At 52.4% G+C, this 275,838-nt stretch overlaps 11 protein-coding genes and 1 long non-coding RNA gene across 32 annotated transcripts; 8 read left to right on the forward strand and 4 right to left on the reverse strand.

Moving 5' to 3' along the window:
* Window positions 1–926: 926 nt before the first annotated feature.
* ARHGEF18 (Rho/Rac guanine nucleotide exchange factor 18) lies at window positions 927–102,772 on the forward strand. Of its 4 annotated transcripts, none has more exons than XM_070416731.1 (29): window positions 927–996; window positions 19,901–20,022; window positions 27,073–27,332; window positions 28,478–28,628; window positions 29,212–29,326; window positions 29,986–30,043; window positions 30,377–30,421; window positions 30,982–31,059; window positions 32,074–32,179; window positions 32,300–32,429; window positions 80,653–80,791; window positions 81,562–81,674; window positions 81,815–81,955; window positions 83,891–84,141; window positions 85,618–85,743; window positions 87,099–87,216; window positions 87,993–88,241; window positions 89,885–89,961; window positions 91,546–91,724; window positions 92,754–92,845; window positions 95,893–96,075; window positions 97,259–97,393; window positions 97,779–97,903; window positions 98,478–98,534; window positions 98,622–98,669; window positions 98,775–99,245; window positions 99,583–99,847; window positions 100,596–100,727; window positions 100,803–102,772. In XM_070416731.1, the coding sequence occupies exons 2-29, from the start codon at window positions 20,008–20,010 to the stop codon at window positions 100,934–100,936; spliced, it is 3,993 nt and encodes a 1,330-aa protein (XP_070272832.1). In that variant the 5' UTR covers window positions 927–996; window positions 19,901–20,007; the 3' UTR covers window positions 100,937–102,772. The 4 variants fall into 4 exon arrangements, with proteins under 4 accessions (XP_070272832.1, XP_070272833.1, XP_070272834.1 ...); XM_070416732.1 differs by lacking the exon at window positions 927–996 and adding an exon at window positions 1,020–1,244; XM_070416733.1 differs by lacking the exon at window positions 927–996 and adding an exon at window positions 5,994–6,010.
* Window positions 102,599–111,215, reverse strand: PEX11G (peroxisomal biogenesis factor 11 gamma). Of its 3 annotated transcripts, none has more exons than XM_070416736.1 (6): window positions 111,125–111,215; window positions 109,722–109,910; window positions 108,218–108,396; window positions 105,622–105,684; window positions 103,355–105,058; window positions 102,599–102,866 (listed from the first exon to the last, which is right to left on the reverse strand). In XM_070416736.1, the coding sequence occupies exons 1-5, from the start codon at window positions 111,182–111,184 to the stop codon at window positions 104,824–104,826; spliced, it is 726 nt and encodes a 241-aa protein (XP_070272837.1). In that variant the 5' UTR covers window positions 111,185–111,215; the 3' UTR covers window positions 102,599–102,866; window positions 103,355–104,823. The 3 variants fall into 3 exon arrangements, with proteins under 3 accessions (XP_070272837.1, XP_070272836.1, XP_070272838.1); XM_070416735.1 differs by having other exon boundaries at window positions 102,599–103,112; XM_070416737.1 differs by lacking the exon at window positions 111,125–111,215 and adding an exon at window positions 110,772–110,821 and having other exon boundaries at window positions 102,599–103,112.
* A 6,441-nt stretch (window positions 111,216–117,656) lies between these two features.
* On the forward strand, window positions 117,657–123,222 carry SAXO5 (stabilizer of axonemal microtubules 5). The gene is made up of 9 exons (XM_070416742.1): window positions 117,657–117,671; window positions 118,965–119,538; window positions 120,706–120,812; window positions 120,894–120,994; window positions 121,242–121,354; window positions 121,432–121,541; window positions 121,870–122,071; window positions 122,449–122,534; window positions 122,998–123,222. The coding sequence occupies exons 1-9, from the start codon at window positions 117,657–117,659 to the stop codon at window positions 123,220–123,222; spliced, it is 1,533 nt and encodes a 510-aa protein (XP_070272843.1).
* LOC139011281 (uncharacterized) lies at window positions 120,079–125,972 on the reverse strand. The gene is made up of 3 exons (XR_011471592.1): window positions 125,837–125,972; window positions 125,612–125,716; window positions 120,079–120,236 (listed from the first exon to the last, which is right to left on the reverse strand). It is a non-coding gene; the product is annotated as an uncharacterized lncRNA (long non-coding RNA).
* ZNF358 (zinc finger protein 358) lies at window positions 121,465–132,706 on the forward strand. 4 transcript variants are annotated; one of them, XM_070416740.1, is made up of 3 exons: window positions 121,465–121,541; window positions 130,611–130,715; window positions 130,949–132,706. In XM_070416740.1, exons 2-3 carry the CDS (start codon window positions 130,643–130,645, stop codon window positions 132,628–132,630), a joined length of 1,755 nt encoding a protein of 584 aa, XP_070272841.1. In that variant the 5' UTR covers window positions 121,465–121,541; window positions 130,611–130,642; the 3' UTR covers window positions 132,631–132,706. The 4 variants fall into 4 exon arrangements, with proteins under 4 accessions (XP_070272841.1, XP_070272840.1, XP_070272839.1 ...); XM_070416739.1 differs by lacking the exon at window positions 121,465–121,541 and adding an exon at window positions 128,502–128,594; XM_070416738.1 differs by lacking the exon at window positions 121,465–121,541 and adding an exon at window positions 129,127–129,231.
* Window positions 132,707–134,303: 1,597 nt separating this feature from the next.
* On the forward strand, window positions 134,304–142,849 carry MCOLN1 (mucolipin TRP cation channel 1). Its single transcript, XM_070416751.1, has 14 exons — window positions 134,304–134,468; window positions 136,804–137,009; window positions 137,699–137,866; window positions 137,958–138,123; window positions 138,509–138,617; window positions 138,864–138,960; window positions 139,186–139,285; window positions 139,547–139,653; window positions 139,778–139,927; window positions 140,061–140,162; window positions 140,481–140,603; window positions 141,007–141,222; window positions 142,443–142,582; window positions 142,663–142,849. The coding sequence occupies exons 1-14, from the start codon at window positions 134,438–134,440 to the stop codon at window positions 142,697–142,699; spliced, it is 1,752 nt and encodes a 583-aa protein (XP_070272852.1). The 5' UTR covers window positions 134,304–134,437; the 3' UTR covers window positions 142,700–142,849.
* A 163-nt stretch (window positions 142,850–143,012) lies between these two features.
* Window positions 143,013–163,584, forward strand: PNPLA6 (patatin like phospholipase domain containing 6). Of its 7 annotated transcripts, XM_070416748.1 has the most exons (34): window positions 143,013–143,058; window positions 144,539–144,607; window positions 144,950–145,037; window positions 145,199–145,281; window positions 145,450–145,547; window positions 147,173–147,313; window positions 147,396–147,555; window positions 147,879–147,959; window positions 148,148–148,276; window positions 148,618–148,698; window positions 148,794–148,956; window positions 149,266–149,349; window positions 149,610–149,719; window positions 149,815–149,982; window positions 150,071–150,148; window positions 153,755–153,960; window positions 154,150–154,281; window positions 154,369–154,492; window positions 154,868–154,981; window positions 155,202–155,277; window positions 156,999–157,142; window positions 157,331–157,394; window positions 157,639–157,807; window positions 157,975–158,157; window positions 158,314–158,432; window positions 158,570–158,726; window positions 158,982–159,098; window positions 159,185–159,254; window positions 159,685–159,801; window positions 161,527–161,828; window positions 162,648–162,764; window positions 162,935–163,031; window positions 163,113–163,222; window positions 163,314–163,584. In XM_070416748.1, exons 2-34 carry the CDS (start codon window positions 144,605–144,607, stop codon window positions 163,386–163,388), a joined length of 3,960 nt encoding a protein of 1,319 aa, XP_070272849.1. In that variant the 5' UTR covers window positions 143,013–143,058; window positions 144,539–144,604; the 3' UTR covers window positions 163,389–163,584. The 7 variants fall into 7 exon arrangements, with proteins under 7 accessions (XP_070272849.1, XP_070272851.1, XP_070272850.1 ...); XM_070416745.1 differs by lacking the exons at window positions 143,013–143,058; window positions 144,539–144,607; window positions 159,685–159,801 and adding an exon at window positions 159,482–159,598 and having other exon boundaries at window positions 144,661–145,037; XM_070416747.1 differs by lacking the exons at window positions 143,013–143,058; window positions 144,539–144,607 and having other exon boundaries at window positions 144,663–145,037; window positions 149,610–149,704.
* Window positions 163,585–195,681: 32,097 nt separating this feature from the next.
* On the forward strand, window positions 195,682–210,212 carry CAMSAP3 (calmodulin regulated spectrin associated protein family member 3). Of its 5 annotated transcripts, none has more exons than XM_070416753.1 (19): window positions 195,682–195,859; window positions 201,021–201,274; window positions 201,559–201,681; window positions 201,759–201,854; window positions 202,023–202,055; window positions 202,882–202,929; window positions 203,167–203,305; window positions 204,016–204,155; window positions 204,236–204,329; window positions 204,402–204,456; window positions 204,600–204,673; window positions 205,006–205,075; window positions 205,183–206,623; window positions 208,052–208,191; window positions 208,271–208,536; window positions 208,870–208,969; window positions 209,302–209,408; window positions 209,485–209,603; window positions 209,683–210,212. In XM_070416753.1, exons 1-19 carry the CDS (start codon window positions 195,712–195,714, stop codon window positions 209,986–209,988), a joined length of 3,753 nt encoding a protein of 1,250 aa, XP_070272854.1. In that variant the 5' UTR covers window positions 195,682–195,711; the 3' UTR covers window positions 209,989–210,212. The 5 variants fall into 5 exon arrangements, with proteins under 5 accessions (XP_070272854.1, XP_070272857.1, XP_070272856.1 ...); XM_070416756.1 differs by having other exon boundaries at window positions 205,234–206,623; XM_070416755.1 differs by lacking the exon at window positions 202,882–202,929 and having other exon boundaries at window positions 195,683–195,859.
* A 1,235-nt stretch (window positions 210,213–211,447) lies between these two features.
* On the reverse strand, window positions 211,448–238,970 carry XAB2 (XPA binding protein 2). Its single transcript, XM_070416758.1, has 19 exons — window positions 238,893–238,970; window positions 236,408–236,556; window positions 236,000–236,123; window positions 235,579–235,776; window positions 234,946–235,080; window positions 234,697–234,861; window positions 215,389–215,533; window positions 214,769–214,920; window positions 214,559–214,678; window positions 214,326–214,457; window positions 214,101–214,232; window positions 213,890–214,003; window positions 213,219–213,381; window positions 212,943–213,133; window positions 212,563–212,685; window positions 212,302–212,473; window positions 211,901–212,030; window positions 211,674–211,783; window positions 211,448–211,575 (listed from the first exon to the last, which is right to left on the reverse strand). The coding sequence occupies exons 1-19, from the start codon at window positions 238,941–238,943 to the stop codon at window positions 211,514–211,516; spliced, it is 2,568 nt and encodes an 855-aa protein (XP_070272859.1). The 5' UTR covers window positions 238,944–238,970; the 3' UTR covers window positions 211,448–211,513.
* Window positions 238,971–239,171: 201 nt separating this feature from the next.
* PET100 (PET100 cytochrome c oxidase chaperone) lies at window positions 239,172–240,570 on the forward strand. Its single transcript, XM_070414142.1, has 4 exons — window positions 239,172–239,277; window positions 239,880–239,966; window positions 240,099–240,131; window positions 240,426–240,570. Exons 1-4 carry the CDS (start codon window positions 239,251–239,253, stop codon window positions 240,507–240,509), a joined length of 231 nt encoding a protein of 76 aa, XP_070270243.1. The 5' UTR covers window positions 239,172–239,250; the 3' UTR covers window positions 240,510–240,570.
* On the reverse strand, window positions 240,556–242,452 carry PCP2 (Purkinje cell protein 2). Of its 2 annotated transcripts, none has more exons than XM_070414140.1 (4): window positions 242,378–242,452; window positions 241,747–241,861; window positions 241,344–241,468; window positions 240,556–240,746 (listed from the first exon to the last, which is right to left on the reverse strand). In XM_070414140.1, the coding sequence occupies exons 1-4, from the start codon at window positions 242,450–242,452 to the stop codon at window positions 240,627–240,629; spliced, it is 435 nt and encodes a 144-aa protein (XP_070270241.1). In that variant the 3' UTR covers window positions 240,556–240,626. The 2 variants fall into 2 exon arrangements, with proteins under 2 accessions (XP_070270241.1, XP_070270240.1); XM_070414139.1 differs by lacking the exon at window positions 242,378–242,452 and adding an exon at window positions 241,965–242,138.
* A 3,161-nt stretch (window positions 242,453–245,613) lies between these two features.
* On the forward strand, window positions 245,614–253,537 carry STXBP2 (syntaxin binding protein 2). 2 transcript variants are annotated; one of them, XM_070416759.1, is made up of 19 exons: window positions 245,614–245,675; window positions 246,892–246,941; window positions 247,177–247,258; window positions 247,501–247,577; window positions 247,732–247,810; window positions 247,903–248,006; window positions 248,289–248,437; window positions 248,637–248,721; window positions 248,800–248,930; window positions 249,035–249,142; window positions 249,468–249,525; window positions 249,623–249,688; window positions 250,333–250,413; window positions 250,591–250,729; window positions 251,096–251,205; window positions 251,915–252,010; window positions 252,700–252,785; window positions 252,895–253,052; window positions 253,384–253,537. In XM_070416759.1, exons 1-19 carry the CDS (start codon window positions 245,639–245,641, stop codon window positions 253,467–253,469), a joined length of 1,782 nt encoding a protein of 593 aa, XP_070272860.1. In that variant the 5' UTR covers window positions 245,614–245,638; the 3' UTR covers window positions 253,470–253,537. The 2 variants fall into 2 exon arrangements, with proteins under 2 accessions (XP_070272860.1, XP_070272861.1); XM_070416760.1 differs by lacking the exon at window positions 245,614–245,675 and having other exon boundaries at window positions 246,897–246,941; window positions 247,103–247,258.
* Window positions 253,538–275,838: the final 22,301 nt, after the last annotated feature.

Genomic DNA, 275,838 nt, shown 5'->3' on the forward strand with positions numbered 1-275,838 from the left:
CTCCCATGTGCAGGTATGTGCTCCCGTGTGCAGATGTGTGCTCCCATGTGCCGGTGTGTGCTCCCGTGTGCCGGTGTGTGCTCCCGTGTGCTGGTGTGTGGCTCCCACGTGCCGGTGTGTGCTCCCGTGTGCCGGTGTGTGCTCCCATGTGCCGGTGTGTGCTCCCGTGTCCCAGTATGTGCTCCCACGTGCCGGTGTGTGCTCCCGTGTGCCAGTGTGTGCTCCCACGTGCGGGTGTGTGCTCCCGTGTGCCAGTGTGTGCTCCCACATGCCAGTGTGTGCTCCTGTGTGCAGGTGTGTGGCTCCACATGTCACCATGCATAAGCTGTGTGTGCCTGTGCACCCTGCTGTCTTTGAGTGTGAAGGAGCCTAGGTGTGCCTTGCATGCGCCAAGCTGTCTCTATGGGTAGACTGCTCTGTCTGCACACCACCGTGTGGCCCTGGACCCATAGGTGTCCACACACCTGAGTGCCAGGATCCCGTGTGCATGAGCCCACGTGCCTGAGTCCCCACTCAGTGATGTGCTGGAGCCACGCTGAGCATGTCCTCCTAACTCCACACTCAGTGACATCCGGTTGGCAGATGAAACCAGCTATGATGGGAGTATTTGTACCATGGGGAGCAGCAGATGCTAAACACCAGGGTTTCATTTTATTCTTTATTTCTTTTATTTTCTTTTTTTGGTCAGAGAGGTGGGTATTAACAATTTGTCAGCAGACAATGGGACCCAGGTGCCTCCATGCCCGATGTGACCAAGTGTGTACCCACATAGCAGTGCATGGTCACAGTGTGTCTGAGCAACTCTGTCTCTGGATACACGTGACTTTGTGTTCCCATGAGTCTCTGCCTGTGTACCCATGCGAGGCCCAGAGCCCTGTTCCTCTTTGGCAGTTGGTTCCACAGGAAGCTGTTGGGGTGGGGGTGAGGGTGCTGAGGCTTCCCCATCCCCCACTCATCTCTTCAGGACACCTGCACCCACAGGGCTGAGTGGTAGAGGTGAGTACCCTGCTTCTAGAACCCCAAGCCTATGCTGTACTCAGACCCCCACCTCAGCCCACAGCTGGGGACAGAGGGACCAAGCAGTCGGGCAATTAAGGAGAAGGAAGTTGAGGTCACCCTGCAGTTACTCTGGTCTCTGACCCACTGATGTTCGCCCTGGACAGGCTGGAGGCCTTGGCCATGGGTAGTGGGGGCTGCAGGAGCCGGGCTGTGTGCCTGCAGCAGTGAGGACAAGTCTCCACATGGTGAGTGACCATCTGGGGGGCTTGGGAGTGGAGGGACAGATGGACCAACAGGGACAGATTGGCAGCGAGGTCTGGGGCAGCCTGAGGGCCAGTGGACAGAAGCCCATCCTGTTTCTCTTGACCCTCTGGTCAGCCTGTTTTCAAGTGAGCGGGTGAGGTGGTTTCACCTGCTTATTTGTCCTGCGAAAGTCTGTGGTCCTAAGAGGTCTCTGCAGGGGCTGGGGTCCATGACAGACCACAAGGTACAACAGGAGGATGGAGCCCCTTGTGGCCAAAGTCTGGGGAAGAGAGAGAGTGGATCTAGGGGGAGGGTCTTGGGCCTCCTGCAGCAGAGTCGCCAGGCGTGCTTCGCTTTTCAAACTGGAGAATTTGGAGCACACACACCCACACCCCATGGACCTCCCTGAAACAGAATCTGAAAGTTGGGGCTGGGGTGTCTGACTTTCAAAACAAACACTTCTGCTTCAGGCTGATGTGTGAGAGCCAGGCCTGAGAACGGTTGCTCCCCAAGCTGGCTAGCTCACCCAAGGAGGAGAACCCTCCACCGGGCAGCCCTCCAGCTCCCCTTCCCCCAAGGAGGTGCTCCTGGCTCCCACCATGGCCCACCTCGGGGAGCTTCCCACCCCAGGCTGCCTGGGGTGGGGTGCAGTAGGGAGGAAGGCTGTGGTTTTGTTCAGGGCACACCCAAGCCTCTGCTTCCTCCCAGCCCCCAAGGCCACACGGCCACCAGGCGGGTTCGGGCACTCTGGGGTCCGGGAAGGTGACCCGGAAGCAGCCAGGAAGGGGTGCATTTGGAGTGGATGGCTGAGGCCGTGGAGCTGGTCAGTGAAGCTGGGGCACATCAGAGAAGGTCTCCAGGGCCACTCAGGTGGCTGATCCCACTGGCCCAGGCTCCTACAGTTCTAAGAAGGTTTGACAACCAAGCAAGATCAAGGGAGGACTGCCCGCCTTTGAGCCCCCTTGCCATGGTCCCGGGCCTCTCTGGGAGGGCTTCTAGACCTGGAAGCACCATGGAATGTCAATGGCAAACCCATCAGTATGTCTTCGCACACCCTGACTCCCAGCCCTGACACAGTGCTGGCCACCTGCTGCACTCAGTATCGTACAGATGACAGGATGGTCGTGTCAGCCTGCTGTGGGTTCAAATCCCGCTCCCCTGCCTCTGGGCAGCCATGGGCAAGTGACTTCACCACGCTGGCCCTCCCTTGGTTCCTCCATTAAAGAGCTGTCCTAGCCCTTACAAGTAAGATCACAGCACAGGCCCGCACGCAGTAGGAGCTCAGAGAACATGGTCAGACGTTCCTGTTCCCTCACCCTGTCCCTGTCCCTGCCCCCCAGCCTTGCTTCCCTGAGCAGTCCCTGCCAGGCAACCTGCGTGCATCCTTAGCAGCCTTCTGGGCCACACCTGGAAAGAGAACCTGATGGTGGGTCCAGTCGTTACTGAGTTTGCTGGGTGGGCTCCTGAGAAAAGACTAGGCAGAGCGGACAGCCATGTCCTTGGGCCTCTTTCTGGTCTGCTTCCCCGTCACTTACGAACCGCATTCATATCCACAAACTCCCCGTGAGAAAAAACACTGCATCGTGCTGCCTCACGTCACTAGTTTCCTGCCTTCCGGGGCCCTGACCCCGCAAGCCCCAGTGCCAGTGCCTCCCAGTTGCGGGCGGGGTTTCCCTCTGGTTTTGTCCAGCTTGGGGGGCTGTCCTTTTTAAGCTGCCCACGGTGCTGGGTGTTGGCGTACAGCGTGTGTTTTGTGTCTTTTACAATAAGCGAGCTTGCACTGTTAGAAAGGGTATCCTTGTCGGATTTGTAAAGTAAGATTTTTCTAAAGCCTCCACTGCCTGCTGTGTTCTAACCTCAAGTTCTCCTGGTTCTGGCCTCCTGGGCTCCTGCCTTTGGTGCCAGGGGCTTGATGGGGGCTCTTCCTGGCTTCTCACGGCCCTAGGTGTTCCCGAAGTTCTCACATCTGCCCTCCACCCAGGGACCAAGGGTCCCCGAGGCGTTGGTAGCCTGTTGGGAAACATGTGTGGTGGGAGATAAAGAAGTCAGACCTGGAGCACAGCAGATGAGGTGCTTTTTAAATGTCCACAAGCTGTTCTCTGGATTTCTATGTATGTGTCTGACTGTGTAATTGTATGTGTCTGTCCATGTGTATGTGTATGTGTCTGCCATTGTCCACAGGTGTTAATATAGAGAGTGTGTGTGTGTGTATGTGTGTGTGTGTGTGTGTATGTGTTTTAATTAATTAATTAATTATTTTTTATTGCTTAAAGTATTACAAAGGGTATTACATATGTGTCCTTTTTTTCCCCCCGCCCTTGACAATCCCCTGGCCTCCTCTACCCCCCAGTGTCTTATATCCATTGGTTATGCTTATATGCATGCATACAAGTCCTTCAGTTGATCTCTTACCCCCCTCCCTCCTGCCCCCCAACCTGCCCCGGCCTTCCAGCTGCAGTTTGACAATCTGTTTGAGGCAGCTCTGCCTCTGTATCTATTATTGTTCAAAAGTTTATAATGGTCTCTATTATCCATGAATGAGTGAGATCATGTGGTATTTTTCCTTCATTGACTGGCTTATTTTGCTTAGCATAATGCTCTCCAGTTCCATCCTGCCGTTGCAAATGGTAAGAGTTCCCTCTTTTTTACAGCAGCATAGTATTCCATTGTGTAGATGTACCACAGTTTTCTAATCCATTCATCTACTGATGGGCACTTAGGCTGTTTCCAGATCTTAGCTATGGTGAATTGTGCTGCCATGAACATATGGGTGCATATATCCTTTCTGATTGGTGTTTCTGGTTTGTGTCTTTGTGTGACTGAAAGATTTTGGGGCCACCTACTTATGATAGCAATGAGGGAGGGGCAGGGGGGATCACCAGGGCTGGTGGGAGAGCAGGAAGTGACCAGGACAGAGCCCTGGGAACACAAAGTTTAAAGGTCAGGCAAAAAAGGGAAGATTAGGCCAGCTGGCGTGGTTCAGTGGTTGAGCATCAACCCATGAACAGGAAGTCATGGTTCAATTCCCCGTCAGGGTGCATGCCCAGGTTGCAGGCTTGATCCCTGGAGGGGGGCGTGCAGGAGGCAGCCAATCTGTGATTCTCTCTCATCATTCATCAATTCAACCTGTTGCATCACAGGAGGAATGAATTTCTAGAGGGATGTGGTCGGAGGCAGCCAGTAGAGGTGAGGCGGGGAAGTGTCCTTTGGATGTAGCCTCAGAGAGAGCTAGAAGACTGGAGGGGGTGGAAACGGGACTGCAGTGGGCTGTGCAGCTGAGCGGTGTGCAGGGGCAAAGACGGGAGTGTGGAGAACTCTCTGAGAAGGGAGGGAAGAGCCTAAGAAGTCGCCAGACAGCCAGGGATTTTTCAGAGAAGAATGAAAACACCAGTTAGGAGGCAGCACTTGGCCGCTGGCGGGTGTGCGCACAGCCATGGCACTGGGTACACCCAGATCCCGCACAGACACGCAGACACAGCCCAGGCAAGCAGCAGAGCCCTCACAGATGCCAGAGCAGTTCTCCCTCAGGCCTGGAGGACACAGGCAGGTCCCATACTAATGGCCTTCACACACATGCGCACACACACACACTCACACTCACACACATACTCACACACACACTCACACACACTCACACACACACTCACACACATTCACTACACACAAACACACTCACAAACACAGACACTCAAATACACACACACTCACATACACACACACTCACACACACTCACTACACACACACTCATACACATACACACACTCACTACACACTCACACATACACTCATACACACACATACACACACTCACATACTCACGCACACACACACACTCATACACACACACACATACACACACTCACATACACACTCACACATACACTCGTACACACACACACACATACTCACGCACACTCACACACACACTCATACACACACACACACTCACATACACACTCACACATACACTCGTACACACACACTCACATACTCACGCACACTCACACACACACTCATACACACACACACATACACACACTCACATACACACACTCACATACTAATGCACACTCACACACACACTCATACACACTCACACACACATACACACATTCACATACACACACTCACACACACTCACATACACACACACATACACACACACACTCACACATACACACAATCCCAGACATTTGAAAAAACACAGATAATATCCTCAAAAAGAAAGAAATCTTGTCATTTACAACAACGTGGATGACCTTCGAGGACATTATGCTAAATAAAGTAAACCAGACAAATACTATAAATAAAGAGAAACAAATATTACATGAGCCCACTTATAGGTGGAATCTAAATTTTTAAAAAACTCATAGTAAAAAACATCAGATTTGTGATTGCTGCGGGGGGCGGGGGTAAAGGTGGTCAGAACACAGAAGCTCCCAGTTACAGATGACCACGCCCTGAGGCTGTAACTGCCGCACACCTTAAACGGGCACAGCGCTGACGCCAATTACATCACCAACACCTCGGGGAGCCCACTAGATGCTGAGTGAACACACACACGTGGACACTCAAGGCTTGCACTCAAACACTCACCTGAAAGCACACGCACTATACACCAACACAAACAGGGACAGTGGCACACAAACAGACAGGCACACACACGGGGCTCACGTCAGGACTCAGTCTAGCCTGTTGCCCGAGGACCACAGTCACCACTCCTCCCGCCGCTCTTCAGCTCCTCTTGGAATGTCTTGTCCAGCCCAGGTAAGAGGCCGATAGGGCTGGGGGCGGGGATGCTGCTAGAGCTGGGCCTCCCCCCAGACTGGAGTCCAGGGGCCCCCATAGCCGGAACGCCAGCCCCACGATCCCACCAGCTGCTGCATCTGGCAGCCCTTTGCAGCAGTCCCCGCCCCTCTTGCTGGCAGCCCCATCCTGGCAAGGATTCCGGGCTGAGCTCTGCTCCATCCCAGCTGCACTCACTCACGCAAGCCTGGCCCATGGCTGACCCAGGGCTCAACCACTCCTGGCCAGCCTTCTCTAAGCTGTGGCTGAAGCGGTGGGCCTTCAAGAGAGGTAAGAGGGCAGGCCGCGAGCAGCGGGCACAGGCCAGCACACAGGGTTCCCTGGACAACTTGCCCACCGTCCCACCTCTGAGCTCTCCTTGGCCGGGGGCACAGAGTGCCTGAGCCAACCCCCAATTCCACATCCCCGGGAGCCCATGGCACATCCCAGACTCCGGGTCCCTCTTGTCCAGGAGGAGACATCTTCCCGGACTCCGCAGTAACTTGTCTCAGGAGGTAAATTTGCAGAAGGAGAGGATTCATCTTGTAGCTCCCTCGGGCCCCTGACACTGTGAGCTCTGGCTGGCTGTAGGACAGAGGCTCAGCAAGAAAGAGCAGGGCTGAGAACCCAGGGGTTCTGATAGGTACCTTCCTTGAATACACACACACACACACACACATTGGACAGTGACACCCACCCCGTCCTGGGCCTCAGTTTACCTCTGTGGTGGCTAGAGAGGCCCTTGTATTATATCCCCCCGCCTGGGTGAATTGCTTTTGCAAAAAGATACTTCCTAAATCTCAGGAGGAATTTAGCCCTTGAAGATAAGCAGATGGTGTCAGGGCCATGGTATGTGGTACACAGTGTGACAGCAGCCCCCACACCGTTCCCACCACCTTTCCACAAGCATCTCCGAGGCAGGCCAGCCCCTCTGCTCAGCCCATCCGATTCCGGCGCCCATTACTTGTGAGAGCCGCGTACTTGTTCAAGGTGGCAATGAGTGTCCATTTGAGGGGCAATGAGAAGATTCATTAGTTCTTTTATCTACAGACTCTCTCTGAGGGCCCATTGTGTGCTGGGCACCCTGCTGGAGGAGACAGCAATATCAAGGGACAGGAGGGTGGGGCTGGTGTGAGAGGGTGGCAATCATGATGATGGGAATTGCTGCCAGTTGTTAAGTCTCATGCAATTAGACTCAGAGAGGTTGAGTGATTTGCACAAGGTCACACAGCAAGGACAAGCTAGAGGAACCAGCATTTTAAACCGGTTCTGTTCCAAGGCCACCTTTGAGGTATGTTCTACCCAATGAACAAAGCTGCCAGTGTGGGCAGCTGGAGGGCCTGGGAGGGTTTTTAAATCCACCAGTGGGTGGCAATGCTGGAGAATTTAATGCATCAGCTGCAGATCAGCAAGGCAACAGTCTGTGACCCAGGTCCTTGCAAAGGCCTACCAGCTCCTGGTCACCCAGCCCAGCCAGTCTCCCTGCCTGGGTAGGTTGAGGCTGTGATTTAGAGGCAGCAAATGAGAGAGTGAGCTGTGGGAACCTGTGGTGACTCTTAACCCGTTTTGTGGCTGGTGCTGCAGATACTGCTGGTGGAAGAGGCTGCCTGGGACCTGAATCCAGGCTGATAGTTTCGTCAAGAGGATCTTGTGGGGGGATAAGGGGAGCAGAGTGACTCCCCACCAGCGTCCTTCCGTCTTTAGCCCTGGAGGGCATAGGGAGAATGTCCTGTTTGTGTCCCTCTTAAGCTCTGGAACCAGCTGCCTGGAACTTCCTGGGGAAATGGTAGAGTTGGGTTTAAGGAGGCAGACAAGCCAGGGGGATGGGGTGGGGACCTCCAGGGAGGTTCCTGTGGCAGGGCTGCGCTACCCCTTCTTCTCCGTTGTTCCACTTACCCCTTCTGGCCATCCTTTTTCATTCATTCCCCAAAATACAGTAAGTACATACATAATTAGTGCAACCTGTGCCTCAACTTGGTTTCTGGCTTCTCTGTCATGACTCTGACCCCATTCCATCTATACCTCTCACCGGCTAATCCCCTAAGAATGCCATCTTCTGGTGTAATTCATCACTGCCTCTGGGCCCTGCCATATCACCTAACCCCCCAACTATCCATCTACCCATCATCCATCTATTCACCCATCTCACCATCCATCCATCCATCTAACCAACTATCTTCCATTCAACCAGCCAACTGTTCTTTATCCATCCACCTAACTATCCATTCATTCATCTGTTCATCTGTCTACCCATCTAAACATCATCTACCTAACCATCCATTCATCTAACATACATACATACATACATACATACACCTGAGCATCCATCCATCTAACCATCCGTCCACTCATTCACCCATCATCTGTCCAACCAACCAGCCAGCCAACTATCTATTCATCTAACCATCCAACCAGCTAGCCAACTATCCAACCATCCATCCATCTAACCATCTCATTTATCTAACCATTCACCCATTTAACAATCTATTTACCCATCCAACCACCCACCCATTCATCCATCTAACATTTATTCACCCATCTATCCACTCATCAGCTCACCACAGAATGGCCTGTTGCTTATAAGTCCTTTGCTTTGAGTTGGAAATGCCTAGGTTTACATCCAGCTCTTCCTCTTACCAGCCTGGTGTGACCTTGAGAAAACCAGTACATCTCTCTGAGCCTCGTCGGGGTCCCCTTCTGTATAGTGGGGACTCAGAGGGTTGCTGTGAGGATAGAAAAATGCAGTTATGTGATGGCCTCAGCACTAGCCCGGGCACATAGGAGTTGACTACTACACATGAAGTTTTACACCCAAGCTGGTTTGGCTCAGTGGATAGAGTGTTGGTCTGCAGACTGAAGGGTCCCGGGTTCAATTCTGGTCAAGGGGTGCATGCGGGAGGAAACCAATAGATGTGTCTCTCTCACATCAATGTTTGTTTCTCTCCCTCCCTCCCACTCTCTCTAAAAATCAATGGAAAAATATCGTCAGGTGAGGATTAAAAAAACAACTTAAGATTCTACTTGGGGCTTAGAGATATGAAAGGGAATCAAATACAGAACCTGTCCTTATGGACCACATGGTCTGGAGCAGGGGTCAGCAAACTTTCTGTAAAGGGTCAGAGACTACATATATTCGGCTTTGAAGGTCATATGAACTCTGATACAACTATTGAATTTTGCTGTTGCAGCATGAAAGCTGTCATAAAATGGGCATGGCTGTAGGCTTGGAGCCGTATTTGGATCTTGGAACCCCTGGTACAGAAGGGCACAAACAAACCAACTACACCACGGCAGGATGTCGGGAAACGGTGCAGAGCAATTCAAAGTTCTCTGGCAAAGACTAACAGCAGAGGATCAGAGTCCTCGATTGTCAGGCAGGAACGGGGGAAGAGTGGTGAGGACAGCACAGAGGCAGCGGGAGAACTGAGTGTGTGTTGGGGACAGTGGAGAGGGCTATGACATCCATCCCGGTGTCACAGACTGAAGCTCAAGGTTCAGTCTATGACTGAATGACAGTCTATGACTCGGTGACACAAAGATTCGTGCTCAACATGCAACACCAGGATCAGAGTTGAGTCTGTCGTCAGAATCCAGCTCAGCCTGTTCCGGGGTCAGAAATTTCTATCAAAAGCCTAAATTCATCCCTGACCTTTCACCTTTAGCCTTTGGATGGCAGACCTGCAGGGGGGCAAATGCTGTCTTTGGCGTCTACAGGCTGTGAAAAGCTTCGGCCTCCATGAACCCCTGCCGAGTGCAGCAGGCAGGCCCTGCAGCCTCTCGGGAGGCCCCTGGAGGACTTGGCCCAGAGATGGGTCCGCCTCTCCCTCCCAAGCTCCCATCAGCCTCCAGGACCCACCTCCACATCTGCTTTTTCTCATCCTTCAGCCTGCTTGTTTTATTCCAATCTTCCCCTGAGTCACAGATGTTGCCCTGGCTTCAGGTTGGGGGAGGGGCTCGATGCAGGCTTCATGAGGGCAGCAGAACAGCGTCCCTCAATCAGCCTGAGGGGTAGCTGGGGAAGCCGTGATGATGGGAACTGTGACATGGTCACACCTGTGGCAGGCCAAGGGCATCACGGCTCACCTACCTTGAAGCAAATGGAGCTGAAGCCCTGTGGGCCTGCCCCATCGTAACTCCGAAAGGGGCCCCAACACATTTTTTCTCTCACAACTTCATAGAGATATAATTTATACACCATGTAAGTCACCCACTTTATGTGTACAATTCAATGGCTTTTAGTATATTCACAGCGTTGTGTAGCTGTCACAATTTTAGAACATTTCCATCACCACCCCCCGCCCAAAAGAAAACTGTATCCTTTACCTATCAGCCCATAATCCCCCCTACCCCCACCCCAGCCTGGGGCAACCACTAATCTACGTTCTTAGACCCTATAGATTCACCTATTGTGGGCATTTCACACAAGTGCAATCACATAGCATGTGGTCTTCTGTGACTGGCTTTTTTGATTTAATGTTTTCAAGGTCCGTCCATGTTGTAGTGTGTATCAGTGCGTCACTCATTTTTATGGCTGAGTAATATTCCATTGTATGGATGGAGCACACTCTGTGTATTCATTTATCCATTGGTGGGTATTTGGGGCTATTTCCACCTTTTGGCTATTAAAAATAATGCTGATATAAACAGTTGAGTACAAGTGTTGTGGTAGAAATACATATGAGTTTATTTCTCTTAGGTAGATAGCTAGGGGTGGAATATCTGGGTCATATGCTTCACCTTTAGAGGAACTGCCGAGATGTTTTCCAATCTTCTTAGTTTTCTGTATAGTTTTGTGGGGAATAAGGGTTGCACACATGTATGTGTATATGTAAACCCTTTTCATTTATTCATCAAATGTGTTTAATTCTGCCTTGACTATTTTTTGCCATTGTTGCTACCTCCCAAAGGCCCCAGCAATGTTGTATTCATAATTTTGTATTCTTTTTCTTAAAGGAGGCCTCCCCAAATTGTATAAACTTCAGCCCCTCCCCCCCAAACTTGGGGCATTATGCAACTGGGAGGAGAGGGAATTACTGGTTATTGACAGCCCTGTGCTGTCCCCCTCTCTGCTCACCGCACATTGGAATAGAGAGGCATAGCCTCACCCCACTCATCTGCTGATGGGCACTTAGGCTGTTTCCAAATCTTAGCTATGGTAAATGGTGCTGCTATGAACATAGGGGTGCATATGTCCTTTCTGATTGGTGTTTCTGATTTCTTGGGATATATTCCTAGAAGTGGGATCACTGGGTCGAATGGGAGTTCCATTTTTAATTTTTTGAGGAACTTCCATACTCTTTTCCACGGTGGCTGCACCAGTCTGCATTCCCACCAGCAGTGCACGAGGGTTCCTTTTCCTCCACATGCTCACCAGCATTTGTCACTTGTGGATTTGTTGATGGTAGCCATTCTGACAGGTGTGAGATGGTACCTCATTGTCATTTTGATTTGCATCTCTCCAATGATTAGTGACTTTGAGCATTTTTTCATATTCCTCTTGGCCTTCTGTATGTCCACTTTAAAAAAGTGTCTATTTAGGTCCTTTGCCTATTTTTTAATTGGACTGTTTATCTTCCTTTTGTTAAGTTGTATGAGTTCCCTGTAAATTTTGGAGATAAACCCGTTAGTACATGTATCATATGCAAATATGTTCTCCCATAAAGTGGGCTCTCTTATTGCTTTGTTGATGGTTTCTTTTGCTGTGCAGAAGCTTTTTATTTTTATGTAGTCCCATTTGTTTATTTTTTCCTTAGTTTCCATGTATCAGTAAACGTATTGCTACGACATATGTCTGATATTTTGCTGCCTATGAATTCTTCTAGGATTTTTATGGTTTCCCGTCTTACAGTTAAGTCTTTTATCCATTTTGAGTTTATTCTTCTGTATGGTGTAAGTTGGTGTCTAGTTTCATTTTTTTTTTTTTTTGCATGTACCTGTCCAATTTTCCCAACACCATTTATTGAAGAGACTGTCTTGACTCCATTGTATGTTCCTGCCTCCTTTGTCAAATATTAATTGAGTATAATGGCTTGGGTTGATTTCTGAGGTCTCTGTTCTGTTCCATCGGTCTATGTCTGTTCTTGTGCCAGTACCAGGCAGTTTTGAGAACAGTGGCTTTGGAGTATAATAATAACTTGATGCCAGGGCTGACCAGCAGACCCTGAGCTACCAATGAACAAATTACTTTGACACACGTTTCTGTGAAAGAGAGGCTAAGGGGCTAGTCTACTTTAGGAGTAAGTAGCCCTGATTGCCTGCCTCGTTGGCTTTTTATTGTCACAACAGCTTGAACTAAAATTAACCTCTAGATACAATCTGCAGGGTAAGTATCCTTGAGAAAGCACATGCTTCTACAAGGTCGGGTCTTAAAGACTAAACATAGAGATTCTAGCAACACACCCGGGGGCTCGGACTCGTTTGGAAAAGTCAAGGCAGGGGCTGCTGCCTTGGGAAGGTCCCCTCAGAGGCCCCCGGCCTTTCGGAGAATCCTCCCTACAGACCTTCCAAGCACACTCTGTGCTTCCCCACATCTCCCCCCTTTTCGTTTTCTGGCTGCAGAAGACAGAGGGAGGCGGCGAACTTTCTGCTTTGGAAGGTCAGGGCCCGTGAAGCGCATTCGCTGCTCAAGTTCCAATTGTGTGGGGAATTCACTATACAACAGCACATAGATAAAAAATAAATGAGCTAGACTGCAGCAATAGAGGCGGCCATTGAATATCTGGGGGAAAGACAGGACGCCATAGCAAGCAGGCCAGTGCTTAATTGCGATTGGGAGCATAAGCACATATGTGTCACCCCTTTGAAATGGATCAGTAGTCACCATCAGTGGATTGATGCTAAAAAGCATCATAGGGAGTCTTTCATGATAACCTCACTGGAGAAGTAAACATGTGGCAAAGGCAAATCAGAGTCCTTACTTGCTATCAATGAACGTGAAAACCAGACCACGGCTTGGAACGCGGTAAAGGAGCATTTGGAATGGATAGACCCCACCACATGGTGTCCTAGAATCAGTTGGTACCTGATCAGACTAACCATTGCTGTCGTTGTCATTCTCTTTGTTTTTCTTACAGTCCACACAATTGTCAAATTGCTTTAAAAATGCTTCCTTATATCTGAAAAACAGAAAGTTTAAGAATTAGTAATACTTTCAATAAAAGTTACAAAAACTATATAATCATTTTCTTTTTATTTAGTTTTATAATAAAATTGTTGTTTCTTCTGAATTTTTCTGTTAATATTTCTATAAGTTTAGATACTTTATAGAGTAATGTAAATGACATGGAATCTTGTCCTTTCTACAAAATATAATATTCTACAATATTATAACATATAAGAATTAGTTATAAATGAAAATATATTAGAATTTATTTAATATGCATAAATAAATAGAATATAATTATTATTTTCTTATTTGACAGAGTTTCCCATATACCTTAAGTATAAAATTTTCTTTATGAGGAGAGAAAGTAAATTTTAACATTTAAATCCTCAGAAGGTAGTCAAATATATTATATATTAGTAGAGGCCTGGTGCATGAATTCATACATGAGTGGGGTCCCTCGACCTGGCCAGCAATTGAGGCCTGGGGGGCAGGGGAGGCAGCACCCAGGGGGAGGGACCATGGGAGATTGACTGGTGGGGGGGAGGGGCCAAGGGAGGTTGGTGGTGGGAGTGCATTGACCACCAGGGGGCAGCTTCTGCGTTAAGCATCTGGTGCTCAGTGCATGTCATAGCAACTGGTCAACTGGTTGTTCGGTCATAACGGTCGCTTAGGCTTTTATATATAGATTATTATTATTATTAAACAGTATTAAGTGATTTATTTAAAATAATTAAGTTTTGATTAACATAACAATTATTTTAATAATCTACTAGAGGCCCGGTGCACAAAAATTTGTGCACTGGCGGGGGGGGGGGGGTCCTTCAGCCGAGCCTGTGCCCTCTCGCAGTCTAGGACCCCTCGGGGGATGACCACCTGCTGGCTTAGGCCCACTCCCCAGGGGATTAGGCCTAAGCTGGCAGTCAGACATCCCTCTGGCAGCCCTCGGGGGATGTCCACTTGCCAGCGGGGAGCAGGCCTAAGCTGCAGTTGGACATCCTTAGCACTGCTGAGGAGGCAGGAGAGGCTCCCACCACCACCGCTGTACTGGCAGCTGTCAGCCTGGCTTGTGGCTGAGCAAAGCGGCCCCTGTGGGAGCACACTGACCACCAGGGGGCAGCTCCTGCATTGAGCGTCTGCCCCCTGGTGGTCAGTGTGTGTCATAGTGACCAGTCATTCCCAGTTGTTCTGCTGTTAGGGATAGTTTGCATATTACCCTTTTATTATATAGGATAGAGGCCTGGTGCATGGGTGGGGGCCAGCTGGTTTGCCCTGAAGGGTGTCCCAGATCAGGGTGGGGGTCCCGCTTGGGTGCCTAGCCAGCCTGGATGAGTGGCTGATGGCTGTTTGCAGCTGGTCACACCCCCTTTAGGGTGGGGGGCCCCCACTGGGGTGCCTGGCCAGTCTGGGTGAGGGGCTGAAGGCTGTTTTCAGGCTGGCCAAGCCCCCTGAGTGACGGAAGTTCCTAGCCTCTCCTTTTTTTCTTTTTTCTTTTTTATTCTGGGATTTATTTACCTTCTATAATTGAAATTTTATAGCCTTGAGAGGAGCTCAGAGCTGGCCAGGGCGGGTGGGAGGGAAGCTTGGCTTCCTCCATCACCAGGGGCAACCCAAGCCTCCTGCTTGCTCCAGCTCTGTGGCCACGGCTGACTGAAAGCAAGTATCTGGGGTTTATTTACCTTCTATAATTGAAACTTCGTTGCTTTGAGTGGAACTCAGAGCAGGCCACAGCAGGCGGGAAGCTTGGCTTCCTCCATCATTGGAGCAACCAAGCCTCCTGCTTGCTCCAGCTCCGTGGCTGCCAGCCGCCATCTTGGTTGGGTTAATTTGCATATAGTCACTCTGATTGACTGGTGGGCGTGGCTTAAGGCATAGCAAAGGTATGATCAATTTGCATGTTTGTCTTCTATTAGTGTAGATATTAAAAAAGACCAGTGGCCATAACGCCGTAACGCCATAATGACCAAATGACTGGTCACCAGCAGGTGCATGGAGCACCTCTCGGTCCCTCCCTCCAGCCCAAAAGCAGTGACTCTTGCAGCACCGCGGGGCGAGGTGCCTCTCATGGTGTGGCAGAACGCGGAGCACCTCTCACGGCACAGCGGGGGCAGGGCGCCGGCAGGAAGCAGGGCGCCTTGCATGATTTTGCACGCTGGGCCTCTAGTATATATATAAAATATTTGTTTCTTAGGCAAATACAGGAAAAAACTTTTTCCCCCTTACTTTTAGAAATAAGCTTATTTTTCCAATGGAAAATACACTTATATTTTTAAGAACTGTAACAGAGATAATATGACCTTGACAACTCTTAGGAGGCTGGAGAACGGGTGGGTGTGTAAGTGGGGAGATAGCAGGCCCTGGGGTTTGTTCCCAGAACTGCAGTAACTCCTGGGCCTCTAACAGCTTTAGTGTAAAAGTATTTTTTTTGCAAGAAGAGTGCCCTCCCACACACACCCCACTGCTGCCATTTCTGCAGCCTATTCAAGGGCACTTTTGTAGCTTCAGTCCTTTATGATGAATACTTGGGGGATTTAAATAATTATTTCCCGTATTTTTCTCTTTTTGAGTAGATTAACAATATGAAATCTTGTATATACAAAGAGATCTTAAAAACAGAAATAAAAAGCCCCTACGATAAATGAATGAGTACTCACAAAAAAAGATAGACTGGGACATTAGCCTTAGAATCTTATTTTATACTAGAGGCCCAGTGCACGACATTCGTGAATGAGGGTGGGGGTCCCTCAGCCCGGCCTGCACCCTCTCACGGTCCAGGACCCCTCCGGGGATGTCTGCCTGCTAGCTTAGGTCCACTCCCCTCGGGGTCCTCTCTCTTTGTTTTCTGGCGAACCTGGCTAAAGGTTCATCAATCTTATTTATCCTTTCAAAGAACCAGCTCTTGGTTCTATTGACCTTTTGTAATTTTTTTTTGGTCTCTATGTCATTTATTTCCTATCTGATCTTTATTATTTCCTTCCTTGTACTTTTCTTGTTGCTCTCTTTCTAGTTCTTTAAGTTGTAGGGTTAGATAACTTATTACCAGTTTTTCTTGTCTTTTTGAGGTATGCCTGTAATGCTATGCAGTTCCTTCTCAGTACTGTTTTCACTGTGTCCCATAGATTTTGAATTGTTGTGTTTTCATTTTCATTTGTTTCAAGAGTGTTTTTTTTATTTCTGCTTTGATCTCTTTGGTAACCCATTCATTGTTTAATACAGGGGTCCTCAAACTACGGCCCGCGGGCCACATGCAAATACAAATATTCTATTTGTTCCCATTTTGTTTTTTTACTTCAAAATAAGATATGTGCAGTGTGCATAGGAATTTGTTCATAGTTTTTTTTAAACTATAATCCGGCCCTCCAACGGTCTGAGGGACAGTGAACTGGCCTTTAAAAAGTTTGAGGACCCCTGGTTTAATAGCATGCTATTTAGCCTCCATGTGTTTGTTTTTTGTTGTTTTTTATTGGAGTTTATTTCTAATTGTATGCCATTGTGATCTGAGAAGATGATTGATATTATTTCAATCTTCTTGAATTTGTACAGACTTAGCCTGGGTCCTAATATGTGGTCTATCTTTGAAAATGTCCCATGTGCAGTTGAGAAGAATGTATATTCCATAGCTTTGGGGTGAAAAGTTTTGAAGATGTCAATTAGTTCCATCTGATCTAGTGAGTCATTTAGGATTGCTGTTTCTTTGCAGATTTTTTTGACTAGAAGATTTATCCAGTGATGTCAATGGGGTTTTAAAGTCCCCTACTATGAGGATTGTATTGCTATTAATCTCTCCCTTGATAGCGTCCAGATTTTTTTTTTAACGTATTTGGGTGCTCCTGTATTGGGTGCATATATGTTTACCAGAGTTATATTCTCTTGTTGAATCTATCCCTGTAGTATTATGAAGTGCCGCTCCTTATCTCTTGTTATGGCCTTCACTTTGAGGTCAATTTTGTCAGATATAAGTATTGCTTCCCCAGCTTTTTTTTTTTCTGGAAAATTTTTTTTCCATCTCTTTACTTTCAGTCTGCGTGAATCCTTTGTTCTGAAGTGGGTCTCTTGTAGACAGCATATATATGAGTCATGTTTTTTTTATCCATTCAGCAACTCTATGTTTTTTTGTTGGAGAATTTAACCCATTTACATTTAAGGTTATTATTGATAGGTACCTATTTGTCACCATTTTAATTCTTTATGCCTCTGTTCCTTCTTCCTTTTCTATTTCTCCTTTTTATAGCAGATCCTTTAGCATTTCTTGCATTGATGGTTTGGTGATAATAAACTCCCATAGCCTTTTTTTTTTTTTTTTTTTTTTTTTTTTTTGTCTGTGAAGCTCCTGATTTCACCTTCAATTTTGAATGATATCCGGGCCATGAGTTTGACGTGCTTGTAGCAGATGTTTCGTGTGACCCAGTGGTGCAGTCTCTCAGGTCTCCTGGGCTGGGAGTCCTAGGGCAGCCTCCTACTTGAGATATTTAGGTTCTCCCATTGTAGTTGGGTCTGGAATGTTCTTTTCCTGTTCATGGATGCAGTCTCCTCTCAGGGTATCTGCTTATGTGGCTCCCTCCCTACCACATCATGCCAACCGTTGTGGAGGCGCTGACTGAACAACACAAAATACGACACGACAAGACACGACACAGAAGGAACAGGACACAAACGTAGACATGACACGTCTAACCCCAATAAAGGGACCACCACAGAAAAGAGAGCTTGGAAATAGAACAGAGAGAAAGAATGATAGCAAGAAAAAAAAAGACGATGGGTTGAGAATACAACAAAACAAACAAATAAACCAAAAAACACTCAGTAAAAAAGGGGGTCAGAATCCATAGATGCGGAGCCTCAATGGAGAAAATAAGGTTGAGGAATTGGATGAACAGGGCAAGGACCTATTTAGAATAGAGAAGGGAGAAAAGAAATGAGAAGACAAGAAGAAAAAATTTTAAAATTTTTCTTTTTTCTCTCTTTTTGAAAAGGGGAATAGAGGAGAGAGTAGACAAGCCTATATTTAGGAAGTGGAACAAATTAAAAAATTAGAGAAGAAAAGAGCAAGAGAAGAGAAAATAAAGGGAAAAAATTGATTAGTGAAAAGAAAGGAAAGAGAAGGGGAAATGGAGTAGGAGCAGGGAAGAGGAAATTAGATTATGAATAAACCAACAGACACTAGAATACTAAGACATCAATAAAGTAGATAAAGACTTCCCATTTTTAAAAGGGGTGGAAAAGAAAGGAAAGAGAAAAACTAAAACGGGAATAGAAGAAACACAGGAGGAAAGAAAGAGAAATGAGGAAGAAAAAGGTGCAAAAAAGTAAAATATAAAATAAGATAAAATGAAAAATAAAAAAAATTAATAATAAAAATTTAAAAATAAGAAAGTGAGTGTCATTCGCTTTGCCGAGTTGTAATGCCCCTCGGGAGCTGGCTTAGGACCCCACTCTTCTGTTCTGTCTGCTAATTCTGGGCTCCGTGTTGGGTCCTCAGGTGCTGGCCCCTGTCAGGCACTGCCTTTTGGCGGTTAGCGCCCTGTTGAAGCTCCAGGCGATCCAGGGGTTCTCTGCTTATGCCTGTCCCCCAGGCCCTGCTGCAAGCAGGTGGGCCAGTCCGCCCGCCCTCTGTGCCTGTCTGCCAGCTGTCAGTCTTAGCCACTCAGGTGTCTGTTTCTTACAGGGCTTCAGGTGGGGGTGGTGCTGCTTCGCTTTCAGGGAGTGAGATGGGTGTTCTTTCCGGATCCACAGCTACTCCTCCATGAATGGCCCAACATATTACTCTGGCCTTGGTTGGTCAGAGATCCTTGTATGGAGACTAACGGGGTTGGCTGGCAACCTGGAGTTTTTATCAGTCTGGTTCCTGGAATAGCAGGGCATTCAGACCTCTTCCACCCAGTCACGGAGGGCTCTTTGGGGCTGTTCAGAGCCTTTGTTTCCTTTGCAAAGCTCAAAATGCAGGCAGGGTGTGGCAGGCTGGTCACCTGCCTTGAGGCTACTGGGAGGGGCTAGCTCTTCTGGGGAGAAATGGCCACTTAGGTTTGGAAGCTTGAGAATGTCCCAATGCAGGATTCTTGGCCACGTCCCCTGCCCTGCTTCCCTCCCCGGCCTCTCCTCAGGCATCTCGAGTCTGTGCCTTTTGCCTCTCCCTGTGCTGAAGCCTCGGGGGAGTGTTTGCAATCGAAAAGTCCTGTGTTCTGGGTTTAGCGAATTAAAGCAAGGGCAAAACAACCATGACACTGGATTTCTCTCTCCCCAGCATCTCACTGCTCGGGCTGCCTTTCGGACCACCATTCCAGGGGCAGCCTTTCGCAACTGAGGTCTTAGGTACAGATTCCCCAGCCACCAGCAACCCCGTGGCTTTTCCTTTCCACAGTTGAATGTTATGCCTGTCGCCAAGGGATGTGGCTTTGGTGCAATGCAGCTAGCTTCCCCTCACCCCCTCGGCCTGCTGGCCGGCTGTCCCTCTCTAGCCCAGATCCCCGTTCCTACCATTCTCCGGGTGCCCTCTGACCTTCCTTGTAAGTTGTCTTCTCCGTTGTGTCTAATTTGTTAATTCCAGGTGGAGGTTCTCCGATTTAGTTGTTTCACTAGTCTGGCCCCAGGACGAGGTAGCCGACACAACTGCCTATTTGGGCCGCCATTTTCTCTCCTCCTCTCAAAAAACCACCATCCCATTTCAGAGATAAGGAAACTGAGGCCTGTGGAGAGCCATGGCAGATGCAGAATTCAGGGCTCCTCAGACCTCCCAGCTCAGCCCTGACACCTTGTCCTGCCTTTCTCCACAGGCTCTGAGTCCAAGCCATGTGTCCAGCCTTTTGACCCTGGGGCTGCAGCCTTGACCACCAACAGCAGCAGTGGATCCTGGAGACCTGAGCACCTGGAATTCTCCACCATGGGGGATGAGCAGGCAGGTGTCTGACCACTGAGACAGGCGGAAACAAAGGCACCAGGACCAGCAAGTACACTTCATTTAGCACCTGCGTGTCACCAGGCACTTTGTTTGCATTATCTCAGGGGGCCTCATTATAACTTGGCAAATTAGTTATTATCCCATGTTACAGATGGGAAAACTGGAATCATTTCTGGAACAAGACGGAAAGGGAAGGATGGGAGGGAGGAAAGGTGGACAGAGAGATGAATGGGTGGATAGACAGATGGACAATGTATGGAAGGAAGAAAGGAAGGAAGGAAGGAAGGAAGGAAGGAAGGAAGGAAGGAAGGACAGAGGGATGGATGGATGGATGGATGGATGGACAGATGGACAATGTAGGAATGGATGAAAGGAAGGGAGGAAGGAAGGAAGGAAGGAAGGAAGGAAGGAAGGAAGGAAGGACAGAGGGATGGATGGATGGATGGACAGATGGACAATGTAGGGATGGATGAAAGGAAGGAAGAAAGGAAGGAAGGAAGGAAGGAAGGAAGGAAGGAAGGAAGGAAGGGCTGGAGGGGGAGGGAAGGGGAAGAAGTGGGGGAAGGAAGGAAGGACAGATAGACATGTATGGACGGATGGATGGATGGAAGGGTGATTAGATGGGTGAGTGGGTATGCAGAAGGATGGATGTAAAGAGAAGAAAAAGCTCACATGGGAGGTCTGAGCTAGAGCAGCCCTGCAGAGTGGTCTCAAGCCAGGCTGAGATGGCCAAGTTATTACAATCACACATCAATCAGTTGGAGCCTGTAGGCTTCTCAGGAAAGGGTGTGATTTCCCAAAGGCTGACAGCTGGCAGCCATCTGCTGACAGTCTCCGCAACATCTGGGGCAGCATGTCCTCACTGAAGGGGGATCTGGGTGGCATTTTACACTGCCCACTACTCCAAGAAAGGGCATTCTATGTATCCACCTCCCTCATCTTATCTAATAAAAGAGAAACATGCAAATTGACCATGCCTCTGCTACACCCACAAGCCACGCCCACCAGCCAATCAGGAGAAAATATGAAAATTAACCCAACTAAGATGGCTACGGAGCTGGAGCGACAGGAGGTTTGGGTTGCCCCCGGCAATGGAGGAAGCCAAGCTTCCTGCCTGCCCTGCCAGCCCTGAGCTCCACTCAATGCTACAAAGTTTCAATTATAGAAGATAAATAAATCCCAGATACCTGCTTCCAGCCCGCGGCCGTGGTCAGCCTGAAAACGGCCCTCAGCCCCTCACCCAGGCTGGCCAGGCACCCCAGCAGGACCCCCACCCTGATCCGGGACACCCTTCAAGGCAAACCAGCCAGCCCCCACACATGCACCAGGCCTCTATCCTATATAATAAAAGGGTAATATGCATATTGACCCTAACAGCAGAACCACTGGGAATGACTGGTCACTATGACACACACTGACCACCAGGGGGCAGACGCTCAATGCAGGAGCTGCCCCCTGGTGGTCAGTGTGCTCCCACAGGGGGCACTCTGCTCAGCCACAAGCCAGGCTGATGGCTGCCAGTACAGCGGCAGTGGTGGGAGCCTCTCCCGCCTCCTCAGCAGCACTAAGGATGTCCAACTGCAGCTTAGGCCTGCTCCCTGCTGGCAAGTGGACATCCCCCGAGGGCTCCCGTGCTGCCAGAGGGCTGTCTGACTGACAGCTTAGGCCAGCAGGTGAAAATCCCCTGAGGGGTCCCAGACTGCGAGAGAGCATAGGCTGGGCCGAGGGACCCCCCCAAGTGCACAAATTTTTGTGCACCGGGCCTCTAGTCCTATATAATAAAAATCTAATATGCAAATTGATCCCTAGACCAGGAGTTCGGCCGGGCGTTCCACCAGGGGGTGGGGCCGGCCAGCCAACCTCCTGCATCCCCTCCCCCCCCCCACCAGCCCCACCCCGATCAGCCCCCATCCAGGTGGGCTGGCTGGACCCCACCCATGCACGAATTCACGCACTGGGCCTCTAGTTTTATGTAAAAGAACACTAGAGCCAAGCAGGGAACGAATTGGCCCAAGAGTCAGAAATGATCCAGGATAAACAAAAGTAGGACAGAGATGCAAATTGAGTTATGGCTCCTTCCAGGATTCCGGACCTCTTCAGTAGGAGCCATGGGCTGCAGACAGTCAGGCCAACAAGATGGTGAGGGAGAAACTGTGTGCCTGGGGGAGCAGTGAGCACTCAGCATTGCAGGGAGGCTCTGCACCCAACACCTCCAAATAAACCCCTCCCCCTGTGCCTCAGCCATTGGCACTCAGTCACCATAGCTGGAGGCAAGGGAAGCTATTGTCCTTGCCCCTCCTTCCCATACCCCCCCCCTCCCCCCAGCCCTGTGAGTGCTGCACTGCACAGCCCTCAGTTCTGTCCACATCTCTCCCTCCTTCTCCAGGCCCTGGCAGAGGCCACCATAACCACTCTCCCAGGTGATCTGTACAGGAGTCCTCACTGCTCCACCAGCTTCTGTCTTTCACCCTTACACCTCCCGCCAAGCCCATCTTGGCTCTGCATCTTGCATAATCTTTCCAAAGGCAATCACAACCCCTAACCTCCCTATCACCACTGGTTGGAGCTTAAAGATTAAATCCTTAGTTGGCCTACCAGGCCTCCCGGTGCAGCCCCATCCCCCTCCCTCCACACCTCCAGCCATCAGGAACGCTTCTCTGGCCAGTAGTTGGGAGGTACTGTGAACTCTCAGGGTGTGGGCTTCTGAACGTCCTGGTTTTGTTGCCTGAAATGCCCTCACCCACAGCCTCTGCCTACCCAACTCCTGTTCGTTCCTCAGGGCTTCACTGGCTGTCACTTCCTCTAGAAAGCTGGCCTTGATTGATTGAATTTTTACATTTTGTAGGACTTTTTATTGACACTCTATGAACTGATAAGATGTAGATCATTTTAAGATATATGAAACTTGGTCCTGGCCGGGGTGGCTCAGTTGGTTGGCGATATCCCCTGTAACAAAGGGTTGCCTGTTCGATTCCTGGTCAGAGGTTATGCCCAGGTTGCAGGTTCACAGGAGGCAACCAATCGATGTTTCTCTCTCACACATTGATGTTTCCCTCTCGCTCTCTCTCTCTCTCTAAACGTCAATTTAAAAAAATTAGGTAAGTAAATAAAATGTATGAAACTTGACTAATATGGTCAGTTAAAGAAATAATTTATATGTCATGTGGACTGTTTCATGTGGTTGGAACCAGGGTTTTTGGTTTAGTTTTGGCTATAGAAGCTGTCTAAAGGTTACCTAACTTCTTTAAACTAAGTTGCAGTTAGTAGGTCTTCACGCCAATGATTGCCCTGGGTTTTGTACTTTTTAAAAAGAGATTTTTCTAAGTAAAATTCCAATCTAGAATTCCTGCTCCTCCAGACTGGGTCAGGGGGCTCCCTTCAGTCCTTCCCCCGCCCACTTCCTGGAACATCACAGGTTATAATTGCTGGATTTGATCCCCAGTGTTCCCCAGTTCGCTCCAGGCAGCCAGGGACTGTGTGACTTGCCCAGAGAAAGGGCCCTGACTCCTGAAATATGAAACTTGGAATATAAAAGCAGTAACCAACCTAGTACCTGCTTCCATACATCGAGCACTTGCAATGTGTAAACCTCATCTCATGTCACCTCAGAGCCATCCGACTAGAAGGCAACATTCCATCCATTTTAGAGATGAGAAAACTGAGGCCCATAGGAACTTGGCCGTGGGGACACTGAGCCGGCTAAGAAAGCCATGCCAGGACTGCGGACCTGGAGTAAGGCCTTTCTACCAGGCTGCCGTGCAAGAGCCGTCTGTCCTGGTATTTATTTGCTATTTTATTTAAAACCGTTTCCCTTTGCCACGGTGAGATGGTACGAGGGACAAAAAATGCATGAAGTCGCTTTGGTGCGCTGCTTTCCCTAATAGAAAAGCAGATAAGCAACTCTTTACATTGTTAAAGACATGTTCACCGGTGTACTATTTAATCCGCACGCAGTAAGCCTGTCTGCAGGGGGGATCCCGGGGATATCTCGCCTCCAGGTCTGAATGGGGAGCCCATTCCCCAAGGTTTTCCATGGTCCAGAGAGCAGAAGCCTGAGCCAGTTGCAATGATTAGTCAGAGGCCTGGAAAGGCCCCCTGGGGCCAGCTCACACTTTTTCTCACCCAGGAAATGTTGGAGGAAAGGTGTGAAGCCCCTGCCTGTTCCTCTAGCAGTGTACCTGCTGCAGGGAGCGGGCACCCTGTGCCCCCAGCCTGCTGCCCCCAGCTCTGGCCGGCTGCCCGCTGCTGCCTCCTGTGAGGGACACCAGATGCGAGAGAGGGAGAGTCCCGGCCAGGCCAAGAGGCTGTCCTGACGTGTTTACATTTATAGGAGGATGAAAACCAGAGCCACAGGGAAACGTTTGGGGCAGTGGCCGAGGAGGAAGGAGATCATAGAGGCTGTGCAGGCACCAGGGATGGGACTGGAGGTCTGGAAGGAGGCCGCTGTCCAGGTCCCAGGAGGGCCAGGCATTTGGACAGAAACTAAAGAAGGGACCCTGGTGCGCACGGACAGAGGGCAGAACTGGAGGCAGAGAAGGAGCAGCTGGAGAGGTGGGAGGGGAGCAGACATGGGCACAAAGGAGAGATGCCGGAAGAAAGGAGGCCTGGGAAACAGTGCGGCAGGTCCTTGAAAAACCAAAAATGCAATGACCATGTGCCCCAGCAAGTCCACTTCTGAATATCTACCCCAAATACTGAAAGCAGGGACTCAAGCATATTGGCACACCCGTGTGCAAAGCAGCATTATCCTCAACGGCCCAAACGCGGAGACAACCCAAGTCCCCACCGGCGGGTGATGGATGTGCACCATGCGCTGTGTTTACACCCACACCGTGTGGTCCATCCATACAACACACTGTTACTCAGCCTTAAAAAGGAGTGGAATTCTGGCACATGCTAGAACACAGAGACACCTGGAAAGCATTAGGTTAGATGAAATAAATCAGACACAAAAGGATAAGTATCATGTGGCTTCACTTATAGGAGGTCCCTAGGGGAGTCCGAGCCACAGAGACGGGGGAGTAAAGGTCCCCAGGGGTCGGGAGGGGCGAGCGGGGAAGGGGAGTTAGTGTGGGATGGAGACAGGGTTTCTATCGGGAGGATGAAAGCTCTGGAGAAGGATGGTGGTGACGTGATGTGAACGCACTTAATCCCACTGAACTGTAAACTTACAAATGGTAAAACTGGTAAATTTTCTTGTGTATATTTTGCCATAATACAAAGAACGACAAGGGAGAGGTCAGACTGTAGAGAGCTCCAAGTGGGTGAGGGCAGGAGACAAGGCCAGGCCTGCATGACGCTTCCTTATTTCAAGGCCAGTGTGGCCACCGCCGCTGCCTCCCGCCAGCCAAGATCCTCAGCTGACCAAGAGCCTGGCTTTCGGTTAGCGGGTATTTTTCCACTTCAAATTGGAAACGTCCCCACACCAAGACTCAGCAGCAATTCCTCTGTTCTGCCTTACCTGGGACAAAGACAGGCCGTGCCAAATGCTCCAGGGGTAGGGTTGCAAGGTTGCACAAATAAAATTATAGGACACCCAGTTGGATTTAAATGTCAACCATTGCAACATCTGGGGTCTACCTATACTAAAAACGTATTTGTTGTTCGCCTACAATTCAAATTTAACCAGGTGTCCTGTGTTTTATCTAGTAATCCTACCCTAGGGCCCTCTTGCAGAATTCATGCAGGGGGACACCTTCAGGCCACCCATTGGGGCAGTCCATCAAGGGCTTCCTGAGATCACATAGTGCCTGAGGCAGGAGAGGCCCACCCACCCCTTACCTACCAAGCACTTACCTGGAGACAGTCCTAACAAAGGCCTGGAAAGGGACAGAGGGACACCTTACCTCAAGGGGTCGGGGTAATAGCCTGGAGGGCATGCCAAAATTGGGTTTTGAAGGATGAATAGGAGTTCACCAGGCTGACTCTAAGTGGGCTGGGAGAAAAGGGTCTCCAAGAAGAAGAAAAGGCAGGTGTCCTGGCTGGGAAAATTGACAAACAGAATGACTGGGAGGAAGGGAGAGCAGGGCAAAGGAAGTGGGGGGAAAGGAGTAGAGAGCAGCGAGTAAAGAAAGAACATAGAGCCTGGGTCCAGACGGACCTGAGTCTGAGCCTAGCAGCTCGACTATTTATGGACTGCGCGGCTCTGGGTTAGTCCTTTCTCCTCCCTGCCGCTTTGTCCCCTGACCCGGAAAATACTGCCCCCTGGCGGAGCTGCTGTGGGATACACATCTGCGTGTCTGGTGTCTAACCCTGCCTGGCATGTTGCTGCCTCCTGGAGGGGGAAGGGAACCTGAGGCCGCCCGGGGGCCAGAAGCAGGTGGCGCTGACCTTGGAGCCTTTCACTGCGCTGAGGCGCTGTCGGGGAGGAAACGGCAGTGGAGGACTGAGCGCTCAGATGTCCTCTCTGGTAGGAGGGGACAGAAAGGGGAGCTGAGCGAGGAGGGTGCAGGGTCTAGTACTGTGATTCCTTAAATGTTGAGAATTTGTTCACCACGAATCTCCTTGCATTACTTTTGAGTTGCTTTAACAATTACATTAAAATATTATCTTGATTCCTGAGTTTTGCCCCCCACCCCTGCCTTCAGTTCTGTGCCTGAGGCAGATGCCTCGCTTGCCTCACCCCAGTCCCAGCTTGGCAGGGAGATTTAGGGTCCAGGAGAAGTGTGAGCCCCAACAGCCCTGCGACGAGGAGCCTGCACGCGCAGCAAGGGCAGCACTCCTCTGTGTGGCGCTCGCCCGGTGGCGTTGGCAGCCTTGGTCTTCCCTGAGCCTTACAGTGAGCGGGGTGAGCAGGCAGGGCAGGGCTACTGAAGACAATGGGTCCAACGGAAACTCAGAGGGAGGTGGAAGACCAGGCTTCCAGCCCCTTTGGGGGAAATAAAGCTTGCAGGCCCAGGTGAGACAGAGGCCTGAGGGACCGCCTCCATCCCAGCCCACCGCCCTGAGAAGGCGCTGAGCTCCAGTGGGACAGGAGGGGTGTGGGCAGGTCTGGGTCTTGGGCCTCTGCTGCCTTCAGCCAATGTGCTCTTCTCCCACCACCTGCAGGAGGAAGCTGGTCCTGGGCAGCTCGGGGAAAGCACAGAGGACCTCAGCCTGGACTGGGGGGCCCTTCAGGGCAGCGAGTACCTCCAGGACCTGGGCCTTGAGGCCCCTGCCCACCGCCAGCCTGGAGCGGCCAAGGACAATGACCCCCCAAGCGAAGCAGCAGGAAGCGGTTCATCCTGCTCCAGTTCAGCAGGACCCCAGGGCCTGCTTCGGAGATGCAGCTGGGCGAGGTCCCGCAGCTGCTCAGACAGCTGGCAGAGGTTGGTGCCCGCCACTGAGCCTTCCATGACACCTCCCAGGATCAGCGGTGTCCGCACAGCAGAGGCAGCCCCCTCCCAAGACACACATGCCCACACACAGATCCATGTGCACGGAAACACGTGCTGAGTGTGTACAAGCCCCAAACGACACTGTACATACACACTGCAGGCAGGTGTGATCCCAGATGTGCACACGTGCCCACGCACACTAGGTGTACCGCTGCCCACGTTCACCCCAGGCTTGCACATTCACTCGCTCTGACCCACACCTATAGGCCTACACGTACGACTTGCAGGGCAGTGGCACATGCACGCACAAAGCCACAGATGCGCTTGGAATCAAGACACATATCGCCCTAGCCCAGGGGTGGGCAAACTTTTTGACTCGAGGGCCACAATGGGTTCTTAAACTGGACCGGAGGGCCGGAACAAAAGCATGGATGGAGTGTTTGTGTGAACTAATATAAATTCAAAGTAAACATCATTACATAAAAGGGTACGGTCTTTTTTTTTTTTTAGTTTTATTCATTTCAAACGGGCCGGATCCGGCCCGCGGGCTGTAGTTTGCCCACGGCTGCCCTAGCCGGTTTGGCTCAGTGGGTAGAGTCTGCAGACTGAAGAGTCCCAGGTTCGATTCCAGTCAGGGACACATGCCCGGGTTGTGGGCTCCATCCCCAGTGTGGGGTGTGCAGGAGGCAGCCAATCAATGATTCCCTCTCATCATTGATTCTCTCTCTCCCTCTCCCTTTCTCTCTGAAATCAATAATATATATATATATATATATATATATTTTTTTTTTTTAAAGACACATAGGAGTGCTCGACTCCACACACACCACAGTGGCAGCCCTAAAGAGAGTGGAGGCGGGTGCTTTAGCCACCCCCACCCAACCCCTCCAGCCCTCTCACCCCAAATAGAAAGCCAGTCCATGTAAAAATGGGGGGTCTGTGATGCACAGGCAGCTTCAGCGAATCCACCAACCTGGCTCCCCCCCCGCCCCTCCGATACGGGGAGATGTGGACCCTCTCTATGGCCCAGAGGGGTCAGCTGCGGGTCCTCCCAAACCCCCAGATTCTGGAGCTGGTGGAGCGGCAGCAGGTGGAGGGACCCGCTGAAGCCCTGAATCCCGCCCTTCTCCCCCCAGGTTCAGCCCCGACCCCTCGGCTGTGAGTGAGGGGCCGTGTCTCCCTCGGGCGCTGGCGAACCTTGCCCTGAACCTTCCTGGGGAGAGTCTGCAGGCCTGGACTAAAGAGTGTCTCTCCGGGGGCAGGACCCCAGCGAAGCACCCAGGCAAGGTGGGTGCAGCCTGCGGCCACCCGGACAGTACCACTCCGGGCCCAGGAGCCGAGCTGCGGCGGGAAGGGGCCCTCACCCATGGGACTGACATGCCATGGCTGGGCGGTCGCTGCTGGAGCCCACGACGGCGGGGGGGGGGGGGGGGGGAGTCTCAGCCCTGAGATCGCAGCCCAGGCCTGAGTTCTTCCCTGAGGAGGGTCCACAGCAGTGGATCCTTGGCCAGAAGCGCAGCCAATTGGCAGGGGCGGGGGGACTCCTCGGCGCCCTTGCAGCGGAAGGGAGGCCTGTCTGATTGGAGTCTGGGACTCCACCTGGCCCCTTTGCTCTGACTCTGACCTGCAGACCTACTGGGACTGGAACCTGCACTCACAGTTTCAGGGCCCGGCCCACAGCCCGGGCAGGGGAACTGCCGAGCATCTCTGGGAGGGTAAGGCTCCAGCGCCTGGCTGCGGGGAGACCCCTGCCCTGCGCCTGGGGCGCCTGCGTGTGCTAGAGGCTGGGGCCAAGCCCTTGATCCGGAGCCTTCCTGCAGCCTCTGGGCCCCAGGCTTAGCGAGCTGCTTGTTCCGCCCCTTCCCCGCAGGAAGGTGACGGCCTGGAGGAGAGAGTGAGGTCCCAGTCGGTTCCCGTGACCTTGGATGAGGTCAGCGCCCTGGAAAGCTCTCGGGCTTTGGAGGTGCCCACTCACGCTGCCCAAGGTAGCCCGGCCTGGGTGTCTCCCTCTCGGGCCAAGCAGGGCCGCAGGGCTGGGCTAGAAGGTGCCCCATGGGTCCCGGCTGGGCCCCAGAGGATGGGGGGTCCTGGGGGAGGGGTTCCCTAGAGTGGGAGAGCCTCCAGCATCTGCCCCTCCTCCACCCCTCCCCCAGGGGTCTGGAGCCCCCACCACTGCCATGGCCTCGCCTCCCTTCTCTTCTGACTCTGTCTCTTTTGTTGCCTCCCTGCCAGCCTCAGACAAACTCTGGGTCCTGAGAGTGTGTCTCTCTGGTGTCAGGCAGACCTGCAGGCTACACCCAGACCCACCACTTTCTGACCAGCCTCAGCCCCTGCAGCCTTCTGCATAGACTGAGACAATGTCCCTCCTTAGGGCCACTGGGGGTACACACACACACACACACACACACGCACGCGCAAAGCACTCAGCACATGCTAAGCTCTTGTGAAAAGCTGGGGATACCTCCCTCCCTACTCTCTTCCTTCTCCCCGCCTCTCCTCCTGAGAGTGGCGAGGCCCCTCCACCGACCTCCAGTTCTGCAGGGGTGGGTCCCAGGGAGCCACTGCAGGGCGGGCTCCTCAGTCTCTGCAGGGAGCGGGCGGGAGCTCCTCACGCCTGTGCGTCCTGATGTCGGGCTACTTCCAGGCCTGGAGCCACCTGTGCTGGAGTGTCTGGAAAAGGACCACGTGGAACCAGATCATGTGTGAGTGTCTGCCCCCTGCGGGGAGGAGCCCAGTGGCCAGCCAAGGGGCCCAGGCTGTGGGAGGAGGTGTGCAGGCTGCAGCATTGCTGGCAGTAAGTGACCCGGCAGCCACGGTGCCTCTCAGTCCCCCATGACTTCACCTTCTCTCCCACCCCTCCTTCTCCCAGGGGAGGGACCCAGGCCCCTCAGAGAGGTTCCCGCAGGCCTCAGGAGGGGCCCGGGCTCCTGGCTAGGGTCTGCTTCAGGACCCCAGGCAGGTACGGCCATCCCCGCTCCTCTCGGGGATAGGTCTGTAATCTGGGACGACTATGGGCTATTTTATTCCCGCCCCAGGCTGATGGTCCAGCAGGTACTGCAGGAACTTCGACAGTACCATGGGTAAGTGGAAGGGAGACAGGCAGGGAACAGGGGTGGGAGGACAGGTGTGAGCAGACAGGGACTAGGTGGGTATGGGGGACCAGTGTGGGAAAGGACAGATGTAGTGGATGGTTGTGGAGAAGTGTGGGGAACACAGGTTTGGAGGAAGAGGTTGGAGGACAGATGTGAAGGGACAGGTATAAGAGGCCAGATGTGAGAGTAAACAGGTGTGGGAAACAGGCTGGAGAGAAGACAGGGAGAAATGGGGACAGGACAGGGGAGGGAGGCGGTAGGAGGGGAGGCCGGTGGGAGGGGAAGAGAGCAGGGCCATCGTGGGGAGGAGGGAGCCGCGCTGGCCCATGAAGCCTCTGTGCAGAGGGGAACAGATGCATCTCCCGCAAACACTGCCTCCCCGGGCGTGACCTGCCTTCTGCCGGAACACATGCCCCAATGACCATACATGCCAGCCCACATGTGGAGGAAGGGTGGCTCTCAGGCCATGGCGGCGGGCGCACACCCAACCACAGAAGCCTGAGGGAGAGGGGCTGCTGACCAGGTGTCTGTCCCCTCTGGTCCTGCAGGGCTCAGCAGAGGGCTCACTTGTCGGTCAGCCCCAGAGAAGCCCCCTCAAACCTCACCTGGTTTGAGTTCCTGTCTGAGTAAGTAGGCAGAGCTGCTGCAGGCGGGGGGCTGTGGGCGGGGAAGGGGGGAGCCCAGCTCTGGGTTTGCACAAGCGTGTCCTGCGGCCCTCAGTGCCTGGCCTGGGCTGGGGGCAGGAGCTGGGTCCCCATCCTCTCCCTGGAACCACCGAGGACAACAGCAGGGGTGAGGGTGGGGCTCCTCATACACCTGTGGTGTGTGGGGGGGGGGGACTTCCTGGAGGAGGTGACAGCTTGGACTGGGTTCTGGGGGAAGGGCAGAGTTCGCCAGTCCTCGGATCTGAGGATGGGAAGGGAAAACAGTGCCTTCTGGACTGGGGACCGGTTTCAGGTGGGGCTGGGAGGAGGGACAGTGGAGGAAGTCAGCAGGGCCAGGTCACCTCTGCTAAGCTAAGGCCATAGCTGCCTAGGGACTGAGGACGGTGCACACAGATGACTGGGGCAGGCAGGGTGCAGACTGGGGGTGCAGAATCCCCTCCAGGGAATAGATTCTGCCCAGCTGGGCTTGTTTGTCGTTGACCTAACAAGTATTTATTAAATAAAGATGTGCCTGTAATCAGGGGGGCCATGGCAGTGATGCGGGGAGGGAAGGAGAGCTGGGTTTGAAGAAATCCCGCAGGAAGAATGGGCAGGATTTATAGGCTCATTCGATTGGAGGTGGGGAGGGGTGGATCAGAGGGAGGAGGCAGAGATGGCAGAGCCAAGATTTCCCGCCCAGGCCCATCAAGGGACCTCAAGCTTGAGACCATGTCGCTTGACCCCCTGCAAACCCAATCCCTATGGTTCCTGAAACATTGCAAACAGCAAAACACTCAAATGTTTGATGAGTGAGAGAAGGAGGGAGAGAAGGAGGCAGAGAAGGAGGGGGAGAGTTGGGGACCATAGAAGAGGTGAAACAGGAGGAGGAGGCCACAGGGAGATGGATGCAGGTAGATTCCAGGAGCGGCGTGCAGGCCTGGCTCGGAACGGCCTCTGACCCTGCCGCGCACCCTCATCCATCTTCCCTCCCCTCAGGAGCGAGGATGGAGCCAGCAAGATGGAGAGGAGTGACAGGGGCATCACCAGGGCGAAGTGCAGACTCAGCTCCCTGCGCAGTCGAGTCACCAGGCACAAGGACAAGGTGAGGGGGTAGGACACGGGCCCCCTCTCCTTCCTCGGCATGTCAGCGTGCCCCTGGCCCTGTGGTTCCAGGTAGGCCTGGGTACACAGGCCTTCTAAGTCTCACCTCTGTCCCTCACAGGGGAAAAGCCCCGTCCAGCTAAAGGACAAGGATCAGGATGCTCGGGAGAGAAAGGAATGTGTCAATGGCCACCAGCTGTCACGAGGAGGAGCCGTCTCCGGCCACGCCCCCTGCCCCCTGTGCAGCTCTGGTAAATGAGGTGGCCCAGCCTGTCCCCTTGGATGGTGGCCACTTTCTCTACTTTTCTAATCGCGCTTGTGGCCGCCTTCGGTCTTTGCACTCTTGTCCGATTTCTCCCTAGCCCAGGGCGGGCTGGCCTTGGCTCCCTGGAGAGCACCAGGACCGGTCCCCAAGGCCAGGGACCATTTGGTTAGCGAGGGGCCCAAAAAATTCCCTTTTAAGTTTCACTTTTGTCGTTGCGAAATCCTCTTGCAAAATGTGGACTTGGGCAGGGTATTAGTTAGCGAGGGCTGTGCCACCAAGTCCCACACTCCGTGCGGCATGTCTCTCATGGCTCCTCCTGAGGTCACTGGGCACGGGCCAGTCCAGGCCTCTCTCCTCGCGTCTGGCGGATACTTGGCCTGTGGCTGCAGAACTGCAGGCCTCACGTGGCGTCTTCCCTGCGTGCGTGTCTGTTTCCCAATGCGCCCTTTCTGGTAAGGACACTCATCAGCCGTATTGCATCAGTGTGACCTCATCTAACTAACTACGTCAGCAATGACCCCATTTCCAAATAAGGCCACCTTCTAAGACACTGGGGGGATCGGGACTGCAGCCTGTGAATGGCGGGGTGTTACCAGAAAGGGGACGGGCTCTGAGTGGGTCTGCCTGGGGCCAGGTGGGACTGTGCGGGTTCTTGACTTCGTGCAGGAAAAATTTCACAACAGGAGTCCAGGTGACGATGAGGGAGCGTTTATTAACGCTGGGGGCAGTGAGACAAAGGGCTTAGCGTAGAAGGAGCAACAGAGAGCCCAGGCTGGGCGGCCCTGGCTCTCTGGGAAATCAGAGAAAAGGGGGACTTGGGGACAGGTTCGGGGATTAGCCCGGGATGAGCTGCTGCTGCCCATTGCTCCCCAGGTTGCAAGTCTTGTGGGGCCTCTTAGAGTTTAGGACATCCGTGGGCAAACTACGGCCCGAGGGCCGATCCGGCCCGTTTGAAATGAATAAAACTAAAAAAAAAAAAAGACCGTACCCTTTTACGTAATGATGTTTACTTTGAATTTATATTAGTTCACACAAACACTCCATCCATGCTTTTGTTCCGGCCCTCGGGTCCAGTTTAAGAACCCACTGTGGCCCTCGAGTCAAAAAGTTTGCCCACCCCTGGTTTAGGAGATGCACGCCTGTGGGGGAAGAAGTGGGGAAGGAGGGGAAAGGGGGTGGTGGGGGCTGCTCCCCGAGGAAGAGCACGTGTTGGGTCATTTGCCTTGAGGCTTCGAGATAGAGACTCTTCCCAAAATGGAAATACAGCTGTCCCGGTGCGGGCCTGGGACCCGGGCAGATTCTGAGGCTCTGACCTCCTGGGAGGCTTTCGGCCCGTGTCTGTCGTGGGTAGACAGTGTGGCCTTTTAACGGCTTCTATCAGTTGGGCCAGTAACCCGTCCCTGCCAGATTTTACTAACAGCCTCAGTCTCTTAAGAGGCTTGGTAGCGTGAGACCGCGTCCCTTAAGAAAGAAATGAGCCCAGCCCGCGTTTCTGGGTTCAAATTCTATTTCCGGCAAGTTTCCAAGATCAGGTTACAAACCCTTTTCTTTCTCTGAGCACCTGTACCTTTGAGGCTGTTCTCTATCGGCTATACCTGTGGGAGAAGCATTAATGACAGACAGTAACGTTTGTGTGAATTACCCCCAAGCTAGCTGCGGGCTAGGGCTTCCCACCCAGCAAGGCTGCCCGAGCAGAACTGCAGCTCGCGGCTCCGCCCCGCAGCAACAGAGCAGAGGGCGGGCTACACCCCGGGGGCAGCTTTTCTGGGTGACTTTTCTCTGTCCAGGAATTCTCTGTTGCCCCTCCCCCGACCCATGGTGTCCAGCCAGGAGGTCCGAGGGGTGCCTTGGCTGGGGAACTCACAGGGGGCTGTGGGCCACTCTAAGTCCCAGGCTAGGGGCACGGGGTCTGACTGCCCCTCCTGGGCCTAAGCAGGCCAGGGTGGGGGTGGGGGGGGCGCTTGGGGTTTCACACCCCAGGGGTAAATTTCAAAGACCAGTGAGTGTGCGCCCAGGGGTCTTCACATTTGGGCTGTGAGCCTTTTCCTAAGTCCCCTCCCAGCGCTTAAAGAAGCTGGGGAGCCATTGTTCGGTTCCCCTCCCCCGGGGCCCCGGGGATCAGGAGCCAGCGATCACTGGGAGCCCACTGTTGGATTCTGTGCACTTGGCCGCCAGCAGTGCAAGGCTGACAGGAAATGGACCAGGACAGGAGAGAGAGGGGCAAGAGTGACAACCCTCTCCCTGCCCACCTGCCCCCTCCGCCCCGCCCCCTCCGCCCCCCCCCCCCCCCCCCCCCAGAGCAGGCAAGATGCAGGCCAGAACTGCTGCAGGAACACAGGGTCCCATCAGCTTCTATTTCTTCTGCTATTTTATCTCCCAAGGGCTGGTTTGGAGGCTGCAAATGGGCTTCTTGAGTACCAGGGAGATGACAATGGCAGGGAGGGGTGTTTTCCACGTGTTCCACACGTCCATTCTCCCAGTCACACCCTATTGTGGGGGGCGCTCTGATGCACGGCAGGATGTTGAACCCCATACCTGGCCCCCACCCACTAGATGCCTCCCATGAGTCAGGACAACCAAAAATGGCCCCAGACATGGCCACATGTTCCCCGGAGGACAGGATTGCCCTGGGTGAAAATCAGGGCGCTAGAGAGATGGAGAGCAGGTCCTAGAAATTACACCTCCATCCTCGGAGCAGGTTAGGGTGGATTTTTAACTTCTTGCCTTTCCTGGCTCCACATGGGTGGGGTGTTAGTTCCTTCTTCTTCATTCCTGCCTTGTGTAGAGCCCTGGGCGTCTGCTGCGGGTGCGGCGGTCAAGAGAGTGCGGTTTTGAACTGTTTGTCCATCAAAGGCGCTCCAGCCGGCTTTCTGACACACAACCTGTCTTTGGCTGAGGCTGGCATGGGCTTTGCAAGTGCAAAATGCACTGACAACTTCTGGTCTTGAAGTGCTTCTAAGCAGCAGGTGATTTCCTGGTCGGCTGACTTCCCCTGCTCTTCTGGGGGTTGAGTTCGGTTGTCTGCAGGGGGCCTTCCTGGAGGGCCTGGATCAAACGAGCCCTATCTCAGGCATCTGATTCAAGGAGTTGGTGAGTCAGCAGAAAGAAGGGTGAGCTCTAGAACCACCCGTAGATGGACATAAGGGAGTGGCTGCTTTCGCACTGCAGGGGCGAGCTAGAGTATTCTGCAGCAGGATCGATCCCAAAGGTGAAAATATTTGCCGTGGGGCTCTTGACAGAAACGGTTGCTGGCCCGTGAACTAACTTACTCTGCAGCAAGGAAGACCCAAGAAGACTTACCCCGGCCAGCAGATCAATAAGCCCCTTACCAGGATGATCTTGAAAGAGGAGGGTTCCGACAGGGACTGATCTCCTGAAGGCCACTTGACAATCACAGAGGATTTTGCACAAATAATAAGAATAACGGGTAGCATTACATCACTGGGCACTTACACTGCCCCGAACACCCTGTGTGTTCAGCGGATTCCTCATAGCCCTCACCACTGTGCTTCCCCTTCGACAGGTGAGGGAATAGAGGCCCAAAGCAGTTGAGCTTTCGCCCACGGTCACACAGGCCGCATTCCAGGTCAGAGCCCAGCCCTGGTCACCAATCCACTGTCACATCATGCCATTCAATTTTTAATAATAATAAAATAATCTTTTAATTTTTCAGTTCTACCAAACCCGAAATTTTATATTTTAAAAGCAAATAAATACCTCAATTTAAAAAAAAAAAAAAAAGACATGGAGAAAAAAATTTAATTACAGCTGCATGAAGAGCAGAAGTTTAATATGTCAAAACATTTTGTTCTTTGATGTGCTTTATCGTCAATATTTGGGGGCAATTTTTAAGGTTTTTCCCACCAAAATGGTATTAATAATAACTAGGTATAATAACATTTAAAATAACAGGAAATTGAAAACACCTTTATACCATATTTTCTCAAACTGTTCTGAAGACAGTGAACTCATAATTGTTTTTCCTTTGCTTTAAAATAAGCTACCAGTGCCCTAGCCAGTTTGGCACAGTAGTTAGAGCATGGCCCCTGGGACTGAAAGGTCCCCGGTTCGATTCCGGTCAAAGGGGTCAAGGACAAGTACCTTGGTTGCAGGCCTCAGCCCCAGTTGGAGCTGGAGGCAACCAATCAATGTGTCTCTCACATTGATGTTTCTCTCTCTGTCTCTCACCCTCCCTTCCATTCTCTTTAAAATAAATAAGTAAGTAAATAAAATAAGCTACCAGTAATTCTAAACCAGGCAAAAATGTTTTGCCTGGATCAAATATAAGCATTCAAACTTGTAAAAATGTTTTGCAATGAGTTCTTGCTTTCTATAAAAGCCTAAAATAGCTAAGGAGAGACTAGAGTTTATTTTGAAATTTTATGACTGGCTTCCTATAATCTCTTACCAGTAGACTTACTGGTGAAATACTAGATATTAAGGATCAGATTTAATTCTTTGGTACAAGCATGACACTGTCATTGATTGCTTTGTGTGGCTAACAGAAACCATTGAGCAACCAAGTCTAGAATACAATGCAAGGCAGGGCAGGAGCCATAACTTAATGTTTTATTTTGTTACAGAAAAAATCAACACTAATTATATACTCCAGAGGAACTAACTCCTATGTAGAGATTTCAACATTATAACAAACCAACAGGTCACGCTTCAAAATGACCCAACTTATAACTTGTAGCTGGAATATTATGCTGCATTTTGGCAATATACCCCAACTTAAGAGTATACAACTATCTTAGGATGCTTAATGAAACTAACTCCTCCTATCCCTCTATGGGGGGAACCCCCTTCTTTCCCCTAAACTTTTAATTTTAGATTTAAAGAAAGGTGCAAAAAGAATAAAGAGGGTTCCCTTATACCTTTCACTCAGCTTCCCCTCATGTTAGCCTCTTATACTAGTACTAGAGGCCCGATGCACAAAAATTTGTGCAAGAGTAGGCTTTCCTTCCCCCCTCCCATCCCCCCCTCCGCTGGCCTGGGCTGGCTTTCCTCTGGCCCTGGCTTCATGAGGAAGGACATCTGGAATGACATCTGGAAGACGTCCAGTCTAATTAGCATATTACCCTTTTGTTATTATAGCTGACCACAGTACATTGGTCACAATTTAGCAACCAACGTTGAAACAATACTACTTACCAAACTCCAACTTCAGATTTCACCAGGTTGTTGTTGGTGTTGTTCTGTTGTTTCCGTTAGGGTGCTTTTCCTATTTTCGGATCCAACTCAGGACACATTATCTTTAATCATCCTGCCTCCCATCTCTCTGGTCTGTGACGGTTTCTCAGTCTCTTCTTATTGTTCATGACTGTGACAGTCTTGAGAAGTGTTAGCCATGTGTCTTGTACAGTGTCCTCTGGTCTAGGTTTGTCTGATGTGTCCTCATAATTAGACACAAGGGTTATGGTTTGAGGAACCTCTTGCCTCATCATATCAGAGGGCAAGTGCTATGATCATGACATCCCTGGGGATGTTAACCTTCATGCCCTAGTTTAAGTAACGTCTGCCAGGTTGCTATTTTTCTGTCTTCCCACTCTATTGGTTAGAAGCCAGTCACTCAGTTGGGTCTACGCTCAGGTTGGAAGAAATCAAGCTCCAGCTCTTGGAGATATTTGATTTTCAAAATAACCCTTTGAGCTCAGGGAAGATTTGAGTTTGTGTGAAAGAAATTATGTAGGTAGCACTTAGCATGGTGCCTGGTATGGAAGGGCAATAGTAGCGTCTATCATCATCATCGTCATCATCATCATCATCATCACCATCACTATTTGTTGTTGTTAGGACAAAGCTAGCATCTAAAGCATAGACCCTAAGCCTAGGCTTTTACCACAGCCCCACACACCTGTCTAAAGAGGCTCAGGAAGCCAGACCAGCCGTGTCTCACTTCCTATAGGCTGAGAGCAGGCACCTCCAGGTATAACTCACCACAAGCTTATCTACCATGGGAGACATTCAAAGCCACACATCCCTCTCTGTCCCCTAGAGGAAACGGCCCCACAGAATAGGGAATGACTCACTCTCCAGGTAATTACAGAAGGTGGGTCTCCACGGTAAAGCTGACATGCTTTCCCAGAGACCAGCCCTCTAAAGGAATACCATTCCAGACAGTCCTGTTCCTGGCCTTGGCCTTTGAGGCTCTTCATGGTCTGACCCCGCCTACCCCTCCACCCTTCTCTCCCACTATTCAGCCACTTTGGCTCCAAAGCCCAGCCACCCTGGAGTCTTGTGGCTGCCCAGGCAGAGTGCTTGCTCATTCAGTGCTGTTCCTGGAACTCCCTGGGCCACCTAACTCTTACTCACCTTTTAAAACATAGTGCAGATCCACTTCCACTGTGAAGCCTGCATCAGGTGACTGTATGTGTCTGAGTGTCTCTTAGGGCAGTTACTGTCAGCTGAGGGTCATTCTGTCCCCCAGGGGACATTTGACAATGCCTGCAGGCATTTTTGATGGTCAGGCCTGGGAGTGCTACTTATATCTAACTAGGGTCCCTCAGCCCGGCCTGTGCCCTCTCGCAGTCTGGGACCCCTCGGGGGATGTCCACCTGCTGGCTTAGGCCTGCTCCCCAGGGGATTGGGCCTAATCTGGCAATCAGACATCCCTCTGGCAGCCCGGGAGCCCTCGGGGGATGTTCACTTGCCAGCGGGGAGCAGGCCTAAGCTGCAGTCGGACATCCTTAGTGCTGCTGAGGAGGCGGGAGAGGCTCCCACCACCACCGCTGTGCTGGCAGCCATCAGCCTGGCTTGTGGCTGAGCAGAGCTCCCCCATGTGGGAGCACACTGACCACCAGGGCGCAGCTCCTGCATTGAGTGTCTGCCCCTGGTTGTCAGTGTGTGTCATAGTGACCAGTCATTCCCAGTCTTTCTGCTGTTAGGGTCAGTTTGCATATTACCCTTTTACTATATAGGATAGAGGCCTGGTGCATGGGTGGGGGCCGGCTGGTTTTCCCTGAAGGGTGTCCCGGATCAGGGTGGGGGCTCCCGCTGGGATGCCTGGCCAGCCTGGGTGAGTGGCTGATGGCTGTTCGCAGCTGGTCACACCCCCTTCAGGGTGGGGGTCCCCACTGGGGTGCCTGGCCAGTCTGGGTGAGGGGCTGAGGGCCATTTTCAGGCTGGCCGGCAACTGAAGCTCCCAGCCTCTCCTTTTTTTCTTTTTTTTTTATTCTGGGATTTATTTACCTTCTATAATTGAAACTTTGTTGCCATCACTGGAGCTGAGAGCCAGCTCCTACTTGCTCCAGCTCTGAGGCCATGGCCTGCTGAAAGCAGGTATCTGGGGTTTGTTTAGCTTCTATAATTGAAACTTTGTTGCTTTCGGAGCTGAGAGCCGGGCTGTGGCAGGTGGGGAACCTTGGCTTCCTCCATCACTGGAGCAAGCAAGCTTCCTGCTCGCTTCAGCTGCGTGGCTGCCGGCCGCCATCTTGGTTGGGTTAATTTGCATATCCCACTGATTAGCCAATGGGAGGCGTAGCGAAGGTACAGTCCAATTACCATGTTTGTCTATTATTAGATAGAATGGGTAGAGGCCAAGAATGCTGTTTAACATCCTCCAATGCACAGGCAACCCCCACAACAGAGACTTAGCCAGCCCAATTGTCGATAATGCTAAGACTAAGAAATGCTGCTGTAGACTTACGCTCTCTGTGTCTCCTTAGCTCTTAGTAAAGCCCATGGCCCATGATAAAGACTCCGTAGGTACAGAATGGTTGGATGGGTAAAGGACAAGAGATATCTCTCCTTGCCAGGCTCTTTGAAAAGTCAGCTTCTACCTTTAGGGGAGAGCTATGTCACCTGAAGGTTTCTATAACCAAGATGGCTACAGAAATAAGGGTTAAACCACTCTTCCTGCTTAAAATCTCCAATGGCTCCCCAGTGCCTTCGGGTAAAGGCCAAAAGTCATAGCAATTTAGAGAGTGAACATTTACCAACCCATAAGGACCTCAAAAGACCCACATTGGGGCTTCTGGCCTACATCAGAGTTGGGTGTCTGATGAAGCATGTCCTTGAACTTCTGGCGTCTCCAGTTCCCTCAGCATGCTTCTTCTCTCGACCACAAAGACCAGACTTAAACTGAAGGCAGGTCATTTGAGGATCCCCCACCCTCACCCCCAGTTTCTGAAGTGAGGGCTCTTGACCACAGAATATGTGTGTATGTGTTGAATTGAATTTGATTTGGGGAGAGCTTGGCCTGGCGGAGCAGCTTGAACCTTGGGTGAGAGGTACTTGGTTCCTCTCCTGGTTACTGCCCAAAGGCCCCAGCTGTGAGGGACCTGGATGGGACCAGCAGCCTCAGGGCGAGGATGTCTGATGGTACCTGAGCAGGTGTTGGCACTGGGGAAGGCATACCTAAGAACACCTGTGTGAGGGTCTCTGGCCTGTGTTTCAGACTCCGGACACCTGTTTCAGAATATGTGCTCGCATCTGTATTGAGGGTATCTGGTTTGTGTTTCGGGAGAGGATCTAAAAGTTGCTATGTGGGGTCTCAGAGGTTTCTGGGTGCCCGAAAACCTGTTTGGGGGTACCTGATGGCTCCTGGATGAAGGCGTGTGGTACTTTGGGGATATTTGGCATGTTTTTCAGATTCTGAATGCTAGAATTGGGGATCTAACAGACCTAGGTGGGGTGTCTGAGCAGTTGTCTGGCCTGAAAGTATCTGATGGCCCCTGCCTGGGTGTCTGTCTGGCATGTTTGGGATCGCTGGGCGACCTATGGTAAGGTGTCTGAGACTACCTGACTTTCAGGCACTTCTGTCTGTAGTCTACACTGACCCTTCTTCATAGGTGACAAATCTGTTCGCTCCGTTTCTTGTACCCTCCCTTCTTCTTGCCCTCAGACTCGCCCTCAACCCGACAACGTCCCCAGGCGCCCGCTGACCTCCCAGCACCCGATTGCCCCCCAAAACCCCCCAGCCCTACTGTCCTCGCACCCAGAACCCGCCCCGCTAATTGCCGGGCCGCTGTGGACCCCGCCCCGCTGACCCGCCCCCGAGGACCGCCCTCCGCAGCAGACCCCGCCCCTAGAACAGGCGGCTGGCCAATCCCTGCGTCCCAGGCTCAGCCGCGAGCCCCGCCCCCTCAGGCCACACCCTCTGCCTGCCCCGGGGCGGGGCTGCGCCTGCGCGACTCCTCCGCGGGGCTTTCCGCTTCCGGCTCCGCGCAGCCAGCGGCTGTGGCGGCACCGCGGGTGGGCGGCGGCGGCGCCGGGAGGCTGGCTGTGCAGCGGCCCGCGAGCGGCCTGCGAGGGGCCGCGCCGAGGTGAGGGCGGCTGGACGGGCGCTCCGGGGGGAGGCCTCGGCCCCGCGGGCGCCGTCGGGCACCGGGGCGGCAGCCTCCGAGCTGGCGGCGGGTCTCTGGCGAATGCAGAGGTGCCGGCGATGCCCGCCGGTGCCCTCCGAGCCCCGGCCCTTGGACGGTGCCCCGTCCTCTCGATCGGGAGGGGAAGGTCATCGCTCCAGGGCCAGGGGCACCTGGGGCAGGACCAGGGAAGCGATACGAACCGTCACCGTAGCCAGCACCGGGGCTGGAGTCCTCCGCGGAGAGCTCACCTCCCGGAGCAGAGGTCATCTGCCGCGCGCGTGGGGGCAGCCAGCCCCGAGAGGGCATGGGCTGTGGGCGCACGCACCCCTCGCTCCTCCCTCGGTGTCTGGCGGGGGCATGGAGACGGTGGTGCCGTTCTCGTTGCGGGCAGGAGAGGCCCTTGGCGTGGGCGCGGTCTGTGGTCGCCGACCTGCTCTTCCCACTTGTCGCTCCGCTGAGACCGAAACGCTCAGATGCCTGGCCCCGAGGGTCGACGTTCTCCTGGAGCGTTACCCACGGAAGGAAGAAAACGGCTCCCCCCGGGCCTCGGGGGGCGGAACCCCAGCCGGCAGGTTAAGGGACCCTCTCTTTTGGTTGCTTAGGGAGCGTTCAGGACAGGGCGAGAGCCCCGTGGCCCAGGGCGATTTTATGGGGGTGATTTTGCACGTATCCGGGTGAGTGATTAATCCTGGAGCTATACGGGAAGTGTCAAGAGCACAACCTGGTTCTGGTCCCAGTTTCTGCCGCAAATTAGCCATGTAACCTCGCCGAACCCCGGTCGCCCCATCTTTAAGTCGGGAATTAGGACTGGTTGAGGGTTTGATGTGATAATATGTGCAAGGCGCATAGCAGAGTGCCTGGCAAATGGCGAATGCTCAATAAATGTTGTCTATTTTGTGCACATGCTCATGCTGTATCTTTAGGTTGTATTTTTAGGTTCCCCTTCCAGGTAACTCACGGTCTGGAAAATGTGAGCATTTCGGTGGTTGTTGGGACTGGGTCAGAGTTTACACTTCATCAAGAGTTTACAATTTCTATCGGTCAGGTCCTCTTGAGAGAGAGAGAGAGAAAAAGTTGTTTTAAAGCAAATAAGAGCAAGCAGCCAGAAGGCATAATAACTTAGTTCTTATAAAGCAGCGGTTCTCAACCTGTGGGTCGCAACCCCTTTGGGGGTCGAACGACCCTTTCACAGGGATCGCCTAAGACCATTGGAAAACACATATATAATTACATATTGTTTTTGTGATTAATCACTGTGCTTTAATTATGTTCAATTTGTAACAATGAAAATACATCCTGCATATCAGATATTTACATGACGATTCATAACAGTAGCAAAATTATAGTTATGAAGTAGCAACGAAAATAATTTTATGGTTGGGGGTCACCACAACATGAGGAACTGTATTAAAGGGTCGCAGCATTAGGAAGGTTGAGAACCGCTGTTGTAAAGGTACTTTGTTTTACTTTCCATTAGCTTTTCACTTATAAATGCCATATGTTAAAGGAAGAGCGTTCTGTGATTCCTTTCTCTTAAACTGATTTGAGAATGCCCCACTTTGAAAGCTGCCTGTGCCTACATTGCTTCTGGCAGAGCCCGGATGTAATTTTTATTCTCGTCACACAGTAGCAATTACCATTTTCCTTGTCCCCGGCTGCTGGGACCAGGGCTGTGGTCAGCAGCCGTGCCTCCCTGGGTGTTTACCTTGCACATGTTCAGCATATTTCTGATCCTTAAGTCAGAGTCTCCTTCATTCTTCCTCACTCCTCCCCGGGCCTATTTCCATTTCTTCAAGTTCCAGCTGACTTCAAACATTTTCATCACAGCTTTTCAAAAATAACTTAAAGCCCGGAGAGCTTAGTAAGTTCAAGCAATTGTGGTTTCTTTGTTGTTTGTTAGTTACACTTTACTTTCCCCCTGAAAGTCGGGAAGAGCTGCTGTTTTCAAAACCTTCTCCAGGTGCAAAATAATTGCAGTCACTGCTCCAGTGCTGCCTGTGGGACCTTTTCGGAGGAGGAAAGTGGGTGATGGGGGAGGTTCCAACTGATGAAAACAGGGTCCTCCCAGAGAGCCCAGTGAAAGGACCCCTGCGGCTCTGCTCATTCTTGTTAAAATTGCTTTGGGTGTAAACTAAACGCAACTTGCTTGCTTCTCTGCTTTTGTTCTTAGATAGGTTCATAGTTTCGACTGAGAATAAAGTTGCAGTTGGTTATGGTCAAAGTAGCAAATACCTTCACTGATTTACATCATCTTTTGAAAAAAATATTCTAAAAGTTTAAGTATATACATTTAACACATTGTGGGGAGGTTATGTTTTAAAATCATGTCACTCTTTTTCAGCATAACAGTTTTACTGAGATAGAATTCACACACCATATAATTCATCCTTTTAAAATGTGCCATTCAGTGGTTTTTAGTACAGTAACAGTTATACAACTGTCAACACTAATTCCAGAACATTTTACCAGCTGGTCATTCTTAGGGGTGGGTATCAGGAGGAGAGAAAGGTAAAACAGATGTGGTGGTCAGCTGCCTCTCCATTGCAGCGTGCGAGGGAGAGCTGGAATCAGGCAGGACCCTGCACCCAAGGACAGTTATGTGCTGTGTATGGATAACTCTGATTTGCTGAGATTATTTTGCAAAGTGAAAATGAATTTAGAAGAATAAATCCACGGTACAGGTCAGTGTGCTCTCTACTAAGTGAAGTGGATAGTGACTGACCAGACACATGTAGAGCAAAATACTCAGCATTGTTGGGCGTCCCAAGCAGTAAGGAGTCAGCTCTGTGGCTTTCAGAATTCCAGGATGTGGTGATCAATGGCAGGTTCTTGTGACCCTTTGCAGTGTCCGTTTGGGGGATCCTAATCCAAGCCTATAAGGAGAGACGGGAAGATGGAAGCATTGAGGCCCTCAACACGATTGGTGGGACTGTAGAGTGGTGCGGCCGCTTTGGAAAGCAATCTGACTGCTCCTCAAAAAGTTCAACACAGAATTACCATAAGATCCATCCATTCCACTCCTAGGTACGTGCCTAAGAGAAATGGAAACCTAAGTCCTCCACACAAAAACTGGCACACAAATGTCCAGAGGAGCATTGTTCACAATAGACAAAAGGTGGAAACAGCCCAGATGTCCATCAGCTAATGAGTGGGAAATGAGATGGGGTCTGTCCATGCAATGGAATATTGTTCACCCACACAGAGGAATGAAGTTCCGATATACGCTGTAACGTGGATGAGCCTTGAAAACATTATGCTAAGTGAAAGAAGCCAGACACAAAAGGGCACATATTGTCTGATTCCAATTATGAGAAATATATAGAACGGGCAAATCCATAGAGACAAAAAGTAGATTAGTGGTTGCATGGGACTGGAGGGAGAGGTAGGTAGCGAGCGACAACTAAGAGGTACAGGGTGTCTTTTGGGGATGTTAAAAAAATATTCTAAAATTGTATGGATGTACAATTCTGCATGTGCTAAAAGCCATCGACTGCACTTTAAAAATGTGGATTACGTGGAATGTGGGTTCATCTCACTGTCATATAAGGGGGCAGGAGAGCTAGAGCTCAGTGGAAGTGGCTATGGGCGTGGGCAGAGTTGTAAGAAATGGTTTGAGACGGGGAAACTAGAGGCCGAGAGGCAAAGATCAGACAGCTCTGAAGAAAAGGGGACAGCTTGCCAACATCATGATTTGCAGCTGGATTATTGATATGAATAGATTCTCATTTTCCTAAAGTCAAGTATAGGCTCCCTGCCATGTAGCAGATGGTTACAAAGTCCTCTGTGCCGTCCATTGTAACAGGGCTTGAGATGTGGGGTCAGAATTTCATCCTGGACGTAGCCCCGGCGTGGGCAGGAAAGCCCTCTCTGTCCTGTGGAGTGATGGTTCGGCCTTGCTCAGCAGCTATGGGCACCGTGCGCACAGCATGTGTGAAGGCTGAGTCGGACAGCATGCTGTTGGTTGGGTAGAGCTGACACGAGCATCTTATAGACTGGTGTGTTACTGTGGGTGACTTCCTGGCTGTTTCCATCAGTGGGCTTGGAAAGGGGGAGGCTGGAGACAGGGAGCAGTATTGGGAGATGACTTGGATCTGAGCAGCGTGGAAAGAGGTCAGTCTGTTCGGAGGTAGATGTGTTGGGGCTTAGTTGACAATGTGAGAAAGAGTTTGACAGACGTGACCGGGTAGGTGATGGGCCCTGAGTCATCAGCTAGTTGAACTCTTTCTTGTACTGCATGGGCCCCCATTAGTAGATGACCAGTTCACACTTCTCACATTTATCTTGCAGTTGAGAAGGGGAAATTGTTCCCTGCCCTCAGATCTGGGGTCTCTTTTCCACTACCCCCACCTCTTCCCAAGGTCTTTCTGGGTTCAAGCACAGGGAAGAGTAGCCCTTCATAGGCCTTCAGGGGCTCTAGGGGGGTAGCGCTTTGGGGTGCAGTAGGGGCAGGGCAGAAAGCTATGTACAAGGTTTAGAAAGCAGCCACTACCTTTTGCAGCCGTGGGCAAACTACGGCCCGCGGGCCGGATCCGGCCCGTTTGAAATGAATAAAACTAAAAAAAAAAAAGACTGTACCCTTTTATGTAATGATGTTTACTTTGAATTTATATTAGTTCACACAAACACTCCATCCATGCTTTTGTTCCGGCCCTCCGGTCCAGTTTAAGAACCCATTGTGGCCCTCGAGTCAAAAAGTTTGCCCACCCCTGTTTTAGAGCAAGCCTGTCAAACGCAAAGGCTCACACGGGCCAAATAAACAGGGTGTAAGTGTATGTGGGCCACAAAAAAAGAAAAGCTTAAATTTTCATAAAAGCGTAGGTTTATTTCGATAGAGACATGCTGAATACAAAGGACTGAAATAAATGAGTCGTTAACATAAAATAATAGAACATTTTAATAAAAATTCATATTTTTTTCTTGAACATTAACTTACCAGACACTGAATAACTGCACAAATTAATAAGCGTAACACAAATAAACTTATTTTTCTTGTTCTCTGAAAGTGAAATATTTCCTGTTGCGCACACCAAACAAGTCAGTTCAAGATTAATGACGTGGCAATCAGCTGCTAAAATATTCGCTGCTGGTATTAGTGGAGAGAAATGGCGCATAAGGGAAATGAATGCAACACGATTATAGTAGTCAGTCATTAGCGAACGTTGTAGTTTGTTATTAATAATTATGTACAACAGGATATTGTAAAAATGAAGTTACAAAATTTTTATTAAAATGTTTCTTACATACTGTTATATTGGCTGGGCCACAAAAATATTCGTTGTGGGCCGTATGTTTGACACGTTTGTTCTAGAGGTTGGTGGTCGAGGGAGGAAGGAGAGTGGCAGAGAACCTGCCAGCTAAGTATTGCAGAATCCACCAGAAATGAAAATGAAGTCAGTGTGACAGTGGAGCAGTGATCTGGTTAATGCGTTTTTTTAACTGAGGCCACAGTTTCAGAAGCCTGCCTCCTGGGAGCCGGCGCTGTCCGTGCCCTTGCAGTTGTGGGGCTTTTTGTCCATTCCCAGCAGTTACCAGCCACCCAGTCCCCGCACAGCGCACTAAGCATGGGGAGTCGTGGTTTTGTAGACGCGAGGGACATCTGCCTCTGTCCTCTGTCCCGTAATTTATGGTTGGCCTCTCCCACCACATTGATCTGGTGAAACATCATAACCAGTGGGTTGGCAGAATAACAGCTCCCCAGAGACCTACCTCCTGACCACTGAGAACTTGGAATGTGTGACCTTACAGGTTAGAAGGGACTTTTTGTTTCTGATTAAGTTAAGCATCTGGCGATGGGAGATTCTCCTGGATTATCCAGGTGGACCCAGTGTCATCACAAGGGATCCTATGAGAGGGAGAGGAGGGTCCAGGTCTGAGGAGGAGATGTGAGGATGGAAGCAGAGTCAGAGAGAGAAGATGCTCCACTGCTGGCTTTGAAGGTGGAGGAAGGGTTCATGGCTGCTTCTACACACACACCACACACACACGCGCGCACACGCACACATACACACACAACACACATACCACACACACACACACACACACACACACAAACCCATGTGCCTGTGAACAGAGAGCTCAGGTCATTGGAGATGCTACTTACACTCTCTAATCTCAGCTTCCTGTCTGTAACATTAGAAGCATGACAGCGGATTGTTATTGCTTGTGGAGTACTCAGTAATGTTTGGTGTGTTCGTTTGTTCATTCAACAGATTATTACCAGGCTTATACTGTGTGTCAGGTACAAGGGTTGCAACAGTAAACAAACGCAGCTCTTTCTTCCTATTTGAAAAATATAACTTTATTCATGAAGTACAAGCTAAATGAATAAGTACAAGCTAAATAAATGAAACCAGCCCTGGCCGGTCTGGCTCAGTGGATAGAGCGTCGGCCTGCCGACTGGAGAGTCCCGTTTTTGATTCCAGCCAAGGGCACAGGCCCGGGTTGTGGGCTCGATCCCCAGTGGTGGGTGTGCAGGAGGCAGCCGATCAATGATTCTCTCTCATCATTGATGTTTCTATCTCTCGCTTCCTCTCCCTTCCTCTCTGAAATCAATAAAAATATATATTTTTTTTAAAATGAAGTGCAACCTGAAATTTGAGGAACAATCATATGTTACATCTTGTAAATTACTGCTTTTAAGTTGTCATTAGCCCCACCTGACCTGTTATCAGGAAGCTAAAACTTTTCTTTTAGTGTGTCTCCCTCTTCTAGAATGTTCCAAAAGCTCCTCAGGGGAAAGCCCTCCAGCTTCCCCTCTGGCTGAGAAGAGCCCTGCTGTCCATAGGGTCAGCCATTCTGCTTTTTAAAATTGGGATATTGTAATTCACATACCGCAGTATTCACCCTTTTAAAGTGTATAATTCAGTGTGTGTGTTTTTTCATTCTTGTCACCCCAAAAGGAAGTCCTGTACACATTAGTAGTCACTTCCCTGTCCCCAAGCCTCTGTCAACCATGAATCTACTTCCTATCTCTATAGATTTGCCTAATCTCAACAAATTCCTATAAATGGAATTCTACGGTGTGTGGCTTTTTGCATGTGGCTTCTTTTACTGTTTTCAAGGTTCATCCACATGGTAGCCTGAATCTAGCTATTTTTTAAAAAATATATTTTTATTGATTTCAGAGAGGAAGGGAGAGGAAGCGAGAGATAGAAACACCAATGATGAGAGAGAATTATTGATCGGCTGCCTCCTGTACACCACCTACTGGGGATCGAGCCTGCATCCCGGGCATGTGCCCTGCCTTGGAATTAAATCATGACCTCATGGTACATGGGTTGATGCTCAGCCGTTGAACCACACCAGTGGAGCAATCTAACAATTTTTTAAATCCATAACAACATGACCATTAAAGGAACAATGACATGGGACTTGTCAGAGGTGGGCCCAGTCGGCCCCAAGGGCAGTGTCGTTCCATCAGTTGACCTGACTCGGTGTCCTCTAATGGGTGTTGATTAGTTTCCTATCCTGACTCCTTGGTTGAGGGGCATCATGGCCACTGCCTCTGCCTCTGGGTCCTACCTATGCTGTCCCATAAACACTTAGTGAATTGGACAACTGATCAACAATCAAGGGAAGCAGAAACACAGTTAAGATGAAATGTAAAGGCCTTCTAAATGGGAAAACTAACCAATCACCGAGGAGCTTGGTCCCCGGAGATTTTAAAAACTAGGATTGTTTTCCAATAGTCAGAATGTTCACCTTATAGATGGGTCCAAAGATGGGGGCTTCTGGGACTCTATATAGCACAGTCCCTTAGATGGGTGTATTTTGTTACGACTGTGATCATAATGAAAACTAATTTGCCGACCACGGGCCTACAGTATTTAGTATAGTAACATACAGTATAGGCTGTAGCCGAGGAGCAGTCGGCTGTACCAGTCTAGGCCTGTGGTGGGTTGCACCACCTAGGTTTGTGTAAGTGCCCTCTGTGATGTTCGCACGACGGCATCGCCTAGCGACACATCAGATTTAGAAGCTTTTCAAACAAGAAGCTAGTTCTTCTTAAGATCTTCTCCCCTTTCCTCTCTTGACTTACTGGGTTCCCAAGAGTAAGTCCAACTTGAACACTTATTTTAACTTTAAAATATGTGAAAAGAACTACATGTTGAAAAGAACCTAAGAGCCCTAGCCGGTTTGGCTCAGTGGATAGAGCATCGGCCTGTGGACTGAAAGGTCCCACGTTCAATTCCGATCAAGGGCACATGCTTGGGTTGTGGGCTCGATCCCCAGTGGGGGGCTTGCAGGAGGCAGCCGTTCAATGATTCTCTCTCATCACTGATGTTTCTATCTCTCTCTCTCTGAAATCAATAAAAATATATTTTAAAAAAAGATTGCGTTAAAAAAAAAAATAACCTAAGAAATGAGTACCAGTTACTTGTAAACTTGTTCTATTTATGAGTAACAAGATGCAGAAGATTCCTGAAGATATAGAAGATTCCTGGTGGGTTGAATAGGGTTCCCCCCAAATTTCAGAACCTCAGATTGTGGTCTTATTTGGAATTAGGGTCTTTGCAGAAGTATGAGGATTTCGAGATGAAATCATCCTGGATTTAGGGCGGGCCCTAGATCCAATGACTGGTGTGTCTGTAAGAGAAAAGAGAGTTTTGGACACAGATAGACACAAACACACAGAAGAGAAAGCCAAATGAATACAGAGGCAGAGACTGGAGATGAAGCCACAAGCCAAAGGAACAACGCCTAGGGCCACCTTCTAGAAGCCGGAAGAGGTAAGGGAGGATCTTCCCCAGAGCCTCCTGAGGGAATGTGGCCCTGCAGACACCTTGATGCCAGACTCCCAGGGAGAATACGTTTCTCTGATTGAAAGCTACCCAGGGGGTAGCAATTTATTACAGCAGCCCTAGGAAACACAGGCAAAGCTATTAATGGTAGTGCCAGCACTTACTTTTTTCTAAACATTTCCTACTGTATAGTGTGCTGGGATTCCGAGGCTGCATTTTGACATTGTAAACTGTGATCCATTAGTGAGTTGGAAAAACAGTTTCTCACAAAATAAAATATAACAGAAAATACCAGTGTCTATCATGAGTAATGAAAATGAGTATTCTTTGGTAAAACTTTGGATGCCCTCATGTGTGCAGGGTCACTGGGCTTGATCCCCAGTGTGAGGCGATTAGGAGGCAGCTGATCAATATTTCTCTCGTCATTGATGTTTCTATCTCTCTCACTCCCTTCTTCTCTGAAATCAATAAAAATAAATTAAATAAATAAATAAATAAATAATGATAAAAAATGGTGCACCTGTGAAGGGCACTTCCACAAATGGAGCTTGCAGGCCTGGAAGTGATTCTGAGTGAATCGGTGAGTGAGGGCGAGTGAGTGTGAAGGCCTAGGACACTACTGCACACTACTGTGGTCTGTAAAAACTACGCTTAGGCTACACTACATTTGTATTTATCTTTTGTTAATCCTCACCCGAGGATATTTTTCCATTGATTTTTAGAGAGAGGGAAAGACAGAGAAATATCGATGTGAGAGAAACACGTCAACTGGTTGCCTCCTGCATGCACCCCAATCAGGGCTTGGGCCAGGGAGGAGCCTGCAGCCAGGGCACGTGCCCTTAACCGGAATTGAACACCAGACCCTTCGGTCTGCAGGCCGATGCTTTATCCACTGAGCCAAACCGGCTAGGGCTCTTAGGTTCTTTTCATTTACATTTATAAAACAACCTGAGATTAAATCAAGCACAAAAGAAAATGATACCATCAAGAGACAAGTATTATGTCCTGTACATAATTGCATGTGCTATACTTTATACAACAAGCAGCTCAGTAGGTTTGTTTACACCAGCATCACCACAAACTTGTGAGTAATGCATTGCACTATGACGTTATGATGGCTACAGTGTCACTAGGTGATAGGAATTTTGCAACTCCATTATATACGAGCCCATGGTCATGTATTTGGTCTGTCATTAACCATTATATGGCACGTGACTGTATAAAAAGATGCCTATCAAATGTTTGCCTATGCTCTACATTTTAGAATATATTCCTTCTCCGTGCATTAAAATACCACTTTCACCAAATATAAAAGTTTTGTCGACTTTAAGGGGGGGGGGGGGGTGTTCCGTCTGTCTAGCCCTGCACATGACATTGTTTTCTTCCTGACCTTGAGATGTGAGTTGTAAAATAAATTCAAGTTCACACCTTTGCAGTTCTAAAAAGAATACTAATGAAGGTCTTTGCAAGGTTCTGGAATTTTCCTAATGTAGGAGCTGGTTGCTGGTCTCCTTTAATAGTTAGTTATATAGCCAGCATCCTTAGGATTGTCAGGATTTAGAGACACTCAGAAACCACCTCGTACCTGTTTGCTACCAGCGTGCGGTATTTGGGCCTCTGGAATCCAGTAATGACTTCACAGGGTCAGTCACCACTTTACTCCATTCTCTTCTGCATGCCAGGGATTAAACGGGGGAGCTTCCCATGAGCCCAGCAGGCTGCATTTTGATCGTTGGGAATGTTCCTCCTTCCAGAACAAACCAATTACAGTTATGAGGGATCCGCAGACTTTTTCTGTAAAAAGCCAGTAGTAAATATGTTAGACTTTGCAGACCACAGTCCTTGTTGCAGCTACTCCACTGGGAAAAGCAGCCCCAGACCACACAAAAACAAGTGGGTGTGGCTATGTTCCCATAAAACTTTATTTGCAAAACAGGTGGCTTGCCGAGAGCCCAGTTGCCAGCCCCTATAACAGTGGTTCTCGACCTTGGCTGCACATTAGAATCACCTGGGAATCTTTAAAATCCTGATTTCTGGACCTCATCCTCTGGAAATTCTGTTTCTTTGTTATGGGGTGGGGCCACAGCATTAATAACAAAGAAACAATTTCTGGAAGATGAGGCCCAGAAATCAGGATTTTAAAAAGATTCCCAGGTGATTCTAATGTGCAGCCAAGGTTGAGAACCACTGCCCTATAACAACCCATGGTTGTTACCATTCTGTTTCTAGGGCCATGACTCTGACCTTGTAAAGCTGGTGAGAAACAGATGAAGGGGACAGGTGTGAGTTAGCACTTAGAGCTCCCTGTGGAGGATCTTTTCTAAGCCCCAAGGACACTGATACAATTTCAGTTGTCTTTTTACAGAAATGCATTGCCCTTGAATAATTTCCCAGGCCATTGAAAGCAAACAGGTTTTTTCTGGCATTGTTGTGCATGTTTGTCTTTCCTGCCTTCCGCCTTTAACTGAGTGCTTTTTATCTGCTGAAAGACAAACCCACGGGCCTCTGTCCAGTGTTTGATTTCCTCTGCCCTTCTTACAGCCACCTCTGCTAACATTTGCTCTTTATTTCTCCCATCAGAGGTTTTTAAAAAAGGTAATAAGGCCAGTTGGGGAAGATTTCAGATGTATAGTAGCTGAGTTAGTCTGTTCAAAATCGTTTCTTTTCATTAAAATGTTTTTCAGCCACTATTTTGATTTCTGTATAGTCAGTTGAATTAACATAATTATGTTTTAAATGCCTGAGAGGAAAGTCAGCTGCCCTTCCTAGCAAGGCTGCAGGGGGGCAGCGAGGAATGCCTTGCTGGGTCCCAGCAGTTCGGCATCTGGCCTTGGACCCAGAGTCACGAGAAACACTCACAAGGCAAGTGCTTTCTCTGGGTCTGAACTGCCCATGTATGATGTTGAAGGTGCCTCCTTTCTGACACCAGAAAATAGTGTGAAATCGAGCAAGGGGCCCGCAGGTGAGCTCAGGGACAAGCCTGAACAGTGCAGGGCGTCTGTTCTGCACGTTCCTTTTCGGGTATGTTAATAAGGAAACGGAACCCTGAGCTCCTCTTTTTATCACTCACCTTCTGGTCTTGAGGTCACACCTCTGTCCTCCTGTCCGGATTTGTCCCATTTCAACTTCTCATCAAAATGCTGTTTCTACTGGTGGTTGTTGTCATCCTGTAGGAGTGGTTCTTACCGGGTCGGCCTTGGGAAAAAGCTCCAGGGACACCTCCGCCAGCCCCTTGTTCCTCAGAGTGACTTGAAACATCAAGTGGAGCCGATTCCATCCCCATATTTTCCATTCACCACCCTCTGGATTGCGAAGGCAGTTTTGGGGAGTGGGTGCTCAGAGGCGTAGACAGGGACCTTCCAGCCCTGTGTGTTAGAATCCGTCTCTCGATGAACCTCCTCAGTCCTGTCACTCAGGACAGTTGTCATTAGAGAAAGGGGAAAGAAGTTCTTAAGGCCGTTTTGCCCCGTCTGTCATGGGGAATGTCCTGTTTGCGGGAAAAGTCTCAATCCACCACGGTTGAGGAGTAGACATTCTGAAGTTCAAGTCTCCTGCAGCATTGCTTGTACCTCTTTTTTTTTTTTTTTTTACCATTTTTAAGTGTAGTTCAGTGGCATTAAGTACATTCACATTGCTGTACATCCATCCCCACCATCCATCTCTGGAACTTTCCCATCTTCCCCACCTGAAACTCTGTCCCCTGTAAATACTGACTCCCCCAATCCCCAGCCCCTGGCACCCATCCACTTTTTGTCTCTATGAATTTGACTCCGTTAGGGACCTCCTATGAGTGGAATCGCACAACATCTGTTCCTCTGTGACTGGCTTATTTCACTGAGCACAATATTTTCAAGGTTCATCCATGTTGTAGCAGGTGTCAGAATGTCCTTTTTAAGGCTGAATCCTATACACCACATTGTTTATCCATTCATTCGTCAATAGACACTTGGATTGTTTCCACTTTGGGCTATTGTGAATAATGCTCTGTGAACATGGATGTACCAGTATCTTTGAATCCCTGCTTTCAGTTCTTTTGGGTCCACGCTCAAAAGTGGAATTCGTGGGTCCTACGGCAATTCCATGTTTGACATGTATTTATTTAAATCCTCACCCGAGGATATTTTTTCCATTGATTTTCAGACAGAGTGGAAGCGGGGAAGACAGGGAGAAAGAGAGAGAGACATCGATTGGTTGCCTCCTGCATGCACCCTGACCAGGACCGGGGATCAAACCCACAACTGAGGTACATGCCCTTGACTGGGAATTGAACCCGTGACCCTTTGGTCCGCAGGCTGATGCTCTAACCACTGAGAAACCCAGCCAGGGCCCATGTCTGACTTTTTGCAGAATCACCAAACTTTTTCACAACAGCTGCACCATTTTACATGCCTACCAGCAATATATGAGGATTCCAGTTTCTCTACATCCTCATCAACACTTTTCATTTTTTAAAATTGTATCATCTGGATATACCAAAGTAGTGGATTTGATCCCTGGTCAGGGCACATATAAAAATCAAACCGTGAATGCATAAATAAGTGGAACAACAAATCGATCTTTCTCTCTCTCTCCTACCCTCCCTCCCTCCCTCATTCCCTTCTTCTCCCTCTCTAAAAATCAATACATAAAAATTAAAAGGAAAAAATTGTGTCATGCTAGTGGGTGTAAAGTGGCATCTCATTGTGGTTTTGATTGCTTTTCCCTAATGATTTGTAATGTTAAGTACCTTTTTACATGCTTTTGGCCATTTGTATGTCTTTGGAGAAATGTCTGTTCAAGCCCTTTACTCATTTTTGAATTTGGGTTGTTTTTATCACTGAATTCAAATTGTAAGAGTACTCAGCCCAGCTGTGTGGCTCAGTGCTTGAGTGTTGACCTATGAGCCAGGAGGTCACGGTTTGATTCCCGATCAGGACACATGCCCAGGTTTTGGGCTCAGTAGGAGGCAGCTGATCAGTGATTCCCTTTCATCATTGATGTTTCTCTCTCCCTCTCCCTTCATCTCTGAAATCAATTATATATGTGTGTATGTATATATATATATATATATATATATATATATTCACACACACGTGTGTGTGTGTGTGTGTGTGTGTGTATATATGTATATATTTTAATTCTCTATACAGTTGCATCTGACATGATAGGGTCTTGAAAGAACTTAAAAACAATTCTCAGATACCACAACCTTTGACATCTCGAGGCATACCACCAGAAAGCTGGCATCTGGTGAGTGTGGTCCCAGGTCTAGGAAGGAAGCAGAATTGGATGCAGTCTCCCAACTAGAGACCGCCCACTTGTTGTCATCCTCCTGTCACCCTGAAGAATGGAGTTATTAAAGAGGCAACTGCGTTCATGAGCTTTAAAACCAGCATGAATCACTAGGAAGAAATCCTGTCACATCACCCTCATTTCCTCTTCTGGCAGGAGGTAAACATCTAGTCCAGTAGATCAGGGAAACAGGTGGAACATGTGGAATGGGAAGCACCTAACAATGGGAACATTGTCCCCCACAATGTTCTCGGGGCAGGAAGAGAAGCCCACAGAAATATTAAGGTAATTCTGAGCTAATCATTCTTCAGCCAGGCTCACAACTTAGTGGATGAAAGTTCCCAAAGGGCGTTAATTAGGGTACTAGCGTCAGGTTAGAGGTAGACCACTCAGGGTTCCATCCTCTGCTCATCCTCACTGGCTGTTGACAGTGTAACTTTGAAAGACAGATGCAGGAAGTGTCTCAAAGCTGCTGGCAACTGGAGTGGTGGCCTTCTTCTCAGTGTCACAGAATGAGGACCCAGAAACCTCAGGAACTGAGCGTATTGGCTGCAGCCAGCAAGGTGGACTTGAGTGCGGTGGGTGTTTCCATTCCCTGCCTGGGTCTGGTCAGCGTTTCTCAGCCTTGGCCTGTGGACGTTTGGGGCCAGGCAGTTCTCTGGTGGGGCCATCCTGTGGCCGAGTAGCCTGCTCCGTGGTGACCGATTCGATACCAGCAGCATTCCCCCAATAGCAACGATCAAAAATGTTTCCAAGCTTTGCCACATGTCCCTTGGGGAACTGAATCACTCCCAGTTGAGAATCACAGGTCCAAAAAAGCAGCTGTGTAAGTGTGAGATGATGAAATAGGACCAAGTGACAGCCTATGAGAAAGCAACTTAGAGATTTCAGTTGATAATAACAACAACAACAATAATAATAGTTTGAGCCAGTGGTTGTGACACAGCAGTCCCCCCAACTCCTCCCCTCGCCCCCGCAAAACATAAAAGTTAAAAAGGATGCGGTTAGGCTGTTCTGGTACCAAGACCACTTGCAACAAGCAGGGGCCCTGAGAACACTTCATGCCATGCCTTACCCCATCCAGTCAGTCCCCAGGCAGCTCTGCACCAGTCTCTCTACCCCTGGAATCTCATCTCCTTGGCTCAGGAACCTCCTATGCCCAAATGTCATCCCTCGTCTCAACCTCTCCTGCACGCCGCACTCCCATGTCAGCTGCCACCTGCCGTCGCCTGGAGTCCTCATGGGCCGCTTAGGTGACAGATCTGAAATGGGACTCGCCACCTCTCCATCTCCCAGTCTGAGTCTGCCCTTCCCAGGTCACCCGTGTCGGTCATCTGTCTCCCTACATCCACCTGCAGCCCCTTCCAGTCTACTCCCCACGCAGCAGCCACTGTTTCCAGAGGCAAATGTGATCTAATACCTGCTCATAAACCTTTCTGTAGCTTCATTTCATTGGTAAACTATAAACTCCAAGTTTGAGTCACTCGACAAGCCCATGCCCAGCGGAGCTGGAGGGGAGCGGGGGCGCCGGCGCTGCGACGTCTGCCTCCTTGCTTCAGATCCAACTGTAAACAAGGGCCCTTCCTGTGGTGTCCTTGGGGCCGCACTTTTCAGTGTTGTGCTTTTCGTTGATGATTTCATTGTAAATGGCCCAAGCACAGTGCCGAAGCTCTGTCTAGATTCTGGAGCACGGGAAGGCTGAGGGGCGCCTTGCAGAGAAAACTTGTGTTAGACCAACTTCAGTCATGTCTGTTATCCTGCTGTTGGCCATCAGTTCAGTGTTAATGAATCTACAGTATATATTAAATGAGGCATCTTTTAACCAAAACACGCGCAACACAGGGTTGTGTTGATGGGTTGACCAAAACATGACCTTGCATTCCCTCGAGGAGCAGTGGCTCGGTATTCGCCAGTTCAGTGTTCACAGCAACTTTATAGACATAACCACTGAAATAATGAGCATTAACTATTCATAGCATACACGATGGGGATGGGTGCTGGAGGAAAATAAAACCAGAGGGGGTGTATGTGTTGGGCTCGTGCTCCTGGGGCCTCTGAGGAAGTGGGGGACAGGCTGAAGGAACAGTGACTGCAGGAGCCCCAGAGCGGGGTGTATGTGTTTGAGGGACATGGATGAGGCCGAGGTGGCTGGAGCCAGGAGTGGTGAGATGAGGGCAGGGAGAGGACAGGACCGTGGGGGCCAGAGGCCAGCTGACTGTAAGGCCTCGTAGCAAATAAGTTAGGCTTTGTGGGCCCCTTCATCTCTGTCACATACTCCTTTTCTTCTTTTCTTTACAGCCTTTTAAACATGTAAAACCTACTCTTGCCTCACAGAGATGCCGGATTTGGCCCTGGGGCCACATTTTGCCGTTCCCTCCTGGAGGCCGTAGTAAAACAGGGCTCCTGAGGGAGATGGGAGCCCTGGCGGACCCTTGATCAGGGGAGGAGTCTACTGGCTTGGTGTCACCGGCATCATTCTGGCAGCTGCTTGGGAGTGAGCAGTAGTGCAAATAGGCAACACTAATGCTTACATCATGACAGACCTATTCCAGAATGTTCTCCATCCATTACAGCCACCTTCTGAAGAGGGAGCTTCCGTTATACCCATTCTATAGATGGGAAAATGGAGGCAGGGAGCAATTAGGTCATTGGTTCAGGATCTCATAGGATGGAATCTGAGTGGATCTAGCTCCAGCTCCTGTATTCCTAATGCTGCCCTGAACTGCCTGGAACTGTTTGCCAGTGAAGTAAGGACTGAGATGGATTCAGAAATGTGGAGGAGAGGGAGGGGCCATCTGATCCTTGTGGATTCAAGGGAGAAAAAGGGAAAAGAGGAAGTAGAGACAGTGTGGAGAGGGGTAGTTCTTTTGAGTTTCCACAAATACAGATGGTCCCTGACTTACCATGATTTCATTTATGATTTTTTAACTTTACAGTGGTGCACAAGCAATATGCATACTTCAAGTTTTGAATTTGGATCTGGTGATACATGCATGGTCCAATACACTTCTGTGGTGCTGGACAGCAGCAATGAGAGGATTTGCCCAGAGGACTGGGTTAAGTTGTGATGTAACTTACAATGGATTTATCAGGCATAACCCCATTGTAAGTCGAGGGGCAACTGTACTTGTTTGGGGGGATCTTCGCTGCAGTAGTGAAACATCTCCATTCACTACTGTGCACCTTCTGGCACACCTTCCCCTTCACTTCTGCATTGGAGGATGTCTTCTGTTCAACCCACATTTGTCCCCTGCACCCCAGGCACACCTGCAATCCCTTCACCCCAGCTGGGGAGCCCTGTCTGCTTGAAGAGGACTCCTTGTCCCCAGCCTGTCTCAGGAGCATGCCCTTTGGAGGCTGCCTTTAACTGCCTTTGGCATCTCCCTAGTCTTCCTCTTCCATCCACCCCCTCCAGACCCCTTTCCCTTGAGATTCATCATTCCGCCCCATGGAGCCACTTCAGCTTGCAACCCATCACCTGCACAGCGCCTGCCCGAGGCCGGTGCTTCCACACGCCCTGGACCGGCCAGCGCCAGGACACACATGTAGGGCGTAGTGAGCCACACAGGAGGTCTGGGGCAGGGCCCTTTCCCCTAGTCTCCCTAGTCACAGGCTTTTCATCCCTGAGCCTGCTCCAGTGGCTCTCACCATTCCATTGCTGGTTTTTTGGTATGTTTTATTTTAATTTTATAAGTTTCTGTTTGCAGCATTATAATTCAACATCTGCATGCACAACAAAGCAATCACCCAAAAAAGTCTCGTTACGAAAGCCCCTTCACCCCTTTCATCTACCCCCTTCCCACACGCCCCCCACCACCAATCTGTTCTCTTTATCTATACGTTTGTTTTTTTCATTTTGTTTGGCTGTTCCTTTGTTTGTTTTGTAGATTCCACATGTAAGTGAAATCACATGGGGTTTGTCTCTGTCTGTCTGACTTCTTTCACTCAGCACACCCTCAAGGTCCATCCATGTTGTAAATGGCAGGGTTTCCTTCTCCTGATGGCTGCATAGTGTTCCATCGTATACGTACCACCTCTTCTTTATCCATTCATTCATCGACGGACACTCAGAGTGCTTTATTTTGGCTGCAGTGAACATGGGGTGCATATATCTTTTCTTTTTTAAAAAATATATTTTATTAATTTTTTACTGAGAGGAAGGGAGAGGGATAGAGAGTTAGAAACATCGATGAGAGAGAAACATCGATCAGCTGCCTCCTGCACACTCCTACTGGGGATGTGCCCGCAACCCAGGTACATGCCCTTGACCGGAATCGAACCTGGGACCCTTCAGTCTGCAGGCCGACGCTCTAACCACTGAGCCAAACTGGTCAGGGCAGTCTTTTCAAATTACTGTTTTCATAGTTTTTGGATAAATGCCCAGAAAAGGAATTCCTGGATCATATGGCAATTCTATAAATTTTTTGAGGCACCTCCGTAGGGACCTGTAGTTGAAGATGGAGAGTCTGAAGCATGGTACTTAGTAAAAGCAGGGTTGGATATGAGCTGGGCGGCTGCACTCTTTGAACTACATAGGCCCTGTGGTAGGTGGCCGCCCAGCCCAGGACAGCTGCAGCCTGTGAGCACTCAGAGATCACCAACTAATTGGAAAAGGCCAGCAATTTATTTTATTTTTAAAAGTTACATGCTTTAAATACATGATTTCACTTAGAAGTAGATAAATGTATTTTTATTTTCCAATCTTTTGGTGTGACAGCCTTTCCTTTGGAAATGGAAGTCCCTGTCATTTTTCTTGCTTTAACCCAGACTTATAAAACAGATGGTGCTGTCGGATACGCATCTAACGAGAATTTAAAGGCACTAGAAGCCATCCGAGTGCTGAATCCTTCTAGCTTTCTATTCCTTTGTAGTTCACCTTCTGATCAGATGGAACTTTGTTTTGGTTTTTTGTTTTTAATTTTTTTGTTGTTGATTTCAGAGAGAGGAAGGGAGAGGAAGAGATAGAAACATCAATGATGAGAGAGAATTACCAATCGGCCACCCCCACTCCCCCCGCATGCCCTCCACCAGGGATCAAGCCTATAACCCAAGCATGTGCCCTGACTGACCTGGAATTAAATCGTGACCTCCTGGTTCATGGGTCGATATTCAACCACTGAGCAACACCAGCCGGACTATTGTATTTGTTTTTAAGCGACTTTCTTATACACTTTTCCAGAACATATGACTTCATTTTATAAAAACACTAACTCTTTTGCACTGGTGGGTCATGAGTTTAGGTCACATTGTATCATTAGAGAACATAACTGTTATAGCAGGTTGCGCTGGCATACACAGAAGTTGACGGCAGACAGCAAGAGTATCCATCCTGTCGGCCTTCGTTTGCCTCCGTCCTGAGTTGTACGCACTTGGATGGAGAGGCTTCAGTTGTCAGGTGGGCCTGTTTAATGGAAGTCGCTTTAGAATTGTGTTGCTTACAAATGTGCCCGTTCACCCAGGGTAAACAGTAGAGAGCTCATATCCAAAGCCTGCTTTTACTAAGTGCCATGCTTCAGACTCTGTCTTCAACTACAGGCGACCCTTGGAGATATGGCGGGCTCAGTTCCAGACCACCGCAGTAAAGTGAACATCACAGTAAAGCAAGTCACACATGTTTGTGGTTTCCCAGCACATGTACTGGAGTTTGTTAAGTGTGCAGTAACATTATATCTAAAAATAATGTAAATATCTTTTTTTTAATGTTTAATATGTTTTTTAACATCAATGAGAGGCAAACACCAATCAGCGTCCTCCTGCACCCGCCTCCCCACTGAGATTGAGCCCACAACCCAGGCATGTGCCCTGACCGGGAATCGAACCGGCTGGGCAGCAATATAGATATCTTAATTTAAAAATACTTTATTGCTGCCCTAACCAGTTTGGCTCAATGGACAGAGCATCGGCCTGCAGACTCAAGGGTCCCAGGTTCGATTCTGGTCAAGGGCATGTACCTTGGTTGCAGGCACATACCCAGTAGGGAGTGTGCAGGAGGCAGCTGATTGATGTTTCTCTCTCATTGATGTTTCTAACTCTCTATTCCTCTCCCTTCCTCTCTGTAAGAAATCAATACAATATATTTTTAAAAAATACTTTATTGCTAAAAAATGCTTATCATCTTCTGAGCCTTCAGTGAGTTGCCACTTTTGCTGGTGGAGGTCTTGCCCTGATGCTGATAGACACCGGACATGCAGTGAAGTACAATAGAGTGAGGTGCACCCATCTTTCCGTCTTATTCTCTCCTAGAATTCTTGCACGGGTGGGGTCCCTCAGCCTGGCTGGCGATTGGGGCCAATGGGGGCCGGCTCTCCGGGGAGAGATTGCGGGAGGGTTCCAGGGTGTGCCCAGCCCTCTCGCCCAGTCCCAATCTGCTGGACCCCAGCAGCAAGCTAACCTCCCGGTCGGAGCGTCTGCCCCCCTGTGGTCAGTGCACGTCATAGCGACTGGTTGAGCAGTTGACCAACCGGTCGACCAGTCAGTCGGACACTTAACATATTACAACATATTACACTTTTATTATATAGGATGTTTGTTCCCGCTATTTCTACACACAGATTGCCCCCAGGTGCCCCCAGGTTGACAATTACCCTCATTCCAGAGGTATTTTCAGCTGCCTTCAGGACTTCTGTGACCAGAGTGTCCTGGGGACAATTCAGAGTGACCATGTTGGAAGTGAGAATTCTGGGGTTCTTCCTCTGCCCCCATCTCCCGTGCTTCATCTAGTCTCACCTCATTGAAAGCAGAGCCCAGAGGCCCAAACCACATGTCCCCGTCATCCTGGTCCGTCCACCCAGCCCATCTTAACAGAGCGCCATGCCCTGCCGGTCCTGCCTCTCGACTCCGTTCTGTCTTCCCACCCTCTGCCTGCATTAAGCACGTGGTCACCTGGCACTCAGACTGCTGACCTGGTTTCCTGCTTGTGGTCTCTCTCTGTCCCTGTCTAATTGCTCGCCGGTACCACCATCAGTACCTTCATAAAACACAGGTCTGATTGTGTGTCTGCTTGAGCTAAAACCTGCCCCATGGCCCCATGGCCCCATGGCCCATGGTCAGGAAGTAAAAGTGCCTTAGGGAGGCATACTCTTAGCCCAGCCTGCTCTTATCTTCTCTCTGCCGGCCCATTCCCCTGTGCCTTAACCATCGTCCTATGGCCCTCTTCCCTCGGTGTCGCCTCTGCTTCTACGCATTGCGCTACCGTGGAATGGCCTTCCCCTTTTCTTTCTCCTCAGGACTCCTACTCATCCTTCAAGATCCAGTACAAGTGATGCCCTGCCATGACACCTCCCTCACCCCCAGACAGAATTACTTGCCTTCTTCCTTGGGACACTCTCAGCTCCCAGTGCTGGAAATCCCATCATTATTTGTTACCACGACACCGCCTTGATCACCTGGGCTCCTCTGGGCTGGGAATCCATCTCACTCAGATACCATTACTCCCACAAAGAGATGTGTTTTAAGTTTTTTAAAATAGATTTGTAAACATTATTATTATTACTTGGGGGGAAACCTAGTTCTTTCATAAGCTGTGACAGCCTGGACAGTGCAGGCAGGGGTCAGCTGGAAGGAGCCAGCCCCATTCCCCCATTCCCCAGTGCTTTAGGTGTATTCTGGTATTAAACCTAGGTCCACGGTCGTGTCTGCAGGAAAACATCTGTGTTCTCATGAGCTTGGGTAAGAGGGAGCTAACAGTTTACTACTTGCTCTGTTCCTAGACTCTTTAGATTTATTTCTTCATGTAATCCTCCAAGAGCCCTAGGAGGTAGATTCCATTTATTGTTCTGCACAGAGGACTGAACAGTCTCCGGGGGGGATAAGTCATTGGCCCAGACCAAAGAGATAGTCATAGCAGGTGACAGAGTCAAGATTCAAACTCCTGGTCCACCTGACTCTGTGTTGGAGGAACAATTTTTAAGAAAATGTGCCTAATTCTGCAGCCCACACTTGGGGAAAACTGAAGTAGCGGATCTTATACAACTGAAGCAATGCTGACTTTAGGTGGCACCAAAAATTGCTGCCATCTGCTTCAAGCTTTTTCTCATACTTTTATTTTGAAATAATTTTAGGTTTACAGAACAGGTTTTTTGTGTGTTTTTTTTCAAGTGTGCATACATAAACACATAGCTTTTTTTAAAAAACACACACATTTTATTGATTTCAGAGATGAAAGGAGAGGGAGAGAGATAGAAACATCAATGATGAGACTGAATCATTGGTCAGCTGTCTCCTGCATGCCCTGCACTGGGGATTGAGCCCACGACCAGGGCATATGCCCTGACCATGAATTGACCTGTGACCTCTTGTTTCATAGGTCCACATTCAAACACTGAACCATGCTAGCTGGGAAATACATGAGCTCTTTTTTTTTTTAAATTAAATCTTTATTGTTCAAATTATTACATTGGTTCCTATTTTTTCCCACCATAACTCCCCTCCCCCCAGTTCCCACCCCACGCTCCGCCCTCACTCCCCACCCACTGTCCTCATCCATAGGTACACGATTTTTGTCCAGTCCCTTCCCACACCCCCCACACCCCTTTCCCCCCCCCAAGAGTATCAGTCCCTTCCCTTTCTATGTCCCTGATTCTATTACAATCACCACTTCATACTGTTCATCAGATTATTTATTCACTTGATTTTTAGATTCACTTGTTGATAGATGCGTATTTGTTGTTCATAATTTGTATCTTTACCTTTTTCTTCTTCCTCTTCTTAAAGGATACCTTTCAGCATTTCATATAATACTGGTTTGGTGGTGATGAACTCCTTTAGCTTTTCCTTATCTGTGAAGCTCTTTATCTGGCCTTCACTTCTGAATGATAGCTTTGCTGGATAAAGTAGTCTTGGTTGTAGGTTCTTGGTATTCATCACTTTGAATATTTCTTGCCACTCCCTTCTGGCCTGCAAACTTTCTGTTGAGAAATCAGCTGACATTCGTATGGGTACTCCCTGGTAGGTAACTGATTTTCTTTCTCTTGCTGCTTTTAGGATTCTCTCTTTGTCTTTTGCTCTTGGCATTTTAATTATGATGTGTCTTGGTGTGGTCCTCTTTGGATTCCTTTTCTTTGGGGTTCTCTGCGCTTCCTGGACTTGGAAGTCTATTTCTTTCACCAGGTAGGGCAAGTTTTCTGTCATTATTTCTTCAAATAGGTTTTCAATATCTTGCTCTCTCTCTTCTTCTGGCACCCCTATAATTCGGATGTTGGTACGCTTGAAGCTGTCCCAGAGGCTCCTTACACTATCTTCGTATTTTTGGATTCTTTTTTCATTTTGCTTTTCCGGTTGGGTGTTTTTTGCTTCTTCGTATTTCAGATCTTTGACTTAATTCTTGCGATCCTCTGGTCTGCTGTTGGGAGTCTGTATAATATTCTTTATTTCAGTCAGTGTATGCTTAATTTCTAGTTGGTTCTTTATCACAACATCGAGGGTTTCACTAGATTTCTTGAAGATCTCACTACATTTATCGGCGGTCTCACCAGTCTTCTTGAAGATCTCACTACATTTATCGGCAGTCTCACCAGTCTTTTCGAGGGCCTTATTAAATTTATCAGCGGCTTCTAGACAGTTTTTTAAAGACCTTAAAAGTGTGGTTTTGAACTCTATATCCAGAAGTTTGCTTTCCTCCATTTCTGTCGTTTGTGTACTGTTTCTTTGTCTCAGCATTTTTTATGCTTCGCTGTGTCGATAGAGTGCCTTTCTGTGGCTAAGTGTCCCAATTACCTGAGGTAGACACTCTTGGTGCACCCCCTTGTGGGCTTTGTGCACAGTCTTGTTGTAATTAAGCCTTGATTGTTGTAGTTATCACTGTGAGGAATTGACCTCCAGGCCAATTGGCTGTGAGAATCAGCTGTGTCTGCAGTGGGAGAACTTCTGTGCTGGAGACACCCCTCTGGGGCTAGACTTGCTTCGATGGGGCTTTGGTGCCCACTGAGTCTGCCCCTGAGTGTGTCCTTTATGGTTCCACGGAGCTGCAAACTGGACGGTCCCACTCTGACCTCTGGGCTTCCTGTCTCCTGGGTCTCTAGGGAGGTGCTAATCTAGCCTTTGCCTGCGCTATCCAGCAAAAGTCTCCCTGCAGGGCTTGGGCGGGGCGGGTCCCACAGGATCAACAGGGCGGGGCTAGCAATTATGGCTGATCTCAGTCTTGCCCTCAGAGGCTCTGCTTCTCAGTGTCCCGGTAATCGCTGCAAGCCCCTCGGAGAGAAAGCTGCTCTAGGGTTCTGACCGATGCCAGACAGTCCTGCTTCTCCCGTATGAGTCTGGGTCCCTAGAGACTCGCCCGGAACTGGAGCTCAGAGTCTGAAACTCCCTCCCAATTGAAAACGACAACCACGCCCTCAGCCGCCAGCCCGCTTCGCATGCACTCCGCACCTTAGTATTTCACTTCCGCACTGCGCCTCCTCTGAGTCTGGGTATGCTTTTCTCTTTCCTTCTAGTTGTAGAATTTCCACTCAGCCAGCCTTCCTGTGGTTCTGGATGAAGTCCATTGTGTCTTTTAGTTGTATTTTTGAAGTGGTTGTGCGAGGCAGCAATCTCCGGTGTTTACCTATGCCGCCATCTTGGTTCTTACATGAGCTCTTTAACTACAGAACAGTTTTAAAAAAAGATTGTGCAGAGAGTTTCCATAAACCCAGCACCTAGCTTCCTCCTACTGTTAACTTTTTTAAATTATGAAAGTCATACAGCCATTGCAGGAAAATAGAAAAATAAGGGAAAACACCCATAATCCTGTGCAACTACAATTAGCTGTCTTTTTATTGTGTCACCTTCTGGGATTTTCCTTCTTTGTGCATGTTTTCCTGCAAGATGCTGTACTAGTTTGTGCAGTACTTTGGAAAAGCAGCCTGGTGATGCTTACCTAACCTTTGCCTCCATAGTTCTGTCTCTCTGAGACTCGTGTATGTAATTGGAAAGCAAATGATTAAACAGTACTTACAAAGACCATGGCACCATGAAACATGGGACGCGTTTGTGTAGTCACTGTGATCATAAACACACACACCCATGCAAATAAAAGTGGGGCATAGTAAGTGGTGGTAAGAATACTGTTAATTTTCATTTTATTTTCATGTTTCCCTTTTTTACATTTGAGGTTCACTCTTGTACTATTATTAACCAAGAGGCATCAAATTCAGGTAATGGTGACATAGGCGACATGTTTTCATGTGCCCTTATCATTGTTTCATGAGGACCGTTTCTCATCAGCCAGGAATCTCTGCAGGTGAGCGGTTGGGCCTGCAGTTGACTTCAGTGCCACAACACGCAGCTGGCTGGACTTGTGCCCAAGAATGTTCCTTCCACCTTGTTCTGTTTTTCCCTCTAAGATGACTCACCTATAGCAGTTTGCCTTAGTTTTTAAAGATTTTTTATTGATTTTTAGAGAGAGGAGAGGAGAAAGAGAGAATCATTTATGTGAGAGAGAACATTCATCAGTTGTCTCTTGCATACCCCTTACCAGGGATCAAGCCCACAACCCGGGTATGTGCCCTGACCAGGAATCGGACCACCAACCCTTTGAGGCGCAGGACAACGCCCAGCCAACTGAGCCCCACTGGCCAGGGCACCTTAGTTCTTATCTTTATTAAACAAGAATAACTTAGAGAAATGCCATCTTAGTATTAGACATTAATTTAGAGACATACCTTATTTTCCAATAAAATAATTAAGTGGGCAGTCTCCCCCATCCCCCCCAAAAAATCTTTGAAGTTAAGGTTTATTAAAAATGAGAATCCAGCCCTAGCCAGTTTGGCTCAGTGGATAAAGCGTCAGCCTACAGACTGAAGGGTCCCGGGTTGGATTCTGGTCAAGGGCACATGCCTGAGTTGCCGGCTCGATCCCCAGTAGGGGGCATGCAGGAGGCAGCCAATCAATTTTTCTCTCTTCCTCTCCTTTCCTCTATGAAATCAGTAAAAATTTTTTTTTTTAAATGAGAATCCACTCCTAGGCATTTTACCAGATACTTAACCAACATCTACAGGGTTGGGCACTAAAATCTAGCTCTCTGCCTGACTCTCCCATTTCCACCTCAGTTTCCCTCTTACACAGAATCAGAGTAATATTTTTCTGCACATCATGTCACCGAAATGATGGTAGACTGCTTGAGGGAACATTGATACAGAATGGATGGTTTCTGCCAGGATAGAAGTCTTACATTAATATTCTAGTTGGCAATACATATGTTTTGTACCAGAAATTGTCTCTGACTTCTAGATGTTCCAGAAGGAAAAGCAACTTCAGGTGGTTTTCATGGAGAGTGCGGTTTCTCACCATGGAGCTCGAATTTTTTCTTAGTGTGCTGGCAAAACATTTTTTAAATCCTCACCCGAGGGTATGCATATTGACTTTAGAGAGAGGGGAAGTGGGGGAGAGAGAGAAACCTTGATGTGAGAAACATTGCTTGGTTACCTTCCCGTATGTGTCCCAACCAGAGACCAAACCTGCAACCCAGGTTATGCCCCGACTGGGAATTGAACCACAACCTTTCAATGCATGGGACGACACTCCAGCTAACTGAACCACATCAGCCAGGGTGAAACTTTTGTGTGTGTGTTTTGTTGTTGTTAATCTTCACCCAAGGATATTTTTCCATTGATTTTTAGAGAGAGTAGAAGGGAGGGTGAGACACACATTGATTGGTTGCCTCCTGCATGTGCCCCGACCAGGGTGAGGACTGAGCCTGCAACCGAGGTACGTATGCCCTTGATCGTAATCGAACCCAGGACCCTTCAGTCCAGCGGCCGACACTCTAACCATTGAGCCAAGCCAGCTAGGGCAAAACTTTTTTTAAAGAAATCATAAGCCACCTAGAAATATTGAAAAGTTCTGAAGAGCCTTCTGAGTCTCAAAGAAAGATAACGCAAGAGAATTCTGGGGCTGGAGAGCCTGAGGGAGATCTTGGGGACTACAGATGACACCACCAGTGTCCCCGAGGGTGGGAATGTCTGTGGGCACATACGGAGGAGGAGGGTTATCCTTGTGAGATCAGCCAGGGCAGCAGGCATCCCCCCGAGACCCAAGAGGAAGAGGGGCTGTGAGGTCAGCCGGCAGGGTGCTCAGGACAGGGGCGGAGCTGGGTCAGCACACAGGGTAAAGTTCATTAAGACGTGAGCCGTGAAGGTTAGCAGCCACTTCCTGGCCATCTCCTACCCCCACCTTCCATCAGAGTCCAGCAACCACACCATCTGTTACGTAGAGATTTTTTTTTTCTTTAACCAATGAGAATAGTCCTTAAATAGCAGATTGTCTTTAAAGTGAAATAGCCAAGACTGGGCGTACACCCTCACCTTTGGACACCCTCTCTGTGTGCCCCCTGCCCTCCCTGGCAGGGACCAGATCTGTGTACCCAGGAGCGGGCTGACAGAGCACATAGATCAAAGACAATGCTAACACCCACAGATGAGTGGCACCAGACCCTTGCCCTCGAGAAGGTCAAGGTTCAGTGAGGCAGTGCAATTAAAGTCAGCAGGTGACAGGGTAAAGGAAGCACGCAGGCCGGCCTAGGCTGTGGGGGTGGGGAGTAGGGGAGAGTGGCCCCGAGGGATTCTGGCCTCATCCCAAAGCCAACCAGGCCAAGGGGCAACTGGGCCACAGCACCCAGGGACTCTGAGGTCCGTGCTGACAGGCAGCTTGGTGAAAATAACTGTTCACAGATCTTTGAGAACTCAAGAAAACAATACCAGACACAAAAACCATGTCTCTGGCTAGAACCTAGGTATTCTTCCTTATGACTCCAAATAGCAAAGGAAATACACTGCTGCAAAAGCAGTTCTACTTTTTAGAAACTCCCTGGCAGGTCTGACCACGTGCAGCGTGGCTGCCCTGCGGCTTGTAATTGCCCTGTATTGATGACCTAAGGTGACCCAGTCCTGTGTGCACCATACTGTTGATTGATTGAGTCTGCTGGCAGGTGCCCAATAACCCCCCTGTTTTCTTCACCTGTGCTGCTGCTGCAGGTGGGGGCCCCCTACCCCACCCATCTTTGCTGCCTCTTGAGACTTTCTTCATTGTAACCTGTCAGGATCGTCTTGTGTTAACTCGTCTCCCTGTCTTCATTTCCAAACATCATTTAAGGCAGCTTCTCTGCTTCGTGTCATCTGTGAATCTAATAAGAGCCTTTTGTGTTCTCGTCTCAGGCGCACTGAGGACAGAGCCCTTTGGCATTCCATCCGAGAGCCTTCTCCTGAGCTCGGTTAATGTGTGTGATTCCACTTAGAGGAGGGGCGCAAAAGAGGCAAATTCATAAAGACAGAGCGTAGATGGAGGTGCAGAGAGAATGGAGAGTTAGTGTTTAATGGAGACAGGTTTTGTTGGGGATGATGCAGAAGTCTTGGTTAGAGGAAGATAGTGGTGATGGTTTCACAATATAGTGAATGTATTTAATGCAAGCGATTGTACACTTATGAATAGTCAAGATGATAAATATGGTGCATATTTACCACAATGAAAAAAAGAAAAGAAAAAGCAGTCACACATCCTACTGGATTGCTCAATTTATCTTACCATGCTTTCTCATGGCTTTTTTAATTTTTTTTTTTAAATATATTTTATTGATTTTTTACAGAGAGGAAGGAAGAGGGATAGAGAGTTAGAAACATCGATGAGAGAGAAACGTCGATCAGCTGCCTCCTGCACACTCCCTACTGGGTATATGCCTGCAGCCAAGGTACATGCCCTTGACCAGAATCAAACCTGGGACCCTTGAGTCCGCAGGCCGACGCTCTATCCATTGAGCCAAACTGGTTAGGACTCATGGCTTTTTTTATTATTATTGATTTTAGAGACAGAGAGGAGGGGGGGTGGGGGGGGGGGAGAAACATCAGTTTGTTGTTCCACTTATTTATGCATTCATTGGTGCTTCTTGGATGTGCCCTGACCGGAAATTGAACCCGAAACCTTGGTGTATTGGGTCAATGTTTTAACCAACTGAGCTACCCGCCAGGGCTTCTCATGGCTTTTTACACTCATCACAGTCTTAGCTGTCTCCCCGTATTAAAGTACTTTGCTGTGAGGTCCCCAGGCATCTCATTTGCTCGGTAATCCTCTCTGAATGTTCTTACAAAGAATCATTCTCAGACCCCCCTCCTTAGCCATGAGAACATCGGCCCCAAGTCTGAGTTATGTGTCCATCATTTCTCCAGTAATCGTTCCTAAGAGGCCGTGCCCTTTGGTCTTCCCACTGAGAGGTGAAGGGAAGGCAGGAAGTAGAAAGCTGCTTGCTCTTTCTGCTGAGCCATCTAGTGAGCAATAAGAGAAGTTCTGGGTTTAAATGAGTTCTCAGGATACATGGTTTTATTCATTGTTGGGTGGTGTAGGCTGAATTGTGCCCCCCCCCCCCATTTCCCCATACTGAAGCCCTAACCCCCAATGTGATGTATTTGGAGCTGTGGCCTTTGGGAGGTGATTAGGGTACGTGAGGTCATGAGGGTGGGGCCCCATGATTGGACTAGTTCCATTAGAAAAAGGCAGCAGAGAGCTTGTTCTTCTCCATGTGAGGACACAACCAGAAGGCTGCCATCTGCAAGCCAGGAAGAGAGTCCTCACCAAGGACCAAATCAGTTTTGATCTGGGACTTCTCAGCCTCCAGGACTGTAGGAAATAAATTTCTGTTGCTTCAGCCACCCATTGTATGGCAGCGAGAGCTAACTAAGACAGTGGACATGAGTGTTCTATTTTTTGGTAGTACTTTTATTTCAAACTTTTCCTTTCAAAATCACTATAAATTCAGTTTATTGCAAAGGTGGGTCCAGAGGGGTTACATGTCCCCTTCACCCAGTTCTCTCCAATGCTTACTTTTTAGGTAACTATATAGGATATCAAAACCAGCAAATTGTCATGGGGACAGTGTGTGAATCTAGTTCTGTGTGCAAAATGCAATAGCATGTCCAGGTTCCCATCACCACCACCGTCAAGATCAGGACAAAGATCACCCTTGAACTTACGCTCTATGGTCCAGGTTTTTGTCTAGACCAGTGATGGCAAACCTTTTGAGCTCAGCATGTCAGCATTTTGAAAAACCCTAACTTAACTCTGGTGCCGTGTCACATATAGAATTTTTTTTTATATTTGCAACCATAGTAAAACAAAGACATATTTTTGATATTTATTTTATATATTTAAATGCCATTTAACAAAGAAAAATCAACCAAAAAAATGAGTTCGCATGTCACCTCTGACGCACGTGTCATAGGTTCGCCATCACTGGTCTAGAACCAAGTTTTGCATTTCTGAGATTAATACTGAGGGGTGCAATTATTTCGTTTTCTATACAAACTGCCCAAATGTTTTCCAAGCGGCTGCACCATTTTATATTCCCACGTGCGAATATTCCAGTTTCTCCACATCCTCGCCAGCATTTAGAGTCGTCACTATTTTTTATTTTCATCGTTCTGTTAGTGATAACTCAGGGTGGTTTTAATTTGCATTTCTCTAATGGCCAATGATGTGGAACACCTCTTATACTTTTTGATCATCTATGTACATCAGGGAAATGTATCTTCATCTCTTTTGCTCATTTTCTAAGTGGGTTGTTTGTATTTTTACTCTTGAGTTTTGAGAGTTCTTTGTCAGATGGGTGGTTTGCAAATATTTCCTCCCTCCCCCTAGCTTGTCATTTTATCCTCTTCACAGGGTTTTCCATAGCAAAAGATTTTAGTTATGATGAAGTCAATTTATAGATTTTTTAAAATGTGGACTGGGCTCTTGGCATCGCATCAAAAACTCTTCAGTATCCAAGCCGTAGTTCCTGAGGATCTTCCCCTGCTACCTATGGAGAGGTTTATAGTGTTACATTTTCCCTATAAATCTGTGGTCCATTCTGAGGTCATTTTTGTGAAAAGCAAGAAGTTTAGGTTGAGGTTTATTTTTATGCCTCAGACATGGCGTCGTCGTTCTTTCTATTTTAACTTCCAGAATTACCCATAGAGTAATACAGAATATGGTTTTGTGGTATTGTACAGTTGACCCTTGAACAATATGCGTTTGGACTGCATGGGTACACTTCAATATATTGGAAAATATTTTTGAGATTTTCTTACTACCGTGAAGCAATTGTGTCAATTACACTAGACCAGCGGTCGCCAATTGGTGGTCTGCGCACCACTAGTGGTCCGTGAGGTCCGTAAGGTTGGCGAACGCTGCATTAGGCCACACAAAGCAATCATATTGCTGCTGCTGCTTCATCATCAATGCCTGAATCGTTACATATGTAAATAAATATGAATGCCTTTTTCACAATATCTTTTCATGTTCCAGGTCTAGTCTTAATAATACATAGAATATCTACAGTGTTTCTGTATCACATAGGACAATATTGATGTAGGTGCTGACAGATCATTCATCTTATAAGCAGACAACATAAACTTATAGTATCGATAAATACAGTACAATACTGTAAATATATTTTATGATTTTCTTAATGACATCTATTCTCTAGCTTGCTTTATTGTGATAATACAGTATATAGTACATAGAACACACAAAATATGTGTTACACACCTGCTCATGTTATTAGTGAAGCTACTATCAACAGTAGGCTATTAGTGGTTAGGTTTTGGAGGAGTCGAAAGTTCTATGCAGATTTTTGACTGCTGGGATCCGTGCCCCTAACCCCCACATCGCTCAGTAAATGGCATACCCACATGTCCTGTATGATGATTATGCAAAAAATATGTGTTTACTATTAATATTATCCTTTTGTTATTTGTGAGAGATTTTTCAACACAAATTCCCAATCATCATTACTAAACATTGTTTCTCAACTTATAAAAGTATTTATACTAGCAACAATGAACTGTGGATGGTGGCATTATGGATTATTTCTACTTGTATACCTTTCTGTGGTCTTTAAGTTCACATAGTCCAGCAGATACCACAGGTTTTAAACGTTATCCTGGATCAGTGGGGAGCAGGGGCTCGTGTACTTTTTATGGGTAAGATCAGGTTCAGAAAGAGTGTTCTTTCTGGCTCACGTATCTTCTAAGCCACAAGATACCTTTTTTCCTTTGTGCCCTAAAATATGGGGTTATGGTGTTTTTCTCCTCCTGTAGTTTTACTCTTTGTTATACCATCTTGCTTGTGTGACATCTAAATGAAGCAGGGCAGAGAAATCAATGCGTCATCTTGGCATCGATTTAGTCTATTCTCAGGCGTCAGAAAAGACGGGAACTGTGAACTGAAAACTTCATCTTGTGTCAGAGTTTTTTAATTGTCTCTCTAACACTTGCCCATAGCTCGAGCTTGCTAGAACTTTCCAGAGCGGGCGACACTGTCAGCCTGAAAGGAAAGTTTGCTGAGATAAAGAGTGGGGGCAGGGAGGGTACGCAGGACCTCACTGAGTGTGAGGAAAGGAGCCGTTATTTCGCAGCCAGGCCTTGGGAACTGCTGTGGGGCTGGGCATGGCTGTTCCTGCCTGAACATGCTGCTGGGCTGGCCCGTTCGTGTGGCTTTTTGCAGAAAACTGCAGGAACCTCTGTGCCAGGGTCCAGCTGCTTCCCCACCAAACAGCAGGAGGAATCTGCCATTTAGAATATAAAATTCTTGCTTGAAAGTCAATTTTTCTAGAAGCCAGTGTGTTTTGAGATGATAAAGGACCATTTAAAACCAATTAAGATGATCACTTGATATGCCATATTAAGCTTTCTCAAAAAATGACTTCCAGAGGATTCGTAGCTATTAAATCTCATTCACAGAATTTTCTTGTGGGTCCTTACAATTCCTACAAAGGCTGATGTGGTCGTGTTTGGGTGTTAGAGAGGAAGGCGTATGACTGAAAGGACCTGGGTGGACGGAAGGTCACAGGTGGAGCATAACTGCCTAGAAAGTAGCCCCTGAACCTGGACGTGTGGAGTCTGGTCAGGCAGGACCCTGGTATCTGTCACACAGCTTGGTCAGATTTGCCCAGAGACTCCTCTTTGGTTCAAGAAAAGGCTAAAGATCATGGGAACAGGCCGCCATCTGTGTTTGTTGCTGAGAGGGAGCGGAGGGCGGGAGGGGGCTGTTTTCCTCCAGGCAAAGAACTTTCTCCATTTTCACTGTTCACTGCTTTTTCCCTGCTGCTCCTCGGTCCCGTTAGAAACAGCCCTGTGTGCCAGTCGATGGCCTCTCAGCGGTGGGCAGACAGTGCTAATTAGGCCCTGGAGGGCGTTTGTGGCCGTGCAGACGGTGGGGGCAGCGCTCTGCCCCAGTCCGCGCGGGGCTGGACCCAGCGCCACACGCTGCCCATCTGTCCCAGGGTGGCTGTCTGGGTAGGAAAGCACGATAGCAGGACACCTGCGTGTTTCTGTCTCACAGCCACGAGCTCGATGCCTGACTCGTACTGTGTGTTGAACTACAAATCAGACGCCTTGTTCTCCTGCAGAAGGCGGCTGGTCCTGCAGAGTTTATCTGTTTAATTCTCATTCCGTCCAATTCACCCATTTAAGTGTACAATTCAGGGCCTTTTAATATATATTCAGAGTCAGTGCAATTAACTTCAGGACCCAAAAAAGAAACCCCACACCCACCCTCCAGTCTCCCCCAGACCTGGGCACCTCTTATTCTACCTTCTGCCTCCATGGATTCGCCTGTCCTGCCCATTTCCTATAGAGGGAACCCTGGAAACGTGGTTTCCGTGGTTGACCTTTCCCTCCGTGTATCTTCAAGGTTCACCCTCACTGTAGCAAGTATCCGGCCGCACAGCGAAGAGCCAGGGTCTGTGAGGAAGAAAGGGAGAGGGGAAACCTGAGCCAGGGCCTTGACTGTGGTTTCCCTGGGGAGGAAAGGGCGAGGCCAGGCTGACGGCATTAGGATGGGCTCCTGCAAACAGTCCCAGCAGGATCTGGGGCACAGGCCCGGGTGATGCGCTTAAGGCAGGTGGGTGGTGACCCTGAGTGTGAGGCTCCATCAAGGAGGTGGTTGGGAGGTGGGCTCCGGGTGGTTGCTTTGCTTATTCATGAATTTAACTCCTGTAGGTGAGTCCTTACCATCTCCTGGAACTGGCTGCCCCTGGAGTGGGGGCAGTCCTTCCAGGTGAGCTGGGCCCCAGATGTCAGACCATCAAAAATACAGAACAAAAAGACGATTCATACAGCTGATCTTTGGCATAGGTGCTGATTCATGTCTTGATCAAGTCGTTATTTCCAAGGCTGCATATGTTACAGAAAGACTCGATTGGTGGCTGTGTATCTTATTTTAAAAGTTTTGTGTAGCTTGAGTGGTGTGATGGTTAGACTGATGCAGAGGAAGAAGAAGAATTTATTTCGGTAAAGTCACATTGCCACCAAATGGGCATCGTTAAAGTTTTCTGTAAGAAGTTCCCCAAAATAAAAGGCCATCTCATATACTTTTGGAAGAAACCAGTGCTCTGTGTGTGTGTGTTTGAGCAAATACAGGTGTTCTAAAATATAATAACTTCTCATTTAACACTTAATATACTCAATCCTTATTATTAGCAGATTCTGTATTTATGAATTCACTTATTTGCTAAAATGTATTTGTAACCCCCAAATTGATACCTAGTAGTTATAAACTAATTACTGTAATCCTATGGCACACCAAAAAAAAACATACATTTTGCCAGTCTGACCAAAAAATAGATCTAGTTTTGATTCATTCACACCAGATAGGAACTGTTGTATTGGCTATTGTCACTTTTTTATTTAGTCAGTGCTCCTGAGTAAATAGTCAAGTATTGCATGTTTTAAAAACTCTTGGGTCACACCGGTGGAAAATTGTTACTCTAGGAACCTCGGATGAGTAGAATCCTGCAATACTGTCCTTTTGTGGCTGGCTCATTTCACTGAGCGTAAAGGCCTCAAGGCTCGTCGATGGAGGGTGTGTTAGAATATCCTTCCTTTTAATTTTTTTATTTTTATTTTTTTTTTCTGTTCATCAGATTATTTATTCACTTGATTTTTAGATTCACTTGTTGATAGATGGGTATTTGTTGTTCATAATTTGTATCTTTACCTTTTTCTTCTTCTTCCTCTTCTTAAAGGATACCTTTCAGCATTTCATATAATACTGGTTTGGTGGTGATGAACTCCTTTAGCTTTTCCTTATCTGTGAAGCTCTTTATCTGACCTTCAATTCTGAATGTTAGCTTTGCTGGATAAAGTAATCTTGGTTGTAGGTTCTTGCTATTCATCATTTTGAATATTTCTTGCCACTCCCTTCTGGCCTGCAAAGTTTCTGTTGAGAAATTAGCTGACAGTCGTATGGGTACTCCCTTGTAGGTAATTAACTGTCTTTCTCTTGCTGCTTTTAAGATTCTCTTTTTGTCTTTTGCTCTTGGCATTTTAATTATGATGTGTCTTGGTGTAGTCCTCTTTGGATTCCTTTTGTTTGGGGTTCTCTGCGCTTCCTGGACTTGGAAGTCTATTTCTTTCACCAGGTAGGGGAAGTTTTCTGTCACTATTTCTTCAAATAGGTTTTCAATATCTTGCTCTCTCTCTCTTCTTCTGGCACCCGTATAATTCGGATGTTGGTACGCTTGAAGCTGTCCCAGAGGCTCCTTACACTATTTTCGTATTTTTGGATTCTTTTTTCATTTTGCTTTTCCGGTTGGGTGTTTTTTGCTTCTTCGTATTTCAGATCTTTGACTTGATTCTTGCAATCCTCTAGTCTGCTGTTGGATCTCTGTATAATATTCTTTATTTCAGTCAGTGTATGCTTAATTTCTAGTTGGTCCTTTTTCATATCCTCGAGAGTCTCACTAGATTTCTTGAGGGTCTCGTTAAGTTTATCGGCAGTTTCTAGAAAATTCTTGAAAAACCTTAAAAGTGTGGTTTTGAACTCTATATCCAGTAGTTTGCTTTCCTCCATTTCTGTCATTTGTGTCCTGTTTCTTTGTCTTGGCATTTTTTATGCTTCACCGTGTCGATAGAGTGGCTTTCTGTGCTAGGTGTCCTATAGGGCCCAGTGGCTCAGCCTCCCCATTTACCTGAGGTAGACACTCTTGGTGCACCCCCTTGTGGGCTTTGTGCACAGTCTTGTTGTAGTTAAGCCTTGATTGTTGTAGGTAACACTGGGAGGGATTGACCTCCAGGCCAATTGGCTGTGAGAATCAGCTGTGTCTGCAGTGGGAGAATTTTTGTGCTGGAGACACCCCTCCGGGGCAAGACTTGCTTCAGGGGGGCTTTGGTGCTCACTGAGTCTGCCCCCTGAGTGTGTCCTTTATGGATCCGAGGAGCTGCAATCTGGATGGTCCCACTCTGACCACCAGGCACATTGGCTCCTGGATCTCTAAGGAGGTGCTAATCTAGCCTCTGCCTGAGGCTACGCAGCAGGAGCCAGCTGTGAAGCAATGCAAGTTGCCATGGGGCCTTGGGCCAGCTACAGTTTGTTAGGTAATTTTCAGATTGCAAAGGGCCAGGCCTTTCATATGCAAAAGCCTCCGTGCATGGCTTGGGTGGGGTGGGGTCCCAGGGGATCAACAGGGCGGAGCGAGCAGTTATGGCTGCCCTCAGAGGCCCTGCTTTTCAGTGTCCCGGCAATCGCTGCAAGTACCTCTGAGAGAAATCCGCCTTCGAGTTCTGACTGATGCCAGACAGTCCACTTTCTCCCGTATGAGTCTGGGTCCCCAGAGACTCGCCCGGAACTGGAGTTCAGAGCAGTCGGGAGCCTGAGATTCCCTCCCAATTGAGAAAGACAACCGTGTCCTCAGCCGCCAGCCCTTTCCGTATCTGCCTCCGTATCTCTGTACTTTCCTTCCTCACTGCACCTCCTCTGAGTCTCAGTATGCTTTTCTCTTTCCTTCTAGTTGTGGAATTTCCACTCAGCCAGCCTTCCTGTGGTTCTGGATGATGTCCGATCCGTGTTTTAGTCGTATTTTTGACGTGGTTGTGCGAGGCAGCAATCTCCGGTGTTTACCTATGCCGCCATCTTGGTTTTCCTGTCCTTCCTTTTTATGACTGAATAACATTTCATGAAAAAGTGATTCCTTGCCCTAGCTGGTTTGGCTGGGTGGATAGAGCGTCAGCCTGCGGACTGAAGGGTCCCAGGTTCGATTCCGGTCAAGGGCATGTACCTGGGTTGCAGGCACATCCCCAGTAGGGGGTGTGCAGGAGGCAGCTGGTCGATGTTTCTCTCTCATCGATGTTTCTAACTCTCTATCTCTCTCCCTCTCTGTAAAAAATCAATAAAATATATATTTTTTTAAAAAGTGATTCCTTGACCTGTTTCATAGGAGGCACTGTCCTCCATTCAGTTGGGGAAGCAGACTCTGATCAGAATAAATAAGTACAGTTGACCCTTGAACAACCTCTGGAGCCAGTGCTTCTTAGAGAGTGTTTTTCTTCTGTGGACTATTTGATTAAGGTAGAATCCATCCCACTTCAGGCAACACTGGGGGTCACAGGAGCAATGTGTCAGTCCTCCCAAGATGCAAGGCAAAGGATGCATTTCGGAACCTGTCTCATATTTGTACGAGAAGGTCCTGATCGCCGGGGTGTAGTTTAATGTGGTGCAGAAATGGCGGGCAATGCCTGCCCTGGACCCCGAAGGCCTCGATTTCATGGCGATTGCTAGCCGCTGATGATGGTGATGTCACTGTGTTTGGGGTCACTGCCCAGGTGGCATCCTCTCCATGCTGCGCTCATTAAAGAATGAGTAGTGGGACAGTACGCTTTCTGTGCATGTGAACTTTCAGTTTGCGAGCTTTTCCATTACTCCTCTACCAGAAATATCCCCTGGACACATGCCCACCTGCACACTTGCAAGCTCCCTAAATTTCCACCAAAATTAAAACTCACCCAGCATGCCGAGCCCCCCCCCCCCGCACCGCCCCCCCCAAGCTCCTGAAAGAAGTAGATTCCTCTAGGGCCAGCCTTGTGCCCACCCCCAGGTGACAGTCTCCCTGCTTCTGAGACCAGAGCTCCAGCCACTTTCTTCCAGAAATCTTGATGGGTGGGAGTGTGGGGGACCCAGAGCCAGGTCGGGAGGGCTACCAGGAAGATTTCTTCTTATGCTGCTGTTGGTCTTGGAGCAAAGCTTTCAAATGTGGCTTTCACCTGAGAATAAATGAACCAGGCAGCCTACTTGGGTTAAATGGTTCACCTGTTAAATAGGAAGGGAAACCAGCCTAGTTAATGATAGTTTGGTTCTCAAAGAGTTGCTTCCATCAGTGGGAAGGTAATCACCAGGGTAGGTGCTTCCTAATAGCTCAGCTCTTACTTAATGAGCAGATGAGAGTGGACAGCCCTCTGGTCCCCTGTTGCATGTTAGGTTGGTTTACAGTCACCCTATGAATAGGATCAGAGCCTGCTGTCTACTTTGGTGGTTAGATTCTGCTGGAATTCTTACGAACTGCGGTGCATGCCACTAATCGTGGAGGTCTCTGAGCCTCAGTGTGTGTGTGTGTGTGTGTGTGTGTGTGTGTGTGTGATGTCAGCACAGCCACACGAGCACGGAGCTCCCTTTTCATGATCTGAGCTTCTCTACAGTGAACAGACCTGCTCTCTGCTCTTGACTCCCCGCTGAGACGGAGGATGCTTTGTTGCTGTTATTCTGCCAAAGAAAAAATGCGGCGCGATTTGCACCCTAAACGGTCACAGTAGGGACCAATTTCCTGCTTCCAGAGCTGCTGCTGCGGCCAATACAGTAAGAGCAGGCGCCACTTCACATTTCTAGAAGGATCTCGAGGAGGCATAAAACTGCTAGAGTCTGGGAGCCCCAACCGCGAGCATGGGGAACACGCATTCCAAAGGCAGCGGCAGGGACGGTGCGCCGCACCGCCCCGAGCTGTCCTTCTGTGGCTCCTTTCCTAGGAGATGGGGCGAGAATGTCTTTCTAAATAACGAGCTGCTAACCTCCAAGATCCTGTCCATGCTGCGGCCACAGTCAGAGCAGGGCTTCCAGGCGGGCCGCCTCCACTACCCTGCCCACTTCCTCAGCACCAACTCTGTCTTTGCCTCCGTCACAGCGTCCGTGAAGGAGCCCCCGAGGCCCACCCTCTTGTCTGACGGCAGCCTGGCCCTCTCCAGGAATGCCGGCATGACCGTCTCGCAGAAGGGGAGTCCACAGCCAGCACCCAGCCAAGCGGGAACAGGGGCCAGACTTGGGTAAGCGGTCCTCTCTGCTGTGGGTGCGGAGGGGGGAGGGAGCTCGGGGGTGGCAGTCCCAGGGGACCCTCCAGCGGCCTCTCTGAAGGGAGACCCGGCCGGGAGGTGAGGTTCCCTGAATGCTGGCTTCAGAGCCACTGCTTTCCCTTTTTAAAAACTGGTTTTGCTTCGTGCTCGCGAAGTCCCTCGTCCGGGTCCCTTTCTTTACTCAGGACGAGGCTAGAGTCCCACTGAGGTCGCCGTGGAGGCTGCGTCCTGTTATTGATGCCCCACCGCAGTGTTTGCAGGACTCCACGGTGGCTCATTTGGTGCTGCTTTCAGCAGTGTTGGGGGGAAGGCCTCCTGCTAAAAGGCGTCTTCGTGTGATCCCTGTTGGCTGGTGGGGAAAGGAGCCGGTGGTCTTTCTCTGAAGGGGTCCCCCTCCACGCCCCGTGGAGTGAGGCTTTGTCCACGAACTCTGAGCTCTCCCTTGAAGGAATTTGGGGGCGGGGGCGAGGGCGCCACTGGCCAGTAAAGGAAGCTTACACTCACCCGCACGCTAACTGTGTCTGAACAGTAAAGGTCGTTATGCTGCAAGAAGTCCTGATGTGTTGACAGTCTTCTAATTTTCAAAAGTAACTTGTGACAAAGTTAAGGCTCATATTAAAATCCACAAAGTTCTCCACTCGTATTTAAGCAGATTGATTAACAGTCTAATTTGCCTTCATAGGACGGGGTGTGCATATTTAATTCAATATTTTGAAATAATTGTTTTTATGATTTTTTTTTAGACCAGTCATAGGAGAGATGGATGAAGCCGACTCTGTATTTTTGAAATTTAAGCAGGCAGCTGACGACTCCCTTTCACTTACATCCTCGAATGCCGAGTCCATTTTTGTAGAAGGTACAGTCTTCCCAATTCCTTCACTGGTGACATGTGGTCCCCACTCACCCTGGGGATGCTGGGACCCATGTCAGTTTGTTCATGGGATGAAGGCCAGTCAGGCTGAGGCGCTGAGCAGTGGCCTCCCGCCCTTCCCCCAGACCCCTACACTGCCTCACTGAGGAGTGAGATCGAATCGGACGCCCACGAGTTTGAGGCCGAGTCCTGGAGCCTGTCTGTGGAAACGGCGTACGCAAAGGAACAGAAGAAGGAGGTGGCGAAGAGACAGGATGTGATTTATGGTAAGAAATCCTACGCCCCCACACTGGCGTTTCCTTCTTTTCTTTCCTTTTTTCTTTTTTTCAAATTTTTCCACCTGGAATCTGGGCTCCACTGCTGACACCCCCTGAGACTCTCACCCGCTCACTGCTCTCCCCAGGACAGGGAAGAGGTGCCCAGGAACATCCCCAAGAGTCAGGATGGCCGAATGCCCTGGCCTGACTCATCTTACCTTGTTGGTGACCCTGAGAGAAGAAAGGCCTGAGCTTGGCTGTGATTGGGGTGTTTGGGAAGCATGTCCCTTTCTCCCCATGTGACTGTAGCACCAGCTTCCTGGTAGGCGCTCCTTCCCACTGGCTGTCAGAGAACCGGGCCGTGGGCAGCCACTGTCCTGAGACGGGATGTTGTAGGTTACAATGAAAATCCAAGCTCCTAAGGCACAGAGCCATTCCCAGGCCAGGAGCTGTGCTGGGGGCCCCAGCCCTCCAAGCCCCTCTCAACAGAGTGACAAAGGCCCAAAGGGAGAGAAACAGCAGCGGGAGAGAGAAGCATCCATTGGTTGCCTCTCGTACGCACCCCAACTGAGGACTGAACCCACACCTAGGGATGTGTCCTGACAGGAATCGAACCCACGACCTTTAGGTGTACAGGATGATGCTCCAGCCAACTGAGCCAGCCCAGCCAGGGCTGTTACTGGTTCTTCTCATGGTCCTCTCTTCATGGGAACCATCCCCCAAGAATGAGTGTTGTGTCACCTGAGGAGGCACTTTGCTGTTCCTCGATGGCATTCTGGGAGGAAATGCTGGCATTTCCAGAAGCGTTCTCCCTTTGTATCCCACACGGCAGGTCTAGCTCCGAGACCGCCGTGTGCCACTTGGTAATGTCCACTGGCACTCACGTCCTTCTATGTTTCACTCGCTGAGCTCCCTGCCTGGCCCAGAGTAAGGAGGCGTGTGGCTGTGGAGGAAAACCTTGGTGGATGCTTTCCCTCAGGGCCCAGCGCCAGGCCACAGATCCTGCAGAGAGGGACAGGGCACCAGCCTAGATCCCATCCCCCCTTCCATCTGGGCAGCCAGTTGCCACCTGATCTATACTGCTGGGCAAACACAGACTGCTTCCGGCCGTCCTCCAGCCCCCTCTGGACACCTGGGGCCCAGCCCTGTTGACCTTGGTTTTGTCTCGAACAGCTTTAAGGCCTTGTCTTGAATATCAGAAAAACTCTAACACAAAACCTGGTCTTTCTTTGCCTTTTACAATGAATTCAAGTCTCACTTGCCCTGGCCAGGTGGCTTAGTCTGAGTCTGGCCATTGACATGCACAAATGTGTGAGTCTCACACCCCAAGGAGTGGTGTTTATCCAAACAATCTTCTGGCTTAAACAGCCTTGAAATGTCTTTGTTCGGCTCTAGGCACAAAACCCTCCTATGGCCCCAGCTGATTTGGCTCAGTGGATAGAGAGCCTTAGCCCAAGGACCGAAGGGTCCTGGGTTTGATTCCTGTCAAGAGCACTGTCTTGGTTGCAGGCTCAATCCCCAGCCCTGGTCGGGAAGCAGCCAATAGATGTGTGTCTCATACATCAATATTTCTCTTTCTCTGTCTCTCTCCCTCCCTTCTACTCTCCCTAAGAATCAATCGAAAAATCCTCAGGGTAGGATTAACAACAACAAAAACACCCTCCTGTGAATTTGAGGACCATTACACATCTTGGGTCCTCTCTGTCCTGATGTCACTCCATCCCTCGATGCTCCCTTAAGCTGGGACCCCTGCAGGACTCGGGCGGGAAGGCCTGGCCCCTGGGCAGTAAGGCCATGAGGACAAGGATTTGGGTGGAGAACTGAGAACTCAGCCTGGTGCATGGTGGGCAGGCAGTACACACAGTGCCCCCGTGGGACACAAGAGGAGCCAAGCCAGGGTGTGCTCTCCACTCTGGGCAAGTTCTGTCGTCCATGTCTCCGCAGAGCTGATACAGACGGAGGTGCACCACGTGCGGACGCTCAAGATCATGCTGAAGGTCTACTCCAGGGCCCTGCAGGAGGAGCTGCAGTTCAGCAGCAAGGCCATCAGCCGCCTCTTCCCGTGTGCAGACGACCTGCTCGAGGTGCATGGCCACTTTCTCTCTCGGCTAAAGGAACGCCGCCGGGAGTCCCTGGAAGAGGGCAGCGACCGGAATTACATCATCCAGAAAATCGGGGACCTCCTGGTACAGCAGGTGGGCAAGGCCAGAACAAGCCCCGCCCCCTCTATTCCTCCTAATCACAAAAACATGGCTCCCTGCAGTATTGTAATTCATAAGAAATACACTTGGTCTTCATCCAGCTTCCTGGCTCACAGCTCCCCAACCCTGGGGTTTCCTGAGTGCTGAGAGCATAAAGGTGTCTGGTCTGTGAATGAGGTAACTGTTAGGAAGAGCCTAAGGATGGGAGCTGATTGCCAGGGGACCCGACCATTGATGAGAGGGTTGGAATTTCGTCCCACCCCCAACACTGGGGAAGAGGGGGTAGAGGTTGAATCAATTGATAGTGGTCATTGAGTTCATCAATAGTAACTGTGTAGTGAAGCCTCCATAAAAACCCAGTATGGTTTGGAGAGCTTGCAGGCTGTGAACACATGGAGATTTGGGGAGTGGTGCCTGGGCAGGTCACGGAAGCTCTGTGCCTTTCCCCATCCTGGCCCCATGCATCTCTTCCATCTGGCTGTTCCTGAGTTACATCCTTTATAACAAACCAGTGATCTAGCAAGTACCATGTCTCTCTCTGTTCTGTGAGCCACTCTAAGCAAATTCATCTAACCCAAGAAGGGGATGGTGGGAACCTCTGGTTTATAGCCAGTCGGTCAGGGGCTCGGGTGACACCTGGTGTCCTGGGGAGGGATACTTTTGAGGGACTGTACCCTTAACTGTGGAATCTCACGCTGTCTCCAGGTAGACAGTGTCAGACCCTGCTGTTGTCTGAGAATCATTACTATGGAGGGGACCACCCCCACATTGGATTGGGCCCAGGAACCCTTTCCCCCGATTGGTTGAGAGCCTGCCGCTCTAGAAGACAGTGATCCGGGGTCCTTCCTGCTGTGTGTTCAGCTAATGGTCTAATACCACAGACGCCTAAATAGCAACACACTTGTGCAACCACTGTCCAGCAATGCATTCTGGGCTTTTCTTTGGTTGATTGGCTGGTCTTTATTTTTTTTTTTTTTTTTTTTTTTTGTCTTGGTGGCTGTGTTTCTTTGTTAGAAGCATATCGATTACCCAAAGCCATTCATGGGGGAGGGGGTGTTGACCCTGAATTGACTTCAGAGTCAACCTCTGAGTCTTGGCCAAGATTGACAGAGGATCTCGTTACCGCTCATCTGACCTCAGAGTGCTCCAGGATCTGAGTCAGCTCATGAGAATTAATTAGAAGATACCCCTTTTGCTTTTAAATTTTTCTAACATTCTTTGGCTTAAATGTATTTTTTCTTCTCAGATTTCAGGAAGTTGTTACAGCACCTATAACGGCATAAAGCCCATGAGCACTTTACCTTTCTGTGCCTTGCCGTGAGACACCTGTAATGAAGCATTGCTGTGTTTGAGGGTGTGTTAGAGAAGAAAGTTAAATTGCAAGTGAACTTAGTATTTGTTTTAGGAGAGAACAGATGAGCTGGAAGAAAACTTTCCCTGGTGGTTAACATCTCCACTGTCTTTCTTCAGTTTTCAGGTGAAAATGGAGAGAGAATGAAAAAGAAATATGGTGTCTTTTGTAGTGGACACAACGAAGCAGTCAGTCATTACAAATTGTTGCTGCAGCAAAATAAGAAATTTCAAAACTTGATCAAGGTAAAAAAAACTATTATTTTAATTAAAAACATATCCTCTTTGCTGTAGGTTTTTCCCTACAGAGCTGTTTGGAGATCCTTTGATTAAGGTGCCTGTTATAAATAATGATTTTCAAGTTGTTATTTCATTCTTAATGACACATTCAGAACAAGTCAGTGAAATCTTCTGGAGAATCCCCAGGTGCACAGTAGAGTTAGAGCTCTGTTCCTCGACACACTAGGGTGGCCCCTGAGATGCCCCAGCGTAGAGCCCGCTGACCGTCCTTCTCCAAATGTTGAGGTGACACAAGTGTGGTTTCAAGGGGCACCCTTCCCTGGGATCCACCCCCTCCAGAGTCACCTGTTGTGGCTTCAAACACTCCGACTGATGCAAGGTGTGCCTTACTCTAAACCTTTGCCTCCTCCCCTCTCTGGTCCCCGTTTGTTCCCTGATAGCCTGTGGAATGGCCCACACCCATCTTTGCCTTTCAGTGTGTGAACGCTCAAGCTCAGAACTAAAAATACGTCCCCAGCCTGGGTCAGCCGGGTCGGGCAAGGCCCACCTCCCATGTTCTAGAAAGTACAGCGTGGCTCTGCAGCAGCCCCTGCCACCTGATCCAGAAGGGTTCTCCACTTGCCACCTGTACCCTGAGGTGACATTCTCTAACGAATGGTCACTTCACTCCATTACCATCCTGGTGGACTAGTGGATAGACATGAAAGGGGGAGGGCACTTCAGGGCCTGAATTCATCTGTGCTGAGCAATGGGACAGGCCACCCGACGTCATGGCTAGAAACACCTGGAAAGTGGGCAGGTTCTGATGCGTCTCACACATCCCACCGGGACTCCCGGTCCTCTCTGCAGTGCTGGCATTTCTGAAGCAGGCGGACGGTGAGCTGGTACACTCTGGAGAGCTGCTCTCAGTCCCCACCAGGGAACGGCTTCTGAAGGCCACTTCTTGGGCTCTTACCAGAGGTGTGCATCAGACGCCAGCAGGGAGCGGTTCAGGAGGCCCCAGCCCAGTCATTCTGGAAGGTTCCAACAGCCGTCAGTCAGGGTTGGGATCCCAGGCAGGGTGCATGTGTGCATCATGCAGCTCTCCAGGTGGTTCCCATAACCGCCCCTGGCTGGGTCTGGTTTCTTCTCAGCTGGTCTCTCGGGGGCCCTCTTACAACAGGCATGGCTGTCTTGGCCTTTGTTGCCTTTACGCAAACGGCAGGAGCTCCCTGCTTTTAAATACCTGGTGAAGTGCAGAGGAAAGGTCCCCACCAGCCAGAAGGGGAAGGAGCGCCCAGCCTCAGGATCCGATCCAGTTAAACTCACTGATTTGGCAGGAATAAAACGTCAGCATGTCATGGTTTCTTTCCATTTCATAGAAAATCGGCAGCTCTTCCATCGTGAGACGCCTTGGTGTGCAGGAGTGCATTCTTCTGGTCACTCAGCGCATAACCAAGTACCCCGTGCTGGTGGAGCGCATCATTCAGAACACGGAAGGTGCGCGCGCAGCCGCCTCTGCCTGCCCATGGTGCTGGGGGTCTGTCTGCCTGCCCCCTCTTGGCAGCGGATTGGATAAGTGCCCCTCGGATTTCTCCCTGGTTCTCTGGATTCAGCTGAGCGTGGCGATCATGAGCCGAGTGCCACCATGCGAATCCACTGTGTTGGGTGCGGGGGTTTCCAACAAAGAAAGATGGGCACTGAGTCTCATTTGCCTGCTGTTGCCCCTGCCCCTGGCACAGGCATCTGGGGAGTGGATGAATGATGGAGAAAGTGCCCTTGTTAAGGTCACCCTGAGTGATCCAGGCGGGTACAGAGTCCAGGGCCAGGGCCATGAGAGGGACTTGCCTACAACCTGGAGGGCAGAGAAGGCCAGGGCAGTGCTGGCCGTGCTCCCTCAGCTCCAGGGGGGTTGAGTGTGGGAAAATGAGCACGTTTCCCCACCATGAAAGCCGTATCCCTAGCTCGTGGCAATGGTGGGTGCAGGGAGGCTGTTGACCAGGCAGTGCCCGCGGAGCTGTGCAGGGCGGCTCTTACCAGGGCGGGGCACCTGACTTGAACAGACACTCTGTCTGGGCAAAAACCCAGCGCTGGGCTAGTGCATGTATTTTGGAGAAGCACTGATGTCTTGGGAAATTCAAGTTGGGAGGTGATTCTCGAGGGTCCTCCAAGCAGTGGCCTCAGGGAATGCAGCTCACAGACCCCGTAGTGTGTCCACCTCTGTCATGTTCATGAACGCAGACGAAGGAAAGCACTAACTCTGCTGTGTGTGGCAGCTGGCTCCAGGGACTACGAAGACCTGACCCAGGCCCTGAACCTCATCAAAGACGTTATCTCACAAGTGGACACCCAGGTCAGCGAGTTCGAGAAAGGTCAGCGCCTCAGAGAGATCGCAGGGAGGATGGACCTGAAGTCCTCCAGCAAGCTCAAGAACGGGCTGCCCTTCCGCAAGGAGGACATGCTGCAGCGGCAGCTGCACCTGGAAGGCACGTTGGCCTGGAAGACCACGGCGGGGCGCCTGAAAGGTGAAGCCCTGCCCGGCGCGTGCGCGTGGCAGCAGCTCTGGGAGTGCCAGGCACTGCTTTGGAGTCGGGGGCACCGTCCTAGGGGGTGGGCACCCTCTGCATTGGTGGTGCCATCGAGGAGTAGTGGCTCCCGTCTTCGACCAGTGGCACCTTCTTGGTTTGGTACCACCTTCTTGAATTTGGTGCTGCCATCTTGGAGAGGTGCCACGACCTTGGAGTAGGGGGGTGCCCTCTGGGTCAGTGAGCACCATTTGGGGTTGGTGGGTGCCGCTGGCCAGAGCCACTGCAGTCTGGCTGCTTTGTGGCTGAAGGGAGATTGTGTGCAGAGTCGGGATGAGCACAGGCAGCCAGAAGTGTAGTGAAAATGAGATGCTCACACCAGCACCCTATCCCTCCACGTTTGAGATGGTGGGATGCACACCAGGAGGGCATGGGACTCACAGACGTTTGAACAGAAATCCAAAGCTTCGTGAGGCCCAGGTTACTTCCAAACAAGCCGTGGGTGCGCCTGCAGTGGGCCCAACCACCAAAGAGCCTGGTTTGGGTAGAAAACACCACACAGACCTCAGTGTCCCCAGTCACCCCAGTCACCCCAGTCACCGCTAAGGATGCGCTCTGAGCCCAGCTTTCAAAATTCATGGCGTGATCTCACGCTCGAGGTTCATGAGCCTCTAGAAGCATCCTGGCCTGTCCACTGGCATCAGCATCTGTAAAGATCCTAAAGGGAGTGGCAAAATCTTCAGGTGGTCAAACGATGGAATGTGTTTGTTCGTATTTTGCATGACATGCGTCCAGTAGATACAGTTGCAGCGGTTCTCAACCTGTGGGTCGCGAACAATGAAAATGCATCCTGCATATCAGATATTTACATTACGATTCATAACAGTAGAAACATTACAGTTATGAAGTAGCAACAAAAATAATGTTATGGTTGGGGGTCACCACAACGTGAGGAACTGTATTAAAGGGTCGCGGCATTAGGAAGGTTGAGAACTGCTGGTTTAGTGCCTCCCGTGTGCCAGGCCCTGAGGTGGGTGGTAGAAGCATAGTGCAAAGTGTAGTGAGTGCTTTGGGGGAAGCCAGAGGCTGGGTTGAGAGGGTGTCTGATTCTCCCTGAGAAAGCCGTGTTCCTGGGCATGAGTGCTCGTGTCGGAACTACACTCAGGATCGTACCACGTGCTCGGGTGCTGTGAGAGGTACCCACAGAGACAAGACGCCCACCTGCTGCCCCCGGGAAGGAGGCTCGGGCCACGGGAGTGCATTGCTGCAGGAGAAGGCAGGAAGCCAGGTCCCAGGTAGCCTGGGGCAGGTAGAAGGAGGGAGGGGGGCGGAGTTCACATTTGAGAAATCATAGTGAGAGAACCTCGAAGATCAGACCCAGCAGGCACCGTTACAACAGGGGGCATCAGGGCACAGGGCCCGGTAGTGCAGCGGCAGAAACATGGGAACCCAAGCAGGTTGGGGAGGTGTGAGGTCAAAAGGAACCCTCAGGCTCCTGCAGAAGCATCCTGGCTCTAGGCTGAGAGTGGCCCAGGCTCCTCCCAGGGTGCCCAAGGCCGCCTCAGGGTCATTGTCTCCTGGCTGCCCTGCAGGACGCACATGGCCATGCCACCCCGTGCATTGCTTCTGTCCTCTCCCCTTAGATGTCCTTGTCGTCCTGTTGACCGATGTGCTGTTGCTGCTACAAGAAAAGGATCAGAAGTACGTCTTTGCTTCTGTGGTATGTGTCCCTCTCTTCACACGAAGGGCTGCTGACTGCGCAGAAGGCACTGGGTGGAGGGGTGGCCGGGCTGCATCCACTAGACGAGAATAGCACAGAGCGAGGTGGCTAGACAAGCCCATCTAAAAGTCACGTGTTGTCCCCCGTCCTCCCAGGACCAGAAGGTTCCAGAAAGCAGGAGTAGAAGTTCCCCAGAACAGGTGTCCTGTCTAGTTGGTCTGACGAGGCTGCAAGGGCTCGTGCAGACATCCTCTGTCTGCATTTCTGTGTCTTTCTGTCAAAGCGCTCAGATCCCCACAGGCCCCGGCCTCCTTGCCAGGAAAGCCCCTCTGCCTTTCCCAGGGACTTTCCGGCTCGTCGCTGAGAACACGCTCAGGCAGCCAACGCCCTGTGTTGTGACCATGTTGATCCCACAGCAGGCTGGCCCCAGGAGGCCCTTGCTGTGGGAGCCACGCCTGCCGTGGGCTCTGCACAGCCGGGGGGCTGGGGGTCGGGCTGGGATGCCAGTCACCCTCCAGGCCCACAGCCCCCGGGACTTGGTTCCTCCTCTGCTCACCTGGAGGGCCCGCATCCTCAGGGTCTAACAGCACAGACCTCCCTGCAGGGGAGGCATGATCCCCGCCAGGCCTTCAGGCTCACCAAGGCGGTCATCACCCAGCAGGACAGCTACGTGCAGATGCAGAGGGCACCCCAGCGCAGTGACGCGTGTCCTCACAGCCATGTACCTTTCCCAGATTTGAAAGCCTCCCAGGTTTCCCAGCACACAGACGGGGTCAGGCTGCTCTGTGGAACCGTCGTCTGGCCTTGACTCCAGCACCCCTGTGTGTGCTGTCGGTGCCTGCAGTCTGCTTGGTGTCTGCTCCCTGTGTCCCCGCATGGTTGTCCCTCTGTGCGCGTCTGTCTCTTCTTATAGGGACACCAGTCAGATTGGATCAGGCCCACCTTAATGACCTCATTTTAACTTAATCACCCACACGAAGGCCCGTCTCCAAATGCAGTCACGTTCTGAGTGCAGGGGGTGATGGCTTCAATGTATGAATTTGAGGGAACACCATTCAGCCCAAAACAACCAGCTGAAAATGTGTATTTTACTATCTTCTTACGGGACCTGCTCGCTGGGAGTGCTGGTTGGCTCTGGGTGTTTGGGACCAGGGTCAGGAGGAAGATTTCTTTGTTGTTGTAGTTACTATCTGCTCTGGTTTTTTTGTTTTGTTTTTTTGTTTCTTTTTTGTTGTTTTTCAGTTTTGTACTGTGTGCATGTGTTATCCTACATAATAAAAGGCTAATATGCAAATTGTCCCCTCAACTGGGAGTTCAACCAGGGGGTGGGGCCAGCCGACCAACCACCCACAGCCCCGCCACACCCCACCCGTGCACAAATTCATGTACCGGGCCTCTAGCTGATTATAAAACACATTTGTTTAAGCACATTAAACAGATGCATTAAAGGATACAAGGATCTCATAGCAATAGTGTCTTTTTCCCCCAGATGGTAAAATATTTCTACTTTGGATTTTTTGGAAATAAGTGGGGCGCCCTGCGGTAGGTAAAAGGTGATCCTCCCACCTTGTTCCACCCACGTAGGACTCGAAGCGCCCCGTCATCTCTTTACAAAAGCTCATTGTGAGGGAAGTAGCCAACGAGGAAAAAGCCATGTTTCTGATCAGCGCCTCCCTGCAAGGGCCTGAGATGTACGAGATTTACACCAGTTCCAAAGAGGAGAGAAACGCCTGGATGGCCCACATCCGAAGGGCCGTTGAGAGGTGAGCAGGGCCTGTGTGTTCCACGCTGGCCATTTTGCCCTTGGCTGTGACCTTGACCTGCCCAAGAGAGCACCAGAAACCACAGGCGGACAGAGACCCTTGCTTCCCCTCTCCACTCTCCACCTTGTGCTTTTTCCTCCCCTTTATTCAAAGATGCCACCATTCTGACTCCTCTAAAGAGGCCCCAGCGTGTCTCGCCAGGGGACGTGGAGCCAGGCAGCTCTGACTTCCGTTCTGGTGGGACACCCACCTCCCCGCCCCCGCCCCCATCTGGGACCAGACCTGTTGGAGCAGATCATGGCATTCTGTCCTTCCTCCTCGGGCCAGGGAACCTCGGACCCCAGCCCTGTGGTTCTGTGTGATGCCTGGCTCCTGGTCCACCCAACAGATGGGAAAAGGTGGCCCAGCCCCCACACCTAGGCAGCCTGCTGCTTCCTCTCTTGGTGCCTGGAAACCTCCCAAAGCCTTAGCCTGTTTGGAGCTCCCTCCGTCGCCTCAGCCCTGCTAGCCTTGCAGCCTCCGTGCGGGGCAGGGCCCTGGGAAGAGCTGTCCCCAGTCTCTTCCTCCCGCTGTGGCCGGCATTTAAAACGTGGCTGGTCCTGGCCCAGTAGTTCAGTTGGTTAGAGCATCGTCCTGATCCACTAAGGTTTCGGGTTTGAACCTGGTCAAGACACATACAAAAATTAACCAATGAATGCATAAGTAAGTGGGACAACAAATTGATGTATGTCTTTCTCAAAATCAATCAAATTTTAAAAATTTAAAAAGCGGTGACATGGCTTTCAAGGCATTTTAAATAAACTAATAAATAATAAAGCCTGTGGCTGGTTGTATCCCAGCACTGAGATTAGGTTCATGCTAATGGCGGTCTTGCTCTTCCCTGTCCTTGTTCTCCTGCAACGTTGACGAGCTAACCCTACCACGAAATGAGATCCTCGTTAGCAACTGGTTCTGAGATAAACTTCTCGGGCCGTTTCCGAGGCCAGTCAGCTCGTGAGCGTTCTCAGCCGTCTGTCCCCCGCCCCGCAGCTGTCCGGACGAGGAGGAAGGGCCCTTCAGCGAGGCTGAAGAGGAGAGGAAGGTGGTGGAGGCCCGCGCCCTGAGGCTGAGGGACTTCCAAGGTAAGAGGGAGGGAGTCTGGGCGCCCGTGCCCACAGATGTGCCCCCTACGTGGTGGTGACATGGCCCTGCAGAGCACTCCTTAGGCAGCAGGCCTGGGCCCACCAGTGGCATTTCTGTTCTGTCCCTTTGGGGTTGGCTGTGGCCGCCTCGGGGTCCCGCTCTGTGGGGTGTTGCAGCTTTGTCAGGAGGTGCAGAGTGGTCTTCCGGGGGGTGTGGGGAAGGGAGAAGGGGCACAGCGTCCCTGAGCCCCTTCCAGACACGATTGCTTTGCCACACAGTGCCCCCTCCCACCGTCCTCATTCAGGCGAGTTCACGGTGAGTGTCCCAAGTCACGTACCAAGAAGCACACGGCCTGCACTAGCGCAGGGCCCCACAGCCTCCTTCCACAGCCAGGCAGGCCCAGGCCAGCCCGGCCCGGGGACCTTGGCTTTCTCCTCCCTATTTTAATTTTTTAAACTACTTTATTGAGATATAATTCTCACACCATATAATTCGCCCATTTAAAATGTTCCATGCAGTGGCTTTTAGTACAATATCACAACCATCGCCACAATTTATTTTATTTTATTATTCTTTTTTAAATATATCTTTATTGATTTCAGAGAGGAAGGGAAAGGGAAAGAGAGAAACATCAATGATGAGAGAGAATCATTAATTGTCTGCCTCCTGCACATCCCCCTCAGGGGATCAAGCCCGCAACCTGGGCATGTGCCCTTCACCGGAATCGAACCTGGGACCCTGCAGTCCACAGGCCGACGTTCTATCCACTGAGGCAAACCAGCCAGGGCACCACAATTAATTTTAGACCATTTTTATCACCCCAAAAGAAACCCTGTCCCTGGTAGCAGTCACTCTCTGCTCTTCCTCCCCCAGCTCGATAACTTCTAGTCCAGCGGTTCTCAACCTGTGGGTCGCGACCCCTTTGGGGGTCGAACAACCCTTTCACAGGGGTCGCCTAAGACACATATAATTACATATTGTTTTTGTGATTAATCACTATGCTTTAATTATGTTCAATTTGTAACAATGAAAATACATTCTGCCCGTTTTCTTTAAAAACAAACACACACACACACACACACGCACACACACACATGCACACACACACACAATTCTGTTGCCACCCTTCCAATCATTCCTTACTTCGGTCTCTCCCAACATCCCCTGGCTGGGACTGCCAAGGTGAAGATGATAATGGAGATATCAGATATTTACATTACGATTCATAACAGTAGCAAAATTATCATTATGAAGTAGCAACAAAAATAATTTTATGGTGGGGGGTCACCACAACATGAGGAACTGTATTAAAGGGTCGAGGCATTAAGAAGGTTGAGAACCACTGCTCTAGTCGATTATCTCTATGAATGTGGCTATTCCAGGGACCTTGTATAAATGGAGTTATAAGCATTTCTCCTTTTGCATCTTGCTTATTTCACTTAGCATATTTTCAAGGTCCATCACTTTGCAGCAGGTGTCAGAATTTCCTTCCTTGTTGTGACTGAGGAATATTCCATTGTGTGAGTGTAACGCATTGTGCTTGTTTACTCTCCTCCCAGTTTCAACAGATTCCTGTGAGATTTCAGCAAGGTCATTGCCAAGAGCAGTGCCTAGTACTCTGGTCTCAACTTCCCTCTTCCCTCTTCCCGCTCACTAAGGGCATTATTTTAAATAAAGTAACATTTATGCAATAGGTACATAAAATCGGGTAGTATATGTTTTATTTCTCTTTGTGAGGAGGTGCACATTTAAATATATTAATTAATTAAAATGTCCAAAAGAAAGGGGGGGAAATCCCATTGGACCCTGGAGGTATAAGCCTAGCGAATATTCATCTCATCTCATTCTCACTCACAATTTTCTCTGATAGTCATGACATATGCCCTGCATGGGCACTGCAGAGCCACACGGTGTGTCTCTTCATCACTCATCCCCAGGATTCTTAGTGAATTAGGACTATATTTTTTTATCAAGATATTCTTTCCCATTTTGGATCAAAAGCTGAACTCACCCTTAACTTTGAGACACCCCCATCAAAACCAGAAGCCAGCCCTGGCTGGGTGGCTCAGTTGATTGGAGCATTGTCCCCTACACCAAAAGGTTGCAGGTTCGATTCCCAGTTAGGGCACACACTTAGGTTGTGGGTTTGATCTTTGGTCAGGGCGCGTATGTAAGGCCAATTAATATTTCTCTCTCTCCCTTGCTCGCTCTCTAAAATCAATTAAAAACATATCCTCCCGGTGAGGATTGAAAAAACTAGAGCCACCCACTCTCCATTATCATCTTCACCTTGGCAGTCCCAGCCAGGGGATGTTGGGAGAGACCGAAGTAAGGAATGATTGGAAGGGTGGCAACAGAATTGTGTGTGTGTGTGTGTGTATGTGTGTGTGTGTGTTTGTTTGTTTTTTAAGAAAACGGGTGAATGTATTTAATTTATAGAAGTGAGCAAATTCCTTGTCTGAATGACAAAAAACCCAGAATCAGAAGGAAGTGATTCATCAAAGCATGTGTAAAAATGGTATTAAAATATGCAGAATGATGTTTTTGCATGTGACATGATTATTTGCCTACAAAATACAATAGAATCAACTGGAAAATGATTGGAACTGATGAGAGAGTGAGGGATGTATAAGTCTGAACGTGATGTAGATGTACTAACAATCACCAGTGAGGAAGTCTGATCCGGTAAGTCGCCGAGCTGGCAGCTGTACAAGCATGAAACAGGAAGGCTTGTAGGAAGGAGTTTGACCTAAGTGCCTGAAGGAGGACGTCCAAGATCAGAAAACTAAATCTTACAAGGCCCTCAGTTTGTCCCAAAACTGGCCTGTTAATGGTCTCACCATACCCCACTGTTTGCTATTTATGATTGTGGGAAGCGATCAGAGGCAGGGCCAGTCCCTCACAGCCTCACGAAGGTTGGATGGAGGGAGCAGTGGACCTTGGGGTGAGGTGGGTCAGCAGGGGTCCCCGGAGGCCAGCCCCACTCTGTGGCGACTCCTGGGGAACGATCCTAGAGAGCCTGACCGCCACCTCCGTGGCTTCGCAGAACGACTGAGCCTGAAAGACCAGCAGATTGCACAGAGCCTGCGAGAGAAGCAGCAGATCTTCCTGGAGATGGCCGAGATGAGTGGCCTGGACGACTCGGCTCAGCCGCGCCTCCTCTTCCGAGGAGGGGACCTCTCCGAGAACCTGCAGGGCGAGTGGATCCTCAAGTCAGCCATGACCGAGAGTAAGTAGCCTGGCCCCAAGGTCCTCATGGGACAGCGCCTCCCTCTCCAGCACCCTTCTTCCCGGTAGTTCCTCGGCCCAGTGTGGCCAACTCGCCACCCTCTCCGGGGCACACTTCTGTCTGGCTGGGCAGCTGGGCACCCTCCCCAGCACCTGTTAGAGCCAGAGGGTCGTTAGACGAGACCCAGTGCAAGCCCCTGGTCGCGGACTTAGAGCACTTTCTCGCACATTTGACGCTCCCGGAGCCTGCCACCTGCCAGGCACTGTTCTGGGCCCCAGGGATCTGAAGCCGACCGAGACGAGTCCCCACATTCAAGAGGTGACTCTCCTTTCTGAGTAGTGGGTCACGGTGATATGTCCGGAAACATGCACACGTACACACTGATGGTCCTTTCCGAGGGCTCCTGGACCCAGCAGCCCTCCTGGGAGCTGGCCCAGGGTCTGGTGGAGAGATCACCAGCAGCCCTGGGGGGGGCGCTGGCCGGTAGGTGGCCTGCCCCGTGCGCGTCCTGCCAGGCCTGCTTCACGGAGCAGTCAGGGTCCATGCCAGAGCCCAGGCAGCTTCCATGCAGCTCCTGAGACCCCACGTCAGCCCAGGCAGCCGGTGCTCCTTCACCCGCTTTCAGCAGCAAACAAGGCAGACACATCCCCTCCCCTTCACAGTGAAGGTAACAGAGCAGAGCGCTCCCACGTGGACTCTGCCCCCATTCAGTCTGGCTTCCGCGGCCGTAGCAGTGTTCCTCCCGTTTCTCCCATTTCTCCATGGCTGTTGTTCTTGGCTCCCTGAGGCCTCTTATGTCCTAGGCTTCGGCCAACCGCCTCACCTGGCCAAAGCCTGTTTGTCCTAGAGCACGTTGTGTGACCAGCGCTGTCCCCAAGTCCTCCCTCCATTACCCCTAACATTCTGGATGACTGTCACCACACAAGCAGTGGCCACACAGTTCCTTACTGGACCCAGCACACCTACAGGCCCAGGGTCCAGGGTGACCCGTCCACATGCTGCCCCGCGGGGCTGGTCTCTCCTTTAGACACGGAGAGGCCTGACCTGGGCAGAGCGCCTGTGCAGGGAGTGCACAGGGTCAGTGGGGTGGTCCCCACCGTCCTCTGCCCTGGCCCTGCACCACACCTGACGCGCACAGTGTGACTGCACAGAGAGACTGCATCCCGCCTGTCTCCTTCCACAGTTGCGGACATCCAGAGCCTCATCTGCAGGCGGCTGGGCGGCACCAGTGGCCAGGCAGATGGGGGTGCCTCTGCGGGCCTGCACCAGAGGGCAGAGGCCTTTGGAGGCTCCGACAGCACCAGCGACCCTGGCAAGAGTGAGTGGTGCCTCCTCCCCCAAGGGCTGGGCCCCGGGACCCTTGGGAAGGAAGGCCAGTAGCGGCAGCAGGTTCAGGCTCCTCAGATGTTCCCTTTGCTCACGTCCTTGGCAAAGCCGGCATCTGCTGTTTGGCGTCTCTGCTGCTACTTCCTGTCGGCGTCCGTAAACCCTCTATGGTCAGGGACCGTCTGAGTGTTGTTGGTCATGTCTGACAGCAGCCGGGCCTGCTCCTGCCGATCTCTGCGCCACAGATGCCGCGTTTCAGCACAGGCCTAAGGCAGCAGCCCAGCCACCATTTCCTGCCTGGGCTCTGGCTCGGGGAGAGGGGGGTCTAGACCCTGCGGAACCCCAAGCATCCTCACGGGCCTGGCCTGGGCTTTTAGGTGACAGTTGTAGGAAGAAGGTATGCGGCAGTGACCTCAGCCCAGGAGACTGGCAAGACCCTGTGAGCAGTCCAGATGCAAAGCTCGGCGACACCCCAGGCGCCTCTGAGGAAGCACCATGGGCGGTACGTTGCTTCCTCGGGCCAGGCCTGAGCTCAGGACAGAGCCGGCCCAGTTCTTGTAACTGCTAGCAAGTGTGAGCAGACTGCTCAGCCTCCATCTCACAGCCAGTGGCATGTGCTGTTCGCTTCATGGTGAGTAGCCTGTCTCAGCTCAGGTCAGCGAGCCAGCGAGTGAGCCTGTCTCTTTCTGCCGGCCCGCATGTGGGCGGCCGGGAGGGGCAGGCTCAGGGCGGCAGCCAAGGCCTCCCCACAGGTGAGGAACACCGTGCGGGGCCATGAGCTTTCCGTGTCCTCACAGCCACGGATGCCAATCATGCTGGCTGCTCCCTCCCCTTCAACTCAGAGCACCCACCCTTGCCAAGCGTCGGGGTGAGAGCAGGGCCGGGTGGTGTGCCGAGTCCGAGGCCAGTGCCGTGGCCAGGCCCATGCCAGCTGCCTCCCGCCTCCTGGAGCCACCCTGCGCCCTCACTGTCCAGGCAGTGAGGCAAGGCCTACCCGTGCTAAGGCAGCCTCGTCAGCACTGTGAGTCTGGCTTGCTTCCTCAGCAGCTGTGTGCTCTGACATTGTGTTTCCACAGGTGGAGGCACCAGGCACTGAGTCTGGCCCCCGTCTGCCCACTGTCCTGGAGTTGGAGGTAGGCTCAGGCTTGTCCATCTCCTGGGGACTGGCATGCACACCAGGAGGGCTTCGGGCAGAAAGCCAGCACTCTGTCTCTCCACAGCTTGTCCAGCGAATCCAGACACTGTCCCAGCTGCTCCTGAGCCTCCAGGTACAGGGCGTGGTGGGCAGGGACAGGCTGCACTGCCCTTTTCCTGCTTGCGGTGGGAATCTGGGAGAGGGCCGGGCCAGCACCTCATGAGTCCACTTCCCCCAGGCGGTCATCACCCAGCAGGACAGCTACGTGGAGATGCAGAGGGCCTCCATCCAGGAGCGCGAGAAGCAGTTCCGGCTGCAGTCGACACGTGGGAACCTGCTGCTGGAGCAGGAGCGGCAGCGCAACTTCGAGAAGCAGCGAGAGGAGCTGGCGGGCGTGCAGAAGCTGCAGAGCCAGCTGCGGCTGGAGCAGCAGCGCTGGGAGCGCCAACGGGAGCAGCAGCAGCAGGAGCTGGACCTGGCCTTGGCCCACCTACAGCAGCGCCAGAGCGAGGCAGCGCGGCTGCACGAGCAGCAGGCCCAGGAGCGTGCTGAGCTGGAGCAGCAGCGCCAGGCCTACCAGCATGACCTGGAACGGCTTCGGGAGGCCCAGCGCCTCGTGCAGCGCGAGCGCGAGCAGCTAGAGCTGCTGCAGAGGCTCAAGAAGCAGAACACAGTGCCCAGGGCGCTGCCACCTGAGCTGCCCACAGAGGTGAGCGAGGGAGTGTGCAGCTGCTGGTGTGGGTGAACACGCCAGGGGACAAGGACATGTGTGTGTCACCATGCAAGTGCCCATGTTGGGGCTGCGAGCTGTGTGTGTGTGTGTGTGTGTGTGTGTGTGTGTGTGTTTAGGGGACAGGCAGTGAATGGCAGCTTCATCGGGCCCAGCTAAGAGGCTGCAAGCTGCGGGCCCAGGTTCCGGGTGGGTGGACAAGGTTCTCCCCAAAGCCCTGGGAGTGGGCGGTGCTGAGCAGAGCACCTCCCTTTTCGTCCCAGGAAGGGCTTCCCTGAGGAGGATCTCTGGGTTGTGTCTTCTGTCCCTCTTTCAGGCCCAGCCCCCAAGCCACTCCCCCAGCTTCAACGGGGAGGGGCTGGAAGGCCCTGAGCGCCCCGAGGTGGCTCGCCGGGACAGCACCCCAGCCGAGAGCCGGCCGGCCAGGAGCGATGTGCCTATCCAGCTGCTCAGCACCACCAACCAGATCCAGAGGCAGGCGGCCGTGCAGCAGCAGATCCCCACCAAGCTGGCTGCCTTCACCAAGGGCGGCAAGGACAAGAGCGGCAAGAGCAGGGGCTCCCAGCGCAGTGAGAGTTCAGGTGAGTTCTGTGCCCGAGGCAGGGTGTGGCGGGTGGGGCCCAGCTCAGTCTTCCGGAAGGAATAGGTGATCTCTGGGAGACGGTGGCCTCCAGTGCCGGCCCAGCCCCTCCTGGACTAGGAGATCCAGTCAGGAGCAGTTAGTGACACCAAAGCCCCCCCTTGCGGGCGAACCACAGGACCAGGGCCGTCCTCCGTCCTCCGGTGGAGATGCAGCTGGCCATGCGCTGAGGCCCCTCCCCCGCCCGTGGGGAGGTTTATCCTCTGGAAGCAACATGGGCCTGGCAGACCCCAGGTCTGTTCACCTCAGTCCTCAAACTGGACCAGGAAGGGCGTGTCTTGGCAATTCAGAAAGAAGGGCCTGGGGGGCCTTGTGGGGTGGCGCCAGAGGCCAGCAGTCAGAGCACCCTAGTCACTCAGGGACACCGGTGACGATGCCAGGGGTCTCTGACACAGCTTCGGGGCTCCCTCAGGTGCTGTGAGTGTACAGGTGTGGTCAGGGAGCCCTCCTGGGACCTACAGAGCAGGGCCTGTGTCCCAGGACTGGGTCCAGAGGTTGGCTTATTCTAGGGGCTTCCTGGGGTCGGCTGGGGGCTGTTCTCCCTGTTTTGTGTCACTGCATTTGGGGCTTACTGTCTGAGCGGGATCCCCTGGAACAGTGTCCTGGGAAGTGCTCAGGAGCAGGGGTGGGGGCTGCCATGAGCGGGAGCCGGGCTGAGCACCCAGGCTGCACCCTCTTCCCTCTGTCAGCTTCGTTCGACTTGAAGCAGCAGCAGCAGCAGCTTTTCAGCAAACTCACGGGCAAGGAGGAGTATGTCTCTCGGAGCCACAGCTCACTGAGTCCCGTCCGGCGCAGCAGCCACCGCTCCGCATCCCCCCAAGGTGAGCCCAGCCACCCAGGCACAGGGCCTCCGCAGTGCCTGGTGGCTGCCCACACCGCCATCCTCTGTCTTCCAGACCTCTCCTGCCAGGCGCCCAGCCCAGCCGTGGAGGACACGTCCCCCGAGTGTCCCCCCTTCCTGCCCATGCCGGGGCCCCTTACCCCACTCGACAAGGAAGAAGCGAGCAAAGAAGACGTCATCTTCTTCTAGGGCCAGCGGCTTGAGGTGCTGTGCTCTCTGGGACTTGCCGGCTGCCCTCCCCCTGCCCAGGACACCGCCATGGATGACCCCGTGGCCAGGCTTGGGGTCGGGGTCGGGCCCGCCTGTCGTCTCCAGGCTCTTGCTGTAGGATTGATCAACAGTGGTGCCTTTTTTATACAAAAAGGAACGTTTTTAAGCGAAGGCTGAACCTAAGCTAACTGAGGAGCTGTTTTAATGGCAGCCCCGCCCGCTTGGGTAGGAAGACCCACTCCAAGCAGTTTTTCCAAGTGACAGACTGGGGGTCCCACACGGAGCCTGACGACGGGCCAGACCTCGGTCTGAGGAGGAGGGGCCACCCCACAGCCGTTAGGAGACACTGGAGCTGGACTGGTCATTAGGGCAGCGGAAGGGCCAGGGTAGTGTCAGCTGTCTCCCTTGGCAGAATCAAAGCCGAGATGTACATGGGTTCATGGTGAGCCTCAAGGCGAGGGTACAGGCAAGACGAGGGCCAGAGGGCCCCCAGGGCAGAGTGGCTGGAAAGGATGGCCGGTTGTACTCAAGTGAGTTCTTTAGGGCAGAACTCATCTCGAAGGGGTCTGACTGGAACCCATGTTAATTTAGTGGGTTTTTTAAAACCTGCTGTAGTCGATCTCCGTGCTTCCCCAGGCACCTCACCGAGTCCATGTGGCTCTCCAGGTGCTCGGCCTGGGGAAGCCAAATCAAGAGGTTTGGCCAGGCCAGCAGGCCCCAAAGTCCCGGCCCCCAGCAGGGGGCCCTCAGTCCCCAGGAGATGAGCTGGTTTTCCCAGGGCCTCCAAGAGGAAGTCCCAGGGCTGGTCTCCGGTGCTGATGGGCTGATGCAGATACAGCACAGAGCAGAGCGGTGGCGCTGCCAGTGAAGGTGACACGCTGGGAGCACATGTGGCCTGGAGACCTCCAGTGGGCAGGTGGCCACCTCACAGGCCCACACATCCAGTGAGCTGCTGTCGAGGGCTGTCCCCTTACCCCTGGAAGAGGGCAAGGGCCACCAGTCCACTCGCAAGGCTGTGGGTGTTGGGTGGTGTCATGTCAGGGTGGTGGCTGAGCCAGAGCCACGTCCCACCTCTGGCCAAACACAAGCTCGGGTGCTGGTGCAGGAAGGGGACATGACTCACTTTTCTGCATCCCAGGCTCCCTCCACCAGCCCAGAGCCCAGCACCTCCCGAAGCGTTGGCAGGATGGGTCCTGGGCTGCCCAGGAGTTGGGGCACCACAGGGTCAAGGTGACACAGCCAGTGAGTGACGAGCTGACAGCAGCCGTTCAGAACCGCTCCGGCCCCCGCTGGCCTGACCCTCAACTCTGCCTAGGGACCAGCAGCATCAACAAGGACCAAAGAGACGTGTCCTCCGTCCCCCGGACACGAGAGCCCGTCTGTGCTGGATCTGTAGTCAGTGTTTTGTGTTTTTGTACTGAGATGAATCAGAGCACTTTAGAGAATTCTCCTTTACTTCCTGTCCTTTTGTGACGAGTGCATTCCTGGGCCTCAGGCACACAGGTCCTCGAAAGAGACGTCCAAGCTCCTCCTCGGCATGTGGTGGGGGCTCCACTCAGGCCGTGCAGCGGGCAGGTCTTCGGCACGTTCTCTGGCCAGTAGCCTGCGGTGATTCCTGGGTAGGGCCCGGTTTTATTTGTAAAGTCGGCGGCTGAGCAGTGTTACTCCTGTGGGATCTGGGTACATCTTTGGTAACTTTGACATGATCTCGGTCCACCCAGTGATGCAATGATCGCAGCATGTCCTCATGCGGGATGTTTCAGAACTGCCTTAGAGCTCAAGCCTGATTCTAGCAATAAAGGTGTCTGAAGACGAGCTGGCGGCGCGGCTGTCCTTCACTGTGCGGCAGGGTCGTCTCTTGGTGGGGCTCCCCCAGGCTCACCTCGCCAGCGGGGCCGCACGCCAGGTGCTGCAGGAGGATTTGAGGGAGGCCTGACCAGACCCAGGGCCTTGGAGGATCCTGAGAACCAGAGTCTGATGTCCCACCTCCCAGGGGGCCCACAACACCCTAGTAGCCCCCTCGGCTGCCGTCCCCACTCCTGCCCTGTAGCTGGGGCAGGAAGGCAGCCTCAGGACCAGCCTGACCAGCTGCCTGTACCCCACGCCTGTGGGGAGCGGAGCCTGCTCTGTTCCTCTGAGAAGTCCCCACACGATCCTGTTTGGACAGTCAGAGGTAGAGACAGAAGGCCCAGAGTGAACCCCCCAATCCAGGTCAGCGTTTGGGGAATGCCACCACGCCCTCCCACCCTGGCTAGCCTGTCCCTGTGGCCCTGGGGTGACGGCCCCCTGCTCCCTGAGCCGTTTGCCACAGACATGCTCCCAGGACCAGTGACACCTTACCCCCCACCAAGGACCTAGCAGTGGGCAGGGGTGCGGCCACTCTGCAGGCAGGCTCACCTCAGCTGCCCAGCAGTGCGCCTGAGCCTGGCCAGCGGTGGCCCCAGGCTGACCAGCAGCCAGAGCCCTGGGGCCTGATGTGGCAGCCAGGTGTCCACGTGGCTCGCCCACTCGTGCAGCACTGACGTGTATGCCCTGCGTCTCCAGACGGGCAGGCGGTGCTGCTCTGACCCCACCCAGTCTCGCTGGTTCCTCGGGCGCAGGAACGTGCCAGCGCTAGGCTTTGCAATAGGGAGGGGGAGACTGAGCCAGTGTAGGGTGCGGTTTCTTCTGCACCCATGTTACCCCGAGCAGCCCTCCATCCCAGCTGTTCCCGGCCTCGTATCTTCCCTGAAGAGAGCAATCTGGCTGAAATCATGAGGCTTCAGACTGCAAGCACAGGTCTTGTTGAGTCTTCCAGGCACTTCGGGGACGTAAGGCAGAGCCTGATTCCCTTCTTCCCGCTGGGACTAAGGTGGAGGGTCCAGAGACACATGGAGATCGCCCAGCAGGCGCAGGCGCAGGCGCAGGCTGGGCATCATCTACCAATGCCACACGCACACACACACACAGGCACACACGCACTTCCGGCCTCAGATGTCAGACTGAAAACAAACGCACCGGTCCTGCCACGTCTCCATGAGGTGGGAGACAGAGCCACAGCATCTTTAGACACCGGCCGGCCCCGCGAGGAACCTAGGAGATGTGCAGACTGGCCTGAAGGGATGATGGCCCTGGTCCGAGCTGTGGCTGAGTGTCAGCTGCTTCGACCACAAACACCTCACGATGATCAGGAGGGAAGGATGTGATGTGGGCACGGCCCCAGCAGCCCTCACCGGATAGGACCACCGGCCAAAGAGGTTCCAGAAAGGGTCATGGGAGGTGTGGCCTCCACTGCAGCTCTGTCCCCTGAGAAGCCACCCAGGCACATGGCCGTCATGTCCAGAGGTGGCACCGCCTGCCCTCCCTGAACTAAGGTGCAGGGAGAGGGCGTGCAATGAGCGGGCCTGCGGACGGGAGGGGCAAGGAGCTGGTGAGTTTAGGAAAAAGGACTTACCCTGGGCCTCGCACCAGCACCACAGTTTTAATTGATTCTCAAGGCCCGTTTGGCGCGTACCATCCTGGCCTGCCTATCTGGATACAGGATGCCAGGGACGGGAGTGAGGCTCTGCTTAGGCCGCTGTAGCCTTTTCGTCTACATGGGAGTCCCGGGTCCTCTGCTCTGGCCCTGAGAGACGCCTCCTCCAAGTGGGGGGCGGGATGGGAAGGGCCCTGGGTGGAAGGGCCCAGACCCCCAGCACCCGGGGACCTCAGCCCACCCACATCCTGCCTCACTGAGCTTGTGCCCCAGGTCACGCCCTGTGTTCTCTGGGTTGCAGCTCCCCGCATCTGGCCTTGGTTTGCTCGGAGACCCAGCTGCCTGCCTGGTGATTTCTGTCTGTGGAAGGCCCTTCAGCAGGTTCTGGCGGTGTCCCTGCACCTCCGGCCGGTCAGGAAGCGGCCTTGTCAGCCCAGCCGCTGGCCCGGGCTGCCTGGAACACGCTGAGGAGGGAGGAGATGGTGCCCAGGAGGCCCACCAGCCACGGAGGGAAGCGACCTGCCCACAGGAAACCTGGGGGCAGCCAGTGCACGGCGTTGGCCAGGTCGGCCAGGTTGCTCAGGAGAGTCATGAGCTCCGACTGGATCCGGGCCTCCACGGCCCCCCGCGCGCTCCGGGGCCGCTGGCTGTGGGGTCAAAGAGGAGTCGTTCAGGGCAGGCCCAGGGGTGCCCGTGCTGGCCCGGACGGGCAGGGAGGGGAGTGACCACAGACCCTGTTTGTGAGCAAGGAGGAGTCCTGTCACCCCCAGAGGGAGCCACGTGACCAGGGCACAGACCTGTGTGGAAAGTCTCAAATCCACATCTCAGTCCTGACCCCGGGAACCAGTCAGGGATGGGGCAGGAGTGGCCCCAGGCCAGGTCCCAGGCCTGCGCCAGGCACAGCACTTCCCAGGAGAAAGGGACAGTGCCCTGGCCCCCAGTCCTGCTCTGTGGCGTCAGGACTCAGCCCGAGTCCTGGCTGCTGTGTCCTGCCTGTGGGGCCTCGAGCAAGCCTCACTGTCCCCACAAGTGAGATGCTACCGTCACCTGGAGGCTGTGGTGAGCCCGGTGACCCAGGCACCGCCCCCCCAACCCCCGGGCCTTGTGCAGGGACAGGGCTGATAATGCTGGCAACTCAGAGCACCCCCGGGGGCTGGGGAAACTCCTGGGACCTGTGAGAGGGAAGGTGGCCTTTCTTCCCAGGAAATACCTGGTGACGGCCGCTGCAGGGCTCCTCCGCTGCTGTCTCAGCTTCAGGACCACCCACAGGGACCTGCAACACCAGAGAGGATGAGGGGCCCAGCCAGAGGGCAAGAGAAGCAGGGTGGGTGCAGGGGTTCGATCCCCAAAGCGGGCCCTGGGGAGGCTCTGCCACCCGCCGCTCGGCCACAGGTCACCCTAACGGTGCCGAGCTCTGCCATAGTGGCTCCGACCAGCCGGTGGGCGGTGGTCCTGACAACTTTCTGGGCTCTGAGGGCCGGCACCTCAGGCTGAGGAAGCAGCCAGCGCAGGCAGCCCTGGTGCTCCCCCAGGGCTCTCAGGCCTGCAGAGCGCCCGCCCCGACTGCCCACCTGGCCCTGCACCCTGGGCTGGGGGCGGCCGGGTAAGTGCAGGTGGCTGAGTCCTGCCCGTGGGAGGGCTGACCCAGCCAGACTTCATGATTGGGAGGGCCGGGTCCTGGTCACATCTCCCAGCCCCTGTGTGCCCATCCAGAGAGTATGGGACGCAGGGTCACCCCTGCAGTGAGGTAAGTGGGGAACTAAGGCAAAACCAAGTCCTCGGTGCTGGGTCCCTAGACCAGTGGAATCAGAACCTCTGGGCACCTGGCCCCAGGCATCTCATTCCAACCTTCCAGGTGACTCTGCAGCATCCTGGGGTCTTAAGGACACCGGTCATGACGAGCACACACGCTCCCCGACTCCACACCCTTGCTAACACCAAATACGGACAATCATGGGAAAACATGGTCCAAACACGAGTGGCACCAGGCAGAGCACGGGATTGTCAGGACTGGGAAACCGCTCTGTGTGATGCTGTGATGGTGGATGTCGGGTTACATCTCACCAGACCCATGGACTGTGCAGCGGGGTGACCCTAGTGTAGACCACGGCCAGGGTGAGGATGACATGTCGGTGCAGGGTCATCGACTGCAACGAATGTCCCTCTCTCGCGCCACGTTGGCTGGGAGGTTGTGTGGGGCAGGTGGGAAATGGGAACTCTACGTTCAGCTCAATTTTGCTGTGAACCTAAAACAGCTCTAAAATACAGTCTGGTTTTTAAAATGAATGGAATCGAGGCCACCCCTAAAACAGAAATGGTGGATCTCAGCGCAGAGGTCACCAGGCCCCTGGGAGCTGCAGCCTCGGGAGTATCCAGAGTCCAGGCCCCTGTCGGGGCCCCCAGGCCACAGGAAGGTCACAGACACAGTGACCATGAACGTGAGGAGAGCTCATTATCAAGACAGCCCCGTCCGTGTAACGAGGAGATCAGAGCAAGGAAAATGTGTCCACAGAGTGTGAGGTCAAAGGATAGAAGAGTCATCAGAGTCTACACAGCGGGATCTCTGGGTTCCCTCTGGCCTGTGGGTGATTGGAATCTTCCACTTTGGGTTCATTCGTTTTCCAGACTGAAATGAACGTGCAACTAGAGCAGCCGTGGGCAAACTACGGCCCGCGGGCCCTTTTATGTAATGATGTTTACTTTGAATTTATATTAGTTCACACAAACACTCCATCCATGCTTTTGTTCCGGCCCTCCGGTCCAGTTTAAGAACCCATTGTGGCCCTCGAGTCAAAAAGTTTGCCCACCCCTGGGTTAGAGCATCTGTAAGGGGAGAACAAGGGCTATTGGATGGCAGGGCCTAGCCCAGGGCGAGTGACACACCCACCTCCCCCAAGCCCTCGAGGTCAGGGGTCGGCGGCCTCCCTTCGGGGATCCAAGAGACTGTTGCTGCATGAAATTCTGCCATGGGAGGCCCTTCACGCCCTGTGTTTTCTGGGCCAAGGGACTGAACAAACCCGCTCAGCAATGTGTAGAGAAGAAAACGTTTGGGAGGAAACCATTATTTTAAAGTTCTAGGAACCTTACAGCTTTTGGAAGCAGAGCCAGCAGGAAACTCCTGGCTATGTCACCTGGGGCTGTTTGCTGATGGCGATGCCATGCGAGCAGGACTCAGGGGCCGGTGAAGGCAGCCACGCCGGCCACTCCTCTCCAGGCCACAAGTTCTCTTCCTGAGCCCAGTGGCACAGTCATGGCCCCCAAGGATGCCCAGGATCCATGAGTGTGTTCCCTTATGTGGCAAAAAGAACTTTGCAGATGGGACTGAGTGAAGGGTCTTGAGCTGGGAGACTATCCAGGTGGCCCAATGCCAATACCAGGGACCTCAGAAGAGGGAGGCTGGAGGGTCGGAGTCAGAGGAGGAGACGCAACCACAGAAGCAGAGGCTGGAGGGATATGCTTCAAAGATGGAAGAAGGGCCCGGAGCTAAGGAATGCAGGAAGGAATTGTAGAAACTGGAGAAGGCGGGGAACATTCTCCCTGGAGCCTCCAGAGGGCCACAGCCCTGCCCACAGCCTGAGGTTAGCCCAGTGAGACCATGTTGGGCTTCTGACCTCCGGAACTCTAAGACAATCAGCACGTGTTGTTCAAAGCCACGTCTGTGTGCTGTGGTCGGGTGCACACAGTGAGGTGGCAACAACAGGAATAGCAGGGCGGCCAAGGCCACACAGCTCCCGCCTGTCTGCCAACCGCACCAGCGATGAGCACTCCCCCTCCCTCCAGCCCGCGGGAGCAGCGGCAACGCCTACCTGACAATCCCCAGGAGCAGCGAGAGCCCCCAGAAGGCCGTGCTCAGCACCCACCACCGGGCGGAGTCCACGTGGAGGATCTTGGCATCAGCAGCCCAGGCGATGTGCTCGCAGGGGTAGTACAGCTGGTCGGCCAGGTTGCCCAGGACAGACACACAGCGGACCAAGATGTCCTCCTCCTGCAGGACCAGGAGAGGGAGCTGGGCCTGGGGCCGACACACCCACTGCCCATATTAGGGGCCCGGGCCAGGCCATGAAAAGCCATGACTCCGGACCCCCTGCCTCGCAGCCTTCCTGCCTTGCCACAGGCTCCCAGGTCCTGGCCAGGGGTCTCCAGGCCCGACCCCTGCACAGGACCCTGAGAGGGAAGCAGGCAGGCAGTCCTCAGAGAAGCTGGTGGGGCAGAGCTGGGTAACTCCAGGCTGCAGGACAGGTCCCTCTCCCAAACCAGAGGGGTAGTCACCATCCTGGCAAACAGGCAAACTGAGGTGCTTAGGGTGAGCTGCCACCTGCCCCAACTCATACAGGGACGCGCCTCAGGCCATGGACCTGCAGGACTCTGCTGCACTGTACTGTACCCCTGCCTCCAGCCCTGAGGTCTAAACCTCACCTCCTGCACCCAGCCAGGCAGGGCCAGTTGAAGCTGCAGGTACCCTAGGGGGGCATTCCTGGGCCCCTGGGGGGCAAGTTCACTCCCTGGTAAGGAGCGCAGAGCTGGCACTTATGTGGGATAATGCAGTACTGCTAACCCAGCTAAATTGCATGTCCATCAGCAAGGGGTTGGCTAAACAAACCGCTGTCAAGCTACATACCAGAGTACCGCATGCTGGGCCATAAAAAGGGAGGCACTCTTTTTGGTCTGATATGGAATGCCCTCCACGTTGTACTGCTGAGTGAAAAAAGCAAGTGGCCAGAGTGTCAGTGGCACACAACTATTTACGTCAAATTGTGTGTTGCCACCCTAGCTGGTTTGGCTCCGTGCATAGGGCATCGGCCCTCAGACGGAAGGGTCCCGGGTTCGATTCCAGTCAAGGGCATGTGCTTCGGTTGCAGGTTCCATCCTCAGCCCTGGTTGGGTGTCTGCGGGAGGCAACCAATCGATGTGTCTCTCTCATATCGATGTTTCTCTCTGTCTCCCTCCCTCCCTCCCTCCCTCCCTCCCACTCTCTCTAAAAATCAATGAAAAAAATATCCTCGGATGAGGATTAACAAATAAACAAAAAAAAAATTGTGTATTTGCCTGTCAGGGTACAGATCTCAGGAAGGAAACAGAAGAAGCTGACAACAGTGGCTGCCTCTGAGGAGGAAAACTGGGGACTGGGGGCGTCAGGAAAGAGAGACTTTTAAATTACATTGTTTTTAGGAATGTGTGAATGTATTAGCTACTTTTTAAATTTCGTTAAAATGAGAACATCTTATCATCTAAAAAAAGAAAGTACAATTGAAAAAACAAACTGCCCACACAGTTGCCTTTAGACAAGTGCCTGCGGGCTGCACCCCTTACCTCTGCCCCCAGGCCATACTGCTTCGTGTACACAAACATGGCCGCGTCATCGAAGAGGCGAAGGATGGTCCTACAGCCGCTGAGCTGGGAGGACACTGCCAGCAGGCGCGCCCCCACGTCTGCCCTGGCCGGACCTTGTTCCACCAAGACCCCGCCAACCAGCTGGCAGCAGTAGCCCAGGGTCCGGATCTGGGGAAAGCAGACAGTCAGCAGGCTCTACTCCTGGGCGGAGCGGAGCACCTGGCCGTGGGACCTGCCGGTGAGCAGGCAGGAGAGTCTCAGCGGTTCTCAACCTGTGGGTCGCGAACCCTTTGGCCATCGAACGACCCTTTCACAGGGGTCGCCTAAGACCATCCTGCGTATCAGATATTTACATTACGATTCATAACAGTAGCAACATTACAGTTATGGAGTAGCAACGAAAATAATTTTATGGTTGGGTCCCAACATGAGGAACTGTATCTAAAGGGCCAGAAGGTTGAGAACCACTGGTAACTCAAGAAGGTTTCAATAAAAGCTGAAAGTTCAAAAAGAAACGTGCAGGACGAATGGAAAAACAGGACATCGCTGTCCGGAAGGCACTGCGCCGACTCTAACAAAGGGCTGCCTCATGTCGTGAGGGCACGGCCTCCGGAGACAGATGTGATGGGGACAAAAGGGAACCCCACTTCCCACCTCCAGGCCTCCCTTTCCCGCTGGCAACGGACCAGGCAGACACGAGTGTCTGCAGCCACCGGGACCAACCGGGCTGGGCTGGGAGACGGGAGGCGGCAGCCTCGGCCCGCGGACAAAGGGTGATTTGCATAAATTATTCCGTAGGAGGGAACCCGCTCGGTGCTGTGGGGCGTGGTGAACCGGGTCAGCCTCGCCACCTTCCGTCTTGATTCCACCCGCTTCTCCCTGTCTTACACCGTAAGTCCGGGCCGGCGCCTCGCAGAGCAGCAGGGGCGGGGAGTGAACTGCCTGCCCCGCCCGGGGCGCCCTCTGCTGGCCCGTGACCCGTGAGGCCGCCGGAGAGATGGGCCTTGGAGGGAGTCGGTCAGTCCTCACCAGAGGCTGCGCTCATCGCCAACATCCAGACCCTGAACCCCCGAGATTCCCCCGGACAACCCGGGCAGCTGCGGCCGCGCCAGACCCGGGACGTCCGCGGGCTCTGGTGGCAGGTGCGCCCCGCGGGCTGAGCCGGTGGGAGCGCACGCCCCGCGCGTCCTGAGACGGCCCAGCCCGCCCCCTACTTGGCGGTCCGGTCCGGTCCGCCCAGCCCGGGCGCCAGGTCGGCGGGCACTGCCCCAAAGGGCTGCTGGGGCCGGGGCCGCTCCGGGATCCCGCCCGCGGCCTCCGCTTCCCGGGTCTGAGGTTGGGCCCGATCCCGGGGCCTCGGCTGCGCTCCGTCCCAGCCTCACCAGGCGGTCGCGGCCGCGGTACGACTCCAGCGCCGACGCCAGGCCGCTCAGCGCCGCCATGGCAACCCGCGGTCACCTCGCAGGGGGCCCTCCCCCGCGGCCCGGGACCTTGTGCGCAGGCGCGGCCGCAGCCCTTTGTCCCGGAACCGGCCCTTTCTTTCCTTCTTGTTAATCCCCACCTTTCACCTACTTTTTAGAGAGCGTGGAAGGGAGGGACAGACAGACAGAGAAACAGAGGGAAGACGTGGATTGGTTGCCTCCAGGGGCGGGGGTGAACCTGCAGCCCAGGTAGTGCCCTTGACCAGGAATCAAACCCGTGCTCTAACCACTGAGCACACTGACCAGCGCCCTTTGACTAACCGAGTTTGCTGCGGGCCGTGCGCCCTGCGCCCTCTGCCCTCTGCCCGCGGGCGCGCACGTGACGCCCCACGCGGCTCCCTTTCCCTGGCCCAGCGCAGTGTAACCAGCCTCCTCTGCCCACAGGGAACAATTATTTCAAGCAAAATCTCCAAACCTGTTCGCTCGGATCCAAGGCGCTTTTTTGTTGCTGTTTCACCCTTTCTGCATTTTCTGTTAAGTGAGTAAGCGCAGGTTCGTGCCAGAGAGCAGACAAGAATCTGCTAACCCGAGTCGCTCCAGCGGTGACTGGCGGCTGGGAAGCGGAGATTCAACTTCCACTTTTGTGCCACTTTGTAGCTTTTGAATTTTGTGCAATATGCATGCACTGTCTCATCAGCAAGTCAGATACTTTTTTTTTTTCAAAAAGTTAACACGGCCTGTTTACTTTTTTTATTGTAATAAAAGTCTCCATTTTAAAAAGTACAGTTCAAGGGCGTTTAGCACACTCATGTGCTGTATAAACAGCACTCCTTCTAATACGAAACGTTCTCATCACCCTGAAAGGACGCTGTCACTCCGGCAGTCACTCACTCCCCTCCCCCACCTGGGACCGCCATCTGTTTTCTGTCTCTGGATTCGCCTGTTCTGGGCATTTCATATAAATGGAGTCACAGTGTGAGGCCATTTGTGTCTGGCTTCCTTCACTGAGCATAGTATTTTTGAGGATAATCCACGCTGGGGTTTATAGCGGTGCTTCATTCCTTTCGAATAATATTCCATCATACGGATGGGCCACGCTTGTTTATCTGTTGCTTAGCTGATGGACATCGAGGCTGTTTCCTCTGGTTGGCCGTGTGACTAATGCTGTTGTGGACGTAAGTGTGCATGTACTTGTCCAAGTCCCTGCTTTCAGTACCGTTGGGTAGAGACCTAAGCGTGGAATTGCTAGATCACACAGTAACTCTACGGTTGACTTTTTCTTTTTTTTCTTTTTTTAAAATATATTTTATTGATTTTTTTACAGAGAGGAAGGGAGAGAGAGAGTTAGAAACATCGATGAGAGAGAAACATCGATCAGCCGCCTCCTGCACATCCCCCACTGGGGATGTGCCCGCAACCCAGGTACATGCCCTTGACCGGAATCGAACCTGGGACCTTTCAGTCCACAGGCCGACGCTCTATCCACTGAGCAAAACCAGCTTCGGCGACTTTTTCTTTAATATATTTTTATTGATCTCAGAAAGGAAGGGAGAGGGAGAGAATCATTGATTGGCTGCCTCCTGCACGCCCCCTACTGGGGATTGAGCCCACAATCTGAGCATGTGCGGTTGACGGGAATCAAACTTGAGACCCTTCAGTCCACAAGCTTGCTCTATCCATTGAACCAAACCGGCTAGGGCAGCGGTTCTCAACCTGTGGGTCGCCAACCTGTGGGTCGCGACAACCCTTTCACAGGGGTCACCTATGACCATTGGGAAACACATATATAATTACATATTGTTTTTGTGATTAATCACTATGCTTTAATTATGTTCAATGTGTAACAATGAAAATACATCCTGCATATCAGATATTTACATTATGATTCATAACAGTAGCAAAATTACAGTTATGAAGTAGCAACGAAAATAATTTTATGGTTGGGGGTCACCACAACATGAGGAACTGTATTAAAGGGTCGCGGCATTAGGAAGGTCGAGAACCACTGAGCTAGGGCTATGGTTGACTTTTTGAGGAAAAGTTAAAACATTGGTTTCCTCGGTGGCTGTACCATTTTACATTCCCACCAATGATGCACAAAATTCTCCACATTCTTGCCAACACTTTTATTTTGCTTCTTAAAAATTATCATTACAGTCATTCTATTGGATGTGAAGTGGTATTTCAATGTACCTTTGTTTTGCCTTTTCCTAATGACTAATGATATTGACTGATTGCCTTTTGCAACATATTTCCTCTTGGTCTCAACTGCTATGACTCGTCTGCCTCACTCCTTCCCAACCACTGCCTGGTTCCTATTCCTTGAAGCTGCAGCACATCCTGCCTCAGGATCTTTGCACTGGCCGTTCCCTCTGCGAGGGAGGCCCGCCCTCCAGAGCCCCACTTGGTCCCTCCCTCGCCTCCCCGTCAGGTTTACTCAAACATCATCTTCTCCCAGGACCTCTCCTCATCGCCCTTCCCACCCATCTTTCCTGCGTCTGATTTTTCTCCTTAGCTTGTAACACTATCAAGTGCAACTGCATTTTTGTTGCATTAGCTAGTTGTCTACTTACTTGTCTCACCTCAACAGAATGTGAACTACACCAGGGCAGGGATTTGTATCTGTCTTGGTGGCCCCTATCTCCCCACAGCCGGGCCCCAAACCAGCTCTCAGGAAGTGTGGCCTGTAGGGCTCAGCTGCCTGTGCACACTCCCTTCCTCATGCTGAACCCACGCTGTCCTGGGAGGCCTTGTCCGCTCCCACGACTTGGCCTCCTCCACTGGCCTCTGCCCGTCCTCCCCCAATCCTGACCAGTCTCCTGCTCCCACCTGGACCTTTCCCCTGTGCATCCCACAAGCCCCCCCACACTCAGCAAGTGCCAGACTGACCACAGTGTCATCCCCACACATCTTGTTCTCCCATGTCCCCATCCCAGGGAGGCCCCACAGCCACCCAGCCCTCCGGCCACACGGCCACTCAGCCACAGGAGACCTGGGGCCATGCTTACTCTTTCCCTCCACACACGTCCACCCATGTCCCAACAGTCACCAAAATACCCCCTTGAACCCATCCAATTCTTCCCTGCTCACAGCCCCCTCCATAAGGATCCCCCATCTCTCACCTGGACCCCAAGTCCCTGCTGCCCCCCGGCCTGCCTTCCCATAACATCCCAGAGATTCTTTAATCCCCACACCCAATCACAGCCCTCCTTGCTTAAGGCTAGGGTGCAGGGGTTGGTGTGCCCCACACCCCCAACTGGAGACACTGTTCCTCCTCAGAAAAAAAATCTAAGCCAAGCTCTGGGCCTGCAGAGCCTGCCTCAGCGACGGGTCCCCGGCCACCTTGTAACAGCCCCCGGTGTGCCTGGCTCTGCTCAGGCACCAAGGGCACAGCCGTGAACTTCGCAGACCCTGCCCAGCCCTCCCAGCGTCCTCCACCATCTGGTTAGGGCTGAGCTTGACCTTTGAGAAGGAGATAGGAGCTGGCCTGCTGTTCTCTGCTGACCTTGGCATTGCTGAGCGCTGGCCTGGCAGTCACAGCAAGGCCCTGGCCGTCTCCCGCTCCTGCCAGACATCGGTGCTTTCGCAGAGCCATCATCGGACAGGGCACGCAGTGACCAGGGGAACAACACAAAATAAGGCCATTCGTCGTCGTCTGACAGACGAAACGTGAGCACTGCCTAAGAACAACAGCGGCCAGAGACAGACATTCGCTGCTCCTTGACCAATCCCAGCTTGGTTCCTGCTTCACGCCTCAGTCTGCTGGGTGCAAATTAAGGTCCTCAATAATAGCTCCTTCTCCCCTGCTTCCTGCAGCACCAGGATGCAACTCATGGGCCCTACTTTCCCACGGGCGGGGGACTCGGCTGGCCTGTGCACTTGGACCAGCCAGGCTGCACCAAAGCCCTGTTGACGGGGCTCAGTGCTGGGGGCGGCTGATGGGACCTTAACTCAGTGAACACAACCATTAGCTCAAATTTAGTGAAGAGGGACCCACTGGGTAAATGAGTCCTGGAGACCCAGGACTCATTACTCAGCACAGGAGTTACAGCAAAACTGAACCATAAACATTAAACTTGTTCAGAGACTAGATCTTGTTCCCAGATTAGAAGAAATTACAGTTGTGTGAGACCGTAGGGGTGTTAGCTGCAATGGCAATCAGGGTGCAATGTAAGTGATTCCGATCAATAGGTTGTAACCCTTACACTTCCATATGTTGCATGTCAATAGTATCTCAAAAAAGGACCAATTCAGTAGGTGATTGGGGGTATGATGAACTCAGACAGGTTTACTACATTTATATCTTTATTTCATGTTTACCTTCTTTCCTTTTACAAATTTTTTATTGTGGTAAAATATGCACACAATATACAATTGCCATTTTGATCAACTTTAAGCGCCCAGTTCGGTGGCATTAAGTGCATTCACACCGTCGTGCAGCCATCTCCACCATTCACCTCCAGAGCTTTGCTGTCATCCCAAACCAAAGCTCTGTCCCCTTAAACACTAACTCCCACCCGGCCGGCGTGGCTCAGGGGTGGAGGGTCAAACCTATGAACCAGGAGGTACGGTTTGATTCCGGTCAGGGCACATGCCCGGGTTGTGTGCGGGGGCATGGAGGAGGCAGCCAATCAATTACTCTCTCTCATCATTGATGTTTCTATCTCTCTCCCCCTCTCCCTTCCTCTCTGAAACTACAAAAACAAACAAACAAACAAAAAAAACAACACTAACTCCGCATCCCCTCTTTCCTGTTGTACATTCTTTTTATTTGTCAGATCTTCCAAAAAAAGGAAGTCAAACCTCCAACCCGTAAAAGCCTGCGATGCAGAGCAGGGCCCCACTTCTTCCTTTCCTTTTCTTTTTTCTTGTTGTTAATCCTCACCCGAGGATCTTCTGTTCATTTTTAAAATATATATATTTTATTGATTTTTTACAGAGAAGATGGGGGAGGAATAGAGAGTTAGAAACATCGATGAGAGAGAAACATCGATCAGCTGCCTCCTGCACACCCCCCACTGGGGATGTGCCCGCAACCAAGGTACATGCCCCTGACCGGAATCGAACCGGGGACCCTTCAGTCTGCAGGCCGACGCTCTATCCACTGAGCCAAACCGGTTAGGGCTGCTGATTTTTTTTAAAATATATTTTTTATCTCTTGGATGGAAGGTGGGGGAGGGTGGGTGGGTGGGAGGTAATCAACCAAGGACCTTGTATGCATATGTGCATGGCCCATGGACACAGACAATGGGGTGTTGAGGGTCTGGGGTGAGGGGGGTGGGGGCTGGCTGGAGGGGTCAATGGGGGAACATAAGGGGACAGATGTAATACTTTCAACAATAAAGAATTATTTAAAAATAAAATAATAAGAAAAATAAAAAATACTTTTTATCAAAGCTCTTAATTTTATCCTTCTAGGTTCTTTCCTCCCCCCCCCCCCATTTTTATTTTTATTGATTTTAGAGAGGAAGGGAGAGGGAGATAGAAACATCAATGGTGAGAGAGAATCATTGATCGTCTGCCTCCTGCACACCCCCTACAGGGGATCGAGCCCACAACTTTCAAACTGTGACCTCCTGGTTCATAGGTCAACTTTCAACCACTGAGCCACAAAGGCAGGGCTCCATTGATTTTTAGAGAGAGTGAAAGGGAAGGGGAAGAGACAGAGAGAGAAACATTGATGTGAGACACATCGATTGGCTGCCTCCCACTCGTGTCCTGATGAGGACTGGAGACCAAACCTACAATCTAGGTGCGTGCCCTTGACCGGAATCAAACCCAGGACTCTTTAGTCCTCAGGCCAACGCTCTATCCACGGAGCCACACCGGCCAGGCTAAAGCCCCACTTCTCTAAACCTCCCCCAAAGCACCGGAGACAAGTCCAAGCCTGATCAGTCCCTTACACCCTCCTGAGATGCCCACACTCCCCTGGCCTGTGCTCTTCCCAGCTGCAATGAGTCCTAAGCCCGGGTTTGTCCAACCACAGGTGTGCTCCTGAGGGCCGTGGGCTGGAGGGGCGGGCACTGGCGTGTTAAGGGGCCTTGGAGGTCCACGAGCCCTGGGAGGACAGTAAGCGGGCAGTGACGCAAAGAGATTTCCCAGCTTGCATGAGAGATTTAGGAGGCAGATGACGAGGAAAACTCGAGACGATGGTAAGAAGAGACCCGCAACCTCTTGTATAAATCCTCACCGCTGCTTTCCAAGGAGCTACCATTCCCAGCCCCATTGTCCAGGGGACAAAACTGAGACTTGAAGGAGTCAAGTCTGTGGCAGCTCCCTGAGGCCCCAGGAGGCAGGGCCCTCTGGTCTTGCTCCCAACTTTCCCCCCTACTGCCCCCAGAGTTGTGGGGGGGACCATTGTGACAGCATTGGCTGGGCAGGCTCTTGAGTCACAATGGGAAGGCGGGACCATGTGAGCGTCTTCTGGGAGACAGGACAGAGGGAGCCAGAGGGTCAGCCCGTCACGTGCATCTTCTAAGGCTCATTGGCTCCCATGCCACCCCTCGAGGTAGGTACCCGATCTTCTTTGTCCCTGAGAGGAAGCTGAAGCGCGCAGGAGCCCAGGTACTCATTCCAAGGTGACTAAAAACCTGTGATTTATGTCTCGAGGAAAACTCGAGACAATGGTAAGAAGAGACCCGCAGCCTCTTGTATGAATCCTCACCGCTGCTTTCCAAAGTAGTTACCCAGCCCCATTGTCCAGGGGACAAAACTGAGACTCAAGGAGTCAAGTCCTTGATGCATGTTTTCCCTAGTGGTCAACATGAGCCGTAGTGGTGGGCTGAAGTGGTCTGGGAGGGCTTCCTGCAGGAGGTGAGCCTGAGCTGGGAGTGCTGCTGGCACCCGAGGGCCTGGTCTCCACGGAGCAGGGAAAACGGTGGGAGAGACACATCTGCTCTGAGGAAGGCAAGAAAGTCCTAGTCAACGAAACAGGATCCTGGGAGCCTGGAGCTGAAGGTCAGAGAATTGAGTGCTAGGTAGGCAGACCTCTGACAGCCTGTGGACAGGAAGGGATCCGGGGAATAGTCAGGACCCAGGACAATTGCAGAGGCTGGGCCACCCGGGAGGAGTATGGCAGAGACAGAAGGACTCCCAGTCATGGAGGGGAGAGCCAAGGCCCGACACGGACTGCGGGTGAGGAGAGAGGGCTCCCCCTCAGACACTGCAGAACGCGGAGGTCAATTCCGCGCTCTCCTCGTGCTCACTGTGCCCGCTGCTCTTCAGGCGCCCAAATGCCCCCTCCACCTTCCTCAGGCCTTGCTTACTGTCATCTCAGGGATGCCTTCCTTTCTAAAGCTGCAGCCCCCCCCCCACCCCCACCCTCCCACCCTTGTGACTTTAGTTCCCACAGCACTGGTCACCTTCTATTTACATTGCAATGCATTTCATTATGTTACTATAATAATTTATTTACCACAAGTATGTATTATACTTGTGATATATAATAATTTTACAATGCATTATTATATTACAATATTGTTATGTTATGTTATGTTATGTTATGGTCTGTCACCTCCCTGCCCCATTATCAACTCCACAGGGCGGGGCTCTCGGCCTGTTTTGTTAACTGATGCGCCCCTTTCCAGAAGCCCACGTCCCGGTGACTAAAGTCATTTGTGATACTATTAATTGTCATGTTGCCCAATGGGATGGTGTGCTCATCCAGCTTCACACTCCACGTCATGTGGAAGCGCCTGTCTTCCCAGGTCCCCACCACCGAGCCCAGCGCCCGGCACACACAGCAAAACCCAGCACGGTCCCGGCGGGCACGCCGCTCAGTCGCGTCCCCACCTCCTCACAGGTGGCACGGCGCCCGGCGATGGCCGCGGGGATCCGGCTGCAGCTCCCGACCGCGGGGCCGGACCTCCTCAGCGCCTCGCACTTCACTCTGGGGCCAGACGCGCGGCTGCACATGGGCGCCGCGCGCTCCACGGCGCACCGGGACTTCCCGCCCTACCCCGGCGTGGCCCCCGCGCCGCCCAGCGCGCCGCCGCCCCGCGCGACCCTCTTCCAGCAGGACGCGCGCTGGGCCCGCGAGGAGCGCGTGTCCGAGGCGCACGCCGCGTTCGTGCCGCAGCCCACGCAGTCCCGGGAGCTGGAGCGGGCGCGCCGGCTCGCCATGCAGGCCAGCCACCTGCACCTGCACGCCGACCCCCGCCGGGGCGCCGGCCGCTCCACCGCGCGCGCCGACTTCCCGTGGCCGCAGCTCCCCGAGCGCGGCAGCCAGCAGAGCCGCGGCGCGCGCCTCATCTTCCACCGCGACTCGGTGCCGCTCGGCCGCGGAGCCAGGCTGCCCTTCCCGCCGAGCACCCACCAGGCGCTCTTCCCGCCCCGCGACGCGTGCCCGCCGCCCCGCGCGTCCTGCCGCCACCTCGGTGAGCGCCCCCGACGCCCCGCGCTGTCTGGCGGCCCAGAGGCGCTCGAAGCGGGCGGGACTCGGCAGCCGCCCCGGGGGACATTTAGCAATGTCTGGGGATGGATGTGGCTGTCACAACCGGAGAGGGGCTGCTGGAGCGCAGAGGCCGGGGTGCTGCTGGAGCGTAGGGGCCAGGGTGCTGCTGGAGCGCAGGGGCCGGGGTGCTGCTGGACATCCCACCATGCTCGGGGCAGCCCCCACGATAATGATCCAGCCCCAGAGGCCAATGCTGCGAGGTTGAAAAACCCCGGAACCTCGCTCTCTGCACCCGTGGAATGGGCACATCTCCTGAATCCTGTCAAAGGCTGTGCTGTGGGCAGAAGCAATGAATGCTGGACTGGGGGTCAGACAAGTCTGTTAGTAACCCACGCCCCCCCCTCCCCCAGCCCTGCGCCTCAGCCGCTGGCAACAGCACAGCCCCCTTGGCGGGAGCTGGGGAAGCAAACAGCGCCCAGGGTGCAGGTGCCCGGCATAGAGGGGGCGCTCCCCAGAGAGCGGCTGTCAGCGTGATGCTCCAGTTCTTAGTCAAGGGGAACGGCTGGTGGGTATCGCTAGGCAGAGCCCCTTCAGCCTGGGTCCAGCGATTGTCAGACTCAGTTCTGGTTCTGAATTTCTCTGATTTCTTTTTCTTTTCTTTTCTTTTCTCTCCTTCTTCTTCTTTGTTTAAGATTTTTATTGATTTTTAGAGAGAGAAAGGGAGAGGGAGAAAGAGAAAGAGAAACATAGATGTGAGAACCAAACACTCGGTGGCCCCCTGCACACCCCTCCTCCCACCAGCGTGTGCCCTGACCGGGAATGAACCTGCAGCCTTTCGGTGCGATGCCCAGCCCATTGAGACACACGGGCCAGGGCTGGATTCCTGTGATTTCTACGGCTCTGAGCCTCAGAGAGGCTGCAAAGTGAAGGAGGGGCGAATGCAACCCCCCCCCCCCAAATGAGGTGCAAAGCACTTGACCTAGATATCTGGCTCAGCACTTGGTAGTTATTCTTGTTTTTGTTATTTGTATTATTTTTGGTGTTTGCCAAGCAGCCCTCAGGCTAAGCTAGTCAGGACTGCCTACTTCCACAGTGGGCCTGCGGCTGCAGGGCCCTAACCCCCTTCTCTCTGTCATCTTGCCACCCCCAGGGGGGCCCTCCCCCCTCAAGTGGGATCACAGGAGATGGGATGACAGGACCTCCTACCAGAGACAGTTCCAGGCCCTGGTGGGCCCCCCTGCCTTGATGTGTAAGAGGGTAAATTAAGTCTGCTGTGCGGCTGGGGAGGGCAGTGACAGGGCTGGTGGCCTTGCCCTTCCCACCCCTTTCCACTCACAGGACTCCTCCAGTGTGGCCCTGGGAGACTTCAAGATTGGCTATGGGCCCATGTATTCCGAGCAGAAACAAGCCTACAGGCCCAGGAATCTGCCCCCAGACAGGTACAGAGGGGCCATGACCCTCCACCAAGACAGGGCAAAGGGCTCTCAGCGATGGGTAGTGTGCCACCAAAGGCTGTGGGGCCAACACTGTGCCTCTGGGGTCTCTATTACCTGCAGACTAGGCCCACTGCTGTGCCAGACCTCCCCCATCAGCACCACATGCTTGCCCACTAGGAACCCTGTCCCCATCCCTGTCCCCACCCCTTTTCCTGGGAGTTTCCCCCGCCCCCGCCCCCTTTATATGCAGGTATGACAAGGCCCAGGCCTCAGCCCGCATCCACTATTCGAGTGCTAGTCCTGGAGATGGCCTCTTCCATGACAGGACCACCAGTGCCGAGCACTTCTATGGCCGGCAGCCAGGTGAGAGCTGCGGCCGGCCCGCCCCTGGCTCCAGGGCAGCCTGCTATAGCTGCTGAGCCCCACTCTGCCGCTGGCAGAGCCTTTTGTTCATCACAGTGACCAGACTCCGGAGTCCCACATCCTGGAAGGAAATTGGTGCCCCGGTCCAGGCAGCCTCACCACCTCCATGAACTTCTTCTATGGCCAGGTCAGTGGGAAGTCGGGGAGCAGGCAGGGCTCATCGGGGAAAAGGGCTTCCCAGGGAGAGCAAATAGCATGTGCAAAGGCCCTGAGGTAGGAGTAAGCTTGACATGTGTGCAGTGCTCTCCTGAACCTATTTGCATGATCTAGGGCAGCCCCTTAACCACTCCCAGCCTCAGTGACCCCGTCTGTAAAATGAGAGAATACCAACTCTGAGTGCCATCAAGCGGGGTCCAGAGAGGGTTGAGCTGTCCAAGGTCACACAGCTCTTCCCTCCGACCGGGCCTCGGGACACGCTGGACATGGGAGCTTCCTAGTGTCCTGTGGTCCTATAGCCGCCACCGGTGACCAACCCCAACAGCCGCCACACACCTCATGAGCAATTGCAGGATCACGTGATCCTAGGGGAGTCGAAGCTGCTGGGGCAGTTCTTCCAGACCACCACGGGCACGGACTATTCCCCCGCCAGCACAGAGCGGCCAGAGAAAGCACCCAACCTGCACTTGCTGCCTAGCAACCTGCCGGAGGGCTTGGGCGGTGAGTGAGACCCACCCCACAAGGCCCGCCCCTGCCACCGCTCTGGCATTCTGGTTCTACTTCCGGGAGGGCTAGATCTCACTCCATCCACCAAGATCCCAACTCCTGCCCTAGACAACCCGCCCCCTCGTCGTCATGACCACCCACCCCCCTCCACCATCACACCGCCCTTTCCTCATTCAGGCTCTGGCCGGGTTCCCGACTCACTAGCCTACCCTACCCTCACCCCCAACAGACATCTCAGCCCCTCCCTCCTTCCCGCCCCCTAGTCAGCACCCTGAACCCCTACCCATTCTTAATCTCCTACGTCCCTGCCCTCTGGGGCCTGCCTCTCCTTCTCAGCCCCTCAGTTCAGCCACCCACACTCAAATCTCCAGAACCAGATTTATTGACCATGAACCAGAAGATGCTGAAACCACACAGAACAGCTCCAGCCTCCATGACCCAGGAGATGCTACAGCGGGTGAGGGGCCCCTCCCTTACCAGGGAACCCCCAAGTCAGTGTAGAGTTATCTCAGGATGCTTTCATGTCACCTCAGACTCAGAATTAGTGTCAGGTCCTCTCAGAGTCACTCTAGAGTCACCCCAAACTCAGGGTTATCTTGATGCTCTGTCATCCCAGCCTCAAGATCATTCCAAGCTCATCCCCAGGGTCATGGCAGGGTCTGCTCAGAAACATCTCTGTATCACCAGCCACAGTTACACCATCAGCTGAGGGTTATCTCAGGGTTGCCTGGAGTCACCCCAGCCACTCCCCCAGTTTCTCATTCAGCTCCTGGGGCAGCCCAAACTGGGGTCCCTTTTGCCCACCTCCCCAGAGCCCATGACCAAGTTTTGATCCTCCCAGGGTGGTGAGCCACAGGGTGGCCCGGGGGGTCAGCCACCCTCCAGGCTGTCCTGCCAGGCTACCCACCCTGACTCCACAGTGCAAGGATAGCCACATGGAGCCCCCGCTGGGCAGGCAGCGCTGCTTCTCAACCCAATACAAGGACCAGTTTACCTTCAAGTACCAGGGTCCGACAGTGCTGAGATTTGGCAACTTCCAGGAAAGCCACTTGCCACTGGGCTCCTCTGGCCAGGGCTGCTGGGGTGGGAGGGTAGACCCTCAGGCTCCCCAGGTCCCTACCTACCCGTGCCCGAGCCAGCAATAAACACCACCCGGCAACATCCGGTCCCTCTCCGTCCGTCAGACATGAAAGAGGATGCTTGGGTGAATGGGGACTGGACAGGAAAGAATGACTCCATCAGGAGACTCTGGAGGTCGCCCCACTCTGGGCGGGGAGGCCTTGCCAATTTGTGCAAAGACTTGGCGGACAGATTCGGTATAAAATGTTCTGGTGCCATGACAATTTATGAATGACATGGAGAGGATGGAGTTGGTATTGACAGAGGCAGTGTGGCAAGTCATTGAGAATGCAGGCTTCTGTGGCTGATGGACAAAGTCGAAATCCTGACTTCTCTATGCCCTGGAGTGTAGCATTGGGCAAGTAATTTAACCCCTCTAGCCTCAGTTTGTTCACCTGTAAAATGGAGATAAATAGTAGCTCTCTCCATGAATGTTATAAATGAGAAATGTGTGGCTGGGGTAAAGGAGGGAGAGAGCTTATCTTCTGAAGATAAAGGTGAGTAGGTGAGAAGAAGATGAAGGTGTGAGATTTCAATCCTTAAAAGACTGCGTCGGGCTCAGAGGGGGAATGAAGGGGTCGACACCATATTGGTCCTGCAGTTTCCTCCATTGTGGACAGAGGCTGGGAGATTATTGGTGCACTGACTGGCTGGGTGACTAGTCAGAACTCACAAAATCCATCAGGATATGATGAGGTTCGAGGGTCTAGATGTCCAGCCAGCAACAAGATGAAAAGGGGGGGAAGAGGAGGATGGGATGGGGCCCCGAAGCCCATGGGTAAGCTGTTTAGCAAGTATGGAAAGGACCAGTACCTTGGACAGCACCTACCTGGCCGTCTGGGGTCTGGCAGGAACACCAAGAAGCTGGGTGGTTCAATCTGGGATAAGAAGGGTCTTGGTGGCCATACCCAGGACCTGCCTCTGTAGGCTGTTGAGAATCAAAGAATGAATATGGCCCTAGCTGGTTTGGCTCAGTGGATAGAGCATTGGCCGGCGGACTGAAGGGTCCTGGGTTTGATTCCGGTAAAGGGCACATGCCCTGGTTGTGGAGGGCATGCAGGAGGCAGCCAATCAATGGTCCTCTCTCATCATTGATGTTTCTATCTCTCTTCCTCTTCCTTCCTTTCTGAAATCAATTATATATATACTACAGGCTCGATGCACAAAAATTCGTGCAAGAGTAGGCCTTCCTTCCCCCAGCTGCTGGCACCGGCTTCCCTCCGGCACCAGGGACCCGGGCTTCCCTCCTCTGGCCGCCTGTAGGCACCCGGGACCCAGGCTGGCTTCCCTCCGGCCCTGGCTTCGTCAGGAAGGATGTCTGGAATGACGTCTGGTCTAATTAGCATATTACCCTTTTAATAATGAATATGACTCCCCAACCCTGTAGTCAGATCTTCAAAAGACCAAGGCCCTCCTGCCCTGGCTGGGTGGGTCAGTTGGTCAGAGTGTCAGCCTATACATCAAAAGGTTGAGGGTTCAATACCTGGTCAGTACATATACCTAGATTTTGGGTTTGATCCCAGATTGGGGCACATATGGGAGGCAACAGATCAATGTTTCTCTGTCTCCCTTCCTCTCTAAAATCAATAAACATATCTTCGGGTGAGGATAAAAAAAAAAAACAGACCAAGGCCCTCAAGCGCATGGGCCACTAATAGCTGCCCCCAAGCCCAGCCAGGAGCCCTTTCCGTGTAGGCAGCAATTCTGTGAGGCTGTGTTGTCATTTCCACAGAAATGAAAGGAGAGCAGCTTTCAGAGACAAGGTGGCCCTTTGGCTGCACTCCTGGTATCCGTGTTGACGAGGGTCTGCTGGCCGCAGAACCCCTCTTCCGCCTGCTTCCACTGAAGATGTGCATGGCACTCTTCTGAATTACTCCATCATAAACCACAGCTGCTTTCTCGGCACTACTGACAATGGATAAGATCATTCTTTGTTGTCAGAGGACATGTTTAGCTTCCTCCCTGACCTTTAACAATTCCATGCCGTTAGCACACTCCCTCTCCCCCCACCAGTTGTGACGACCAAAAAGGTCTCCAGATATTGCCAAATGTCCCCTGGGGGAGAGTTGCCCTGGTTGAGGACTATTGCAATAAATTCATCGTACGACAGATGGAGCTCCTGATGGAGCTGGTCTGCTTCTTGACCAGATTACCCAATCAAAAAGGCTTTCCCTTCTTGCCTTGCCTGCCAGAAACTCTGAAAGCTTGTCTTGGTGTTCAGTTCCATGCAGCTCCAGTTGCAGAATTTTTGTGTGCTCCTGCCTGGTTCTAGGAATGCCTTAAAGCAACCCAGACACCGGGTGAGAAACAATGGGTAGGACTTACAAGGAGACAGATTTCAGCAAACCTTGAAGCAATTTTTAATGACACTGACCAGTCCCAGGATGGGTTGCCAAGAAAGAAAAGAAACCTTACCGGAAATATTTAATCAGTGCAGAAAGACACAACATCTTGATGATTCTGGATGTACTTTATGTCGATCCCTCCTATATCCTACTCACCTTCTAAAAAAGGCGTTTCCTGCGAACGACAAAACCCAGAAAGGTTTATGAAATAAGGTGAAGAGGACGGAATATAAAGGAAAACAACTTTGTCCGTGGGAAGCATCACCGAGCAGCCGAGTTCAGACCTTCCACTTACCTGCATTTCTGTCCTCCAACAAGTGCCTTCGTGCTGACCCTCGCTCCTCAGTGGTAGCTTGGGGGTGGCAATAGCTCTTCCTTCAGAGTGGTCACAAGGGTCAAGTAAACTGTGCTCGGCCCATGCTTAGGACAGGGCCCACCCCTCGGCTGCAGCTCCACGAATGGTGCCTAAATTTTGTTAATGTCTTAAGTCATTTTTGTTGCAAGTGACAAAAACCCAGCTCTAGCTCAAGTGGAAAGGGATTTTATTAACTTAGAATCAAGAAAGTCTGGAATTAGGTCTAACATCAGACATGCTGGATCCACATCAGGACTCTTCCTCACAATCTAACAACCCTGAGTCCCCCAGCTGGTGGCAAACACACACACACACACACACACAGGTGCCACAGATCCTTAGAATTAAAGCCCCAAAGGAAACAGGGTCACATCTCCCCCTCCCAACTCATATTGGAATTAAGGAACACTCTGATTGGCCTACTGGAGTCACATGCACAGCGCAAACTTCACGGCTGAGATTGGATGGCCCAGCTCGCTAACACACACAGAGTGATTTGGTTCCCAGTCCGCCCGAGGATCTCTGAGTGTGGAGCCCAACCTTGCTGGAGTCTGTCTCTAGCCACAGACCTGAGCCTGCCCATCCCCTTAAGCCTGCCCATTCCCAGGTTACAGTCCGGAAGGTGGAAAGACAGCTAATGGGTTCTTCCCTGGGAGGGTGACTGCTTCCTGTACAGACAGGGAGTGCTCAGTGTTTGAGAACCTCCCCACCCAGTCCTCTGATAGTCCCAACTTTACTTCCTACCTCATTACTAACTTCCTCTTTTAGTTTGGGGCAGAAAATTCAGCTCTGGCATTCTCACAAGATTGTGTAGATGCTAATCTCTGTTTACATTACAGCATCCTGATATTTTCCTCCAAAGCCCATAAGCCTCAATCTCGGAAAACACATGGGTAGAGTCCCAAGACAAAATAGCAACAATTTAATCAGTATTTTTCTTTCACATAACGGAGATTTCATTTCCTGAGGAGGACTATTCTACAGGGTTGCCATATACAGGGCAGGTTGTGCACTGCACAAATCTTGGAAGCCCTATTCCCTTTACAGTGAATATATATGTACCGAGGCCCGGTGCACGACATTTGTGCACTGGGAAGGGGGGAGGGTCCCTCCGCCCAGCCTGCGCCCTTTTGCAGTCCGGGAGTCCTCAGGGGTGTCCGACTGACAGCTTAGTCCCACTCCCGGTCACCCAGCTTCTGGTTGAGGGGCACTCCCGCTGTGGGAGTGCACTGACCATCAGGGGGCAGCTCCTGCATTGAATGTCTACCACCTGGTGGTCAGTGCGCGTCATAGTGACCGGTCATTCAGCTGTTTGGTTGATTTGCATATTACCCTTTATTATATAGGATGCCATTAGCACCGCTCGGCCAGGCTAGAGGCAGGTCACCTCTGCTCGGCCAAGTTCACATTTTATTTCCTTTAATGCTCTCCCCTTTCCAGGTACTCATTTCTAAATTAGTCAAGACTGTCAGAGATGCAAGGGACAGAAACCCAGTAGAAGTAGCTCAAAAATCCAGGAAATGTGTTGGCTCATAATAAAGAATGAGCGCTTCTGGCTTCAGGCATGGTTATCACCAGGAGCTGAACCAATATAGCCAGAGCTGTGTCTCACCTTTACATCCTGTGTAGATTGGCTTCAGTCTGCAGACTATCCATCCAGACACGAAGGAAGATGACTGCAGGCAGAATGAGGCTCTGTATAAAGCTCATAATCCCAGAAGAATGAGACCCTCCAAAGTCATGTCCTCATCCCAGACCTAATTGTTGTGGCCCGGGGATGGGGTTCTTTGATAAGTGTAGGTCACATGGCACTGGGGTGGTTGTGTTAGATCCGGGCCCATCTGGAGAAGTGGAGGGGGACCCACAGAGGGAAAGCCAGGTGCTGGTGGAGCTACTAAGCAGACAGAAACAACAGCTGGCATCACCAGCAGTATTTGCACCAGGGTCATCCAGGAGGCGGCAGGGTGAAGAACCAGCAACATAATCCAACTGCAGTCTCGGGGCTCTCAGATCTGCCGCAGGCTTTTCCACAAAGAGGTGAAAAGCAGGTCTCCCACCACAGGCAAGCACAGGTCTAGAAGGTTCAGGAAGGAAGAGAGATAGCTGCTAGAGTCCTGATTTGCTCAAGGCTATATTCAAGGGTAGGTGGTGTCAACATTCACCCAGCAAAGACCATCAGAAACACACCTGTGCTCAAAGCTTGTTTAGTTTGCCCCAGCGACGAAGACCACACACTGGGGAACCACAGCACGTCTGTAAGCGAGCTGGGCGCAGGCGGGCATCTTATGGGACCGGGACATGTGCTGGGTAGTTTTGAGGAGAGTGGAAGAGCGTAGAAGCCATCCTCGGAGCCGCCAGGAAGCGGAGCAGGTGGGTGGTGGTGATCTCGGAAGCGGAGCTGTCGGTGGGGCAGGAGGGGCTGTGTGTTCATTTCTGTGGCTGGAGTGTTGTCTCTGGCTTGGCGCAGACGTGGTCACAGAGTGGCCTTGTACGCCCAGTGTTTATGTTCTGTGACTTGTTTATGTTCCGTGAAGAGCATCGCGGCCCAGCCGCAGCCGAGCTCTTTGGTTCCCTCTCGGGGATCTTTGTCTCCAGGTAAAGCTGGCCGAGTCCTTCCCGGTGTCCGCGCGGGCTTCTCCCAGAGATCATCACTCCGGGGAGAGCGGCTCAGGGTGACAGCAGAGCGGCCCCTGGCTGGGTAGGAAGCGGGAAACACCCAGGGACAGACTCTCCAACGCCTCCTGGGGCCTTAGGGAAACGCTGGATTAAGCAAAGATACAGAAGCTTGTAAACTGCAGGGCTTCTCAGAGCCTTGATTATGCTTGTGTGCGTTGCCAGTCGAGAGAGACAAAATGGTGCTTTTTGAACAAAGACAGAGTTAGAGACAGAGGTAGGAGGAGGGGGAGAGAGAGGTACAGAGGCAAAATGATGGAAATGGAGACGCAGAGAAAGGAAGAGAGATGGACGGTGGAGACGGACAGGGACGGGGATGGAGAAAGGCGGGGACGGGGACGGGGACGGGGATGCGGACGGGGACCGGGGAGGCCGCACAGGAGCGGGCGGCCACGGGCTGGGCAGGCGGGCCCGGACAAAGGCTGGCGGGGCGGGGGGCGAGGGCGGGGGCGGCGAAGGCTCAGGCCGGGCGGGCGCGGGGGAACTACAAGTCCCAGCAGCTCCCGCTGCGGCCCGCGGCCGGCCCCCCTCGATCCCCGGGAGCGCCTGGCGGGGCCGCTGGGCCGAGGGGGCCGCCGGCGGGGCGAGCGGGCGGGGCGCTGGCTGCGGGCCCCTGGGGCGCCGGCGGGAGCGGCGGGCCGGGCAGGGGCGAGGGGCGCCGGGTGAGTGTCCCCGCGAGCGGGTCGGCGGCCGAGGGCCCGGGTGGGGTGGGCCGGGGACCCCGGTGCGGGGGGCGGCCCCGCGGTGCGCCCCCGCCGCGCACGCCGCCGCCCGGGCCGGAGAGCAGGGTCGTGGCCCCGTGCGAGGGGCCGGCCGCCCGCGGGCCTAGCGCGCCCGGACCAGCGCTGCGGCCCAGGGAGGGCCCGGCCGAGCTGGGCGCCTTCGGGAGGGAAGGATGGGGCACCCCGCTGTGGGCCGGGAGTTCAGGGCGCCCCTCCTCCCGAGGCGATCCGGACCCTCTGCCCCCGAAACCCAGCAGGGCCCAGGCATTGTTCTCCCGCCCCGAGCCGGGCTGGGAGTTGTGGCGGCCCTTCCCACAGAGGGGACCCGGGTCCTCGCCCCCAGGACCCGTTATTGTTCCTCACTCTCCAGGCTGGAAGCCCAGCGTCGGAAGCCACTTCCCCGGGAGGTGATCCAGGAACCCAGGAGGGACCTGGGCGCTGTCCCCCCACCTTCCAACCTGGGGCTCTGGGTAGAGGGGGTGATCCAGGAACTCTGCACCCCACTTGTTTACCCACCCCCAGCTATGGGTTATGGCCAGGATGTCTCCCTCCCCAGGAGAGGTCCCCCCAATACCCAGCCATGGGTGGGTAGCTAAGGCATCACCTCCCACCAGGCCATCCCGAGCTCCCCCTGCTCCCAGCAGGGCCCCTGCTGTTGTTTCTCCACCCCTTTCCCTACCGCCAGCCTGGAATTCAGGGTCTTTCCTCCACGAAAGGACAGAAGTGTCCTGACACACGTCCCCACACCCCAGCCATACCGCCGGGCACTCGGGAGTCTCCTCCTGGGAGTTGGCTCAGGGCTCCCCCAGTCACCCAGAGGGGCCACGGATATTATTTCTGCCCAGCCCCCAGCTAGGGGTCAGAATCCAGAATCTTCTATCCAGTTGGGCAACAGGTACCCCGACTTTGGGCTCCATGGTCTGCCCGCACCCCACGGGCCCCACATGTGACTCCCCACCTGCCAGCTGTAGGAACTGGCATTCGGGAGCACAGGTGCTCCGGAACTGTGAGGCTTGGCATTCAGGCGGTCTCTTCCCCAGGAAGTGAGCCAGGTCCCCTGCACTCCCCCAAGACCCCCAGAGCACTACCAGATGTTGTTTGCCCCCCCCCTTCATCCCCCAGATACAGGCTTCTAAGTTCAGGATGCTTTATCTCTAGTACTTGAGCCAGAGGCCCCCCACTCCACCAGAAACTCCCAAATATGCCATCTCCGACTATGGGACAAGAATTCAGGCCGTGTACTTAGAAGCAAGCACAGGATCCCGGACACCCACCCTCTTCCCCACGAGGGGTAGGAACCTAGGACTCTCTCTCTACAGGACCCAAGCTTCCCACAGAGGAGGAGTCCAGGATGGAGAGAGGGGCAGAGCCATGGAGTTGGGCACTGGAGACCTCTAGTGCCAGATCCCATGACTTCCATCCAGGTGTGGGGCTGAGAAGGGAGGGGCCCCGCATGTCCCACCAGGGTCTCTCCTCTGGCCCCGGCCTGGGCGAGTCACAAGTCTGCCTGCGGCCTAGAACAAGAAGGATCCGTGTGTCTGCTCAGAAGTGGGTTTGGGGGCACAGCTTGGCCACCTATCCCATCCCTGCCCAGGCTCCAAAAGAGACCCCCTGCTCCCCAGAACCTACCTCTGCCCACCCTGTCCTCGCCCTGCAGATCCTGCCCTGGAAGCAGCTGGCACCTCCACAGCTGGGATGCGGCGCTCGGTGCTGGTCCGGAACCCGGGCCACAAAGGCCCGAGGCCTGCTTATGAAGAGCTTGGCTCAGACTCAGAAGACCCGGACCCCAGCCCCGAAGACCCAGAGCCCGACCTGGAGGACCTCAACTCTGTCTCTGAAGACGTGGACCCCGGCTATGAAGAGCTAGAGCCCATCTCTGATGATCTGGACCCTGACTCGGGAACTCCAGGCTCCATCTTGGGGGCCAGTGCCATGGATCCCCAAGATCTCGACCCCATGTCTTCAAGTTTTGATCTCGATCCAGACGTCATTGGCCCTGTGCCCCTGGTTCTTGACCCTAACAGCGACACCCTCAGTCCCCCAGAAGCCCCAGACCTGGACCCCCTCTCCTCCAGCCTTACTGCCACCCCGGAAGGCCTGGCCACCAGCCCGGCGGTGATCCCGGCACCCGCCAGCCCGCCCCGGCCCTTCTCCTGCCCCGATTGTGGGCGAGCCTTCCGGCGCAGCTCGGGGCTGAGCCAGCACCGCCGCACCCACAGCGGCGAGAAGCCCTACCGCTGCCCCGACTGCGGCAAATCGTTCAGCCACGGCGCCACGCTGGCCCAGCACCGGGGCATCCACACGGGCGCGCGGCCCTACCAGTGCGCAGCGTGCGGCAAGGCCTTCGGCTGGCGCTCCACGCTGCTCAAGCACCGCAGCAGCCACAGCGGCGAGAAGCCGCACCACTGCCCCGTGTGCGGCAAGGCCTTCGGGCACGGCTCGCTGCTGGCGCAGCACCTGCGCACGCACGGCGGCCCGCGGCCGCACAAGTGCCCGGTGTGCGCCAAGGGCTTCGGGCAGGGCTCGGCGCTGCTGAAGCACCTCCGCACGCACACGGGCGAGCGGCCCTACCCGTGCCCTCAGTGCGGCAAGGCCTTCGGGCAGAGCTCCGCGCTGCTGCAGCACCAGCGCACGCACACGGCCGAGCGCCCCTACCGCTGTCCCCACTGCGGCAAGGCGTTTGGCCAGAGCTCCAACCTGCAGCATCACCTGCGCATCCACACTGGCGAGCGGCCTTACGCCTGTCCCCACTGCTCCAAGGCCTTCGGGCAGAGCTCCGCGCTGCTGCAGCACTTGCACGTGCATTCCGGAGAGCGCCCCTACCGCTGCCAGCTCTGCGGCAAGGCCTTCGGCCAAGCTTCCAGCCTCACCAAGCACAAGAGGGTGCACGAGGGCGCAGCTGCGGCAGCCGCGGCAGCCACAGCTGCTGCCACTGGCCTGGGCCTTAGCCCTGCTTCGATGTTGCGGCCTGGGCAGGTCTCCCTCCCGGGTCCTGATGCTGCCCCTGTGCTTGGTTCTGGCACGGACCCATGCTCTGTGCTGGGCTCCCTCCCCAGTCCCAGCCCCAAACCTGGCCCTGGCTCTGAATCTACCCTCACCCCTGATCCTGTCAAGTCCTCTGACGCTAAGCCTGGTCATGATGCCAATCCTGACCTTGTGGCCAGCCCTGGCCACGGGTCTGGTCACAGCTCGGACCCAGATCCTGTGCCCAGCCCCAACCCCAACCCTGAGTCCCGCCCTGACCCCAGCCCTCCCACCCCCGACAGCTCAGCCCTCCCTACCTGTGAGAATCCCGAAAGGGTGCAGGAGCGAGGGGCACTGCTGGGGCCTGACGGCTGAAAGGGGTGCCATCACCCACGGAGGCCTGGAGAAGTTGTGTGTTGTGCAGTTAGTAAAATCTTCCCACTGCCTGCTCGCTCTGTTTCATGGTTCTCCGTTTTTTTGCCCTTAATGCAAAGCTCCTCAAAACAGAAGGTGTGGCCTGAGCCAGCCATACATCCAGAATCCTAATGTTCTGGCTTCCCCCTGACATCCTCCAAGCTTCCCAGCGTCCCCCATCCGAGCAGCTACCACTCTGCTCCCCCAGACCTGGTCACCGGTCGGAGAGCATCCTTCCCTTTGGTTTATCTGATGGTGGGGGCGGGTGTGCTGAAGTTAGGGGGCTGATAATGGAGGCGGATAAGAAGCCATGGGCAGTCCTGCCTTGTCTGTTCCCCTAACTTACCCCTTGCCCCACGAAGTCCACACTATAGGTTCACCACTGGACAAAGGCTGCTCATGTATGCATTCAATAAACATCTATTGAGAGCTCACAGGTTCCACACTTGGAAACACTTAAACAGTAATTACATGGTCTGGTACGTTCTAAATGTATAAAGGACTCTGATTTAGTTCGGGGGCAGCTTTCTCAGGAAGGACCACCAATTTAATCATCAGCACTGCCCAGCCTTGTGCTATGCTCTTGCATTTTCTCCATGAAGCAGGCAACTACGGTCGAGCATCCCCATTCGGCAAATGATGAAACCGAGGCACAGGGACTTTAAGGGGCTCTTTGGAAGACAAGAAATGGCAGTTGGCAGCGCCTAGATTTTAACCTGAATTGTCTGCCCCCACCCCCCAGCATGTGTTCTTAACCATTATTCTCCAGGGCAAGAGTGCTCAGAGGCTCTGGGGCCATTGAAAGATGAACTGGGGGCCCGACAGTGTGGCTCAGTGGTTGAGCATCAACCTATGAACCAGGAGGTCATGGTTCAATTCCCAGTCAGGGCACAGGCCCGGGGTTGTGGGCTCTGTCTCATCATTGATGTTTCTATCTCCCTCTCCTTTCCTCTCTGAAATCACTACCAATAAATTTTTTAAAAAAGAAAGATGAACTAAGGAGGAGGTGGCGGCGGACCGGAAGGCTCTGGTAGGTTGCTGCAGGAGTTTGTCATCTCAGAGAAACGGGAAGCCGCCGGCAGGTTCTGGGGAAGGACTGATAGGAATTATTCTTTGAAGACGGTCTGGCTGCTGATGGAGGTGTAATGGGAGGGGTCGGGAGTGGGAGTCTAAGATCGGAGAGGAGGTTGCTACAGTGGTCCGGGCCAGGAATGGTGGGGACTCTGTCTGGGCTGAGAGCTATACAAGTGAGAATAAGTGGGCCTATTTGGGATATAATTAGGAAGTGAAATAGGATTTGCTGATAGGTCATGAGAGGGGCCGGAGAGGAAGGATTTGAGAGCAATCCACGAATTTCTGGGAGGATGGAGGGAAACAACCCTTAGAAAGATGTAGGGTCATCGCTGGACATCGCGGACATGGAAGTCAAGATGCCGGCAGGACGCAGGCAGGACAGGGAGCCCGCCCATGTCGCCGCATCTGGCTCGCCCGTCGGCGCTAGGGCCCCGCGACCGCCCTCGGCCGCCCGGCGCCCGCGTTGGTGCGCGCGCACTCCGCGATGGCCGGTGTGGCCTCGGCGCAGGGCCCCGGGGTCGCATCCTGTCACGTGCCTCCCAGGGCGCCCTGGGCACGTGACCGGGCACGAGTCAGCTGACGCGCAAGGGTTTGAAGCGGCGCCGCGAGGGAGCGAGACCGCAGTGACAGCGGCGGGCGCTGGTGCCCTGGCTGCTCCGCCCGCCCGCCGGCGTCCGGCGCTCCCCGCCCCGGGATGGCAGCCCCCGGGGGCTGGGGTGGCTCAGGTGAGGTCGCGGGCGGCGGGCGGCGGAGTACCGGTTCCCTGTCCCGAACTCCCGTGCTGACCGCGCAGCTCTGGGGATTTGGGCTCCTGGAACCCGGGAGGCGGGTGGGCACCAGCTTCCCCGACACGGAGTGGCGGGGCTCCCGACGGCCTTCCCGGACCCAGGCTGTGCTCGGAGGTCCCGAACTCCGACCGCGAGCGGGCCCCGCCAGCTCCTCCGACTCGGGCAGCGAGGCTCCGGTTCTGAGCCTCGGCTGCGGCCGCTCAGCTTTGCTGGAACTCGGCGGGCACCGGTTTCTCCATCCCGCACGAGACTCCCCGCATTTCCTTCCCCCATCCAGGAGGCGGATGCTCCGCTTCTCTAACCCCAGGCCGAGGACTGGGCATTGCCTCCTTGAGCCTCGGCGCCTGACTCTCTCTCAGATCTCCGAACCCATGGAAGCTCAGCTTTCCTGAGGGCAGGTGTGGGGTGCCCCGCCTCCAGTCCCCTCAGTCTCCACCTCTCCTGGGGGAGCCTGGAGGAAGGGCCTTCTGCTGATCTTCCCTTGTAGAGCTAGCGGGATACCCTGAAAGGTGTCTCACTGGTCGGGCCTGAGATGGGTTAGCTATGACCCAGAGAGAGAGGCCGGCCTGCCCTCTGGCTTCCATCCAGCTCTCTTGTAGACAACTGCCAAAGCATCCAAACTCCAAAGGGACCGGACCAGTCAGGAGCTGGCCCTCCCTGCAGAACAGGTTCTGGCAGTGGCCACAGTCATCTTGGTGGCAGTGCCAGGCCGGGGGGCAGCCAGGTCCTGGAAAGAAGCTGGGTTCTCCCAGTAGGGGTGGTGGTGGGGGTGCCAGGGACAGTTCTGGGCTGCTGTGACCAGCTGTGACCCCAGCAGTTGCGGAAACCTTGGCCCTTCCTCTTAGGCTGGTGGGGATGGAAGGGAACAAGCAGTGCTTAGAATAGCCTCTGTCTCCTGAAGAATTACTGAGATTCGAGCTGAGCTGTGTTGTCTCACTCCATTCTGGAAGCATTCTCAGGGTTTTGGCCTCAGGGGGAGACTTTTTAAAAATTTCCACTTAAAAAAAATTAATTTCAGAAAGAAAGGGAGAGAGAGAGATAAAACATCAATGATGAGAGAGAATCATTGGCTGCCTCCTGCATGCCCCCTACTGGGCATCGAGCCCGAAACCCGGGCATGTGCCTGACAGGGAAGGGAAGACCAGCTCCTAGTTTATGGGTTGGTGCTCAGCCACTGAGCCCCAGCGCCCAGGCTTTTTCCGTTTTTCAGCTGAGGGAACTGAGACTTAGGAAGGTGCCTGGGGTCCCCCAACCAGGAAGAGGCAGGTCTGGGATTTGGTCCTAGGGCTGTGTGGTTTCCAGGAGCTGGTAGCCTTAATGAAGATGCCATGTTAGCTCACAAACTGACATACGGGCAGTGCTGTAATAACATTGGCCCACGCACAGTGAGTCTTCAGCAAATGCATTCCCTTATTGCCCTACGTGTTGACATTCCCTTCTCCAAGCCTGTGGCTGTGAGAGCGTCAGCTGGACAGATCAGGTCATGATGAGTGGGCAGGGTTTTCCAGAAAATACTAGAATGCAGCTGAGTTCCATGTTCATGCCTGGGGTTTGGAGTTGGGATGTGCCAGGAGCCTTGAGTGCCCTGTGAGAAGCCAGTGGGAGCAGTTCATTCTCTCCTGACAGATCAGCAGGAATAATGGTAGAATGTCCTGGCATTCTTACCACCTGACATTCTTTTTTTTTTTTTTTTTTTTTAAATAGATTTTTTATTGATTTTTATAGAGAGGAAGGGAGAGAGATAGAGAATCAGAAACATCGATGAGAGAGAAACATCAATCAGCCGCCTCCTGCACATCTCCTGCTGGGGATGTGCCCCCAACCCAGGTACATGCCCCTGACCGGAATCGAACCCGGGACCCTTCAGTCCGCAGGCCGACGCTCTATCCACTGAGCCAAACCGGTTTCGGCTACCTGACATTCTTATCACACTACGAGCCCTGTGATAAAGACTGTGTAAGCATCAAATCCTCAGCTTCCTGTGCGAGATGCTATGCCACATTTTGCAGATGAGAACTTGAGCCCAGAGAGTCTGGGGGCCCTGTCCGTGCCTGTGAGCATCAGGGTCAGGTATCAACTCAGGCCCTTTTGAGTCCCAAACTTGAATTTGCAACCTGCGAGCAGCACTGCTGCATATATTCATGAAACGTAGGTTTTCAGATTTTCTGAGATCTCCCAGAATGCTTTCTTGGCTGGGATGTGGGATCTGCCTTCCTGTGGGGAGGTAGGCCGGGCTGGGTCCGGTCCCCACTGCTCTCTTCCATTCCCACAGAGACCGAGCACCTCCCGACCGCCAGCCCCGGGTATGGGACCCAGGTGGGGGCTTCGCCGGCCCCTCCGGCCCCTCTGGAAGAAGAAGACCTCCGCCGCCGCCTCAAGTACTTCTTTATGAGTCCCTGTGACAAGTTCCGGGCCAAGGGCCGCAAGCCCTTTAAGCTGATGCTGCAAGTGGTTAAGATCTTGGTAGTCACTGTACAGGTGAGGCCTGTGGGAGCCCCAGCAGGAATGGTGCTGTGGCCACTGTGTTCCTTGTAGGAGGGTCTGGGGGTCAGAACCTCGTCCTGGCCCTGCGGCAGCATAATGACTGTAACAATGGCAGTAATAAGTCAGAAAACCCGCTGAGCTCTAGGTGAGCAGCTCCTTTTAACCTCACACATGCCCCTGTTTTGTAGATGAGGCAGCTGAGGCTCAGCGAGGTAAAGGGATTGGTCCAAAGTCACATGGCAACCAGGCACTGGGATTTGCTGGCACGTGAACCCAGGCATTCTGGTGCCATGTTGACCCTCAAAGAGAACTGACCCGGTGGCTGAACAGATACTTGCCCCCTTTCCCATGCCAGGCTCTGTGCTGGGGTCTTGTGATCCCAAGATGAATCAGACCCTGCCCTAGGGCGCTGTGGCTTTGGACATGTGACTGTGCTTCTAATTTCCCCTTGGTAAGGGTTCCAGCACTGTGGTACTTACCCTATAGGTCTGGGTTTAGCATGGAAGTTGGCATCAGGTAAACATTTCATGAACACTAGTTGCTACCCTGAGATATATGAGTGCCACCATGTGCTATGCATTGGGAACAAATGGTGGGCATGGAGTGGGTCCTCTACTCTTCCTCCATTCATGCATCGAGGGAGGTCCCATCACAGCAGTGTCAACCCCCTGTCATCCCACCAGCTCATCCTTTTTGGGCTCAGCAACCAACTGGTAGTGACATTCCGCGAGGAGAACACCATTGCCTTCCGCCACCTCTTCCTTCTGGGCTACTCCGATGGGGCAGATGACACCTTCGCCGCCTATACACGGGAGCAGCTCTACCAGGCTATCTTCTATGCTGTGGACCAGGTGCGGGCAGCCAAGGGCAGGTGCAGGCAGCCAGGGCAGGTGGGCAGGTGGTGGTGGTGGGCTGACGGACCCTCCCCTTCTCTGCCTACAGTACCTGATGCTCCCTAATGTGTCGTTGGGCCACTACGCATATGTACGGGGCGGGGGCAGCCCCTGGGCCAATGGCTCAGCCCTGGCCCTCTGCCAGCGGTACTACCACCGTGGCCACGTGGACCCAGCCAATGACACCTTTGACATCGACCCAATGGTTGTCACTGGTGAGTGGACAAGGCAGGGCTGAGCTATTGGGGGTCCCTGGCTGCTGGGATTAAAATCCCAGCTGTACCCTCATCCAGGAGATGGGTTGTCTTGAATATTGATAATTTGATGTATGCAACGTGTCTAGAAGAATGCTTGGCATGTAGAAAAAGCCAGGTGTTATGTTTAATATCATTAATCCACTAAACAGTTAGGGGCTACAGAGCTCCAGGCCCTAGTGTCTGTTCAGGGGATAAACATACTGGGCCCTGCCCCGGGGAAACGGGGGACAAACAACAAATGCTCAAGTACAAAGTGAATGAGGGCAGGGGTCTCTCAGGGACTCTGGGAGACCTGCCTGTGCCTCCCCCATCCTGTGCCCCTTCCCTGACTCCCTGTCCTCAGATTGCATCCGGGTGGACCCCCCTGAGAGACCCTTTGTGCCCCCCAGTGATGACTTCTCTCTCTTGGACGGCAGCACCAGTTACAAGAACCTCACGCTCAAATTCCACAAGTACTGCCCGATGGAGGGGGTTGCCCAGGGCGGGGGGGTGGGGGGGGAGGCAGGAGGCCAGGTGTCCTTGGGGCCCCCCTGGCAGCCACTTCCCTATAGGTGGGGGCAGGGCGGGCCAGGCGGATGCCTGCTGAGTGATCACTTCCCTCTGCCAGCTGCAGAGTCAGCATCGGGCAGGAGCGTTGGCACTCTAGGGCCTGAGGGAGCTGTGGAGCTCCCTCCCCCTCACCAGACCCCTCCCCTCAGGCTGATCAACGTCACCATCCACTTCCAGCTGAAGACCATCAACCTTCAAAGCCTGATCAACAATGAGATCCCCGACTGCTATACCTTCAGCATCCTGGTGAGCCCGATATACCTTCAGCATCCTGGTGAGCCCGCAGTGTCCCGAGTAAGAGCATGGACCCAGCCGTGATGTGGGGTGGGGAGCAGGACTTCTGAGCCCCAGGGCTCAGGACCCGTGGTCAAGGGCCGCATTTGGGTGCTGAGAGCCTGGAGCTAGACAGACGATCCTGCAGGCAGGTCTGGGAGCCTGGCCGGTCCAGGCTCACTCTGTATCCCACCACAGATCACGTTTGACAATAAGGCATTCAGCGGACGTGTCCCCATCAGCCTGGAGACCCAGGTCCACATTCAGGAGTGTAAACACCCCAGTGTCTTCAGGCATGGTGAGTCCTCAAACCCTAGACCAGGGGCCCTGACCTGCCCAGGGATTTCAACACCCCAGACCAGCAGCAACCAGGGACCCTGACCTACCGAGCGATCCCTGAACCTCAGACCCACACTGACTGAGCTCCTAACTCAGAATAGCCATGAGCCCGCTGACCAGCCCAAACCAGCCCTGCAGTCCCCTTGGCCTGACCCGGCCCCAGCCCTGGCCTCCGAAGGCCCCAAGCTACCCGGGCTCTACCCAAGGCCCCTCCCCACAGGAGACAACAGCTTCCGGCTCCTGTTTGACGTGGTGGTGATCCTCACCTGCTCCTTCTCCTTCCTGCTGTGTGCCCGCTCCCTGCTCCGTGGCTTCCTGCTACAGAATGTGAGAGCCATCCCAGCGTCACATGTGCCCAAACCAGCCTTGCCCAGTTCTGGGGCTGTAAGGGCTGTGGGTGGCACGAGGCTCCCGTGCCTGGAAAAGCCCTCACCCCGCCTGCCTCCTGCAGGAGTTTGTGGGGTTCATGTGGCGGCAGCGGGGACGGGCCATCAGCCTGTGGGAGCGGCTGGAATTTGTTAACGGCTGGTACATCCTGCTGGTCACCAGCGATGTGCTCACCATCTCGGGCACCATCATGAAGATCGGCATTGAAGCTAAGGTGGGTCCTGCCCACACCTTGCCCGGGGCCCCGGCGGCCCCTTCCAGACCTTGACGCCTATACTGCCCCCACCGATGCCCACCTGGGGCCACGTTCCCCAGCCAGATGTGGTTGACACTGCTCCCACTCCTAGAACTTGGCCAGCTACGATGTCTGCAGCATCCTCCTGGGCACCTCGACACTGCTCGTCTGGGTCGGTGTCATCCGCTACCTGACCTTCTTCCACAAGTACAATGTAAGCCTGTGTGGGTGCAGGCCGGGCCCTCCCTCCGGTTGGCAGCCACAGGTCCCCCAGTTCCCACCTCCCAAATTCATACACATGCGCAGTCACCAGCCCCTGCAGAGGACCTGCCATGAGCTTCTTAGCCGTATACCTGTCCACCCAGACGTGCCTGTCACTGAATCTGAGCAGGGACCGTATGAGCCGCCCCCTCAGCTCCAGGCTCCCCTCTCAGCTCCCCAGCTGTGCCCTCAGCCAGGCCCTGCCCGCTCCGCCCGTGCGCCCTGACAACCCGTTCTGGCCGTGCCCTCATCAGCCACCTGCCCGCTGCAGATCCTCATCGCCACGCTGCGGGTGGCCCTGCCCAGCGTCATGCGCTTCTGCTGCTGTGTGGCTGTCATCTACCTGGGCTACTGCTTCTGCGGCTGGATCGTGCTGGGGCCCTACCACGTGAAGGTAGGACCAGCGGGGCTGTGGGGTGCACAGGGCCCACCGGTGAAGGTTCTCGGGCTCCTTTGCTCCGAGCCCACGTCCCAAGCCCTCGGCCCCTGGTTTATCTCTCACTGACCTGGACGCACTGCGTGACCCTCTGTCCTTTACCAAGAGGTCGGCAGCGGTTCTGCCCACTGACTCTGGCCTTATGACCTTATTGACATGACGACTCTAAATGACCCCATTGTAACTGCTGATATTCTGCCCACTGTCCCTCTGACCCCTGGTAATCCTGGCCTTGACTCTAGGGCACTGTCATTGCATAGTGAGCCCCAGGTGGCCCCATTGTAACTACTAGTACTCTGCTGTGCCCCCGCCCAGCCCCCTCCCTCCCTCCAATCCCACTGACTTCACTGCCTGGCCACAGTTCCGCTCGCTGTCCATGGTGTCGGAGTGCCTGTTCTCGCTCATCAATGGGGATGACATGTTTGTGACGTTTGCGGCGATGCAGACGCAGCAGGGCCGTAGCAGCCTCGTCTGGCTCTTCTCCCAGATCTACCTTTACTCCTTCATCAGCCTCTTCATCTACATGGTGTTGAGCCTCTTCATCGCGCTCATCACCGGTGCCTATGACGCCATCAAGGTCAGCCGCGCCTCCCCTCCAGCTTGCCTCCCCATGGGGCCAACGCACATCACACACAGCTCCCACCGGGGCTCCGTGTCCCTTGGAGGCCACCACCGGGGGGTGGGGGGGGGGTCTCAGAGGACATGGCAGGGTGAGGAGAGAAGGACCCAGGGAGAGAATGTGGGAGACTCTGCAAAGCCAAAGGAAATGGTGGCTTGAAATTAGGGGTCACAGGTGGGACTGCTGTCATGGCTCACCTGCCACCTTCTCAGTTTGATCAGGTGAGCTCCGGCCAGGTAGGGTTCTCGAGTCGGCTTTTAGCAATAGGGACACCAGGTCGCAGAGTTTCAGTGACTTACCAAGGTCAGCAACTGAGGGGTGAAACCAGGCTCAACCAGGAAGCCTTGCTCCTGACCCTCTGTCTTTTGGGGGGCAGACAGTGGGGGCAGAGCAGAATGTGCGGGTGGCAGGTAGGCAGGATTCTTTTAGCCAACGCGTCCAAGGGCCTGTTGTGAGCCAAGCCCTGTGCTGGGCCAGGCCTCTAGGAAACAAGGTGAGGTGTACACAGGCCGCCAGAGCCAGTGGGCAAGACGGATAATGCATGAGCAGGAGTATGATCACTGCCTGTGAGAGCTAGGAAGCAAGCAAAGTCTCTAGAATGTGCTGTTCAGTACATTCTAACCTCATGGCCTCTAACCTCATGGGACTATTTAAATTTTGATTTTAATTAAAATGAAATACAATTCCAAAATTCAGTTCCTCACTCACACCATCCACACATCAAGTGCCCAGGAGCCCATGTGGCTAGCGGCTTCCTGTTTGAACACCCTAGAATCAAACCTTTCCGTCATCTCAGAAAGTTCTAGATTGAGAGGTGGGATCCCAAGAGAGGGAGCACCAGGGGGAAGGGGCGCCTGGAGCAAAGGCCACGTAGCCAGAAAGAACTTGGGGAAGAGATGGTGGCTCCCTCCGAGGCGGAGGGCAAAGGCTGGGCTCGCTGAAAGCGGCGGTGTCCACGCACTGAGGAGTAGATGGGCGCCACCTGACCCAGGTGCTGGGTCGCACATCCTAGCATCCAGGAGTCGGGGAGGTCTTCCTGGAGTCAAACCTTGACGCACAAAGGCTCAGAGGTGGGAGCCCCTCGGAACAGCGAGGAGACCCAGATGGCGGGGGAGGAGGTGGGGGAGGGCAGATTCAGGGAGCCCCTTGCACGCCGGCCACCCCGCATCTCTCCGCAGCACCCCGGCAGCACGGGCGTGGAGCCCAGCGAGCTGCAGGCCTACATCGCGCAGTGCCAGGACAGCCCCACCTCCGGCAAGTTCCGCCGCGGGAGCGGCTCGGCCTGCAGCCTGTGCTGCTGCGGCCGGAGCAGGAGCAGGTTCGATCCCCCGGGAACGGGGAGGGCTGGGCTGCCGGGGAACTGCCGCCTGCCCGCCCCCTGACACTGCCCTCCTCCAGGGACGCCTCGGAGGAGCGACCGCTGCTGGTGAACTGACCCGGACCCGGACCGGGACCGCGGACCGCGGAGAGCCGGGCTGGCCATTTTTAGGGTTGGCGTTCAGGACTGGCTCTCGCACCCTGTGCAGGCGTGGGCCGCTGGGTCGGACAAGCGTAGGGTGGATGTTAAATAAAAAGGGAAAATACACGTCGTGTTCCCATTTCTAGCGGGAGGTGCATTCCTAGGGCCCCTCGTCTGCAGCCCCTTTAAGGCGTCGCCACACTCGGCCTGGATCCGCGGCCTTCCCAGCGGCGGGGGGCGGGGCTTCGAGCGCCTTCGGCAAATAACTTAAAGGGGCCGCGCTGGGGGGCGACTCCAGCGGCGTTGGCAGAGTGCATTCCGGCTGCGGCCTCCGGGTGAGTCCGGGTTTCCACCCCCCTCTCCGGGGGTTGTGAGCGAGTCCTCGGCTTTCCCAATGTCCTCCGCCGACTAATGGAAGCCCCCGACTTCCTGATGCTCATTCCCCGGTTTCCGGCAGGTGTTCCCTAAAGTGGGAGGGACTAGTCCCATCCACCCACCCCGCCCTGAAGCTTCCAGGTAATGTCTCAAGGATCCAATTACCTTAAACTCCCATTAATACTCTAGCGAAGCCAGAAGCATTCGCAGCCTCTCGGAAAAGTCGCAGTAATATTCCAGCATTCCTCGTATCTGCCACGGAGCCGGCGCGCTCGTGCCCGAACGACCCCAGGGACATGCACGCCAGCTCCCGGGTTTCCCAGCAATAGTTCCATCCTCAGAATCACTGATTTTTCACTGTCCCCAGTAATCCCGCCGTCGCCAGCAATGCCGCCAGCATCTAGTCCCAGGGATGCTCTGTTTACTATCACGTGACGGCAGATCTCCAGCATCCGCCAGTAACGTCCTGGGATCCCACTCACTCCCAGAGCCCCAGGACCCTTCCAAGACCTCGGCACCCTCCATCCAAGACCCCTCGTTATATTGTAAATCAGAAGACGCCTTCATCAACAAGCCCAATTTATTTGGAGTCCTCGTCATTTTCGCTAGCGCTAGCGGGCCCAGAGGAATTCTTGCTTCTCAATTTCTGGAGCCCAATATGGTGGAAGTCTCCCTTATTTATATGTTTTTCAGCTCCTTGTTTTTCAAATTTGGAACGAGACTTCCGGGCCTTCTGAGGAAGAAGGCCTGTGTGCTGGGACAGAGCTGTGAGACCATATCTCAAGGCCTGGCCTGGCGCCAGCACTGACAGCTCTGTCTGGGGCAGTCTATGGCCTCTCTGGAATGGGAGTGGTCTTATTTTCCCTATTATTTAAGCAAGCAAGTGTTTACAGAAGCCAGAATAGCAGGGTTAAATTTTTAAACAGCAGTTTTTACCCAAGATGGAGGTTACTATGCTTCACCCTTGGGTAGGAGCTCCCAGCAGCACCCCCACGCGCCCCAGCCCCTGGGCCTTCCCCAGGGCAGGCTTGAGCCAGGAGCCAGGCATCTTCCCCGACCCCTTAGCTTAGGCTCTAGTTTTCACGGGGAGTCAGGATGGATTAATCCCATAGGGTAGAGGCCGGCGTGAAGGAGCCGTGCCCTTGGGGAACCCGGGCGCTGGTTGCTGATAGTGGGTGCCCGGCGGCAGCCCTTTGGCCCTAGGGTGGGGGTTGGACAGGTAGAGCGGCTGGTCGGCCCAGGTGCGTAAGTGGAGAGCCAGGCGGGACCGGAGACACGCCTCACTCCCTAGCCGACCCGAGATCAACTTGCCCCACCCCTCGGCCCCGCTGCACCCCTCTAGCTCTCCCCCACCCAGGCTGCGGGTACGAAGGGGCGGGGCTTGTGGCAGGGGAGGGGCGGGCCCAGAGTGACGGGTTCCTCCTGCTTCTTGATTCCCAGGACTCTTGGCTACCAAACCTGTCGACCCGCCAGAAACAGCTGGTGGAGGCCCCTCTGCATGCAAGAATGGTAAAGCTCCAAGGTTGCGAGGCTCCGCGGGGACTACAACTCCCGACGTGCTCAGCGCGGCCGCAAGAACTGGGCTGTGTGTTCAGGCGGAACTATATTTCCCGGCGTGCACCGCGCGCGGACGGCAGAGCCGCCGGGAAGAGTCGCGCCGCCTCCTACCCCCGCCCTGGGGGGGAGTCGCGCTGTGCCATTCTGCAGATGGAGACACAGAAGACAGGGGCCGCTGTGAACGTCTCGGGTGTGGACGTAGCGCAGTGGGATGGGGTCCAGGACGTCCTGGTCCCCGGGGAGGGCTCAGTGGGGCGGGTTTGCGATGCGCAGCCAGTGCCATTCGTCCCGCAGGTGCTGGGCGTGATGATCGGGGCCGGAGTCGCCGTGCTGGTCACTGCCGTGCTCATCCTCCTGCTAGTACGGAGGCTTCGAGTGCCGAGTGAGGACCCCGCGGGCCCCTCTGGGGAGGCTGCGTTGTGGGGAGCTGAAATGCCGGTTCCGGAGGCAGTCGGGATTGGACCGGCTAGGGTCTGCACGCAGTGTCCCCTCTGGCCGCGTGGCGTCTGCGCAGAGCTGAGTGCCCCTCTCCCCTGATCCTAGAAACCCCCGCCCCGGAGGGCCCGCGGTACCGATTCCGGAAGAGGGACAAAGTGCTTTTCTATGGCCGGAAGATTATGCGGAAGGTGAGTCCAGGACCAACAGGCTCCCGCTGGCCACGCAGAAGCCCTGCCCTTCACTTAGTCACAACTCCTGTAAACCCCTCCTCCTTGGTTAAGGACTTAGGCATCTGACACCCCTCGTCCCCAGGGTCTGAGCTAGCAGCTGACTGTTCTTCCCCTTAATTGTGCTAGGTGTCACAGTCCACTTCCTCCCTGGTGGACACCTCCGTCTCCGCCGCTTCCAGGCCACGCATGAAGAAGAAACTCAAGATGCTGAACATTGCCAAGAAGTAAGGCTGTGCGGAGTGCCCCTGGCTCCAGGGCGCCCTCATGGGCCATTTGAGTGATCAGCCCATGTGTCTCCAGTTTCTTTCTACCCCGTGGGCCATCTTGGGAGTCTTCACATCAGAGAGGCCATCCCTGAGCTGCCTCACACCAGACAGGCCGTCCCCCTAGGCTATCTCAGAGATACTCCCCTCCCAGCGACGCCTCTCCCTAGAGGTTATCTAGGAGCTATTTGCTCTTCCGTCAGTATCTCTGACACCTTGTGGGGTCTCTCTCTGGGGTTTCTAGGTAGGCTGTTTCATGGGTCTCCTCACACAGGGGTTCGGCGTTGGGGTTCTCTCAGCTGGAAGAGCTATCTGTAGGCTCTGTTCTCCCGGGTTATCTGAGCAGACTTGCTACCTCAGAAAACATCTCTCCATGTCACCTACCTTGGAGTTCTTCCCTCATAAGGAGGCTGTGTCAGGGATTGTGTTCCCTGGGAGTTATCTCTAGAGTCTTCTTGCACGAGAAATACAGGAAGGACATTTAGGGGTGCCTGTCATTAGCAGGGACGCCCTCAGGGTCTGAGGAAGGCTCTTCCAGGGATCTTTTTAAGTTGTGAGCTGGCTCTGGGGTCTCCTAACATCATGGAATCCACTTCATGAGATATGAAGGTCTGTCCCAGGGCTGTCCATGGCCAACATGTCCTATCACATGACTTTCTGTGGCTTGCGAGGGCTGTCTCTAGTTCTCCATGATCAGATACCGTATCTCAAGTCTCCACATCTCAGTGTCTTCACACCCTTGAAAAGCTGCCCTGATGTTGTCATGACCATCAGAGGGCTATCTCAGAAATCTGACCTGGGGAAGGGCTAGCCCAAGGGCCTCCCTGTTCAGATGAGGAGCTCTATCTGGATTTCCTATATCATGGAGTTTAACTCGGAATTGCTCATACTAGGGTCTATCTCAGGTATCTTGTGACCAGTGTGGAGGCTGTCAGAGCAGTACTATGAATAGCAAAGAGGCTATACCCGGATTCTCCACATGTAATGAGCGCTGTCTCAGGGTTCTCTGAGACCTGGGAGGAAGGATTAGCTCAGGGACCTTATAAAGAACAGAACGGCTGTATCTGAAGTCTCCTCATATAATGGAAGTTATGCCAGGGGTCTGCCTACACTAGAAGGGCTATCTCAGGAGTCTGGTGTGTGATTGCTGGAAGGACTATGTTAGGGATCCCATGATGAACAGGTGTTTTTTCTAAAGTCTGCCCGTGTCTTAGAAGCTATGCCAGGGGTCTAACTAGAGGGTCCATCTCAGGGGCCTATGACTAGTGGAGGAGTGATCTCAGGGTTTTTCTGTGTAGGGCCAGGTAGTAAACATCTTAGGCTGTGCAGGCCACATACAGCTCTGCTATAACTATTCAACTCTGTTGTAGCATGAAAATAGCCAGACAACATGGACATGGATGAATGAATGTACCTATGTGCCACTAAAACTTTACGTACAAAAAAGAAATGGGGGCCTGATTTGGCTAGTAGGCCAGAATTTGCTGATCCCTGTTCTCTGTGACTCAGGAGAAAGGGTATATGGGGATCTCAGGTCTGCCCGTGCCTTCTCCCTGCTCGCCCCCATACCTCTCTCCTCCCACCAGGATCCTCCGCATCCAGAAAGAGACCCCAACACTGCAGCGGAAGGAGCCCCCGCCTGCCGTGCTGGAGGCTGACCTGACCGAGGGCGACCTGGCCAACTCCCACCTGCCCTCCGAGGTGCTCTACATGCTGAAGAACGTCCGGTCAGTGTCGGAGTGCAGGCTGGGGCTGCAGAGCCGGGTGCTGACCTGACCTGCATTCCTCCTCCCCTCCCCCATCCCACAGGGTGCTGGGCCACTTCGAGAAGCCGCTCTTCCTGGAGCTCTGCCGGCACATGATCTTCCAGCGGCTCAGCCAGGGTGACTATGTCTTCCGGCCAGGCCAGCCAGATGCCAGCATCTATGTGGTGCAGGACGGGCTGCTGGAGCTCTGCCTGCCAGGGCCTGTACGTGCTGCCCGAAGGGGGATGCAGGGAGACAAGCAGTGATGCAGTGGCCACTGGGGACAGGCACTGCTGTTGGTCATAGGGCTGGTGGTCTGGAGATGTGCAGGCAGTTGGGAGCAGATGCCCGAGGGTATCTGGGGTGGTCAGTGGTTGCAGTTAGTTATGGGCAAGAAGTGGGTGCTGGTCAGAAGGTCCGGTGGGGTCAGAGGTCGGGGCATCAGTGATCACAGGTGGGTGAGTGTGAGGGCCAGTGGTGTGGTTGGGGATGGCATGCTGGTTGGCAGCCCTGGTCACTGCCCTGACTCCCACCCCGTGTGTTACAGGATGGGAAGGAGTGCGTGGTGAAGGAGGTAGTCCCCGGGGACAGTGTCAACAGCCTTCTGAGCATCCTGGATGTCATCACTGTGAGTGACAGTTTGGGGTGGCAAGGCGGCTGGGGCTCAGTGCCACACCCAGTGGACCGGGTTGGAGAGGCCCCGGTCTCCCGATGCTGCTGGTGGTTCCTCCAGGCACTAGAGTTAGGAAGAGCTGGGGAAGCAGTGAGGACTCTCAGTCCCTGACTTTGATTCTCCTCATATCCCTGCATCCCCAGGGTCACCAGCACCCCCAGCGTACAGTGTCTGCCCGCGCAGCCCGAGACTCCACTGTACTGCGGCTGCCGGTGGAGGCCTTCTCTGCAGTTTTCACCAAGTACCCCGAGAGCCTGGTGCGGGTGGTGCAGGTCAGCAGGCCTTACCCCTCCCTCGTCACAGGCGCCCGCGGGCTGGGACCCAGCAGTCTCTCAGCTGTGCTGTTAGCCCTGAGCAGCCAGACCTCTGTGCTGCCCGACTCCTCCCATTAGCTGTCTTGACCCATCTCCCAGGCTTCTGCCACCTCATGTGGGTTCCTCACTGGAGCCTCTGTGGCTCTGCTCTCCCCTTAGTGCTCCCAACCTTGGTCTTGGCTCCACCCAGCCTCCTCCCCACTTGTGGCCCCACCCCTTTAATGCTTCCTCTCAACTTTCTTTGGCCCCTCTGCTGCCCTGGCCCTCTTCTGGCTCCCCTTGCTGACCACGCCCTGCAGATCATCATGGTGAGGCTGCAGCGAGTCACCTTCCTGGCCCTCCACAACTACCTGGGTCTGACCAATGAGCTCTTCAGCCATGTGAGTCGCTCAGAGAGCACGGGGTGCGGGGTGGGTTGGAAGGTGCAGCGGCGCTGCCACCCGGGATCTGCGATAACGGTGCTCTCTGTCCCCAGGAGATCCAGCCCCTGCGCCTCTTCCCCAGCCCCGGCCTCCCGGCTCGCACCAGCCCCGTTCGAGGGTCTAAGCGTGTTGGCAGCACCTCGGCAACGGAGGAGCCTCGGGAGGCCCCTGGCCGGCCACCTGACCCCACTGGGGCCCCCCTGCCTGGACCTGCAGGTGCCTGACATGACCCAGGCTGGAGCCCCAGTGGCCTCTTAGCTAGGAACCCAGATCTGACTCCTGGCTGGTCCCCCAGGGACCTGTGGCCTCAGCTTTGTAGACCAAGCATGTCAAACTCGCGGCCTGCGGGCCACATGGCTCATTTATTTGGCCGTGTTAGCCTTTGAGTTTGACATGCTCGCTGTAGACCCATTGGAAGTACCTTTCCTAGTCTCCTAGTCCCCAGGGACTCTAAGTTGACTGCCCCCCAGGCCCCTTCAGTTCCCCACCCCCAATGGTAGGAGCCTGAACACGTGTCTCCCTCAGGGGACCTGGTGAAGCCCACATCCCTGGAAGCCCCCTCGGCCCCCCTGCTGAGCCGCTGCATCTCCATGCCAGTGGACATCTCAGGTCTGGGGCCTTGGGCCGGGAGGGGGAGGCATCGGACTTCTGGGTTGGAATGCAGGCTGGCCAGTCTTTATTTTTCTTATCTGTCAAATGGAAACACTGGCAGCACTTTCTGCTGACTTTTTCATGGGTGCTCATTGAATGATGCCCTCCCAACTGTCGTGAGGATCGAGGAGGGCAGTCATTGGTTAGTCACATCGCACGGGTTGGCAGTTGTGGTCAGTCTTGTCTCTGTTGCTTTTATTGTCCCCTGCCCACTGCAGGCTTGCAGGGAGGTCCCCGCTCAGACTTCGACATGGCATATGAGCGTGGCCGGATTTCCGTGTCTCTGCAAGAAGAGGCTTCAGCGGGGCCCCAGGTAGTCCCTGTCCGGGTAAGGCCCTGCCCTCTCTGTCCTTCCCCTGGCGGAGGCCCCTGAGGAGGAAAGTTGGGTGGGAGCAGGGAGGTCACAGGCCCTGTCCCATGTAGACTCCCACTCAGGAGCCCCGGGAGCAGCCGGCAGGTGCCTGCGAGTACAGCTACTGTGAGGATGAGTCAGCCACCGGTGGCTGCCCCTTCGGGCCCTACCAGGGCCGCCAGACCAGTAGCATCTTTGAGGCGGCAAAGCGGGAGCTGGCCAAGTTGATGCGGATTGAGGTGGGTGGCCTTGGCCCGGGAGCTGGGGGACTAGGTGGAGGGGAGGGGAGGCCTGGCTGGACCAGTCTCAACCTCCCTCCCTCCCTAGGACCCCTCCCTCCTGAACAGCCGAGTCTTGCTACATCATGCCAAAGCCGGCACCATCATCGCCCGCCAGGGGGACCAGGTAAGGCTGACCCCTGACCTTTAAACATACAACTGTGACCTGAGACCCCTCTGATCTCTGATCCTTGCTCTTTGACCCCACATGTAGAACTCTTAGTCTGTGATTTCCAGTCCCTGACCCTCGGACCCTACGACTGACCCCCAGCTCATGCACCCCTTATCCTCTGGACCAAGCATGTCAAACTTTCAGCCCATGGGCCTTGTTTATTTGGCCCGTGTTAGCCTTTGAGTTTAACATGCTTGCTCTGGACCAATCAGTCTCTGACCTCCAACACTTTTTTCTAAGACCCCAGCCCCTAGATCTGTTGCCTGCCTTGGCCTTTCCTGCAACCTGTTTTCTGAGCTTTTGGTTCTTTAATACACCCGATGGTTTTGGCCCCTGCTGGGCACTTGATAAATGTGTACAAATTGGAATCAGGACCCAGAGGCCATGAACTGGCCCCAGGAGCTGGACTTCAGTGCCTGCTGGTAGCACCTGGAGGTTTGGAAACTGCCCCATGAATCCCCCTAGTCTCCGTTTGGGGGCACTGAGGCCGTGATCTCATATCAGGAAGCACAGGAAGGGGGTTCTGGAGGGAGGGGCTAGACTAAAACCCGGACTCTGGCCAGATGCCCTGTGTGACCTTGGGCAAGTCATCTAGGAAATTCTCTGCTTCCTCATCTGTGGGATGGAAGTATTGCAGTAACTGCCACCAGCATGAAAGAGGAAATAGTCGGAGCTGCCTAAGGGTTGCAAGGGTGATAAGCCCAGGGAAGGGTGTGGAGCAGCAGCTCAGGGTGACACAGAGGGCAGCATGGCATAGGTACTGAGACTGAGCACTGCTTGGGCGGAATGTGGGGCGCCTGGCCTGTTGGCTGGCTGATGCAGCTGTCGCCCCAAGCTGCTTACTGCCGGGTTGGGCTCCTTTCTGCAGAGGGAGTTGGGTGATGCTTTTGCCAGCTGTTTGTGGTTTTGGGGAATGAGCTGAGAAAGTGCGGTCCTACCATGGCTCCTGCGGGGGCACTTGGGCCCTGCTGACCTGGGAGACCCTGTTGGGCTCAATGCAGCCGTGGATGCTAACAGATCGCTCGGGGTTTTCTCAGGATCTCAGGAGCTTTGTTAGGGATGTGACTGTGCCTCTCTCTGAAATGTCACACTGATGGCCTTCCACCTGGGAGAACGTTGCCCTCAGCAGACATCTGGTAATGTAGAGGCGTTTTTTATTGACTTGGGAGGGTGCTCCTGGCGTCTAATGGTTAGAGGCCCGGCATGCGAGAACACACAGGACAGCCCCCCAGCAGAATGATCCAGCCTAAAATGTCAGTAACGCCAAGGCTGAGAACTCTGCTTTGCACAGATATTTCTCAAAGTGTGTTTCATGACACACCTGCACCACCAGGGGTCCGTGGCCAATAGGTTTGGGAAACGCCGGCTGCTTTATCTCTTTGTGGAAGTCCATTGAACAGCGTTAGCATATTCATGGCTCTGAGGAGTCCTGCGATAGAGAAACTTGCTTCCCGACCTGGTGGCAAATGGCAGCCTCATGTCAGTCACGTCCATTCACATCCCAGACCCAGCCAGAAATTGTCTTAGGCGGTTCCAGCGCGTGTGTGTCTCCGGGGTGGCCCTCCCAGGGGTCCTTGCAGTGTTTTGGTGCTCGCTGGAGCTTTGTGAGGTGCCAGACAGGTTGCTGTGTTGGGGGAAGAAGAAATCTGTCCATATCTGTAGTTTCACTTCCTTGTTTATCAAAGGTTGGAAAAGGGAGGTGTCCAGGGAGCAGGCCAACCACAGAGGAAGGAGGGGGGCACCTCTTCGTACTTAGTGTTTGCTGTGTCTCAGGTCCTGCTGGACAGATGTCCCAGGCCCCGTGTAGCAGCTGCAGAGGCGGAAAAACCAGGCCTCTGCCCCTGCGAAGCCCACAGTTCTGATGGACGTTCCATTCAGAGGACGTAAGATCCTATGTGCTTAGTGCATAGATAGAAGGAGCTGTTCTCGGCCCTACAGCCTCTGGCTCAGGGGGGCAGCATCTCTGAGGACGTGACCTGCAGCTAAGAAGGAAGGTGGGAGGGAGGGAAGTGTAAGGGGAGGAAAGAGCATTCTGAGCAGAGGGAACGCTTGTGCCAAGTACTTGCTGGGTGAGAAGTAATGCGTCGTTTTCTAGAAACCAAGGATGTCAGCAGGCATGGAGGGGAACAAGGGACGGGGAACGGGATTTTTTATTTTTGGTGATAGTTTTATTGAGATATCATCCACCCATTTAAAGAGTGTGCTTCGGTGGTTTTTAGTTTATTCACAGAGTTGCACAGTCCATTTTAGAACGTTTCTGTCACCTTGAAAAGAAATCCCATGCACTGTAGCTGTCAGTCTCCTGCCTCCTCACGCACCCACCCACCCCATGCCCTAAACAGCTCTAGTCTTACTTCTATCCATTGGCCTGTTCTGGACACTTCATATACATGGGATCACATGCTCTGTGGGCTTCCAACTGAGCATCATGTTTGCAAGGTTCAGTCCTGCTGAAGCACGTGTTAGTGCGTCTCTCCTTTTTATGTCCGAATAATGTTTCACTGTGTGGACATTCAGCCTTTTGCTGATCCATTCCTCTGGTGATGTACATGTGGGTTATTTTCTCCCTCTTGGGTATGATGCATAATGCTGCTATGGACACTTACGCACACGTGTCCATGTGGACATGAGTTTCATTTCTGTTGGGTAGATACCTAGGAGTCAAACGGCTGGGTCATACGGCAGCTCTGCTTTGAACTCTCTCAGACCGTTTTCCAGTGGCTGCACCCTGTCCTCTCCCCGCCCACCTGCTGTACGAGGTTCTGGTTTCTCCACATTCTCTTTAACCTTTTTTGATCCTAGCTCTCCTAGTGAGTGTGAAGTGGCATCTCATTTTGGTTTTGATTTGCATTTCCCTAATGAGTCATGATCTTTTCATATGCTTCTCTCTCTTATATTCAGATCCTTTGTCCATTTTTAAATTGGGTTATTTGTTTTATTATTGAGTTATAAGATTTCTTTATATATTCTGAATTCAAGACCCTTAGTAGGCCATATGACTTGCAAATATGTTCTCCCGTACTGTGACTTGTCCATTTACTTTCTTGATAATGTCTTTTAAAGTTCAAAAGTTTTATTTTGTTGCTTATGCAACAAAAATCCATTATCAAATTCAAGGTCATGAAAATGGATCCCTGTATTTTCTTTGAAGAGTTTTATAGTTTTAATTCTTACATTCATGTTTTTAATCCATTTTGATATGGTGTAAGGTGAGGATCCAACTTTATTCTTCCCTGCGGCTATCCAATTGCCCAGAAGAGCAAAGAGGATTGAAGCCACACCCCCTACGTAGCCAATGCTTGCAGCCTCTTGCTGGCTGTGTTGGAAAGAATTCATGGGCCATAATCTGGGCTTAAGAGTTTGGTGATCCATTAGCAATGTCTGCCCTGGGAGCTGAATAATATGGAGATAGGTATATGTGTGTGTGTGTGTGTGTGTGTGTGTGTGTATCAGCTGAGCTATGCAAAGCCTTCACCCCCTCCTCCGCTTCCGGTGGGTGAACTGACCTGAGTTGGGGTGGAAGTGTTGGCCCTGTGCCCATCTCCTGGTGCCTGCCCGTAGGATGTGAGCCTGCACTTTGTGCTCTGGGGCTGCCTGCACGTCTACCAGCGCATGATCGACAAGGCTGAGGACGTGTGCCTGTTCGTAGCACAGCCGGGCGAGCTGGTTGGGCAGCTGGCTGTGCTCACCGGGGAGCCCCTCATCTTCACGCTGCGAGCCCAGCGGGACTGCACTTTCCTGCGGATCTCCAAGAGCGACTTCTATGAGTACGACCGGGCCCTGTGTTGGGGGGCCCTGATTCCCTTCTGCCAGGGAGAAACCACCCCCCCAAGGCTTACACCTGAACAGGGGGGCTTTGGGCCCCTCCAGCCCCACCTCCCAGCCATCACCCGCCCGGCCCTCCCTCAGGGCAGCCCCAGGACACCCGGCCCCTACTCCCCGTCCTGCCTCTGCAGGATCATCCGCGCACAGCCCAGTGTGGTGCTGAGTGCCGCGCACACGGTGGCGGCGAGGATGTCCCCCTTCGTGCGCCAGATGGACTTCGCCATCGACTGGACCGCCGTGGAGGCCGGACGCGCGCTGTACAGGTGCCGCCCCGCCCCCCCCCCCTCCCGCCCCGCAGCCCGGCCCGGCCTCCGACCGGCTGGAGCCCGCATGACGCGCACCCCACCCAGGCAGGGCGACCGCTCCGACTGCACCTACATCGTGCTCAACGGGCGGCTGCGCAGCGTCATCCAGCGCGGCAGCGGCAAGAAGGAGCTGGTGGGCGAGTACGGCCGCGGGGACCTGGTCGGAGTGGTGAGCGCGGCCACGCCCCTGGCCTCTGACCCCTCCCCGTCCGGTGTTCTCCCGCCCCCCCCCCCCCCACACCGTCCGGGTAATGTGCCCGGGTGGGGCACACCGTGACCTCGCCGGGTCCATTTTTCCCGGCGCCTGTCCGCGGGCGGGGGTGGGGAACCCATCGGGATGGCGCTGACCTGCCCCCAGCCCTCCCGCCGCGGACCCGCCCGGGTCCCTGCACTCCCTCCCCCGGGCTAACGGGCAGCGAGGCTGGTTCCTGCCACCGCGTCTGGGGGGCTGAGCAGAGCGGCCCTGCCCCCTGGCCCCCCCTCCCCCGTCCTCCCCGTTCGGAGCCTCCCGCCCGAGCAGCTCGGTCACGCGCGGGTCCCCCAGGTGGAGGCGCTGACGCGGCAGCCGCGCGCCACCACGGTGCACGCGGTGCGCGACACGGAGCTGGCCAAGCTCCCCGAGGGCACCCTGGGCCACATCAAGCGCCGGTACCCGCAGGTGCGCCTCCGTGGGCTGCGGGCTGGGAGCTGGGGGCTGGGGGCTGGCTTCCTAACGGGCCGGCTGATGGGGGGAGGGGGGCCGGGGGGCCGGGCCTAAGGTTTGGAGGTGGGTGGGGAGTGTCGGCGGGACTCTTGGAGGGGGGCCGGGAACGCGGGGGAAGATGGGCCCGCACTGCGGCCCCTCCAGTCCCGCTGGACCGCCGATCTCAACGCTCCAGGTCGTGACCCGCCTCATTCACCTGCTGAGCCAGAAAATTCTGGGGAATTTGCAGCAGCTGCAAGGACCTTTCCCAGGTGCGCTCCGGCAGGTGCCCTGGATGCTGCGGGGATGTCGTAGACACCTGGGACTTGCCGGGAGAGCGCCCTGGCCCAGGGCGTGCTGGGAAACCAAGGCCAGCTCTGGGCGTTTGCAGAAGGGGGGCTTGGAGCTCCGGCCCTGCGGGAGGGAGGCAGGGAGGGAGGGTCCGGCCTGCCGGGAACGGAGTTAGACTCGGGCTACTTGCTATGGAATCTAAAATGTCATTCTGTTGAGGGGGCAGAGTTTTAGGGGTGAGCCTCTTTCTAGGCGGCAGGACTTGGCTGAAGGATGGAGGAGAGGGTATGCTGGGAAATGGGTTCCTGGGGTGGTGTTTGGGCCCCGGGGCATGTGGAGAAGGGGCCTCTGACGTTGCCAGCAGCTGGGAGGTGTGATTCCCATGGAGTCGGATTTGAGTTGTATGGAAATATGGAACTGAGACTGGCAGCCCCTTTGCCGCCCTTTTACCCCAGGGCCTTCTGCCCCATCAGCTTTGACTCCTGCCCCCCGCCCCCCTCCCGGGTGGCGGCAGTGGTGAGCAGTGGCCGAGAATTGCCTCATGCCCACGGTCAGGTGCCCCCTCCGCCACAGCCCTGAACTGTACTGTATACAAATGCTCGCGCCATCCTGGAGGTGGTGCTTGGGCAGCCTTGGGGCTGGGCCGTTAAGATGCTGAGCTTCCAAGAGCCTCTCTGCTGATGCTCCAGGAAAGGCGTCTGTGCTCTGGCCAGTTTGCTCAGCGGTGAGAGCATCGGTCCCCGACTTGCAGTTCAATCCCCCGCCCTCATCAGGACAAGAGCAGGAGGCAACCAATCTCTCTGTCTCTCTCTCTCTCTCTCTCTCCCTCTCCCTCTCCCTCCCTCCCCCTCCCACACCCTCTTTTCCACTCTCTCTAAAAATCAATGGGAAAAATATCTTCACTCTTCCGGTGAGGGAACAACAAAAGGAAAAGGCATATTCCAGTAGCACCTAGTGGTGCGAGGCACTGCCCAGCATGGGCGTGGGAGAGTGCACAGCAGGCCCTAGAGCGGTTTACAGCCATAGGCAAAACATCAGACAAGCACCGTGAAGACAACAAACAGGGTCTTGATTGAGGGTGACCAGCTTTTCAGAGGACAGAGAGCTGAGACTTGATAAATGAGGTGGGGCCGGACATTGAAGAGAACTTTGAAGGTTCTGCACACAGGGTTTGGTGGTTTTGAAATACTTGGAGGAGGACAGCGACTGATGGGGAGAAACGGCCGGGGCAAGTCGCACAGGGGCGAGGGGCCCTGGAAAGGCATAGGAGCCGTTCAGAGTGTGTGGGAAGCGGCTGGAAGCCGTGCGAGGCTCCGCACCCTGGCGGTTAGGGAGAGTGTGAGGTGTTAGTGGAGACGCTGGGAAGCAGTAGATGGGCCAGAGGTGTATTTGTTTCTGCTTAGTTTTGTGTTCAAGTCTCTTCAGTGGACAGGGCACCCAGGCCAGCATAGGCGGGCACCATGGGTGCCTGCAGGTCCTGTGGGAATCAGAGGCCGCGATGTGCGTAGTGAGGGCCACTGAGGACATGGGAGCCAAAATGGAAGGATGGGTGGCCAAGTCCTGTCACGTGTGGCCCAGGATCTTCACTGTGGCCTCACTGAGCCTCAGCTGCGGGACACGGGGCAGGGGTTTCTGAGAAGGAGGAGGAGGGCTCCCTCTCGGGACACGGCTGCACAGCAGATTTCATCCTTTGGGGTCTCAGCAGGCTCGGGACTGGGCGTCCCCCCTCACTCGGAACTCACCAACCCAGCCAGCAACCTGGCCACGGTAGCAGTCCTGCCTGTGTGTGCGGAGGTGCCCATGGTGGCCTTCACACTGGAGCTGCAGCATGCTTTGCAAGCCATCGGTCAGTCGGATCTGCGGGGCAAGGCGCGTGTGGGTGGGGCACTGGCCAATGAGTGGAGATGCCCCGCGGGTCCATGGGGGCTGGGGCAGAACAGGGCCACGGGAGTGGGGTGGGGGGTGTTCTATTCTGGGAGAGGCCCCAGCTCTGTTGACCTGGGCTCCTAACCTCTCTTACTTACCCATCCTCAGGCCCCACCCTCCTCCTCAACAGTGACATCATCCGGGCACGCCTGGGCGCCTCCGCACTGGACAGGTGTGTGTTGGGGTGCAGGGGGTGGGTGTGAGGAATGAACTTGAGTCTAGGATTCTTTCAGCTGCAATTTCAGATCTAGGCTGTGGGCTGAGGAACATGCTCCCCCCTATCTAGTTAGTGGAATGAATCCGCCCTGGAGGGGTGTGTGTGGGAGCCTAGGTGTTTAGTCCCTCCCCCTCAGCAGTGGCCTTGTAATGGTCTCTGACCAGCTCCAGATGATTCTCCCCGCCCCACCCCCACCCAGCATCCAAGAGTTTCGGCTGTCGGGATGGCTGGCCCAGCAGGAGGACACCCACCGCATTGTGCTCTACCAGACAGACTCCTCACTGACGCCCTGGACGGTGCGCTGCCTGCGCCAGGCTGACTGCATCCTCATCGTGGGCCTGGGCGACCAGGAGCCCACGCTGGGCCAGGTCTGGAGACCGTCCCCAGGGACCCCACTCCCGGGCCGCCCCCTCCCCTCCTGTGCTTGCACCAGTGCCACATACACCCTCACTGTGGGGCGAGGCTAAATCTTAGGGGCCCCAGTCGAGGAGGAAACGACTGGTGATTGGTGACACCGCCCTCGGCTCTCCGGCAGCTGGAGCAGATGCTGGAGAACACGGCCGTGCGCGCCCTCAAGCAGCTGGTCCTGCTGCACCGGGAGGAGGGCCCGGGCCCCGCGCGCACCGTGGAGTGGCTCAACATGCGCAGCTGGTGCTCGGGGCACCTGCACCTGCGCTGTCCCCGCCGCCTCTTCTCGCGTCGCAGTCCCGCCAAACTGGTGAGGGCGGGGTCCAAGGAAAAGGTCCCTCCTCGGACTTAGCGGACTTAGCGGGGTGCGGCTACGGGGGGCGTGGCTTAGGGGCCTGCCGCCCTGCGGCATCCCGATGCTCCCTCTGCACCCCGTTCTTAAGGGTCGCCTCTGTCCTCATCCCAGCACGAGCTGTATGAGAAGGTGTTCTCCAGGCGCGTGGACCGGCACAGCGACTTCTCCCGCCTGGCGCGGGTGCTCACCGGCAACACCATCGCCCTGGTGCTGGGAGGGGGCGGAGCCAGGTGAGGGGGTGTGGCCCGGGGGTGGAGCTTACGGGGTGAGATCCCATAGGGGTCAGTGGGGGAGTTGGAGAAGGGCCTCTCCTGGGGGTGCAGCCAAAGGGATTCCCAGCGGGTCACCAGGGCTCCTCTTCTTGCAGGGGCTGCTCACACATTGGGGTGCTGAAGGCACTAGAAGAGGCGGGGGTCCCTGTCGACCTAGTGGGTGGCACTTCTATCGGCTCCTTCATTGGGGCCCTATATGCCGAAGAGCGAAGCGCCAGCCGAACTAAGCAGCGGGCCCGAGAGTGGGCCAAGGTGTGTGTGGGGGGGCTCCCCACCCCAGAAGCACCCTAAAACGATCCCATGGGAGCTTCTGGGTTTCTGCCAACCTTTTCCTCATTTAATTTGTGGACGCTTAACGGAGTCCCTTCCGGACTTCGGATGACCGCACACATTTGGCTAGCGACCTCAGCCCCCAGTCCGCAGCTTGAGCAGTTGGCATTCTTAGTGACCACCTGTTAGTGACCCAGGTGACTCCTGTTTCACCCCAGCTGCCCCCCTTGCCCCTAGAGCATGACTTCCGTGCTGGAGCCCATGCTGGACCTCACCTACCCCGCCACGTCCATGTTCACGGGGTCAGCCTTCAACCGCAGCATCCACCGCGTCTTCCAGGACAAGCAGATTGAGGTGCACCCTCTCCCACCCCTGCCCTGTCCCTGCCCCGTCCACACGTGTCCCCCGCTCCTCCCCAACCTTGGTCCTCGTCCTCATAGGACCTGTGGCTGCCATACTTCAACGTGACTACGGACATCACTGCCTCGGCCATGCGTGTTCACAAAGACGGTGGGTGCCCCTGGCTGGCCCCACAGCATCTGTGGCCACGTGGGGAGGGGGGCAGGCAGGGCAGCCACGTGTCTGGGACACTGTTAACACGAGTGACCGTCCATCCTGACCTGATTGCCAGCACTAACCATCACCCACTAATGCCCCAGAGGTCCCAGGTAGGTCTGTCCTCAGGGTGGGGACCGGGAAATAGTCGGGCACCTCACCCGCTCACGCCATCCCTGCAGGCTGCGTGTGGCGCTACGTCCGGGCCAGTGCCTCCTACTGCCCCTACCTGCCCCCGCTCTGCGACCCCAAGGACGGGCACCTGCTGGTGGACGGGTGCTACGTCAACAACGTGCCAGGTCAGCGAGCCCACCGGGCTGGCCGGGCCTCTGAGCGTGTCTGAGAGTGTCTGTGCGTGTCTGTGTCTGTGTGTCCCACTGGGCAGGCTCCCTATGGCGATACGTGCGCGCCAGCATGACGCTCTCGGGCTACCTGCCCCCGCTGTGCGACCCCAAGGACGGGCACCTCCTCATGGACGGCGGCTACATCAACAACCTGCCAGGCAAGTGGCTGCCCGCTCGCTCATGTGCTCACACATGCACACAGGCAACTAGTGAGCGAGTGGGCCCATTCACAGGCACACATGCAGACAGGCGCCCAGGAGGACGTGTGTGCAAGCAGACCGGTGCAGGGCTCTGGACACACACACACACACACACACACTTAGATGCACAAGCAGATACGTGGATGAGCCGAGGACAGGAATGTGCAGGTGGAAAGTGTACCCATATGTAAGATGCAGATGAATGCACACAGACATGTACACACAGCACCGGACATGGGATCGAACGGGACATCTTAACATGCATCTGCTCACATGCACATTGTCATAGATGCTCAGATGGCAGGTAGGGTACTCGTGTGCGCCAGGTTAGCTGCATGTGCACAGATAAAAACACATGCATTAATGAAATTGGGTACACGTGCTCTCACGCCAGTCTGTCCACACTCACCCTCATGCTTCCTAAGACGTGCATAAGCGTACACACTGAGGTGGGGGGGCACCTGCGAGACCAAGTCAAGCATCTTTTCACACCCTCTGACTTGTGTGCAGATAAGAGGCAGGCAGGTTTGCAATTTAAAATTTTACATGCCCGGACACGTGCATGCACAAGTAGACACCTTCACTGGCTGCACACACACACTTGCAATCCTGTACGCCAGGGCTTAATCACACCCAGTCATTTACTCATTGTTTGTGGCTGCTTTTTTGCCATAATAGCACAGTTGGGTAGTTGTGACACAGACCATGTGGCCTGCAAAGCTGAAATTATTTTCTTGCTGGCCATTTCCAGAAAAAAATTGCCAACTCTTGTATAGGCGCTCTGTACACATACCTGCACTAACATAACCACACACCTTCACGTGTGTGTAAGCCCGTAGGTGGATAGGCGTACTCGGGCGTACAGGACACACAGACGCTGATCTAGGTGCATGATGACTTAAATGGATACAGACATGCCCAGAGGTGTGTGTGCTCACAGAGACACGTGGACCGGAGACGCACACAGACAGCAGGGATACCTACCGTGGGCGTGCACACTCAGACTTACACACCAGCTCCTGAGGGACACGTGGAAAGTCTGACAGAGACTCTGTTTTTCTGGGCTGAGTGTGGTTATAGGACCCTGTCCCTGTCCCCCCAGGTTTCCCCAGACCCACTCAGGGCCCCTCAGTGGGCCACATGGACCCACGGACACACCACCCTCCCTGCCGGGCCCCTCCCCATCACCTCCTCTGTTCTGCCTTCCTGTTCTTGGCTCTCTGTCCCTTGTCACAGCCCCAGACTCTCTCTTCTTCCATTTCTCTAACTCTTGATCTCTTTCTCCTCCCCAAACCTCTTGCTAATTCTGCTTCCCTGCATTTCTCTCTGCGGCCCGTCTCCTGCCGTCTTCACTTCTTGCATCTCCGTCTCTAGGTGTCCTTATGGCTCTGTCTCTCTACCTCACTCTCCTCCCACTTCTCTGTCCTGCCTTTTCCCCAGCAATTTTATCCCTCTGTCTCCAACCCCTACATCCCTCTGGCGTGGTTCCTCACCTCTAAAAGCTCCGCCATCTGACCCTGTCTTCTCCTCATCATGGGCATCACGTTCCATGCCATTTGCATGCCAACATGCAGTTTGCATGGGTTTTGCGTGACATTGCATGATGGTGTCTGTGGGACTGGGTTGAACTTTTCTGCTCTGGGCCCTGGTGGGGAGCCACCCGCTGACCCCCTGGCCCCACAGCGGACATCGCCCGCAGCATGGGTGCCAAGACAGTCATTGCCATTGACGTCGGGAGCCAGGATGAGACAGACCTCAGCACCTACGGGGACAGCCTGTCTGGCTGGTGGCTGCTGTGGAAGCGGCTAAACCCTTGGACGGATAAGATCAAGGTTCCAGACATGGCTGAGATTCAGTCCCGTCTGGCCTACGTGTCCTGCGTACGCCAGCTGGAGGTTGTCAAGTCCAGCTCCTACTGCGAGTACCTGCGCCCCCCCATCGACTGCTTCAAGACCATGGACTTCGGGAAGTTCGACCAGATCTATGTGAGTGGGTGGGAGTGGCCTGGTATCATTGCGGGGCCGGCAGAGCTTTACTACTGAACGCCCAGAGCAACATGAGGGGAACGGTTCCCAACTGGGAACTGTGGGGAATAGAACAGTAATCAGTTAGTGATGTCTGTATTGACGTGGCAATGGAACACGCTGCCCACATGCTGTGTATGAACTAAGCTGTGTATGTGCCAGCTGCACTACCTGAAGCACTGTGTAGAGATTTCTGCATTGGTGGGCATGGGGACAGTGATCAACTAGTAATGCCTGCCACAGGTAAGCGAGGGAAGGAGCAGTGTGTGTGTCATGTGCCACTGGCCCTGAAGAATGTGCCATAGCCCGTGCCACCTAAAACGGATCGTTAGCTGCTGCCCAGAGACCTGGGTACAACATGTCTGATGCTCTTTCAGGGCTGACGGGGACAGTGTGCCCTGGTGGATTAGTGGTGTCTGTTCTGGGTATGGGAGCTGGCGATACCCACAAATAGACTGCACATTTGGAGAACTTGAAATAAGGTTGCCACCACCATCTCAAGCCATTTGGTACTTGGCCCACTGCATGGGGATGAGTGGGAAAGAGCATGAGGTGATGGATCGGTAATGTCTGGCAGGGGCACAGGATGGAGGACATGGGCCAAGAGTGCTACATACGGCTGACTCCAAAATACGGTTAGCCTCGATGCTAGTTTCCCGAAGCAGCAGCTTTTGAGGGGCCAGGCCAGGGGCAGGCAACGTGGGGCTAAGCAAGCGGACCAGGCGGGGAGCATCTGGGGGAGTTGCAGCGTGGATGGCCCCAGTCCCCTTCTTCCTGCAGGATGTGGGCTACCAGTACGGGAAGGCTGTGTTTGGGGGCTGGAGCCGGGGCGACGTCATTGAGAAGATGCTCACAGACCGGCGGTCTGCTGACCTGATTGAGAGCCGCCGTGCAGACGTAAGCCGGGGACCCCCCAGCCCCTCTGGGTCTCCCAAACCTCAGATGACTCCAGACTCCCTGGGTTTCTCTGAGCTCCTCCGACCAGAGAACTCTCCTCAGGACGTGTCCCCAAGGCACAGTCCCCAGGACACCACGGAGCCTCTGAGACCTCACCCCTGTCCCCCCAGGTGCTGGCCTTCCCCAGTTCTGGCTTCACTGACTTGGCGGAGATCGTGTCCCGGATAGAGCCCCCCACCAGCTATGTTTCTGATGGCTGTGCTGATGGTGAGGGCGCTTCCAGAGGCGGGGCCAGGCCCGGGGTCATTGGGATGTCCCCTCACTGTCACGCTGCTCCCCGAATTCCAGGGGAGGAGTCAGATTGCCTGACGGAGTACGAGGAGGACGCAGGACCCGACTGCTCACGGGACGAAGGGGGCTCCCCCGAGGGTGCCAGCCCCAGCACCGCCTCTGAGATGGTGAGAGGAGCTGCCCGGCCCCGGGGGGTTGTGCGGAGTGACCTGTCCCGGGCCCTGCTCTGTGTGACGTGTGGGGGCTCCTGTTCCGCAGGAGGAGGACAAGACGGTGCTCAGGCACCGGCGCTGCCTGCCGCAGGACGCTTCCAGCTCGCCCGCAGACACCTGAGGACCACAGGGCCCCCGGAGCTGGGCTGCGGGGCCCCGAGGGGGCTGCTCCCCCACCGCCTGCTGCTGTGCCTGTGGCCTCCCTGGTCTCCCGGGACCTCCAGGGCCCACACACTGGATTGCTGTCCCTCCAAGAGGAGGGCGGCACTGCACTGAGAACCTTGAACAGTCATTCCCAATAAACCTCTATTCTCGGAGGAGGGCCCATGTCATTCTTTGGGTTCAGGGGCTGTCGCACCCCACCTTCCATGCTTAGGACAGCTGGGGCTGGAGCTTGCCACAGTGACCCATCACCCAGCCTCTGGCTGAGCTCCATGAGCTGTGAGTGCCATCCCAGAATTCACCTGTAGTCCCACTACTGACCACAGGGCCTCCAAATGCTACCTGCCTGCCCTGGGGTCCCAGATGTCCCCGGGTGCCTGTCCTGGCGCCACTCATTCTCCCGCCCCTGGGCTGGTCATACTGTGTGCAGGTACTCCAAGTTTTCTGTATGTTCCTATCATGTGCACTGCTGAGTCTGGTTCCTGAGAGACACGCCATGTGCATGCACATGTACATATACAGGTACACACAGGCACAGGGTTCAGTGACTTTATTCTGTTTCCCAGGCATTGTTCCTACTGTGTGCTCAGCTGAGGTCACACAGAATGAGCCAATCCCTACTGTGCACTCTTGCCCACTGTCCTGGCATGTTGGTCAAGAGCTTAAGAGTGTGGAGCCAAACTGCCTTATGTGAAACCCCAGTCCTGCCTTTTAACAAAACTCTGGGCCTCAGTTGCTTCACCTGTGAGGTGGGGGTGCTGATAGCATCTGCCTCATCAGGCGTTTCTATTACTGGGCTCTCCTGCCAGCAGGGTTGGATTAGGGGGACAAGGCTGAGGCCAGAGACCAGGGAGAGATGACGAGGCCTAAATTAGGCAGCGGACGTGGAGACCGTGAGGAGAGACAATGCCCAAGAAACATTTACAATAAAATTGGGCAGAACAGAGAGATTAGTGGGCAGTGGGGGGGCGGGGTTGGGGATGCCAAGGAGGATGAGGGGAGGTTGGCATAGGTGGTGGGGGGACATTTTACCAAGGCAGAAGGAGGGGGAAGGAGAGGGGCGGGAAAGTTGTCGGACTCCATTTAGAACTTGTTGAGTTTGAGTAGCTGAAGGGACATCGGGGGAGCGGCCGGGGCTCTGGACACTGGGGGGTGGGCAGTTAGGAGAGAGCTGTGCCAGGAACACGTCTGAGTGTCAGGACAGTGGTGGAGACTGGTGCTGTGGGGAGAGAAGTCCAGGGAGAACGCGGCCGGTAAGAACAGCCCTGGGGCTGTCGGCCCCACTGTGTGTGGGTGCTGTCTCTGCAGGCTTCCCTCCTGGCCTTGAAGAGCCTGGCAGTTTCAACCTGCTGGGTGAGGTGGGCTTCCTCCCTGATTCTGGTGACTGTGCGTTTGGGGCACTGCTCTTCCAGGGGGGCTTGGGTTGAGCTCGAGAGGGGCTGGAGCGTCCCAGAGGCCCAGCTTCCAGGCAAAGCACCACAGCTGGCGGCGTGGAGATTTATTATCAGGGTCTGTAGGCTGCGGGCCTGCGATCAAGGTGTCTGCAGGGTTGGTTCCACTTGGACTTTGTCCCTGTGCCTCCGCATGGTCTTCCCTCTGTGCCTGTGCCGTAGTCTCTTCTGCTAAGGACACCCATTATATTGGGTCAGGGCCGCCATAACAGGCTCATTTTTTACTTAATTACCTTTTAAGCACTCTGTCTCCAAAACACTCACATTCTGAAGCTCTGAGGACTAGGACTTCAACATGAATTGGGGTGGGAGGGACACAGTTCGCCCATAAACCAGGGAGAGTATGTGTAGCCCGGGGAGGCAGTGCGGGCCACTGGCCTAGATCAAACCACCTGATTTGAATTCCTGTTTCTTCCTATTCCCTCTAGGGCCTGCTGTGCACCCTCCCACCCCTGTGCCCGGCATAGTGCCTAGCACATCCTAGGTGTTCACTGGAAAATGCCTTTTCTTTTTTTCCCCTGATCCAACGCTCAACCCCTGAGCCACACTAGCCGGGCAATTTTCCCTTTCTTTTAAGCACATATGAACACCACCAGCAGCAATAGCAGTGGTAACTGATTATGGCAGGATTGCCATATATCAGGTATACTCTCTTTGATTTCTCATAGTAACTCTAAGGAGAACACGTTATGATCCTCTAAAACAGTGGTTCTCAACCTGTGGGTCGCGACCCCTTTGGCGGTCGAACGACCCTTTCACAGGGGTCGCCTAGGACCATCCTGCATATCAGATATTTACATGACGATTCATAACAGTAGCAACATTACAGTTATGAAGTAGCAATGAAAATAATCTTATGGTTGGGTCACAACATGAGGAACTGTATTTAAAGGGCCAGAATGTTGAGCACAACTGATATAAAAGAAGAAACAGAGGCTCAGAGAGGTGTCTAAGTTGCACAGTTGTTGGGAGATGGAGTCAGGGCTCATGTCCGTAAGCTTACTCACCATCCTGTGCTGTTTCCCAGGGGTGGGTTTGTGGAGGTTTCCACTGTCTGCAGTCTGCAGTCCTGGGAGCAGCACTTGATCTCCAGGAAAGAAGTCCTCCATGGACCTAGAAGGAGCCCCCTAGAACCTACTGCTAAGATGTCCCAAGTCTCACCAACTTAGACTGGCATCAGCCTTCACTCATCCTGGGCGGGATGGGACCCCTGGCACCTTGGAGTTGGAATGGAGTCTGTTATAACCTGGATTGTGCCCCTCAATTCATATGTTGAAGTCTTAAGCCCCAGCACTCAGAATGTGACTCTACAGGCAGAGAGGATCTTTAAAGAGATAACTAGGTCTTTGGGGGTGTCCTAATCCACCATGACTGGTACCCTGATACATAGAGGAAGTTTGGACACACACACACACACACACACACACACAGGAAAGACTATGGGAAGACGGGGAGAACATCATGTACCAACAAACACCGAGACCACCAGCAGCTAGGAGAGGCGTGGGACAGTCTCCCTCACAGCCTCATAAGGAACCAACTCTATTAACTCCTGGATCTTGAACTTCAGCCTCCAGAACTGGGAGAAAATACATTTCTATTGCAGCCCCCAGTCTGTGGTCCTTTGTTATGGCAGCCCCAGCAAACTAATATAGGGACCTTGGCTGGAGCCAGGTTATGTGGATGGGTTGGTGTATCAGTCAGGATAAGTTACAGTAACAAATGACCCCGAAATCTTGAGGGCCTTAAACAATGCAAAATTGATTTCTTGCTTCCAGGATATACCCATGACAGGTCACTTGGGAGTTTTTCCCCATGTCCCACTCCACCAAGGTGATACAGCAGCCACTGCCTAGAATGGTTCAGGCCTCTGTAGCAGGGGAAAGAGATCTCTGGGGCCCCAGCAATTAAATACTCTGGCCTGGAAATTATACTGCATTTCTGCTCACTGCTCATTGGCCAGAAGAAGTCACATGGCCTACCCAGCCAGAGGGGCCCTACCCTACTAGTGTATTCGGGGAGATTGATGTAAGGATTCGTTAACATCATTCATGACTAACTGAGTTAGCTGGGTTTCCACTGGAGCTTCCAGGCGACTTCTCTCTAGTTCCAGAACTTGAGGTTCAGCTAATGCCAAGAAATCTTGGGGTTCCAGTGAGGGCCTGAGTTCTAGGTCAGAGGACGTCCCCTGCATGCAACTCGCAGGAGTTGGAGGACGCTGATGGGGTCAGGCTCACAAGAGGGGTTGCTTGGTGTGTTTCTGGCCTGGTCTCTGGAAATGGCCATGTAGAGGTCAGACAGGGAACTGACAACCAGACCAGACCCCCGGATCGGGGAGGCTAAGTTAAAAGGCCTCTCATACGTAGTGTTACCATGGGACCCCTCAAACCCCTCCTAGGTCTCTACCCAAGAGAAGGGAGAAGACCTGTCCATCAAAATCGTGTACTTGAAAATTCATAGCAGCATTATTCATAGTAGCCTGTTAAATGATAAATGGATATCAAATGCCTGTCACAGGATGAATGGATAAATTTCTACCCAGACAATGGACTACTATGTAGCCATAAAAAGGAATGGAGTCCTGATACAGGCCACAAAGGGGATGAAACTTGAAAACATTACGCTAAGGGAAAGAGTCAGATACAAAGGCACATATTGCATGGCCCCATCGGTATGAGTGATTTATTGTATGAAGTATCTAGATAGACAGTAGATGAGCAGCTGCCAGGGGATGAGGAGGGGGATGTGGAGTGACTGCTAACCTGTGTAGGGTTTCTTTTGGTGGTGATGGAAGTGTTTTTTTAAAAAGTTTAAAAATATTTTTTTATTGATTTCAGAAAGGAAGGGAGAGGGAGAGAGAAATAGGAACATCGATGATGAGAATCATCGATCGGCTGCCTCCTACATGCCCCACACTAGGGACTGAGCCTGAAACCCGGGCATGTGTCCTGACCGGGAATCGAACCATGACCTCCTAGTTCATCGGTCAACGTTCAACCACTGAGCCACACTGGCCGGGCGAAATGTTCTTCTTTTCAGCTTATTGTTGTATAATTGACAAACAAAACTGTATAATATATAAAGTGCACAATGTGATACGTATGCATTGTGGGAGGATTCCCATGGAGTTAACACCTCTATCACCTCACCTATTTACCTTATTTGTGGTGAGTATTTTAAGTTACACTCTCTTAGTAAATTTCAATCACAGTACACAGCATTATCAACTCCAGTCACAACGTTTCACATCAGGTCCTCAGACCTTAGTCATTGTATAGCTGGAATTCTGTGCCCTTTTCCCAACCTCCTACGCCCCAGCCTCTGGCAATCACTTCTCTATTCTCTGTTTCTATGAGCTCTACTTTGTAAAAAAATATATATATTTTTATTGATTTTTAGAGAAAGAGGAAGGGAGAGAGAGATAGAAACATCAATGGGAGAGAAACATGGATTGGCTGCCTCCTGCACAGCCCCCACTGGGGATCAAGCCTGCAACCCAGGCATGCGCCCTGACCAGGAATCAAACCAGCGACCTTGTGGTGCAGGGATCGATGCTCAACCACTGAGCACACTGGCTGCCTGTTCTACTTTTTTGTTTTAGAGTCCATATATAAGTGCTACCATGAAGTATCTATCCTTCTCTCTCTGACTTATGTCACTTAGCATAATGTCAGGTTCATCCATGTTGTTGCAAATGACAGGATCTCCTTTCTAAAGGCCGAATAATATTCCATATTCCGAATAATATGTGTACCTCACAGCTCTTCACCCAGCCAGCCAGCCAGGCACAGCTACGTCAGTTGTTTCCCTGTCTTGGCCATAGTGAATAGCGCTGGAATGAACATGGGCGGTGGGCAGATCTGTCTTCGAGATAAAGATTTCCTTTCCTTTGCATATATATCTAGAGGTGAGATTGCTGGGCCATATGATAGTTCTATTTTTAATTCTTAAGGAAACTTGATGCTGTTTTCCGTAATGGCTGCACCAATTTACACCCCCTACAACAGTGCACGAGAGCTCCCTTTTCTCCACATCCCGTGGTGGAAACGTTCTCAACGAGTGGTGATGGTTGCACAGCTCGGTGGATACCGTAGCGCCTCTGAACTGTACACTTTCAGTGGGTGAATTATGTGGTATGGGAATTAGACCCACAGACAGGACAGGGAACTTTTGGGAGCAGAGCACTCAGAGATTAAAAACAGGCATGTGGCCCTGGCCAGGCGGCTTGGTTGGTTGGAGTGTGGCCTGTTCACCAAAGGTTATGACTCTGATTCCCCGGCAGGTCAGGGCACATATCTAGGTTTCAGCTTGATTTCTGGTCGGGCACCTGTGGGAGGCAGTTGAATAATGTCCTCCCCCCCGCCCCCCCCACCCCCCACTCTTCTCTCTCTAAAAATCAATTTTAAAAAACCATACCCAAGTTTGAGGATTAAAAATAAAACAGGAACTTGGACTTTTCTCAGAGCTAGGGGACTCTGCCCTTGTCAGGTGGTTGACGGATTTCCCACCTGTCTTTTACATAATTCAATCCCCAACTCAAAGGGTTGCTTTGTGATTTAGATAAAATGAAACAGATTCTTAGAGGAAGGGACACGTGCGCACACACGCACGCATGCACCCCTTCCTGATGGCCACCAGGGGGCGATCCTGCTGTGAGGTCTGTTGCCGCGAGAGTGGAGATCTCAGGGTGTAGCTTTCTTCTGCGGGCTGTGGAAGGGTTAGTGTGCAGCAGTTGACTAACTCCTTGCTTTTTTTTGTCCTTTAGTGTAAACAACATTTATTGGGGAGTAGGTAATGCTTTTTTTCATTATGTATTAAATGATTACCATGTGCTTAAAATAAAATTTTAGAACAAAGCATGAAAGTAAAGGTAATATGTGTTCATTTGGAACTATATGTTCACTAGAGGCCCAGTGCACGAAATTCATGCACTTGGGGGGGGGGGGCGTCCCTCAGCCGGCCTGCACCCTCTCACAGTCCAGGAACCCTGGGATCTATCGCCCCACAGAGGGAGGCCCCGCCCACCCACAGTCCGCCAGTCAGTGGCCTGGGCCTCCCTCTTTGGGGTGATCACGGAGACCCCTTACTGATCACCTCTGCAGGGCAATCGTGAGGCAATGGCAAGGCCCCCGACCAATCGCATCGCACCCGCCTTCGCTGGCCTGGCACCAGCGTGTGTCATAGCGTGGTCGTCCAGACAGTAGTTCTGCTGTTCGGCCGTTTGGTCGATTTGCATATTACACTTTTATTATTATAGATGATACATGTTCATTATAACATTTGGAAAACAGTATAAAAAGGAAAACAAGTCATCCAAATTTCATTGCCCAGACATAACTATTGCTATTTTCTTCTCTTTTCCCAGTTTCTTACTCTGGGTTCAGTTTAAATGTCTGGTTTTGCTTTTATTGAAACTCAGGGCCATGGAAGAAAAGATGGACAGGTCTGACGACATGACAAGGAAAATAGACTGACAAAGCAACAGCCTGGAAGGAAACATTTGCAAAATAAATTATAGGCAAAAAGGTCAATAATTGCTAATGTTTATTGTATGCTTACTATACACCAGGTGCTGCTCTAAGTGCTTTCTATATACAAAGTAATTTAATGTTCAATCCTTTGAAATAGATATTATTATTACCTCCATTTTACAATGAGAAAGAGAGACACAAGGAGTTAAGTAACTTGCCCAAGGGCACACAGCCAGTAAACATCATACCTTGAATCAAAGCAGGTTGGCCCCATGGTACATTCTCCTAGTCCCTACATCATTTTTGGGTCTTTATATAGTTTAGGTTGACACTGGAACCATGTAAACAGTAGAAATATATACACTATGTAACAGTAAAATACAAACAACAAAAAAATAACAACATGCTCAGCTTTCCTAGTAATCAGACAAATTTTAGTTTTCTTTCTTTTAGTGTTTTTCTTTCCCAATCCTTAAGTATAGTTTTCATGTTAAAAATATGTAAAACGTCAGATTTATCAGAGAATTGGATGAATGATCAGTCAGCATGGCCACACTGTTGGGCGAGGAAATGTAAATTATTGAGCCTCTTGGGAGGGAATCTGACTGGTTGAACAGAATATTTAAAGCACGTCACTGACGCAGCCATTCTATACTCACAACTAATTCCATTAATACAGGTGCCTGATGATGTGTGCCCATTGCAGCCTGGCTTGCAATGATACCGATGCTTGTAAAACTGAAGCAGGGAAAACAGTCTCGATTACTGGCAATAGGGGCATAATTAGGCAAATTAAAGCACAGCATGCTATGGGAACAGTCTGCAGCCATAAAAAGAGAGAGAGCGAGCCCTGGCTGGTTTGGCTCAGTGGATAGAGCATTGGCCTGCACACTGAGAGGCCCGGAATCGATTCCACTCAAGGGCACATGCCCGGGTTGCAGGCTCGAGCCAGTGGGGGTGTGTGCAAGAGACAGCTGATCAATGATTCTTCTCATCATTGATGTTTCTGTCTCTCACTCCCCCCTCCCTTCCTCTCTGAAATCAATAAAAATATGTTAAAAATAATTTTTAAAAAGAGAGAGAGAGAGACAGACAGACAGACTTACATTTCCTGGCATAGAAAAATCCTAGGTGTATTGCTCCATGAGATAAAAGGCCAGGGAACACTGTGTACAGCATGATTACATTTATGCTAAAAAACACGAATGACACACAAGTACATACATGCAGAAGACGCCCTAAAAGTTTGTTCCAAACAGTCACAGTGGCTCCTTCTTGGGAAGAAGTGGCAGGGTGAGAGTTCCAGAGGGATTTTTGTATTTTCACTTTTACAGTTAGATTGTATTATATTGAGATTTCTTAAAGCCCCAGAAAATATCTTGTTGTTAAATATTCCTTTAAATCATGACTCCTTCCCCTCTCTCCCACTCCCATGACTGCATCAGCACTTAACCAGTTCCTGGCTGGGTATTTAAGCTGTCCCAACTGTTCACCGTTAAAAATTAAATCGGAATGAACACCCTTGTACATTAACCTTCGTGTGCCTTTCTGGCGATTTCTTTATGCTACCCCCAGTTCCCTGAGAGAAATAAACGGACAAGCACATATTATAGGAAAAAAATCTCAGAGGAAGAAATGCTGGATCGAGGTGGTTCTGTTATAGTTCTCGATGCATGTTGCCAAGTTACGCTGGGAGAAGAGGTGCCGGTGCCCAGGAGTGGATGCAGGGTCCTGCTTCGCGGAGCACTGGAAAGCACCAGGCAGGACGGCAATCTTAAGGCATCCACTGCCGCAGCTGAGACAGAATGTGTGACATCCACACAGGGTATTCCACACCTTTTTAAAATTATTTCTTCCTTGCAACAATCCTTTTTAGCTCTATGTAGATACAGTGAGGCACAGAATACTCAAATGACTTGGTCAATAGCCTGACTTTTTGCATTTTTAAGCCTTTTCTTATTTAATTTTTTTAACAGGCTGACTTTTAAATAATAAGCCCAGAGGTAGACAGAACGGCTTGAGGCTCTGAGTTCACAAGCTCTCTAACATAACGCCTTCTCAGCTCTCTGTAAAGGGTCAGTAAGTACATGTTTTTGGTTTTGTGGACCATACAGTTTGAGTCATGACAACTCAGCTCTGCCACTGTACCTGAAGGCAGCCAGATCATCCTATCGAATAAGGAGGGAATATGCTAACTGACTGCACTGCCCTCAAAGATGGCGGTGCCCACAGGCACATGGAGGCAGCGCCCAGTCCCCTCAGCCCCCCAGCCACCCAGGGCCAGCCCAAGGCACAGGCAAACCTCGGCTGTCAGCTGCCCAGCTGCCCAGGGCTGCCAGAGGCTCAGGTAACCAGGGCCAGCCAAGGCTTGCACTGCAGGCAGTGGCAGCAGCAGAGGTGTGATGGGGGCATCGCCTCCCCCTGATCGCCAGGCCACCTCCTGCCCCTGAGGGCTCCCAGGCTGTGAGAGGGGGCAGGCCCAACTGAGGGGACCCCCTCTCCAGTGCATGAATTTTCATGCACAGGGCCTCTAGTATGTAAATGAGGGGGTATAGCTGTGTTCCAATAGAACTTTATGTGTGAAATTTGAATTTCGTATGTCAGGAGCTGTCAAATATTCTTTTTTTTCAAATGTTAATAGCACTCAAAGGGCTTTCTTCTTCCTTTTTAAAAAAGTATTTTTATTGATTTCAGAGAGAAAGGGAGAAGGAGAAAGATAGAACATTAAGGATAAGAGAGAATCATTGATTGGCTGCTTCCTGCAAGCCCTCTACTGGGGATTGAGCCTGAAATCTGGGTGTGTGCCTTGACCGGAATTGAACCAGGGACCCTTCAGTCCCCAGGCAGACGCTCTATCCACTGAGCCAAACCAGCTAGGGTAAATATTCTACTTTTGGCTTTAAAAAATCATTTTAATATGGCTAAGTCATTCTTAGCTTGCAGGTCATACAAAAACAACTGGTGTTCCTGGCCTGTTGCTCAGTGGTTAGAGCATCGGCATGGGTTTGATTTCTGGTCAAGGGCACAGACCTTGGTTGCAGGCTCCATCCCCTGCCCAGAAGGGGCATCAGTGGGAGGCAACAAATCCATATGTCTCTCTCACATCAATTTTCTCTCTCTCTCTCTTCCCTTCCAACCACCCTTCCACTCTATCTAAAAGTAATGGAGAAAAATGCATTAGTTAGGGATTAAAAATGGCAGTGGAGTAAGTGGAAGCTACACTGACACTCTCCCAGGACCAAACTGGAAATACAAATAAATACAGAAAAGCCACCCTGAAAAATCAACTGAAGACTCGCTGGAGAGAACCCTGGTAACCAAGGACGGAAAGTGGAGACTGCGTAGAGACTGGCAGGAGGGGCAGAGACGCTAAGGGCTGGCCGGGCTCCCACAGGCAGCATGCGAAGGTCCGGAGGGATATCTGAGCTGTGGGGGTTCCCACTGAGAACTCTGGGGTCTAAACCCCAAGCTGGGCTTCCCAGCCCAGAGAACCAGAACTGAGAAAGGAACCCACATAACATCTGACTGTGAAAAGCAGCAGGGCTGTCTGCCTGCCAGAGACGGCTGGAAATTCAGGCACCCTCTTAAAGGGCCAATGCACAAAATTTCGTGTGCAGCCGCTCACCTTGTGCTCTGGCAGAGGGAGGGCAGAGTGGATTGGAGCTGTGTCAGGGGAGTCCAAGTTTGGGGGCTTTGGGGTTGGAGCTTGGAGGGCAGCCACCCCAGTTTCCTCTGCTGAGCCATTCCCTCACACTGTGGAGGACGTCTTTCTCTGATGGACCTTTGCTATCCAGGCAGGTTTTGCCTGGGGAGGGAAGGCAGTTGCCCCACCCTGTTGAAAAAAAGTCTCGCCCCACTCTGTGGTCAATAGCCTGCAGTCAGGCCCACCTGCTCCAGGCGCGCCGGCCCCTGCTCGGCCCTGCACCTCACACCAGGGAGTTGCAGTGCCGGAACCCGTGCCCCCACCCTGCTTCTGCCTGCCGGCTCGAACCCTGCTGGTTGCCCCATAGATCCCCATCTTTTCCAGGAGGATGCAACGCAGTCTTATTTCCACAATGGAACCGGAAGGAGGCAGACAGCAGCTGGCTGGGGCCTCCACGGTGGGCTTCAGGGAACCAGGACCACCAGGTCACCATTTTGTCACACCCGAAGCGGAGCTGGGGATTGGGAGAGCCCCCCTAGTGAGCCAAAAGGATGCCTGGGTTGAAGACCAGAGTGAGAGAAGAGAGAGAGCCATTTCCTGCCGAGAAGGAAAGGGAATCAGGGATGAATAATGGCGTCAGTGGCTTGAGAAGTGGACAGAGTTGCAGCACTAAGAAGAAAAGCAGCCCTGAGAGGCACAGTTGGTACAGTCTTGGGTGCCCTGATGTACAAAAGCAATGTCATAAAATATTGGCACGTCTCTCTCTGATGGATGGAAGGAGAAGAAAAGAACAATCATGCCGGAACAGCTAAAATCACACTGTGCAATCACAAAAGATACCCAGCTATCCCTTCACCAGCTAACGTGACTACTTCAATGACATCTCTAGGCCTGCTTTCTACATAAAATTTACTAATTACTGAAAAAAGAACACATTGGAAGGAATACACAGCAGGTTAGGGAAAGCCAAGGATCAGATCAGTAAATTAGAAGACAGAGTAGAAAAAAATCACTCAATCAGAGGACCAACAAGAAAAAAAAAAACAGTAAAAAGAAACCAGGAGGACAGCTTCAGGGAGCTGTGAGACAACATGAAACATAACTATATTCTCATAATTGGAGTGCCAGAAGGAGAAGAAAGTGAGCAAGGGATTGAGAAAGTGTTTGAAGAAATAATGGCAGAAAACTTCCCTAACCTGGTGAAAAAAAAAGGTCACACAAGTCCAGGAGGCATAGAGAGTCCCAAGCAAGAAGAACCCAAACTGGCCCATGCTCAGATACGTCATAATTAAAATCCCAGCCCTAACTGGTTTGGCTCAGTGGATAGAGCATCAGCCTGAGGACAAAAGGTCCCAAGTTTGATTCCGGTCAAGGGCATGTACCTTGGTTGCAGGCACATCCCCAGTAGGAGGTGTGCAGGAGACAGCTGATCGATGTTTCTCTCTCATCGATGTTTCTAACTCTCTATCCCTCTCCCTTCCTCTCTGTAAAAAACCAATAAAATATATATTTTTTAAAAATCCCAAAATTAAAGACAACGAATCTTAAAGGCAGCAAGAGAAAAGCAATTTGTTACCTACAAAGGAGCTCCCATAAGGCTGTCAGCTGATTCCACATCAGAAACTCTACAGGCCAGAAGGGAATGGCATGAAGTATTTAAGGTAATGAAAAGCAAGGACCTGAAACCAAGATTACTTTATCCAGCAAAGCTATCATTAAAAATAGATGGTGAAATAAAGAGCTTCCCAGACAAAAAAAGATGAAAGGAGTTATCACCACCAAAACAGTTTATCACCACCAAAACAGCACTGTAAAAAATGTTAAAGGGATTGCTGTAATGAGAAGAAGAAATGAGAGAGAGAGAGAGAGAGAGAGAGAGAGAGGAGAGGGAAACAGGCTTACAGAATTAAAATGGCAATAAGTAAGTATTTATCAATAACAACCTTAAATGTAAATAGATTAAATGTTCCAATCAAAAGACCTGAATGGATACAAAAACATGACCCAATTATATACTGTCTACAAGAGATCCACCTCAGTACAAAAGACTCACACAGGATGAGAGTGAAAGGATGGGAAAAAAATTTCCATGAAAATGGAAATGAAGAAAAAAAAAAAAAAAAAGCTGGGTAGCAATAGTCATATCTGACAAAATAGACTTCAAAATGAAGGCCATCACAAGAGTAGCAAAGGTCACTACATAATACGAAAGGGATTGATTCAACAAGAGGATAACCCTCGTAAACATATATGCACTCAAATATAGGAGCACCTAAATATATTTTTTTTAAAAACTTCTAGAGGATTTTAAGGGAGATATATGCAATTCAATCATAATAGGGGACTTTAACCCCACCAACTGCACTGAAGAGATCTCCCAGACAAAAAATTAACAAGGAAAGGGTGACTCTAAATGACAAATCAAATGGATTTAATTGGCATTTAAAGAACATTACATTCCAAAGCTGCAGAACACACATTCTTATCAAGTGGACATGGGTCATTCATAAACATAGACCATATGTTAGGACACAAAACAAGTCTCTACAAGTTCAAGAAGATTTAAACCATATGGAGCATCTTCTCAGACCACAATGGAATGAAATTAGAAGTCAACTACAGTAAAAACACTCAAAAACATTCAAACACATGGAGGCTGAATAGGATGTCATTAAACAATGAATTACCAATGAGATCAAGAAAGAAATAAAAAACTTCCTGGAAACAAATGAAAATGAACACATATCAAATCTCTGAGACACAGCAAAAGCAGTCCTGAGAGGGAAGTTCATAGCACTACAGGTATACCTCAAAAAAAAAAAAAAAAATTAATAATAAATGACTTAACCCTGCAACTTAAAGAATTAGAAAGAGAACAACAAGAAAAGCCCAGAGTAAGTAGAAGGAAGGAAATAATAAAGATTAGAGCAGAAATAAATGATTGAGAGACTAAAAATAATAATAATACAAAAAGTCAATAAAAACTAGAGCTGGTTCTTTGAAAACATAAACAAGATTGATTAACCAGCTCTAACCAGTTTGGCTCAGTAGATAAAGCATCAGCCTGCATACTGAAAGGTCCCAGGTTTGATTCTGGTCAAGGGCATGTACCTTGGTTGCGAGCACATCCCCAGTAGAAGGTGTGTAGGAGGCAGCTGATCAATGTTTCTAACTCTCTATCTGTCTCCCTTCCTCTCTGTAAAAACTCAATAAAATATATTTTTTAAAAAAAACGATTGATCAACCATTAGCCAGACTCATCAAGAAAGAAAGAGAGAGGACCCAAATAAATAAAATCAGAAATGAAAGTGGAGAAGTAGCCCTAACTGGTTTGGCTCAGTGGATAGAGCGTCGGCCTGAGGACTGAGGGGTCCCAGGTTCAATTCTAGTCAAGGGCATGTACCTTGGTTGCAGGCACATCCCCAGTGGGAGGTGTGCAGGAGGCAGCTGATTGATGTTTCTCTCTCATCGATGTTTCTAACTCTCTATCCCTCTCCCTTCCTCTCTGTAAAAAACCAATAAAATATATTTAAAAAAGAAAGAAAGAAAGTGGAGAAGTAACAACTGACTCCATAGAAATACAAAGGATTGTAAGGAAATACTATGAACAACTATATGTCAATAATGTGGATGAAATGGACAAATTCCTAGAAAAATACAATCTCCCAAAACTGAATTGGGAAGAATCAAAAAACCTGAATAGGCCAGAAACATATGATGAAATAGCAGAAGTAATCAAAAAAATCTCAGCAAACAAAAGCCATGGTCCAGATGGCTTCACAGGGGAGTTTTACCAAACTTTCAAAGAAGAACTAACATGTATACTCCTCAAATTATTCCAAAAAATTCAAGAGGGAGGAACATGTCCAAGCTCTTTTTATGAGGCCAGCATTATCCTAATTCCAAAACCAGATAAAGACACAACAAAGAAAGAGGGTTACAGGCCAATATTCCTGATGAACATAAATGCTAAAATCCTCCACAAATTATTAGCAAATCAGATCCAGCAATATATTAGAAAGACTATATACCATGACTCAGTAGGATTTATTCCATGGATGCAAGGCTGGTACAATATTCACAAATCAATAAATGTGATACATCACATAAACAAATTTAAAGACAAAATCACATGATCATAACAATGGACACAGAAAAAGCATTCAAAAATTCCAACACCCATTTTTTATAAAATTTCTCAGCAAAGTGGGAATAGAGGAATCATATCTCAATATAATAAAGGCCATCTGTGACAAACCTACAGAGAACATCATACCCAATGGCAAAAACTAAAACCATTTCCCCTAAGAACAGGAACAAGACAGGGACGTCTGCTTCCACCACTCTTATTCAACATAGTCCTGGAAGTGCTAGCCACAGTGATCAGACAAGAAGAAATAAAAGGCATCCAAATTGGAAAGAAGGAAGTAAAACTCTCATTATTCGCAGATGACATGATATGGTAGATAGAAAATCCTAAAGACTCCACCAAAAAGCTATTAGATTTAATAAATGAATTTGGCAATGTAATAGGATACAAAATCAGCACCCAAAAATCAATGTCTTTTTTATACACCAATAATGAATTCTCAGAGAAACTACACAAACAATCCCATTTATCACTGCAACAAAATAAAGGAGGTAAAGGAGGTAAAAGACTTGTACTCGGACAACTACAGGACATTGAAAAAAGAGACAGAGGAAGATATAAACAAGTGGAAGAATACACCGTGTTCATTGGTAGAATGAACATCAGTAAAATGTCCATACTACCCAAGGCAACCCACAGATTCAATGCAATCTCAATTAAAATACCAACAGCATATTTCCTAGCTCTAGAACAAATACTCCAAAAATTTATATGGAATAAAAAAAGACCCTGAATAGCTGCAGCAATCTTGAGAAAGAAGAACAAAGTTGGAGGAATCACAATACCAGATATCAAGTTATACTATAAAGCCACTGTAATCAAAACAGCCTGGTACTGGCACAAGAACAGACATATAGATCAATGGAACAGAACAGACCCCAGAAATCGACCCAAACCATTACGCTCAATTAATATTTGACAAAGGAGGCAAGAACATACAAAGGATTCAAGACAGTCTCTTCAATAAGTGGTGTTGGGAAAATTGGAGATATACATGCAAAAAATGAAACTAGACCACCAACTTATACCATACACAGGAATAAACTCAAAATGGATAGAAGACTTAAATGTAAGTAGTGAAACTATAAAAATCCTAGAAGAAACCATAGGCAGCAAAATCTCAGACATTACTTGTAGCAATATGTTTACAGATACATCTCCTAGGGCAGTGATGGCGAACCTATGACACACGTGTCAGAGGTGACACGCGAACTCATTTTTTTGGTTGATTTTTCTTTGTTAAATGGCATTTAACTACATAAAGTAAATATCAAAAATATAAGTCTTTGTTTTACTATGGTTGCAAATATCAAAAAATTTCTATATGTGACACGGCACCAGAGTTAAGTTAGGGTTTTTCAAAATGCTGACACGCCGAGCTCAAAAGGTTCACCATCGCTGTCCTAGGGCAAAGGAAACTAAGGAGAAAATAAACAAATGGGACTACACCAAAATAAAAACTTCTGCACAGCAAAAGAAACCATCAACAAAACGAAAAGGGAGCCCACAGTATGGGAGAACACATTTGGCAATGATACATCAGATAAGGGTAAATATCCAAAATATATAAGGAACTCATACAACTTCACAGAAGGAAGATAAACAGTCCAATTTAAAAAATGGGCAAAGGACCTAAATAGACACTTCTCCAAAGTGGACATACAGATGGCCAAGAGACACATGAAAAAATGCTCAAAGTGACTCATCATCAGAGAGATGCAAATTTAAATGACAATGAGGTATCACCTCATATCTGTCAGAATGGCTACCATCAACAAATGACAGGTGCTAGGGAGGATGTGGAGAAAAGGATATTCTAGTGCACTGCTGGTGGGAATTCAAACTGATGCAGCCACTATGGAAAACAGTATGGAGTTTCCTCAAAAAATTAAATATGGAACTGCCATTTGACCCAGTGATCCCACTTCTAGGAATATATGCTAAGAAACCCGAAGCACCAGTCAAAGAGAATGTATGCACCCCTATGTTCACAGCAGCACAATTTACAGTAGCTAAGATCTGGAAACAGCCCAAGTGCCCATCAGTAGGTGAGTGGATAAAAAAAAGCTATGGTACATTTACACTATGGAATACTATGCAGCAGTAAAAAAGAAGGATCTCTTACCCCTTGAGACAGCATAGAAGGACCTGGAGAGTATTATGCTCAGCAAAATAAGCCAGTCAGAGAAAGACAAGTATCACATGATCTCACTCAGATGTGGAATCTAACGAACAAAATAAACTGATGAACAAAATAGATCCAGAGACATAGAAGCATGGAACAGACTGTGGAAACTCAGAGGGAAGGCAGGGGCTGGTGGGTGGGAGGGAAGAGATCAACCAAAGAACTTGTATGCATATATGCATAACCCATGGACACAGACAATAGGGTGGTGAAGGCCTGGGTTGGGGTTTGGGGGCAAGCTAGAAGGGGTCAATGAGGGAAAACAGGAGACATATGTAATACTTTCAACAATAAAGACTTAATATAAATAAATGCAATGGAAAAATATCCTCCGATCAAAAAAAAAAAGATGTCCATGACTTGGCCCTGGCTGTGGCTCAGTTGGTTGGAGCATTGTCTGGTACCCCAACAAACAAAAGCCAAAAACTAGTAGTGGATGGCATTGGTCTATGAGCCATGGTTTGCTCATCTCTGTTTTAGTTATCCACTGTATATCAAAGATTTTAACCCATTGTGATTTATATTACAAATATTTTTATACCAACTAATTTTATGGCTTCATTTCTTTTACTCGTGGTTCTTTTACTAATCTTGAATTTATTTTTTATATGATATGTGGCAGGATTTGAATTAACTATTTTCCCAAATGATCTACCAGTTGTACATGCCGTATTTATTGAATATTCTATCCTTTCTCTACAAATTTGAAATGATATCTTTATTATAAAATATTAGATATTAGAGGCCTGGTGCATGGCATTCATGCACTGGGGGGAGGGGGGAAGTCCCTCAGCCTGGCCTGTGCCCTCTCGCAGTCCAGGACCCCTCAGTGGATGTCAGCCTGCCAGCTTAGGCCCTCTCCCTGCACAGTCAGACATCCCCTGAGGGGTCCTTAGCGCTGTCGCAGAGATGGAAGAGGCTCCCACCACCATCGCTGTGCTCACCAGCTATAAGCCTGGCTTCTGGCTGAGCAGCGCTCCCCCTGTGGGAGCGCACTGACCACCAGAGGACAGCTTCTGCATTGAGCATCTGCCCCCTGGTGGTCAGTGCGCATCATAGTGACCGGTCGTTCCACAGTTCAGTTGATTTGCATATTAGCCTTTGATTATATAGGACTAGAGGCCCAAAGCACGAAATTCGTGCAAGAGTAAGCCTTCTTTCCCCCGGCTGCCGGCACTGGCTTCCCTCTGGCACTGGGGACCCAGGCTTCCCTCTGGCCACTGACTTGGCACCCGGGACTTGGGCTTTCCTCACAGCCCCAGCTTTGTCCAGAAGGTCATCTGGAAGGATGTCTGGTCTAATTAGCATATTATGCTTTTATTATTATAGGTTATTATTTTAATGTACTTTTATTTATTGATTTTGAGAGAGAAGGACATTGATTCATTGCTCCACTCATCCATGCACCCATTGGTTGATCCCCTTATGTGCCCTGACCAGGGATGTAACCCACAATTCCAGTGCATGGGAAGACACTCAAACCAACTGAGCTACCCAGCCAGGGCTGAAATATTAAATGTTATTAAAATGAATAATGCTACATTTTATAGGTAAGAAGAATTTATAGGTAAGGAGAATTCTAATCTATAATAATAAAAGCATAATATGCTAATTAGACCAGGTGTCCTTCCAGACAACCTTCCAGATGAAGCCGGTGCCAGCAGCCGGGGGAAGGAAGGCCTGCTCTTGCACGAATTTCGTGCACCGGTCCTCTAGTACATATATATTAGAATCTGTGTAACCACATAAGAACTTCATTTCTTTAATATGGCTTTTCCCTTAATCCCAGCTGGTTCTGTCCAGTCCAATGGCACCAGGACTTGCTGCATGTCCATTTCCTTAATTATTAAGCCCTTAGGACATCAGGGTCTGATCAGTGTCAAACTGTCATAGAATAAAGCCTCAGGTCTGTTGATCAAGGGACTAGAGTTTTGGTCAAACTGAAGATGACATCTTGACCTCAGTTGTGTTTCAGCCTCAGGCCCTTGAAAGCTGAGCCTACTGACCACACCCTCATGAAACCAGACAGAACAACAACATGGCTGACACCAGGACCTGATGCAATGATCACTCCCTACCCTGGCCCCACCCAATCAGTAGAGACTATGACCCCAACTCCCATAGTCCCACAATGAATAATTTTTCCTGTATATAACCTGTCCCTATTTAGGCCACCAAGGAGGGTCTTAGGGCACTAGCTCACTTGTGTATTGGGGCTTAGTGCCATTTCCTTAAATAAACCTTTACCTTTTTACTGCAAACTCTTAATTTTTTTTTAATCTTCACCCGAGGATATTTTCCCATTGATTTCTAGAGAGAGTGGAAGGGAGGGAGGGAGAGAGAGAGAGAGAGAGAGAGAGAAAGAGAGAGAGAAACATCGATGTGAGAGAGACACATCAATTAGTTGCCTCCGGCATGTGCCCCAACCAGGGCCGGGGACTGAACCTGCAACTGAGGTGTGTGCCCCTGACCGGGAATCAAACCCAGGACCCTTTGGTCCCAGGGTTGACCTCTAACCACTGAGGAACTGGCCAGGGTTTTTGCTGCAAACTCTTGTTTGAGTTTTATTGGGCTTTGATGCACTCAAGCAAATGAACCCCTTTAGTTTGGTAACATCTGTTCTTTTGATTTTTAATAGTACCACACTATTTATATTATTGTCATTTTATGGTGGTGTCATTCTTCTTTTCCAAAAATTTATTGTGATGTTCTTATCTTTTTATCCTTCCAATATTCTAGGTCAATCTTCCAGCGCTTTCCCCAAATAGCTTCTCCCAAGCCCATGGAATTTTTATTTGAGACTATTTTAAACCTACAAATCAATTCATAGAATAGCAACAATCTTATAATATAAAGTCACCCATCCAGTAATGGCTTTAGTTCTCTATTGAATTGAAGCCTTCATTTATGTCTCTCATGATATCATGTCCTACCCATTTCTTAATTTTATATTAATTTTTCTTACTATTGTGAATGAGCCTATATAAACTAATCAATTATCACTGGCATTTAGAAAAACTATTGAATGTTCTATTTTTATTTTGTAGCTGACTGCACTTACTAGTTCTAATAATTTTTAGTTGGTTTTCTAAGTAGACAATCATGTCAATGATGAATCATCTCTGTTCCCCAATAATAGTATATAATTTCTGATTCCTGCCTTATTGCATTGGCTAGCACTTGTAGAAACAACTGGACACTACAGATAATGTTTATTATTATTATTATTATTATTATTATTATTTAATCTTCACCTGAGGATATGTTTTATTGATTTTAGAGAGAGGGTCTGTGGACCAGTAAGTGTATAAAACTGGAGCTTAATTAGGCTCTCCTGATTCATTCAACACATGTTTGCACCAATTTTTTTTTTTAATATATTTTATTGATTTTTTACAGAGAGGAAGGGAGAGAGATAGAGAGTTAGAAACATCGATCAGCTGCCTCCTGCACATCTCCCAGTGGGGATGTGCCCGCAACCCAGGTACATGCTCTTGACCGGAATCGAACCCGGGACCCTTCAGTCCACAGGCCGACGCTCTATCCACTGAGCCAAACCGGTTTCGGCATGTTTGCACCAATTAAGTGCAACTACCATGTTGGAATCTGTGGTATGATTCAAATGATGAGAAATTTAAAAAAAAAAATAGTGCCTGCCCTTACATTCCTGTGGGAAAGTGAAATTGTTGTGTACGATGATAAGTGTATGTTTAACTCTGTAAGAAGCTGCCAAACTTTTTTCAAAAGCGGCCACACCATTGCACATTCCCAACAGCAATGTATGAGTGAGTAATTGCTCCACATACTTGCCAGCTTTTGGTATTGTCCTATTTTATCTTTTCTTCCCCTGTTCTAGTGGGCCTGTAGTGGTGTCTTGTAGTTTTAATTTGAATTTCTCTGATGACTAATTATGCTGAATTTTTTCCCCATATACTTGTTTGCCATTTATATAATTTGTTTGGTAAAGTGCTTATTTAAATCTTTTACCCATAGGGGAAATGGGTTGTTTGTCATTGTTGATTTATAAGATTTTTTAATATATTCTGGATACAAGTCTTTTATCATATATGTACTTTGAGAAAAATTTTCCAATCTCTGGCTTGTATTTTCATTTTCCTAACAGTAAAATTGAAAGGCCAAAGGTTTTATATTTTGATTAAATTCAATTTGTCATTTTGAATTATCTATTTTTTTTGTGTCCTACATAAGAAATATTAGCTAAACCTACAACATGGAGATTTTCTCTTATGTTCTCATCTACACGTTTTCTAGGTTTATGTCTATGATCTATTTTGAGTTATTTTTTTATACATGGTGTAAGGTAAGGTCAAAGTTCTTTTTTTTGCATGTAGATACATAATTGTTTTTACACTATTTGTAAAACAAACAAACTAACAAATAAACAAAAAACTGTCCTTTTTTTGCCCTAGCTAGGTGACTCAGTTAGAACATCATTCTGTACACCAAAAGGTTGCTGGTTTGACCCCTGGATGGGCCTTAAGGGAAGATGTTTCTCTCACATCAATGTTTCTCTCTCTCTCTCTCTCTCTCTCTCTCTCTCTCTCTCTCCCTCTCTCCCTCTCTCTAAACATATCCTCAGGTGAGGATTAACAAAAATAAAAAATAAAAATACTAACCTTTTCTCATTGAGTTACTTTGACACCTTTATCAAGAGCAGCTGATTGCTCAGTGGCTAACTTGGCTCAGTGGTTAGAGCATCAGCCCCTGGACAAAAGGGTCTCAGGTTCGCAGGTTCAATTCCCAGTCAAGGGCATGTACCTCAGTTGTAGGTTGTCAGAGATGACTCTCTCTCTCTCTGTCCTCCCCCCCCTCCTCTCTCACTTCCACTTTCTCTTTAAAAGATCAATGGAAAAAACAGCCTTGGGTGAGAATTTAAAAAAAGAAGAGCAACTGCCCTAACCGGTTTGGCTCAGTGGATAGAGCATCGGCCTGCGGACTGAAGGGTCCCGGGCTCAATTCCGGCCAAGGGCATATGCCCAGGTTGCGGGCTCGATCTCCAATAGGGGTCATGCAGGAGGCAGCCAGTCAATGGTTCTCTATCATCATTTATGTTTCTATCTCTCTCTCCCTCTCCCTTCTTCTCTGAAATTAATAAAAATAATTTTTAAAAAGATTGCATTGTTGTATGGTTTACCTGTCTGTACTCCACCCTACACCTGCTCCTCCCAGTGCACTCACCACAACTGCAATTAAATAATTGTGTCTTTAGCTGTTCAATGGCTGTCTCCCCACTAGAACAGAAGCTCTATGAGGATGGAGACTCTGTCTTTTTAATTGTCTAAAGTTTTACATGTGTCTCCTTTTTCCCCGATTGACACCCCCCCCACCACCCATTCCCACCCCGGGCAAGCCCCCACCGCCCCAGTGTCTGTGTCCATTGGTTATGCTGATATGCATGCATACAAGTCCTTTGGTTGCTCTCTACCCCCTTCCCCTGCCATTTGTCTCTGGATCTATTCTTGTTCATCAGTTTATGTTGATCATTATATCCCACATATGAGTGAGATCGTGTGATATTTATCTTTCTCCGACTGGCTTATTTCACTTAGCATAATGCTCTCCAGTTCCATCCATGCTGTTGAAAATGGTAGGAGTTCCTTCCTTTTTACAGTAGCGTAGTATTCCATTGTGTAGATGTGCCAAAGTTTTTTAATCCACTCATCTGCTGATGGGCACTTAGGCTGTTTCCAAATCTTAGCTATGGTGAATTGTGCTGCTATGAACATAGGGATGCATATATCCTTTCTGATTGGTGTTTCTGGTTTCTTGGGATATTTTCCTAGAAGTGGGATCACTGGGTCAAATGGGAGTTCCATTTTTAACTTTCTGAGGAAACTCCATACTGTCCTCCACAGTGGCTGCACCAGGCTGCATTCCCGCCAGCAGGGCACGAGCGTTCAGAGACTGTCTTTGTCCAGGTGGTATCCCTAACCCCTAGCGCATAGTAGATGCTCTGTTAACCAATGTGTTCCAAATGAAACCTTACATTGCTACACCCCGGCCACTACCTTCATGTCTAGGACACACACTCGCATAGGAAAGCTGAGAAATGAGGAGGGTGGCAGTGAAACAGATTCCACCAACATGACTTGAGCACCTACGATAAGCACGATTCTGCTGAAAGAACCAGTGTGTCCGTCGGTCTAGAAAGGGCTGCTTCTCTCAGTCGTGCACTCCCTCTTCACGGGAAGAATCAAGGATGGGCTGGACAAGAGGAGACCGAAGGGGCTTGTGTGAGCTCTGGGTCAAGGTCTGGACTAACTAGTGTGCTCTGTCCCTTTCATCTGACCATCCCGGCTCCCCAGCAGGGACTGAGTTGTGAGGCACAGTAAGAAGTAGAAAAGGAGCACGAAGGGCTGCCCCCGGAGGTGGGAAGATCGGCCTGGGCAGGCGGGGGGGGGGGGGGGGGGGGGGGGGGGGGGCGGGGGGGGGGGAGGAGTGGGGGGGCGGGGCAGGGGGCGGGAGCTCAGGAGCAGCCTGGGCGGGGGGAGTAGGGGGGCGGGGGGGGGGGAGTGGGGGGGCGGGGGGGGGGGGGATCAGGAGCAGCAGGAGGAGAGCGTGGAGGGAGGCGGGGAGGCAGGAGGCCTCAGAGGGGAGGTTTAACCAGGAGGCGATGTTTCCGCTCCCTCTGCTTCCTAATCTGCCCCGTTTCTTCATGCCTCCCCAGACACATGCTGTTGAAACTGCCTTCGTCAAGGTCGCTATTGAACACTATGTCCCTGTATCTTCTCTGAGTGTTTGTTTAGTGTCTTACAAACCCTCCAGGCCAGTCCTGAGCCCTGGAGATCAGGCCACTCTGCAGAAGCCTCCCCAGGGCTCTGTCCTCCTTGTCCAAGGGCCTCAGTTCCCTGACTCCGGGGCCATCTGCAGCCCTGACCCCGAGCTCCAACTTCAGATCTGCACAGCCCAGGGCTCCAGAACCAAAACATCGCGAGGCCCCACAGCCTGTACGTGCTTTTATGTCCCCTCGCACCCGCCCCTGTAGCCTCAGGGTTGACAAGGGCCACGGGCACAGCCATGCGTTCAGAGGACGATTCAGGAACCTTCTTCTGTGTCGAGTCCCCACTGGCTTCACCACCATCACAGGAGCAGCCAGAACCCCCTTCTCTCTACACTGCTTTCTCCACCCTCCTTCCCCCACAACCACTTGGGTCTTCGTCGGTTTGTTTTTTCATTTTTAAATATGTTTTTATTGATTTTAGAAAGAGAGGAAGGGAGAGGGAAGAGGGAGGGAGAGAAGCATCGATCGGCTGCCTCCTGCATGTACCCTGACTGAGGATCGCGCCTGCAACCTGGGCATGTGTCCCAACCAGGAGTCAAACCAGGGACCTTTCAGTGTGCAGGACAGTGTTCAACCAACTGAACCACACGGGCCAGGGCGGTCTTCGTTTCTGTTTTGTTTTTATTGATTTCAGAGAGGAAGGGAGAGGAAGGGAGCGCTAGAAGCATCAATGATGAGAGAGAATCATTGATCGGCTGCCTCCTGCACGCCCCACACCGGGGATCAAGCCCACAACCAGGACATGTGCCCTGACCGGGAATCTGACCGGGACCTGGTTCAAAGGTCAATGCTCAACCACTGAGCCGCTGGCCAGGCCTGTCTTCATTTTTTATTCTTGTGAAGTCACTGCCTCACTTGTGTCTGTCCAAAGACCTTCCACCAGAGGGAGGACAGGGAAGAAAGGGATGAAGTGGACAGAACATGTCTTCCCATCAAGGACACGCAAAGGAGAGAGGCGACTTGAGAAAATTTCTCCCTTGGCTGACATCAGTGCAGAGCACGTGCATGCGTGAGTGCGTGTGTATTTAGAGCAGTTTTAGATTCACAACAAAAATAAGCAGAAAATACAGAGATCCCCATAAGCTCCTGCCCACACACAGGCATGGCCTCCCAGACAGTGCATGTGTCAATAACATGAGCTACACTGACGCATTATCGTCACCTGGGCCCAGAGTGGACACGAGGGTCCCTCCTGGTCTGCACATTCTGTGGTTTGGACAAATGCATCATGACATGTGCTCAGCATCGCAGTATCGGCAGAGGGTTTTCCCGGCGCCAGAGGCCTCTGTGTGGCCCAGCTGCTGTGCTCAGGGGTTGAGCACAGGCCCAGGAACCAAGATGTGCCCTTCCCAGTCAGGGCACATGCCTGGGTTGTGGCTCGATCCCCAGTAGGGGGCGTGCAGGAGGCAGCCGATGAATGATGTTTCTCTCTCGTCAATGTTTCTATCGCTCTATCCCTCTCCCTTCCTCTCTCTCTAAAGATCAATACAAACATATTTTAAAAGTAAAAATAGAAGTCCTCTGTGCCCAACCTATTCATCCCCCCCCACCCCCCCACCCCCCCATCCCCCCCCCCAGGCCCTGGCAGCCACGGATCCTCTTGCTGTCTCCTCAGTTTCACCTTTTCCGATGCTACAGCGTTGGAGTCACGGTTTGTAGCCGTGCAAACCGGCTTCTTTCACTCAGTCACACACATTCCGCTTCCGCCGGCCTTTCTGTGGCTGACGGCGCACTTCCTTTTAGAGCCGAACACTACCCCATTGTCTATGTGCACGGCCCATGTATCCATCCACCTGCTGGAGGCTCTGGGTGGCTGGGTGGGAGGGGAGGGCCGGCTGCCCTTGGGGTGCTGTCCATCGGTGGGTGCCACAGGCATCTCTCATCACAACATGTGAAAGGCTGTGAACTGCTCTCCTCCTGGTCCCTCTGGGACCTGAAACTCAACCTGTTCAAGGTGAAACGTATCCTCCTCCCTCCCTCACCCACCTGTTCCACCTCAGCACAGGAACCACCACTTACCCAGGGGTGAAAGGTGACGACCTGGCATCTTCCCCATGCCCCTCCCTGCCCTTGCCTCCTGCCCAGACAATCAGCGAGTCCGGTCAATTCTCTTTCCCAGTCGCCGTCCGGATTCTGTGTTCTCTCCACCCCCAGAGCCCTGCCCGGGATGGCCTCCTGCGGGCGCTCAGCGCCGGGCACCAGGTGGGTTGTCTTGGAAATACCAGGCCCCTGACGGCAGCCCGAAGCTCACAGATGTGCATGGCTCTTTCCAGACGACTCCACAGCTTTGAATTTGTCCCCTGCACGTGCCATGGTTTCCAGCAGGGGAGTGATCCAGCCTGCCAGGGAAGCCAGCGATGCCAGGACAGCCAGTGATTCCAGGACAGCTGGCGATGCCGGGACAGCCAGTGATGCCAGGGAAGCCGGCGATGCCAGGATAGCCGGCGATGCCAGGACAGCTGGCGATGCCAGGATAGCCGGCGATGCCGGGACAGCCGGCGATGCCAGGACAGCTGGCGATGCCGGGACAGCCGGCCATGCCCGGACACATTGTGTTTGTCACAGTGGAAGGGGAGTGCTACTGGCATCTAGTGGACGGAGGTCAGCGATGCCGCTCAGCCCCTACCAGGCACAGCAGCCCCCGCAACAAAGAATGACCTGCCCTGATGTCAGGAGAGCTGAGAGGGAGAAGCCCGTTCTAGAACCACCCGTGGGATCCACACACAGGTGGGTCCCGGCCCACGGATTACCTGTCCTATGAGACAGGAAACAGTAAGTGTTGAGAAACTATAGTGTCTTTTTTTGTTGTTGTTAATCTTCACCCGAGGATATTTTTCCATTGATCTTTTAGAGCAGCGGTTCTCAACCTGTGGGTCGCGACCCCTTTGGGGGTCCAACGACGCTTTCACAGAGGTTGTCTAAGACCATCAGAAAACACATCTATAATTACATATTGTTTTTGTGATTAATCACTATGCTTTAATTATGTTCAATTTGTAACAATGAAAATACATCCTGCATATCAGATATTTACATTATGATTCATAATAGTAACAAAATTACAGTTATGAAGTAGCAACAAAAATAATTTTATGGTTGGGGGTCACCACAACATGAGGAACTGTGTGAAAGGGTCGCGGCATGAGGAAGGTTGAGAACCACTGAGTTAGAGAGAGTGGAAGAGAGAGGGAAAGACAGAGAGAAACATGGATGGGAGAGAAACACATCAACTGGTTGCCTCCTGCAGGGGCTCTGACCAGGGGCCAGGCCAGGGAAGAGTCTGCAACCGAGGTACATGCCCTTGACTGGAATCGAACCCGGGACCCTTCGCTCTGCAGCCGATGCTCTATCCCAGGGGTCCTCAAACTACGGCCCGCGGGCCACATGCCAATACAAATATTGTATTTGTTCCCATTTTGTTTTTTTACTTCAAAATAAGATATGTGCAGTGTGCATAGGAATTTGTTCATAGTTTTTTTAAAAAACTATAGTCTGGCCCTCCAACGGTCTGAGGGACAGTGAACTGGCCCCCTGTTTAAAAAGTTTGAGGACCCCTGGTCTATCCATTGAGCGACACCAGCCAGGGCAAGAAACTTTATAGTATCTCAATACAGTCATTTTATGACTGTTGGGCTCATGCTTTACATTTTAAAAAATTCTTGTTTATTCATAGATTTTAGAACAGTTTTAATTTACAGGCAGTTTCCATATACTCCCTCCCCAAACACACACACACACACACACACACACACACACAGGAGTTCCCCCTACTTGTAACATCTTATGCTAATACGAGACATTTGCTACAATATATGAACCAATATGGGTACATTACTATTAACTAGCCCTGTGCTTTATTCCGATTTCTCCAGTCTCCCCCAGTCTTTTTCTGGCTCAGGAGTCCACGTGACCTTCAGGTGTCCTCTCTCTGAGCCTCCTGGCTGGCAGCTTCTGAGCTTCCTGGTCTGTGATGGCCTCGGCAGTTGGGAGGCATATTGTCAGGTACGACGGAGGAGGCCTCCCTGAGCGGATGTTCTGATCGTTCCCTCGCGCTTCGATGAGGGTTATGGGTTTGGGGGGAGAAGTTCAACGAGGCAAAGTCCACTTCCATCACACATCAGAGTATATTTACCGCCCGGCGGTGTTGCTCAGTGGTTGGAGCGTTGACCTATGAACTAGGAGGTCACAGTTCCATTCCCAGTCAGGGCACATGGCCGAGTTGCTGGGGGGCGTGCAGGAGGCAGCCGATCAGTGATTCTCTCCCATCATTGATGTTTCTATCTCTCTCTCCCTCTCTGAAATCAATAAGAAAATATTTTTAAAAAGAGTATATATTATCAACCTAATTATGACTGTTGCTGATGACCTTCATCACCTACCAGGTGACACAGCGTTTTTGTCAGGTTTCTCACGGAAAAGTTACTCTTTCCCCCTCTTTTCAAACAACCTCTTGGAAGGAAATCACTAAATGAAGTTCCAGCCCTCCTCGAGGGTGGAGTGTTTACACAAAATATTTGGAATTCCCTGCCCTTCAGGTTTGCCTCCTGTCCTTCATCTGTGATGTATTTGATCGTGTGTTTGCAGCCACCGGGACTCATGGGTAGTTCTTTTATTCTTGGGGTGATAGCCACACTCTCTCGACACTGTTGCTCCGCTGCTCCGGCCCCGGCCCCGGCCCCTGGGAGCTCCTGCGGACCCTCACCGTGCTGTCCGGGCCTGTGCGCCTCGCTTTCTGGCACTGTGCATGTCTCCTTCATTTTTATGCTCCTAGAAATTCATGTTCATGGCACTTCATGGACTGGGGCCGGGGGGGGGGGGGGGGTCCCTTCACTGGAGAGAATTTGAGGAGCACTCCAGAACCTTCCGGCATCTTCCTCCAGGTGCCTCATGGCACTCCAGCTGCAGTGACCTTCCCAGAGCAAGCTCATACCTGCCCCAGGGCCTTTGCTCTTGCAGGTCCCTCTGCTGGAATGCGTTCCTTCAATGCTCCCTTTCATCATTCCTGTCTCTGCTCACCTCCCTCCTCAGAAAGGCTGCCTCCTCCCAGACCCCGCAGCCCGCGCGCCCGCCCAGCCCCTGCTCCATTTCCTCCACATCCCCGTGCTGTTCCTCCCGGAAATGACCTCTGTTGACATATCTGTTTATTGCTTCTAAAGGCAAGTGTCATAAGGACAGGGCCAGCCAACCCTTAGCATGCGCGACATTTGCTTGTTCGTCTAATTATTTTGAAATATTTCAGAAATGTCTCCAGAGACCCCTGGCGTCTGAGAGTAAACTTCCCCTACTTTGGCCAAATGTCATAGAGGCCCCCACGGGACACTGGTGGGCAGGGAGGGCAAAAACGGTGGCCAAACCTGGGTCCCCTCACCTCAGCTCACTGCGGGCTGCAGGTATGGAGAGGGGACCCCAACCTCCTCTGCTTTGAGATCCCCACAACCACGGGCCGCCCCAGCCCCGGCGGGGAGCTCAGGATGTGGAGAGAAGGCACAGCGCAGGACGGAGGGGGAGCAGAGGGGTGCAGGGGCTCAGAGCCCCCTAGCATTCTCCTCGGCTAGGGATGGTGTGAGGGTTAAATGAGATTGGCTGGATATAGAACCCCTCAAAAACTGTTGCCTATTAGTATGATTCCAGAAGTACACACACACACACACACACACACACGTGTGCAGATGACTTTGGAGGTGTTCATACACTCCCCCAAATCTATTCCTGAGCACTTGACCTACAAACACTCTGAATTATCCCCACATCCCACCCCCAGCTTGATCCCCTGAGTTAGGAGGCATGGCAGCTAAGGAAGCCCCAGGCAGAGAGGAGGCAGGAGGCAAGGAATTGGAGAGGGCACAGGGGAGTTTGGGGGCGGGGGGGCTGCCTTGTGCACTCAGGGGAGCTGGTATGTCTGCACCTGCCTAGGCCCAAAGAACAGCCCCCCAGGGGCAGGTGGGACCCGATCCCAGCAGTGCTGTGTGGGTGGGGAGGTCTAGCCCAGCCCGACGTTCCAGTCGGCCCGGTGTGGGGGCTGGGCCCCAGGAGGCCCTTGACGCTGGCGCTGGCCCTGGCAGAGAGGGTGCGCCCAGCTCCTGCTCCTAACGCCCCCAGGCCCTTCCGGCCCAGGAGCGGCGAGGGCCTGTGGCCACTCTCCGGGCTGGAGCCTGAGTGTTTACCGTGCGTCCCCCTGGGGTGTATGCCGTGAGCAGGGCACCGGCTTCACCTGTGTTTGGGCTTTTGGCCCACAAAGGTCATGAGAACCTTCCCAGGAAAAGCAAACACGCATGAGCTGGCTGGACACGCCACGCTCACAGGAGGAGGAGGGCATGACAGTAGGCACCCCGTCAGTGCCCGGATGCCTCCCCATGCCAGGAGCCCTGGGTCCCCCAGTGGTGCCACAGAGGAGGACACTGAGGCCCAGTGGGGAAAGGATTTGTCCAGGTCTCTCAGGGACAAGAGCTGGGGCACATGGATCACACACGCTCACGTGCGCTCAATAAACACACACTGGCCTCTTTGTGCGCCCACGCCCTCTCCTGCGCAGGCACATCCAGGCACGAGGGCCCACACCCAGCTCCCCTCCCGGGCGCACCCACCCTGCCTGGTCACACACTCCGGACCTCACACACACGTGTGTGATGTGTGTCACAGAGACGTGGGACTTCCTACAAAGGGCGGTGCTCAAGGACCCCCGTCTGGGCTGGGGTAGGGCAGGAGCTCAGGAATTGCTGGCTGTCTTGGTTTTTCATCTCATAGAATGTCATCCAGTCAGGAAAACACTGATTGTTCTGTGTTGATGGAAACCCCTCTGTAGTTGTAGATACACCGACTCACACTGACATCCCTCATGTGGAGTTCACCCACCCGTCTCACTTACATGTGATGTACAAATGCATCCAGACACAAAAGTACCCATATACACCCACAAACATTCCAACACAACTACTGGTACATGCATGCCTACACACACGACAGCCAGGCACACCCAGGCCCCACAAATGCACTCATGTGAAAGAGATGTGTTCAGATACTCGATTTATATTCAGAAAACAGGTACCCATACATGTGCACCTTGTCACACTCACACACACATGCAACATCCACAAATTCACAGGTGTAAGCACCAGCTTCATAGCCACAAATACGCTCAGAAAGTGATACATGTCAACACTCATATAAACAAATAACATACAAGCCCTAACACATATGTTATGTATACTTAAACATACACAATTACACCCAGATAAACACACCTAGACATACAGGCCCACAAAGACCTGACACACAAACACTGTGCACTCACTATCACACACAGTTAAGAGGCACACAGCACAATGGAACTCACAAGCAAATGTTAAACAAATATCCACAAATGGGAATATACCCAGACATTTGCTAATAGAAATATACCCAGTAACACGCACACAATTGCACTAAGTACACAACTATATTCGCACACACCTCCATGCTGACATACAATCAGACTCATAGCACACAAATAGATTTACTCACACAATACGCAATTCCTAAATAAATATGCACACTAATCAATGCATCCAGATATGGACATTCTTACACAATTATACCCACTTCCACAGTTTACATATCCTGTCACTCGAGACTGACACCATTATGCAAGTGCCCTCACCCACAAATACACTCATGTAAATACATGTTGCATAAAAACACAGTCCCACATACACACATATGAGTACACACAACACTCAAATGCTCATATACAAATACACTTGGACACAAATACATCCCCATCTACACACAATTGGAGCCTCAACAAATTCTGTTGATACCACAAATGCACATGCAGATATTTGTAATTATACCCAGTAGCAGCCATTCAAATACACTCATTGATACAAATAGTCACAAGTACACACACTCTCGGTGTCCCTCCGATATTCCTTCATTGGCTTTAATCAAACCTTTGTACAAAACACAAGTACATTTAGGTGTTCACAAATACACACACTCACAAAGCCACCGACACAGATACACACACACACTCGCCAATCCTATATCCTCAGGACACAGACCTACACAGTACGCATTCTCATACACACAACACACAAGAAAAACACGGACACCCCCACACATCTATGCGCACCCGCAGACATCCTCAAATACACCCGTCAGCACCTAAGTACATCCAGGGACACACACCGGTCAGTGCACGCATTTCTGTATGTTCATAGCACAGTCAGGGACAGGTGCACCCACGGGGGACGAGCCCGCAGCAACGCTCACACTCGCATCTAAGGACACACACTCATTCACACACAGGGTCCCCCATCCTCTCCAGGGCGCTCTCAAGCACACACACATGCGCGCCCCCGAGCGCGCGTGCACGCTGCTCCGCAGCCTCCGCCCCACCCTGCGGCGGGGACCGGGCGAGGCGCGGGCACCGGGCGGGGGCGGGGCGCACCTGGGCTCCGCCCCGGGGCGGGGCCGACGCAGCGTCGCGAGCGCCAGCGGCCGCACCTGGCTGGAGGCTGCGGCGGCGGCGGCGACCCGGGTGGAGCGCAGCGCAGCGCAGCCGACCGGCGCGGAGCGGGCGCCGGCAGCCCCGGCAGCGCCATGGTGGAGGCGGCGCCCCCCGGGCCCGGGCCGCTGCGGAGGACCTTCCTGGTCCCCGAGATCAAGTCGCTGGACCAGTACGATTTCTCGCGGGCCAAGGCAGCGGCCAGCCTGGCGTGGGTGCTGCGGGCCGCGTTCGGGGGCGCAGGTACCCGCTGGGGGCGGCAGGTGCGGAGGGCGGGCCTGGGAGGTCGGGGACGTGGGAACAATAGCTGGGCCGCCGGGGTCCCCGGGCCTCCGGCGGCTGCTCTGCCCGGGCCGTGGACTTTGGCCGCCCCGCTGCGGGAGCGCGGTGGGGGTGGGGCCGGCGGCCCAGCTCCGCGCCCAGACCCCGACGTCGGGGTCCCAGGTGAGCGGGGCGGGGTCGGCGCGCCCCCGGGGGTTCCAGTGCGGGCCTTGTCTTGCACGCCCTCCTCCCCTTTACACACTCGCATCATGCGCGCGAGGACCCCCAATTCACACCCGGACACTCTCCCGGAGGCCCGGACACACAGCCGCTGACGCCCTGCCGGCGCTGCGGGCGGCGCGGGGAGCTCCGGGAACCCCTTCTTTCGCCTCCACCGGGGCGGCCAGGCCAGGGCTGGCAGCTGTGACTTATTGCCCCATTTCGCCGAGGAGGCCGGGAGCCCAGCGGCAGGGAAATGGCTTGTCCAAGATCGCCTGTGGCGGGGGCCCAGGTGTGAAGAAGTCGGTGGAGGGGGGATGTGGGTAGGTCCCCGGCATTGGCGGCCCTGGGCGGGCTCCGGCAGGGCCACTTGCCAGAGCTGGGAGCGAGGGCCTGCCCAGGGGGAAGAAGGGGTTAATTAAGGACCGGGCCTTCCTGTGGGGACGCCCTGCCCACCCACTTGCCCTGCCCACTGGTCTTGGCAGCAGTTGGGCACAGCCCCTCCTCCCTCAGTGGCCTTCCCAGATCTACCTGTTCTGGGTGTGGGTCCCGTGATCGCTGCCCCTCTCCTGGTTCCGCTCAGGCCTGCCTCCTCTCCGCTCCCTGCACCCTGGCCTGAGGGCCCGCTTGGGGGCCTGCTTGAGGAAGAAAGGTGGTTGGTGGAGAGACTCAGGCGGCCCCAGCCCCGCACATCCCAGGTGATGAGGCCATAGAGGGCTCACCTTTGGGGATCAGAGTAGGGTTGAGTCCTGGCTCCACCAGACTGTGGACAGATTCTCCCAGCCTCTAAGCTCCCATTTCCCCTGTAAAAGAAGGCATTCCTCACTTACTTACCCGTTTCGCAAGTGTCTGTGGGACCCACTGCACCAGGACAGTGCAAGAATGAGTGGAATCCCAGTCAGGACCTTCTTCTCAAGGCTGCTGGGAGGCAGGGAGCCTGGCCACAGACTCCCCGCTCCGTGCCTGGCACACAGTGCCGCTGCATGGTGCTTGCTCTTACTGCTGCCGGGGTCCATATGATGTTTTTATTTAATATTATTATGTTATTCAATGTCCCCTGGCCAGTGGACAGCAGAAATTACTATCCCATTTCACAGAAAGGAAAGTGAGGTCCCTGAGGAGACGCACGACCCAGCTCCCTGCGCTGTGACACCCTCCCCGAGGTCTTCCCCACCCACCTCCTCTAAGCAGAGGCCTGAGGAAGGGGGGGGGGGGGGGGCACCAGGCCCCGACGGGAAAGTGGGAACAGAACTCTGCTGGGTTCATGAGCTCCGGGTTCCAGGCCAGTGCTGGGTGTTTGGGATGGATTGGGGCTTGGATGTGGGAGAGTGGGATATGGCACAGAAAACCGTATCGTTGCTGCCGTGAGTGGTGAGTAGAGGGGTGCAGCAGAGCCCAGGAGCGGGGAAATCCCTGGAATCTTCCAGGGGGGGAGGAGCAGGGAGGCCTCCTCAGAAGGAGGGCTCGAACCTTGAAGTCTGCGTAGGAATGTGCCGGGGAGGAAATCCCAATGCTGAGCATGGGGTGGGGACCGCCGAGGAGTTCTCGCGGAACGTGGGGTCCTGGTGGTCACCGAGGGAGGCTGAGGATGGGGAGGCAGGTGAGCCAGGAGGGCTCTGGGCCCTGGGTGGAGGTCTGAGGGCCCTGGGGAGTGGTAGACCGCGTTCGGGGACTGACAGGATGAGATCAGAAGTGCAAGTGCCAGGGGGAGTCGTGGCTGGGGAAGGGGGAGTCTGGTGACCCCAAGGCACAGGTATGAGGAGGCTGCAGCAGCGCCGGCAGAACTGGAGCTCAGAGAGAAGACAGAAAGGGTGCCATCTTTAAGCAAGTTTGGGAAACAGCACATGCAGTCCCGCGTGCCTGGTATCAGTGTGTTGCACAGGGAAGTGGGCCTGGGTCAGCCCTGTGGGTTATTAGCTCTGTGAGCTTTGGCAGGTTCCGTCGGCCGTCACGCTGCGTTTTCTCACCTGCACATGGGGGGTGAGGATGTAAGTCCTGTAAGAACTAAGTGGCCAAACGGATGAAGGCAGTCGTGGCGTAAATAAATGCTCGTGGTGCTTAGCGTCACTGTCCCTGCGGCAGCCGCGAAGCACGCCTGCTGGACTGGACCACGTGCTGTAACTGTGACACACACAGTGGCTTCCGAAGACGTGGTACAGACCCCCTGCTGTGTCTCATGACGGTGTTTCTATGTCGACCCCGTGTTGAAATGACGATGTTTTGAAGGTACAGGGGACCCCTGAACAACACAGGGGCCAGGGGCACAGTTGGGAATCGGTAGGTAGCTTTGTGTTGTTAATCCTCACCCAGGGATATTTTTTCCATTGATTTTTAGAGAGACCAGAGGGAGAGGGAGAGGAGGAGAGAGAGAGAGGGGAGGAGGAGAGAGGGAGAGAAACATCAATGTGGGAAAGACACATTGATTGGTTGCCTAGGGCTGTGGATAACTTTTGACTCCCCAGAAATTTAACTGCATTAGCCTACTGTTGACTGGAAGCCTTACTGATAACATAAACAATCGAGTAACATGTATTTTGTATGTTCTATGTGTTATATATTGTATTCTTACAATACGTGAGCTAGAGAAAAGAAAATGTTATTAAGAAATCATAGGGAAGAGAAGATGCATTTATAGTATTTATTGAAAAAAAATCCATGTATACATGGACCTATCCAGTTCAAACCCATGTTGTTCAAAGATAAACTGTATATTAGGTTAAATATATTGCTAAATTAATGTTGCTTGTTCCTACTTTTTAAATATGGCTATTAGGAAATTTAAAACCACATATATGACTTGCACTACATTTCTATGGGACAGCACTGTTCTACAGTAAATGCTTAATGAACATTTTGTAGCATAGAGCGGTGGGCCTCCGGAGGGGGGTGGGGGCTGGCTTCTGCTCTCAGGGGACATGGCACTGTCTGGAGACGTTTTGGGAGGAAGGACAAGTGTCACTACTTGGGAGGAAGGTGCTGCTGGCATCTAGTATTAGAGACCATCTTACAACACAGGACAGCTGACCCCACCCCTTGCTGAACACAAAGAATTATCCGCCCCAAATGCCAATAGAGAGAGGTGGAGGCACACTGGCACAGCGGAAGTGCTTGTTAAACATTAGCTGTCTGTAGCAGTGTCTCTCCTCATGGTTCATTTTGAAGGCCCTGACAAGTCCCGCGGAAAAGAAACTTGTTTAATTTTTGTTGCTGGGAGCAGGAAACGAGTAGGAGCTGGAGAGACAGGGAGGAGGGTTTGGCTTTGAAAGATGCCAGGAGGTCAGAATTGATTGAATGAAGGAGGGATGGTGATTTCTCGCTGCAATGGGAACAGAGAGAAGGAACAGGTTTGAAGCAAGGTGCTAAGGATTCTGGGAGATGCCAAGGCTACAGCAGGTGCTCAGATGGTAACGGAGGCCATCACAGTGTGGGGGTGGGGGCGGTGGGCATGTCCGTTTACAAGGCTGCTGAGACAGAGCTGCCAGGAGCTCTGCCATGAAGGGGCCGGTGTGGAGGGGCTGAGTCTGAGGTGGGAAACGGAGGTGCTGGGGCGAGGAAGGCTTCCAGAAGGAGGCCCTGGGCAGAGAGCCCAGGCGAGATACGAGACCGAGCCCACGGTGTGTGTTGGATGGCTGGCCCCGCGGCCTTGAGGAGGCTGGGAGCTGGCAGGGGAGGAGCCAGATCTGGGAGGTTGGGTGGGGGTGGGCTGGAAGGAGTGAAGCCTGGAGAACTCGTCTTTCAAGGAGCTGAGCTGAGGGGCAGAGAACAGGCACAGCTCTCCACAGAGGTGGGGCGCTGAGTGGGAAGGTCCAGTGTGATTTTAGTGGGTGGGGAAGGCCCGCCAGGGCGGGACTGGAGGCAGGATGCTCGCGGCCTGTGATGGGAACCTCTGGGAGCTCGGCTGTGAGGAGGCACCAGAGGAAGGCCTGGCCAGGTTCCAGTGTTCTAAGCAATGGAATCCTGCCCCTGTGCTTTCGAACACACACAGAACCCCACACACAGAGCAGCTTCACTGGTTGGAATAAGCGTTGGGCCTCCTGGAAGAGCCTGTGAGGGCAGGTCCCCGTTGGCCTCAGGCAGCTCTCCCCAGCCTTCTTGGGGTTTCTCTACCCTTGGGTCCTACTTGAGGCCCACTCGCGCTTCCTTAAGCCTCTCCCTTCTCTGCTGTCTCGCTCCGGTCTGCGTGGCTCTTCTGTGGCTCATCTCCCTGTTCTAAGCCCCAGCCCCTCACACTCAGCCTCCCGTACCTGCACCTCAGTCACCACCTTCTTCCCCGTCTTCCTCTCAGGCCGATGGGGCCTGGCACCCCCTTCTCTCCCTCCTCCCTTCAGTTGCCAAAGTCAGACCCCTGACTCCGCGCCCTCCCCGCCCCCAGGGTGTCTGCAGTCTGTCCACCTCACCTGTTCGGTGCCCTGCCAGCTCAGCCCCCAGCCTCCCCGCTGAGGGTGTCCGCTGAAGGCCTGGACTTGAAAGCCAGGCCCTTCACTGCCCAGCCGTGTGGCCTGCCCTAGGCAGGTTGCTGTTCACGGTGCCTGGGTTTTGGAGTTCCCAGTTGCTCCCGGGCTGCTGGTCCCAGGACTGCAGGTGTGAAGGAGCCTGCAGGGGTGCCGTGGAGCACCCAGGGAAGGCGGTTAGGCATGTTGTATTGTTACTGTCCTCCCTCCAATCCCCCCAAAGACCTCCCCCAGCCGGCCCTCCCCCAGGAACTGCTGTCTCCCGCCCTGACCTGTGCTTGCATGGCCTCCCTCCTGCCTGGACACCATCGCCTCCTCTGCAAACTCCTCCACTTGCTCTCCTGTCTCAGCCAGGTCCCCGGCTCTCCCTTCCCGGTGCCATCCTCTGTGTGTGTGTGTGTGTGTGGGGGGGGGTGTCCTCGTGGCCCTGACCTGCCCTCACCCTCACCCTCACCCTCCCCTCCCGCCCGCAGAGCACGTGCCCTCGGAGCTGTGGGAGCCCTTCTACACCGACCAGTACGCGCAGGAGCACGTGAAGCCGCCGGTGACGCGGCTGCTGCTCTCGGCCGAGCTGTACTGCCGGGCCTGGCGCCAGGCGCTGCCGCAGCTGGAGGCGCCCCCCGGCCCCTCTGCTCTGCTGGCGCTGCTGGCGCGGAGGGGCACGGTGCCCGCACTGCCCGAGCGCCCGGTGCAGGAGGCCGACCTGAGACACCAGCCTGTCCTCATGGTAGGCCCCGCCCCCCAGACTCGGGGCTCCACCCACCAGGCCTGGCTCCTCCCCCAAAGGCTCCTACCGGCCAGGTTCCTCCCATCAATACTCCTCCCACCCGGGTGGGTCCAAAAGACACGCCTATGGCCCGGGAGGACTTGCCTACATGTCCCCCCAGAGCCTAAGGCCTGGCATCTGCCCTCAAAGCCCAGCCCACCCGGAGGGGCTCTTCCCGGACCCCTGCCCCTCCGGCCCCTCCCGCTTCCAGTGCTTCCCCTTCACCCTCGGACCTGTCCCCACAGGGAGCCCACCTCGCCGTCATCGACGCCCTCATGGTTGCCTTCGCCTTGGAGTGGACAAAGACGCTGCCCAGTCCCTTGGCCCTGGCCAGCCTGGAGCACAAGCTCCTTTTCTGGGTGGACACGGTAGGTGGGGCCGGGCCAGGATGGGGGGGCGGGCAGGATTGCCGTGACCAGAGCACTGACCCCTGCTGGCCCCCCAGACAATCCGGCGGCTGCAGGAGAAGACGGAGCAGGAGGCCGCCCGGAGAGCAGCGCCCGCAGCGCCCGCAGAGGGGGCGGCCCCCGCGCAGCCCTCGGTGAGGCTCGGGCAGTAGGTGGACGGAAGGACAGACAGTCAAGGGCCGGGTGGGCAGAGCGGGCGTTCCTGCATTGAGGGTGTTAGAGGTGACTCTGTCTTCCTCCCTCTCCCTCCTCCCCTCCCCTCCCTGTGCCTGCTCCTCTCATCTCTGCCTCTCTGGCGTCAGTGCCCCACGCGCTGGTACTGGAAGCTGGTTCCTGTAAGTGGGGCCCTCTCTGCCCCGTCTGCCTGCCTGCTTGTCGCTCTGTGTCTGTCTGCCTGTCTCCTCCTCCTCCTACCTCCCCCGGCTGTGAGCAAAGGAGGTGTGACCCCAGCCCCGGGGGACAGGGAACCCCTCTGTGGACCAAGAGAAGGGGGAACGCTCTGCTGTTCACCGAGAGGGCAGCCCCCTCCCCTCCCATCAGTCACAGGGTAGAGCTCCCTGTTGGCTGGGAACAGCTGAGGCGGGGAGTCCTCCTGTCTCCGAAGGAGGGCCCAGCCCATCAGACATGGTCCTGACCCAGTGGGGCAGGCGCATGGAGGAGACCCCTCTGGCCACGAGGAAGCCCCTCACCCAGAAGGTGGCAGATTCTTCCTGAGACTCCAGCTTCCTGGGGATCCATCTCACCTTTGGGGGTGGGAGGTGCCCATCCCTGAAGCACAAGGGGAAAGTGACCACTGAGTGTGGGGGAGGCTTGGGCTGGGTGGGATCCCTGCCTTTCCTCACTCCAGGGCCTCTTTCCCCAGCCTTGGGCCTAGTTGGGGGTTCCTCTCCTTTTGCTTACCTGCTTCCTTTCCCTGAGCTGGGCCTGGGTCTTTTGGGGGTGGGGGGAGGATTCCCTGCATGGAGGCTGCTCTGTGGGGTCCCTTCAGGCTGGGAGGAGCTGGGGTCCCCAAAGCCGGCCAGAGTGCAGTCAGGGAGCTGGACGGCCAAGGGCTCAGGACTGGGCTCCGGGCTTTCCTCCCCCTGCTCCCGGAGGTGTGCTTGGGTGCCCAGCAAGTCAGCACCCCTCCCGCCCCGCTGACGGCTGCTCCTCTCCCCCCAGCACGCAATTGCCTTCTGTTTGAAGGAGTCGGGGAGCAAACCCCCCATGGTAATGTATCCCCCACCCCAGGTCCCAGGAGCCCTTGCCCCAGCCCCCACTGCTGGCCTGGCTGCTCGAAGACACCTCCTCTGCCTTGCTGCTGCCCTTCCCCCGCTCCAGGCTGGCCCTCACTCTGGCTCTGGGACCCCCCTCATGGCGGAAACCCCAGTCTTCCCTGCCCGGCCTGCATGACCGCTAACCTGAGGGCCAGCCTGACCTCTGACCTGACCTGACTCCCACCCGCAGATCCGGTATCGCAAGGACCGCACTGTGGCCCGATGTGCCCCCTGCTTTCCCACCGTGACTGGCCTCCAGGACCTGGCCAGTGGGGCCGCACTGGCCGCCACAATCCACTGCTATTGTCCCCAGCTGTTGAGGCTTGAGGGTGAGTGAATGGCCTGGGCCAGACGCCCTCCCCGGAGCCCAGCGTCCAGGCGGCGGTTCCGAGTGGTGCAGCCACTGTGAGTGCAGCTTCCAGACCTGGGTTTAACCTCTTGCCCTGATTCGCTGTGTGACTTCACATAAGTGTCTAAACTTTTCTGAGCTTCACATGACTCATTCCTGCAGCAAATATTCCTAGCGTGAACTGTGTGCCAGACTTCATTTTAGAGGCCAGGATCCAGTGGCTCACATTCTAGTTTGGAGAGAAAGACAGCAAGTTCATCTGGAAGAACATTCCAGATGTCAGGTGCCGGAGGGTGCTGGGTAATCAGGAAAAGTTTGTGTTTTTTTAAGGTTTTTAGAGGAAGGGAGAGGGAGAGAAACATCACTGCCAGAGTGAGACTCCTGCACACCCCCTACTGGGGATTGAGCCTACAACCTGGGCATGTGCCCTGACCGGAATGGAACCATGGCAGCCTTCCGGTACATGGGAGGACACCCAGCCACTGAGCCACACCAGCCAGGCAGGGAAAGCTTTTTGAGTTGAGTCCTTGGGGGACTAGTGCCCTAGGTTTTGGAAGTAGCCATGAAGAGACCTGAGGAACAGCCTATCCCAGTACCCGCCTGGTGAAGGTGCCTGGCACTAGACCCACAGGAGCCCTCCTTTCCCCGGGGCCCCTTCTCCGTCTCAGACCGGGCATTCTGTCCCCACAGAGGTGTGCCTCAAGGACCCCATGTCGGTGGCGGACAGTCTGTACAACCTCCAGCTGGTGCAGGATTTCTGCGCCTCCCGCCTTCCTCGTGGTTGCCCACTGTCCCTGGAGGACCTGCTTTATGTGCCACCACCCCTCAAGGTAAGGCCATTTCGGGCATGTGGGCATGTGGGCATCCAGGACCATGGGTCCCCTGGGCTGACCCTGCCTTCCGCTTCCAGATCAACCTCGTGGTGCTGTTGGCTGAGATGTTCATGTGCTTTGAGGTGCTGAAACCTGACTTCGTGCAGGCCAAGGACCTGCCTGACGGTCACGGTGAGGCCCAGCCCAGGGTCCAGGTGGGGGGAGGGGGCCGAGCTCTGACTGACCCTCCTCTCTCTGCTGCAGCCGCCTCCCCCCAGGCCACAGAGGCCTCCACCCCTCAGAACAGCAGTGGCAGTAGGTACGCTTTTCCCATTGGGTGAGAGTCCACAGCCGTGACGGGCGCCTCCTCCCACTGGTCACTGGGACAGGCCTCAGGGATGCTCTGCTCTGCCCGGGAGAGGTGAGGGAGGGGTCCCCTGGCTGACGTGCATCTCTTGGCAGTTCTCCTGTCTTCAACTTCCGCCATTCACTCCTGTCACCTGGTGGCCCCCAGTCCCCACTCCGAGGATCCACAGGTGAGGGCACAGGGATGTCCCGGGAAACCCCCGCCCAAAAGACTGCCCAGCTGAATTCATGTTGTCACCTTGTGACCCCTCCATTGGGTCTCTTTGGCACATGGTGACACACATTGACCCCCACACTGACCCAGTGGCTCAACAGGACTTCCTAATAACATTAAATGGCCCCCAGCTATCCATCCACATAATGACCCATCGGTGACTCACCCAGTGAGACCCCCTGGCCAACCCCACCCATGGTCCCCAGTGACCCCGCCCCCCTAGTGACCAGTGAGTGACCCCGCCCCCCCATAGTGACCACCAAGTGACCCCTCCCCAACCCTCCCCAGGCTCACTGAAGTCCTCCCCATCCATGTCCCATATGGAGGCCCTGGGCAAGGCCTGGAACCGGCAGCTCAGGTGAGTGCATCTCAAGGGCCTGGGCAGTGGAGAGGGCTGGACCAGGCTGGGGCTGGGGTGGGGCCGGGACTTGACCCAGGGGCTGACCCCTCCCTCTGGCCGCCCAGCCGCCCCCTTTCCCAGGCTGTGTCATTCAGCACCCCCTTTGGCCTGGACAGCGACGTGGATGTCGTCATGGGAGACCCGGTCCTACTCCGCTCTGTCAGCTCAGACAGCCTGGGCCCCCCGCGCCCTGTGCCGGCCCTGGCCCCGGCCCACCCACCCCCGGAGCCTGGAGACCTGCCTACCATCGAGGAGGCCCTACAGATCATCCACAGCGCCGAGCCCCGGCTGCTCCCAGACGGGGCTGCTGATGGCAGCTTCTACCTCCACTCACCTGAGGGGCCCTCCAAACCCCCGCTGGTCTCCCCCTACCCACCCGACAAAGCACCTGCCTACCTGCCCCACCTCGAGGGCCCCTCAAAACTGTCTCCCTGCCTGGCAGGGGAGGTACTGAATCCACCGGCCCTGTCTGAGGGCTCCCCGAAGGCGGGGCCTTCAGCCTCAGCTGCCAGCAACTCTGAAGTGAAGATGACCAGCTTTGCTGAACGCAAGAAGCAGCTGGTGAAGGCCGAGGCCGAGGCCGGAGCGGGCTCCCCGGTGTCCACCCCAGCGGAACCAGCGGCCCTGAGCTCAGAGATGAGTGAGCTTGGAGCCCGGCTGGAGGAGAAGCGGCGGGCCATTGAGGCTCAGAAACGACGGATAGAAGCTATCTTTGCCAAGCACCGCCAGCGACTGGGCAAGAGCGCCTTCCTGCAGGTGCAGCCACGGGAGGCCGGAGGGGAGGCCGAGGCCGAGGTGGAGGCAGAGGCAGGCCCTGCCCCTGGTGGGGAGCGGCCAGCGGGGGAGGGCCAGGGTGAGCCGTCCCCACGGCCCAAGGCAGTGACTTTCTCACCAGAACTGGGCCCAGTGCCCCCTGAGGGTCTGGGGGACTATAACCGGGCAGTCAGCAAGCTGAGCGCTGCACTGAGCTCATTGCAGCGGGATATGCAGAGGCTCACGGACCAGCAGCAGCGGCTCCTGGCCCCGCCCGAAGCCCCCGGACCCACCCCACCTCCTGCTTCGTGGGTCATCCCTGCCCCCACGATGAGTCCCAAAGCTGCATCTGCCAGCCCTACGCGGCGAGCCCCCACGGTCCGGCGCAGCCCGGGGCCTGGTCCCAGCCCAACACCCCGCAGCCCGAAGCATGCGCGGCCAGCGGAGCTACGCCTGGCGCCCCTGACAAGGGTGCTCACACCCCCCCATGATGTAGACAGCCTCCCCCACCTGCGTAAGTTCTCGCCGAGCCAGGTGCCCATGCAGACGCGCTCCTCCATCCTCCTGGCAGAAGGGCCACCTCCAGAGGAGCCCATGGCCAGGCCGGGCCTCATCGAGATCCCACTGGGCAGTTTGGAAGAGCCCTCGGCCGAGAATGAGGGGGATGGGAGCCCCCCTGATGCTGACGATTCCTTAGAGGAAGACGGTTCTTCAGAGGGAGTTCCCCGCTCTGGGCTGGGCTTCTTCTATAAGGTGAGCCACCTTAGCGGGTGGGGCCGGGGATGCACGGATGGATGGTCAGGGCGTGGGGAGGTGCGGGGGTGGGTTCCTGGGCCGGTGGGTGGACGCATGGTCAGGTAGATGGACAAATAGATGGAGTTGGTGGATGGACAGAAGGTGGGTGGATGGGGGCTAGGTGGCCACATGGGAGTGGGCAAGTGTGTGCGGCCAGATGGACAGATAGGTGGGGTGTGTGGACACACAGAGGGTAGATGGGTAGACAGACAGGTGGGGTGTGCACACGGGTAGATGGGTGGGGGGTGTGGACACACAGAGGGTAGATGGGTAGACAGACAGGTGGGGTGTGCACACGGGTAGATGGGTGGGGGGTGTGGACACACAGAGGGTAGATGGGTAGACAGACAGGTGGGGTGTGCACATGGGTAGATGGGTGGGTGATGGACAAAACGGACACATAGGGCAAGGGTCTTCAATGACATCTCCTTCCCCTCCTGCTGTCTCCTTCACACACCCCCTTCCTTCCCAGTGGCCTTGCCAGTTCCCCTTCCTGTCCCTGCCCTGTATCCCGTTACTCTTCATCCTCATGGCACCCCAGCCTGGGCCACCATCTCTCACCTGGACACCTGCCGTCACATTTTAAAAACAGATTTTTTTTTTATTGATCTCAGAGAGGAAGGGAGAGGGAGAAACATCAATGATGAGAATCATTGATCGGCTGCCTCCTGCACGCCCCCACACTGGGGATGGAGCCCACAACCCGGGCATGTACCCTGACTGGGAATTGAACTGTGACCTCCTGGTTTATAGGTTGATGCTCAACCACTGAGCCACACCGGCCGGGCTGCAGTTATATTTTGACTGGTGTACACTGACCTCCTCTCCCAAGTACCTGGCCATTTCCAACTGAGCAGCCAGAGATTTTCAAAAAGTGCAGATTGGTCCTTGTCACTGTCCTGTTAAAACCCTTTGCCCTTACAATTAAAGCCAGTCCTTAGGCCCAGCTTGACCCTGTGCAATGCCATTCTCCCAGCTCCGCGTCCCCGACCAGCCCCTGCCGCCCCTCATGCTTGTGAGGCTTGTGCTGGCCCCAGGGCCTTCGTACTTGTTCCCTCTGCTCTCCATCCTCCTCTTCTGGGTTGCTGCCTTCAGGAAGCCTTGCTTGGTGCCTCTCTATATGTAGACTGGCAGCTGCCAGTCGCTGTGGTATCACATTGCCTTCCCCGCTGGGCTAGTGCTTTATGGGAGCAGCACCCAGGTCTGCCCTGCCCGTGTGTCAGTACCCAGCTCATGGGGCTCTGCATAACGTGGGCGCCAACTAAATGCCTTTAGAACAATTACAAAACCGCAAGTACAGGTGAGTGGCTGGCGGGCTGGGCTGACTGGTCAGACTGTAGCTGTGCCAGGGGAGAGACACCAGCTGGACTCAGTGCCTGCCCCTAGGATGAAGACAAGCCCGAGGACGAGATGGCCCAAAAGCGAGCCAGCCTGCTGGAGCGGCAGCAGCGGCGGGCGGAGGAGGTGCAGCGCCGGAAACAGTGGCAGGAGGCCAAGAAAGAGCAGCAGAGGGAGGAGGCTGCACGGTGAGGCTGGGCACAGGCCAGGGACCCTGCCACCAGAGACCCCATCACCTGTCTGACTGCTTCCTCCCTCCACCTGTAGGCTGGCCCAAGAGGAGGTGGCCCCTGGCCCCCCAGCCCCCACTGCCAGGGCCCCAGCTGAAGAAGAGGTGGGCCCCCGGCGTGGGGAGTTCACACGGCTTGAGTACGAACGCCGGGCCCAGCTGAAGCTAATGGATGACCTGGACAAGGTGCTGCGGCCGCGGGCCTCAGGCGGGCCAGGCCGGGGTGGACGGAGGGCCCCGCGGCCGCGCTCTGGTTGCTGTGATGATTCTGCTCTGGCTCGAAGCCCCGCCCGTGGCTTGCTGGGTGAGGACCCGGTGGGGAGGGGGTGGATATGCTGCAGGGCCATATGTGGGCGAGGAAGGGCTCAGGTAGGACTGTCCGCCTGCTCGGTGAAGACTTCCTGGGGATGTGGGGGTTGCAGTAAGGTAAGGGCCGTTGGGCAGAGCTGGCTTAGTAGTTGAAGCCCCTTGGGTACGTTTGGGGATGAGAGTTTCTGCTCGGGGCTACACAGGGTGAGGGTTTGGGGACAGGGATGACCTCGCATTCCCTCCGCAGTCTGCCAGGCAAGGCCCCACTGGGCACTTCGGGAGGTAAGGGGCTTTGAGTGGGGTCCGACCCGATGCACTCTCTCCCTAGGTTCCCGGCTCAGCAAGATCTACTCCCAGTCCACCCTGTCCCTGTCCACAGTGGCCACCGAGGCCCCCAATAACCTTGGCGTGAAGAGGTCCACATCTCGGTGAGTGCGGCCGGGCAGGTGGCCTCTCCAAGTCGGTATGTGCACGTGTGAGCTTCTGAACGTGACATGGCATGGGTGTGTGTATCTGCTACTAAAGGCTGCAAGAGCACCTACAAGGCCGAGGGGGAGTGTCTGTGCTGAGGGACAGGACCTACAGATGTGCCTGAGGCAGGAGAGCCAGGGCACTGCATGGACTTGGGAGTGTACAGCGTACACGCAGGTCTCCTCTCTGCAGAGGTTGCAGGCTGTTCCGTCCCTAGTCCCACTGCAGACTGGCAGCTTCACTTCCCCTCCCCACTGACTGCATCTCCATCCCATCCCTTTCCCTGTAGGGCTCCGTCCCCATCAGGCCTCATGTCCCCAAGCCGCCTTCCTGGTGGCCGTGACTGGGAGAACGGCAGCAATGCCTCTTCGCCTGCATCAGTGCCTGAATACACAGGTGAGTGGGACTCCAGGTGGCCGGTGCTGGGCCCTCCCTTTCCCTGGTCATCCCTGCTGACTACCCTGCCCTCTAGGTCCCCGGCTGTACAAGGAGCCCAGCGCCAAGTCCAACAAGTTCATCATCCACAACGCCCTGTCGCACTGCTGCCTGGCAGGCAAGGTGAACGAGCCGCAGAAGAACCGCATTCTTGAGGTCTGTGCCCAGGGGTGGGATCCAGCGGGAGGGGTGGGGGCCTGGCTGTGCTGGCTGACGGGCCTCCCCTGCCCACCAGGAAATTGAGAAGAGCAAGGCCAACCACTTCCTGATCCTCTTTCGGGACTCAAGCTGCCAGTTCCGGGCCCTGTACACTCTGTCAGGGGAGACAGAGGAACTGTGCCGGCTGGCAGGCTACGGCCCCCGCACGATCACGCCCGCCATGGTCGAAGGCATCTACAAGTACAACTCAGACCGCAAGCGCTTCACCCAGATCCCCGCCAAGACCATGTCCATGAGCGTAGACGCCTTCACCATCCAGGGGCACCTCTGGCAGAGCAAGAAGCCCACCACCCCCAAGAAGGGTAGCAGTACCCCCAAATAGCCCTGCCCGGGTGGTGCTTGGCCACCACCCTCTCAGAGGACATTCAGTGGGGACTCCTGGGTCCTGTCTGTCCCTAACCTTGTCTGGGTGGGGCTGGAGTCCCCACCCTCTAATTTTCGTCTCATCCTGCTGTGGGGGCTGAGCTGGGAGGTTCAGGGACTCAGGGCTCAGCTTAGCCCCCTGTCTGTCCTCCCTACCTTCTTGAATAAAATAATTTAAAGTGACCGTGAGTGCTGGCATCTCGGAGGCTGGCTGGGGCACCTGGTGATCTGCCTAGGAGGGTTTTCCACACTGTTTCCTGTCTCCCATTCACTCTTGAACCTGCCCAGTCTCCTCAGCTCCCTGCTGGCCCTGACACCGCTCTGGCCAAGGCCACGTCTTCCCTGTCAGCACCCCCACCCCGTCCCCATCGCCATTTCTCAGCTCCTTTACTGACCTCTTGGACACAGGCGGCTTCTGACCAGCCCTTCTCTCCCCACGGCCTTCCCCATCCCTGCTCAGTTTTCCTCCCCAGCGTGCCTGTTACTATTTGCCTCGCCTGGCACTTGGTCTGTGGCCAACTGCTAAACTTGATCGTCTCTCCCAGCCGCCTGCCTACATTTCTAGGCTGGTTACCGCCCAAGCCAGGGATTCCCGTGTTGTCTCCTCAGAGCTCCTGGCATGGCCAGACGCCCGACGGGCCCTACACCATAAGCCTGAGCCAGGCTGGGCTCTGTCTCCCTATAGTTCTGACATGCCAGGGAGGGACCAGCTTCCCAGTGCCATCCAATACCGCACACTGCACCCCCTAAAGCCTCTTCTGTGCTTTATCGCCTCTCTGTCCCCGTGACCACCCCTAGTCCAAGTCAATAGCCTGGGCCTCCCCATACTCCCAGCCACCTCCTATCACAAGCCAACCCCCCACAGCAGCCTGCATGGCCTATTCAGGACACAAATCTGATTACATCCCTAAATGCTGAAAATCCCTTAATAGCTTAGAGCCTGCTAATGGTTTCCCAGAGCTTAACTTAAGGGCACACCATGGCGTGGCCCATGGCTGAGTTCCGGCTCCTGGCCTCTGTCCAGGATAGAGATGCCTTGCTAAGTCCCAGGGACTGTCTACCTCTCAAGCTAGCTGACCAGTCCTCCCAAGGAGAAGCTGGGGATCTCTCCCTGCTGACTGGGGTAGCAAGCTAGACCTCAGGAGCAGGGGCTGGTGAGACCTGGGCAGATGGGGGCAAGGCCCCGCCTCTCCCAAGGCTCAGGGATCAAAGAGGCCTCAGGCAGCCCAAGTCCAGAACTGGCTCTGCAGGGTGAGGATGGGCATGTGCCCTGGCCCAAAGCCCAGCTGCACCACCTCCTACACCAGCCAATCTCGGGGTGGAGGGGGCTGGGCCCAGGCCAGAGTGAGAATGAGCTGGCAGTCCCTGCAGGCACCTGGGTGGCAGGAGGGGCAGGCAGGAAGGAGGCTCAGACCAAGTCATACAAACAGGCTTCATTGTGAGGGGGTGGGGGTGGGGGTAGGGGTGAGGTGGGCAGTGCGCCATCAGTCTTCCTTCAGGCTCCCAAACACAGCAGCCGGCACACTCTGCTGCTCCAGCCGCACCTCTGGAAGGTGGAGAGGACATGGTCACTTGGCAACCCTCCAAAAGGGGGTCCAGCTCCTGCCTCCCCTCACCACCCTGCTGGGCTGGCTGGCCCCTCACCATTGGGCTCCAGGTCCATCTCGTCCTCGTCCTCGTCCTCCCCCAGCTCGATCTCCTCCGGGTTGGCCTGTTGCGCTAGCTCAGCCAGTTCCTCCCGGGACGCATCGCTCCTGGGGCGGGTGGGAGTCACACTGTTCAGTGGGTCTGGCCACTTCTCTGGCCTCCCCAGGAACCTCCCTCCTGAGGAAGAACTGGCTTGCTCCCACCCCCCGCCCCCCCATCCTCACCTCACGAACAGGATCTTGCTCTGGGCCCGTGGGGGCTGGTCGTGCTCGGCCTCGGCTGCCAGCTGCTCTGCCCGCTGCTCTAGTAGCTTCATGTCATCCATGCCACTCTGCCCGGGGGCAAGGTCGGACACTGGGAAAGTGGGAAGGGGCGTCAGACACGGTGGAGGGCTCTCTCCACAGCCACACCATGTGCTGAAGGACCCCCACCTGTCCCCGAGGCTCCAGCCCTCAAGGAGTTCCCAGTTTCAAGCGGGGAGGTACAGAGTTGAACCTGCTGCTCCCAGTTCCAGGAGGTCAAGGCTGGGTAGAGGGCAGAGGCAGGACCCACAGGCCCTGAGACAGGGGAGTGTGTTGCCCCAGGGTGGACCCAACCAGGGTGAAGGGTGGCTGCAGCTGCTCACCAGTGCCTGTAGCACTGCCCGACACCTTGAGCATCTGCGAGGCCATGAAGTTGACCTGTGTGTTATAAGTGGCCTGCACACTTCGGCGGATACGCAGCATCTCCCGGATGGTGTCCTCGTTGCCATGCCGTACCTCGAAGTCCTTCCATGTTTGCCAGAAGGCCCCAGTTGTCTGTGGAGGGTGGGGGTGCCTGTGTAGGAGCTGGCTAGCTCAGCTGCTGCCTCCCCCTGCTCACCCACCTGCCCTGGGCTCATGCCTACCCGAGGGTCACAGATCTGGGAGCAGAAGCTGTAGATGGCCCGGGCGCGGTCAATCTCTCCAAGCTTGCACTCCATGTCCGCAAACCGCAGGCACATCTCCCGGGCATGTTCGTCCGACAGCACCTGGGTAATGCCAATCACCAAGAACAGCATGAGGTGGGAGGAGAGCTGCCACAGGAGATCCCAAAACAGCAGGCTGGTCCCTGAGCTTCTAGAATGCTCTCTGCCAGCCCCCAGGTCCAGGCATGCTCAGATGTGCAGCCTGCAGGACCCCTCCCATCTTCTAAGGCAGAGGCCGCCAACCTTTCAGACCTCACCGGTTGGCGACTGCTGTTCTAAGGGACCTGCAGCGCCCTGCCCCACGCCCCTGCAGTGGGCACCTCAATGGCCTTCTGGTAGATGCCACGGGTGTGGGTGACTCCATAGATCTCCGCTGCCCGCTTGATGTAGATGTTGAACATCTCGTACTGCTGGGCGGGCTCCACGGCCTGGGTGGCGCGCTCGTACACGGCCATTGCGTGCCGGGCCAGGCCCCACTCCTCCTCCAGCTGTGCGTACAGCAGGTACAGGGCTGTGGCAGGACAAAGGCAGGTCAGAAGTCTGTGGCCTGGCCCCCCACCCTACCACCCTCCACTGAGCCAACTGGCGCTCCTCACTCTTTGCATATTTGGGGGGGCAACCATCCAGCGCCTGCTCGAAGAGGTCCCGAGCCCGCTCCAGCTTGCGGCCCCCATAGCGGGCGATGAATTTGGTCAGATAGGTGCTCCAGATGTCAGACACATTGGGCCACTTGAACAGCGAGATGCCACGCTCGTACGCCTGCCCAGAGAGGGGGAGTCATGTGTGAGTCCTCAGGGCAAGGACAGCCCACACCAGCACCCTCCCTCCCCTCACACAGAGGCAGGCTATGACCCCTGACATTCATGTGGAAGCCTAACTCCAGTATCTCAGAATGTGACTGTATTTGGAGATAAGGTATTTAAAAAAGTAAGTTAAAATGAGGTCATTAGGGTGCCCCCTATTTTAATATGATGGGTGTCCTTATAAGAGGAAACCTGGACACATGGAGAGACACCAGAAACATGCACAGACATGATGAACAGGTGAGCACAAGAACAAAGATGGTCATCTACAGGCCAAAGAGAGGCCTCAGAAGGAATGAACCCTTGACCTCAGACGTGCAGCCTCCAGAACCGCGCGATAATAAATTGCTGTGCGTAAGCCCATGGCACTTCGTTACAGTAGCCTGAGCAAACTAACACAGGAGCCAACACTGTATGAGGGTAGGAACACTGCTGTCTGGGATCTCCTGATGGGCTCTCCTCACCTTGAAGCTCTCCTCGAAGTACTTGTGCTCCTCCAGGAACATGGCGTAGTTGATGACGATCTGGGGGGTAGCGATGCGCAGGTCCAGAATACGGTCATACACGGCCTTGGTAGACTGCAGGGGCAGGGGCAGGGGCAGGTCAGAGCACATCCTGGGGCTGAGTTGGCAACCCCACCACTCTCCCATGATGCACTGGGCCCTGGCAGCTCACCTGAAAGGTGCCAAGGCTCTCCTCCAAGTCGGCAAGCATGGACCACACCTTTAATGATTTGTACACACGGTTCTGCACAGGCTCCGAGCCATCAAAATACTCAGCCCGGCGGGCGGGCAGTGCTGTTGCCTTCTAGAAACACACCAGAGGGGGATGCTGGGAGGGTGGGTCCAAACTGGGTCACACACCCGCATACTCCCCTCTCCAAAACCCCGGGGAATTTACCCGCAGCAGCCGCAAGGCCTGGTCGTAATTCTCGTGCCGGAGCTCCAGCTCACCACACTCGCACCACACACTTGCCAGGTCATCCACTTGCTTGAAGCTCACCTTGGTGGCCTTCTCCAGGATGATGCGGGCCTGAGGCAGGCAGAGGTCCGGCTGAGATCCTGCCCACCCACCTGCCTGAGTCCCCTGAACAAGGATGCATCTACACACATACACAATGCAAATGGACTCACATCATCCAGTTGCCCGTTGTCCTCATAAAACTTGGCAAATGCAACCCACAGCGTATGGGGTTTGCCCGTAGCCTTGAAGGGGTCCACTGTCTGCACAGCCTCTGTGTACGTGTTGATGATCTGTGGAGGAGGGGCAGGGGTCAGGCTGGACAGCTGGGGCCATGGCAGGTGAGGATGGGGTGGGGCTTTGGGGGGCAGGGCCACACGCACCTCCCGGGGGCGGCCCTGGTGCAGGGCCACACGCTTGTGCCACTCATGGACATGGTGCGGGTTCTGGCGCAGCAAGACGCTGTTGAGGAGCAGGGGCCGCCGACTGATCAGCTGCTCAAAGCGGGCCAGGCGCAGTTCCAAGTCCACATCATCTGGGACCCATGGGGAGGGCCAGGGAGTGGGGTTGAGGGCCTCAGCACACACTCACTTCCATCTCCCAGCCCTCTCTCCCTCCAGCCCGTGGCCCAGTGCTCTGACCTTCCAGAGTCGTCCCACTGTCCACTGTGCACTCCTTCCCTGAGCTGCCTCAAGGCCATCCTGACCCCAGACTCACTCCTAGCCCCTGTCATTCCCCCTAGCCCTCCTTCCCTGCTGCCCTCTGCCATCCTCCAGCCCTCCCTCTCCACCCAGCCTATGTCCAGCCCAAGCTTGAGATGTATCTTCAGTTGGGGTTACTCCCACAAACCCCCCTGCACTGCCCACCCTTCCTCCCTCCCTGCTGGCCCGACTGACCCCAAGACACACCTCTCTACTGCCCCAGCCCCTTGGATCTCCCCCAATACCTGCAGGCTATCCCAGTCCACTCTCCCTACCAGCCCAGGACTGCCTCAGCAGCTCACCCTCTTCTTCCCGCCCCAGCTCCGAGGTGGTCTCCATCTTCGCTGCAATCATGCTCTCCTCAAACTGGGCATAGCTGTCAAACACCTGGGTGAAGTCCCGCACGGTCATCACGGTCCGGATGGCCTCCTCGTACACGTCCCGAGCCTGTGGGTGGGTATCGGGAGGGGTGAAGTGCTGGCATGGAAGAGGCATGGGTCCCCCCCCGCCCCAAATAGACACATGCCCCCCTCCCCCCACCAAATAGACACAGAGAATCCAGCAGCGCTGCCCTTGGCACCAGTCCCAAGCTGGGACCCTGGAGGGCCTTCCCTTGGGCCTGCTTGCTCCCTGGAGCCTGCTCAGCTCCATCAGGCTCTGAGCAGTGACGCTCAGCAGAGCCAGGTGGGAGCCGTCCCCTTCCTGACAGAGTGACCTGGGGGCCTTGGCTCCTCCTCAGAAAACTGAGAGTGACAGCCCCTCATGCACAGTCACTGTGAGGTGCAAGGAAGACATGTGTCAACAACCAGGCACCCGGGTACATTGCAGGGACTCTAAACTCAGCTCAGCCACAGAAGGCTCAATGGTTGCTACTAGCACCCGTTATGCCAGTGATGGCGAACCTATGACACGCGTGTCAGAGGTGACACGCGAACTCATTTTTTTTGGTTGATTTCTCTTTGTTAAATGGCATTTAAATTTATAAAATAAATATCAAAAATATAAATCTTTGTTTTACTATGGTTGCAAATATCAAAAAATTTCTATATGTGACACGGCACCAGAGTTAAGTTAGGGTTTTTCAAAATGCTGAAACATAGAGCTCAAAAGGTTCACCATCACTGCGTTATGCCCACCTGACCCCCCTTCTCCAGCTCAAATTCTCCCAGACACCCTGGCACCCCCAAGCTCAGGCCCCATCTCTCCATCCCTGCTCCTGACCGGTCCTGCTCCTCTGCCTCCACCTGCTAGCCCTGGCCAGTGCAATCTACTGGAAGTGGCAGCCTAAATGGTCGTTGTACAATGGATACCTGGTCATGCCTCAAGACTGGCTGGAGGCTCTGAGTGGGACACAGCCAGTCTCTCCTCAGCCTGCAACCCTCTTCTCACCACTCCCTAGCACTTCACCACCCACTTTCTCCACTCAGCCCAGCTCCCATCTACTCCCTTCCCCAAAGCTCCAAAACCCCATGCCAGCTCCTCCGGGGATCTCTCAAAGCCCCACGTCTCTACCCAAGGATGAGGCAAGATAAGATGGACACTAAAAAATAAGTGGTCCTAGCCGCTTGGCTCAGTGGGTAGAGCGCTGGCCTGCAGGCCTAACAGTCTTGGGTTCAACTCCGGTCAAGGGCACTGATCTCCGTTGCAGGCTCCTCCCTGGCCCAGGCCCTGGTTTGAGCGGGTGCAGAAGGCAACCAATCGATGTGTTTCTTTCATATCGATATTTCTGTCTTTCCCTCTTTCTTCCACTATCTCTAAAAATCAACTGAAAAAATATCCTCGGGCCCTAACCGGTTTGGCTCAGTGGATAGAGCGTCGGCCTGCGGACTCAAGGGTCCCAGGTTCAATTCCGGTCAAGGCCATGTACCTTGGTTGCGGGCGCATCCCCAGTAGGGGTGTGCAGGAGGCAGCTGATCGATGTTCCTCTCTCATTGATGTTTCTAACTCCCTATCCTTCTCCCTTCTTCTCTGTAAAAAAAAATCAATAAAACATATTTTTTAAAAATATCCTTGGGTGAAGATTAAAAAAAAAAATGCATGCATGAATGAATGGAACCACTTTAAAATGGAGCCTAGCCAGCATGGCTCAGTGGTTGAGTATTGACAATGAACCGGGAGATCACGGTTCAATTCCCAGTCAGGGCACATGCCCGGGTTGCGGGCTCGATCCCCAGTGTGGGGCATGCAGGAGGCAGCCGATCAATGATTCTCTCATCACTGATGTTTCTCTCTTTCTTTCCCTCTCCCTTCCTCTCTGAAATCAATAAAAATTAAATAAAAAATAAAAATGGAGATGGAGCTGCCATCTCGGAGGAATTGCCGAGCACATCTCACTCCTCAAACCTTTGGAATGTTAAAATTGGGCAAAATAATGTTTGGATTGGGCCGACAGCACAATTATATACCAAAGAACTTTGCAAAAATAACAAGAAAGCAGATGTGATGACTACCAGACTGAAAATTGGACTGGCGTTCCCTGGAAGAACCGGGTACCTACGGGGCCGAGTTTGCGCACTGCTCCCATGGAGGCTGCCTCCCCAACCATGAGAGCCTCTCTGGTGTGAAAATCCCTCCTCTTGATTGAGGTAAATGACTTTGAGATCAGGAGGGGTTTCTGCCCCAGGGACGACTGTCCTAATGCCAGCAGGAATTTGAGGGCTACAACGTAGAGCCTGCTACCACATGAGAAAGAATATTTTTTCCTCTGGAAGGACTTTTCACGGCCCTGATGCTGTGGGAAGTGCCTGGAAGGTGAGCAGCCTGCAGGATCCTTCCCTGATGGGTAAGCACTCATTTTGTTGCTCACTCATTTGTTTCCATTCCTTTTGTTTATTATGTTGTCATAGGAAAGATTACATAGGGAAAGACACATGAATCCTATAAATCCTTGTCCAGGCCAGCCCCCCCCCCCCCCAAAATGATGAGTTTGCAGACCCCCCCAGACCGGCATCTACTTAAACGAACAACCTGGGCTTCCAGTTAGCATCACTTGTCCTCACGTTCCGCCACGGCGACTTTCAGGAGCCTTTGTCTCTACCACTGGATCTTCACCTTCCCAAGTCCTCAAAAAGTGCCTCCCCTGAAGTTCTAGCTAAATATATAGAGAAACATTCTGGTCCTTCGTCTTGTGCCTTTTGAATAAAATAGGCCAAATTAGCTAAAATAATTTGAAATTCTAACAGCCATTCAGGAAAACCTTGATTTTTAACTCTATCTCAACCTTCTCTCCTCTTAAAACAGCCGTGGGCAAACTACGGCCCGCGGGCCGGCCCTTTTGAAATGAATAAAACTAAAAAAAAAAAAAAAAGACCGTACCCTTTTATGTAATGATGTTTACTTTGAATTTATATTAGTTCACACAAACACTCCATCCACGCTTTTGTTCCGGCCCTCGGGTCCAGTTTAAGAACCCATTGTGGCCCTCGAGTCAAAAAGTTTGCCCACCCCTGTCTTAAAAGATTCCAAACCTCTTGGGAACAAGAGAATACACTCTTTAGTTGATATACAGAAGCTTCTAAAGGACAAAACAGGGTCCAAAATGGCATTGTGTAGGAAGACGGGCAACTCACGTTCTTCCACGAGCACACTGCAATACACACCTACATACAGAGCAATTACTCCTGAGAGACAACTGAGGGCTGATTAAACAGCTTCTCAACAACAAATGAAAGAGACCAAATAGAGGAGGCTGGAAACCACAGTTCTTTGGGCTCTGCAGGAACTCTAGAATCAGAGGTGCTGGTGAGTACCACTGTTTATGTCCCACTCCACCTCAGCAGAGAGGGCAGGAGCTCTAGCCAGGCGCTCTGGTCCACTTCCAAGATTGCTGCAGCACATTCCCTGCCACACTGCCCAGAGCCCACTTTGGCTCTGAACAAAGGAGTAAGCAGAATCAACAGGGCATCACCACACCCAGCCTCCCTGTGTGAAGCTGCGCCAGCACTCTGGACGCTATAGGCACCTGCTCACCTCCAACTGGCTTGCAAAAGGCACCCAGCACATATAGCCTAACACAGAGGTTGCTTCTACACACAGTCATATTTTCAAGACTGGGAGAGATAGCTATTACGTCTAATTAATATAAATAAACATAGAAAATCAAGCAATGAGAAGATGCCAGAATATCTTTCAAATAAGAAAAAAAAAAATCCTAATGAAATGGAAATAAGTAATTTGCCCAATAAAGAATTCAAAGAGCCCTAGCCAGTTTGGTTCGATCCCAGTCAGGGGCACATGCCTGGGTTGCAGTCTCAATCCCCAGTAGGGTGCGTGCAGGAGGCAGCCAAGTCAATGATTCTCTCTCATCATTGATGTCTCTATTTCTCTCTCCCTCTCCCTTCCTCTCTGAAATCTGTATTAAAAAACAAACAAAATAAAAACTTTAAAAAAAAAGAATTCAAAGAAACAGTTATGAGGATGCTCACCAAACTTGAGAGTGAAATAAAGGAACTTAGAGAGAAATTCAACGAAGAGTTAGAAAGTATAATAAAGAACCAGATATTGGGGGGATAAGGACACATTTGTAATATCTTAATCAATAAAGGGAAAATTTTTTTAAAAAAAGAACCAGGTAGAGCTAAAGAATACTATAACTTAAACGAAAAATACACTAGAAGAAATCAAAAGCAGATTAGCCAATACAGAATAGATCAGTGACCTGGAAGACAGGCAAGTGGAAATAAACCTATTAGAAGAGCAAAAATAATTTTTAAAAATGAGGATAGTTTAAGGACCCTTTGGAACAACATCAAGCACCCAAACATTCACATTAGAAGGTTTCCAGAAGAAAGAGAAAAAGGAACAGAACCTTTATTTGAATAATGGCTGAAAACTTTCCTAACCTGGGAAGGAAATAGACATCCAAGTCCAGGAAGCAGAGAGAGAAAGAGATCCAAATAAGATGAATCCAAAGAGACCAACACCAAGACATATTGTTATTAAAATGGGAAGTTAAAGATAGAGAATCTTGAAGAAAGCAAGAAGGAAACAGTAAATTATGTAAAAAGGAAATGCCAAAAGGCTTTTGGCTGATTTTTCAGGAGCAACTTTACAGGTCAGAAAGGAGTAGCAGGCCAGCTTCACAGGCTGAAAGAAGCCTACAACCTAGAATAATTTACCTGGCAAAGTTATCATTCAGAATTGAAGGTTAAAGAGTTTCTCAAAGTGAAGTATGTTCCATTTCCTGCTATAATTATTTCTCAGTCAGATTGCAATGTCAGCAGTTACTGCCTCATTCTTGTCAGCTTAAACACAAATGTCATTATGTTTTCTTGAAAAGCAATTTAAAACATAGATATTTTGAAGTACTAGGCTTATACTTCATTGGAATAGATGTGTACAGCAATAAGCAGGTTTTCAAATCCATTACTAGTTTGTGCACAAATGTAATTATGTTCATTGTGTATGTATTATACAATGAGCACATGTAAGTAGTGAAGGCTACTGTTGTTTAAATGCAAATGATCATTTCTCATTTCTTTTTTATCATCCTATATAATAAAAGCCCAGCAAAGCCCAGAAAGGCGGAATGACCGGTCGACCAGTCGCTATCACGCGCACTGACCACCAGGGGGCAGATGCTCCATGCAGGAGCTGCCCCCTGGTGGTCAGTGCACTACCACAGTGGGAGCGCTGCTCGGCTAACCCGGATGCCTGTCTGGGAAACTTTTTTGGAGCATTTAATCCATTTACATTTAGGGTTATTATTGAGAGGTACTTACAGCCATTTTAATTCTGTATGGCTAGGTTTCTCTCTCTGTTTCTTCTTTTCAGCAATCCCTTACAGTAATCCCTTTAGCATTTCTTGTAATGCCGGCTTGGTGGTGATGAACTCCTTTGGCCTTTTTTTTGTCTGGGAAGCTCTTTATTTGACCATCTATTGTGAACGATAGCCTTGCTGGATATAGTAATCTTGGTCTCAGATCTTTGCTTTCCATTACCTTGAGTACTGCATGCCATTCCCTTCTGTCCTGTAGAGTTTCTGATGAAAAATCAGGTGTCAGCCTTATGAGAACTCCTTTGTAGGTAACAGTTTTCTTTTTTCTTGCTGCCTTTAAGATTCTCTTTGTCTTTAATTTTTGGCATTTTAATTATGATGTGTCTGAAATCACATCAAGTCTTTTTTTCAACCACAATTTTGTGAAACTAGGAATCAACTACCAAGCACACAAATGTGTGGAATAAAACAGCATGCTACTAAACAACAAATGGATCAAAGAGGAAATCAATAACCTTGAGATAAATGAAAATAAAAACATAACTTTTCAAAGTTTATGGGATGAGGCAAAAGCAGTTATAATAGGGAAGTTCATAGCTGAACAAGCCTACATCAAGAAACAAGAAAAATCCCATAAACAATCTCTAACTTTACACCTAAAATGACTAGAAAAAGAAGAACAAAACTTGCCCTAGCTGGTTTGGCTCAGTGGATGGAGTGTCGGCCTGTGGACTGAAGGGTCCCAGGTTCAATTCCAGTCAAGGGCACAAGGCCGGGTTTTGAGCTAGATCCTCAGTGGGGGGCATGCAGGAGGCAGCCAATCAATGATTCTCTCTCATCATTGATATTTCTATCTCTCTCCCTCTCCCTTCCTCTCTGAAATCAATAAAATATATATACATACATATGTGTGTTTGTGTGTGTGTGTGTGTTTTTATATATACACACACTCAAAGTAAGCAGGAGTAAAGAAATAATTAAGATCAGAGCAGAAATAAACAAAATAGAGATTTTAAAAAAGCAATAGGAAAGATAAATTAAGAGCTGATTCTTTAAAAAGATAAACAAAATTGAAAATCCCTTAGCTAAACTCTTCAAAAAAACAGAGCCCAAATAAAAACATAAATGAAAGAGAAGTTACAACATAAATACAAAGAATCGTTACAGAGTATTACAATGTAAACAAATTCAACAATCTAGAAGAAATGGCTAAATTTTTAGAAGCATATAATCTTCCAAGACTGATCCAGGAAGAGATAGAAAATCTAAACAGACCGATTACTAGCAATGAAATTGAAGCAATAAAAAACTCCCAACAAATGAAGTGCAGAATCAGATGGCTTTACAGGTGAATTCTATCAAACATTAAACAAGAATTAATATCTATCCTTCTTAAACTATTTCCAAAAATTAAAGAGGGAGGAACACTTGCAAACTCATTCTACAAAGCCAGCATTGCTCTGATACCTAAACCAGACAAAAATATTACAACAAAAGAAAATTATAGGCAAATAACCTTGATGAACACAGATGCAAAAATTCTCAACAAAGTATTAGCAAACCAGATTGAAAAATACATTAAAACATTATACACCATGACCAAGTAGGATTTATCCCAGGGATGGAAAGATGGTTTAAAATCTGTAAATCAATCAATGTGATACATCATATTAACAAAATAGAGGATAAATATCACATAATCATCTCAATAAGCACAGAAAAAGCATTTGATAAAATTCAACATCCCTTATGATAAAAACTCTCTAAGTGGGTATAAAAGGAACATACCTCAACATAACAAAGGGCATACATGAAAAACCCACAGCTAATATCATATTCAATGGTGAAAAGCTGGAAGCTTTTCCTCTAAGGTCAGGAACAAGACAAAGATGCCCACTATCACCCGTCTATTAAACATGGTATTGAAAATCCTAGACATGGCAATCAGACCCAAAAAAAAAAGGAAAGAAAAGGCATCAGATAGGAAAAAAGTAAAGCTCTCACTATTTGCCATTGATATGATACTATACATAAAAAAGACTCCACCAAAAAGAATTAAGAAAACAATCCCAGTTACAGTTACATCAAAAATAACAAAATACCGAGACCAAGATGGCGGCGTAGGTAAACACCGGAGACCGCTGCCGCAAACAACCATTTCAAAAATACAACTAAAAGACTGAACGGACATCACCCAGAACCACAGGAAGGCTGGCTGAAGAGAGACTCTACAACTAGAAGGAAAGAGAACAGCAAATCGAGGCTCAGAGGCGGCGCAGTGTGGAAAATACAAAGGTACCGAGGTGCGCGCGCAAAGCGGGCTGGTGGCTGAGGGCTCGGTTGTCGTTTTCTGTCGGGAGTGAGTCTCAGACTCTGGGCTCCAGATCCGGGCGAGTCTCTAGGGACCCAGACTCAAACGGGAGAATCGGGATTATCCGGCATCAGTTGGAACCTGAGGGCAACTTTCTCTCCGAGGTTTGCAGCGGCTGCCGGGGTTCTGAGAAGCAGAGCCTCTGGGAACGGGACTGAGCGTGGCCATAGCTGCTCCCTCCGCCCGCCCTGTTGATCCCGCCCCGCCCAAAGCCTGCGCACAGCCATTTGCCGATCGCCTCAGGCAAAGGCTGGATTAGCACCTCCCCAGAAGGCGGACGTTTTCCGTACAGCTGATTCCTATAGCCAGCCGGCCTGGGGGTCAAATCCCTCTAGTGTTAACTACAACAATTAAGGCTTGGCTAGAACAAGACTGCGCACAAAGACCACAAGGGGGTGCACCAAGAAAGCATAAAAGATGCGGAGACAAAGAAACATGACAGAAATGGAGGATATGGAGCTAAGAATCGCAATTTTGAGGGCTTGCCATAAATTTGTGCAGAGCCTCACGAAAACTAATGAGACCCTCGATGCTACGATAAAGAAATTAGAAAGTAAGCATACACGGACTGAAATAAAGAATATTATACCCAATAGCAGACCAGAGGAGTACAATAATCAAACCAAAGATTCGACAAAAAACACCCAATTGGAAAAGCAAAATGAAAAAAGAATCCGAAAGTGTGAAGATAGTGTAAGGAGCCTCTGGGACAGCTTTAAGCGGACTAATATCAGAGTCATTGGAGTGCCAGAAGATGAGAGACAGCAAGATATTGAAAACCTATTTCAAGAAATAATGGCAGAAAACTTCCCCCACCTGGAGAAAGAAATGGACTTACAGGTCCAAGAAGCGCAGAGAACCCCAAACAAAAGGAATCCAAAGAGGACCACACCAAGACACATCATCATTAAAATGCCAAGAGCAAAAGACAAAGAGAAAATCTTAAAAGCAGCAAGAGAAAGAGGCTTAATTACCTACAAGGGAATACCCATACGACTGTCAGCTGATTTCTCAACAGAAACTTTGCAGGCCAGAAGGGAATGGCAAGAAATATTCAAAGTGCTGAATACCAAGAACCTACAACCAAGATTACTTTATCCAGCAAAGCTATCATTCAGAATTGAAAGTCAGATAAAGAGCTTCACAGATAAGGAAAAGCTAAAGGAGTTCATCACCGCCAAACCAGTATTATATGAAATGCTGAAAGGTATCCTTTAAGAAGAGGAAGAAGAAGAAAAAGGTAAAGATACAAATTATGAACAACAAACATGCATCTATCAACAAATGAATCTAAGAATCAAGTGAATAAATAACCTGATGTACAGAATGAACTGGTGATTATAATAGAATCAGGGACATAGAAAGGGAATAGACTGACTATTCTTGGGGGAAAAAGGGGTGTGGGAGATGCGGGAAGTGACTGGACAAAAATCATGCACCTATGGATGAACACAGTGGGTGGGGAATGAGGGGGGAGGGTGGGGTGGGAGCTGGAAGGAGGGGAGTTATGGGGGGAAAAAAGAGGAACAAATGTAATAATCTGAACAATAAAGATTTAATTAAAAAAAAAAAAAGATAAAAATTATGAATAAAAAAAAAAAAAAAAAAAAAAAAAAAAAAAAATAACAAAATACCTAGGAATAAATTTAACAAAGAGGTGTATTCTGAAAACTATAGGACACTGAAGAAAGAAATTGAAGAAGACACAGATAAATAGAAGGATAGACTGGAAGGATTAATATTGTTAAAATGTCCTTACTACCTAAAGCAATATACAGATTCAAAAGCAATAGCTGTTAAAATATCAACGGTATTCTTCTAAAAACTAGAACTAATCCTAAAATTTATATGGAACTACAAAAGACACTAAATAGCCAAAGAAACCTTGAGAAAGAACGAACTGGGAGGTATATACTCCCTGATTTGAAACAAAGCTACAACAAGCAAAACAGTATGGTACTGGTATAAAAGCAGATATATACTAGTAGATCAATAGAATAAAATACAGAGCCCAGAAGTAAATCATCACTTATATGATCATTAATTTATGGGAAAGGAGGCAAGGATATACAATGGGTAAAGTGAAATACATCACACATTAAGCCACAAAACCAGTCTCAATACCTTAAAAAATATTGTAATCATACCAAATGTCTTTTCAGACCATAATTTCAAGACACTAGAAATCAACTACAGGAAGAACATTGGAAAGCACACAAATATGTGGAGAAAAAACAACATGCTACTAAACAACAAATGGATCAAAGAGGAAATCAAGCCCTGGCTGGTATGACTCAGCTCTCGAAAGGTCATGGGTTTAATTCCAGTCGGGGCACATGCTCATATTGTAGCATCCTGGGTAGGGGTGCATGTGGGAGGCAACAGCTCAATGTTTCTCTCTCACATTGATGTTTCTCTCTCTCTCCCTTCTTTTCTCTCTAAAACTCAGTAAAAACATTTTTTTAAAACGAGGAAATCAACAACCTTGAGACAAAACCCTTCAACAGTTGGTGCTGGGAAAACTGGACAGATACATGCAAAACAGTAAAACTGGACCACTTTCTCACACCATACACAAAAATAAACGCAACACAGGTTACACCCTTAAATGTAAGACATGAAACTATAAAACTCCTAGAAGAAAACATAGGCAATAAACTCTTTTTCAGTCTTTTTTCTTTTTAATTATTTTTAAAAAAATATATATTTTCATTGATTTCAGAGAGGAAGGGAGAGGGGGAGAGAGATAGAAACATAGAGAGAGAATCACTGATGGGCTGCCTCCTGCATGCCCCCTCCTGGGGATTAAGCCCGCAACCCAGGCATGTGCCCTTGACCGGAATCAAACCCGGGGCCCTTCAGTCCGCAGGCCGACACTCTATCCACTGCACCAAACCGGCTAGGGCTCTTTTCCAGTCTTAATATCTTTTTGGAAATGTCTCATCGGGCAAAGGCAACAACAACAAAAATAAATGGGACTACATCAAACTAAAAGTTTTTGCATAGCAAAGGGAACCATCAACAACACAAAAAGACAACATACTGAATGGGAGAAGATATTTGCAAATGATACATACAATAACACATTATTATGCAATGTGTATGTATGTGTGTGTGTGTGTGTGTGTGTGTGTATCATATAACTTAACACCAAAAAACCAAACAACCCAATTAAAAAATGTGCAGAGGGCTTGGCTGGGCTCAGTTGGTTGGAGCATCATCCCATAGACCAAAAGGTGGCAGGTTCAATCCCAGGTCAGGGCACGTAGCTAGGTTTCAAGTTAGATCCCCATTTGGGACTTGTGGGAAAAACAACCAATCAATGTTTCTCTCTCCCTCCCCTCCTCTGCCTCTATAAGAAATCAATAAACATATCCTTGGGTGAGGATAAAAAAATAATTAGTGAATAAATAAAAATTAAAAAAGTGGACCTGAATACACATTTGTTCAAAGAGGACATACAGATGGCAATACACATGAGAAAAAAAAAAAAAGCTCAGTATCACTATTCATCAGGGAAACACAAATCAAAACTACAATGAGGTATCACCTTACTCTTATCAGAATGACTATCATCAAAAAAATCAACAAATAACAAGTGCTGGTGAGGATGTTGAGAAAAGGGAACCCTCGCACACTCTTGGTGGGGCTGTAAATTGGTACAGCCAATATGAAAAACAGTATGGAAGTTCCTCAAAAAATTAAAAACAGAACTACCTTATGAATGGGTATTTATCTGAAGAAAACAAAAATGAATTTGAAAAGATATATACTCTGTGTGTTCATTGTAGCATTATTTACAACAGCCAAGACATGGAAGCAACCTAGGTGTTGATAGATAAATAAAAAGATGTCACACACACACACACACACACACACACACATAGTTGAATATTATTCAGCAATAAAAGAGAATAAAATCTTAGATATTTGTGATAGACCTAGAGGGTATTACACTAAATGAAAAAAGTCAGACAAACACCATGTGATTTCACTTATGTGTAGGATCAGAAAACACCAAACGTGCACCAGCCGGCTTGGCTCAGTGGATAGAGCAGAGACCTATCTGAAGGGTCTCCGGTTTGATTCCCGTCAAGGGCATATGCCTGGGTTGTGGGCTCAATCCCCAGTAGGGGGCGTGCAGGAAGCAGCCAATCAATGATTCTCTCTCATCATTGATGTTTCTATCTCTCTCCCTTCCTCTCTGAAATCAATAAAAAAAACCCAAAACACCAAACATGAATAAACAAAACAGATACAGATGCACAGATATAAAGAACAAATTGATAGTTGCCAAAGGGAAGGGGGGTGGTCAGGGAATGGTTGAAATAAAAAAGTTGATTAATTTTTTAAAAAGACAAAATTACTTTAAGAAAAAAAAATAGCTCTAACAGGATCCTGAGTCATCTGAGTAGGTGCTTTAAAATTTGTTTGTCCTGTCTGAAACCTGACAAGATATTTCAGTGTTTAATAACTCTATGATCAGAAATTTATTAGAATTAAACGTTTAATAATGATTGTTGTAAGCCTTTTCAGCCACTTATCCTGCCAATAAACAGAAATCAAAACACAGCTCACAGCCTGAGAATAAGGAAATGGGAGCAAAAAAGCCTAAAAAAAATATTTAAAAAAATATACTAGTATTTTTATTGATTTCAGAGAGGAAGGAAAAGGGAGTTGAAACATCAATGATGAGAGAGAATCATTGATGGGCTACTTCCTGCATGCCCCCTCCTGGGGGATCAAGCCCAAAACCTTGGCATGTTCCTTGACTGGGAACTGAACTGGTGACCTCCTGGTTCACAGGTCGATGCTCAACTGCTAAGCCACACGGGCCAAGTGCAAAAAGCCTTTTAAAAACACAATTGAGCCCTAGCCAGTTAGGCTCAGTGGATAGAGCATCAGCCTTCGAACTGAAAGGTCCCAGGTTCAACTCCGGTCGAGGACACATGCCTGGGCTGTGGGCTCGATCGCCAGTAGGGGGCATGCAGGAGGCAGCTGATCAATCATTGATGTTTCTATCTCTCTCTTCCTCTCTCTTTCCACTCTGAAATCAATAAAAAATATTTTTTAAAAAACACAATTGACTGAAAAGATTCTCTTACATAAGCACCTGCCCCTCAGCCTCACTAAAACTTATTTCTCAAGGACAAATAAAAATCTTAAATTTCTTCTCTAGTAATAGTAAAAGCCTTACCTATCTGAATAATTTATTCCAACTGTTACAAATTAGTAGGTTTTTCCCTTATTGTACCTGTCCCATGGCTGAATTTTTAAATTGAAACTATTAGATCTCTCTACTTGTGTCTGCCTACATGTGTACGTATGTCTACCTCTAGAGGTTAATAAAATTGGTTTGTAAAAAGCCTGTTCAATTGGCTTAAAGGAATTAAACATTTGTCTAAATTAAGAAATATAACAGAAACTTATCCAAATGTTTTCAGGTTCTAAAAAAGAATTTATTTTTATTTATATTTTATTGATTTTTTACAGAGAGGAAGAGAGAGATAGAGAGTTAGAAACATCGATGAGAGAGAAACATCGATCAGCCGCCTCCTGCACATCTCCAACTGGTACATGCCCTTGACCGGAATTGAACCCGGGACCCTTCAGTCCGCAGGCCGACGCTCTATCCACTGAGCCAAACCAGTTTCGGCAAGAATTTAATTATTAAAGCTGATTTGAGTGTGGTTTGTTGAAACAGACATGTTTTTAGAGTTATCAACATTAAATATAATACTTTTATTCTTTCTAGGCTTATTACAAATTTATTAGTAAAAACAACTTGGGCCCTAGCTGGTTTGGCTAATGAATAGAGTGTCGGCCTGCGGACTGAAAGGTCCCAGGTTCGATTCCGGTCAAGGGCACATGCCCGGGTGGCGGGCTTGACCTCCAGTAGGGGTGTGCAGGAGGCAGCCAATCCATGATTCTCTCTCATCATGGATGTTTCTATCTCTCCCTCTTCCTTCCTCTCTGAAACCAGTAAAAATATATTTAAAAAAATGATTTCCTGTGCTCTTCATCATATCTTTAACTGTTTACGTAAACAAAATCTTCTTATTAAGAGAACTAAATTTTGCTTACAACTACTAGTATTTAACTTTCTGTATTTGCCTGTGACATCTTTGTCACCATGATTAAGTATCCTTGCACAATTACCTATGATTATATTTGCCCAAATTTTTTTTCTTTTTGTCTTAAGACTTTTGATATGATGTGGAATCGAATGAACAAAATAACTGACAAAGAGAACAGAAACAGAGGCATGGGTACATGGAACAGATTGACAGCTGTCAGAGGGGAGAGGAGAGTGGGACTGGATGAAAGGTTGAGGGATTAGCCAGAAAATATATACACATAGCACACAGTCACAGACAACAGTGTGGTGATAGGCAGAGGGAAAGGGGGGGTGAGGACTAGGTGGAGGTGGGCAAAGGGGGGGACATGGGGATGGAAAGAGATTTTGCTTGGAGCAATGGGTGCACAATGCAGTGTGCAGACGATATTTTATTGAGTTGTACACTTGAAACCTGTATGGTTTTGCAAACCAATGTCATTCCAATAAATTCAATTTAAAAAAAAGTTCTTTCCACACCTAAAAAACAAACAAAAACTTTCGTTATGTTTGACAAACTTCCCAAAATTCGAAAATTAAATAAAATTCTTTTCTTGATCTGAAAGTGAGATTTTCCCAAAAAAAGGGACCTTGGAACAGTTCAAAGGATGTATCTCTCTCACTCTCCCTCCTTATAAAAGATAAATATTGCCCTGGTGTGGTTTAGTTGGCGGGGCACCATCCCATGCACTGGAAGGTCTCTGATTTGATCCCCAGTCAAGGCGTGTGTGAGAGGAGGGGATCAATGTATCTTGCTCACATCTATGTTTCTCTCTCTCTCTCTCCTTTTCTCCCTCTCTAAAAATCAATTAAAAGCCGAAACCGGTTTGGCTCAGTGGATAGAGCGTCGGCCTGCGGACTGAAAGGTCCCAGGTTCGATTCCGGTCAAGGGCATGTACCTGGGTTGCGGGCACATCCCCAGTGCAGGAGGCAGCTGATCAATGTTTCTCTCCCATCGATGTTTCTAACTATCTATCTCTCTCCCTTTCTCTCTGTAAAAAATCAATAAAATATATTTTTAAAAAAATAAAATAAAAATAAAAATCAATTAAAAAAAAAGAAAGAAATATTAAACCAACTAGGCTTATTTGGTATATTAAATTACATGGGAAGCATTGTCAAATAAATGATGCTAACTAAACCTTTGATTATATTTGTGTAGATGTTATTAACATAAATATCCTAGAAATTATATAAATTCCAAAATATTTGACGTCTTAATATGCTAGAAAACTTACATTCTTTCTGTCTCAAAGTTGTCTTTCCAGTCTCTTAAAGTTGTAAATCTTATGTGTTTAAATTGTAAATATCCAGGAGCTAACTAAAACACTGCCTCCAGAGACTGAAGGAAAAAAACTAAAGAGACTTTTTAAAAGTACAGACTACGCTATAAGTTCCCTTGTCTAAGCTGATTAGCAAAAGAGCTAAGGTTTGTGGTTTTTTGGGGTTTTTTTTTTTACGAAACTATTTAAAAAAATAAAGATGATCCCAGCTGGTGTGGCTCAGTGATTGAGCGTCAATCCATGAACCAGGTCACGGTTCAATTCCTGATCAAGGCACATGCCCAACTTGGGGGGCTAAATCCCCAGCAGGGGATGTGCAGGAGGCAGCCGATAGATGATTCTCTCATCATTGATGCTTTCTCTCTCTCTCTCTCTCTCTCTCTCTCTCTCTCTCTCTCTCCCCCCTCCTCTCTCTAAAATCAATTAAAATATATATATATTTAAAAAATAATAAAAAGATGAAAGAAAAATGACTGTATATAGAAAGTAGGACATATGTTTTCAAGTAAAAGAAGGTATGAGAAAGAAGATGCACTTTTGTTGAGGGAAAGGAAGATAGATGTGTTTTTTGGATAAGGAAAGAAATAAAGGGCATGGGTTGTTCTTTGTTGTTATTTTTTTGGTAAAGGAAGAAAAAAGAAAGTAATTTTGTCCTATTTTGTTTCAAAATAAGAATAAGAGTGAAACAAAAGCTGAAAGGTGTATGGAAGCTGCAGAAAGTTTATGGAAAAGGGATCTTGAGAAATTTTATGTGTGGTTGTTAAGATTGGAATGAATAACGAATGTGTGTGTCTGTGTGTGTGTGTGTGCACATGAACACATCAGATCTTTAACCATGGCCATTTTTAAAAAATATATATTTTACAGAGAGAATTGGAGAGGGATAGAGAGTTAGAAACATCGATGAGAGAAAAACATCGATCAGCTGCCTCCTGCACGCCCCCCTACTGGGGATGTGCCCACAACCAAGGTACATGCCCTTGTCCGGAATCAAACCCAGGACCTTTCAGTCCGCAGGCCGATGCTCTATCCACCAAGCCAAAACGGTTAGGCTACCATGGCCATCTTTAAGTCTTTCATCATTTACAGACAGTTATTATTTTAGTCTGATGCTTTTATAAAAGTTTCCTACCAACGTGCTTCATCTTCAAGGAGATTTATGGAGAAAACTCTGACACTCTAAAATACAGGTTTTTAAACAATCAGAAAGGACATATGCACCCCTACGTTCATAGCAGCACAATTCACCATAGCTAAGATTTGGAAACAGCCTAAGTGCCCATCAGCAGATGAGTGGATTAGAAAACTGTGGTATATCTACACAATGGAATACTACGCTGCCATAAAAAAGAAGGAACTTTTACCATTTACAACAGCATGGATGGAACTGGAGAGCATTATGCTAAGCAAAATAAGCCAGTCAGAGAAAGATAAATATCAATGATCTCACTCATACCTGGGATATAATGATCAACATAAACTGATGAACAAAAATAGATCCAGAGACAAGGTAGCACTGAACAGACCGTCTAACCTCAGAGAGAAGACAGGGGGGTAGGGAGGGGGGGAGGGGCTAGAAATCAACCAAAGGACTTGTATGCATGCATATTAGCATAACCAATGGACACAGATACTGGGGTGGTGGGGGTTTGCCTTCAGGGGTGAGAGTGGCAGGCGGGGAGCGGGTGGGGTGTCAATGGAGAAAAAGGAGACATATGTAACATTTTAAACAAAAAAATATATAAATAAATAAAATAAAATACAGGTTTCTGATAAACTTCCAGATCACACCATTAAACTGGTTGAGAATTTGCAGAACACTAAGAAAAACTGAATTCATAAAACTGCTGACAAAAAGATCAATACGAACTGCCCTAGCCAGTTTGCTTTGGTTCAATGGACAGAGCGTCAGCCTGTGGACTGAAGGGTCCCAGGTTAGATTCTGGTCGAGGGCATGTGGCACACTCCAGTAGGGAGTGTGCATGAGGCAGCCGATTGATGATTCTCTCCCATCACTGATGTTTTTCTCTCTCTCTCCCTCTCCCTTTCTCTCTGAAATTAATTAAAAAATATATTTTTTTAAAAAGATCAATAGGAATTAATAGCATGAGGCTGAATGAACTAGTGAGGATGAACATTTTATGTTTTTTATATGAAATATTACTGGGCTTTTTAAATCTTTGTTTTCCAGATATAAATTTTTTTTTCTCCGAAGCTACCTGTGACCTATAACAATTTAGTAAATTATACCTTTGGTAAGCAGACTGAGTATAAACCACACCTTCATTTTTTCTTTTTCCCTTTAGTTCCTTTCTAGTTCCTTTAATACGTCATAAATAATATGCAAGGCCAAGCACTGAGTATAAATAATTGTTTCCCTTTTCCCTTAATTTCTACCTGGGAAGATAACTCAACCTACTTCACAGGCCAAATGTGCATCTGGTAGCACACACAGTCAAGGATTTCAATGCCTGGGAATGTCAATTCCAATGAAGGTACCCAATTTGGAAGAATACTTTTTCCTTGGGCAGGTACTGCAATTAACAGTACATGATTAGAAACTTATCACAAACCTTAGAGAAAGTTGCTGGAGCTAGCGCCAAAGCAACAGCCAGCCAGGAAAACTTTTTAAGTTCCTTTGCACAAATTATACTAGATGATAAAATTGTGCTTGACTATTCTATTCTAGCTGAGCAAAATGAGGTTTACTGTGTTAATACTTCTGTTACACTTAGATAAAACACCTTTGGTAAAACAGAGATGGAACTAGATAACATCTGGGCACAAGTCAAATGATTAACCACTGACACCTCCTGGTTCTCTAATACCTTAGCTAACTTCCCTCAAGCATTCCTCCTGGTTCAGATCTATTCTTCAATTTGAACTTAGCCTTTTATTTATTATAGAAATTTTTGCTGTTATAAACTTTTGTTTTGCATAGCTCAATGTTTTAAAAATACCACTCAGATACTAGTTGCTCAACATTTTGAAATGAGCACTAAGGTTTATGAGACTTCATATGAGAAGTCTCAAGAAACTACAAAAGAGTTTGCCTGTGGAGTAATATGACGATAAAGCTTTCCTCTGTTCCTCAAATGTGCCCTAAGGCTCCTAAAAAAAACAAAAAACAATTTCCCACCTATGTGGCATATGGCATTCCAACATACCAACAAGAGCCTTCCTAGTGATGAGGGACTGACAATGGCATGACATACTAAAAACTAGCCTTCTCAGCAATGAGGGACCAACGGTGCTTTTAATAAGTGATCAGTACTGTTTTCCAGCAATTGGTCAGTGATGCTTTCAAGGAAAGATCTCAATCTAAAGGAAGAAAATGTCAAAAATATAAACTGAGCCCATTTAAAATGGAGTTGGACCTTGAAAAAAATAAAAAATAATAAAAAAAAATGGAGTTGGAACTGCCATGCATGTCTTACTCCTCAAACCTTTGGAAGGTCAAAACAGGACAAAATGACCTATGGACTGGGCCTAAAGCAACTTATTTCCTAAACAAACAACTGTTTGCAAAGATAAGAGAGAAGATATGATGACTACCAGACTGAAAATTAAAAACATTCTTTAGAGTTAGCACCACTGTAGCTTATTTGCCCCTATAGATATTCCGCTCGTCTACTGAAATAGTTGTTCCGCTTCCTTTTCTCAAAAACACCCCTTGCCTTCACTCCTGTAAAAATACTGTTTGGATTTTTGCCTCAATCAGTGCTTCCTGAATAGCTATTCTTTTGGATCTCAAACAAATGCCTGCTGCCTCTCACTTTTGCCTTTTATCTTTAGGTTAACAACACCAACATCTCGGGAGTGGGGAGTGATCAGCAAGTCAGGCACCTGCTTGGCACCTGATTCCCCACAGGTGAGGATATGACGGCTACTCAATTCAATTTTTCAAATTGGGGCTTAGGGGATCCAGGGCCACACAGCTGACTCCAAAGCGGATGCACTTGCCAGCAGGCCTTCGGCAAGATAAATAGATGCATGAGGTGCACATGTGTGCACGCTAGCACACCCACACCTGCAGGTGTTTCCTGCTCACGCACGTGCCCACATGTGGCCTGAGTACTGTGCTTTGGTGGGAGACTCTGCCCTGCACCCAGTGTACCCACGCACCTTCTCAAAATGGCCACTGCGGATGTAGTAGTCGGCCAGTGAACACCAGAGCTTGCCCAGCTGGTCTGTGAAGCGGGTAAGGCCCCCTCGGATGATGGCGTCCACGTTGAGAGACTGCACCTTGTCCGGGTTCTGGGAGATGAGGTCACAGAGCTCATGCCACAGCTGCAGGGTCCAGGAAGGAATTTCAGCCTTAGTCCCTGAGCGGGTAAGCCCTCCAACCTGGCCCCTGTCTCCCCATAGGCACACCTGGTAGTTGGACTTGCCAGCCTTGGAGACGAAGCGCTCATCATTCACCACGGTGGCCAGGCGCTGTGCAGCCTCGTCCAGCCGGTCACTTGACTTGAGGTACTCGATGTATTCCTCTGCGCTCTCTGGGCTCAGCTGAGCACCCACACACCATGTCGGCAGTCAGTGGGGCCACAGAGCCACACTGCTGTGCCTACCGTCCCACTCAATGGCTCTGAGCCACCTGTTAGCTACTCCCACTGTCCTGGCCACACTAGGCTCTAGTGGTCTAGCCTCAGCCCCACGGTTTGCACCTTGACCTCCACACTGCCTGTTATACATTTCCGAAGCTGTGTCCCCCACGGCTGCAGTTTTACTCTGGTTGTCAATATGGTCAGCTCATGTGAATCTGTCTACCCAGTGAGACTAACAGCTCCCTACAGGCAGGGACTGTCTTAGTCACACTGCCCTAAACTATTTAAAGAATAAACAAATAAACTACAAAAACCTGCCTGTCTCAAGGAGCCTTTTTCTCATTTGCTAAGTGACATCCTGCATGGGACCAGTGTCCCCGTGAGCCAGTAGGAAACTCCTGACCTGGGGAACTGGCCCATCTGCCTGAGGCGACCCCACCTCACCCCTCCATGGGCTTACCTTGAGGAAGCGCCGGTAGCCCCGCACGGCTGTCTCAGGTAGTGGGTGTGAGCGCAGGAAGCGCAAGTACAGAGGCCAAATACGAGAGTGCTGTGTGATAGGCAGCGCCCGGAGGGCACGGTCGAAAGTGCGGCGTGTGTGAGTGATACGGCCCTGGTCCACCAAGAACTGACAATAATCCAGCCATAGACGTGGCATCTAGAAGCATGAGGAGAGGCAGGGTCTGAGTTGCTGGCACTACAGCATGGCTACAAAAACACCAGATGTCCCATGGCCAAGCCAAAATGCAGCAGGACCCAGAAGGCTATCCCTCCGGGACTAAGTCTAGCTCAACCTCAAGTGCACAAAGGCAATAGGACTCTAACCCTCCTGCTTCATCCACCTCCCGACTCATCCCCGGCCCAGTCCCCCCACCTCCAACCTTGTGCATGAAAACGAAGGCCCTCTCGTGGCAGTTGTTGACGTCTTCATAGGCAGGATCAGTCACACAGCGATGCTTCACCTGGGCCCTGCGTGCTTTCAGGTAGCGGTACCAGAGTTTGTAGCTGGAGGAGGCAGACATTGGTTGGTCAGCTTCATGGAGCACCAGAATCCTTCACCCTACCCCATAAGGCCACTGCTGGGAGAAGGAACCTGGGAGCAGTGACAAGTATCAGCAATGGGGGGATGGGCTGGGATATGAGGGAGGGTGTGCTGACCCATCGGAGGATATATACTCAGTGACGAACCATAGCAACCACTTGGGACCTACTGGCCAGCTCTGCTATCACTGGACAGGTGGGGCTGGGGCTGGGGCTGGGGTAGGAAGGGCAGCTGAAGCCGTTCTCACCTGCAGGGCAGCAGCTTCAGCGCTCGCTCGTACAACTGATTGAGCCTGGGCTTCGGGGCCCCCTGCTTGAACTCAATGTAGCGGAGCCAGCATTTGACAGAAAACTGGTTCCGCATAATTTCCTCCTCATAGGGGAGGTCTTCTTCATCCTGCCAGACAGGTAACGGGGAGAAGGAAGAACTGCCCTCAGAACCTCAGCACAGCACCATCTACTCCAAACTCCAGACCCCTCCCCAGATCTTGGTGCCCACCCTCAGAGCAGGTCACCAGATGCCCAGAGAGGACTCTGGTCCAGACTTAGCCTTCAGAATTCTACTGCCCACAGCATAACCCAGAGCATCAGACTCCTCAGTCACAGGATTCCAGGCCAGATATAGACTGTCACCCAGACTTCACTTTTTTGGTCTTCCAAATCAAGTTACCCACGCCCTGGCCCGGATACCAGACTCCTTAGGCTGTCCTGTCCAACACTAGCCCTCTGCCCTGGACAGTAAGCTTCATCTCCTCACAACATGCCTTTTCCTAGACACCAGATCTTTGGCACTTCTTCTGGCTCCCACCAGCCAGAGTCTAGTTCAGCTGTGCTCCAGAACTTGGAAGCTAGACCTTTACTCAGAAGACAGATATGCACCAGACACAAAGCTTTTAGCCCTAGACACTGAGGAAGAAAGTGAAGAAACAGTGAAATAAATTACACCTTAGGTGACAAAAGAAGCCTCAATAACTGAAAAAAGATTGAAATCATATCAAGTGTCTTTTCAGACTACAACTTCATGAAACTAGAAATCAACTACAGGAACAACATTGGAAAGCACATAAATATGTAAAGACTAAGTAGCATGCTACTAAACAATGAATGGATCAAAGAGGAAATCAACAACCTTGAGACAAATCCCTTCAATAACTGGTGCTGGGAAAACTGGACAGATAAATGCAATAAATTGAAACTGGACCACTTTCTTTTCTTAAATATGTTTTTGTTGATTTTAGAGAGGAAGGGAGAGGGGAAAATAGAAACATCAATGAGAGACAAAAACTCATCCATTGGCTGCCTCCTGCACACCGCCTACTGGGGATCAAGCCTGCAACCAGACATGTGCCCTGACCAAGAATCGAACCCCGGAGACCTCTTAGTGCATGGGCCACCCTGGCCAGGTGAAACTGGACCACTTTCTCACACCATATACAAAAAGTGAAATGAGTCAGAGAAAGATAAATACTGTATTATGTGTGGAATTAAAAAAAAAAGAATAAACAAAACAATATAAACCATAGATATAAAGAACAAGCTGATGAAAGAAAGAAAGAAAGAAAGAAAGAAAGAGAGAAAAGAAAGAACAAGCTGATAGTTGCCAAAGAAAGAAAGAAAGAAAGAAAGAAAGAAAGAAAGAAAGAAAGAGAGAGAGAAAAGAAAGAACAAGCTGATAGCTGCCAAAGCACAGAGGTAGGGGGATTGATAAAAAAGAAAGAAAAGAAATATCTCCCAAACAAGAAAAAAAGTAAATTGAGTCACTATAATCAAGCTGCTAAATTACTAAAATCAGGTAGGTTGAGCCATGAGGAAACATTCTATTCTTCTTGTAACTATTCTGGGGACTTGACCTTTTGACCTTTCCGGGGCCACTGCCTGGCTGTACACCTGCTCCCTGAGTATCAACACCTGGACACACACCGGGCCCCGCCGCCCCTGTCCGACCCCCTGAAGCCTCACTGTCCAGACCCCTGCCATGCTGGACCTGCCGGCGCCCACACGCTACACTCCCTGGAGCCCACCACCCAGGGGTCCTCAAACTATGGCCCGCGGGCCACATGCAAATACAAATATTGTATTTGTTCACGCTTTGTTTTTTTACTTCAAAATAAGATATGTGCAGTGTGCATAGGAATTTGTTCATAGTTTTTTTTTTTAACTAGAGTCCGGCCCTCCAATGGTTTGAGGGACAGTGAACTGGCCCCGTTTAAAAAGTTTGAGGACCCCTGGCATCTGACAGGTAACTGTTCTCTGAGCTATCACTCTCGGGCTCTTCTGGGTCCCGCCGGCCATCGCCTGACATGTCCGCACCAGCAGGTCTTTACTTCCGACGGCAGGGTGCTCCTAAGCCAGACACCACGCCTTTCTCCCAGAAACGGTGCCGCTCAGGACCGTTACCCGGACACCAGAGTCCTGGCCCGGCCACCGGGTTTGGTGCCTTTCCTTCCAACACCAGGCCTCTGGTGTTGGAGTCAGCCATTCGAGTCTCTCTCCTCTCCCGCTCCGCGCGCTCCCCTTTCCGCGCCAGGCCCTTCACCTCCACAGCAGTGCTTCACTCAGGCGCCGGGCTCCGGCACCAGACATCTACTCCCGGCCAGCCCGGTCCGGACTGCACCTCTAGCCCGTGAGCTTCCTCCCGCCCTTGGGCCGACATAGCTTTGGCCCAGATCCCCGGGGGGTCATCCCCGACCGCCTGAAGCATCCAGGCTCTGTCTCCAGTTCCTGCGGACTCACAAAGACAAGGTCCGGCCGCTCCTGCCGCGAAAGTCGCGCCATGACCACCATTTTGCCAGCGCTTCAGTTACAGCCAACAGTCGCGTTGTAATGACGTCTCTATCCGAAGACCCGCCCTCCCCGAGCCAGATCCCTTTCCTATTGGCTGACCACGTTCGGAGCGCGCAGTCGGGTCGCGACTTTCCCTCAGTCTTCTTCAGCGACCGGAAGTAGAGTGAGAGCCGGAGATGATGTCATTAAACGCGAGAGCTCCTCGGCCAATCAACTTCTGCGGTCGAGCCCGTGACTTCCGGAGACGCTGCTGTCTCTGGAGGGCTGGCTTTGGACCGGAGCGACTTTGTGGCCTCAGGGGAGCGACATGGGCGTGAAGTTGGAGGTGTTTCGGGTCCGTGGGCGCCGGGGCGGGTGGGCACCGGAGCGGGAGGGCACCGGGGTGGGAGGGTGGGGCGGGGCGTCTTCCTGGACCTGAGGAGGCAGCTCTGAGAAGGAGGATCCCAGAGAGGGCGCTCTGGGGAGGGACCCCGAGATCTGAGAAGGCCCTTTAGGGTCGGAAGCCCAGAGGAGGGGCTCCGGGGAGGGCGGCTCTGGGAGGGCTGCTGTGAGGAAGGGCCTGCCGAGAGGGGTGGTCAGAGCCGGGGCTCTGGAAGGAAGAAGGCTGCAGACTCGGGGAGCTCTTGGGCTTTGGATGGGGGGTGTGTCCGGTAGGGAGGCTCCTACCCTAGGGAGTAGACGCCGAAGGACGAGGGGTTCGGGGAGCTCCCGGGACCCGCCTTTGGGGGCGGGGCCGTGAGGGGGGAGCTCTGTGCTCCTGGGCCAGGGGGAGTGTGGCCTCCGGGAGGGAGCTTTCAGAAGTAAGGCGCCTTGGGCGATGGCGGCCAGACCCCGTAATCTTGGGGTTCCGGGGGGGCCCCGAGGAGGGCGGCTGGGCTGTGCTAGAGGGTGGTCCACAGGCTCTGAGCGGCCTGCGCCTCGCCGCCCCCCTCGCAGATGACGCTCTACCTCACCTTCCCGGTGGCGATGTTCTGGATTGCCAACCAGGCCGAGTGGTTCGAGGGCTCCGTCATACAGCGGAAGGTGGGCGCCGGGAGTGCTGGTGGGCTTCCGGGGTGGGAGCGCAGGGGCGCCGGTGTCTGCCGGCCGGGAGCTCACCTGCCCTGGGTGTGGGCTCGGGAGGCTCCTGGCTTACCTGTGGCTCTACCCCCGCAGAGGGAGCTGTGGCCGCCTGAGAAGGAGGACCAGGTACGCGACACCCTCTTCCCCCCAGCGGGACAGGGGGCCTGGCTCCCCGGGATGGGTCGGGAGCAGCAAGCTGAGCAGAGGACCACATGGTTCCCTTGCCGTCCTCTCCCCACTCGGCGAAGCGGATCCACTTGGACCTGCGTGTGACTGGCCCAGGGCTTCCAGTGCAGACACTGAAGTCTAAAGCCAGGGCGGGGGCGTAGGGGCGGGGTGGCGTAGGGGAGGGCAGGGGGCACCAATGTCTGCCTTCCATGCGCTGACCTGTCATATGTCCCACCTCTTGCTCACCATTAGCGCCAAGAACTAGAAGAATTCAAAGCGAGGATACGGAAGCAGCGGGAGGAGAAGCTCCTTCGCGCTGCCCAGCAGAGCGCCTGAAACCCCCAAGTGCCCGCGTGCCACCCGTGAAACAACACACACTCAGTTCTTTCTCCTGCAAGTGTTTTATTGTCTGCTTTTGGGGGGCACGAGTGGGGTGCAAGATGGCTCAGGCCCTCACGGGGCTTGTGTCTGGGGCTGGGGGCTGCTGTTCCGACGGAAACTGAGAGCAGAGGGGTCCGGAGGGGTGAGGAGGGGTTGGGGGCTCAGGGTCCCAGCTCGTTTCTGCGCTCCGTCCTGTGGAAGAAGAGGGGTCAACCAGAGGGAGAGGCCAAGGGCAGTGCTGGCCCGAGTCGCGCAAGCATTGGAAGGAGGGGACCGTCAAACCGCCCGCCGTCTGCCCCCACCATCCTGGAGCTTCTACATACCTTCGTTGCTCAACAGTTAGGGTGCAGTTTGGGTGTGAGGTGGGGGACCTTGGGAATCCCACTGGGGTCTTGATCAGAACCCAAGCTGTGCATGATTACATGTGACATAGACACACGTGAGTGTATTAGCTCGTGTGCCCTCCTCCCTGAGGATGTCTTCCCAGGAGAGGGGTTTGCTCTGTCAACCCTCCCTGACACCCTCAGCCATGGCTCTGGTTTCATGTGCCCTCTGCATGACCTTGTGGCCTCTGGGCCTTGTCTGGGCCTTCGTGCTCCTGTCTACAGTCAGGTATTGGATTGGCCAGGGCCTTGGGACGGGCAAGGACACAGGCAGGCACTCATCTCCAAGGAGCACATGATAGACCGGTAGGGGTGGGGCCCCATTCACTCCGAACTGGGGGTGAGAGGCAGGATTGGGGTGCTCAGCATGGCTGGTCTCCCTCAGCCCCAGCAGAATATCACCTACCTTGGGGCCCACAGGCTGGAAACCAGGCAGGGCGCTGACTGTCACACGCTGGTCATCCATGCGGCGACCCTGGGTGCTGGCCAGCATGTCTATGAGACTGTCCATCTCCGGCGTGGGGCCACTCTCTGCAGGGAGCACAAGCAGGTGAAGGTGAACACATACACAGATGCCAGGGAACGCGGCCAGCCGGACCCTCAGCCCACCCTCCCTCCCACTCCTCCAGGAAGCGCACTCGGCTCCCCTGCCGAGCCTTGCCCCTCGACCCACAAGCATCTGTGTCCCCAGCTGCCCCCTCCCTCTCAGACAGACTCTTGCCTAGATGGTAACTTGTCCTGTACGGCTACGCCCTACCCCGTTTACCTCCAGGCAGCACACCCTCCCTCCACCCACTGCCCACTCTCACGGCTCTTGGAGGTGGTGCCTGGCTCTGCCTGTAGCGAGCAGCGCTGCTCCTCCATTCGGTCGCCCTGCACATGGGTCAGCAGGTTGAAGAAGCCTTCTTGGTCTGGAGAGCCCGCCTGGGAGACAGACACATCTGGTCCAGCTGGCCCCTCAGTTGGGGGACCCCTCACCAGCTCCCACCTTGGCCCCAGCATCTGCCCTCCCCTCCGTGGCTCTCACCATGGTCCCCGCTGATGCGCTGCTCTGCAGAGCCGCTGTGAATGAGACCAGAGTCTCCTTCACAATCCCAGCCCGCAGGGTCCGGCCATCAGTGCCTCTGCACGTGGTGCTGCCTCAAGGGAGAAGCTTCTGCCATTTTAGATTGGGGCCTGACTATGGACACCAGCCAGGAAAACATCCCGGGGGCCGCCCGAAAATCCCAGCACCCTCCCCCCACCCAGCTCACCGCATCGCTGAGGACTGACCTGCCCTGGGGCTGCGGTAGGCACGTGGACCCTCATGCCCACCCCTACGTCCTTGGGCAGCAAACTGGGTCAGGGATCCCAAGAGACTCATCACTAATTAGATGCCCTACAAACTGGTTATTGTCATTCACTGCTCTTGAGGAATTGAGAGAGGGAGGACCTGCTTACCTTGACACAGGGCGCTGAACCCCCACCCACCTCTTCCCCATCCATCTTTGCTCCCGCTTCCTGGACCCCGTCCATTCTCTGCTAGCTTCTGGCCCAGCCCCGGGCCAGGAAAGGCTTTTTAAAAGGCAGACATGGGGGGCAGTGGATACGAGCCCCAAATCCCCAGCTCACACCCATCTGCTCCCACCCAAGCTTAAGCTCCATAAAGATGATCCAGATAATGGTTTCCCCTGCGCACTGCTGGGGCTGCCGTCGGGTAGGACGCTGGGTGACCTGGGTTGGAACCTGGCAGGACTCCCTGTGCCTCCAGAACTCAGGTGGGACACAGCAGGCCAGAGCAGAGTCCCCACATTGGGTCGTGGGGGCTGGCTGGGCCCCACTGGGAACAGGGCTGCTCAGGGGGGTCTGCAGCCCAGCAGCGGGAAGCAGTAGGGTGGTCTCTCGGGCCGGAAGGCAGTTGCCATCTGCAGGCGGTAGGGTAAGTCGGGCCTCAAGGCTCCTGAGGCACTCCCTGCCAGCCTAGCTCTGTCTCCTGGCAACTGCTGCCCCTACTCACTGTGCCTGGGTCTGGTTGCCTCCCATAGGCCCCCAAGGCGAGGTTTGGGATCTCCTGTCTCTGATTTGTGCCCCCAGCCTTTTCTGGGGAGGGAGACCAGTAGGAAAGCCCTGCCCCTGCTGCCCACCTCCTCCCACCCCACAGCTGTGGCTTCCTCTCAGTGGCCTGGGAGGGGATGCCCCTGGGAGGCTCCCATCCACACCCCACTCCCTCCTCAAGATGCCTTTCTAGAAATTAGTGAAAGTTTCTTCCTGGAATAAAAGGCCACATTGTCACCACCCCCACCTGAGGGCCAAGCTTGGTCCCCCTCCACAGGCAGCCCTGCCCTTATTCAGGGTCACACTCTCCACGGCTTCAGTCCTCGATGCCAGCGTGATGTGCTGCTCCGCCACGGACGAGTTACTCCTGGGGCTGCCCTGTCACGAACGGGCAGCTTAGAACACAGACATTATGGGCACACAGTTCTGGAGGCCAGCGTTGGAAACGGTGTAGGCCGGGCGTGCTCCTGAAGCTTGTGGGGGGCACCCTTCCTTGCCTCATCCTGCTTCTAGTGGCTGCCGGCAGGCCTCGGTGGTCCCTGGATGGTAGCCACAGTGCCACACTCGCAGCCTCTCATCACATGATGCTCCATGTATCCTTGTCTTCACCTGGACCCCAGTCATTGCATTAGGGACCCACCCGACTGCAGTATAACCTCATTTTAACTCGCCTGCAATGACCCTATTTCCAAATACAGTCATATTCTGAGGTCCTGGGGGTTAGGATTTCTTTTTATTGATTTCAGAGAGGAAGGGAGAGGGAAAGAGAGAAACATCAATGATGACAGGGAACCATTGACTGGCTGCCTCCTGCTTGCCCCACACAAGGGATTGATCCTGCAACCCGGGTATGTGCCCTGACCAGGAATTGAACCGGCGATCTCTTGGTTCATAGGTCAATGCTCAACCTCTGAACCACATCGGCCGGGCTCAACATACCTTTTTTAGGGATGGAGGGGACAGGAGCCCATTCAGCCTGTAACAGCTGAAAAGCCTGGTCACCCTCACAGAGGGTAGTGTGGGTGGCAGGCCCTATAGACTCTCACCCCCAGGGGACAGGCTGTGCAGCTAGAGGTGATCCCAGCTTCCTCGTGGTCTCCCAGCGCCCCCCTTGGTCCCTGCAGTTTGTCCCCCCCCACCACCCTTAGAAGGTGCAGGGGTCCCTCCTTCCCCTGCTCAGAACTCTCCCTTGGTCCTCACTGTCCTCGGGAGAAAACCCAAACAGCTTGGGGGCCATGGAAATACTGTATTCTGGAACGGACTGATGATGGCTGCGCAGCACTGAATATGCTGAAAGCTGTTTAACAGAACTAATATGTGATATAACTCAACAGAACTGGTTTTTAAAATACATATTTTATTGATTTTCCACAGAGAGGAAGGGAGAGGGATAGAGAGAAACATCCATGAGAGAGAAACATGGATCAGCTGCCTCCTGCACACTCCCCACTGAGGATGTGCCCGCAACCAAGGTACATGCCCTTGACCGGAATCAAACCTGGGACCCTTGAGTCCGCAGGCCGACGCTCTATCCACTGAGCCAAACCGGTCAGGGCTCAACAGAACTGTTAAAGAAAAGGAAAGGAGAGCGTGGGAGGGAGGGAAGGGCAGGGGGAAGGGAGGAAGGGAAGAAAGAAAAAAAAGGAAGGAAAGAATGAAGAAAGGAAGGAAAAGAAAGAAGGTGGAAAAAGAACCCAAGTCTCTGTCTGGAGTGGCCAGCCCTGGTTTGCCTGGAACTGCTCCAGGTTATCAGGGTCCTGCACCCCGGGAACCTCTCAATCCCAGGCAGATGGGCTGGCTCAGGCCTGCTCTGTCCTCGGGACGGCTGGCCTGTGCAGCCCCTCCAGCTCACCTCCTGCCCGGCCGTCCCCACCATCACCTGCTCTTGGCTGCCTGGATCCCGGCATGGCTGCTGCTTGGTGTCATCCCGGTTAAGTCTAAAGGCCACCCCCTCAGAGGGTTCCTCTGGTTGCGACTCCGTGAAAGGACCCCAATTCCACGCGCAACAGTTCCACGGCCGATAAAGAACCCCTCCTCCACACGGCATTGCTACTATCTCTGTTTGTTTCCTTCGGGGCAGAATTGAATATTTTCTCTCCCCTCCCTCCTGAACTCCACGCCAAGTCCCACTTGGCAGACCCTTTGTTGTCTGCCCCATGCAAATGGCAAAGGACCGGGTCGACTCAATAAACACTAAATGGAGGAGCGGTTCGGGGCTCTGCCTTCACGCACGGGCATCACACTTTAAAGCCGAGCCCCCGTCCCTGCGGGTCTGACCAGGGCCGGCCTGAAATTCCGAGTCAGGTGTGAACTGAGGTGTGTGAGAGCGGCCACCCCGCTCGCTCACGTGTCTATCAGCCTGGAATGTGACTGTCACCCATGACCGGTGTGTGCTACCAGCGCACCAGGCTGTGCGGAGCACCTCGGGGGCGGCTCCCCGGTCGGCTCCGTCCTCACCTGAGGACGTTTGTGCTGACGTTAGGGAGGGAGGGAGCGGGCACGAAGCGAGCGCGGAGGGGGCCCGGCAGCGCTGCGGGCTGTTCGGCACATCCTCCACCTTCCTCCCCAGCCGGGCGGGGCGGGGCGGGGCGGGGCCCACGTGGGTGGCGCGCGAGGCCACGCCCCCACCTTTGACAGACCCGGAAGCGGCGGCGCCCCTTGGGGAAGATGGCGCCCTCGGGGCTGAAGGCGGTGGTGGGGGAAAGTGAGTGTCGCCCCGGGCCGGGCTCTGGCGTCCCCTGGGGGGCGGGGGCCGGGGGCGCACGGACTCCGGGGCCCCGGCGGCGGCCAGGTGGGGGCCGGGCCGGCGTCGCACCTGCTCCTCGAGGGGGCGGGCGGCACTTGGCTGCAGCGGCACCACCCGGCTCCCCCGAGCCGGAGTCGAGCGCACTTGGGGGACTGCGCCCCGGGAGCCCGAGGGCCGGCGCCAGGCACAGCTGGGCGTCCAGGCTCCCGGGTCTCCGAGCGGACAGCGTGCTGGGGGCTGGGTTCTGGGGCCCGATGCTGCAGGTTGGGCCGGGCTGGGTGCTGACCGGCGACCCCAGCTGGGGGGCGTGCTCCGGAGGTGTGTCCAGGCCCCGGTTCTAGTCCAGGGGTGGGGGGCCTTCCTCCGCGCCCCATACGACGTGAGGACCCAGGCGTCCGGGCAGTGCGGGGCTGGACTTGGGGGAGGGGTGGAGATCGCCGTCCTGAACCTCGGGTAGTTCCGGCCTCAGCTGCTCCTTCCGCCCTGGCTGCCCAGATAACAGTGGTGACACTCGGGCAGGGCGGGCCATTCCTTCCCGTGTCCCCCTTCCGCTGGGCAGGCGGAGTGCGGTCAACCCCCAGCACCCCAACTGAAGAAGGAACCTCCTGCATAGTGGTTAAAGGGGGCCCGAAGGCCACTGATCCCATTTTACAGATGAGGAAACCGAGGCTGGAGGTTGGGTGATGGAATGACCCTAGCCAGGCACATTTCAAAGCCGGGGACCAGGGGCTCCTGCATTCTCGTCCAGTGGAAACTGATGGATGTGGAGTGGGGACTCTGGTTAAAACCTCCGCACCAGGCGTGGTTGACGTAGCCCATGGTGAAGCCAAGGTCATTTCTGGCGGCAGGAGGACCGTATGCGAGCCCCGACTTTGCGGTTACTGCTCATCTAAAGCGTATTTATCCGGCTGCTTGTGTAACAGGCTCTGGCCACTGAGCCATTCAGGGCGCCTAGTCTCGTCACTTGCCCTCTTCGAACTTCCGCCTCCCTGTTTACAAGTTGGGGGGTGACACAGGAGCTACGTCACAGAATGGGGGAGAGGTAAACGGGAGTTAAGATGGAAGCCCAGCCTGGACCCAGATGGCTTAAGGGTGTGTGTGTGTGTGTGTGTGTGTGTGTGTGTGTGTGTCGGGGGCAGAGGACCCAGCATCCTAAGCCCACCCTCTCCCACAGAAATTTTGAATGGAGTCATTCGGAGCGTCAAAAAGGATGGCGAATGGAAGGTAGGGGTGAGCCAGAATGGTTCGTGCAAACAAATGTGGGGTGCCCTGAATGGGAGGCACCCCCAAACTCCCGGAGGGGTCTGGGTGGGTCTGATGAGTGGGGCTGGGGTCCTGGGTCCTCCCCCAGCTCTTGAAGCTGACAGTCCTGCTCACCGCCCCAGCCCCACCTCGGGCAGCTTCAGCCTCTCTTGCCCACCTGTCCGCCCATCGTCCATCTCTCCGTCCATCTGGACAGGTGCTCATCATGGACCACCCAAGCATGCGCATTTTGTCATCCTGCTGCAAGATGTCAGACATCCTGGCTGAGGGCATCACCAGTGAGTGACACCCCACCCCATGCTCTCCAGATGGGGCCTGAGAGTGGGAGCTCATGATGGGCAACCCCCACACAGGACTCCCCAGCTGGGCAACCCTGTGTGTGTACCTGTGTAGAACCCTCAGCGTGAACTCCGTGTAGGGCCCCCAGAATGCATAGCCCCTGGGGTGTGGCTGTGTGACCCTGAAGTGCAGAGCCGGTCCCAATGCTGCCTTCACGTGCCCCTTCCTCTGTTCCGACTAGTTGTGGAGGACATCAACAAGCGGCGAGAACCCATCCCCAGCCTGGAGGCCATTTACTTGTTGAGCCCCACGGAGAAGGTGCCTATGTGAGCGAGTGTGTGAGTGTGTGGGTGCACGCCCCTCTGCACGTCTGCATGTGTGCGGGAGCACAGGCAGGGCTGAGGGGCTGGGGCAGCAGACAGGGGTTCTGGGGGTGCAGGGCCAGGCCTGGAGATTGATCTGCATCTCCCAGTCGGTGCAGGCCCTGATCGCAGACTTCCGGGGGACCCCCACCTTCACCTACAAAGCGGCACACATCTTCTTCACGGACAGTGAGTGAGGATCACCTGCGGAGAGCGCCGGAGAAGGGGTTGAGGCTGGGGTGGGGCCGGCCCTGGTCTAATGTGCCCTCCTGCCCCCCTAGCCTGCCCTGAGCCTCTGTTCACTGAGCTGGGCCGCTCCCGTCTGGCAAAGGTAGTGAAGACGCTGAAGGAGATCCACCTTGCCTTCCTCCCCTACGAGGCCCAGGTACAGCCCAGCCTCGCCCTGGGCCGGTTGTGGGGGCCTGTTACCCGGCAGCCCAGGCTCCCTCAGAAACAGGCTCAGGGACAAAGGGGACAGCGCGTCAGGGGAGAGGAGCCAACATGGAATGACCGGGGCACCTGGAGCTGCGCCCCACTGGGCAGCTGCAAGGGGCACAGAGCAGCCCCGAGTTGTCCCGCCCAAGGGGGGCAGGTGCTGGGTATTTCTCCATCCCCCCCTCCAGGCAGGTGCATGCCCCAGGCAGCGCTGGCACTGGTGTCCTTGCAGGTGTTCTCCCTGGATGCCCCCCACAGCACCTACAACCTCTACTGCCCCTTCCGGGCAGGGGAGCGGGCACGGCAGCTTGAGGCGCTGGCCCAGCAGATTGCCACGCTTTGCGCCACCCTGCAGGAGTACCCAGCCATCCGCTACCACAAGTGGGGACCCCACCCTGATGCTGCCCCCTGCCCCCGGCCCCATCCTGCATCCCACCTTTCACCTCTTTGTGGACCCTAGCCCCGGTCCTCACCCGGTTACCTGACTCCTATCCCTGGCCCCATGCTTGACCCCCAGTCTGTGCTTGGCCCTCCCCAACACCACTCCCTCTGGCCCCATATCTGCCCATCCCACCCCCAGGGGACCAGAGGACACGGCCCAGCTGGCCCACGCAGTCCTGGCCAAGCTGAATGCCTTCAAGGCAGACACTCCCAGCCTGGGCGAGGTAAGGGGGTGTGCTGGGGAGGTGGGGCGAGGCCCCAGCCAGGGTCAGGGTTAATGTCCTCATCCCTGCCCACCCCAGGGCCCTGAGAAAACCCGCTCGCAGCTGCTGATCATGGACCGGGCGGCCGACCCCGTGTCCCCACTGCTGCATGAGCTCACGTTCCAGGCCATGGCCTATGACTTGCTGGACATTGAGCAGGACACGTACAGGTGGGCGGTTCCCAGAAACCCCTTTCCCCCATCACAACTGACCCGGGCCCCTGGGCCCCTGGTCCTCAGCTCGTGCCCCTGACCTTCGTGTCTCCCGCCTGCAGGTACGAGACCACCGGGCTGAGCGAGGCCTGTGAGAAGGCGGTGCTGCTGGATGAGGACGATGACCTGTGGGTAGAGCTGCGGCACATGCACATTGCGGACGTGTCCAAGTACGTGTGTGGGGGTGGGCAGCTGGGGGTGGGCCCTTCTGCACCGTGGTCCCCGCCTGTATCCCTCCCACCAGCATCGCCACTGCTCCCCCACTGTGGCCTGGTACAGGCCTTCCACCCTTGGTGAGTGCTCCCCTATACAAGCCACGCCCCTCAGCCAACTCTCCAGTGTCCCCAGGTGGGCTGCCACCCGGCATGGTGCAGGGACATGTGTCCCCTGGCTCCCAGACCCCCCCCCCCCCCAGCTGTGTGACCCCCACACTACCCTCAAGCTACATTCTTGGCACCAGCCCCAAACCTCACCCCTACCCACCCTCACTGCCAGGAAGGTCACGGAGCTCCTGAAGACATTCTGTGAGAGCAAGAGAATGACCACCGACAAGGTACGGCCGGCCTGCACGAGGAAGGGCAGCTTGGGGGTGGGGCCTCAGCCTGGATCCCAAGCCTGGAGTGGGAACCTCACCCCCACTCCGTCCCTAGGCCAACATCAAAGACCTGTCCCACATCCTGAAAAAGATGCCACAATACCAGAAGGAGCTGAACAAGGTGAGTGCAGGCAGGAACCTGCCCCCCACACCTGCCACCCACCTCCCCTCCGTCTCTGTCACCCTGACCCCCCACACCTGCCACCCACCTCCCCTCCGTCTCTGTCACCCTGACCCCCCACACCTGCCACCCACCTCCCCTCCATCTCTGTCACCCTGACCCCCCACACCTGCCACCCATCTCCCCTCAGTCTCCGTCACCCTGACCCCCCCACACCTGCCACCCACCTCCCCTCCATCTCTGTCACCCTGACCCCCCACACCTGCCACCCGTCTCCCCTCAGTCTCCGTCACCCTGACCCCCCACACCTGCCACCCGTCTCCCCTCCGTCTCTGTCACCCTGACCCCCCACACCTGCCACCCACCTCCCCTCCGTCTCTGTCACCCTGACCCCCCATACCTGCCACCCGTCTCCCCTCCGTCTCTGTCACCCTGACTCCCCCACACCTGCCACCCACCTCCCCTCCGTCTCCGTCACCCTGACCCCCCCACACCTGCCGCCCGTCTCCCCTCCGTCTCTGTCACCCTGACTCCCCCACACCTGCCGCCCGTCTCCCCTCTGTCTCTGTCACCCCTGACCCCCCCACCCTGCCACCCACCTCCCCTCCGTCTCCGTCACCCTGACTCCCACCCCCACCCCGCAGTATTCCACGCACCTGCACTTGGCTGACGACTGCATGAAGCGCTTCAAGGGTCCGGTGGAGAAGCTGTGCGGTGTGGAGCAGGTGGGGCAGCCGAGGTGGCCCATGAGGAGGGAGGGCTTGCTGGTGGCCGGGGGCTGCCCCTGCAGAGACCAGGCACGAGGAGGAAGCAGGCCCCAAAGGGCTAGGGGGTCCTGGGCGTGTTCCTGCCACGCCCCTCCCCCAGGCGGCTCACAGGACCGCGGACCCCGCTCCCCGCAGGACCTGGCCCTGGGCTCGGACGCGGAGGGGGAGAAGATAAAGGACGCCATGAAGCTGATCGTGCCCGTGCTGCTGGACGCAGCAGTGCCCGCCTACGACAAGATCCGTGTCCTGTTGCTCTACATTCTCCTGCGGAACGGTGGGTCGGGGGGGTCTGGGCTCCTGTGGTTCCTCAGGACACCCCCTCCACTGACCTGGGAACCCTCATTGACATGCGAGCTCCATTAGCACACCGGACCCTAAGAACCTGTGACTCCTTCCAACTTGGCCCCTCAACTAATTCCGGAGACCCCTCCCCACCCCCCTCCCCACCCCCCCATCTGCCCTGCGAGGCTCCATCCCCACCCAGAATCTGATGTCAGGCCCCCGCTGGCACTGCAGGCCCTAGGACCTCCTCACACACCCTAACCCAGGAGGTCGCATGGCCACCTTCTGTCCCCCTGCCCTCCCAGCGCCCACCCCCATGAGAATCCCACCCATGAAAGCCCACCCACCCCTCCACCAGGTGTCAGTGAGGAGAACCTGGCCAAGCTGATCCAGCACGCCAACGTGCAGGCCCACAGCAGCCTCATCCGGAATCTGGAGCAGTTGGGGGCCACTGTCACCAACCCCGGGGTATGCGGGGTGGGGTGGGGGGGGCGGCAGAGTCTGGGTGGGAGGCAGATGTGGGCTTAGTGGGGGCGGTGCCTGTGGAGAGGGCAGGCGTCAGCCTGAGCCCTGGGGGGTGGGGTCCACAGGGTGTGGTGTGGATTGGGGGTGGGGGTGGGGGGGGCAGAGAATGCTGTGCAGTGACTGGTCTGTGCCCAGCGGGTCACCATTCAGCCGGGTGGTGAGGTGTGGGCAGAGCCCAGGTCCTGGGGAATGTGGTGCAGTCCCCGCGGCGGGTAGCTCGTTGCTAACCCTGCGGTGAGAACACACAGTGGCCTGGGCTCCTGGGCATCTCGGAGGGCTCCCGTGCACCCAGCACACAGCAGCTTCCTTGCTCAGCCTTCTGCTCAGCCTCTCCTGTCTCTGGCCCTGCACATCCTCCACACTCCAGTGCGCCGCTCATAGTTCCCATCTCCCTCCCGGTCCCCTCGCTCCACCTCCCACCTCTCCGCTCCCCTGTTTCTCTGTGTCCTCCCATCTCTGTCCTCATTTCTCTCTTTGTCCTCTTTCTCTGTGCTCCCTCTTTGTCTCACTGTCTCTGTGTTTCTCCGCCCCCCCCCCCCCTCTCATTCTCTCTCTAGTTCTGTCCATATCCCCATCTTTCTGCAACCGCCCAAGCAGCAGGAGCCCCCAGCCTCCTCCTCAATCCCCCACCGCCTGCCATGTTCGCCTGCAGGGCCCTGGGGTCTCCAGCCGGCTGGAGCGGAGGGAGCGCTTGGAGCCCACCTATCAGCTGTCCCGCTGGACTCCAGTCGTCAAGGATGTGATGGAGGTACCACGGGTGGGGGTGGGCCCTGGGAGGATAGGGGTTGAGGCCTCACCTCTCCTGCCCCCACCGAGTCCTGCACTGATCCAGGCATCAGCTCAGCCCCCTCATGCTCAGAGCCTTGGGGCATCATGAAATATCCCTTATTACAGGCATCCCCAGCATCTAGTCTGCTCTGCCAGGGGGTACCCCAAACCCACACCCAAGGAATTGGGGCAGCAGAAGGGCCCCTTGTGGGAGGGCTCAGCTTCTCTCCACCCACCGGTGCCTCCTGTGACCCTCTCTACCCCCTAGTCTCTTCCCATCTCTGGGAAAGCCCCACGTCCCCTCCCCCCTGTGCCTCCCCCCTGCCCATCCTCGGCACTAAAAGCAGCAAAAAGAAAAAGGGCCGGGTCAGGGCCGGCTTCCTGGCTCCCAGCCTGCTGTCCCTGCAGAGTCCTGGCACTCTTACATGCTCGGGGCCAGTGACCTTGACTCCTCCAAGGACCATGAGCGCCTGGTGCCTGGGTCTCTGAGGGGCACTGGAGTCCAACAAGGACAGAGGGTCCAGACTCCTAGGTCCCCGAGGGGATGGAGAGGCAGATGGTGGCTCCTGTCTGCCCGGATCTTGGCTCCTGAAACACCTAGTGTGGGATTCCAGGGCCTGGGCCCCATCACCTGAAGCTTCTCTCCTAAGCCTCCCTTTCTGGCCCCAGGATGCTGTGGAGGACCGGCTGGACCGCAAGCTATGGCCCTTTGTGTCTGACCCCGCCCCCATGCCAAGCTCTCAGGCTGCAGTCAGGTGAAGGTGTTGGGGTTGCCCCCTGCTGGTGCCCAGGCCCGTTAATTGGGGGTGTGGGGGGTGTCTCCTGCCCAGACTGACCTCTGCCCTCCCCGCGTCCCACCCACAGCGCCCGCTTCGGCCACTGGCACAAGAACAAGGCTGGTGTGGAGGCCCGGGCGGGGCCGCGGCTCATCATCTACATTTTGGGCGGCGTGGCCATGTCAGAAATGAGGGCCGCCTACGAAGTGACCAGGGCCACGGACGGCAAGTGGGAGGTGCTGATTGGTGAGTAGCCAGGACTGGGGTCCCTGGGCTGGGGTGGGACCGGGAGCCTGACTCCCCTGTGCCTGGGTCCCTCGGGCTGGGGCAAGACTCCGAGGTCCTTTAGGAGGTGGGCCTGACAGCTGGGTGCTTAGCGCCCACCTCTGCAGAGCTAGCACCTGAGAGCCCTGGATGAGGGAAGTGGACTGGGTTCCCCGGGAGGGGTCAGCCGGGGCTGGGTCCCTGTGTGTACACGGGGTGCTCAGAGTCAAGGCCTGGTCTCCCAGTGAGAGCCTCCCTGGCTGGGAGGTGTCAGGGACCGAGGCATCGACCCCAACCCTCCCCTCCTGCCCAGGCTCCTCACACATCCTCACTCCAACCCGCTTCCTGGACGACCTCAAGATGCTGGACCAGAAGTTAGAGGACATTTCCTTGCCTTGACCGTCCAGGCCCACCCTGACCTGCACCCCTCCCTTTCCAGAAAAATAAAGTCCTCTCTTCTGTCTGGGGCCAGCACCCATCTGCTTCCTTTCCGAGGGCGCGGTAACGGGCGGCCTCCGCGGCCTGTGCCTAGCCCCGTCACACCCTGCGGTCCTGCCAGAGGACACCTGGAGCCAAGTGGAGGTGAAGAACTAGGGCTCTGGTTTGAATAGTATCTCCCAGACACTATTGGGAGGTCCTGGCCGATTTGCTGGGTTCCCCTTCCCCAAAGCGGGGCTGGCGATGCCGTGCTCTGCAGAGGAAATAAGAGATGGTGGCAGAAAGCTGATGGGTGACGGTTGCTGTTCCTCCAGTGTCACTAGAGTGACCTTGACGGCTCAACGGGAGCAAACACAGTGCTCCCTCCCACGCCCCTGGGAGCTGTCCTGAGAGGCTGCAGCCCCACAGGCTGGGGTCTCCTCCAGCTCCCAGGATCAGACTGCATTTACGTGAGGACGAGCACGCAGCAAATCATGCCTGACTCCCACCCCAGCAAGTTAGAATTCTCCCTTCACCCTCCTCCGAACCCCAGGGTGTCCCCAGGGGCTCCTAACTGCAGGCTTATCGCAGCCTTTACCGGAGGTGTGCCTTGCCTAGGACTGCCGTAACCAAGCCCCGCAGTCCCGGTGACTCCCACAACAGAGCTGTCTCCTCCCGGCTGAGCAGGCTGGAAGCACAAGTGAAGGCGTTGGCAGGGTTGGCTTCTCCTGAGGCCTCTCTCCTGGACTCCTAGACATCTGTCTTCTCCCTGTGCCCCCCCTCCCCCTGGCCCCCCTCTAAGTGTGCCCTCATCTCTTTAAAGGGCACCGGCCATATCGAACTGGGTCCCACCCTCATGACTTCGTTTTAACTTGTCTCTTTAAAGGCCTTTTAAATACAGTCGCATCCAAGGTACTGAAGGTTGGGGCTTCAACATATGGATTTTAGGGGGACACAGTTCAGCCCAGAACACTCAGCTGAAGTGAGATGTGAGTCAGTAGCACTAATAGGACAGATGTCTCGGGTGCAGATGCATAACCAGGCAGACGCCGGCGGAGGGGTCTGTGGGAGGCCAGCCGGGCAGTCAGGGAAGGCTTCCTGGAGGAGGTAGGTTTGAGCGGAGAACGAGGAGGAGTCAGGGAGGGGAGGAGAGGGCACCGCGGAGGCAAACGCAGGAGAGTGGAATGAAGCCGGAGGGACAGTATCCAGAGGCCAGGGCCTGGCGGGTGGCGGGTGAGCTGGGTGTGGCTGCCCCTCCCCGCCCCGGAGCGCGGCTCATGTCACTCGGTCACCCTGGGAGTCAGCCCTGGGCTGTAGCCCGCACTGGGCTGGGACCGGGCGGGACACTCAGGACAGTTCTTTCCTGCTGCTGAGGATTTGGCCCTGAAGTTGGAGCCAACTATTCTTTTCAGAATTCGGGGGCCCAAGGCCACTTTTCCTAGAAGAATCGCACGCACAGTGCGTAGGTGGGGCTGGGGAAGCCCTGAGTCCGCCCCAGCAATTCTAGGGTTTATGACTCCAACCAGGGCAGGAGGGTGGTGTGCAAAGTTTTCGCGCGCGCGTGTGTGTGTGTGTGTTTGGGAATGTGGGTCGGTACCAACCCCTGAGACGGCTCCCGTGGATGCACGGCTCCTGGCGAGGCTTCAGCACGGAAGCGATGTAACTGGCATTAAACTCGCCTCCCTGTGAAGGGGCCGTTTTCCTCCAGGACCGCTGGTGTAGGTAAGCGCTGTGAACCCCAGGGGGTGCTATGCCTCAACTTCCCGGTTTCTTTGCCCCTTTGCGGCTGCACCCGGAGCTTAGGTGACTCCAATTAGAAACACGCGGTAAGAAGATCAGGGTGTGCTCAGTAATTAAGCCGCAACAAAACTCTTGCATAGCCGCCTTGACCTTTGCCCTTTATTTATACCCAGGTATGTCTCCGACCTAAGGATATTTTGATTATACGGGTATTCGTGAGCCCCCATGGGCCACAGCCGCCAGCGGTATCAGGCTGACAGCGTCCCAGGTGTCATGCCAGGCCCTCCACACCCTGACCCAGAGTCCTCAAAACGTTTCTATGAGAATAAATGCCAACCTCCCTCTGTCTGCGTCCTGTGAAGTCCCCTCCCCAACTCCATTTCCCATTGATCAGTCAGTCACAGCTGCTCCCGCAGCACGAGGGTCCCTGCCACAGGGCCTTTGCACCTGTTGGTCTCCTTGCCTGCAAGTTGTTCCTCCAAATTTCGCATCCCTCCCTCCTCCCCATCTTAGTTCCAATGTCACCACCTTCGAGAGGCCTCTGCTTTACTTCCTCAGGGCACGTCTTCTTTGGGGTTCTCCGCCCATCCTGGGGAATGGTCCCCTTCCTGGACTTGACTGTTTGCTTCCTTGTGATCTATAGCTTCTTCCTTAGGATTCACCCATCCCAACCGATGAAGAGGTACCTTTAGTCTCCACCAGCTCTCCTCATGGGGATGTTAGCAGCCATCAGTTCTCGCCACTGGACCCATGATCTCTTGAAGATGATTTCCAGCCTTACGTTCCTTGTGCTGGAATGAACTGAGGTCCTTCTCAAAAGAACTGCCTCTCAGCAACTAGGGGGTTTGTATGGAAACCCACTAGTTGTATGATTTATATTTTTACTATACAAGATCCCCAGGAGGCAACTGGACACATGAGCTCGCCAGGGAGGCCTGGGGTAGGGGCAGATCTCAGGGTCTCCAGTGGTCACATTATAAGGATACTAGAGGCTCGGTGCACAAAAATTTGTGCACTCGGGGGGGGGGGGGTCCCTCAGCCCGGCTTGTGCCCTCTCGAAGTCTGGCACCCCTTGGGGGATGTCCACCTGCTGGCTTAGGCCCGCTCCCCAGGGGATCGGGCCTAAGCTGGCTGTCAGACATCCCTCTGGCAGCCTGGGAGCCCTCAGGGGATGTCCACTTGCCAGCGGGGAGCAGGCCTAGCTGCAGTCGGACATCCTTAGCACTGCTGAGGAGGTGGGAGAGGCTCCCATCACCACCACTGTACTGTCAGCCTGGCTTGTGGCTGAGCAGAGCTCCCCTTGTGGGAGTGCACTGACCACCAGGTGGCAGCTCCTGCATTGAGCGTCTGCCCCCTGGTGGTCAGTGTGTGTCATAGTGACCAGTCAGTCCCAGTTGTTCTGCTGTTAGGGTCAATTTGCATATTACCCTTTTATTATATAGGATAGAGGCCTGGGGGCCGGCTGGTTTGCCCTGAAGTGTGTCCCAGATCAGGGTGGGGGTCCCGCTGGGGTGCCTGGCCAGCCTGGGTGAGGGGCTGAGGGCCATTTTCAGGCTGGCCACAGCCCCTTCAGGGTGAGGGGTCCCACTGGGGTGCCTGGCCAGCCTGGGTGAGGGGCTGATGGCTGTTTACAGGCTGGCCAAGCCCCCAAGCGGGGACCCTCACCCCATAGGGGTGTGGCCAGCCTGGGTGAGGGGCTGATGGCCATTTTCAAGCTGCCCACAGCCCCTTCAGGGTGGGAGTGTCCCGCTGGGGTGCCTGGCCAGCCTGGGTGAGGGGCTGATGGCCGTTTTCAGGCTGGCCACGCCCCCCAGCAACCCAAGCTCCCAGTCTCTCCTTTTTTTCTTTCTTTTTTTCCCCTGGGATTTATTTATCTTCTATAATTGAAACTTTGTAGCCTTGAGCGTAGCCCAGGGCCAGCCAGGGTAGGTGGGAATCTTGGCTTTCTCCGTCGCTGGGGGCAACCCAAGCCTCCTGCTCACTCCAGCTCCGTGGCCACCGCCATCTTAGTTGGGTTAATTTGCATACTCGCTCCTGATTGGATGATGGGCATGGCTTGTGGGTGTGGCGGTGTGATGGAGTGATGGTTAATTTGTATCATTCTCTTTTATTAGTGTAGATAGGCAGCACCCAGGAACTACTAGCTGACATAGAAATAATATAATAATGTAGATTATAATAATATATTCTTGACATAATAATGTTACGATTATTTAACACTCTAATGGGGGCAGCCCTGGGCTTGGCAGCGGTTCCCATTGTGCTAGGGAATAGGTCCACAAGTGAGAAGAAAGGTTTACTCAGGCTAATGTCCATGCTTTGGGCCGTCTGAAGGGCTTCTGGGATGGAGTGAGCACCCATGTTCTTGAGGTCAGGAACACATTCCAGGACGGGAGTGCCCCACCTGTGCTATCTATGCAGGGGCTCCTTCTAGAATAATATCCAAGTAAGAGGAGGGAAAGATCTGTGGTCTTGAACTGCTCAACCTGAAAAATGTGAGGGTCCTGGGCCAGCTGGAGCTGCCAGATGTGCCAGGCGATGGGACGGGGAAACCTGGGAGGGGCCCCGGGGGGAAAGGGAGCAGAAAAAGACATGCCCGAAGTCTGCAGGGAAAGGAGGCTTCGCGCCCCCAGGCAGGAAAAGGAAGTGACTGTGAGTTCATTGTTAGGGTTTTGGCCAGAGAAGAGATAGATGCAGAGAGAAAGTTTATTTTACTTTCCCTGAAGAGAAAGGGCCAGTGTATTGCTAATCAATACAGAGGCAGGTAGTAAACAGAGGCCTACTCTTTTAAAGAGTAATGGCTGCTGTTGCTAGGTGACAAGGAAGGGAGGGAAATTTGGGGCTGAGACAGTCTGGCAGCTGTCCTAGGGAGGTGTCCTGTCAGTATTTTTCCCAAGCCTGTAAAACATGCTTAGAGCAAAAATTATGAAGAGTTCAAAAGAGGCTTGTTTGAAGGGGGTGGGGCGGGGGGGGGCTTTCTATTAACTAGTGCGAATTATCCCTGAGTTGTAAAATAGCAGGAAGGGGGGTACGCAAGAATGTAGCCTTGACAGATCAACAAGATGGCGGCATAGGTAAACACCGGAGACTGCTGCCGCAAACAACCACTTCAAAAATACAACTAAAAGACGGAATGGACATCACCAAGAACCACAGGAAAGCTGGCTGAGGAGAGACCCTTCAACTAGAAGGAAAGAGAACAGCATTCCGAAGCTCAGAGGAGGCGCAGTGTGGAAAATATAAAGGTACCGAGGTGTGCGCGCAAAGCGGGCTGGTGGCTGAGGGCGCGGTTGTCATTTTCGGTCGGGAGTGAGTCTCAGACTCTGGGCTCCAGATCCGGGCGAGTCTCTAGGGACTCAGACTCAGACGGGAGAAGCGGGATTGTCCGATTGTCCGGCATCAGTTGGAACCTGAGGGCAGCTTTCTCTCCGAGGTTTGCAGCGGCTGCCGGGGTTCTGAGAAGCAGAGCCTCTGGGAACGGGACTGAGAGCAGCCATAACTGCTCCCTCTGCCCGCCCTGTTGACCCCGTGCCACCCGCCCCGCCCAAGCCCTGCGCAGAGCCATTTGCCGGATCCCCTCAGGCAAAGGCTAGATTAGCACCTCCCCAGAGGACAGAAGTTTTCCACACAGCTGATTCTCACAGCCAGTCGGCCTGGTAGTCAAATCCCTCTAGTATTAACTACAACAATCAAGGCTCAACTAGAACAAGACTGCGCACAAAGACCACAAGGGGGTACACCAAGAAAGCATAAAAAATGCGGAGACAAAAAAACATGACAGAAATGGAGGATATAGAGCTAAAAAACGCAATTTTGAGGGCTTGCAATAATGTGCTACAAGCTGCCAATAAACTTGATGAGAGCCTCACGAAAACTGAGACCCTCGATGCTATGATAAAAAAACAACTAGAAATTAAGCATACATGGACTGAAATAAAGAATATTATACCCAATAGCAGACCAGAGGAGCGCAAGAATCAAGCCAAAGATTTGAAATTCGAAGAAGCAAAAAACACCCAACTGGAAAAGCAAAATGAAGAAAGAATCCGAAAATACGAAGATAGTGTAAGGAGCCTCTGGGACAGCTTCAAGCGCACTAATATCAGAATTATTGGGGTGCCAGAAGATGAGAGACAGCAGATATTGAAAACCTATTTGAAGAAATAATGGCAGAAAACTTCCCCCACCTGGTGAAAGAAATGGACTTACAGGTCCAAGAAGCGCAGAGAACCCCAAACAAAAGGAATCCAAAGAGGACCACACCAAGACACATCATCATTAAAATGCCAAGAGCAAAAGACAAAGAGAGAATCTTAAAAGCAGCAAGAGAAAGAGTCTCAATTACCTACAAGGGAATACCCATACGACTGTCAGCTGATTTCTCAACAGAAATTTTGCAGGCCAGAAGGGAATGGCAAGAAATATTCAAAGTGCTGAATACTAAGAACCTACAACCAAGATTACTTTATCCAGCAAAGCTATCATTCAGAAGTGAAGGTCAGATAAAGAGCTTCACAGATAAGGAAAAGCTAAAGGAGTTCATCACCACCAAACCAGTATTATACGAAATACTGAAAGGTATCCTTTAAGAAGAGGAAGAAGAAAAAGGTAAAGATACAAATTGTGAACAACAAACATGCATCTATCAACAAGTGAATCTAAGAATCAAGTGAATAAATAATCTGATGTACAGAATGAACTGGTGATTATAATGAATCAGGGACATAGAAAGGGAATGGACTGACTATTCTTTAGGGGGAAAGGGGAATGGGAGATGTGGGAAGAGACTGGACAAAAATCGTGCACCTATGGATGAGGACAGTGGGTGGGGAGTGAGGGTGGAGGGTGGGGCGGGAACTGGGAGGAGAGGAGTTATGGGGGGGGGGGGGAAAGAGGAACAAATGTAATCTGAACAATAAAGATTTAATTTAAAAAAAAAAGAATGCAGCCTTGAGAGTAGCTTATCTTGTCTCACAGTTTAAACTGAGGGGCTGTTTGAATCAGAGGAGCTAACAATCTTGGGGTTTAATTACCCACGTGCTTCTCATAAATTGTGGAAGGCCACAGCAAGGGGAAAGAGGCCTTTTTCTTGTCCTCACACTCACACGAATGAGCCAAAGGAAGCTTGTGGAAGTGAAGAGAGGGGGAGGCCAGCGTCCCAGGGAACCCAGACGTCCAGGAAACAAGGCAAACTTCCTGTTTTTGGGGTGTTTTCTTGGTTTTTGTTTTGTAAAGTTGCTCAAAATCTTAAAACACAAGTTAACCAACAGTTACAGCCAAGGACGTTGTGAAAAGGCATCTGGGATGAGGAAAGTGCCCTGCTAGCGGGAACGTTCTGCCCCAGTGAGGCCAGAGATGGGGTTCCCTGAGGCTGGAGCATTGGGGGCACAGAGCAGGAAGGGAAAGTCCTAACGGGGGTGACTACAGGTCCCTTTTGGGACCACTAAGAGCCTCAATCCCTCTCGGTGGCTGGGGAAATTTGGGGAAAATAATGATGAAAAAAGGCGACATTTATGAAGCATTTACTGTGTGCCACACCCCATCTGTATAGTCTAAACAGATTCACATAAAGTGCTTAAGGAAATGAGACAAAGACAAATCCTTTATCATCTCACTTATATGTGGAATCTATTTCTCCCCTCCAGCTTTACTGAGATATAATTGATGTAAACATCATGTAAGTTTACGGTGTACAATGTAGTGTTTGGATATATGTATATGTTGCAAAATGATCACCAAAATAAGGTTCGTTAGCACATCCATCCCCTCACAGTTACATTTTCTTATGTATGATGAGAACCTTTAAAATCTATTGTTAGCAACTTTTAAACACACAGTACGGTATTGTTAACTATAGTCACCCTGCTGTACATTAGATCACCAGAAATTATTTATTTTAAAAATGAAAGTTTGTACCTTTTGGCCATTTCACTAATTTCCGCACCACCCAGCCCCTGGCAACCACCAATCTGTTCTCTGTTTCTATGAGTTTTTCTTTTTTTATATTTATATGTAGAGTCTAAAAAAGCTGAACTCGCCTTGACAGTGTGGCCAAGTGGTTACGTGTTTACCTATGCACCAGAAGGTCCCAGTTCGATTCCCTGTCAGGGTACATGCCCGGGTTTCGTGTCTGATCCCCAGCAGGGGGCATGCAGGAGGCAGCCAATCAATGTTGATGTTGATGTTTCTCTCCCTTTCTTTTTCTCTAAAATCAATAGTAAAATAAAATGAAATTTAAAAAAAGTTGAACACAGAAACAGAGAATAGATTGGTAGTTACCAAGGGCTGGGGGAGGGGGAAATGGGGAGACAGTGTCAAAGGGTACAAACTTCCAGTTATGAGATGAGTAACTCCTGGGACCTAATGTACAGCACGGTGATTATAGTTCATTAGAGGCCCAGTGCATGAAATTCGTGCACGGGGCGGAGGGTCCCTCAGCCCAGGTTGTGAGAGGGCACAGGCCAGGCCAAGGGACCCCACAAGTGCACAATCAGGGCTGGGGAGGGACGCAGGAGGCTGGCCAGCAGGGGAGGGACCATGGGGGGGGCACCAGGAGGTGTCTGGCCCATCTCATTCAGTCCCCATCGGCTGGACCCCAGCAGCAAGCTAATCTACCAGTTGGAGCATCTGCCCCCTGATGGTCAATGCACATCATAGCGAGCAGTTGAGCGGCCTTAGCATACCATTTTACACTTTGATTGGTTGAATGGATGACCGGACAACCGGACACTTAACATATTAGGCTTTTATTATATAGGATAATTGTACTGTATGCTTGAAAGTTGCTAAGAGAGTAGAACTTAAATGTTCTCACCACAAAAAGGAACTGGTGATGGAGATATTAGCTAACCTTATGTGATAATCCTTTCATGATATGTACATGTATCACATCATCTCACATCGCATGGTATACCTTAAACCTACACAATGTTATAGGTCAATTCTACCTCAACAAAGCTGGAAAGCTCTTCCATGAAAATGAATGAAATCTTACTATTTGTGACAACATAGATGGACCTAGAGGGTATTATGCTAAGTGAAATAAGTCAGTCAGAGAAAGATACAGTAAATACCATATGATTTCACTTACATGTAGAATCTAAGAAACAAAATAAACGAAAAAGATATGGAGAACAGACTGATGGTTGCCATATGGGAGGAGGATTGGGGGGAGGTTGGTGATAAAGGTGAAGGGATTAAGCAGTTCATATCGGTAGTTACAGAATAGTTACAGGAATATAAAGTACAGCATAGGGGACATAGTCAATTATATTGTAACTAGAGACCCAGTGCATGAAATTCGTGCACTTGGGGAGGGGGTCCCTCAGCCCAGCCTGTGCCTTCTTGCAGTCTGGGAGCCCTCAGGGGATATCCGACTACTGGCTTAGGCCCGCTCCCCCCCTAAGCCATCAGTCAGACATCCTTAGTGCTGCGCTCGCCAGCCATGAGCCTGGCTTCTGGCTGAGCGGTGCTCCTGCATTGAGCATCTTCCCCCAGTGGTCAGTGTGTGTCATAGCGATCGGTCGTTCCGCTGTTTGGTTGATTTGCATATTAGCCTTTTATTATATAGGATAACATGGGTAAAGAAAAATGCACAAATATTATAAATGAATTTGTGTGGTATGTTCTTTTGTGTCTGGGCTCTTTTGCTATTATGTTGGTGAGAATCATCCAGATTGTTGTGTGTAGCTGCAATCCATACACTGATCGACCAGGGTGGGGCAAAAGTTTTTTTCTGTGAAGGGCCAGATAGTGAATGTGTTTGATTTTGTGGGCCATAGAGTCTCCATCACAGCTACTCAACTCTGCCACTGACATGCCAAAGCAGCCACAGATGATATATTAAAAAGTGGGCATAGCCCAGCCAGCATGGCTCAGTGGTTGAACATTGACCTATGAACTAGGAGGTCACAGTTTGATTCCTGGTCTTGATCCCCAGTGTGGGATGCGCAGGAGGCAGCTGATCGATGATTCTCTCTCATCACTGATTTTTCTATCTCTCTTCCTCTCTGAATTCAATAAAAATATGTATATTTTTTAAAAATAGGCATGGCTGTGTCCCTAGAAACATTTCTTTATACAGACTGGGATTGAATGTCATATACTTTTCATCTGTCACTAAGTATTATATATTTTTTCAATGACATAAAAGTGTAAAAACTGTTCAGCAGTTTCTGAAAAAAGTTCAACATAGGATTGCCATATAATCCAGCAATTACACTCCTGGGTACATACCCACGAGAATTAACAGCAGGGACTCCAAGAGATATGTGTACACTAATGTTCATAGCAGCATCATTCATGATAGCCGAGCGGTGGCAACAACCAGACTGTCCATCAAGAGAATGGTTATCCAAAAGGTGACATAAAATGGAAGTTCTAGAGACAGAAAGCAGAATAAACTCTAAAATCCCTCTGCTAGATCTACTGGTACAGGTTAACCCTGAAGCTCGCTCTCCCTTTTACTTCGTTACGGCTTTCCCAGAATTTATGAGAAGCACCTGGCAATTAAATCCCGAAACTGCCGCGACTCTGTTCCAGGGGTGGGGAGCCTATTCTCTGCCAAGGGCCATTTGGGTATTTATAACAGCTTTCTCGGGCCATACAAAATCACCAACTTAAAAATCAGCCTGGTGTATTTGGTCAAACATGTAATTAACTCACCCCTGATGCCTTGACAGGGCCAGACCACATGATTCCAGGGCCTGATGTTCGCCACCCCTGATACTTCAAACAGTGGGAGGAGATAAGACTGCCCTCCCCCGCCCCATCTGTTAGTTTCAGGGCGATCTAAGCTGTGTAATCTCTAGTTGCATTAAGGTTCCTTCCCTTCTCCCCCTCCCCTCCCCCTCCTCGCCAGCATTCTTTGGAGAGACAACCATTTGCTCTCAAGCTTCCTGGCTGGGGGAAGATAAGGGCTTGCTATTTACAAGCTGGTTGCAGGCTGCCAAACTGCTTGGCCTTGTTTAATTTTCTTGTCTCAGTTTCCCTATTCCTCCTGCCCTGGAATTTTTCTAGCTTTTTGCTATCCTGTAACAGGTCATATGAAAATAGGTGGTGGGCTGGATTTGCCCACAGGCCGTTGTAGATTGTTCTATTGAGGAAACAAACCGCAGTTTCCTTTACCCATTCTCTGCGGATGGACACTTGGGCGTGAACATAGTCTGCAAATCTCACACAGGGGCGTTACTCTGGTCTTGTTTGCAATCCCACCCCTACATGCTCACTCATTTCTCTACCTGTCCCTTGGACTGTGGCTTCTGGAATCATCCCCAAGCACTACCTCCAGGACCAGGCCCAACCAGTAATGGGGAGGGAGAGTTCTCGAAAAGGGCGGCTGTGGCAGCGAGAGTGACAGCTCCCACCCTGGTTCCCGCAATCTGCCCCAAGGGCTTCCTCTTGGCCCCAGATGTGGGCAGGGAGGGCTACGGGGCCACGGGACATATTACCTAAGACAGGAAACACTACGCACAGAAGCCTTAAAGAGAGGGGGTCAGCAGCTTGGAATTTGTGTCCAAGATTGGGCTTACTGCGTCTGCTGAAAGGATAAGTGACATGTTCGGGGGGCCTGACCCTCCCAGATGGACAGGGGCTGACCCAGCCCTTGCAGGATGAAGGCTCTCTTGATTCCCCACCTCCCTATCCTGGGGCTGCTGGTGTGGGTCGAATTGCTGTGTCCCTGGACAAAGCCACCTATGAGAAGATCCAGGATGTTGTCAGCTCCCTGAGTAAGGACTTTAACATACAACCCAGCAGGGGTCTCATTGGCCCCTCTGATTCCTGACCTGGAGGGAAGGTCAAGCCAGCCCCAATCCTAACCCAAACCAGAGCTCAAACCCAACTCGACCTAATCTTAACCTCAATTCTAAATGAACCTCAACCTCAGCCTAAACCAAATTTAAAGTTCAAACCTCAAACCCAACCCAACCCAATCCCAACCAAACATCAACCTCGAGCCCAATCCCAACTAAACCTCAAATTCAAACTCAACCCTAAAACCCAACCCAACCCCATCCAGCTCCAGCTAAATTTAACCACAGCTCCACCCTTCCTTGCTCTAAACCCCACCTTCAGACAGACCCCAGATGAGCTCTCCTCACCAGGGCTCTCCACCAGGCCTTCCCTAGGGGGCTTCTTTTTTTTTTTTTTTTTAAATATATTTTTATTGATTTCAGAGAGGAAGGAAGAAGGAGAGAGAGACAGAAACATCAATGATGAGAGAGAATCATTGACCGGCTGCCTCCTGCAAAGCCCCCTACTGGGGATTGAGCCTTGACTGGAATCGAACCCAGGACCCCTCAGTCTACCCAGGCATGTGCCCTTGACTGGAATCGAACCCAGGACCCCTCAGTCTACAGGCCGATGCTCTATCCACTGAGCCAAACCAGGTAGGGCCCTAGGGGGCTTCTTGACCCCCTCCCTATCTCCAAGCCACCAGGGCCCAGGCAACACGAGAATTGGGGAGAGGCAGTGTGGTGTCACAGAACCCCTCCTCCTGCAGGCCCGAGGCCACTAGAAACATTTGATCTGGAGGAAGGAGTGTCACCTCGGGGCCCTGGTCACCGCGGGCAGATGAGCACAGAAGTCCGTTTCCCATGCTCTCAGTTCTGTGCCCAGTGCCCTGAAACCCTTTCCCCATGTCCGGCCTCTATTTCTCTAAGACCCTGGAGCCTCTGCTTCCCTCGGGTCCTGGTCCACATGCCCAGCCTTCTCCCGGCCCCTCTGGTGGGATCCATTTTCTTAGGACACTGATGTCTAGGCCCCCAGCCTCCAGCCTCCTCACAGCGCACGGACCTGGCTTTCATACCCTGGTGGGGAGCCGCCAGCCCCCTACACCTCCAGCCCCCTACACCTGCCCCCTACACCCCTCACCTCCCCCCGCTCACCTCCCCCCCCTCACCTCCCCAAGCCAAGTTCCCTCCGCTACTGCTACTGCTACTGCTACTGCCGCAGGCTTCGCTGTCACCCGCTGCAGGTGTGATTCTGTCTGGTCTGTGGCTATTGGGAGGTGCGTTCCGAGACCACCTGCCACTGCCAGGGGGCGCGTGGGCGTGGGGCGCGGGCTGGACAGGCGCGCGCTGGCCACCTCCTGAGGTCACTCGTGCGGGGGGGCGTGTCCAGGCCTCGTAGGGGCAAGTGTAGGCCTTGGAGGGTGGGGCTGGAAATAAAGCCTGAGAAGAGGGTGAAGAGGAGTGGGCGCGGGGAGACTGAGCCGTGGAGCCAGGTGCTTAGCTGGAGGGAGGCGGGCAGCTGGCTGAGACTTCCTTCTGCCCTCTCCCCCTCCCATGTTGACCCCACCTTTAGCCCCGAGAATGGGGCCTCGCATTCTCTAATGACCCACACCCAAGGCTCATGGCCTCCAGGAGGGGAGTGAGTGCCACCTCTGAGGCCACCTGGACGGCCACCCTGGGTCCTGGGTTTCCCAGGAAGTTGCTGGTCATTCTCCCTCACGCCCCACAGTGAGGCCTCCTCTAGGGTCTGGAGGAGACGGATCCCTGCCCCCAGCCCACACACACTCCAGACCTCCAGCAGCTCCCGGGTCAGCGTGGACCCCTGAATCATCTCTCAGCCCGGAGCCCGGAGCCTGGAGCCTGGAGCCTGGAGCCCGTCCCCACTCCCCATCCCACTGAAGGAACCCCACGCGCAGGCCAAGCCGGGTCACGGTCAGAAGAGTCTCCATGGGGCCTGCTGAGCTCTGCTCTCCGAGGCCACGCACCACTGTCCGTTCCACACGGGCGGGTGTAATTCCAATGGTTAACCACTCACGACCACAGCGGCACATGCACCTTCACGATCACTCAAGTGTGAAGACACAGGGCAGGGCACTTGCTTGTCCTTTGGTGTGTCTCTGGCACTTACAGGAAACTGTGGCACATAGTAGGCCCTCAGGAAATGTCTGTTGAATATATAGCCACATAACACACACGAAGACACCACCCATGCACACTACGTGCACAGTTACACATGGCCACGTGCACGCACAGTACAAAACTCAGTCACCACCGTCACACAGAGACACTATGCCCACAGACACACGTGGACACAGGAAGGCACCCCTGAAATACACAGACAAGCCCACAGGGTGGGGTCATGTTGGGAGCCATTATAAATCACATATACATCTCCGGTTTACAGCATAATAGGTTTATGGCTCCTCCAAGCCAACTCCCGGTTTGGCCTGGAGTTAAAAGAAAACATACCCTCACCCTAAGCACAAAGCTGCTACATCTCAGCTGATAAGTGCATAGCTGCGACATCCCAAAGCCTGTTACATCCTTAATGATAGGACCCCCTTTGCCCACCCCTCTCCTCTAGAACAACATAAATACTACCCGCTGTAAAAATAAAATTAAGGCTTGATCAGAACTTTGTCTTGCCTCCATTTCTTCGCGTCTCCTATCCTCTCATTCCTTTGCAGGATTTGGTGTGGAGTACCCACGATGCGTGCCCTGCAGGTCGGGGCATAAAATGGCGCCCAACGTGATCTCCACTCTCCAATCCTCCTCAGGAACGTTCACTTTTTGTCCGGCCGGACCTCCCCTTGGCGCCACTGGGATTGCCCTGTGAGTCAGCCTGCTTTTTTCCTGGTCGCCGCTTTGCTTACCCGCTCTGCGAGTCAGACCTGTTGCTTTGGTAAGTGAACGCATTCATTTTGGATAGGCATTCTCTTCCCTCATTGCCTCCCCCCTTGTCTCCTGCCTCTAGTCCACTTTGAGCACTCTCTTGTCGTTTCGGGGAAGAGTGAAAGGTACCCGATTTCGGCAGAGAGAACTCCGAATCACTCAGGCTTGTCCCTTGGTTTCGTTCCACGTGGTTGACTCCTTCCAAAAACCCTGCGTTCACCTTGTCTTAGGGGTCATTCTGAGAAAGTGGGGACTCCAGCTGAGACTCTGAAGTAAGTGTTTTTGCCTACTTTAAAGCTTAAACCGTCCACCCAAAATTAGAAGTAAACCAGAAAGAACTTGTGTCAATGTTACTCCGGGAAAACTCCTTGCCTACTTTAAAACGTAAGCCGTCCACTTTGTGAGCACTCATGGGGTGCCTGACTCCCGACTGGTGAATGCCTGAGGGTCCTAGCAGGTTACCTGCCTCACAAGGGTCCGAGTTGGCGGATTATACCAACCGGCTGTTTACGTAGGAGGAGTGAGCTGCAGAAGCAGCTCCGAGGAAGGCACTTGAAAACAAGTTTCGATCTGGGGAGCTCTGATCCAGGGGTCCGAGTTGGCGGATCATACCAACCAGTTGCTTACGTAGGAAAACACACCTGTGGCATAAACAGGACTGAAGTAGTCTCAGCAGAGAATTTCTACATCCCAACCTATGACACGTGAACAGGGGCCTCTTTTGAGGTGGCGGTTGGCATCTTCCTTGCTGGTTCATCTCCTTGTCGACTCCTGGGCTGACCTGGTACGGGGTTTATACGTCCCGGAGGCTTACGTGGAAGAGGCTAAGACATGGGTCAGGCTCTGAGTTCTCAATGATCTGTTTCTTAAAGGACTCAGGGAGTCCCTCAAGGCGTGAAGATTTAGGGTTAAAAAGAAAGATTTAAAAGGCTTCTTTACTTTTGAGAAATGAAACCCTGCTCCGAATCTCTCTCTGGTTCAGAGCGATTCAGAGATGGCAGGAGAGGGCAGAGCTGTGGGGTCTCCTGCAATGAGATTACTTGGTGTGTTATTTAAAAATTACTGGAGAACATCTTATTACAACCAAACTTTGGCTAAGATAACCTTGGGTGCTAGCCATGACTTTAGAAAGCAAAATAGGAAAAAATTTAAAATGTCTTCTTATATTAAGCATGACTTGGAGAACAAATACGCCATCTAAGTCATTTGCTAAAACTTCCCCCAAAACAGGATGTGTAGGGGAAAGGAAAAGGGAGCAAACGCCTCCTCCCCAGTATTCAAATTTAAAATCTCCTTCTCGTAATTAAAAAAGTTTTACAAAATTTAGAAAATGCATCTGGGATTTCTGTTCACGTGTAAAGAGAAAAACTGGCTTGGAACTAAAGTGCACATCATCCGATTTTGGACATTTAGATAGAGTTTTGAGCTAAAAATCTCTTTACAAAGGTACAGAATAAAACCCAAGACTGGTTATTTCCTAAGAAAAATGGCATATTTGAGCCAGGGAAGAAATGCAGACTGGTTCTAGCAATAAGATTGATATATTTCCATAATAAAGAGTGATTTTTGAAATGTTAATAAAGCCTGTTCCAAAGTTAATCTTAAAAGCCTCAAAGAAATTTAGTAGAATTGTCTGTTACAGAAAATTTACCAAAATAACTGCCTTAAAATAATAATTTAGATTTGAATCTCAAGAATTATTGATCTATATTAATTATAAAAGTCTAAGTAGCCCGGTAAAAAACCGGCCCTTTGTTAATTGAAAAGGCTGGCCAAAACATTTCTAATGAGAAAAGGGGCTAGTTGCTTCCCACCTGTAGCAAATTCTTAAAGAATGTGGTCAATTTACATCTGATTGATCCAGGCTAGGCCAAACCTGTTCTTCCAGGGAAAACAGCACACCGCCCCCCGTCCCCCAGGCCAATATTGAAACTTCCCACCGACAAGCTAGGTGCAGAAAGCAATGTAGCTACAACCTTGTTTGACCTTCCCCAGAGGAAAAATTATGGTCCTTTTAAAATCAAAGGCTGGGCCAGGCCTGCCTTGCCAGCCTCAAGTGTGGTTTTCCAAATCTGCTGTGAAATTTAAGACCTTGGAGTTTATACCTAGGTATCTTAAAGTGACATAATACTGAATTAAATAAGATCTAAGTGTGCTTCGTACAAAATCTAAAGGACAGAATTAAATCTGTTGGTTGATTATGCCTTCCATTTTTTGAAATTTATTCTTAAAAATGTTACTGATTGAGAAATGCTAAATATTTAACTTTCCAGCTAAGAGTTTAAAGTTCTGGTTAAATAAATTTAGAGAAATCATATAATTATAGTAAAATTTCAACATTTGTCTAATTGAAAAAAGAGGATAAATTTTGTAATCCCAACCGAAATTTTTAAATATAAAGATCAGTTTAAATTTAATTGATATCTCTTAATAATTATAAGAAATATATAATTTTTAAATCATATATATATATATATATATATATATATATTTGATGGTCTTTCAAGCTGGATTTCAAAACTATAACCAAGGAATGACTTTGAGAAATTTCAAGGGCCCTGAAATGTTTTCAAAAGTTTATTCTCTCTTTTTAAAGGATTTTTTAAATTAGCTAAATTTAATATACTTGAAATCACATAGAAAGCTTTATCAAATATAAATTAACAAATATATTAAGTTTTTGCCTCTGAGAAAGGGCAAAACAAGTAATTTTGTTTAATATTTCTTAAAATACAGCAGTGGAATTTTAAGATGTAATTTGAAATAACAAAAGCTCCTTGCCGCTGCATTTTAAATTAGGCTGGAGGTGGGGCAGCGTTTGCCCCTTGTGAATCAAAAGTTTACTAAATACTAAATTTACTTGCTTCACTTTGCCTTTTTAAAAAATACTTAAATTACTATCCTTGTAAGCAACTGAATCCTAGTAAAGTAAATTCTTCTATAAAGGTTACTGAAGGCTTCCCATGATTCTTCTATATATACAAATAAGCCAAAGGGTATACTCTTTAAAAATATAATTACCAACATTTACAGATTGTTGTTAAAATACTAAATCTGACAATAATTAGTCACCATAAATAAAATAATCACTTGAAATATATGGCTTTGCGGCAGTATTTGTTAAAATCTCAAAAGGCAACCATGTTTCTTATATTTGTTGCTTGTGTGAGAAAGAACTGTCTAGAAGGAAATAAAAAGAGGTTTCCTTCAGATGTCTAACTAAAATTAAAAATCAATATATTGGGCCTCAAAAGCTAAATTAAATAATTTGTGTATTGTCTCCTTAAACAAAGTTTATGTAAATTTACCCAAAGACTAATACCAGAAATTTAATTAATGTCATTTACTGTCCATAACTTAGGACAACTAAAGTTAAAAGAATAAATGTTATTTCAAACTGACTTAAAATTGGCAAATTGGGTTAAGTGGATATTCAGGGGAACTTAGTTGTCACTTATTAAAAGATAAACTTTTACAATTTTTATATAAGACCTCCATCATTATACCAAAAAATACTACGCAGGAACCAATTCCTGGAGCTTTAACTGTTTTTACTGATGGGTCATCAAATGGAAAAGCTGCCTATCATACTATAAATTCTGACCGAGTCATATTGACCAGTCATACTTCTGTGCAAAGAATTGAATTAAAAGCTATTAAGGCTGCGTTGCAGATTTCCAACAGCCTATTAATATAATTTCTGATTCTTCTTATGCTTCAGGTCTAGTAAGTAGAATTTAAACTGCCCAGTTGAAATGGTTTAGCGACCAAAGTTTATTCTTACTATTTAAGCAGGTTCAGCAGATTGTGCAGCAGAGAAAATACCCTTTTTATATCACTCCGTGCTTTAAATGCCTCCAATCCATCCCTTGCAGAAGACTGTTGGCTATGTATGACCCTAGGTACACCTATGCCCCTTGTCATTCCAGATGACATCAGTAACATCACTTCTAATAATAATTGTACCCTCAGTTTGCCCTTTAGAACTCAACCTGTTGCATTCAACTTTTCCTCATGTCTACAAAAACCCCCCCAGAATAATAGTTATGATCTAGATGTAGGCTTTGTTAGCTTTGTTAACTGCTCTCTCGTTTACAATCACAGTTCCTCCCTTTGCCCCGCTCCTGGACGAGTGTTTGTATGTGGAGGTAATACGGCCTATACAGCTCTACCTTTAAACTGGACAGGATTATGTGTTCAGGCTAGTATTCTCCCTGACATTGACATTATTCCAGGGGGAGAACCTGTCCCCCTACCCAGCCTTGATTACATTGCTGGACGCAGTAAGCGGGCTGTCCAATTTATTCCTTTACTTATAGGACTAGGGGTCTCTGGAGCTGTGGCCACTGGCACAGCTGGATTAGGAACCGCATTACATACCTATAATAAATTATCTAATCAGTTAATTGATGATGTTCAGGCTCTTTCAGGTACTATCAATGATCTCCAAGACCAAATTGACTCCCTAGCAGAAGTAGTTTTACAAAATAGAAGAGGAATAGATTTACTTACAGCAGAGCAGGGAGGAATATGTTTAGCCCTACAGGAATGCTGCTGTTTTTATGCCAACAAATCTGGAATCGTCCGAGACAAGATAAGAAAACTCCAGGAAGATCTGGTCAAAAGGCGAAGAGAGCTGTTCGAAAACCCCCTTTGGAGCGGACTCAATGGCCTACTCCCCTACCTGCTTCCTGCACTTGGCCCCCTTGTCAGCTTACTGTTAATTTTAACCTTTGGTCCATGGGCTTTTAAGAAACTGACAAGTTTTGTCAAACAGCAAATTGATAGCATCCTGGCCAAACCCATTCAGGTTCACTACCATCGTTTAGCTACTATAGACCGAGAATGTGATTATAATGATTGCCAGAGCTCCCTCCCCACGGGGACAGCATAAAGCCAGAGGAATGCTTACCTACACTATATAGAGGAATGGTATGGGTACCGTCTGGGTGCAGGGCAAAGCACTGCAAGGGAAGGTCAAAACAGAAAATCAAAATTTTCTCGACCGCCTCTGGATTTCTCTGTGAGCACACGTGGTTTGCATAGAGGTTGGTATCCATACATATATAATTGTTGGCTCTGCCTCTCCTCCCCAAAAGATACCAAGAGCCACCAGAGGTGAGATCTGCCGATCTCATGGGAGGAACCAGGTCACTACTCCCCCAGTCGGTTAATGCCCACCCTTAACTAAATGGTAAGGGAGGAATTGTTGGGAGCCATTATAAATCACATATACATCTCCAGTTTTCAGCATAATAGGTTTATGGCTCCTCCAAGCCAACTCCCGGTTTGGCCTGGAGTTAAAAGATAACTTACCCTCACCCTAAGCACAAAGCTGCTACATCTCAGCTGATAAGCGCATAGCTGCGACATCCCAAAGCCTGTTACATCCTTAATGATAGGACCCCCTTTGCCCACCCCTCTCCTCTAGAACAACATAAATACTACCCGCTGTAAAAATAAAATTGAGGCTTGATCAGAACTTTGTCTTGCCTCCATTTCTTCGCGTCTCCTATCCTCTCATTCCTTTGCAGGATTTGGTGTGGAGTACCCACGATGCGTGCCCTGCAGGTCGGGGCAGGGTCATAGTGACACGTGGACACATACACCCTGGGCCGACTCTCGTACTTCCAACATTAAGTCCCACTCCAGCCTGGAGGCACTTGTCCCTGTCTGGACTCAGGGCCCTAAAAGGCAAACCCCAGCATCCCAGGAAGCACAAATCCAGGCAATTCAGGGTCCAGTTTCCTAGGAAGCCTAACCGACTGGTTTTGTTACAGGGTCCCAGGGCAGGAGGAACGGGAAAACTGAGGCAAAAACGTTAAAACAAGGCCAAACAGTGTGGGCAATCTGCAGCCAGCTGGTAACTAGCAAGCCATTATCTTTCCAGCAAGGACATGAGAGCAAATGGTGAAAAACCTTCCGAATGAGAGAATGCAGAGAGGGAGGGGAAAGGGGAAAAAGGCAGTTCTACTCCCTCAGCAGAGAAGCCCACAGCCTCAGGCTGAGCGAGATAAAGTTGCAGGTGCTTCTCATGAATTCTGGGAAGGTCACAACAAAGTAAAAAAAAAGGGCCTTGAGAATCACTCTGCACCAAAACATCAGCAGAGGAATGTTGAAGTCTATGGACAGGAGGGTATATAACGCCTCAGACCCCACCCAACTCGCTCTTCTGATGAGCTGAGAGCCTGTCTGCACTTCATGGGCCAGATGAATAGGTTTGCTGGCTTTGCTTCTTAATAAAGGTGCATGCTGTAATAGATTGGCTTTTCACAACACAGTCAAGGTCTCTTGTATAAATGCATTTATATGAGAAGACTAGAGGCCTGGTGCACAAAAATTCATGCACTGAGGGGGGGTCCCTCAGCCCAGCCTGCCCCCTCTCACAGCAGTCTGGGAGCCCTCAGGGGATGTCCTACTGATGGCTTAGGCACGCTCCCCATGCCTAAGCCGAAGTCTGGCCTCCCTCGGTGGGAGGCGACTGGACAATCAGGGGAAGGTGCTGCCCCCATCACCCCACTGCTGCTGCCACTGCCGGCCACCAGCCCTCCTCGGCCCTCATAGCCACCGCAGCTGCCGGCCCTCCTCGGCCCTCGCGGCTTTGTCCGGAAGGATGTCCAGAAGACGTCCGGTCTAATTAGCATATTACCCTTTTATTAGTATAGATAAGGACTGCCTTAGCTGGTTTGGCTCAGTGGATAGAGCATCGGCCTGTGGACTGAAGGGTCCCGGGTTTGATTCCAGTCAGGGGCACATGCCTGGGTTGTAGACTTGATCCCCAGTGGGGAGGTGTGCAAGAAGCAGCCGATCAATTATTCTCTCTCATCACTGATGTTTCTATCTCTCTCTCCCTCTCCCTTCCTGTCTGAAATCAATATATATATACTTTTTTTTTCTTAAAGAAGATAAGGATAGAGGTTGGGGACAGCCCTCTCCCACTGACTCAGGGGCTTTCTGGTAACACCTCTCTGGTGTCAGTGAGAGGTGCCTATTAGTTTTATAATCCAGCCCCTGAGAGCTGCACAGTTTAGAAACTTGGTGCCCAGTCTTGAAAGGAACCCCCGACTCAAAAGTCACAGGCCCCAGCAGCGTGCTCCAGGAGCTGGAGCGTGGGTGATGGGGGGGTGGGGGGGGGGAGCTGGCTTTCAGGATGTCTTGGATTCTCCTTCCACTGCCACCCACCCCCTGAGATGGCACAGCCCCTGTCTGATCATGTGGGCCATGAGCTAGGCTCACAAACACTCTTGGTGCCCATGGAGCCCACTTAGATCCCAGCCCAGGGATTCCCCTCTCAGGCCCTTCCTCCTAACTCCACTGTGGCCCTGGGTTGGAGTGAGACCACTGAGTCAAAAGTATGTCCAGGACCAGAGAAGGTGAATCTGGTGTTTTGCTGTCTTCCTCACTGATTTGTGGTCGGGGGCCCTGATGTGTATGCCTTTGTCTCCAAGTCCCACCCAATTGTCCCTCTATAACTGGACCCCAAGAAGGGTCCCCTCAGGGCCCTAAATTCCAACAGTCACCCTCCTGTCCCAAAGTGAAGACTTGGGATCACATCTTACTCCCTGTAGCCTCATTCTTGAACCTCTATTTTTCCATCCACCAACTGCCCAGCCCCCTGAGGGAGTCAAGATCCTTCCAGCTGCAAGGTCCACAGACCCCACTTCAAGCTAACTTGAGCAAAAGTGAAAGGAAGGTTCTGGATTATGTAACTGAGAGGTCCAGGGCTGGAACAGCAGGATCAGGTTGAACCCAGGGACTCAAATAATGCCTCCAGGACTCAACTACCTCTAGAGCAGCGGTTCTCAACCTCCCTAATGCCGCGACCCTTTAATACAGTTCCTCATGTTGTGGTGACCCCCAACCATAAAATTATTTTCGTTGCTACTTCATAACTGTAACGTTGCTACTGTTATGAATCGTCATGTAAATATCTGATATGCAGGATGTATTTAGGGGTCGCGACCCACAGGTTGAGAACCGCTGCTCTA

Source organism: Myotis yumanensis, unplaced genomic scaffold, assembly GCF_028538775.1.
Source record: "Myotis yumanensis isolate MYYU_CA2020_CCGP unplaced genomic scaffold, mMyoYum1.0.hap1 SCAF_5, whole genome shotgun sequence".
Taxonomy (NCBI): Eukaryota; Metazoa; Chordata; class Mammalia; order Chiroptera; family Vespertilionidae; genus Myotis; species Myotis yumanensis.

Bases quoted from the DNA above. Each gene is read 5' to 3' on its own strand.
- ARHGEF18 (XM_070416731.1), top strand. The intron at 32,180-32,299 runs GTGAGGGGGTAG...TGTCCCTCACAG, and splicing joins TCACCAGGCACAAGGACAAG to GGGAAAAGCCCCGTCCAGCT. The intron at 84,142-85,617 runs GTGGGCAAGGCC...GTCTTTCTTCAG, and splicing joins GGGACCTCCTGGTACAGCAG to TTTTCAGGTGAAAATGGAGA.
- PEX11G (XM_070416736.1), bottom strand. From the start codon at position 111,184: ATGGCGGCGCTGAGCGGCCTGGCGTCGGCGCTGGAGTCGTACCGCGGC. The intron at 108,397-109,721 runs GTAAGGGGTGCA...CTGGTCCTGCAG, and splicing joins AGTATGGCCTGGGGGCAGAG to GAGGAGGACATCTTGGTCCG. The intron at 105,059-105,621 runs GTATTTCCTGGG...TTGACCCCACAG, and splicing joins CCTGCAGCGGCCGTCACCAG to CCAGCGGCCCCGGAGCGCGC.
- SAXO5 (XM_070416742.1), top strand. The intron at 119,539-120,705 runs GTGAGCGCCCCC...TGCCACCCCCAG, and splicing joins CGCGTCCTGCCGCCACCTCG to GGGGGCCCTCCCCCCTCAAG. The intron at 120,813-120,893 runs GTAAATTAAGTC...TTCCACTCACAG, and splicing joins CTGCCTTGATGTGTAAGAGG to GACTCCTCCAGTGTGGCCCT.
- ZNF358 (XM_070416740.1), top strand. From the start codon at position 130,643: ATGGAGAGAGGGGCAGAGCCATGGAGTTGGGCACTGGAGACCTCTAGT. The intron at 130,716-130,948 runs GTGTGGGGCTGA...CTCGCCCTGCAG, and splicing joins ATCCCATGACTTCCATCCAG to ATCCTGCCCTGGAAGCAGCT.
- MCOLN1 (XM_070416751.1), top strand. From the start codon at position 134,438: ATGGCAGCCCCCGGGGGCTGGGGTGGCTCAG. The intron at 138,124-138,508 runs GTGAGTGGACAA...CCCTGTCCTCAG, and splicing joins CGACCCAATGGTTGTCACTG to ATTGCATCCGGGTGGACCCC. The intron at 138,618-138,863 runs GTACTGCCCGAT...CCCTCCCCTCAG, and splicing joins CTCACGCTCAAATTCCACAA to GCTGATCAACGTCACCATCC.
- PNPLA6 (XM_070416745.1), top strand. From the start codon at position 144,806: ATGGAGACACAGAAGACAGGGGCCGCTGTGAACGTCTCGGGTGTGGAC. The intron at 147,314-147,395 runs GTCAGTGTCGGA...CCCATCCCACAG, and splicing joins TACATGCTGAAGAACGTCCG to GGTGCTGGGCCACTTCGAGA. The intron at 159,099-159,184 runs GTGCACCCTCTC...TCGTCCTCATAG, and splicing joins TCCAGGACAAGCAGATTGAG to GACCTGTGGCTGCCATACTT.
- CAMSAP3 (XM_070416753.1), top strand. From the start codon at position 195,712: ATGGTGGAGGCGGCGCCCCCCGGGCCCGGGCCGCTGCGGAGGACCTTC. The intron at 204,330-204,401 runs GTGAGGCCCAGC...TCTCTGCTGCAG, and splicing joins GGACCTGCCTGACGGTCACG to CCGCCTCCCCCCAGGCCACA. The intron at 208,537-208,869 runs GTGAGGACCCGG...CTCTCTCCCTAG, and splicing joins CCCCGCCCGTGGCTTGCTGG to GTTCCCGGCTCAGCAAGATC.
- XAB2 (XM_070416758.1), bottom strand. From the start codon at position 238,943: ATGGTGGTCATGGCGCGACTTTCGCGGCAGGAGCGGCCGGACCTTGTC. The intron at 214,004-214,100 runs GTGAGCTGCCAG...CTGCCCCTGCAG, and splicing joins AGAGCCTTGGCACCTTTCAG to TCTACCAAGGCCGTGTATGA. The intron at 212,031-212,301 runs GTGAGCAGCTGC...CCACTTTCCCAG, and splicing joins GGGCAGTGCTACAGGCACTG to TGTCCGACCTTGCCCCCGGG.
- PET100 (XM_070414142.1), top strand. From the start codon at position 239,251: ATGGGCGTGAAGTTGGAGGTGTTTCGG. The intron at 239,967-240,098 runs GTGGGCGCCGGG...CTACCCCCGCAG, and splicing joins GCTCCGTCATACAGCGGAAG to AGGGAGCTGTGGCCGCCTGA. The intron at 240,132-240,425 runs GTACGCGACACC...GCTCACCATTAG, and splicing joins CGCCTGAGAAGGAGGACCAG to CGCCAAGAACTAGAAGAATT.
- PCP2 (XM_070414140.1), bottom strand. From the start codon at position 242,452: ATGGACGGGGTCCAGGAAGCGGGAGCAAAGATGGATGGGGAAGAGGTG. The intron at 241,862-242,377 runs GTAAGCAGGTCC...TCTGTCTCCCAG, and splicing joins GTTCAGCGCCCTGTGTCAAG to GCGGGCTCTCCAGACCAAGA. The intron at 241,469-241,746 runs GTGAGAGTGGGC...TGCTCCCTGCAG, and splicing joins AGGCACCACCTCCAAGAGCC to AGAGTGGCCCCACGCCGGAG.
- STXBP2 (XM_070416759.1), top strand. From the start codon at position 245,639: ATGGCGCCCTCGGGGCTGAAGGCGGTGGTGGGGGAAA. The intron at 245,676-246,891 runs GTGAGTGTCGCC...CCTCTCCCACAG, and splicing joins GAAGGCGGTGGTGGGGGAAA to AAATTTTGAATGGAGTCATT. The intron at 249,689-250,332 runs GTGAGTGCAGGC...CCCACCCCGCAG, and splicing joins ACCAGAAGGAGCTGAACAAG to TATTCCACGCACCTGCACTT.